The following is a 251,699-nucleotide window of genomic DNA, read 5'->3' as shown; positions in this document are numbered from 1 at the left end:
AAGAAGGTTCCATAGTAGTGTCCTATTATATTAGCACTGGTGGGTTAGGCTATGTTATTTTAATGTTGCTGCTGGTCAGCTGTCCCTCATCACTTAGCCTAATTGTAACGCATTTGGAGGGGATCTTCTAATGGTCATTATGAATGGGAGGAATGATTACAGCAGGCAAAAACCTTTTCTATGTTCATTTGGCCTCTGGCCACCTCATAGTTGTTTTATGACACACTAATGAATAAAGGATGGTTTCAGATTTTTTTCAGTGTGAAAAAAGAAACAAGTAATTACTGCAGACAAAAACTAACACATTTACCTAAAATGTGTACTTAAGTGTTGCGGTTAAATTCAAACTGCACAAAAATCGAATATACTATGGAGTTACGTACCGTTTTCTTAACAGCACAATAATACGAGAAGTCACTGAAAGCACCATAATTATAATCGATGAACAGGCACTACAGCCAACTGCTGAAGTAAGCCCGCCCTCAGTTAACTTCAGGGACCAATCAAAGGGCTCAACAGGCCTATGCAGCCCCGCCCATCCACACACCCACCGCCATCAGTCTCGATCCAAAACCTGCAACACACCGATTGCCAGCGGCGACATCTGAGGTCCGTTAACTGCCATAAGCAGGGAGAGACTGTTCCCATGACGGAGAGGAGGGGCCACAGCTTTTAAACACCCTGAGGTCAAAGGTTTACACTCATGCAGAGGTTATTATGTTCAAGCTGAAGATGGAGTCAATTTGCTCTGGTTTAGATAGGAAGTTACACTCTCCTCACTTCCCCCTCATGCTGAGTCACAATTCTTCAAAAGAGGAAATTAAAGTAATTTCTCATCTTGAGTGACGTCAAAATGATGCACTTTTACAATGCCTTCTCTACAATTTCTCTCCATCCATGCTTTGTTCTTTTCAATAGGCCTATTTATTGTGGGCCTATAGGCCTACTACTACATTTTAACCTATCTGTTCCCCTCCTCGATTCAATTTCCCCAACATGGTAATACAATAAGGTTACTGTACTTTATATGATCTGTGCAAAATGACTTAACCACATGGCCAGTGCGACTACAGCTGTCCTGATGCTGGCAGTGTTTTTCGTGCTGGCAGGATTCATAACCTACATTTGCAGCATGGGAGAAAACTTCAACTTTCCAAATCCTCCCCCTTATCAGTGACTCATCCTCCGACGTGAGGAGATCACAACAGTTTGCCAATGACAGTCATGTCTGAATTTCAGCAACTTGTTTCCCAATACACGTACACATTTCAGTTAACTGTTTCACAACTGCAGAAACATACACCTTTACATACTGTGCGAGGTTTTCTAGTTGAATTAGTTAATAGATAAAGCCTCTCTGTCATACTGCTGAATAATACTTTTCTATCTGAATGTAAAACAGTCCCTGCACAGTCACAAACAACAATCACTTGTATGTTATGAAACACACTCTATAAGTCCATACACTGAGGAGCTTACGACTGTGTGTGTGCGTGTGTTGGTGTCGCGGGGACCAGGTGGCGATGTTAGTGCTGCACAGGCAATGTTCCCCATCAGACACAGTGCTGGATTCCGCACAAGATTAACATCCAGTTCTGTGGATAAAGCTACAATCCTCCTAGATCTGCTGGGAGCCGGCCACCAGCCACCTCCTCAGCCCGTTACAATGTGAAAAGCCCATTTCATAACCGTACTGTGTGGGTTATAAAACCCTGAAGATATTTTAATTTTGTAATTGCCAAACTGCAGCATAATCCCTATATTTAGGGCTACACATAGTCAAAATAACAGCACCCTAATTACATAAGAGGCATTCAAATGCAATCACTCCAGATTCCCCCAGGTTCTGTCAGTCACGGTGAAGTCAGCAATTCATTCTCCAGCTTGGATTTGACTCTCTGCCTGCTCCAGCAACAAATACACACACACACACACACACACACACACACACACACATATATATGAATTACTTGATGGTCCTTTTTCACATTTCTTCAGCATGTGATTATATCCTGACCTAAAAACATGAAGATGACTCACAGCTTCAATGCACCACAATCATTTCCTAGTTTTCAAACGTTGAATTCATCAATTTAAATTATCACGTTTGTTGCCACACTGATAGACAGTAATGTAAACATTAAAAACTAAAATAAAAATCCTCCCTTCTCAAATCTCCAATACGTCATGCTACCGTGTGTTCTGTATGTTGTGTAAACCTCATATATTAGCCTCGTGTAGTGAATAAAGAAAAAGCTAAGATGCATTCAGTGCAAGAGAAATGTTCTTTCACTGCTTCAACCAAAGCATTATGTTGCTTTTTTCAGTGAAAGCAAGATAGAGAGAAGAAGATGGAAAATTAAACTGCACCCTAATGTATTCTCCATCCTTATTCTTTGATGTGTCTATAATCCCTCACATGCGTTTTCTATATTTGACTTTGAAGCGCCATATACTAATCTCCTATTCTCTACCGTAACAAAACAGCTTGAATTGGCCAGGATTGCATAAATACACATTTTGACTGCTCACTGACTGGCGGAGAAAGAGTCAGGCAGTTGAATTATGTACAGTTGTTTCACGTGTATTTTTTTGCCTCCGTCCATTGGAGATGTGTGACTGAGTTTAATATGTGTGTGGGGATGTTTGATGGTGTGTTACAGAGTAGCTGCTCTACGTGTTGTAGATTTATGTGTGTCAGCTGCAGCAGCACACAGCAGAGCAGGTCCTTTCCAGTTCTTGGCAGTGCAGGACCCCCTGTAGTGCTTTGTCCCATCACCCCATACAGCTCAGCTTTCACCATTTACAGCGGGAGTAGTGAAATTATTATTGAATGATATTGAGATTTACAAATATCAAAGTGTTTGATTCCATGTCTTGATATTGATGACATGATGATAGTTTGGGTATTCATGTATGTAATATTTAAAGGTATAATTTTGACATTTTCGGAATAACAGTTAGCCTACTTCTTTTTTTTTTCTTGATGAGAGACTAATAACACTCATTTCTGCATAGTAAATATATGGTAATTAAAGCTACAGCTACTTTAGCATAAAAAAATGAAGGTGTGGGAAAAACCAGCCTGGCTCTGTCCAGAGTTGGGCTGGGCAATATATCCATTTTATTGTTAGATATCATCTTAGATTTTGGATGTCGTAATATTGTGATATGGTTTAAGTGTTGTCTTTTCCTGCATTACATCTACTTAGTCATTATACCCACATTACTGATGATTTTTGATCAAAAATGTCATTGAGTTAATATTCTGTGAAAGCACAAATAGTCATCCCTACAATATAATCAGTGAACTTTGAATTAGTGAACGAGAGGTCCTGGTGCCATATTTTACCTTCATACAGAGCCATGCTAACAGTTTCCTACTGTTATTGTGCTTAGTTAACCAGCTGCTGGCTGTAGATATGTATTTACAGGTATGAAAGTTCTATCAGTTTTTATGTAACTCTTGGTAAGAAAGCAAATGTGTGTATTTCCTTCTGCAAAATGTTCCTGTTCCTTTTATTTAGTTACAATAAATCAGCTATGAAAATTGTAAAACTTACAGAAAACAAGCAACATTTAAACTGTATCTTGATATGAAAATATGTAATCTGATATTGATATTTTATTGGTGTAGCTTCCAGATTTTTTGCTACTTTGTCTCACGTTTGTGCTTACCAATGTACTGTAATTTAAAGATGAAGCCCCAAACAGCCTGGTGTTGTACATGTGTAGATCATATATATGTTCACTCACAATCACCAGTCACCAAAGGATATAACAGGGGTAAGCGATCAGCAATGAGTCATGACCATGATCCATTGTACCGTAGACCTATATTTCGCCTTCAATCCTCAGGGCACATGCTGACCCCATACTTTGCTCCATCTCTGCCCAGGCTCTGATGCTTCCTGCTGGACCGTGACTGGGTGGAGACTGGAGGGTGGCTCATAGTGGCTGTTGTAGCCTTGGGGTGTTTCAGAGAGGTAGTGACACTCATTGACTGAGTTACTGCTGCATCACAGGGCATCAGACTGAGGTGTGTGTGTGTGTGTGTGTGTGTGTGTGTGTGTGTGTGTGTGTGTGTGTGTGTGTGTGTGTGTGTGTGTGTGTGCTTTTTTTCTTCATTAAACATTAATAAATTAAATAAATGATATTAAAAATGTTAGCATCAGTTCTGTTCACATGCAAAGTATCTTCAATGATCAATACAAATTATCCATTACAATTATGTATACTAAAGTTAAAAACAATGCACATAGGTAAAAATATCTAATTATTGAGATCAGATTAAACAGGATTTAGAATTAATTCAGCTCTGCTTGTTCATAAAATATCACAAGGTCATTTAACTAACTATGTAGTCAATGCATAAATTGATCAAATCTTTTTGTTTGCCCAACATCTCTCACCCCATCACCTACCCTGGTCTCTCTAAGGGCATCCTGCACCTTGTTTCTATGGAAACAGCCTCTGAAGAAGGCAGACAGAAAGGGACAGGAAGAGATGCTGAAATGGCAGAAAAGCCTCTTTGTGCTCTCAGGGACTCTCAGAGCACAGAGCGCCTATAGAGGACATAAAGGGTTAATCACATGCACACATGCACACACACACACATACACAGATACACACAGCTTCCACCTCAGGCCAAAAGAGAGATAAGGAGCATCACCCGACACCCTAAATCCCCTTGGAGCCACACAACCAGAGCTCTATGGAAAAGTTTTACTAGGACCCAAAGTTTGTTTGTATTATGTTAAAAGATGTGTGTGTGTGTGTGTGTGTGTGTGTGTGTGTGTGTGTGTGTGTTTGTTTGTTTGGTTGGTTGGTTGGTTGGTTGGTTGGTTTTCAAGATCAGGATTGTGATTTTGTGTCATTTCACTGTTCTGGACCATTATAGCTGATATATCCATAAGAACTAACATGTTTGATCACATTATGCATTCTCAGAGAAAACACATAAAAAATATAAAACACACACAAAAGCATGAAATCTTAAGCGCACCTCTGTCTGCAAACATCCCCCTAAGACACACACACATACACACACATGAAATCTCACTCCATTCTGTATCGGAAAATTGGATTGCTGCTCCCGAATAATTTGATTATGAACAACCTCCCTCTCACTCTGGGGCAGTATCACTTAATAAAGCTAAGTGCATTGACACAACAGAGCCCACACATGCATACACATGAACATACATGCTACAGATCTATATATCAACCTATTATTATGTGCCTGTTTCAATGATAGATTCACTTTCTTTTTTTAAATTGACTAAAACTAAGCTGAGAAGGAATACATTTATATAACAAAACCATTTTCTTAAAAACCAAAACCAGGCTTAACTAACCCATCATTCAATCAACCAACTGCTTATTGCATTGAAGTGTTGCTTGATTACGATCTGAAAGCTACCCAAAGGTCAATATGTCAGCATTAGGTATGCAAAAGGGCTTCTTTAAATCAATACATTAATGCAAAATATGTGGGCCAGTAATTTGAAGAAAAGCCCAGAAGAGGCATGGAGAAACATGTTGTGATGATCGAATGTGTAACATTACAGCATTTTTCACACTGCTTTGTCAAAAACATAATCTAAAGTTTTTGGGTTTTTTTTATTATCAGCACTGGTGCCGTAATTTCAGTCGGTGCCAATGTTTTACCGACTATTGATACAAAATGGGATTCTGGGTCAGTAGTGCACAGGCTGTTGGCATGCACTTGTTTTCTGTACCAATTGTAGTTTATAGTTTGTTAGTACAGAATTGGTTTCCAGAATTTAGTGCTTGACCTCCTCTAGACCACTAACTGGACATTTTTTACTGTCACGTCAGGCATTTTAGTATTGTAACCTAAACAATGATCTTTCCCTAAACTTAATCCTGTGGCTTTTGTGCCTAAATCTAACCATTTTAACCCAAATGATGAGAAAGATTGCTGTATTACCTCCAAGCAAAAACAGTCCTCCATTTTTAAACAATTTGAAATTGGTCCCATGATCTTGCGTAATCATTAGTAATGTGCAGGGATAGTGATTCTGTCCCAACAATAAGCAGACTATTGACACAGAGCAATCTGTACCAATAGCTACTTCCATTTTTTAAGTGTAATGGCCTATTAGACACGTAATCTGGGTGTGCAGTACTTTGGACAAAAAAATACCAGTACCACTTTACTTCCTCAGTTACGTGTTGAGAAAAAACAAACAATATACAGTACAAGTCAAAAGTTTTCCATGCCAGGGTTTTTCTTTGTTTTTTCTATTTTCTACATTGCAGTACAATACTGAAGACAGTACAACTATGAAATAACACATCATGTTTAAAAGAAAAGGTTATACAACCCAAAATATTGTTCATGTTTTAGATTCCTTAAAAGTTTCTGTTGGTGATAGCTTTGGACAATATTGACAATATCTCAACCAGCTTCATGGGGCCATCACCTGTTAAGTTTTTTAGTTAAAAGGGTGCATATTATCAAAAGGTGATTTGTGGAAATTCTTCCCTTCTTAATGCCATTAAGACCATCAGTAATGTTGTACTGAGGTAGTGTTGGGATACAACAAATAGGCCTATTTGACTACTGTAGTAATCCCTATTATGGCAAGAAATGATCAGCTAAGTGAATAAGTAAAGAGAAAAGACAGTCCATCATTACTTAAGATAAGAAGCTCAGTCAATCCAGAACATTCAAGAACTTTGAAAAGTTCTTCAAGAGTAGTTGCAGAAACATCAAATACTGTGATTAAATTGGCTCCTATCAGGACCACTGCACAAAAGGAAGACCAAGAGTCACCTCTGTTGCAGAGGATAAATTACCAGCCTCAGAACCTGCCAATTAACAGCTCCTCAGATTAGAGCCCACATCAATGCTTCCCAGAATTGAAGTACTGCAAAGAAACCACTGCTGAGAAGGTCTATTAAGAAGAAAATAATTGATTGAGCCAGGAAACACAAGGAAACAGTAAACATAAAGAAAAACCCTTGAATGAGTTTGTGTCCATTGCTATTCTTTCTTGAAAAGTTCTAAAAACTTGACACACATGTAATCAATTTCTATCTGATTGTGTCAGTGTGTTGGTTAAATAAACTGATGTGTGATCAGCATGTTAGTATGTGAAGGAAATGTAATGTTCCCCTGTAACATTACATTTAAACATGTTAATACATTTCTACATTTCATTAAGTTACTGAGCAAATTTAAACTTTATATACAAATCATCTGCTTATAAATACAACACATTATATGGCAGATTATTACACTGTATGTAGCTAACAATATTGAAGTAATTTAAATGAGCTTCACCTGAACCAGCTATGACATTAAAATGTTGCTTTGACATGAATGCATCAGTATGCATAAAAAGTACATTATATAATACTGTCTGCATATAAAAACTTTTCCTTTTAGTACTTTTACTGTACTTTTCTTTACCTAAGTCTGGCTTAAAGGGTATTTATGTGTATTTTCCCACTCACTTGTAACATTATTTTATGCATATAAAATTTGTTTTGTATTTTTACAGATATGCCAAGGTGGGTTTGCGCTACATTCCTCAGTTGACAGTTACACCCAGAGTAAAGCTACTGAAGACCAGAAAAAACACTGTTTTCATTTATTCTTTCAGAATAAAACCATCAATCTTCTTTAAAAATAAAATATGTTCATCCTGAGTCTGATGTGATTCGTGGATGCAACATAAATTATAATTTTTCATGCCAAACGCTGACTGGAAATTGTATATCTTTACAGGAATTGCAATCTGAAGGTACCAAGTTTAAATCCTATCAGTTTCCTTTGGATTTACTACATCTCTTGGTCAAGTAGTTAGTTTATGTTTCTCACTTTATCTCTGAACATGTCATACAATATGAGAACACACCTACACAACTTGGGATTTCTCTGTGGTTCATGGGTAACTGGTTTAAACACCTGCAACATGGTGATGCAGTTAGACTGCAGTTCTGTTGCTCCATCTAGTGTCAGATGGTTGTACATACACAAGTTATTCAGACCCTCACAGTTTTTCTACGGACTCTGACTGGTCAGAGAAAGGCTGCAATGCATCCTTCCGAAAAAAGGTGTTTAATCATCTCCAGGAATCTATGAGTCTGTTGGTTGTAATCTGCAACCTGACCACTAGATGCCACAAAACCCTAAACACTGATCCTTTACAGTCATATGCCCACTTCTTGCAACATGCAAAACTGACTGAGTCATGTTAATGTTATATTTAATTCCCATCACCTACTGGAACAACAGTAACAAGTCAACTTGCTCTGATGTTCACATGCAGTTAAAATCCTTTAAGAAATACTCATTCAATTAAACCATACAAATCACTGCTACAGAATTTAAAGACATACAATCATTGTATGTGTTTAAAATATTTTTTATGAATTTAATCTACACTTAAATACTTAAAGAATTGGTATGTAACATTTTGTAATGAAACCCCTCTTCAAAAAAGTTGACCACTGTTTTTTTTTTTGTTTTTTTTTCTTTGTATTTTAGCTTTTTGCACACAGGGGATCTGTACATGACCAGATTAGTTGGGTGGAGGCTGAAATGTGCACTGTGCTTCAGAGACATATTGGTATTGATATCTTGGAGGTTGAGTCCAACTGATGCAGTGACAAATGTTCTCTTGGGTACAATAAAGTTGAAGTTTTATTTATTTATTTATTTAGAGAATTAATTTCAATGTCTTGTTTCCTGCTGTAGAGAAACTGAGGACTAAAATGAAAACTCCACTAACCATGTGGATGTGACTCTCTATTCCAAATGTTAATACACCACTAGTTGTTTACATAGCAAAAATAAGATTCCTGAAAGCTAATAAAGCTGTATTTTGGATGTAGCCCCTTTAAGTGTTTTTGCTTTTCTCTGTCCCCACCAGTTACCTACCAAGTGCTTAAAAATTCATTGCCACTTTCCCTTCCTTGAGTGTTCGCATGGAAGGAAAGGGGATGGATTTGTAAGTAACATCTAATGATTTCTTTAAAAACAACCTTACTCTGAAAGAACATATTAATTACTCTTAATATGATGAATTATTATTAATCCTATTATTATTACTATGATGAATTATTATTACTCTCTCTCTCTCTCTCTCTCTCTCTCTCTCTCTGTCTGCCGCTCTCTCTCCATCTCTCTGTCTGTGTCCACAGCTGATCTGCACTGGCAGTCCAAGGAGCACAACACGTCAGTATGCATTGTGAGGAATGACAGAGTGACCATTCTTGTAGACGATGGTCTGACATGTGCCATGGACACATTATTCAAGAGTGATTGAAATTGACAGCAATTTCAAGATGTGTAAATTTGTTGGTGTCTGATCTAAACTATCTGATTTATTCTATTGCTGTGACATTACTGTTACTTCTTGTTAAGGTAAGATTAGATAAGATAAGATTAGATAAGATAAGATAAGATAAGATAAGATAAGATAAGATAAGATAAGATAAGATAAGATAAGATAAGATAAGATTAGATAAGATAAGATAAGATAAGACTTTGTCAGACAGATCTGAAATTTTTCTTGCGTCCATCAGCAGTTCCATTGCAAACACAGACATGCAACACCAATACACAAAAACAGTGACACCATACAAAGCAGTGACATATCAGCAGACAAAACAGTGTCACATCAAATTCTACAAACGACATGCACAGCACATTAATGTCCCTTCACCTGATTGATTGGTGTACAAAGGAATGCTTAAGCCTGATCTTATTGAATGAGGGTCCTCTGAATCTACAGTTTAATGTTTAAAACATGGTTATGATTAGAAATGATGTTGTTAGCCAGCCGTAGCATGTTGTTGTGATAGGCTGTTTCATCGAGTTTTTGGAAGGACTGGCCCACAATCTTTGAGCAGATGTTTAATTGCTGTAACAATTTGGCTCTTAAGGTTGTAGACAGACTCTTAAACCATACATACAATGTTGCAGTATTGTAAGATGCTCATTATGACTGAGGTGAAGAAAATAATTTGGCTGCTCGCCCCAAAGGATCTGATGCAGAAGAAAGTATATCCTCTGCTTTGATCTTCCCAACAGGTTATCTATTCATACTCCCAAGTACTTGCAGGAAGATACCTGCCTAATTTTGTCAGTGTGAATTAAAATATGAGTTCTGTGGGCGGGTGGTGATGACCCAGACACATCTCAAGAGCATTAATGTCACTCCACTCTACCAATTTATTCACCCCCTGCTGGTGTATCTCGGTAGTGCTTGAGTGATTTAAAAGAGACAGAAGGACTGTATCACTTTAGAATGTACTGATTAATGTTTCTATGCGACAGTCAAGTAAAAAACACTGCTGAACTCACACAGCCTTCCGGGGCTCCTACATTAGTTTTAATGGCAGATGACAGGGTTTTATTAACCTTAAGAAACTGGTTCCTGTTAGTGAGAAAAGAAGTATACCAGTGAATTAGAAAGGGATTCAGTCTCTGCAAGATCATCATGGACTCTAAAAGATTTGTTTTCATTGTGTTGAACGCTGATGAGAAGTCTAAAAATAGGGCTCGAGCATATGTCTTGGGTTTGTCTCTAATGATATTAGATGGATCAGTGTACTGACAGCATCCTCTGTTCCACAGCCCTATTTATAGGCAAATTGGTATGGGTCAAAATGGTCTTTCATAGTGCTGACCAGATACCTGAGCAAAATTCTTTCAAGTGATTTCATGATCACTGAGGTCAAAGCTATTGGCCTAAAGTCCTTGTTTTCTTTTGGACATTGGGTCTTTGGTATTGGACTAATATAGGAGGTTTTCCATAGTGAAGGAACAGTATGTGTGTCAATGGATGCCTGAAAGATTGGTTGCCACATCGGTGCCAGTTCAGAGGCAAAGTTCTTAAGAAGAAAAGAGCTGGCTTTCTTTGGGTTTGTATGTTGAAAAGTTTTCCTTACATCCTCGGTTGTGATGATAATTCTGTCTGTCTGTTCTGTTAGTTTAACAGTTCTGAGTATGTCTATGCACTTGAATGATTTGTTTGATTCAAATCTAGCAAAGAATTTATTTAAGCACAGGATTCAGGATCATTAGCACAGGAAGCTTCATTTTCAGTAACAATAGGTTTTGCTGGGCTAGACATGTCAGTCATTGATTTCATGATATCCCATACTCTCTTAGGGTTGTTTACTTTAAAAGTGTCCTTTAAATGCTGTCTGTGTATTATTTTAGCATTTTTCAGTTTGTTTCTTAGCTCCCTTTCTGTTTCTTTAAGTGCTATGGAGTCCTTGTTTTTGAATGCAACTGTCCTTGTGTTTATTGTGTTCTCAATGTCACATATGATTTCTCATTGGGGTAGATTTTAACCTCCTTATTGGGGACAACTAGTTGGACACAGAAGTTAATGTAGTCATTTATTACTACGGTTGTCTCATCAAGTGAATCTTGATGAAAGATTGCCAAATCCAAGCAGGCCTTCAGCTGTTCCCTACTTTCATTTGTCCATGTCCTGATCATCTTTCTTACTGGTTTGTTACTCTTGAGTTTGGTTAGGTACACTGGAATCATATACACAACATTATGATCAGAGTTTAGTATGAGTGGTTTACACTTTGACTTCCTTTACATTTATCCAAAATATTATTTTTCCTAGTCTCATCTTTCACATACTGCTCAAACCCAGGTAAACACACAATATCCACAAGTCCTAACTGTGTATGATCGTCATGTTTCAGTAAACTGCCTATGTAAGTATAATTGTTGGTAACACTTGGTAATACACTTACTCATGTTTAGCACATTAAGTTGAAATAACACATGAATTAGTCATTTCTGATCATTTCCAGTTATAATCAACACCTAATGTGTTAAAATAACACATTTGAGTGTAAATTTACATGATGCAACATGCATGTTAAAATGACTCACATTGATTGTGTTAAATTTAAAACACCATGTGTAGTCCCTGATCACACTCGCCACATTTGTTCAAATTGTACACAATGTATCATTTGAAACACATCTCTTTTTGCAGTGTAACCTATGCTCTTATGAGTGAAAGGAGACTTGTTTGCCATCTGTACAGGCTCACACTGTGTCACTCTACCCTGCGGATATTTTAACCATTAATCATTCATCATATGAGGACTGCAGCCTCCCAAGAGGAAAGACCCTGCCTGCTGATACAACGATTACAAATAACTGTCCACCCCTCTGAGTACTGGAGAAAAACCTAACTGCTGGTGTGGGGTTAAATTGGTCAATTGGACACTGGATCAGTTGTTCAAAAAATTCTTCTGTCTTGAAAAATCACCAGGAGGCTTCTCAGTTGAGTGCAGTAGAGTTTTATTGCCGGCAGCAAAACCCGAGACCAACACACAGACAAAGTCTATAAGAAATGATCTAAAAAAAACAATGTAGGTGTCCCCTTTTTATACCCCAAAAAACTGCTGAGGTCTGCAAAAAAGCTGCTGAGGTCTGTGGTTCTTGTGGAAAAGAAAAGTTCCTGGATCCCTCCTTATAAATTTGACACGGATTGTTTCTGTCTCATGTCCAACACTGGCTCTTGTTCGTCTTGTGCCCTGTCTCACTCTTGTAACAGCTCTGCATCTGGCGCTAATCTCAAAACCTGGCCTTGACGCTAGTCCTTCAATCTCTCTGCTACACAATACATCATCCCCTCCTTGGCCTATACTGGCCCTCTCTTTTCTCCTCCACAGCGATGCTAGCTCATACTGGCCTCCTTTTTTCTTTTACACACAAACTTTCTGCGAACACCCCTATTGTCAAACCTTTGTCTTGTTTTTTTCCATTTAAAACAAAGTCCCTTCTTCAAAATACACAATCATGTTTCAATCATTCTGATTGTTCATTCTGACTACTGTTTTTTTTAAACAATGTTTCAACCTTAAAATATACCATTATGTTTTGTTTTTGCTCTTACTGTTTTTTTTAAAGAATAATGTAAACATGAGTATATTTGGTTACATATTTCACACTTTTTTTGTCTGGTTACATTTCACATCTATGAGTTACAGTGTAGTGACTTGAATCTGTAAGAGCATATTATATCACAATAACTCCACAATAACCAAACACATTCATTCTTAACCATACATCTCAATCTTCAGTATAGCCTTTACTAAATATAATTATCATGATTAAATAGTAATGTAACATTCTAATGAAACATTTACACTACACTGGTATCCAACAGTTTATAGCACTGGAGGACTTGAGGGGCCCTCTAAGGACCCCCAAAAAAGAGAAAACATGATGTCCCCCTCAAATGAACAGGATGTAATGCAGTGTCACTACTAGTCATTACAAATGTCACAGCTGACCAACCCTTCCCCTTCCAGGATGTTTGCCAATTCCTCATGCACCTGAAGGTTTGGACCTCTTCATTATGAAATAAAATGTGACCTGTACCTCTTGTACCTCTTGACATCTCATCACAGGCTTGGGCTGTCTGTGATGTGATCATCCCTCTTCTTCAGAGCGCACAGGGGCAGGGATCATGAAAAGTTGTGAGAAACAGAAGTGCAAAATATATTTATTTACTTCTTCTTCTTTCTTTTTTTACCTCAAGGAAGAAAATGAAGAAGGGCACCAATCATCTATATTTTCTATTTTAATCGTATTTTTTCCTCTAGGGGCAACCAGCGTTCATCAGATATGGTGGTGCCCTGGGCAACTGCCTATAGCCTATGGCCTGTGCCTTTAGCTGGCCATGCTGATGGACTGAATGTGTCAGGTGCTTTCATCGTTCTTCACCCAGTCTGCCCCTCAGACAGCCTGAGCCTCAGAAAGGGGAGCTTCTCTCACACAGGTGTTTCCAGCACTACAAGGAAGCTGTCCCTGGTTCTGAATACAACGAGACTTTGGAGAAACTTATTCAACGTCTTCAGTCGCATTTGATCCAGCACTTCATCACAGGAAAGATGGACTTTAAAATTAAAATGTCAACCTTGTAAACAGGAAACAAAAGACTGTGAGGTCACTTTTTCACTCTTTAACAGAAAAAAAGGAGAGCAGTTTCGATCCAAGGAGTTTTTTCACTCACTAATTGTTTCAACTTTTTAGACTATCCAGGAGGTGCCAGTTGAAGGTCCCCCTCTCCTCATCATGCTCCCGGCTCAGGAGGCAGCCAAAATCTACCACACCAACTACGTGCGCAACGCCCGGGCTGTAGGTGTGCTGTGGACGGTTTTCACCATCACCTTCGCCGTCATCACCGTGGTGATTTTCATCCAACCTTACTGGATCGGAGACAGCGTTAACACGCCGCAGGCAGGATACTTTGGTCTCTTCCACTATTGCATCGGGAACGCTCTCACCTCGGAGCTCACCTGTAAAGGGAGCCCACTGGACTTTGGCTCCATCCCGTCCGGCGCCTTTAAAACGGCCATGTTCTTCGTGGGGATCTCCATGCTGCTAGTGGTGGCCAGCATCGTCTGCTTCAGTCTCTTCTTCTTCTGCAACGCCGGCAGCGTTTATAAGATCTGCGCCTGGATGCAGCTGGCCTCTAGTGAGCACAGTTTGAGTTTGGCCCATAGCGCTTCTAAGAGCATACTCTGTTTGTGCATGTTGTCAGGCATTATGGCAGTTTCCATAACATTTGAACTGGATGTTATGCATTATAATCCTAAAGTATACTGTATTTTTGCACATGAACAGGACATGTCAAATGCAAAATTTATTAGGCTATGCAGTGCACTAATTATTAAAAAATACACAAAAAAGTATTAAGATAAAGGATAGGTTATGGGCTCTGCACACGCAAAGAAACTGAAGGGCCCAGCATACATGTAATAGCACACTGACCTCTACTACATTAGTTCACTTAATTTAGATGCACGAGTGACTGGACCCTACACTCTTCTATTAGTGGGTCAAAAATGACCCGTGTTACAATCAATGGGTTTTTATGCCACTTTTGTCATTTTGGTTAAGAATAATCATTTGTATTATATTTGGGTCCACACAAGTGAATTCATGTTTTAAATATTTTTTTAAATTTTCTTATTTTTTTAACATAATCTGTGTGGTCCACAAAATATATATTCCTGACAGTCACAGTTGATAAGAACCGAAAGTTCCCATGAAATTCCATAGGAAATTAATCCCTATGGAAGCTTGGGGTAGTAATATAAAAACTAGAGTTTCGTAAAATGTATAAAATGTAAGTAAAAAATGTAAATGGCACAATATCAATAACATATTTTTAGAGGAGCTAGCTGGAATAGCTGGAATATGAAGTGATAACAATTTTTAGCAAGATATTGCAAGAAAACAACCTCACCAGGTCGTTTTTGACCCACTTATGTATTATAGTTTTATCTAAAAAGGACTGACCAAAACAGGTTTTAGTGTCCAGTTAAATTCAAATGAATTGATTGACCAAAAGCAAGTTTCAAAAGATTTCACAGAGATTAAAAAAGGGTCCCTTTTATCATAGGGTGTTATGCAGGAAACTTATAACACCAAACAATATCTAATCTAACCAGGGTGGGGATATCAACATTAACCTTAGACCCCAGCTTTTTGGTCTCCCTTTTATCTTCTCAAGGACACTTGAGCCCCATATTTTATTAATACAAAACAAACCACCCACAGAGATGCAACTGCATAATCAAGGTTGTTTGACGGTGCACTGACAAAATCCAGGAAACATCAAGTCTAAATGAACTAGACAAAAAATAAACATTTCAGTGCTTTCCCTTTGCAGACTGAAATGAAATTGTAGGAACCCAGAGCACAATCCTCAAAAGGCTCCAGTTATTATACCTGAAACATGACTGTTTTTGAAACATGAGGCAGTTAGTAAACAGATGAAGCTGGAAGTGAAAGGTCTAGCCTGTATGGAAGAGATAATCAGATGAACGTGGAGGTGTGCTGTCACAGTGTGTGTCTATATATGCAGAATTATTGTAATAATAATGACTGTCATTTAGATTACATAGAGTACATGATCCCAGGTTGGATCATGTACAGTTTGAAAATGACTTGATATCATATAATACTTGACCTGCTGTATATTTGTTTTGGATGGCATCAAAATTTTACTTTCTGGTGTGTTAGTAACCCCATGAGAAGTAGTTTGTAGTTTAATAATTATCTATTTTCAAATGAGGATGACACTGAAAAAATGAGCGTGAGAACTTTGGGAGTGAGTGAAGGTGAAAGTGTGTGTGAGGCTCAGAAAGGGAAAGTGAGACGTGTTTGTGTGCTAATGTTTCATCTTGTCACCTGATAGTTCACAAGGCTCCACACACGGTGGTGGGATGGGATGTTGCCCTGCGGAGTCAATAATGAATGAACAAGTTAATCTCATGGAGTTGAGATGCTCAGGGGTTGCTAAGCAACACACTTGAATGAGTGGAGTGTGTATACTTACTTTCTCTGCTGGCTTGTTTGTCTGTTTGGTTGGTGGTTTGTGACCAGAGCAGCTAGATGCTCTGTTACAATGTCACTTATAGAAATCAAACACAAATATCAACAGGTTTTCCACATCAAAATTATAGTAAGTTTCTTGGATTTGGAAATGTCAAAGCCTAAAAATGTTTTTAAAATGGCTGATGACAAAAGTACTTGATTTGAATTAAAATACAGCATCAGAATGTCTCAGTGTGTCTGGCTGAATATCTCTCCACCCTACAATCATCATGTGATATTATAAAGAAAGCATTTGTAATAGAAATTTTAAAGATACATTTCACTACATCATCAGTGAGATCAGAGGCATATAAGACAACTCATTTTGGCACATTTCGTTCATTAAATATGATCCCATTCCTCCCTCTCAGGTACGTGCATGGTGATTGGCTGTATGATCTATCCTGATGGCTGGGACTCAGAGGAGGTGAAGCGCATGTGTGGCCAGAGGACTGACAAGTACACACTGGGCAACTGCACGGTGCGCTGGGCCTACATACTGGCCATCATCAGCATCATGGACTCACTCATCCTCTCCTTCCTTGCCTTCAGCCTGGGCAGCCGGCAGGACAACCTGCTGCCCGACGACTTCCAGGTGGAGGGAAAAGGTACCAGATTGGAGGCAGGGTGGCAAAAATGTGGGACGGGAGGGGAGGGGCCAGATGAAGATTTACATGTAGAGAAGTAAAAGAGAAATGGATTCAGATGAGGGGCTGGACAGCAGGGAGATAGCAGGGGGAGAGTTATAGGTTGCAGTGTGGGGGGGGCGGGGGTGACAGTTAACTGCATTGTCTGGGGTTAAAATGAAATGGAGCAGGGACTGGGCAACCTTGAACCAACCATCAAGGACCTTTATTTTTGAAGCTCTGAGGTTTGACTAAGCCAAGAGCAAAACTATCAAAAACATTGTCTGAGCTGACATTGACATTACCTCGTCTTTTCTAGTAATGCTGTTTTTCTCTCAGCCACAGATAATGCCTAGGACCCATGTGGACAGCAGAGGGAAGAGATAGATGAAACTTCATCAAGACTGACATGAGGAATTCAGACGTGTTTCAAAGATTAAGGACAAATCATTTAAAAGAAGTTCATCCTGTCCTAGAGACACCTACATTTCCACCTCCAACCTTAGTCTGATTTGGGTTTTTTTTACCCATACCTTGTAACTCTAGAGAATTAATTCTCATAAATGCTAAGCACAGTCTTATGGGACACAATTACATTTTTTAAATAAACATGTCAATTGCAGTGTCTGACAGCATTCATCTTACCAGTGTTCCATGTTTTTTATATTAGGGGCATGTTCAACTTTTCAAAAAGGTGTATCTGTAGTGTCGAGGACTATTTGTGTAGCATTTTAATACTGACTTTAAAAAAAAAGTAACTACAGAGATTTTTTTTATCCCATCAATGATGGTTCATGAAGCAAAACATTTCCAAGTAGATTTTGAAAAATGTTTATTTTTGTAACCTACAGAAAAATGAAGAGGGGAAGACATGGACAGAGCAGGAGACTTTATAGAAAAAACAGCGGGCAACATTACTTTAAGGGGACTAAAAGCATTATTACAGCATCTGTATTAATACAATCTATTATTTTCAAATCCAACACCTCAGTGTGCAGTAGAAACACCTGAAACAGCTTCAGCTTCCAAACATCTGGAAATCACCTGAATATTTTTCAAGGCACCCCCCCCCCCCAAAAAAAAGAAAACTCCAACCTTTTAGTTCTTGCCTTTAATCTACATTACTGTCCGTCTCTTCTGGACACTGTACAAAGCTTATGCTGCAGAGAGGGAGAGATTAAAGGCCAACTCTTTGGTGCAGTCTACTGTACACACTGGACCTGGATCCACAGAGTTTGACTGTTAATGCAGGAAATGATACATCAAGCCTTTCTTACAAGCAAAAAGTGAACCAGATATGAAACTGCAACTTTTCTGTTGCCCGCTTGCGCATGAAGCAGAGAAGGAATCTACAGGTTGTTCACATTTTATTGTTCCAAGTGCTTTTTTCCCAAAGACAATGTAAAACAAAGCTGAAAACTAAGAATAGTATGTATAATATGACAAATCTGCGATTTCAGATCAGTCTCCTTTCTTCCTGTTCAGCCTTTATACAAATGTAAAAAACGTGTTTCTTTTCCCAAGGATAAAGCTTACTTAACAGTGCTAAGAATGTTACTAGTGTCACTTCATGCCTGTTAGCATTGCACAGTTATTAATTCAAAGAATTAACATGACTAACATGATGACTGGCAAACAAGAGCACACACACATTTGGCTTTATCCATAATCTAAATGATATGGTATGTGGTTTTCAGAGCAATGTTTGAGTTTTTATTGACATCTTGTCACCTTGCTGCAACTGCAGACAGGCGCTAATTCCTTTTAAATCCAACCATTAACTATCTAAAAGTACCGCAAGATCAGACAAAGTAACGTGCTGCAGAGAAAGAGCTCAAAAATGGAGAGAAGTAACTAGAGAAAAAAAAGCTATAGAAGAATGAAGCCAGTAGAAAAAGAGCCATAAATACAGGAAGACAACGACCTTGGGTTCCCTCTATAACCAGTGTAATCCATTGGTTTCTGGACAAAGACTCAGCAGCAGTCTCTCTCTTTTATGTGTATTTAAGTGTGTGTTGGTAGCATCTAAGAGCCATGAAAGGTGGATGCAGGCACAATGCAGTCACAGGCTCTTGCAGAAATGAATGTGTTTTGTTATGTGTATGTTTTTGAGCCCAGAATCTTCAAACCAAATGGATCCTGTCACAATATAAGGGGCGAGGGTGCATGTGGGTGGCCTCTATGATGCGAGCCACGGATGGGAGAGGCACTGGGCTGCTGTGGCTCTCCTTTCAGGTACCAGGTCCAGCATGGGCAGCAGGAAGCTGCTGAAGGTGTAGGCCTCGTCTTTGGACCACTCATACTTTTCTACCAACACGTCGAACAGACCCCACGGCTTCAGCTTAGTGATATGACGCAGGTCACCTGGGACGAAAGGCATTTAAAATACATTTAAATACTTACAGCAATGAATGTTAGGGAATTATATACAGTGTTTGAGCTTTGGGCTTAAAAATAGCTGAACTGGATTTCATTTGCATGTTCTGTCCTCAAACAGAGCAGATGGTTGTTCCCTTGAGCTGTCAGGTGTTCGCTCTGAAATAGTAACTTTTGCACTGAATACGTGAGTTTATTTTAAGGACACTCTGGATGTAGCGACAGCAGATGGCTGGTGGCGGGGCTGGTGTGTTTACCTTTCTTGGTGAAAAACTCCTTGGAGTATTTGCCTGCCAAGATCAGCTTCCGAGGAACCTTTCCCAGCAGCTCGATGATCAGCGCTATGTGATCTACAGGGAGATAAGACCAACGCAGAGAGGATAATGAGAGAATTCAGTCTTTTTTGACTAATGTAAATCGGCCGCACATGTCAAAAATATTTAGTCTTCTGTCTGTAGATTTTTGAGCCTATAATGCCTCAAATGAATCTGTCATTAACAATCCTTTGAGCATTTGTAGTCAGTAGGAATAATCCTGTATTAGAGCTTGATATCTTATATTTTGTAAACACTAACCTTCATCTCTGGAGTAGTCTTCTCCGGAGTGGGGTTCAAATAAATAGTCTCCAGTAGCAAGTTCAAATGCCTGAGGAAAAAAAACACACATGAACTCAACAACAGGTACACCCGGAGTAGTATTTGAATAAACCTAAGTATGGTTTTAAAGTATGTGTGTTGGTGTGTCTTGTCATGATTCTTCAAAATCCTTTAAGAGGGTTTTAGATTCAGTCAGATTCATACTCAAGGGCTTGTTCAAAGTTTGCTGTGGTGTTGGATGTTTATTGATATCCTGGGATATTGGTGAGCACATTGACACAGAGTGGGTCTGAGACAGTGGACTGACAAATGAAATGGAGGCATTTTATACAGTAAAACCAAGGCAGTGATCAGCAAAGAAACAAAAAGGCAGGAGGGGAGAGCATTTGCATTCAGACCTTACGGTATGACGATTCTCAGGTGGTCAGTTGACAATGTTAAGAAAGCCATAGATGAAATATTAGGGGGCAGTCATGACCAAGGGCTGTGACGTCACTAGATCAAGGTGCTGTTCTCATTTCTTCTTTGTGTGTGTGTGTGTGTGTGTGTGTGTGTGTGTGTGTGTGTGTGTGTGTGTGTGTGTTCAGGCTGTTGTTAAGCTAAAGTATTCCAGCTCCTGAACTACAATCAGGTTCTAATAAATTCAAAGATTCCTGTCTCGGTCAAACTTCAAGTAAAACTCAGTCGGTGGCAGTCAAAGCTCTGCAGGATATACGCATTATATTTGGTGTGAGGTGAACATAGTGTAACAGTCTGATTAGTCCACAGGGTCCCTTTAATAGTTCAAATCACTCCAGTCTGTCTTTCCAGCAGGTTCCTTACAGTTGTGCAGGTGTTTGTTTGTTTGTGTTTGTTTACCATACAGGCTGTGCTCCAGATGTCTGCTGGTGTGCTGTAACCGGATCCTATAAGAACCTCGAGTGAACGATACTGCCGTGTCTGGATGTCATCCGTGAAATGTTTATTCTGTTGGAGGAAGGAGGAGCAGTGCCAATTTATGAGTTGTTTTTGACATTCAAATGGGTCATATTTAAAGCACAGGGAAACTTTACAGTAGATAAAGCTTTCAAGTTACTGATAAGCGTCCAGATTAAAAAAAAGAAAAAAAAAGTGCAATGGTATATTTGTACTCACCACCCAGCAAGCGTTGCCTAAGTCAGCAATCTTAACCTGCAGCTTGTCAGCATTAATAGGTTCCAGGGGGTTTACCAACAAATTGCCTGATGCTCCTGTTAAAGAGACAGAAGAGGATGTGGTAGAAAAGAAGAGAGAATGTTAGAAACAAATTGTTTTTATTTTTTTCCATTCCTGTTAGGGGAGCTACTTTTGTTTGTTTGTCTGAGTTAGGCTGTATTTAGACCAAATCAGGCAGTGCGTCAGACTGCTGCAGGGTTGAGTGGAGGTGTGTGGAGGTGTGGGCGTGTTTATTTGTGCTCTAGAATGTAACCGCTGTGAAACAATCAGAAAATAACATTTTATTGATCTGATTCACTGGCTTTCTCGCTGCCAGCACCTCCCTCTCTAATTCGCTTGACCACAGCTGCTCTCTCTTTTCTTTTTTAAAAATGAGTCAGAGAGTTGACAGTGAAGTCTAACTAAAGTTGTCAAAGAAAGAGAAATGTCCTCCCCTCCCCTAATGCCTTTGTACTCTCTCATTAGTCTGATCTCCAGCTGTGATTGGCCACCACAGCCTTCAAAAAACTCAACTTTACAGCTACAGGCTGGTGCAGCACTGCTGTGGCCAAAACACCTGCAGTCAAAACGCTCTACTCCTATTCAGATGTATGGGGGAGGGTGTTTTCACTGCATTGCCTGATTTGGCTTGAATAAGGCCTCACTGACATTGTTTTGTGTTGTTCTGCTTAGTTAACAAAAAAACAGGCAAAAATAAGAAATCCCATCTTGGGGGCAGGCATTTTGTGGATCATAAATATAAACAAAGAGCACCAAGTAATTGATTAGTGAAAACAATACATGTATTAGCTTTTACTAACAATCTTTGTTTTCTAATGCAGCCTGCTCACCTCCATCTCCTTCTATAAACTGTTTGGTGGGACACTACAGCTGAGGATATACTGTTTATTTTTTCCTCATTGTAAGGCATATTGAATTAATGCATACTGTGATTTACACTGCATTATATGTATGTGCTATTGTATGCTTTTAATATACTCATGTTGTTGAATATAATATCGAATCCTTCCAGAGGTGTGATGACAACCAATTGCACAATTCAGTGCAAAGTGTGAAAAAGTCATTTGGATGTATTAAATGTTACAATGTGTCGTTATCTGTTATACTGCATTCCTGGGATGGCTACATGTTAAAACAAGACAACATATAATGTGTGAATAAGCATTATTCAAAACCAGAGAATTATTTCTGATGAAATTGTAGAGAAGTTCTGACAAAACAAATACATCATGTTGAACAATGAGGAAATATGTAGAAAATCATGCATAGGAAATCCAAAATCCCCCAAAATCCCCCCAAAAAATTTAACCAACCATTTTGGCCATCTTCTTCCTCATCATCCTTTCTTTTGTTTTCCCCTTGAGTGTCCATCTCCTCCTCCTTCTTCTCAGCCTTGTCTCCCTCCTTTATCTCTACAGTGACAGAGTCTGGGCTGAGAGTATCTGGGAGCTGCTGTGTTTTGAGATCGGGGTCCTCGGACGAACCGTTACAGGCCTGGTGGTCTTCTTTACTGGGTAATGTGTCGTCTGCCTCGGTCTTGGTTTCCGGTTGGTTCGCGTTCTGTTGGTCCTCAAGCTCCTCTGTGGACTTCTTGGTCCTGTGCACCTTGTCCTCCGGGCTGGCCTCGCTCTCCGGCATGGAGGCGTGGCCGTTGCAGTTCACTTCCATTCTGTTCTCTTCCTCGGCTGCAATCTCTCTCTGTTCACTTCTTTCAGACGTCTGCTGGGACTGCTCGTCTGCAGTCGAGTCTACAGCACAGAGGAGCATAGTGAATTATTCAACTCAATTTCATTCTTAGATCAAGATAGACTTAATGATTATTGATTAGTGCTTATACCAGATATGATCTATTATTCCTTAATATTCTTAATCCTCAAATTCAATCAAAGCCTAAATTCAATCTAATCCAATCAATGACCTGTGATAGTATGGTTAACGATGTCCTGCAGTGTGGCAGACATGGAGAGGGTAGTTGAAGAGGTTGTGTCTTCTGTGGTCTCTGTTGTCTCCTCATCCTCTTCTTCCTCTCCTCCTTCGGGTGTTGCTCCTCCCTCCATCTCCTGGATCCTCTTCTCCAGCATCTCTGCTTGCTTTTTCTGTTTTTTCTTCATCTTCTTCTTTTTGTTCTTTGACATTTTGGCCATCTTGGGAAAGGGAACAAGAGGAGAGAAGTTTTTTTTTTTTTTTTTTTTTTTTTTTTAAATACTGACTTGATTCGAAATGTATTTTACACAAAGTCCTCATATTGATAAAAAACATAACTTACTGGTTTGGGTGCTGGGGCTGTGCTCACTGCAGGAAACAGGAAAAACAGAGGATTACATTGATGAAAGACATATGTGGCATATCCATCGCCTCGCTATAATTAGTATTCTGCTTGGGTGGCTGAGTTGATTCACACCAAGCTGTACTAATAGACTGTTTCTGCAGCGGCACCAGCCTCAGCGGGAGTCACACACTCCTCTGAGCAAGCTGGTAATTTCCATAACCAATCCAGTGGTGACTCATACCAACACACAGTGACCCACTCCCCTTTTATTAAAAACTTAAGTAAAAATCCTCAAGTTTCTCAACACCTACTACACATCAAACACACAGGATTAGACCATAGAGCTGGAAAATCATCTTATTTTCAATTTATAGCCCATTGGTGCCTCTTGACAACAGTCGGTAGCATCAGTTGATAAATCCCTGAGTCAACTGGCATTTTTTCCAGTTGAATCGTTGTGTTTTTACATGTCATAATACAGAGTAATGACAGCCTGTAAACTTACTGATTCTTGTCTTTAAATGACCTAAATACATAACTGTGATGGAAACAGAGAGAGATGATGAAGACGGAGGACAGGACAGGCCGAGTGTTTCCTGCTCGGAGCTCTCAGCTACAGTGTTAAATGAAGCAAAGGCAGCTTAACTCCTGTTTAACCAGACGTCTCTACTCTCTCCTCCTCCACGGTCCAGTGTGATCAACTCATCGGCTGACAGCACTCTTAGCAGCCAGAAGGAAATATGCACAGTGCTGCGCTTAGATTTTATACCTGCACTAATGCCAGGACACACACTTTTTACTTCTCTGATGTTTTCACATCACAAATGATGAACAAGAGCATTAAAACATAAGTCTTACAGCTAAAACATGAGACTCATGTTAGCTATGTGCTTGATTCTACTGTAACTGCAGTAACTGGGCAGATATATAAGAAAGAAACAAATAATGTAATGTTGTGTATAATGTAATGTTGTTTAGTAGGCCTTTAAGAAAAAAAAAGGTACCAAGATGGATACAGAGAATCGCCCCACCCCCCAACCCCCTGCCTCCTGAGTCAAAGCATTGGTCTGAAGTGGCTGACACGACTTCAAATCCTGAGTTGGGGACAGCCCTAAAATATTTAAATACATTGCTGTATTAATAATTATTGATGATGATGGTTGTTGAGCAGTGAACCACCGAATAAGCAACTTGTCAATCAAACAATGGAAAGCACTGGACCAGCTGAGTAATCCAAGCAGCTAACCTCACAGTTGTCAGCAAAATGCAGACAAAAGCACAAAACTTGCTTAGAGGAGCACTGAGAAAGGAAAGGTTGTGACCTGCAGAACCAGAGGGAGGTGCAGCGCCCGTCTTCTGCCACTGTGTCGCTTCTGCGGCCATTTTCTTGATGTAGGGCTCATTGACAGTCAGAAGAATATTCTCTGGTTTGATGTCTGTGTGGATGATCTTACACTTGGTGTGGAGGTAGTCTAAACCCTGAAGAACCTGTAGAGATGGACCATAAGAATGAAACATGTCAATCAAATCCACTTTATTTATATAGTACAAACACAAGGTTTCCAAAGTGCTGCACAACAAGATAAAACACAATGAATAGATAACACAATAGAAGCACAATAAAAAGATGAATGTTTTAGATAAGCGCAGCTGTACAGTACCTGCCGTATGATGCTTTTCACACAGGGCAGCGGCAGGCCTTGATAATTTGACTTGATGATCCACTTCAGTAGGTGGTAGCCCAGCACCTCAAACACCATGCACACATCTGAAGAGATCCAAAGTCAAGAACTAATAGAACAGGGCTGACTTTAAATCTGATCAACTTAGAGTTTTCTTGAGCTACAGCCACTAAAACTAATAACGCACAAGCACAACATACACATAACACCATTTTATGCTGGACATCTGATTTAAAGTACATTTCCCTGTGTTTGATACACTGATAACTAGATTTTGCAGCAGCAGAGTTTGACATGGATTATTAAACTCTAACTTCATACTCTATCTGAACACTAATCATTTCCCATACCTTCTCAGGGTTCAATAACCTTTTATGGATTATCCATTACTATTGTTATAACCTTTTTGTACATGTCACAAAAGTTAACTTTGACTTCCAGCGTATGTCTGGGCATACTGCCTGAACACACAGCTGTAAACTGGATCACATGGGAGAGAAAAGAATGGCACGAGCGTCGGTGCATCAGGGACTGTGACGCTCAAAGATGTGCCAAAGCGCACAGCTAGATTAACATCTGTGAACCACGAACAACAGAGCAGGGTGTGAATCTAGGGGGTGATCTGAAACTGAAGTAGACTTCGGACAGCCAGATAGATGATTTAATAATTTTGGCAGATCACCGTCTCAGATGTAATCCGGACGAATGTGGCCTTTGAGCACAATGATAAGGATGAGTTAAATTAATATCCAGGCCGAGGTGATGCAGTCTTACCCTTGGATGTTCAACACTAGAGTAGCTATTTGGCCTGGAATGAGTGTATTTAGTATGTTTAAGCTGTCACATTGAGACAGCAACAGCATGGAAGACATAAATGGAAAGATGCCAAGCAATTAAGTTGCTGTTAATGCACCGTTCCTTTCCTTCACAGAACGACAGGTCACGACAGCTCCTGCAATCCCTCCACCATGTTAACAAACAGTTAGCCAACTGGTCAGTATGCGCTATTTAAAAAGGCACTCAGTTTGGTACAATTGTGTCACTTGTGTCAAATGTTATTTTTGACCTGATTATAAACAAGGTAACTCTTTGTAATACCTGCAACTTCAAACTATGATCAATAATAATATTGTGTATATTGATGTATCCAGCTCAGCCAGTATGATTAGATGTGAGAAACATGCATATTAGGAAAACTCCATAGTGGAAATTCCCTGCCAGAGGATACGAGTTCCATTCATGCCAGAAATTTTGAAGTCGTCTAGAAGCTGTACCACTTTCTCTCTGCTGGGATCACTGGGATCTGTGTTTCTCACCTAGAAAACAAGAACACACATACACACAACTGTAAGAGGTTTGGGAATTGAGTCTAACCCAGTGTGACAATAGTCTTTTTGATGAGCGTGTGCCTTACAGATTTGAGCAGCTTGATCTCATCCAGAGCCGTCTCTGTGTAATGTTCAGCACTTTTCACAACCTTCATGGCCACAAAACGCTTGTCCCTGAAAAACACACACACACTTTAAATGTTTGCAATCATCACGACCACTTGTACTTCTTTCAAATTTGCATCAATGACTGTAACAACACAACTCATATACATAAACATAATTTCCTCTTCAAAAAAATGTATATAAATCTTATGTTTATAATCAATAAATATTACATATTTACGTGACAACATGACTCAAATTCCTGGCTCTTACTGTAACCATAATTTTCTTATGAATACACAGCAACCTTAAATCTACATGCTAGCTGGTCACTTTAAAAGTACCAAGAGAACACATTTCTCTGCTACCAGCAACTATGGCTTTGTGAGGTCCACTAATTCTGTGCATTTCTGGCCACAGTTCCATGGAGTCAAGAGTAGCCGACTTACTGGATGTCCCAGGCCAGCCACACAGTGGAGAAGTGCCCCCAGCCCAGCTTACGGATCACATGATATCTCCCATTGAACAGATCTCCAATCTTCACATGATGATATCCACCTGCCCAAAGAAACACATACGCAAATACACTCAAAAATGTTCTTTAATTATAGAATATCCAGTGTGTGTGTTTACATGAAGCTGAACAGCAGAGACAAAAAGCATTATTCTACACATAAATAAGCACACAGCTGTTTTGGAAGAACATTTCGGTCTTCCTCATAATTTAACATTGAACCGGGTATTGTTACATTTCATCTGTTTATCTGATGGGCTCAGACATACACAAACACATTTAATATCTGAAGGCAAAGTTATACTGAGATTCGTACCTCTGCAGTAGTCGTTGGGGTCTTCTTGCTCATCGTCATCAGAGCCCAGGATCTCCTCATCCTGCTCTGGGAGGGGAGAGTCTGCCTGACCCGGCTGAGAGCCACCTCCACGACCATGAGGCTCTGGTCTGAGAGAGAAAGCGGTATGGTGAGAGCAAGAAGAAGAAATTGGAAAGGCAGACATGAAGGAAGGAAAGAAAGGAAGCGCAAAAGGAAGAGAGTGACAGTGGGACAAAGGGTTAGACATTGCTGGAAAGGCCCAGTGAGACAAAAAGAGAAACAGAGTGATGTAGAGACGAAGATGTAGAGATATGTGGTTTCCATATCTCATTTTCAGAAGGCATTTTATCAAAAAACCCAAGCTTTAATCCAAAGAAACTCATACGCCATATAGTAGATAAAGATCGATTCTCATTTCACCAAAATCACAAGCAAGCAAAGATTCCAGTTGATATTTCTGTAAGAACAAAGTGTGTAAGCACAAAAGGACCAAAATTAAACAGACAGAGAGCAAAATTGATGTTTTTTTTTTCTCAGAACAGTGTAAAGAAGAGTGGTGAGCATTGTATTGAAAAAAAAAGGACTTTAATGATACAAGCCACCACTAAGACTGAGAGCAAGCATTGGAGCAATTACACCAGAACATCAATACTAAAGATCAATCAGCGTCTAGCATTGATTTGGGATTGTTTCTATTACAAAACTATGTCCAGAACTCACAGCAACCTGTCTGAACAAGACTAAGAGTCTACAGCCGCACTAACAGCTCTGTAAACTCTTCTAGCAGCTCAAAAAGTATAACTGCAGATCATTTTAAATCAATGTAAAGCACCAGAGAATGTCAGCCTGGCATCAAAGAAAAGGACATACACAGGAGTATGTGCATATAAGAAATGTATATGTGTAGCTATATTTTCATTGCATTTTGTCGAAAATGAACAATGCACCTGTAAAGTAAACAGAGACACCTTGTCACCTATGAAGGGTACAGTAACGGTGCAGCACTAAAGTGGATCAGAGCAGCTAAGCAACCTGGTTATGAGAGCTGCTGCGGTGCCAGACATTTTTAAATCATAAATCGTTTCTCACCTCTCCTGCTCTCTTCAGTCGAGAATCCAAAGTCATTTTAGCTCTGGCAAAAATAGCAGACGCCGGACTCGAGGACAGCTCATTTCTCCCTTGAGCAACTCCGTAATTGTAACAACAGTGAGCAATAAAAGCTTCATAATATTTTAGTGCTGCCAAATACCAGAAAATCTGAGGGGCTGTTTTGAAACTGTGCCTATGTTACTTATTTCTAAATACGACAGCTCTAATATCACACAATTTCAATTGATACATTGCTGTTATAAAAACAATGATTATGTCTGTTTTAAATCCAGTTTGTAGTCCTCACGCATTCATGTATTAGTAAGAATAAATTAATATTTGCTTTAGCACTCTCATCTGACACACACATCATCAGTATTGAATTGAATTTTGAATTAAATTAAAACAATCAGCATGATAAGTGATATTTCTTCCCCTCAAACCAACCGAGGCTGGAGCATCACCACAAAAATAAAACAGTGAGAAAGTACGAGAGTCCTTCGACCAAGACCTAATACCATTAAACATTAATTGAACTGAATAACTGATGGTGATTCAACAATGCTTAAATGAAAAGGTTGTGTTGTGTGAATCTGAACATGGTGGAATAAATTATTGAAGCTAATTCTCCAGTTGTTTCTACACTACAGCTCACTGGAAGGTAACAGAGACTGTGTGTGTTTCCCTAAAAACTGCAGAGCTAGATATCAAACAAGTAAAACAAGCAGCCCCTGCAGATGATGAAGGTGTAGCACATCACTGGTATCAGCACTCTAGAGGACAGCATCCAGCTGCTCCAGCTGCACCTACCTGCTTCAGTTAGTAAAGCAGGCCATCAAAGTTAAGACTTGCACCAAGTTCAATCACAGCTACATATAATCAGAGATCAAACAATTCATCAATGAATCAATCAGCAGAAAATAAAGTCACAGCTGTTTTTATTAATGATTATGATTATGTCTATTTTCAATCAAAAGCCAAACATTCCCTGTTCCCAGCTCTGATCATTGGACACTGAGTGTATGTGTGTTTAGTTTTTATTTTGTTGAAGCAGCTGCACACTTGGTGCTGTCCGTGGTGCTGAAAGAGGGGACTGCACTGTCACCCCATGCACACCATCAAGTCACAATATGACCAATGAATAAACACAGACACAGATCAACCAACCATGGCTAGAGCCATGCCCCTTAGGCCAACCAGTATAAAACAATTACATGTATCATGTAAACCAAACATCATTTTGTGCAAATTCATCCCTAAGCAGAATGAGCTAAACTTCTGCTTGGCTCGTTGCTTGCTGCTAAATGTTGTCTGAAGACCAACAGCTGTACTATAATTAAATTTAGCTTGGATAAAAACAAGACTAGTAATCTGGGCCAGCATTCCTGCACAGAGAGCATTATTATCCATGTATTTACATTTGAGACCTAATTTACTGTGTTCCTGCAAAGGAGGGCTGGTCATAATGTGCTGCTGTGCAGGTAAAAATGGCCAACAGCTTCCAGCAAGAAATCGTGTTATACTTACTCAGTGTGAACAGATGTTTTCCTCACAAGAAAAACTCTATTTCTTAACTCAATCCTCAAATAACCTCTCAGTGGTTTTCTGTACAAACTCTCTGCTGCACATTTGGACGTGACTTACTGAGTCAAACTGAAAACACTGGCAATGTTGCTGAGGAGGATTTACAGCTAATTAAAGCAAGTTAGATATGATCTCTTAAGCTATGAGACGGTCTAAGCAGCTGACTTTGCCGTACAGCCATAGAAAAAAAAAATAGTTTACAAGGAACAGTCACTGCCTCTAAAATAGTAATTTAACAGTTGAGGCACCAAATTCAGTTTGATTACTTTGGATGAAACTACTTTGTTGTGATCTGCTTGAAAACAGTGTTAAAGTCATTAGGATTAGCCTGTCTAGCTAATCAGTTCATTGGCTTAAGTCTAAGAAGAACCACCACTCTGGATACACCTCAGCAAAAACATGCGTACAAAGCTGCGTCATGTTCAGCTGCCTGCTTGCTGAACTCTGCTGTTTGTGTTATGATGCCTGAGGGGAAAGAAAGCAATTATGATGCTGAGCTGAAGACAGAGGTGCACAGGTTAATTAATAAATGAGGTCCTTTGCTAGGAGTGAAGTCCATCAGTGAAATAATCAGTGTTTATTTCCTCAGAGCAAGCTTTGTGTTTAGATACACAGTGACATATATCTGTATTTAACAATGAAAAACTCAATCTAAAAATGCAGCTAATGAAGTTATTTACTGCCACATGTAAGCCACTAATGATGTATCAGTGATAACCACAATAACATCCAATAAAATCAGCCTGTTGATATTAATGGTCTGGTTAACGTGTGTAGGAGGCAGCCTGCTAAGAAAAAAAAAAACTGAGCCAAAAAGATTCAGATTTGTATTCATGCTTCTACATTTTCACCCATCTGCTGTTAGATTTTTCTCTCAATTCATCAAAAGAAAAAAAAGGTGTCACTGATGGGAGAAAACTTCCATTATTTGATTTGGCCTGGATGTTTTGTTTTTCATTCAGTGTGTTAAGTGCGTTTACATTTACAGACACACAGCATACAGATGTACCTGGGTCCACATCCTCCCTCTTCTTTTCACTTGCACTTAAAATTACAATGTTACATTTTCTCTGCTGCTTGCTGTACCTCACACACACACACACACACACACACACACAAGCATTAGAGTAACAATAACTTCCTGATGAATAGAAATAAAAGGTGGTCTAAAAAATTCAGTGTAGTGGTACATTTCTGTAATTAAAGCTGTGACCAGATTTATTTGTCGACTGTCTTCCTTCTTTCCCCTCAAGAGAAAATGATTGATGAATGAGACTTTTTAAAAATCATTGTGATCACTGCCATGTATTTATTCAGCTTTCTGTCTGAGTTCCTCTCTGCATATACGCTATATTTTCATTTTGGTCAAAGTGAGAGGACGACGAATATATATGAGAGAAGAGAGAATTTCTCACTTGGTCTTGAATAAAGTGAGACCAAAGCTCACCAAGTTTCATTGAGAGTATTTTCACCAACTAAAAGTAGATTGAAATGTTTATGATTCTTCATGGCTGTAATTAAATGTCCTTTTGTCAGCTGAGTGTGTTAGTAAATATTTAAGATGACGGGGGGAAAAAAACTGACACGTGGACCTTCAACGACTGGATCTAAAAATAGCTTCCGAAATTAACACTATGTTCATTGAGTAGAGAGCAGAATGAGGGATGGAGAGAAGAAGAAATGCAGAGATACAGATGACTTAAAAAAATAACATGTTGAATCCATAATGCTTTTCAAATTTGTACAGGTAAGTTTCTTTCTCTCTCTGCGGTACACTGACAGCTTGACAGACAGTCCAATGCCCTCTGATGGACCACACAACAAGAACACTAAGAATCAGGATACTTCAAGGACAGCTGCAACAATCAAAACATCTGGACTTAGGGCTGGGCAATATGATATTTGATTTAGTCCACATCGCCCCAGCTCTACCTGGACAACGTGGTCTCAGGATAACCTGAAATTGTCTACGGTTGTCACGACTGCCCACACACACCCACAGCACTCTTACCTACAAGATGCACGGATGCCCATGGGATGTGATGGAAGAAGGAGGAGAGAAGAGGAGAAAAGTACAGGTGTTTAAAAAATCCTCTCACTCCATCTGCACAGGAGGGGGGAAAAAAAGAGCTCAAAAGAGGACCCAAAAAAGGGAGAGGGATTGAGATTGAAAAGTAGACTGGAGGAGGAGAGAGCATTCAGTGCTGATAACTGAAAACCAGAGATTACAGAGGAAGGGGGTGGCGAACAGAATGAGAAGAGGAGGAAAGATAGATGAAAGAGAAAAAGGATGAAAAGGAGTAGGAGGGGAGGGGGGGGTATAAGTGCAGAGAGAGGAGAGAGGGAGAAAGAAGAGGCGGAAGAGCAGGAACGTAGAGGCTCCGCTGCAGGCTCAGAGTCCTGGACCTCAGGACACCACACTCACCGACTCTCTCGCTCACTTTTTCCTCTCACACACTGCCTGCCTCTCTTTCTCTCGCTCACTTTTCTCTCTCTCTCTCTCTCCCTCTCTCTCTCTCTCTGACCGAGAACTCTCCTTGGCTGTCGTCAGCCTCTGGTCCGGCCCCCTTTCACTGACAGCTGAGAGATAATTGGCTGATGCAGCCCAGCACTGCATTGCAGGTGAGAGACGACATCAGCTACCCCCTCCTCCTCCTTCTCTGACCAAAACAACCCCATTCCCTCTATCCCCTCTTCATCTGTCCATCATCATCACCCTCCCCAGCTCACATGTCAGCCAGTCATTTGTTTTGCACTGAAACAGCGACGCTACTGAGACGGTTTGTTGCGCACTCATTATGGCCCAACCTCTGCAGGGTTTGCTCTTCATGCTGAAGTGCATTGAGGTCTTTGTGCGGGTGTTTCAGCATTTCTCTGCATCCACTCAAAGTACTTTTAACAAATATGGGTCACATTTTTTTGTGTTTTTTAAAAAAAATCTCTTTATGCAGCCCCTATCTGACAAATCAAGTTGCACACTGGATAAGATGCAGAGGACAACCCCCCCCTACCACCACCAGAGGCATGTACCCAAATGTTTGACTGCCATCTCTACTGACTCACTGTCATATCACTCATGGCTTTATCTGTACACTGTTTTAGAAGTTTTTTTTTTACTCTGAAATGTATTATTTTGTCTTTTAACTTTCAGAAAGAGTTTCTGGTTGTAGCATGTGACTTTCATCCTTGGCAATGTCTTCAGACTCACCTTTATTTTACTTTTGCCCATCTGTGACTTAATATCATTTTCTCTTTCACTGATTATATCCCTTTATTTTTGCCGATTGTACAGTGATCAAGTTTGGTTTTGATAAAAGATGAGACACACTATCTGTTTTCATGTCTGAGCTGTTGGAGTAGAGAACATGTCCTCATTCAGGGCCAATGTCGCATAATGAAGTACTTTCTTTTGTGGATCAAGTGCAGAGGTCAGTACTTATCTGTGCTTTTGTCAGAAATGTCAAATCAATTTTACAGCAACAGATTTTTAACATCAAATTGCCAAACAGTATTATATTTACATTTACAAGTGTAAAATAAATAAATTCTTAGGCGTAAACAGGTTTGTCATACATTTTATTCAGTGAGTCTAACAACTCCACAGTCATCTTATATAAGCGTTGTGTGTTCATTTAACATATTATTAAGAAAGCTAAAAGCAATTATGCATGTGAGGTATTTACTGACCACACTGCTGGACTCTGAGGTTACAAGCAGCACCTCAGACACTCACAGCACAGATGCAACATGTATCATATATGTCACATGTCAGACAATAGACCTTTTTCCACAGCAGACATTTTTGCATTTCATAGTGAGAGGAGCACAGCTGTAATTAATAACTTGAGTAACGAGTTGCATCACATTTCAGAAAGCTGCTATTGTGCATGTCATGTGACTGAATTGACTTCCTGAAAGCTTTCATAGAACACCTGTGATTTTCCCGCTACAACAAAAAAGGGCGTCTGATGGAGGGTGAGTGGGTGAGTGGATAGAAGCTCTTATTATTTTCACAATTAGTCAACGGAGATAAAATTAATATACAATTATTTTGATTATGAAATAATTTTTTAATTTACTTTTCAAGCAGAGTTTCCACAAGTGTTCTTTTCCCAGCTCATTACAAGTGCTGATTTTCTAATAAAACTGAATATACTTGGATTTTGAACTGATGATCAAGACATTTGAAGTTGTCACACAGAGCTCTGATGGACTTTTCTTTTTTTTATACCAACTTTAAACATTTTATAGGCAAAACTAATTCTTCATTAAATCGAGAAAATAATAATAATCAGATTAAAATCAGATCATTAAAATAATTGTGAGCTGGAGTCTAAGTAAAATCAAAAGGAAATTAAATAATTGCCTTTTTCACAGGATCACAAGCTAAGTCCTCATTTGAAGTGCCTTCATTAGACATTTGATTAGATTCATTAGATTAGAGTTGAGGTCTGAATTTTCATTTCTCGATGAAGGAGACTCATGAACTTCACTACTTCAAAATAGATGAAAAACAATTGAAATGAAATCTTCTGTCTCTCTCAGAGATGAACACTAAATGAGAAAGTAACACAAAGTGTACAATGACATTACAGAGAAAACTCTGTATGTAACAAACCTTCACACCTCTTTAGTGTGACACACTAATGGTCAGTTTAAGTGCAGCCTGGACCCAATTTTTTTATGGGCCAGAGTTATTGTGCCAGTGAGGGCTGAGATCTAATACAGACCCGCCACCACTTGACATCTCTATCACTCCTGTGCACACATCTGACATGACAGAGTGTGTCAGCATCTCCTGCTCTCATGGTTTTCGCCCATCCAGCCCTATCAGATCTCTAGAGCAAAATAAACAGGGGCATGGATGAAGAAAGAGCTTTTGGGGGATGGAATGTGGCCAAAACGTTATACCCGTTCCTCCTCCCCTCCTCACCAACCCTTCAGATATAATCAATGCCAAGTGCCTGGGCAGCAGAATGAAACAGCAGCACTAGGTGACTGTACTTTGGAGCTGAGGGTGCATTGCACAGAAATTGTATAAGTGTGTGCTGCAGCACTTTCACTTCAGCACTCCACCTGCATTTTTTAAAAGTGTATTTGTGTATATAGAGACAATGCTTTTTTCATTTATTAGTCCCTGGAATGTTCTCCAGTGGGTAATATTGTCATGTTTGATGCTACATCATTAACACATTTCAAATCTTTGTAGGTTAATTCTGATTCACTATTAAAATGTTTGAAAATCTTATCATACTGAGAGAAAGACACACAGCTATGTATACTACAAGTCAGCCAGTTAGACTAATGCAGGTCTTCTTGTACTTCAAAAACCTGAAAACCCATCATCCTCATGGCCTGAAGCCACCTGCTTCCTCTTTACATATTTTTGCCACTGATTTGATGGTTCGTTAACCTGCAGGGTGAGGACAGAGAGCAAGAGTAAGAAAGAGAGGGACACAGAGCTGTAGTGGGCTGCAGATGATAAAAGATTTGAAGGGTTATGTAATGAACTGCAGCTATGGCTGAGAGAAAACAGAGAGAGAGAGAGAGAGATGAAAGCAAAATACAACAGAGAGTAGCAGTGCTGCAATAGAGGCTCTTCCTATTCAGTCTCCTGAATGCACACGTAGTCCTAAAATTACATCTGAGGCACTGCAAGTTAGAGAAACAAGTGGTTCCATGTCTGAGGTGATATAGAAATTCTGATATTGTAAATCAAACAAGTGAAAAAGATGAGTTGAACAAGGAGCTCTTTAAAAAGATGCCTGCAAAATCCCACCAGGGACATCAGCAATCCCATCCTCGCTCGCTCGCTCACACACACGAACAGGTAGTCAGGTACCACACAGAGCAACAACAGCAAGCATCTGCTCCTTAATGAAAAATGGATCAGCTCATCAATAAGTCAGCCAAGCTCCATGTAAACTGGCAACACACACACACACACACACACACACACACACACACACACACACACACACACACACACACAAACCAAAACACTACTGCCATGACCTCGACCATCACAGGTTCAACCAGCGGTACAGACATGAACAAAGTCTCAAACTTGCTTTCTCTTTCAAGCCTGCACGCACACACATACACACATACACACACACACACACACACACACACACACACACATAGTGCTACTCACTTGCATGTGAGACCACTGGCTAGCTTCACCACAGCTGTATTGATGGAGAAGATCCAGTCCAGGAGCCACATGACCTGGGTGAAACTATGCTTAAGCTATGCTACAACCAGTCTATATCAGGCTAAACTGGGTCTAGTGACACATCAAAACGAAGCCAAAGACTGCTGTGACCTGGGGACCAGGTCTGTACTCAGCTCTCCTCTCCCCTGGCTGCTCAGCTCAACGGTAGCTGCTGCGTCCTCTCAGCACAGCAGCCACAACAGAGCGACTGACACGAAAGAGTGGGAGGGAAGGAGCGTGATGGGTGTGAGGGCAGGAGAGCGAGACAGAGGAGCGAAGGAGTCGATTTATGTTTGGATGCTTGTCACTTGCTTGATGGTCATCGACTGAAATTATACATTTTAAACTGAAAACTGCATGTAACATTTGACATGTCACATTTTTGTAGTAGTTGCGAAAAATGTCAACAAATGTCACAGAGCGGTGTTTGTTGAGTTGGAGCCACACTGTCAACAAAAATGAAGTTAATTCAAAATGTTGAGCCCGTATGTTGTGATGACTGTGTTGACACCATTTTTGTCATCCTGGAAATAACCTTAAAATTACTGTACCATGACAATGAGAAGAAACCGTGGCTTAGTAACAGCCAAAAAGATTAGCCTTCTAGCAATGAGCACCAATTTAGGATGTGATGAGGCTGCTGCTGTGTTCAAGCTAGGCTAAAAAAAGAACCTTTGGTCAACAGAGCATTTTCTGAGGCTGTGGTATAACGTTTTCTTAGTCATCAATTACTCTAATAAAAAAAAACATGTAAAAAGGTGGGAGAAAATGTTATCTATATGACTCATCAACACACAAATACCATTTAATATACAGGCTTTGAGCTACAGCAAACCATTGCAACCATGTCCACCTTCTACATCTACACTGTAAATTCTCAATGTAGTCGAAATTGAAAATGTCTAATATTAATTTTCATAGCATTTGGTAACACTCACACAGAGAATGGATGGAACAGTGACTCCTTACAAAAAGTACAAATGGGCCCATTTGACCCCCTCCCCTACTTGTTCAGTATTCAGAGTATCATTTTGCATGTCTATCCCCATGTGAATGACAGGGTCAAAGTTGTGATGAAAAGGTTAATTATGTGATATCTATACTTGGCTGGAGATAACTGTCAAGATTGCAGAGTGACTAAGCATGAATACATCTTTATAGAGGAAGGAGGTGGACAGGCGTGGTGGCAGAGAGGAGGGAAATGAGTAAAACTGAGGGGGGGGGGGTGAGCTGCAAATTTACAAGATTGTCAGTAGTTATTGTAAGTGGTTGGTGATACTGTGGTGGGAAATGTGGAGAGCTGACGGAGAAAGGAGTGAAATAGAAGACGAGGACTAATGAGGTGAGTGGAATTAAAATAGATGAGATATATATCTCAAATATCTGCACTTTAGTACAGCAAGTGAATGACTTCAGGGCCAAAAACACAGTGGATTTATGTTAAGCTGTTCATTTCATTTATGCAGTTCTTTATCATTTTGTTTGTAGTTTGTTTTGTGGTCACGCATATGGATATGATGGTGTTTTCTTATTTCAGCACAATGTTTTGAATAAACATCTTAATTACATTTCTAAATGACTAGGTACCATTGCCACCAATTCATGGACATTTTATTACTAATTCAATTGTATTTGTTACTTTTCTACTGTAATTTAATCCTCCATACTTCTTTGTTTAATCATTTAGTTTTGAACAATAGTGAATTGTTTTGTAACAGACGTAAAAAGCTTGAAAAACAGAGTGGACTACTTCTCTTCCCTGGGCATTGCCTGTGATGTGTAACCAATAAACGTTATTCTAATTAGTTCATTAGAGTTGGGAAAATGGTGAAATGCTGACCTAAACAATACAACAACTATTAGAGAAGAAAACATTAAAAATTCCACGCAGCTTTTCCAAATGAGGCCATTTTCAACAGTCTTTACAGTTCTTAAATAACAATCTGGGCTTTACAAATCTGATTAAGTGCAGGACATGTAACATTAAACATTCATGCATGTGTTGGAGTGTTGAACTGATTTGGATCATGTAACAATTACATCTCCCTCATTTCTCAAGCGTATTGATACCCTGTCAGCACTAAGCATAAACGAACAACCTTTTTATTTTACATGCTGGGTTGAACATAGCAAGGGTGGTCTGCTGTTTTTCCTGGTCATGTTATTAAAAGCTCAGTTGGCATAAAAACAAAGTTGGCTCTGTCTACAGTCTACATCAAGGATCCTGTAACTTTTATGTTTTATATGTCAAGTCAAATCCACTTAAAGGGAAATATGAGAAGTATCGACTGGGATTAAATGACTGCCATACCCTAAATAATAAACTACATCAGCACTTGAATATCAAAGTCATTTGTGGGTATTGAGGTAGTTAATTTACTAATCCTTTAAAAGGACCAGTGTGTAGGATTTAGTGGCATCTAGCAGTGTAGATATAAAGGACTCATTCTAAGCTAACAGGTGATTATACACTCATTAAAGCATGCTTATGCTTATCATATTGCATGTCTTCCAAGTTCGCTAAATGCTCCTACATTCTTTACACTGCACCTTTAAATCATACTACAGAAAGTGTTGCACCCCACAAACTGGCTCTGGCTTTTTGGAACACTGTGATGCTGCATCCACCAAAACCTCAGCAGCAAGTGGGAGAAGTGCACATCACATCATTTCATGTTAACAAATCATCACTATGAGCAAAGGTGTTCAGCCAAGAGAGAAAATGCAGTTTAACAGCGCTCATGAGTGACTCCTCCTGTGTGTTTTCTGACCATTAAGTAAATCGTGAGATGCAAACAAATAGGAAGAGCTTTTCAACTTACTTTTTGCCAGGTTTTCTGGGCCTTGTCCTCTTCTTCCTTGCTTGCATTGCGAGAACTGTAAAGCAGAGAAGGGGAATAATATGGCTTAACACGACAACTCAACGCCATATTTTTGTGTTTCTCCACCTGATTTAGCTGTTTAATGCTTTTAGAGAAGGGCTCGACCTAAAGGTGTGAACAAAAACTGGTTGTTATGGGTTATATTAACCACCATATGTCTGGCATGTTACTTAGCTGAAGTAAAAGCCTCTCTAACAGCTCAGTAAGCCGGCCTCGGCGGTGTGTTGCTCTTAGAAGAAGGCATTTTAAGTTAGCAGCTAGCAGTTACTTGGTGCTTTTTACAGTAAATATCACACATAGTTTGTCCATTGTCATGTGGAGCACTGCTAAATTTGTTCATGACGTTGGGGACCCTATTGCTTATTTTTTTCACTCAAACCTGTGTGAAAGTTTTGGCGGAGACTTCTTCCAGGATCACATGCTAGCCTGATGCTACAGCTAGCATGCCGTTAACACAGACTCACACACTCAGCAGAGCGCATGGTCCACTTTTACTTTTCATCAACTGTTACGTGACTTGTTGAGACAATTGTAACAATCTTCATGAGGATCAATCTACAGGAGAAATGTATAGAAAAGCAGCGAGTGTGTTACAAGTACCGGGTGTAAAAAAACGCGTTTCAGAGTTATTAGCAACGTTACCTTTTCTTTCCATGCTGATAACAGTCAGGAGGGGTGCTGCGTTCACGGACTGTTGGAAACTCTGAAGTGCGCGAAAATGAACTACCCAGCACAGTGGAGTGAGCAGTACGGGGCGGAGTGAATAGAAATGTACTGTATCCACGATACAAAAACGGACGTCAGCTGATAGTATTTGTGTAGTATCTTTTTGTATTATTATTAATTACGATTTTGTCATATTGGTTATTTTGTAGCTGAGACATTCAATTACTAAAAAGATGTCCGTTACCAAGGTATGTGCTGTCATGGATATTAGAGGGTCCCTTTTTGTATTATTTGCACTGCAAGTTAAAGTATAGGTTCACAGCTTTTCAGATATGTCCTAAAACAATAGCCAGAAGCCCAAATGCACAATACAATAGTTTTTTCTTGTAATCTTGTAATATAATTGTTCATACTAGCTATTAACAATGTAATTGATGGGGAACAAAATCCACAAGCCGCCTCCTGTGCATAAATGTGTTTAAGTCAATATTGTGTTGTGTTAGGCCAAACTTGATCAATTCTACTTGTCCTTTAAAGTATGTCTAAAATTCTATTTAGTATATCTTAATCTAAATTCTATTTGGTATATCTTAATTTGGAGTATTTCTTGCATTTTTATTCTTCCATGGGCCTTCATAAATAACACTTGCTTCAAATTACAGTGAGAGCCCATGAGTGCATCTGAGGACAGCATCATATCAGCCATCTGCCTACATGCAACATTCAGACAGCAATCTGTTTTTACACTGTGAAGGTTTAAAGCAGGTGAAACATAATGAGGACATACACTGACTCTTTTTTCTTACTTCATGCATATTTATTCTAACCCTTTACAGACTCAACTGACTTCTACCTGACAGGTAACCTTGATTCTGTTATTTTTGTGTATCTATTCTATGAGGATTATTCTACCTGTGTGTTTATGTGAGTACCCATATTTGTGTCCGTTTTATTTGATCTGTGAAACGTGGAGAGACTCTTTAATAAACTCAATACAACCTTAGTTTTATTTACATTTTAAATATCTCTGTCTTTCTTCACTTTCCCTTTCTTACAGGTTTTGTTGTATTGATGTTATGCTGCTGCCTACTGGTACCAGCATGCTAAACTGTGGCACAACACAACTGTACACTGTTACAGGTTTGAAAAATAGTAGCTTTTATTTTCTAATGGTGGTATTTACAGGTGGTGTGGCCTGCTGTCTTGGTACATGTGGTATAGAACATAGTAAAAAGATAGGAACACATTTCAGGCAAAGAAAGCATAACCAATGACCAAATTAACTATTGACATTGGGATATGGACGAGATAAATATCCTATCAAACTGATGCGGTTGTTTTAATTACAAACAATGAGGCTTCAGCTTTGCCCTTCAGCATCCAGTGAGTAAACGTACACTCTTTCCCACAAACATGTGCCCTACTAAATTATTCAACTGAATGACAAATATGTTTCTAGCATTACCCAAAAAACAATTAATATTTCAGAATCACAGAATAACATCAAATCTTGATTTGAACACTCAAATAATAAAATAACACATTAGAAAAAGCACTACATGGGAACAAGCAGATCCTGATGAAACTGAAGACACTGATATTGTGTAATTGATTAGCCAGAGCAACTGTGGATAAAGCTTGTATGGCACATGTGAAAATAATTCACATGAAAAACATTACTTGAAACAAAAAACACTTTACACTAAAAAAATGGGAGTGTAGAGAGTAGTGGTTTGTCTGCCAATGCAAGATGTACTTGAAGCACATAGAGAATGTGAATCTGATTGGAAAAGTTATAGTTGTCCTCAACAACTTAACAACATTGTTGGCTCCGATACAAGCTGTAACTGCAGTCTCAACGGCTTAACTGACGTATGAGATTATTGATGATACATTTGGTTTCCGATACAGTGAGCTCTCCATAAATAATAAAAAGAACCTTAAATTCTGACAAATAATATTCTCTTTTACATCGATATACAAACATGACAAGAGATCATAAATACAGGGCAGACTGGCGCCCCCAACATTCAATAAACATTAATAGTACTATGTTTTATAAATGCAATATGATTAAAGTACATTGTCAGATGATGTGATGTAAAACACCAAATATCAAAACTAACAAGCCACTTCTGGCTTTATCATGCTTGAGTGGTACTGCAGGTTGTGATAAGGGTGACTGTATGCTGAAACATTCCTCTGAAACAACAGAAGTGCTAAAAGAAGAATTTATACAGAGCAAAAGGAGTAGAGACTATAATCTAAAATTTGTGTGAGTGAAATGAGCTAATGGATACACATTTTTTCCAAACTCAGACTTCTGTTAAAAAAAGGGAAGCTGTAATTCCTTGAATTCTACAAGAAAAATGAAGCCTTGAATCTGTGCCATAGAGAAGTAAATATTTTACATATTTCTAGCCAATGCTATAATACATACTTGTATTAAATTACATATTTCTTTATATGGCATATCTGACTAAACTCTGGTTATAAAATTCATACTGTGCAAGGATCAGCTATGACTATTACACCAAGGTGGTAACTCGTTTGACTGAAGTACTTCTGTACAAATACTGTTTGCTGTCATATTTACATATATTTATCAGGCCTCTGCACTGATAGAAATAACATGTAATTCTAATGTTTGGAGGAAAGATACATTTAGACACATCATTGTTTCAAACTTCTCAATCCAACTTGTTTTTCATTCAGTGTTAATTCCTGCTAACTATAAAATACAGAATCCAATTCGCTTTAAGATACTGAAATGTAAATACTCGTTTTCTGTATCAAAGAGGGGACACTATATAAATAATAAATGTCTGATGTAAAAACTCACTAAAAATATAAAGGAGGATTTAAGTCTGCCTCAGCGCATTTGGCTGCAAAGAGAAAGTAACAAAACCAGCAAAAAGTGAAGGACGGGATGAATGGGAAGTTTTATCCCTGAAATCGCAACGTCCCCCGGAGATGAATGATGGCAGGCACTTGAATGTCGTGGTTGTGCGTGTGTGAGGAGAGTGGTGGATAGTCACATTAGACTGATAGTCCTTAAAGAGTGTTTCTTGGAAAACAATGGTTGCCACCCTCCTCACGATTCCATCTCGTCTCCATCGAACGAAGGTGGCTCAAAGCTGACTACCTCCTCATAAGTTAACCCTGAGAGAATAAAAAGGGGGGATTTATATTTGTAGTTATTTACATATTTTTGAATACATAACCTGTTTTTTTCTCTCCAAGCAGTTCTCTTAATAAATGCATGACTCAACTATCAACAATCTGCCAACTTACTCTTCCATTCCTCGATTTCCAGCTCACGGCTTTCAAAGCTCTGGTCGTACGGCTCTGCTTCAGGCTCGTCTTCTGGATCGTGGTACTGGGCAAAGTAAGAGTGGGCCAAAGCCTCGGACGCTGTGATCCGCTTGTCTGTGTCCAGCACCAGCATTTTCTCCAGCAAGTCTACCGCTAGAGCACGGCAACAATGACGAGTGAGAAAGAAGAAAGACATGCAAAAACTCTATTAAGAATCATCCAAACCCTCTTTTCTAATCTAGCATTAAAACTGTTAATACAAAGCTATGAAAAGTATATTTTTCTACTGGACAGACATATGCAGTAATTGAAGAAAACCCTCAAAATCAAAAACAGGGACTTCATGATACCACTAGAGGACCTCAGTGAGCCAGAAGTGGTGTCAGTGTGAAAAGCAACTCACCGAGAGGGTTGGCACCAATAAATACATCAGCAAAGTTCCTCTTGGGCATATGGGGAAGTGAGTTGATATAGTTCCTTGCCTGTGAGGAAAAATGAACAAAACAGCTAAACTGTAGAAGATCATAAAGACATAAAATGGTGCCACGACTGAAAATTCAAAATCATTTGAAAAACTTTACAAAATTCGCCTGATATGAAAATGACTTAAACTGCACATCCTTTTTTTGTAAGGCATGCTGCGAGCACAGTCAATTTATTTAAAACCCAAATCTCACACATAAATCAACATGCCCCAATTTTTAAGATTCTGGATGTGTTTCTAAGGATTGAGACAGATTGCCGATCAGAATACACTGGCTGCTCTGGCAAAGCACTCTTGGAAGCCTCGCGGTGACAAGCATGGTGAGTCAGAGAAGAAACGGGGAACAAGTGGAGTGAGAGCAAGGGCTAATACGCAGACAATGCAAAAAGAATGAGAGGAAATACAATAAAACAATATATCAAGTCTATCGGTACAGTATCTGTCTTGAATGTAAACTTGATTATTGGCTATTAGACGTCTGAGGCTCGACCCCCACCCCACAGATTCCAGGTGGGGAAGAGCCAGTGGGAAGGCAGGAGGCGCACAATTCTCACCTCATGGCTGGGCATCCTGCTTATGAGGGAAGCTGGGGGCGTCCCCGTCAGGCGCATTATCTGCTGCAGCTGGTTTATATCTACAGCTTCAGGGTCAAGGGGCATCATGACAAGTCATAGAGCATGGGGTAGTTAGGAGTTTATGTATGAGGAGGTGGAAGAGGGGACACACACACACACACACACAAAGACAGTTTCTTAGTTTTGACATACAGCAACCCTTGACAGACTATAACCTGTAATAGAGTATCGAGGTATTTACAGAGATTTATGGACACTGTAGCCCAGAGCTGCACTAGTGGCCTCTTACTCGGTCATTTAAAGAGATTAGTATGAGCTCATAGTACATGCTAAAGAGAAGTGGGAATCAAAGCCTTGTGCTCAAGTGCAATAAAGCCATTTTTAGAGCATAAAAAGGTGCAGTGTGAAAAAAGTAGGAGATTCACTAATTCTTGCCAGGGCAACGCAGAGGCAACACAAACACAGGCAAGAGGAGCAGCGCAACAAAACTGGATGGGTCGGTGCTCAAAACTCACAGACTCTGAAGAGATTTTCATCAAGAGCTCAGGCCCTGGGGTTCCAACCAGCATCATTATAAGCTTCAACTGATCAATGTCTACCACACTCACATGAAGGAAAACAGGAAGGGACGGAGAGTGTTTGATAAGGAGAGAGGGTTGAGAGGTTTAACAGTCAAAGCTGTCATCTGTGCCTGAAAAATCTTTCTTTCTTTCATTCTGAGGTAAAAAGGAAAAGGAAAAAAAGTTAACCCAGATATAGTAGCAACTGGCATGTGTTCAACAATACTGAATAAATACTGAAAGAATAAGAAATTTCCATGAACACCACAGATCCTCAGTTATTCCAAAGAGTTATGGTGCTGATTAAGGATGCAAAACATGAGGAAAGGCGTTTTCCTTTTGTCATTTCATGCAATGTTAGGTCATTATGAAATCAATGCAACATTTTTTTTTTTTTTTAAATGGCAAAATGCAAGCCAACAAAATGCTGAAGTGAATTTCAGAGTCACTGATGGTTGGAAGTTAGCACAACTTTGAATAATCATTAATAAATGAATGTGCTTGCCATCCTTAATAGACTGTAACTCCACATTAAAAGTCACAAGTATAAGGCAGAAAGCCAAAAATAAGCCTCTCCACACAGTTATAATGTGCCGTTTTGAGGATGATTTCATTTTGCCTACCACACACATGTAGCCTGTGTACACGTGTGCAGAGATCACCTTCATTGAGAAGGATGAGGAGAGAGACTAGCCTGCTCTGTGTATTCAGATGAGCTTCGTAGGTGGGTAGCTCTACCACCCCTGCAGGTGATTTAGATTTGGTGAGATGGCACGTATTCGACCACACAAACACATACACACCCACGGAACATGCAGTGAGGGGGTGGATGGCTTGATTGATCATCTAGAGCACAGATTTTAAACCTGTTATACAACAGCCAGCCCATGCTTTTGACCTCAGAACTGTGTGCCAAGTTCTGTATTTGAAGATGTGCGTGTCAGTGTGTCCTAATAACAATGACTGTGTGTTCTTTGTAAAACAACTTTGAGCTCTGCTGCTGTGTATGGATAGTTCTGTTGAAGGGAAACAGGAAGGTGTACCGTATTGTGGAGAAGCAACAGAGACAACAGTGGGCAGTGCTGAGTCATAGACCACAGGGGACTGACTCCTAACACACACACGCACGCGCACGCGCACACGCACACGCACACTCACACGCACACACTTTTGAGTGTGCTTGAAAACAGGTAATGAGTGTGCTCGAAACACTGAGGGGTTTGTGTGGGGCTGGGTAAAGGCATTGAATGCAGGGTATAATAAAACTCATGCAGCTAATCTATAAATCTAATCAAGTACAGGATATACATACAAGAGCTTTATGCATCCATCTGCCACCTTGGACATTTACCAGAGACCTAGAGGTTGACTACAAGGAGCCACTTAATTTTTGCACAGCAGTGACATTGATGGAAGGATACGGTCTGTGCCAGGGAAGAGCGTCCGACCAGTAAGTAGTTCAGCCATGATGCAGCCCACCGACCAGATATCCACTATTACAATGAAAAGGAAACATACATACATACACACATAGTGAATGCTTAAGAGCATGATACAACCTGTCTATTTCATATTTATCGGTCACATTACATTCATTTTCACTTTTTGTACAAAGTTTATTTAGTTATCTTTTTTTCACCAAGCTCAAGCTTTTCAGCTGCACGACAGACCAAAATGATGCAAGTAAGCTGCACCTTTATATGATCAGTACAAGGCTCTTTAAATCTGTGTTTTATTTCAGAGTCTTACATAGTTCATCTTTTTTATAAGGTTTAATATTACAATAAATTGGGAATGCATATAATGAAAAAATGTTTTGTGTGATCATGCATTTAAATTTAGTGCACAAGATACTTGAATGAATGATTGTTAAAAAAAGAAAATAATATTGCTTTTTGGAAATAGTTTGGTTTAAAAAAAAAAAAAAAAAAAGGCAAAACAGGCACTCTGTCAACAGTGTCTTACAGTGTCACATTTACAACACCAACACAAAGTCACATATGACAAGTGCAAAGCGGAATGAAATACCATTCACCGAGGAAAATGTCTGTTGAATCATGTTGAATCAACCAGGAAATTGAACGTTGTCCTAGTTCCTCGAAAATCACTCTAATCATTTCTTGTGTAATACTGTATATTTTTAACAATGTGCACTACAGAAGAAAAAGCTACATATATCTGGTGAAATGGCGTGTTTCTTTTTTCAATCAGCAATTTATATTGCAAACAACAAAATAACTTAGTTATTTTCTTCTCAATAGGTTTCTGCCCTTATGTCATGTTGAATTGTGAACTCCGTGACCAATTGCACCCAAAAACACGCTGATGTCTGTGACTTATTTACACAAAATTTCATTTATGTGAAATTGCACATGTTGTAATGTCTCTCAGTGCAAAACATTATGACTAAGTGTGTGTGTGTGTATACCTGTCATGTTGTAGTGCATCCAGTTGAGCATGATTTCTGGGGCTCGGTACCACCGGGTCGCTACATAGCCTGTCATTTCATCATCTGTGTGCCGTGCCAAACCAAAATCCAGGATCTGAGAGTGAGATGAGGAAACTTCATTCAGCACCTTCCAAATTCTATATATTGTTTGTTGTTGTTTTTTTTCAAGTTGACACTCACCTTGAGCTCACAGTCTTCATTCACAGCCAGATTACTGGGCTTTAAATCCTGAGGAGAAAAAAGAAAGAAGGAAATGATGACGAGCAACAGAGCAGTATCACCATACCCACACCATATAGGACAGATAGTATTTATTGTTTCAGCCTTTTGATAATGACTGATAATGGGACCTTGTAACTGATCCCACTTCAAGAAGTGAAGTATCACCAGACATGTATTCAGACTTCAGAGCTTTTTTATAAACACATGCAACAGTGTCACAACTTACTCTGTGGATGATGTCTGCAGAATGGATGTACTGTGGGAGAAAAAAAGAAAATAATGATGATTGCATTGAAGTGTATTTTATTTGCAATTGTTTGGTAATAATGGGAGCTCACTGTGCTTCTGTGTGTGATTCCACGTTTCACAGATACAAAAGTTAACAAAACTACTCCAGTTTCTGCTATTTCACTTCTACTCACTTCCTATATGCTGAAATCGAGCTCAGCATGTGAAGCAATCATGGGGACAAATGGTACTTTTATGACTTATTCAATAACTTCTTCCTCAGATACCTTGACCTTAGTCCTTCTTACTTTAGTTAAATTCAATACAGAATTCATTACCAGGCACCATAACTTCAACCTAAGACCAAAACTTAAACCTTCACACATGCCGAATCATAACAGTTTCTTAAATTTCTAATATCGTTCCATTTCTACTCAATAAAATCTGAAAAAAGAATTGTATTTTCAATATAACCTCACTTTAAGTGGTTTAATAAAGTTTACTGATAAGCTGGGTATAAGAGGTCAGTGTCAAGCTGAGAAATCGTGTTACACTGGAAGCTTAACTGACCTTTAAGCCTCTGAGAATCTGGTAGATGAGGAATTGGACGTGGTCATCAGTCAGCTTCTGACACTTAACGATGTTGTTCAGGTCTGCCCCCATTAGATGGGTCACCAAGTACCTGCAAATTATACAGTCAGTCAGTCCAACTTCTTCTGGCACGTCTGTCTTCATCTTCTACAGCTTACATTATTTCATTTATTTCTGCTTACTATTATTACATATATTATAAAGCATTTTTTTAAACTTTATTATGAACAAAGTTATTACTACCTGTACAAACTATTTAATAAAACATTACATTGTTTTCAACTTGTCTGTACTTGTCTCTATTGTGTACAACAACGCCTATATGAAAAAAAAACAGTGTTCAAATATAATTCACGCACTTTAAGAAAGAGTAAACGGGTAAGAAACAGATATGAAAAGGTTGGAAAGAACAATGGCAGGAAGATACTGGATGCCTTTCTTGATAATGCAGTGTAAATGGCATATAGCCAAGAGATCAGCTCAATCTGATTTCATTCTACAACAAGACAGCACTTATAAGCTGACGTGTGGGCATTGTGTGCGCACATCTGCTTCTCTGGGATAGATTTCACCATGGTACTTGTCACCAGAGAGAAGGGTCACATCTTTCTGTGTCATTTACAGTGTTGTATGTCTGTGATTGTGATTGTGATTGTGTATGTGTACAGATTCATCTCACATTTCAACAAATGTGCAACATGCTGATGACATCACACCATGCAGAGAATTCAAGGACGCTGATTGAGTATTCTGCACACACGCAGGCACGCAGACGCACACACACACAAACAGTACCCCCAGAGCCTGCCAGATGGCTGTTACCATGGAGACTAGCCATGATGTGCATGGTGCACATGTTCACTCTACATTCACCTTGGTAAAACTTGCCACATGCTGGACTTTAATGAAGTTATGCAGAATTATTATATTGCCTTTATAGCACCAGCCTCACTCTTAATCTTGCAATCATCTGCTTATATGAATTGTTTCATTGGAAACTAAAGCTATAGGAGAAGCTGAGGCTGAAGAGAGGAGGAGAAAGAGATCAAAAGAAAAACATATCAAGGAGTCGGAGACGGAGGAAAGAACTAAAAGGCAGGAGTAAACAGACAGAGAAAGTGTGACTTACACATCATTGAACTCCTCTAAGCTCGTCGCCGGTGTGAAAACATCTAATAGACCAATCACCTGAAGACAAAAGGAGAGGTCAAAGGTCAGAACACATCAGCAAAAGTGTGTTACGTTACACATATTCATATTTAACAAAAGTATGTCAGTGTTATTCATTATATGTCATTTCCCCTTTGATCCCACAGACATTGGTAGAGTCAATGAGGACAACAAAACAACAAACAGCAGTTCTAGTGTCACTTCTAAACTGTGTGACATTTCAAATCAGGTGTTTACTGAATTACAGGCTTGATATTATCCTGTTGACTGCAATATATTAACTTTGATTTTATTTAGTCAAACAGGCGGTCCAGTTTTGCTTTGTTACACTCCTCCAGTTTCAAGGACTTGCTTTTATACTTAATGACGTCTACTAGATTATCCCTGCAGTTTATTTTGGTTATGAAGTGCTTTAATTGCATAAATGGGGCAGATAACCACAATAGATATGATTTCACAGGAAGCTAGGAACATTATCTAATTATGCTTGTGTATCAAGCTGAAAGGACAGGCACCAGCAATGCGCTAATGGTGTGTCTAAGTGTTAACAAAGGAAAGTATTTTTTTACACTAGCAGAGAAGTCATGTATCATATTAGATTGGGTTACATCTAACTGGTTTCATATGCTTGGTGCAACAATGGCCACTTGTTCCAACTTCTGAATGTGTTACACTTCACTAACATTTCAAAGGGTTTACATGTGTTAAAGTGTCATTTGCAAGATATTTTACTCTTTTTCTCTTTTTTTAAAACTTGTTTTCCAGCACTACAATAGATAGGCAAGTAATAATTGATTAATCATTGAAGTCATGTTTAATGTAGAAAATGCCAAATACATTCCAGCTCCAGCTTATCATCTGTGATGGTTATTCTTGGTCTTGGTGTGACAGTAAATTCAATATGTTTGGATTGTGAGATGGTTGGTTGAACAAAAACAGTTTTTTGATGAGCTGCAAGAGGCTGTGAAAAATGTTTTTTACTATTTTCAAGCATTTTATAGACAAAACATTTCATCAATAATGAAAATAAGCATTAGTTGCACCTCTACTGCATTTAAGACTTACCGGTAGACAATGAACACATATGCATAACAAACTTGTTCTTATGAGCTTCAGGTTTGAACATAGTGAAAGAAGGAAGAACAAAGACGGAGGATGATCATATGTGTGTGTGTGTATTACATTTACACTTGTACTCATACATGCAGGCACGGTGGCAGAGTGAAGCCAGGGGTGCCATCCCTGCCCCCGCCCCCCTGGAGAGAGACTGAGGTGGATAGGTATTAAAAAAAACACAGCAGCAGCTCGCCCACACAGGGCACAAAACTACAGCTCATTGGTGGACCAGAGCCACGACAAACAGCTGATTGGTCTGCTCAGGCTTTCCAAAATCAAAACCCGGGGAGTCTCCTGGCAACAGTGTGAGAGCGAAACACAGAATCCCTCTCCATGTAAAGCATAGGTAGGTATTAAAATCACTTTGATGATTTAGGAGCAAAAAACACAGCTTTATGCAATTTCCCCTGTTAAGCTGCAACAGAATCTGACAACAACATGCTCATCAATGATCACTAACAACATTAGAACTCATTAAATAAGGTGTCTGCATCACCAGACTAGAAAAAAAAACCTAACTGCATTTCTATTATGTAAAATATCAAACATTATTAGACATATTTATCTATAATTTTATACAACAACAACATTCTACAATAAGCACAGAGATATACTGTAGGCATTGATTCTGCATAATCCCAAATAATCCTCGTCCTCTGTACAACTTGTTTTTCAAATGAATGCACGGAGGTATTTTATAAGCAGTGCCAGTGCACCATGCAGCACTAACACCACAACAGGAACGCTCAAGCTCTTCCTGCATGAAAATAAGAGCTTGTATAGAAAACAGTGTTCAGTACAAGTTATGTTGTGTGAGCTGAGTGTGCACAGACTGAACCACAGCTAGTTTAAATTATGTTTTGGCAGGGGATATGATTTTTCATGGGAAACTTTTCTCAAGATAAAGAGGCCTGAATTTTATTAGAATTTCATCTTAACACATGTGCATGCAAGCAAAAACTGCATGTGTCCCCCTGTATGTTATCTATTTAAACATTTAACTCCTGCACCACAGCTTCTGATTCTGACTATTTTAAAGCTGTTTCTGCATGCTTCAAGTATCAACAATGCCAAGTCATGTTGCTTATAATCTCCTCTCACTCATTTATTAGGCTGATGAGACACAAACGTGACCGCATTGTAAGAGTCTGAAGAGGAAATGCATAAATTCCAGGGTGTGAAATGGGCTCTTCAAGACAATTAGGAGAATGTAAAGTAATATTCATATGAAATTAAATAAATTGTCAAGAGATGGGTTTTCATCTCACCGTGAGATCTGCTGTACTGTCGGCCCTAAACTGCTGTTGGGTTTTCCCCTTTGAAATTTTCCAAACTTCTTCAAGCCACAAGCTCTTTTTTCCTCTGTGTGTGTGTGTGTGTGTGTGTGTACGTCATTTAAAATTGCTTCACTTCACTGCGCCTGCAGGTTTATGATAGCACCATTTCACCCTGTCACTCATCAGTAAGCACTGATAACAAGCCTTTTCCAGCTATTACAATGGCTTACATTGTACTACAACACAAAACTACTGAGCAAACTCTTCACAATGTAAACTTCCACCTTTTTTCCCCCTCAAAAGAAGCCAGTGCTAACAGAAACCTCTAGTCTTACTCACACCAATTGACTTGCTGAAAACCACACTATTGGTCAAAGTATGTGCTGGATGCACTGGATGGCACACAGTGTTAGTACCTTTCTATAACAGCATCTAGGAACTGTGACTGTGTTTTGTTTGTGGGCAGGTGTCTGCATGCACACGTACGGACACAGAATACCAAAACCAGAGCAGTGATTGCCACTGCCCTGAAGTAAAATGATATAAATCTAAAAAAATATGTGCTGTAACAACATGAAGATGAAAGAAGAATACACCACAGAGGATGATGGGAGGGGAGATGCAGTTGTAAACCTGTTTGGTGACTCACTACTCAGCGGTACAGCGCAACATGCTTTGATCGCTTGCAGGGAAAACCTTTTCTAACAGGACATCACACCGACCACAGCCCCTCTTTGCTTGAGGCCAGCAATGTGTGTTTACACTGTCAGGTGAAACTGATACTAGAAACCACTTTAGGCTACATTGTGTTGCTATTCTGTAAACCCAATGATAGTGTTTAACTCCTGTTGTGGCCTGTCAGGTCAGCTGGACAGAGAGTGATGTGTTAAGTCACGCTCCAAGCTCTGCTCTACAGTTCACCTGTCTGCTCCACTCCTCAGAGGTTCACAGAGTGAATGTCTGTCTATCAATGCACGCATGTACATACTGACAGTTACCTAGTGAACTGGGTGACTGTGGGTTGTTGTGACTATGTCAAAACCATAGTTTGTCAACAAATGCCTATCCTTTGTGTGTAGTGTACACAGTACATTACAGTGCCCTTAAGTGGGGATGCTACCTCATAAAAGAAGCCCATGTGAGCCAAAATTTTAACTTTTGAGGCAACTCAAAGGTTAACTTTACACTTACAATTTGAATTCTCTTGCAACAATTTTACAGCTTGAACTGTCAAACATGGCTGTTTCTTTCCTGTTTTGTAGTTTCAGTTTCTAATTTCTGTCTCATAGCTAGGTTCCTGAAGGCAGATTTCAATGAGCTCAGTTACTATCTGCCACAAGTCAACAGAGATACAGTCAGTGGAATGAGCTAAGCAGTGGTGAGTGATGACTGCTTTTTCATGTTGGTACTCAGTGTGCAAACCAGTAGCAACTTCATTGACATACATTTTCTCTCTTAAAAATCCCTCCTGATTTGTAAAGATATATAAAATACTCTGCGTTGAATTATTATTTGTGTCTAATATGTTTTTTCACAACAAAGATCAATAACCTCAAATTATATCACCTCCTTTCCTCACTGAATAATTCAGAATCTATGTATATACAAATATTGTTCATTTCAAAAGGTTAACAGTAGGACACAAAATGCCTCCTACTTCACTTAAAAGTCCCTTCTCAGTGAAGTCCTCACCATATTTGTGTAAGATACATACTGGACCTTGATTGGCACCCAATAAATTATGCTTGCAAGTATACACATTGAACTCAGAACTTATTGAACTCTTTAAGGTGAACTCAGAGAAACTTTCCCCTTAAGCAGATGAATGTGAAAACTGACTTCCAGTGTCAAACGCTGAAAAATCCATCATTCTGCACAGGGAAGCTCAAACATCGAACTGAAGTAACAATAAGGAAAAAAACATTTTTGTGGAGGGGGACTTTAACTGGCTAAAGTTCAGAGCAGCACATGGAGGAGTCAGGAGATTTGAGGTTGGGGGTTGGGGGTTGGGGATAGGTCAGTTGCAGGTGACTTACATTCTCGTGCTTCATGTGTTTGAGCAGCCGCAGCTCTCTGTATGTTCTCTTTGCGTGGATGATGGACTGGAAGGGTCTGGACAACTTCTTCACTGCTACCTTCAGGCCTGCCTTCACGTCATACGCTGAACTGAAAGACAAACAAAAGAGTTTGAAAACTGGTGTTAAATGTAAAAAGCAAGCACGTAGCATCAGCCAATAAAGGTTGTTGTATCAAAAACTAAAACATTTCCCTTGATTTAACAGAAGATGAGATATTCCACTAGACTGCGTAGGTGGCCAGAGCCCAGTAAACAAAGCAAATATTGCATAACACTGAGCTCTTGGTTTCGCTTCTTATTATACTCTGCAGCTTGAGGCTGTATGGGGAACATGACTGAACTGGTTGTCAGATATCAGCTGCATTGCATACAACAATACAAGAGCATGAAAATCCATTTATTATTCACAGGAAGGAGAATGTATGGGATATTTTACATTCTGAGCAGACAGCGTTACAATCTTTTTTTCTTTTTTTTTTTATATAAAATGCTTGTGACATGTTTCAGGGAGCAGGCATTATAAACATAGCCTAACCCCAACTGCCTGGCTTAACCCATGATGACTAAGACCATTTGCCATTTGCTATTGAACGTGGGTTATTACAGCTATTTGAGAATTGATTATTCTTAATTGATTCAACAAATGCAGGTCTGTTTGTAGATCCAATCTTTCAAAACATTACAAGTACTATTTTAACTACATAATGAAGAAATGATAACACACACAAACAAAAATTATATCTAATAATCAGGTATGTGACTCTATTTCCCAATTTTGAACTCAGCACCTGCCCTTTAATTCTGCTGAAGCTGTCCAATGTGAGTGTCCAATGTGCGCTTTGGTCCTCATTCATCCTTTCATTCTTTGTATATTTCACTCAGTGTGATGGTGTAACTGAATACCTCATTGTTATTGAAACAGGTGTGGCGAAAAAGTGACATAAAAGCCGAAAGTGACATGTGGTCTTGTTCTATAGCTGTAAAATGAACAATGAGGGAATGCTGTTACTAAAAGTTGTACAATTCCCCGTAAGGATAGACAGTAAACATTCTTCTGCTACAATCAAGGACGAAATCTTATACAAACTCTAAAATCAAGACAATTGTCCCCAGACAGACAGACAGACAGACAGACAGACAGACAGAGATAGAGACAACATGAGGCTGGTAGAGATAAAAGAGAGAGACAGATGAGCCCTGCATGACATCGCTGCATTTCCTGTATCTATGAGGGAACACAACCCACTTACAATAAACCACATGTCTTCCAGGTCAAACGCTAAAAGCTGCGTCAGAAATGGATGATTGCAAAATCAGTGTAAAAGAAAAATCGGAGCTCAGTTTTTTGCAGACATACTGTTTCCACTCACTGTGACCAAATTACTTTAGTAAACTAGATCACTGACTGAAACTGATTTGGGGAGCTGCTGCAGGGAGTGGTTATAAGACATTCATGCAGTCGTGGGAGCAAAGTCACTAAAACAGCCTGAACTATTGACCCAATCTTAATCTGTGGCCTTTCAGTTAAATTAAGTTGTCAACACTACTTATTAAAGGACGAAAAGAGATTCATTTCACACAGTGATTGGATTGGAACTCACATCTCATCATATAACCATAACTTAACAGGAGTCCAACATGTTTTATTCTATCATAATCACTGAATATAAATCTGTGTTGATGACAGAGTTGTGATGCTGAGTGCCACACATATCCATAATAACAACATTAAGATAAGAGGTGTGTTTTTCCACAGTAAGAGATAATCTCCCACACTCAATGTACTCTATGTTCCAGCCTTGCAGAACAACTTGTATGTGTGTCAATTGTAAGGGAAAACCCATTCTTGGTAAACACAAGACTAAACGAAAGCTGCCTGACAAAAAAAAGGGCCTTTCAAAGCCTTTAAAACTGTTGCTAATCTGCAGGACAAACAAAACAGGTCTAAGTTTACCCTGTCCAATTAGTCTGTAATAAATGCAGGTGCAATAATAAATGGCCATAAAAACGTGGGCTGTAAAAGTAGCAATGTTATGAGTCCGGCATCACAGGGAAGCAGTGATTTTCGGACAGGCTGCCTGAGCATACATACAAACTCTGCACAACACTGTCCTGTCCATCTTCTCGCTATTTTCACTTTTTTCTGTTATAAGAAGCACAAGAGCTTAAATAGAAAAATGATGAAGGTTATTGCATTAAACTGTCATCCTTAAAGTGCAGAAATAAACACCAGACTCACCAAAACTGTGATGAACCCAGTGCATAAACTGGTATTTTCCACATGTCAAATCTTTACATGCATATATGTATAAATAACGCTCCTTATCAGAGTCTGACTTTTGCATTAGGGCTGAAAACACCAATTTTGTCATTATTGATTAACGTCCCAGTTTTTTCTTTTTAACTAATCAATTAATTGTTGAGTTTATAAAATGTCAAAAAGTAATGAAAAACATTCCATTAATTTTACAGAGCTCACGCTAATGTCTTCAAATATCTTGTTTTGTACAGCCCAAAAATCAAAGATATTCACTTTGTCAGATTTAAAAAGCTGGAACAAAAACATTTATCATGTTTTGGCGTGAATTTTCTTTTAATTAATCAATTATTTAAGTCATTGCCAATTATTTTTCTTTCAACCACCTAATTGATTCATCAACTTATCGTTTCATCTTTAGTGTGGATACATTTCTGCCGACAAACACTCACAATACCAGCCTCACCACTGTAATTTTAAGTGTTGTCATAAGTATACAAATGAGAACACTAACACGATATTGTACTGTCATCTATAATGTCATCTGTAAAAGGATGAAAAGGTAACTTTAAGTAATTAAGTGCATCTCCACTTAACAGAACATAAGAACTACCATTTATCCAGCCTCTAATTACATCCCATTATCACCACTTTGCTCTTTTCAGCATCAAATCTGACATCAAAGTCAACACTGTAGCATATACTTACAATGATTGATAGTTACCTTACTAATAACACAACCTGTGTTACAAGCATATAACTGCTGTAACACAACATATACAAGTCAAACAAGACTGGAGATAATAACCAAACTTGCATAACTCTATTCACTGACGATGATAAAAGACAAATGCAGAAATACCCCATCTAACCAGTATGATGTGAGCATGTCAACATACTGAACACTAGTGTACAAATCCTTTCAGTATTTAGTTCCTGTAAGTTTTTTCGTGCCTGGAATGCAAATAGTCACATTGTAACTTTAATGTCTGACGTTTTACATCAAGTATGAACATAGCAGTGCCATGTTTGCTTTCACAGCCACCTTGATAATAAGTTGCAAACGTAAAAAATTGACAAGACAATAGCAGTTATAAATACCAGTATTTAAATATGTTTATAGTTATGACTAACAGAGTCAGGCAGAACACCATGGCCAGTAAAAACAAGCAGCAAGAAGCAGAACAAGTTGTTTTGAGTATGTTTTGGATGTTCAACAGTAATATTATCAGTTCCACATTCCCTGTCCATCAGCTTTCCTGTAGTTAGTGACACATCACCAGAACTATATCTTTGTCAGCAAACACTTGACTACTCTCACAATGATCAATTTTATCTGAAGTTCTTGTTTTTGTTTTACTGACATTGTTACTCATATGATTTACTCCAAATAACATACTAGTGTAGCCTTGTTAAAAGAGCCTTGTTTACTCTGATTATGATCTCAGTGCCAGTAACATAACCTGGTTATGATGTTTACATGGCAGCTGCAATAATCTCAGTATTTCCATCCTCCAGCTGTAATCAAATTATTACCAGGCATATTATAAACACACAGACACACTCATCTTCTGATCAGCTCTGCTCACAGAGCTGCTGCTGATGGTAAACCATAGTGTCCACCTGATCTCACAGATGAAACTGATTAGCTCCCCTACTGACAACAAGTTATGTAGCCCTCGACTTGTCTAACATGACTAAACCATAAAGTTCCTCTTTATATGTGACTACTTCAGATGAAACATTTACACAATAATGAATTTAAAAAAAGTCTCTTAGTTTATTCATCTTTCATGCGTGGTTGAAATGTTTTATAGTCTGGTACACTTGTAGCCTTTTGAGGCAAACTATTGGGCTATTTTTGCTGAGATGTTCATCTAAAACATTTTAACTGCACGGTTATTTATGGAGAACATTTGAGAGTATATGTGCATAAAAACTTAAATATTAAAATTGGTAAGACAGAGTTGGTACATTTCATTTCTTTTATACTGTCTGAAATATAGGGATTTACATAAACTGCACTTTATATGTTAAAAAGCAGGAAGCCAGTGATGTCTTGGATGCTGCTGGCAACTGAAAAGTTCTCTCTTTCTAGTTTATAAACACTTATGATGTCAGCAAGCTAAATTGTGTTCAAGCTCTAAAGCCTGATCCATTATTTTATACTAAAATGAAAGGCTTTACTCTTCTGACATCACAGAGGCATTCAGTCATGTACCTCACATGACTGAAAGCTGCTGATAAGTCGTGTAAAATTGCTGGGTTTTAAACTTAAATCCCTTGTTTGTTTGGAGACAAGTCAGCACACATTTCTCTGAGGTTAAAACCAATAGTGTCAACCATAAGTTGCCACAATATTGCACCTTGTCACCTGATTCTTGCAATACAGTCTTATCAGTGAAATATCTAAAGCTATACATTATTAGTCAACAAATAAAATACCACAGGACACGTGGGCATGAGAACAAGAAAAATAAATGCTTCAAAACTGAAACAAAGTGGTGAATAAATGCACATCCTGCTAGATGCTGAAAAGAGTGAAGGAGACCTCAGAGAAAACAGAGGTTACCCTAAACACAAGTGTGAAAGCTGGCGACTTCCTGGGCCTCGATTTTTTTTTTAAAAAGTGAGAAACTGAAAAGAAGACCAAGCCTTGCTCAGACTTTTTTGTTCCAAATTTGCAGAAAACTGTCAGCAGCAGTTGTAAATGTCAATAGGTTTTGAGGATGAGTGAATATGCAAAGATCAATTATAAAAATGTTTGCAAGGAAGTGCTCCATGTTTTGATACTTAATGATTGCTTTTGATAATTTCTCTCTGCATCACAAGCGTACTGTTACAGTGCCATATTGAGCAGAGAATGAGCCTTTGCTTTAATATGCATGCATGCCTAGTGGGCATGTATGGTTTTCATACTTGTTTCTGCTCAGCTGATAAATCTGCAGTGAAAAACACGAGGCACTTTGCACACAGTCCATACTGTAATCCCAGCCTGCAGCATTCACTGCAAACTCTCTTTCCACACAATAACGCTGCATCTCCTCCGTGTCTGATATTTAAAAAGCAAACAAAATAAGGCTCAGAAGTATGGGAAAAGTGTTGGGTTGGTTTTCTTAGAAGCCCTGCATCTGAGTGGCAGGTTGACAAGGAAAAACGATTAAAAAACCCCACATAGTCTGTGCACTTTCCATATTTATAAGTTGGGAGAAATTCCAGCTGAGAGCCTGAGGAAAGTCATGGCAGCAACAACAAAGACTTTGCCGACTGACCGACTGTGCATGTATGTCCAGCTGACCAACAGCCGGGACATGCTGGAGTAAGTGTTGTGAGGTTATTTATACTTTTCAGATACCTTCTGAAGGGGTTTTACAAGGTACTGCAGTCCATGCCTCTTTTATTGTAAGCTATAGTATTCCAAAGGCTTGGTGACCATTGGTCTTTAAGAGATGAGTTTAAACACGATAGGTCTTTGCTGAGGTGGTGAAATATATGCAACTATATTAAGGCAACGGCAGAGTAGAAGCAAGTAAGACAGAGAATGATGCAGGGCGGCTACCATTAGTAGATTGATGGAAAAATAAGTCTGCTGATATTTAAAAAAATATATATTATTAACACATTTATACAGCGCTTTTCAAGGTACTCAAAGACACTTTACACAAGTTAAAAAGATCTGAATTATAAAAAACACACACACTTAAACAACAAGATGGCACAGGACATTAATCACACTAAGACATTATTGACCAAATGATTGATCAATTAATAAAAGAATAATTGCCAGAATAATCGAGAATGAAAAAAATCATTAGTTGCAGCTTTGGAGTGATACGGTCTGCCCTTTCTGTGCAAACTGTGGAGCACCAAGGGCAGACATAAAGATATTGATCAGAGATAATTAATTTAAGGGAAGATAAACTTCTGCTTTTTCATTTGTAAGCACTTCTTAATCCTAATCTAAATGCATATATTTAGGAATGCGTGCTATACAGATTTTAATTAGTTAATATGTTGTGAACACAAGTGTCTCTCGTTTGCACTGGTAGTTTCTTGCCCAGTGACAGCGTTAAGTACGAAATGAGGTCATGCTTTATCCTTTTGTTCACCACTAATAACTGGACACATGCTCAACGGCTCAACTAAAATTAACAGTGAAGTTATAATTACAGGACGATGCCATCTATGTCCTGATGATGACTAAAAAGGCGTCATAGCTGAGGGCACTACCTCACCTCGGGACTGTGAGTCATGGGTGCACCACAACGGGAGAAAGGGTGACATCATTCTAGAGTCATCATCATCGTCGTCGGACGGGATCCTATTCAAAGCTCTCACTATGCACGAGGGGGCCTACTTTCTGAAAACCACGTGACCTTCTGGCACTCTGCAGGCTGCACCCAACTGGAAAAATGCATAATGCATGCAATGTGCGGATGTACAAAGTACCAGGTTGTACATGCAGGACGACAATGCCGTTCTAGTGGAAGACGATTGTTTGTCTGGGTGTTGGTAAACTCAGACTGTATAACGAGCCCAGATCAGACCTCATGAGGAGAGGCACCACTTTAGTAGATGATGCAAGCATGGACATGCCACTGATGAGCCCTTCTTCGAGAGAGAGAGACAGATAGAGAGACCGATTAAAAACAGTTTGCCTGCACATTTAAACGCTTAAGTATCCAAATAAACTTGCTTGTGTAGGACCCAATTGGAAATGTACAAGTAGCGTCACAAAACAGGTGTTCACAGGACAAGAGAAGTAAGACAGCAAAGCGAAATAATGTGCACAAAAACAAGAGTAATCCCCACCCGCCGAGAAAACACGAGCCGCCCCGAAGCGTGCACAATGCGCTATCACTTCATATAGTACGAAAATGTAAACAAAAGGCACAAGTTGTACCCCCCTCTGTCTTCCACTGCCACCCTACACAGATTGATAAGCAGCCCCACAGGGAGGCAGCTCTGACGGGCCTCTGTGGGTGCTGGGGATCCGTTGTGCAACCGTGCTCTCGATAGTTACTCTGCAACAACTGCTTACCATACGGATCCGTAAGCACCGGAGCCGACGGGAGATAAGTTGTGGTAGCGCTCCGGGACCTCCCACACGGTTTTGTTGAGCTCCTGTCGGTAGAAAGTGGGTCTCTCGTTCTGCGACATTCCTGCGGATTTCACCAGCAGCCCCGCAGCGACAAAACAAGCCAGCGGAAACTTCTGCCCTGTCTCCTCTTCTCTCCTCTCCTCCTCCCCGTGTGGCACGACGTGGTGCGGTGCTGCTCTCCAGTGAAAACTCACCACCAAGACGCTCCTCAACTACTTTAGCCGCCCAGTCGTGCAAACAAGGTGCAGTTGTGCAAAGAAAAAAAGCCTCTGCGTGCACGTCGGGGCTCCTGGAGCCAACTTCCTCCACAGACCGCGCTCGGGTCAGGCTGGACTAGCTTTCGCTGGATTTTTCGCCCTGCTCTCGCGCTCTCTGCTGGGCGCGCGGAAACGTGAACGTGCACGTCTCTCCGTCACCGCGCGCTCCCCAGCAACAACTATTGTATCGCGAGAATTTAGTCACTATTGGGAAACCAGGGGATAACCCGTCCCTGCTGTTGTGGATATGAGTGGGAATCTCCCTCGCTGTCAATCGCTAATGATGGTTTACCTGTTCAAGGAATCTCAGATAATGACGTAATGCAAATTAACAAACACACTGGTGTTAAGTGACAGATATGTGATAGAAATTAACCAACTCTTGAATAAACAGCCTCAAAAAAACACAAAAAAAATCGATGATCTTGAACTTCATGTTTTTTGCTCAAGGTGACACCCATCAACATATAATACTTTGTCAAAGTCAGCAATATCTCCAAATTAACAACTAAATATGATGTGACTATGGCACAGCTAAAGGATGCCAAGGGGTTAAAGCTGTTCATTTACAAATGCTGCATAAATGGAAATCAGCTAATAGTAACAATAATAATGCATTTAATTTGTGCTAACCCATTCACAGTGAACCTGAAAGTGCTGCAGTATTATAAAAAACGTAAAAGATAAAGAAAATGAGTTAAGATGCAAAAGGTTTTTGCATTAATTACACCGCACAGCAGCTGATTAGTCAATTTATAAAATGAGTACAGAAAAACATTACAAATTAATTCTAAACAAGGCTGAATTAGTGATACAAAACCATTTCCAAAGCAACTAAGAGTGCAGTGAGGTCGACCATAAAAAATAGATATATGGCACAGCTGTAAATCTGTAAGGGAGTTACAGAGTTCTCTGGCTGAGACGGCAGACACTGTGTATATAAAACTGCTGCCAGGGTGCTTGGCAGCTTTAAGGCATCGTGGCAACGAGAGAGTCACTACTGGAAAAGAATTTGAATGATATCTTGGATGGTGTTTGACAGAAATCATGTGAGAGACTGCAACAAAATCTACAGACTGATGATATAAAAATGTATCTTTTAGGCCATCACACTACAAGCTATGATTAGTGAAAGTCAAACACTGCACCAAGCCCACTGTGAAGAACAGCAGTGGCAGCAACATGCTGTGGGGACTTGTCTCTACAGCTTGTGAAGTCAAAATGAATGCAGCAAAACCCAGTCTTGTAGAGGAACCTGCTGCAGTATGCAAGAAAACTGGAACTTTGGAGGGAGTTTATTTTCCAACAAGACAACCCCAAACATAAAACCAAACAACAACAGCAACTGTTGCTTTATGAAACACCCCAGTCTAATGCATTTTGTGGCGAAAACTGCTCTTCATTCACAGTCCTGGAGGGCCTTGACAGAAGTGGACTAGTTTTGCAAGAAGAGTTTGGGGGGGAAATGCAGTGTCAGATGTGCACGGCTGATACTGATGTATGCCTCTACTGCCTCTATTACACATGGACTCAAAGAGTGTGAATACTATCAATTCAGTTATTTCAAATTGATTTGGGGAGTTTTTTCCTCATGTTCATGTTATATAAATGCATCCACTGTGATTAAATGTTATAAAACCAAACATTGTTTCAAAAATCCCAAAGGGACCAAGGTGAACACTTTTTATAGGCATTGTGTGTCACTTGAAATCGGACATTTGGTTCATAAAGACAACATACACACAAATTGTCTGATTAACATTTTACTGAAAATTGCATTGCAACCCCTCCTAAAACATTTTCTTCTTTCAATAATAAAAAATAAGGTGGCATTATTAAACTTGGAAATAACAGGATATAATGAAGAGGGCCTGAGAAGCACCATCACTATTTGGCATTGTATTTAAATCTCTTTAAATCTCAAGTCTGGTACAGTTATCCAATGTTCACAATGTTGAAATGCCTCTTTTTAAGTTATAACTCTTCTGTGACTACAATTGTGATAAAACATTTTATCTAATTGACCTACAGGCCCATTTGTAACAATTTGCGACATCAAAAATGTTATAATCCAGATTAGATACATTGAGTCAGAGTAAACATCTGTGCAAAAATGTGTTTCAAACATGGAAAAAAAAAATCAGATACCCAACAGAACTGTTTACAGATCAGTGTCTATGATTTAGTGGCATCTAGGGGTGACATTGCAGATTGCAAGAGTATTGACTTTCAGCACGTAATGTCAGTAATTCTAATGCAATGATGTAGTTAATTTACTCATCCTTTTAAGGGTGATTGTGTAGGATTTAGTAAAATCTAGCAGTGATGTTGCAGACTGCAACCAACTGAATAGCCCTCTTCTCACACTCCCCTTCCAAGCCTCCAAACTCATGAAAAACACAAAAGGTCCTCTCTGGAGACAGTGTTTGGTACATCTGTTCTGGCCTAATGTAGAAAAACGGCAGTTTAACATGACAATCTCTGTGGAAAGGACCCCGCTATATATGTAGATATAAAAGGATTATTCCAAGGTAACTAGAACACAATTCTCATTTTCATTACACTACTGAAAACATACTTAATATAATATTCCATTTCTGCTAAGTTCACCCACCAGATGCCACTAAATCTTACAGACTGCTCCCTGTGAGAAAAGCTTTTTTTAAAGAGTAAAATATAGCGTACACATAAACACCTTTATATATTAGCTTTGTTTATCTACCCATCCACCCCTTGAAAGAAGACAGCATAGCTGGGAGCAAGCAGAAGTGATTATTTTCACTTTGATCACACACAACCTCTGGAAAATCTTTATTGGTCATATTTTCTTCCAAATATATACAGCTAGGCTAATTTTAGGTTGTATACAGGTATTATGTAAAACATTACACCTTTCACACACTGCCCTTCCATATTGTGCATCCTTCAGTATAAATAATTACAGGGTGTGGATTAAGACAATAAACAGTATTACCCAACAACAGAATGATACCATGTGACCCATCAGGCTCTCTCCTCTGTAATAACTGTGGAGTAGATTCAGGATGCTCTTCATGTCTTCATGTCTGTAGTGTAGTGCACACACATTAAGGGAGGAGTTATACCCATTCACCAGAAGGGGGCAGCACTGACTTGTCTTTTACATAGGTCCACGGGCAATGGGGCTTCATGGGTCACATAATCCAAGAGGTGTCCCTAAACAAGGTTTATGATATGACCACTGAGATGAGTCCATCCCCAGCCCGCACCCATCCAGTCCTTTCTATTCCAGTTTAATTCTATCATTTCAGGAAGATCACGTAGAAAGCCATGACCAGGCAGGAAGCCGCAACAGCGATGTGGAGCCGCGTCCCAATCACAGCAGCTGAGAACAGAGATGGAGGATCAAGAAGATGAGTGATGAAATACACAGGTGAGTGTTGATATGCAAATCAATAAAATCTAAAAAGCCTAAATATGTACAATGTAAATATTTGGACATTGACACATTTTCTGACGTTTTGACTCTGTACTGCAGTTCTTCTTCTTCATAAAACCTTGGCTAAGATTAAAGGTATGCCTTTGACAGTTGAGTGTGCAAAAACTGTTGCCCATTTGAAACATACTCCTCCAAATTTTAAGACAGTGCAGGATAGCAATGAAGACACCTGAATAACACAACTTAAAAATAATTTTCATAAACATTATCAAATGATCTTGACTGGCAAAGTCAGCCAGCTGACATAAATCCAACTAAGCACTTGCTGAAGAGTGAAGTCAAAAAGTCTCAAACAAGCAAAAATGGAAGACTAATGCAGCATGGGCTGGGCGGAGTATCACCTGGGAATATGCTGACGTACTGTATGTGGATCATTGACTGCAAAGGAGATCCAACCAAAAACTGAATATGATGCATTTTATTAAAGTTTATGTCAAATCACTTTTGGTCACCAAAAAAAACAAAAAACAAAAAAAAGATAATCCAATTGTGAAACTTTCCATTTTTGGTTAATCCACTGAGTCAAATACCTCAAAACTCACAAATGCAATATTTCTATATTATCAGAAAGCAACATTGCCTGAAAAGTTCTGATTCAATCATATATTAAAGAGATAGCTAGTTTAGTATAAATGGTATAGTAATTGTCACTGTATATATTGTCATATCACCCACTTTACTCATAGTTTACTCAAAATTTCAATTAAAATTCATTGTGCTGGATTATAAATTAGCTGCTGATGGTACATTGCAGCTAATGTTAGAGAAATACTATCTATATATTTCATTTTAAGCTGATGCATGGCTATTTGAGTGACTGATTTGGATTCTTTCAGACACGTCATTTCCCCCCGCTTCAGTATTTCCTATTCTAATGGCACCATCTATTCAAGATTGAGTTTCACATTCATTTTGTGTATTCATCACAGATGTGTCTTGAAGCGTTGAAGCGGCATACTGTTAATGTGTGATGTCCTGTACCTACCTTTATAGAAGACTCCCCACACTCCTTTCTTCTCCGACAGCAGCCAGCTGTTGAGGCGAGGCACCTTTTTGAGGTACGCACACGTGCATATGAACAACAGCCCAAACACCAGGATGCCATCGAAGGAGTACACTATGGAGGAAGGGGAGGATATCACACAGTCTGAATAACTGGGCTTACTGACATAGTCCACTTCAATACAAAACAAACCTGTTAGCTGCATTAAATTCGAGGGAACGTTGACAAAAAGGTAAAAGATTAAAATCACTGGCCTATGCCAATGCTATAATTAACATAAACAAATCTAACTCAGACACAGACTAACTCACACATTTCTTCTGTAGAACAAAACAGTATTTATCTGTGAATATTAAAATGATTTATTAATCTGCAAAAGTAAGGAGACAGACTGATGATACCTCAAACATCTATTGTTATGTTTTTTTTTGTTTGTTTGTTTTTTACAGGTATACATCTTAATTTTAATTTTAATCTAATATCCAAAAAGAAAAAAGAAAACAACTACATGCCAAGGGAGTACGTTTTGTTTCAATAAACCTGTCCCCTAAATGGCGTCTTCAGTTACTGCTCTGATATTGATGTCCAGCTTTCAATGACAGGTGTTTATTTCTGCTACTACTTCTTTGTGTCTGATAAATCGAATACAATGTAAAGTAATTAAAACACCACAATTATCAATCTGGGCTCAAGTGGATTTTCCTTTAAACTTACCTGTACAAAGTGTATTGTTAATAATGAAATTGTAGTATTATGAGACGACAGTAATCATTTGAACCTGGGTGTACCTCCACCCGCAGCTAAAGCCAGTTTCACGCTGATAAAATACAAGTTTTCTTTAAGAGACAGACAGTCCCTGTATTATTATGGTGTAATCATGTAATCAACTGTCTGGCATGTTTAGCATTAGCCACCGATGTCCTAGTTGAAGCTAGTTAGCCAGTTTCCTTGTTGACTGACAAAAATGCAATGTCATCAGTATTAACAAATTTGAATCCACAACTTTGACCAAGGACTGTCAGATGTGCAGCGAATTTGTAACTTTTAGACAATTATAAAATGAGAAGGGAATAATAAGTTCAGGTGCTCACCGACAGACAGTGTTTACAGGGCCACGTCTACAGCTAACCTAACATTAGCTTCCACGTTAGCCTCCGGTCCCATAAGTAACTTACATGTCACTTCTTAGCTAGTATCACCATGCAATAAACCTACCATTTGTCATGTTGGCAGTTTGCTCTTTGACGATGTTATATCACTGTGTCTTCCTTTAGTTTAGCAGTCCATCATGTGTTGCAAAGTGAAGATGTAATGCAGTCTGCTTCGCAGTCATTCGGTTGACAGTTCCGGTTTCTTCTTCTTCTTCTTCTTTGGTTTTTTACGGCACTCGGCATCCTTTGAATTGCAGCGCTGCCTTTTCATGTTTTGTGTTTGTTTTTGTCCATCCACAATTACTACCACCTACTGGAATTCATGGTTTACAGCTCCTTGCACCACTCCATAAAATGACCTTATTGATACACAATAACATTGAACAGTTTAAAGCTGAAGCATCTCTCTCATGCGTTTATGTTGTGTAGTCTTCCCATAAAATTAGGCTACTTTATGGTGGAAACTCAGGACAACCATATCCGTGTGCATTAATAAAGCATTTAATTTTTGTTGGGAATATTTTGCATGGAACATTAGATAGCAAAGCTGAGACGTATTTTAAAAATGTGGAACTGAATTATTCCTTACAGACTTAGCATAGCATGCTTTTATAGGATTTATAGCATGTCCTATTATATTTCTCAGAGTAATCCATGACAAAGCGTATCATATTTAGTGAGGAAATTTAAAAAGTGCAGTTGCACAGTAAGGAAAATGTATCACTAGCAAATGGATGAACCTGGTAAACACATACACATAGCCTACATGTTTGAGGACTCAGGTCTTTTATTGCATACAACATATTTTACAGGATGTGGACAGCACGCTGCTTTCTGCAGTAAAGTAACATGGAGGCACCTACAGCAGGTGGAATACAAATGCAGGATTAGCAAACTGGCGAAAAAGGCTGGCTCTGCTGCAGCTCTGAACCTGGACACACTTTAGGCTGTAGCAGAGGGAAGGGTGGGGATTAAATTGGGCTTCTAGAATGAGCTGACACCATTACATAGCCACCTCCACCTCACATCCTGAGGTGCACCATGGAGAGAGACAATAATTAGCCTCTCTGCAGTGTTTTCTGTTGAAACAGCTCCAGTTTCAGCATATCAGGAGGGTGCCTTAAACTCAGTGTGACTATTTACATGTTTCTTTTATGAGTTGAAAAATACTGTAGCAATATTTGGAATTGCTTCTGACTGATTAGTAACAACATAAAATACTCAACATTACAACATTGAATCAAAGCACATTTCACACACAAGTACTTGGATGTCATATGGATTTTTTTACATTGATCAACTGAAAAAAAGTCTAATGTCAAAAAGAAATCTAGATCTAGATTACCAGCAAATCACCATGTTGATAAAAGGACACTTTGTGAAAAGGTGATTGAAAAGCATGGGACAGGCGATAGAAGATAATATTCAAGTCTGAACATACCATGGAGTCCTGTTAAATCAATCACTGAAAAATTAAAAGCACATGGCACAAATGTAAATCTGTCTCGAGGTGGCTGACTTTAACATATTTGCATTTGATTAAATGTTGTACCAAAAATAAAACATGAACACTTCAATGGAACACTTCTCTAATACAACCACTACATTCTACAAATATCATTTACATCTTAATCCTACATTTATTTAAGTGTACTTTTTTCATATGTCCATATATCACATATATACTGAGTGTTAACAATAGCATTTTCACATGCAGTCAAAGCTCTTTCTATTGCTGTGGTTTGCAGTACCTTTCAGTGACAACTGACAATTGCCACTGCTGCACTGATTCCTCCACTGGATCAAGAAAATTAAATTGTGTCCTCTGTTTTGGTTTCAGGGAGTTTTCTATATCTTTTTAATTCAAGGCAATTGGATAATTATCTATAGCAAAAAGATCCCAAACTTTTCACCTTTTTGTACAGTGGCTATAATAACCAACAAGATTAATACAAAGTTGCTCAATAAAACAATATTCTCATACATTCTACATGCAAGAAGAGTGTCTTTGGATCCATGAAGTAGCAATGCAAAAGCCATATTTGTTTTGAGTATTTCTTGTTGCATTACTCTAATCTTTATATTACATTATTCTAATCCATCCATATGCTGCTCCTGCCTCAGAGACAACAGAAGTTTCTCTCCTGAAGGGAATGGATGGAACAAAGGTTCGTAAGACTGTTAATAAGATTTGATGACAGGAGGCACACCTGCTCAGATCAGCCTCATACTGACTGCAGCTTGCTGCACAACAGAGAGCTTCTGTTTCTGAGAGAGAAGACTTCCGCACATCTTTCTTTTCAACAATGCACCTCTATCACAGCACACAGGTAAGATTGGTTTAATTACTTTTATGGTGGGGGAAATGCTGACATTCATATTTGATGTATTTTCTTTAATAGTGAGTAAATTGAATTTGTATTTGTTTAATCATGAACAGAGAATAAAGAGATAAATAAGCAGGTTTGAGTTGCCTATGCCTCTGTTTGGACAAGTGATGTTTGTTCTGGGCTCAGGTAGTCAAAGAACGGAAGACCATTAGGGCTTTAAACCATGATCGTTTTGGAAAAAGTATTTTCCAAGCATGCTACAGATTTTATTGTGTGAAATGATCAGAAACCATGCTGATGGTATTTTGCATGATTTACTGCTTCTGACTTGGATATAGCTGAGAAACAGTAATTAACTGATAGACCTATGACCCTCTTTCAACAGTATCTATGAAACATATTAACTATACAGCAGAGTTCTATTGATGTAATTTGGAAAAAAAGCACCTCACCAGTCATGATTACTTGTTTGCGTTGCTGTGTTGAGAAATGTTCATTCCTGGATGTTGCACCTTATTGGATATGCTGATCAGTGATGGAGGTTCAGTGGGGTTAAGCCATGTAAACACTTAAAATGCATGTTGTAAACTTTAAAACATAACTGATCTTTACATCATTTGAGCTTTCATTTTGGAAATGGAATTGAATTTCTGTGTTGTTTTCAGATTTGGTATAAAATGGACCTTCGAAATAGAAGAGGTAAGCAAAAAACTATTAATAGTCAATCTAAAGTGATAAGTGATCTTCACATTAAGTCAGTAGTCATAATCTATCACTTTTAAAACACTCTTATCATAACAATGCAGCTAGTTTGAACATAATATACATAGGTTTTGCAGCTGACTGAAGCTTTTATCCATGCTACAGTGTACAGGAGCTTGCTAGATATAAAACTAAAACTAATATTAAGTGACTGTGCTGCGTCTGTGTTTATGTGTGTCAGAGAGACATCACTGCTGGACAGTCCCTCCTCGCCAGGTGATTGAGAGTCGACAACAGGAGGGTAGTGACCTCATCAAGCCCAGAAGGCTCCCAAATCCCGTCCTGGCTTCTCCCCAACACAAAACTCTTCACCAAGAGCTGCTCTTCTGCCACAGACGGTGAGAAAAAGAGAGCTCTGTACCTGCTGCTTATAATCAGGTCACATACTGTCACAGGTCTGCTGCAGTGGTTGGGAGATAAACAACATGCTTAGGTGATGTTTAACACAGATCAAGCAAAAGGTACAACATCTCATTAGACATCACTGCTAATCTCTCAACACAGGGCTGATGATTTCACTGTCTTATCTCTGAGAAGGCAAAAATAATGTATGCTGTATATCAGTCAAATTCATGGAGAGGCACTCCAGCAAAGTTTTATATATATATATCTATTCTTTTGGTTCAAACTTTTCCTTTAACAACACTGTAATTACACGGTTTTCAAACTCTTAATCTCTTAATCTAGCAATCCACTTTCTTATCAGTGGTTTTGTTTGTGCGTCCTCAGAGGTCTGCTGCCCAGAAAAGGGCCGGAGCTGCAGTGCGTGCTGGAAAATAAAAGGAGAGAGCAGCACAAGCGCAGGGAGCTCGCCCTCTTTCCTCCCTCCGACTTGGAAGTGAAGCTACGCAGAAGACAGCAAAGATTACAAGTTGTAAGTGAGCTCTGGGTTATGAGGAAAACCACACAACCTGGGCAATGCTCCTTTGACCTTTTCAGTATATATATCAGCTAGTCTGTAGATAGTTTCCTCTTGTTAAGGAATAATTCTGTCTTGCAGTATGAGCTGGAGCAGAAGAAGAGGAGTGAGAGTCTGCTGAATGTACCAGAGTTTATCCGTGTGAGAGGGACCCTGAAGCATATCCAGAGTTGTTTCTCGTGATGACCAAAACTATGGCAACACAGGCTTTTATGAAACTGTACCTTTTCATCTTTGATTGACAATAGCAGCCTTCACACACACACACACACACACACACAATGACATTTTATATACTAAAAATTGTGATTTATTAGCTTTATATTTCAGACTGGAATATTCAACATTAATCTATTGCTTTGAGCGTTATAGGGTTAAACAGGATGTACCATGTGAATTCAGATGTAGCATTCCATAGTGTAAAATGTATTTCCTCTAGAATCAAAGTTGTGTTAAGACATCAACCTTTTTTTTTTTTTACTTTACTTTAGAAAGTTAAGTTACTGTATTTTGTCATATTATAGAAAGATCATTTTGTACTCTTGTCATTTTGATGCAATTCTGCCTTTTATAAAGCATGTAATTGAATGTGGAAGTAGTGCATATAAAGTGAATATATGAGAATATAGTCGACAATAATACATTTCAAATTTTTAATAAAACATCCAGGGAGGTTGAACATTAAAAACAAACATTGAAACATATTGAATCTGCTAATGACAACAGTGAGAAAAATAGTCATGTCATCATTCACAAAAATCTAAACAGCACTTTTTTTTTTTTTTTTAAATCAGCATTCCTTAATTAGCTAACCAGTACACCAACATATTGTACTGGATAATCAAAGCTGCTGCACATATGTCAAAGCTTTGGGACACAGCTACTGTCATCACAGGGCAAGTTTGGGTTGGAGAGCCTAACATCAGAAAAACAAAAAACAAATAAAACAAAAAAAACCCTCATGATTTATTGACTTTAAAATAATATTTCTCGTTTAAAAAAAGTGACCAAGTGCCAGCTGCTGGTCTATATTGAGTTTCTCAGTCTGAATCTGTGGTACGCAGCAAACAAACATTCACAAATAACTTGATATCTCTGCACAGTAAGTGTACTGGCTGTTGCCTTGGAAATGTAAATATCATCACTAACTCCCCACATAAGGGAATAAGAAGGCCTGCTGCTGAATAAAACACATTCAACCATTTTCTCTGACACATTCTGTGCAAGTCATGAAACACCTTGTGTACCGTTGACCGTAAACAAAAGCTTTACATTTCTTTTCTATTAAATTCTGTACATTTTATGTCCCGACATGTTTATAAATACAAATTCTACTCACAAGCAGCAACCACATTCACCGTGGCTCTATCCAAAGCTAATAACAGTGTGTTGGGTTTGCTGCATAATAAATTAACAATAAATAAAATACAAAAAAAAAAAAAAAACTGCTTTCACAACCAAATGTAGACATCATGGCAAGGTAAGACTCTCCCGTCTGTGTTCCCCTGTACCATCTACTACACTGAAACAACCTTCGAAACATATCTCATAGTGTTTGAACATATTAAGCAAGAGGTACAGCAGAAGAAGCACAGACAGAGGAGAGAAGTAAGCCACCAATGTGGTCAGCTGGCGGGAAAGAAAGCACTGACATGACCGTGGGTCAACATGACAAGGCCGAAGGAGCTCACAAGGATATGGAATTGGCTTCTGACTCTTAGCTTGTGTTTTGGGAGTGAAGGAATAATATTTCTCAGCCAAGTCTCTGCTGTAACACTACTTAAGAGTTGTGAAATTTAGTAGTAAAAACTCCAGCACTCCGTGAGAACTGAAAATAAGGTGATTTGATTTTTTCTCCTTTCAGACCACATTACCTGGGTTTGGATTTAAAAAAGAAAAATACTGTATTTGTCAAACATGGACTGGATTAACATGAAGAGTGACTGAAGCCCATTTTCATATTTGTGAAACCTGTATTCTGTTTGTGAAAATATAAGAAGGGCAATTTTATTGAGCTTTTTGTCCACTCAAACCACATTAGACCAGATCTAACTCAACAACCATTAAACATGTCAAACCCTGTCTAAACTGACATGATGAATTTTAAGATTGTTTAAACCCGGTTTTAGGTTTGTGAAAACAGAGAAAAAATATTGTGTATAGTAGTTTTTGAGCTAAACTTGCTCTTACATGTTTTGAATGTTTTTTCAGGATTTTACTGAAACAGGATTTATAACATCAAGAAGTCTTTTATGATTGTGTCTCCCTTTTCACAACTTAATATGGTCTAACAACAGAGAACTGGCAGAGGAACATTATCAGTTAACTTTTCCAAAGTGGAAGCCAACTTCAGCTTTGTGAAAAGGAGAAACATTAAGGAATGCCATCCTTTCTTTGACAGCACTGTGAGGGTGGCACACCCCAGTCATACACATAGGACAATCGCAGCTTGACTTCTTCCTTGCACAGCCTGCCATCACTGTGCAGAGTCTGGTGCTTTTCCAACATGTCCTCTAAGCTCTGCTTGTGTGTCACCAAGTACTTGTTGTTGCAACCACGTGATTTGTACTCTGTGTCAAAGCGTGGGTCATGAGTCCGTCGAACATCCACTGGTGCCAGCCATGCGCCCAGGGACACATCCTCACTCTGCCACGTTTTGAAGTAGCCTGCGTTAAGATGAACGTAACGCACGAGATCAGCCGAGAGGATGTAGCCACCACCCAGCGCATAGGGCAGGTAGTAGTCACAGAGCTCCCAAGAGCTTTCCCGCCACTTCCCAGCTGTTTTCACTCGCCCTCTCCCTGAGAAGAAGCCCCAGTACAACCGGCTGGGCTCTTTCCCTTTCAGTTCTTCTTTAAGGAGGTCCAAGCGAGCAAATGTGTCATCATCTGCTTTGAGGACAAACTTGAACTCCACATTCTGGTCCAGCCAGGAGTACATGTGAAGCAGCTTGAGTGTTAAGTTCTCGTAGGAATCTCGCAAGTCAGGCATTAAGAGCAGGTCTTTGTGCCGCCCTTGCTCTGTGTTAAGGTTCTGAAGGTCCTCGCTGGAAAGCCCCTGAGTTCCTACCACAAACATGGCCAGAACATCCGAGTCCCGCTTGGCCAGCCAGGTGCTGCGGATGATGCTCCTGCGTTCAGTGTACTTAGGACCGGTTGTGATTAGGACCACAAGAAATGCTGACAAGTCTTTGGATGTGGAGGAGGGATTATGCTGCTCTGGACGGGGTTGCAATGCAATGGCATGGGGGGCTAGGCCTGGAGGATCTGCATGGCCCTGTTTCAAAGTTTCTGAGGTACACTTGGCCAAGAAGACAAGAACTACAGCAAAGCTGCACACAGTGCCAATGACCAAGGCTGTCTTGTGGCGGCACACTAAACGTAACAAATACATGGTGCTGCCAAAAAACAAACACATACACAAAATATTATTAGTATTAATGTACTTCAAAGTACCAGAGCAGTAATATACCAGAGCAGTAATATCAGCTATGCATCTCTGCAGGCATTAACAAGAAACTGTATCAGGTTACTAAAAGGAAATATGCAATGTACAATAATATTTATAAGTCCATTCAGTATTTTTAGTAGCTTATATGATGTACAGCTATAATCAGACTTATAAATGTCAAATCTGGAATGAAAGTACAGGCTGTAATAGCAGTACTGTACAGTTATTGTGGTGTTTGTGTACATTACAGATGTAAATAAGGATTATTTGGATTTGAGATGCTGCCTAGTTGCTGTTTGTGCATGTCATGTGCTGCATGAGACACAATCAGGTTATTAAACCTGCCAATCAGGTGGGTGATAAAAACTCTATAGTTGTATTTTTAGTTTAAGTGGAGGTCTGAATTTAAAATCATTGAACCAGTCTGCTGCACTTCCATGTTTTAGTAGTATTAGCATTTGAGCAGTACGGTGTATATAAGTGTCACAACAGTACGGTAAGCTACAGTGAAATCAAGATGATTGTTGGTTACCTTAGCCAACAGAGAGGCGTCTGTTCCACGACTGAAGGAGCCAGATTTAGAGACAGCCGCTACGCACAGCTAGCGTTCACGTTAGCTACCGAGATAAAACCCTCTGCGCACTTTGTGAGCTCGCTGCACTCAAACTAAACACACACAGGCTACACATATTGGTCTCATTGGGAAAGGGAAACCATTCCGTTTAGCGGCGCTGCTCATTCAAGTTACAATATGAAGGTTTTATCGTGTGCTGCTGGCTGAGTCGGGAGGTCAGACATCGATGTGTTCATTTTTTTCCATTCGTAGAGTGAAACCAGTCAGATTTATGCGGCTGTGACGAAGAGGAAGCGGAAATGAAGACCCCCGAATTAAGAGAATAAGACAAAAATGACCCAAAATAAATACAGACACGGACACAGATTGTTTTCTTCCAATAATGGTGATTATTAGGAACATTCCTCATATCATCATATAAAAACAAGAAATACTTTAAAAGATGTTGTTAATGGTATCATTTTTGAAAAGAAATGTCAAAAATTAGAAGGAAGAAGGAAGGGACACATTCATGTAAGTATATCCAGCTGCAGCCAAGGGTTCATCTGAGCATGCGCGTTACTGAATCTACTGTAGCAGCGTCAAGTTAAGTGGAGACAGCAGTAGCACGACCGGACATCATACATTTTAGCTTCAATGTATGTGTGTATATGTTATAAAATTAACAGAGCAGAGAGTTCCACATTAGTTTTGTGACACGCATAAGCATAAGTAGATGAATTAAGTATTTTCATTTATAGCATCAGATGTGTACCTATTATTGAGCAGATCAAATTAATTATTCAATAAATGTAACCAGTGTAGGATGATTATTAACCACCAACATTAGTTATTTTCCACAATGTTGTGATTTTCAGCTTGTACTTTGTAGATATGCATTTATAACCTTTCACTTGCCATTATTCACATTTTGTTGGCACAAATATCGGGCACTTCACATAAGCAAACCTATCTCAGTATATTATTATAGTGTAACTTTGTATTGCCAGTGTGCCACCTTGCATAGGCCCATATTTATGGGTATGTGCTGACCTCTGCCTGAGCCCTAGTACTCCGTTTCTCATTGTTTGTGCATTATTTTTGTTTGTTGAATTTTTGATTCTTTTCCCCATTTTTCAGTTGATTTTTAAATAAATTCCTCAATGTTCTTTTTTTGTTTCTGTCTTTTTTTCCTTTCTGTCACACATGGACACCCACAAGGTTGGACAGCTATCCAGCATTAACTTCCATTCATTATAGATAGCCTAACCCTAGTAACCTTTACCAGGACCTCAGAAATGATGTTTTGCCTCATTAGCACAGAGATCCCTATGAGGACTACTGGTCCAGACAAGGTCAATGTTTCTATGTGCACACACACACACACACACACACACGCTAAATCATCACATTAATCAAATATTGTTACCACTGTTGTTCTCACTATCAGGTGACTTTTGTATCATCATTATTTGCTTGTCTGTATCTTTTGTTTTATGGGTTTGTTGGGTTTCGTTTATTGTTGTGGGGTCTTCTCACAGGGTGTCTGTACCGCTTTTTGCACTAATAAAAAAAAAATTGACAAAGTTATGGATATATATCGTGTGAAACTTTTTTTATTTGTATTAGACACGAATCTTTTTTTTTCACTTACTTCATCATTTATTTTGAAATTTGAAACCGGAAGCTCTGTGGTTCCTTGCAGACGCCACACTGACGGTTTGTTAATGTCCAGCAGTTGCTAGAAAAATAATGGCTTCATCATCGTAGTAAAACACCGGTATATCGTTTTTATCTAAACGTAGCATTCAAAGAGTCAACAGATCTGATAATGTATGCTCTTAGTTTGACACACATATCCGCTACATAGCTTTATAACATTAGCCCGGCAGCTAACTAGCGTAAATTGACGTTAACGTTGGACGATGACGGTAAAGAGACATAATCGGACATGTCTCATACTGCTCGCCATCTTTTTGCTCGTTTTGAGTGAGCAGCTGGTGCAAACAGCCTCTGAGTATGATCCCTACAAAATCCTCGGGGTCAGCAGGAGTGCCAGTCAAGCAGAAATCAAAAGGGCATACAAGAACCTCGCTAAAGAATGGTGAGTGACTGACATGTGAAGTCCCCCAGCTAGGCCATCACACACCATGGCTATGATTTAGTTTACAGTGCACATTTGACACATGAACTACTGCTTTTCTTTTTATCAAGTAACCCATCTAAACCTGGTCTAATTCAGGTTATCTGGTCTCAGATAACCCAGCTTTTTGAAGCCCTGTAGAACTTAACAGTGATGAGTGGTGTCCTATATGGGTTTTTTCAGGCATCCAGATAAGATGCCAGTTTTCAGTTGATTCAGTTTTCAGTTGATTTTTAAATAAATTCCTCAATGTTCTTTTTTTGTTTCTGTCTTTTTTTCCTTTCTGTCACACATGGACACCCACAAGGTTGGACAGCTATCCAGCATTAACTTCCATTCATTATAGATAGCCTAACCCTAGTAACCTTTACCAGGACCTCAGAAATGATGTTTTGCCTCATTAGCACAGAGATCCCTATGAGGACTACTGGTCCAGACAAGGTCAATGTTTCTATGTGCACACACACACACACACACACACACGCTAAATCATCACATTAATCAAATATTGTTACCACTGTTGTTCTCACTATCAGGTGACTTTTGTATCATCATTATTTGCTTGTCTGTATCTTTTGTTTTATGGGTTTGTTGGGTTTCGTTTATTGTTGTGGGGTCTTCTCACAGGGTGTCTGTACCGCTTTTTGCACTAATAAAAAAAAAATTGACAAAGTTATGGATATATATCGTGTGAAACTTTTTTTATTTGTATTAGACACGAATCTTTTTTTTTCACTTACTTCATCATTTATTTTGAAATTTGAAACCGGAAGCTCTGTGGTTCCTTGCAGACGCCACACTGACGGTTTGTTAATGTCCAGCAGTTGCTAGAAAAATAATGGCTTCATCATCGTAGTAAAACACCGGTATATCGTTTTTATCTAAACGTAGCATTCAAAGAGTCAACAGATCTGATAATGTATGCTCTTAGTTTGACACACATATCCGCTACATAGCTTTATAACATTAGCCCGGCAGCTAACTAGCGTAAATTGACGTTAACGTTGGACGATGACGGTAAAGAGACATAATCGGACATGTCTCATACTGCTCGCCATCTTTTTGCTCGTTTTGAGTGAGCAGCTGGTGCAAACAGCCTCTGAGTATGATCCCTACAAAATCCTCGGGGTCAGCAGGAGTGCCAGTCAAGCAGAAATCAAAAGGGCATACAAGAACCTCGCTAAAGAATGGTGAGTGACTGACATGTGAAGTCCCCCAGCTAGGCCATCACACACCATGGCTATGATTTAGTTTACAGTGCACATTTGACACATGAACTACTGCTTTTCTTTTTATCAAGTAACCCATCTAAACCTGGTCTAATTCAGGTTATCTGGTCTCAGATAACCCAGCTTTTTGAAGCCCTGTAGAACTTAACAGTGATGAGTGGTGTCCTATATGGGTTTTTTCAGGCATCCAGATAAGAACAAAGACCCTAAGGCAGAGGACATGTTCATCAAAGTCTCAAAGTCATATGAGGTGAGTGATATCACACAGCGCTCTGCATCACAACATTTTATGTAGTACTGTAGCTCCAGCTGGTGCCACTTACTTTCTATGTGACAGTCTTTTTCCCAATTGTTTGAAATCATAGTTTAACATTTGATCAAGAGCACAATCGTCTCACTTATATTTTCTGTGACATGCAGATTTTGTCCAATGAGGAGCGAAGATCCAACTTTGATCGCTATGGACAGATGGATGAAAACCAGCCCTTCGGCCAGTCACAGCATCAAGGTTTCCGCAGCTTCCACAACAGCTTCTACTTTGATGAGTCTTTTTTCCATTTCCCCAGGTACGCCATGTTCAGATGTGTAGTCTGTCACTCATATACTTATCAGTTTCATTTTGTTCCACAATATTCAGAATCAGAAAACACTGATGAGAGTCTCCTGTGGGTTGAAGGGAATTGTCTCATTGTCACATGTTTGTGAAGACACTGATGTTAGAGGTGTAAATTATTCGCATGATTATGACTTTTCGTGTTTTCTGCATGTAAGACAGATAAAAAAAAGACATTTAATGACACCAGTTTGAGCTCTGCTAACCTGAGAGTGGAATGTGTCTTTTTGAAACATTTTACTTACTGCTTAAATAAAAAAAGAGTGATTGGTAACGATAAGTGGCAGCCAACTATATCGATTTTTAGAACTCATAATAGTTAATATAAGGATAGAAATATTACCATTTTTTCTAAAACTATCTTCCTATCTGTTAACAGAATTGTCCTTTTTGATGTTTTTATGTGAAAAGGAGCAAGATTGAGAACCAGAAAATAAATTGGGGTTCTACGTTTAAAGTCTTAAGAAAAAACGCTCACTATCTGTTTCTGACCCTCCTCCAGGTCCAGGGACTTTGCAGACAGCAAGTACCTGCTTCACCATGCACAGTTTAACAGCGATGTCCTTCCAGACAGCCACAAGAGGCCATACCTCATCAAAGTGACCTCTGAGTGGTGCTTTGCATGCATCCACATTGAGCCTGTGTGGAAGGAGACAGTGCAGGAGCTGGAGCCGCTGGGTGAGGCTGCTGTCATTACACTCCCATCACTCTTCCCCCGTCCACACTCCCACAGGACCAGGGCTGTTTTTCCTAAAAGCATCATAATATAATGTTGATGTTTGCCCAGTTGCTAGCCATTAGAACAAATGTGATTCTGAGTATTAAGATGGTTTACACAGAGCGGGCCATTTCTTTAATTATTCATTAAGGTTTATTTGTTCTTCCTTGTTCCCTTGAACAGAGTGTGAAGCTAAGGGAGGCATTCGGCCCTGTGTAACATTGTTTGGCACTGGAGATGAATTTAAAGTTAATTTAGCTAATTAGCAGTACAGCGTTCCCAGTGCCCTTCAGACTAAGACTGATGTTTAGTCTGAAATAGCTAAGTGGCTGGCAACTGGAAATATGTCCTGCATACTAATGTAACACAGTGCACTTCACTATGCTACTTAAATCAGTCATAAGCTGTATGCTAATAATCTAGTATTATTAACAATAATAATAATTTGTAGGTTTGTAACTATGAGCATCATCTCCCAGATTACACATTTGACCCGCTGTTCATATACAAATTTTGACAAATTTTGACAAATGCAGCTTTTGCCCATTTTAGCTGCAAAGTGTTGTGTAACAGAGCTTTGTTTCAAAGCTTTCCTTTTGGTATATCTCAACACCAACTTTGGCTTGTTTTCTCTGTCGCTGTGGTATTCAGTAGGGTGGATACCCAGGATTCTGTGAGCCACTAAGACACTATGCATTTTTTATGAACCTGATCCATGAGACAATGCCTCACTAATTTCAAAGACTGTTAAATATCCCACAGCATGGAGTGCTTATTTCCAGAGACTATGGGCCCCATCTTGCGGTCGGTGCACAGCAGATTGGTGCAGTTGTTATTTTCTCGCCCTTCGCACACGTTATCTAAATAGCAAATGCACTTGCACCAGTCTGTGCGCCTATGGGCGGGTTGGTCTCAAAATGAGGTGTGGTCAGGCGCATTGGTGGCGCATTGCTATTATGAGGCAGAGGAAAGCAATTGCGCTACTGACCAAAAAAAACAGGTCTAAAGTCACTGGTGCATATTTCACTGTTATTTAAGGGGCGCATCATCAATAGTCCAATATGCTACTAGATAGGTGGGTGCGCAGCGCGCAGACACTGTGCCTGTTACGCACACACACAGGCGCGCAGCTGCACACAAACAATGCAAACATCACTAATAAAACACACCTATGATTAATGAGGGAACTTAAGTCCAACCCTTTTAGACCATGAGCCTGGAGCAGTGACCATTTTTCTGCCGTTAAAATAGCAAAAGTGGATTTGGACACGCCCCAAAGGCACTTGCGCTTCACGCCATGCGCTATAGATCGTTAAAATGGAGTCCTTTGTCTTGCCCCATAGCTGCATGGTGGTTATTTGGTGAAATAGAGAAATGACCATACAATAGAATATTCACAGACCAATTTTAATATGTGAATTGGAAATTCTCTTCTGTTGATAAACGGCACTCGTTGTGATTTTTATGGCATGTAGGCACATTTTCTGCAACATTCAGAAAAGATGAATTTGAATGTAAAATCTCTAATATCCATCTATGAGTTCACAGTTGTGTCACCCATTCAGTGTCAGTATGCTGACCAGGTTTATAGGTAGACAGAACACATTACCATTACTGTTTTAGATTGTATTGTTCCTTCATTGCAAGAGTGCTTGTGTTTTGCTCTACTGTATGAGATACATATCAGTCTTTTTCAACTTCTACACCAGGTGTGGGCATTGGCATTGTGGACTTGGGTTATGAGCGTCGTCTGGCCAACCAGTTGGGAGCTCACCGCGCCCCTTCCATCATCGGGCTGGTGAACGGCAGGGTGACCTTCTTCCATCAAGCTGTGGTACGAGAGCACCTGCGACAGTTCATTGAAGACCTGCTGCCCCAGAGGCTGGTGGAAAAGGTACATTTAGTACAATCTGTGCATGTGAATAATACTGCTCTTCAGTTAAAGTACACTTTAATTTAATTTAGCAGGAATGCATATTATATATTACAAAAAAATACCATTAATACATTTCTATTGCTTTTCCAGATCACAGATAACAACTACCTGCCTTTTCTGGATAACTGGCCTGCAGAGAATAAACCCAGCGTTTTCTTGTTTGACCAAGTCCCCATTGTTCCCCTACTCTACAAGGTAATCTCTCATTCACTTATACACACACTGCAACTAGCAAGCTTATTGTAATCTATTTGCTTTGAAATATTCATTGTTATATCTTCTCATCTTTATTTTAATATTTATTTGGGCTCTCACCTTCCCTCTCAACTCTCCAGTTAACAGCATTTGCCTACAGAGACTATGTTCGTTTCGGCTATGTGGACCAGGGCGACACACACAACACTCGGCTCCTGCGCCAGTTCAACATTAACACATACGCCCCCACCATGCTGCTGTTTAAGGAGGACACAGAAAAGCCAGTTGACATTATCCAGGTACATTATACATTGTACAAAATGATGAATTAATGTTGCTGTTTTTCAAGCGTGTCCCTTCTGCTACTGCAACCTTTGCTTTACCACCCTTATATCCCCTGCGCTTCCTCTCACACAGGCCAGAGGGATGAAGCGGCAGATCATGGATGAATTTGTCTCCAACAACAAGTTCCTGCAGGTGCCACGGCTGGTCAACCAGCAGCTGTTTGATGAGCTGTGTCCTGTCAAGCAGTTCCACAGACGAAGGAAGTAAGACATTAAGGGCCCTATTTTAACGATCTATAGCGCATGGCGTGAAGCACGTGGTGCAAGTGCCTTTGGGGCGGTTCCAAATCCACTTTTGCTATTTTAACGGCGGAAAAATGGTCACTGCACCAGGCGCATGGTCTAAAAGGGATGGACTTAAGTCCCCTCATTAATCATAGGCGTGTTTTGGGCGTAACACGCAGTAAACCAATCAGAGTGTCATCTCCCATTCCCTTTAATATCCAGGAGCGCTGTCACTGATTTAATAAACAGTGAGTGGCTGCGCGTAATGGCACTGTGCTCTGTGCAGCGTGTCAGAGGCTACAGACTTTCATAGGTTGTTAGGACTTTCCACAGCGGCACTCTCCATTTTTTACAATTAATTAAATCTGATAAATATTATATAATATGTTGATGTACATCATAATACGAATTTACATTGTGGTCCTCTTATTTGTGATGTTTTGCATGTTTGTGTGCTGCAACGCGCCTGTGTATGCATAACAGGCACAGTGTTTGCGTGTAGCGCACCTGCCTATCTAGGAGCATATTGGACTCTTGATGATGCGCCCCTTAAATAACAGTGACATATGGGAATGTTGGGTCTCTTTAAAGTTAAAACCTGAAGAGTTTGGTTTAGAACCTGCTCTATGTGTAAAGTGCCTTGAGATAACTTTGTTGTGATTTGGCGCTATACAAATAAAGATTGATTGATTGATTGATTCATTGACATATGCACCAGTGACTTTAGACCTGGTTCTTTTTAGTCAGTAGTGCAATCGCTTTCCTCTGCCTTAAGATAGCAACGCACCACTAATACGCCTGACCACTTCTCTTTTTGAGACCAACACACCCATAGGCGCACAGACTGGTGCAAGTGTATTTGCTATTTAGACAACATGGGCACAGGGTGAGAAAATGACAACTGTGCCGGGGCAAACTAACAAAGACACATGCACCACGCCACACCCGCCATCCGCTGTGCGCCAACCCCAAGATTGGGCCCTAAATGACAACGGTTGTCATCACTCACTTAAATTGAACTCAAAGGATTCTTCTGTCTTGCCTGTTCTCTGATTGTGTATTCCTGCAAAATTGATGTAAAACTGAAAGTAAAAAAAGGAAGCTTGACTTTGAAATCTAGCATCATATGACAAATGTAAGGAGTTAACTGAGCTGAATGGTTTGCAGGTACTGTGTGCTGCTGATCACAGGTGAGGATCAGGCCTTTCTTCCGGGCAATAAGGCCTTCCTGGACTTCGCCTCAACTAACAGAAAAGAGGTGCTGCGCTTTGCATACGTTTATCAGCGTCAACAGCAGCCTCTGTGTCAGGCACTGCTTCAAAACCAGGCTGCGCTCTCACCTCAGGTCAGTTGCAGAGTACTGTGTAAAAACCTTTTATATATGTTCTGAACATGCAGGAAAACAAACTTTTGTTATAATGGTCAGAAATAAATATTGCTATGACAAAAAATATCACTTCAAACCTCTTTAAAAAGGGTTGTGGGAAATAAACATTAAATAAAAGTATAGTTTTTAGGAGTCTGCATTAATCAGATTTTAGTCTTGTGCACAAACTCACCAACTCCCTAAAATCATAAGTATGGTACAAATTAAGCTATCTGAAAAAACTAGACATTTCTATTCTCCACTCTTAACAAACATTGAGGACACAGTTGCTTTGCTGATAAACCTTTTTTTTATCCAGGACACTCAAAAATGGAAGTTTCAGTATCAGTATCAAGTATCAAATGAACACAAAATGTTCAGAAATGGATATGTGTCAGATTACTGATGTTTGCATTTTGAAAATCTGAGTCGCCTCAATTTACAGGTGGTGATTCTGGAGAGGCGGAGTCAGGCTGGAAAGGTCCTGTACCGCTCTATGAGTGGTGGCTGGAATGGCAGTGAAGAAGACAAGTACCGCCTCCATGAACAGCTGGAGCTCCTTCAGAAAGACCCCACCTACCTGAGCTCAGATGCCACCCTGCCAGAACTCAACAACGAGATGGCCCCCGTAAGAGAGAACACAGACATATACACATCATTCTGACCATTTAACCAGAGGGGATTGTGGATTAATGTCACTGTTTTCTGCTTAATTTCCTCCCACCAGATATTTCTCATTCAGTGGATGAATGCGGCGTATGATTATGTCCTTCAAATATACGATGACCTTCTCTACTCAAACTGGTAAGACAACCCTCATCCAGGAAGTCTGCAGCATTCCGTGCAAAAAAGAGAAAGACAGACATTGTGGAGCACTTTTGCTGATGTATTTGAAATGTATCAGAAGCTGAATCATGCCTCTGCATTAAAGTGTTGCCATACCCACCTGGTGGGGGCTCTGTAGGTACATATTCAGTGTGTCCCATCAAAGCTGAGATGCACATGTAGGATAAATAGGCTACATGGAGAAGTTTAACTGTACATTTCAGTACTGATGGACAAATTAGTATTTTTTGATCTAGTAAAGCTATTTCCAGAGATTTCTTTGGGTGCACATCACTCCCTTACCCCTTTTCCACCGAGCTGGAGCCAGTGCTGGTTCGGAGCTAGTGCTAGAGCCAGTGCTAATCCAAGCACCTCTTAGGAACCTGTTGCTTTTCCACCGGCAAGGAGCCACACGATTACGTCACTGTGAAGCACTTCCATGATTGACCAGTGAGAGGCAGCAACATGGCGCAAGGCATCTAGCCTGCCGGAAATGAAGAAGAAGAAGAAGAAGACTACAGCTCTGGCAAAAAAATGATAAAAATGGTACTTTTAATCAACAAATCTTTAACCCTCTGTAAATGCCACGCTAGTCAGCTAATGAACGTTAACCCTGCTAGTCGGCTAATAAACGTTAACCCTGCTAGTCGGCTAATAAACGTTAACCCCACTAGTCGGCTAATAAACTTTAGCCCTGCTAGCCGGCTAATAAACGTTAGCCCCGCTAGCCGGCTAATAAACGTTAGCCCCGCCCCCAGTCTGCTGACGTAATCGGTTCTTGCTTTAGACCAGCAAAGAGTTGGTGCTTGCTCTGGCTCCCGTTCTGAGGCTCGGGGGTGGAGCTTTGGTGGTGGAAAAGCAAAGAAGCGGTGCTTAGTCAGGCTCTGGCTCCGAACCAGCACCAGCTAGGCGGAAAACAGGTACATGTTTGTGATAATGCAAAACACATCTTCATGGCACATAACTTTATATTGAACTTTTTCATTGTGTAATGCGTTCCCAGTTGTCTAGAAGTCATGGACATAATATTATGATTTGAATGTGTCTTCCCTCAAGGCGAGAGATGATGCCCATCCTGTCACTGATTTTCTCAGCTCTCTTCATCCTTTTCGGCACCGTCATCATTCAGGCCTTCAGGTGAGAGAGGCATGGTCCCTTTTCAGTCTGAGACATTGAAATTATTTTAATTAAAATGTCTACAGTAGAAACTTATTTGTCTTATTTGTCTTAGTTTACATACATGATTGTTTCTAAGTTTGACTCCAGCTGAGTCACTTATTGGCTGGATAGTGTTGCCCATAAAAGGTGTCAGAGCTCCTGGCATCCACACTTATAATTATCTTTGCTGTGGTGTATTTTCAGTGAGCCAGGTGAGAGCAAACCCCGGCCGTCAAAGCCAAAAGAGCAACCACAAACTCAAGACGATGCATCTAGTAGATCTACTACCTCCAGGTAATGTAGCAACATGAACACGGCTGCTGCTGCTGATCATTTGGGTGCCCTAAGCTTAATTTGGCATATAATGAAACTATACAACAACAGTATATATTACATTATAAAACTAACTATAGCACAGGCAAAAAAAACAACAACATAAATATGTGGAAGTGTATTCTTCTACAATAAAATAAACCAAAGAATTCAAATCAATGTATCAATGTTACCATTATTGTAAAAAGAAATAAAGTATATAAATAAATACAAATAAGAATAAGTGAACTGTACTATTAGTCACATGGAACAGAAGAAAAGTCACAAAACTTTGCAAAGACAGTCACCTGGTCACCTGTAATTACAATCATTAAAAAAGAAAAAATACTCATCACACATCTATAGAATGGGCAAAAACAAACATACATGCATACGTATTTTGAAGTGCAATTATCAATATAATGAACCAAAGAAATTTGGGAACACTACACTGTACAAGAGTGAAGTTAATGAATATTTAAATTCTCCAAAATTATGCAAAAGTACATTTTTCCAAACCAAGCGTTGTAATATAACCATGATGTTGGAAACACTACACTATATATACACTGAACAATTTAAGTTATTGAATATTTTTGTATAATTTCTGTTTTCGGTGTTGCTCTTTGTAGGAACTGCAAATCTGTGAATATATTTCAAGCTTTACTGAGGTGATGTTTGATACGCCCACACAACATGTGATGCGTGTGTACGTAGTGACAGAGCCTGACATGAAGCAAACACAAAATACTTCTGAGGGGAACAAAGGAGCAAGGGCACAAAAGTGCATTGTCCCTACACCTGCTGCCTGAATGACTATGCAGTTTTCAAGTGGTTGGACCATGGGATGTTTGTTCTAACTTCAGCACCCCCTTGAGTTGTTAAAGCAGCCCCTTCACCAGCTGATAGGTAGTTTTGGTTTGCTGAGGATTCAAATTGTGTTCCATATCTGCCAGCCTTACTTTAATAATAATTAAGGTAATATATGTAATGTCATAATCAATAATTAAGAATATTTCATACTTGTGATGTTTCAGTTGCTCTCCTGTGCCTTTTTGAGACAACTTCTTAAATAAAATTACTGTAGCTTTTAGACATAACTGTTTGTGTACATTTGCAGAGGTTATCCAGAATCAATAGAGTGATTCAACTCTATCTGTTGTAAATAGAAACATTTCCATTTGCTGTTTGTTGTTAAGAGGACATTTAAGAACATTGGGCAGCTGTGTGCAATCACCTCACGTGGGTTGTGTGAGCTATGTTAAAAAAAAACCAAACCCCACAACAATAATTAACTTGTTGACTGTGTTCTTCACAAGAGGACATGGCTCTAGCCAGTAGAAGCAGGAGAGATTTAAAAATACTTAACTGCTGTAAAATGTGGTCAGCTTCTTCTGTGGTGCTTAAATAATAGCTTTATTCTTTCTAATCAGTCTTAATTCAGCACTCATATGCTACATGTACATTTAGAGTGTCATCAGTCACTTTAAACATATTTTCCCCATACTTGCCATGAAGCAATCCCATCTGAATGTAGCTACACTGTAAAAAGAAAAAAAAAATAGGGGACAAAATCTCTTAATCCACAGAAATAATAGTAATAATCCCACTTGTCATTGGTCCATACAGCCGTCCTCCCAAGAAGGACTTTGTGGAGGTGACAGAGCTGACAGACATCACGTACACCAGTAACCTGGTTAAGCTGAGGCCTGGACACATCAATGTTGTACTGGTGCTCACCAATGCCTCCAAGAATGCCTTGCTCAGGAAATTTGCCAAGGAGGTTTTCTCTTTCTCTGGGTAAGTCTTAGCACTGCACATGTCAGGAAATGTTAATGCTATACATCCATATTGTTGAGGTTTGTTGTTTAGAGCTTCTTAATCTTTGTCCTTTGTGTCTATTTGCTTTAGTGATATTGTAATAATTAACATTTAAATAACAGAATCAAGGCTAAATAATGGAGTTATATAAACATTAGGGACTTATGTGTGTATCTCGTCCACTAAGATGCTCTTATTTCACACTTTTCATTGAGCATTGCTTGTTCTACCTATTAACCTCAAATCCCACTGCCACTACAGGACTCAGACCCTCCACTTCTCCTTCCTCAACGCTGACAAGCACCGCCACTGGATGCCGGCTCTCCTTCGCTCAGCCTCTGATGTTGCGCAGAACGAGGGCCATTCAGATGAGGATGAGGAGTCTTCAGACTACTCCGGCTTTGTCCTGGCCCTCAACGGCTACAAGAAATACTTTTGCCTCTTTAGGCCCGTCTTCACAGGGGACGATCCCGGTGATGCCTCGTCCACGTCCGAGACCTCATTCTCCTCTGACAGCAGGAGAAAATCCCGCTCCAGGTCCAGGTCCAGCTCCCACTCTCGATCCCGCTCCCATTCCAGGGAGGACGGGGCGCCCCCCAAGAGAGGCTCCAGCAGGGCCACTAGCATAGAAGTCCACCACAAGCTTGACAGGCTTGGACTGTGGATGGAGAGGCTAATGGAGGGTACCCTACCTAGATTGCAGGTCCCTGTGTGGCCGTCACTGGTTGAAGCTGCTAATAGCTCCTCCACAGAAAGCTGAGGTCAAAGTAAGAACGGTGTATGAATAGAAGCTTTTACACTTTATGTTCTTGCCTCCTGATTAAGTTCTTTAGCAAGAAAACTGCAGACATGTTGCTGTTTTCTAAGGATTACTCTAGTTCTCTTTGGCGCTGCTAGGTTTCTGCACTGAACTTTTTGCAGCCTGTTTACAGATTATTTTGTCTGTTAGATAGTGTGGTCACATGACGACTGATGGCTCAACGTAGTGTGCTGCCAGTAACCTTTAAAATGCATCTCTGTGCATGTTAAAGATCTGAGATGAATGCTTATTAAGGCAAAAAATCTGAGCTGAATAACGCTGCTTCATGAATGTGCAGAGGCAGAAAGAGGAAAACAATAAAAACAGATTCTTGTAATGCATTCTTTAAAATGTCAGAGCTGAGCTTTAGCACATACATCTCCACTCTCTTCTGATTGCAGGTCAAGCAAATCTCTTTCGTTTTACTTTTCATTGCACATGTGACCGTTGGAGTGTTTTCACAGCCAACAGACTTGACATAATGGTACCAACATTAGCTGTAGCCTGTGTATGTGTGTAGTGATTCCTTTGTATGTGTGCGCTACAGCTCAACCACCAGTACTTTGTGTTATTTCCCTCTCTTGTCTCTTAACATTCATGAAGTGAACTCATGCAACTCGAGATAAGCGCAGGTTTTCTCGCTCAACTTTAGCAGACACGTCATCAAAGTCATTCGAACCACCTGGAGCCTCTGAAATAGTTCAGAGCCCGAACACATCTTTTACACTTGGCAGTCCTCTAATCAGGTTTGGCATTGTTTCCTTCTGTTGGAGTATTTTTGCTTTATGTCATCAGATCTCCACCTGGACTTTCTTTGGAAGCTGCTTAATGAGAGTAAAGACTAGAAAACTCAGCTTTTTGCACTGAATCTATAGATATATTATGTTTTTTTAAGGACCCTTCAGTGGAACTCACTTATCAGCCATTCATTATTGTTAGATCTGCCTATACCCCTTTTTAAAATACAAAGTTTAAACTCATACATAATTAGCAGTTATAATACTTATTTCATAGATAGTACCACCACTCACATTTCAGTATGTTATACATAAGGTTCTCCCTAATTGTTTCTAGTGCTACTCAGAACAAGTTGCCATGTCTTTTGATGCTGTTTTGTTTTAAGGAGTAAATATTAAGTATGCTGACTGCAAAGTTTGAGCTGTGATGACATGAAATATAATTTTGTGTAAATGGTACCCAGAATGTTTAAATCTGCCTTTTTGTTTTTTTCATGTCCTTCTTGTGTGTGGCTGACTTCATAATTTTTTTTAAAAGTTCTTGTCATTATTGTCTGAATCAGGGAGAAACGAGACATCCTACCATGTCGTACTTACCCTTTTTAAGCCTGGACCCTTAAACCACTGTAAATATTAACGCATGGAATAAGTAGACCTGAAAACTCTAATAAATATATAGTGAATTTGCACTGGTAACTTAAATGTTTCACTTGCTCTGTCTTGTCCTTTTTACTCTGTAATTGAATCACTTGCTGCTTAAAAAAAATAATATTTGGTGACACTGTAACTCGTAATAATTATTTTCTTTATGGCATTTGAACTTCATTTATATCCAGCTGTTAGACAGGAAACATTTGAAAAGAAACACCTTTTTAAAACAGTTTATTTATTAAAAAGTGTGACCTTTGATATCTATGTAATTTCCCCTCTGCTTCTTTAAACTAATAAATATTTTTATCTTCAGTAATACAGCATTCAATATGTAAATACAGGTGAACAGATCATTAAGGCACATTGCTTTTTCCAGCTAACCATATGGCAATTATCTTGATGTATTATTAATATTACAGTAATAAATATATGCCATTATTAAACATGTACCATAAATAGAACTACTGCTTAACACCAATACATGTTCCCTACATTAAACACAATATTTCACAACTTCATGTTATGGGACCAACACTTTTGTGCTTCTTCTTGTTTTTGGTTTTTTGTTTTCATTAGAATCCAGGCCCGACACTAATTACGGGAAGGAATTCACTTTGTCCTTGGACAGGTCTTCAGGACCGAATGAGATTGGCAGCAGCTCACTCACGGTCATCTTCTGGTAGGAACCGTCAGGCTTTGACAGGTATACTTCCCAGTGTGATCCAAACTGAGAAAAAACAAAAGAAAATTCAACAAATAGCTAAATCCTCTCCCAAAATATTCCCTCTCATGGCATCTATGTGGTCCTGACAACCTGTGAAGATTGGACGTTTTGTTAATAAGAAACTAGCATCTAGTATTTGTTACCCAAGCTAGTGTTGAGAAGTGTAATGAAACATTTACAGTCAGTCTCTCAGAAACCAAAACGTCTGAACTGTTGTAAAGACCAATCTTTGTATCTACGTACAGACTAAACTAAAAGGGTCTGTGCAGAATATACCTCTCTCATGAACTGCCTGCAGCCACCACACGGGGAGATGAACTGGTCATTCAAGTCACTGCAAAGAAAATATGAGGTAGCTGAAAAACAAAACCTGCAGTCTGGTCTCCAAACAAACTGAATGTGCCATAGTAACAAGAGTCTGCATTTTAAAACAGGAAAACAAACAACAGGAGACCTCTTAACATTGAACACAGAGACCCTGTAGCCTCTTTTGGGTGTTTTAGACTTGTGTGTCACTTTCTTACGGGAATTTTTTTTTTTTTACACATCTTCTGATGATGTATTTTGCCAACTGTTGAGCAACAGATGGAGGTTAGGAGGAAAGATTGACTCACTATGGGAAATTTTGGTGAAACAGAGAGTCATGTTTTGGTAATACAGGATATATGATTGTGCAAGGGCAGAGCAGACAGGCCCAACATCTTGACAGGAAATATAGAAGTTGCTCACCTGGCGATTGCAATCGCCTTGAAACTTGTGTGTCCCTCTGACACTGCCTTTGAAATAGCATTCCTTTCAGCACAGATGCCCAGATTGTAACATGCGTTCTCCACATTGCAACCTGCCAAGGACACACACACACATATATATATATATATATTTATATATAGTCAACTATTTATATAGGGTATTTGCCACAATAAGTAATTAAACCATCACATTAGAAAACATGTGTATGTTTGATTTTTTATGAAATGGATATAGATTTTTTTTAAAGATTATATTTGAAAAAAAGAGACCAAGATTTACAAAATGAGGCCTTTTCACCATCAAAGGGGTTGTCTATTTACTTCCTTCCCTGTCAAACAGTTACTCAGCGGGTCTTTGTACTCAGCTATTTGCCAGCCATTTGGCCCCCAAACATTTCTGCTTAGGGACACGTGACTTGCTAAGCTCTGCAGCAATATGGACAGGACAGTTGTTTCTTTGCCTAACAATTGACATTGATGTGACTAGATTTGTCAGTGATGCAATCAGACAAGGCCATATTAGTACACTTGAAAGCATGGGCACAGATTTGGATATGAACAGTAGGGACATGTCTGTACCAATATCAAGGTTTTGGTCACTTTTTAACAAAGAACCAAAGTATCAGTAACAGTTGAGGTTAGTTAATCAATCCAAACATTAATCTTTGAAATTATTGGGAGAAATATTTATTATTTAATGCCATATCTCTCCTTCACGAGTTATTATTATTGCATATGTGTAATTAAGATATAAATAAGTTAAATTAGCTACAACTTGTCTAATGTGTCTGTTCATGACAAGCTTAATTTCATTATAAAAATCCTGCATAGAGACACACACACATGTGAGCCGCAGCCTCTGTTGAGCTGTGATGTTACAGTGAAAGCCTGAACTCATGTTCACTGAACAAATAGTACTTGTGTTGTGTTGTGTTGTGTTGTGTTGTGTTGTGTTGTGTTGCCCAAATCCACAAACTGAAAGGACAGAATCTCAGATGAGGTTTGAAAACTTTACAGCAGAGTTACAGAGCAGCATTTATTTTATTGTAATATTTATTGTGACAGTATGTGATATATTATTTTTAAATATTAATTTTGGTCTCTAGATTTATAGTTGAGTTGTTTATCAATAAAATAGAATGTGAAAATCAGAGAAATTATCATGTCCAGTTTCAGGCAGTGCAGCAAATGCATATGCAGTAAACATGTTGCAAAGTGAGGCTTTTTATGTGTGTGTGTGTGTGTGTGTGTGTGTGTGTGTGTGTGTGTGTGCGCAAGTACACATACATAATTATTTGGGCTGTCCAACAAAAGATGTCTCCACTGCAACTAAAACGAAACCTATACCCTCTTACTGCAAAGTGAAAATACAGGCCTATCAGTGACCCTCTGACATGTCACATTGACACAGGTTCATGCTGAGCTTTACTCATTAAGTCCAGTAATGTATTGTCAGCCAATTATTAACAAAGTTAAGCAAACTCGCATCTTAGATGATCTCAAACAACAACAAAGCAAAAAGAGCAGGAATGCTGTTCCATGTTATGTCACTGGTTATTTGTTACTGCTGTTAGTTAACTTTTACATCTTTACATGTCTTTCAAATCTAATTTCTGATAGTGACAAACAACTTATTAGCTTTAAAGAATACACAAACAATTACTGTAAAGAATTAAGAAAAAGCAGATATTAAGTAAAGCATGATTTCCTTTCCACTCTCATACCAAAATTTCAAATGAACCTCACCTGCAAACACGTGATTGTCAAGGGTCAGGAGAGCAGCTCCCACTCTGAATTTGCTGTAGGGACAGTAAGCACGCTCCTTTGCCTGCTGGGACTGTTCGATCAGCTTTTTGACTGTTTCCAGTGATATTTGTCTTGAGCCATGGTCATTCATATGCTTCACTTCTCCACTGGACCTGTCTTTGTCCATACTTGCTCTCTGAGTTTGAAGGCTTCTTTTCAGTAAGTGAATGAGTCATGGTGGCCTAGCTTTAAATGTGAAAGAAACAGAGGGGAGGGAGGGGAGAGTGTGCAGTCACAGCCAATCACTATCTGGGATAAAACCACCACTGTCATGAGGCAATATGAGATGGTTCTGGTATTTATTACCCATGTATAACTTTATTACCCATGTATAATGTACATTAAACTGTAACTGTCTAACTGAAATACAGACTGGAAAATTATTGTTACTGTTACTGTTACTGTTATTCAAAGCAACCAAATACACAGTAGATAAGATCCTATCAACAGATAAATTCCTAGGTAGATATATAGATAGATAGATAGATAGATAGATAGATAGATAGATAGATAGATAGATAGATAGATAGATAGATAGATAGATAGATAGATAGATAGATAGATAGATAGATAGATAGATAGATAAGTAACACAATAATAAATAAATAATACAATACAATACATAATACAAATAAAAGCAATAATAATAATAATAATGTTCAGGTAACAGTGTGAGAAAATAAATATCTTTATTGTTAAGTTCAAGCTCTCTTTGCACTCTGACATTGAAGCTACAACAACAAATATGTTCCCTGAAATGGGTATGGTCCAAAATCTGTGACGTGGTTTTACATAGCTTTTGGAAAACACAAAAAGTATTTTAGATTAAACAGGGTCTTCACTAAATGGGTAAAAAGTCACTTCACTATGTATTTTTACATATGCGTGTTTAATGAGTTCACACTCATGGGATGTATGTATGTTACAGATACAGTACTTTATTTTTTCCTACCTAAAGTATTGCAGGTTTATATAAAAGACAACATCAACAACAACAAAAATATACATTTAGACCTTTGATTTTAATTAGGATTCACTTAAAGCTTCATATTGATGGGGCTCACTAAAGAGTCTCATCAGCTGTTCTGGATGACCCAGTTGATCCATCCGAGGTAATTTCTAACCTTAGTGTAGACACCAGGGTAGTAAGCATAGGCACAGCCGATGCCCCAGGACACAATACCCTCAAATTTACCATCACAGACAAGAGGTCCTCCTGAGTCACCCTGAAAATGGAAAAGTCGTGCATTAAGAACCTTTTCATTCAGGGAGTGTAACACATTAATATAAATGATGAAAAATCTGCCTTTTATATGATGTATAACTTATGATTCATAAATGAAAATATGTGTTTGTCTTCCTGCTGCAGTTACAAATATTATCAGTGCAATTAACCTTTATAGCTGCACTTCAATCAAATCAAATAAAGACACTCTCTCATCAGCTCTGTTTCCAGTGATAGAAGGCAGCAGTCTTAAGGGAAAAAGCTCTGATAAACCCATCATGTGCTGCTTGGTTAGCACCAAACAGTAGATGGACAAAAATTGCAGGAGCCTTTGAGTACAAGTTATGCAACTCTCCGTTCCATGTTCCACCTGACACAACTTGGTCTAATGTAGTACACACAAGTGCCTATCAAATGACAATTTTTATTTTTGGAGACAGACAAAAGAAGATGTAGGTCTTTTAGCAGTTTTTGAAGAAAGACAGACATTCTTGTGACCAAATTATGCTTGGTAACTTATTCCACCACCAAACATACGCGAGAATACACTGACATTTCCTGCCCCACAGAGTAGGACTAGTCATTTTTCATTTTCAAGTTATAGTGAATGAGAAGGCGCCTAAACCTGAAGGACAGCATTGAGGAGAGTACGTGCCATTAGTATCTTGACCTGAATGACAGTGGAGAGAAATGACATGTTGAGTGACATGAGCTTTTTGATGCTGCTGAATTTTGGGCCATTTACAGAGGTTGACTGAGCTAGATATTAAGGTTGTGATGAACAGAAGGCCTGGCTGGGATTACAAGGAATTCAGTCTCAGAGAAATTGAGGAGGATGTGTTTGGTCATCCATTTTGAGATACCATTGATTGATATAGGTAGGATTGTCAGGCAGGTAGAGCTGGGTACCATCAGCATAGTGGAAAGAAGGAAAGAGAAACCATGCGAGTGAATAATCGTTCTGCCAAGTTGCAGAATAAAAATCAATGAAAGCATCTCTTAAAAATCCAGAAAAATGCATATCTGTCTTGGTTAGTGCAAGACTTATATCGCATTTTGACATGTTATTACATTATCTGGCAGTATTTGATTATCTGTTGCTGTGACAGGCAAAAGTAATCACATACTTTCTCTGTTTAATAGCTTTGATCCTCACCTGACAGGAGTCTTTTCCCCCCAGGTAGGAGCCAGCACAGATCATATTTTCTGTGATCCTGAAGTAGTAGTAGTACCAGCAGTTGGGGATGATGTCTATATCCACAGACCTCAGCACAGATGACAGGCTGTAGCTGTTGAGCCAGGTCACTCCCCAGCCGCTGACTGTGCACTGGGTACGGCCAGTTAAGGGGGGCGAATCCGGGGTTGGCAAAGGAGCTGGCTCGACCATGGCATTGATGGTGGCTGGCCGGTCCAGCTGACCCACAGAGAACATGTCCTTCAGTCAGTCAGTCAGTCAGCATAAAAAACTAGTAATTTATTTACATTAAAAAGCGAGTGAAGATGGTTATGGCTGTGAATTATCCAATAAAATGTTCAATGTGGTTGTGTTTCAGACATGTTTATAGTTCAATAGGTAGTAAACTGCTAAGTACATTTCCTGGTGTGGGGAAATAGTTGGAGTGCTCCTGAATGGCAGATATAATAAAAACAAAATCCTTCAGTGCACACTAAAAAGCAGTGAGTCATTTTTCTCACTGACTGGTAATGGAGTCACTTTTATCAGACGTTATTCATAGTGTCACGTAAACTGTTAAAACAACAAACATTCCATTGGTTGCAAGAAGATGACCCATATTAGAGAGTACAAGTCAAGTTATCTCAGCATTGCATTGATTTTGACCATGTTTTCCCTTATTAGTCCCCAACTTTATGGAATGTCAATATTATCATAAAATATAATATCATTTACAGGTGTAATTATTGATACAGCTATAATGTTAAACTGTTTGTATAGATGAACATTTATTTAACAGGACCTTTTTCAGTAGTCTCTCACTGACCCATCAATGCCGAGAACAGGTCATGTGATCAGTGTCTGAAATTGATTTAATCTCACAGCCACACTTACAAGATCTGTATCTAACCAACATTTGCACAGCACCATGTCATATTTCACAGTCTTCACTTACCTTAAGCAGCATGATATCGTTATCAAATGTCCAGTGTTGGTACTGGTAGTGCCTGATGACCAAGGAGACATTGAACAACTGTTCAAAGCCATCTACTTTGTTGATTCTGTGCTCATTCAGGACCACTTGGATCAGGTGTCTCCTACAAGTACAAAGTACAGTATAAGATTTTTAAAGTGCTTGTCTGTGGACAATAAAAACAATACAACACCATGTAAAACTTTTAATTAGAACAGATGGTTTGAATGTTTGTCCTCTAAACTAACAGGCTATGAGCCCAAATCAAATGTAAGGTGCAGCCTGTGCTTTAACAAGTACATCTCACCTCTCAATGCCATAAGTGTAGAACTGCAGTAACTTACGGTCTCCAGCAGTGGGCAGCAGACACCACCCACTGTGGGTGGATGAGGGTGCCTCCACAGAAGTGGTAATTCATGAACAGGAGGGAGGCTTGATACTTAATGGAGTAGGGATACACCTGTACACCCCCAATGATTCTGTTCCCAGTCACACCTGAGAGTTAGACATGGAGGACATGAAGATACTTCTGCTAAAGTATCATGTTGTATTCATAAATGAAAGAACGCTTTATTATAATATGATAACGTCTATGATAATATGTAATATAAAATAATGTCATAGCTTTTAGGTTTTACTTGGGTAGAGTTACATGAAGCCAGTCATGTGCCTATAATATATTCTTAGTAGTAGATGCCATCGTTCATCACCTGTTAAGCTTACAACAGTCAGCAGGAGCAGTGAGAGCTGACAGGATGGAGCCAACTTCATCTTAGTTGCTACCAAACAAAAAATGAAAAAAAAAAGCACAGACATATGTAGTTAGTATCATAGGCTGTAAACATGAAGGGAAGACTTGAATAACACTGGGTTGTCTCCCATTTTTCATTTGACTGATTGCACGCTTAAAGAACAGGGCTTACAATGTCCACATTTTGTTGGTTTGAAATGTGAAAATTAAAAAGCATATTGCATCTAAGATCGTTAGTATAGCATAAAGAGTTTCTTTGCTCTTGCACAACTCAGGCTTTTTTCTTTCCCTGCAGCCATCCTGAAGAATCTAGAAATATGTTTGAGAAAACTCTCTGATCTCATGCAGTAATAGAAAAGTAAAAAGGTGTGTGCTGAGGCTTGAACTTCTACAACAAGTAAGGATCATCTTAGATACATTCAGGGTGGTGTTTTCACTAATGGCATTCCTTCTTTGCAGTCAAAATAATAAAAGTAAAAAATGATATTTTTCCAGGTCTCTAGTCATTCATTTTCCCTTTAAAAAAAATCCCTTTTCCAACTGGTGCTTTGCAGCCCTTAATCTACAGTCCCCTCAGCTAATTCATAATAACACATGATCAAAGTGAAATCCATTCAATGCAAATTTGCCTCACCTTATTAAGAGTCAAGTGAGAAAACAATCCAAGTCCAGCATCTACACACTGGTGCAAACACTCTCACACACTCCTCTCATACCGGGACATGAAGTACAGCATGAGAGCTCTCAGGCCTCTTTTATACTGTAACCATATCTGTCACTCTCATTGTTCCCTGCCATTATCCGCCATATATCTAAGTGTCACGCAGTGAGTCTCTCACAGATAGACAGCAGCGAGTCTGACCTAGTACATGGGAAAAAGAAGGGAGCAAAAACAGTAGCCTTCTCTTTCATTGTGCCTCTATTTCTGAGGCCTTTGTTGTCACAGATTCAGCCCATTGTCTTGTAGTGGAGACAAAGTGAAGCTCTATAGATATGATACCCAACAAGCCAGACAAATTATAGAATATACTTGCTCGACATGTTGTTTGTGTATCCAATGATGTTGCAGGGGGCAGGACAAAAGTTACTATGATATTTGAATTTGATATATATTAACCTGAGATGCAGCTGGACATAACAGTATTCATTCTTCATAATGAAAAAACGTTTCTCAGAAATCCAGTTTCAATGGAACAGGGATTAAGTGTGCCTCAGGATGATATTCAGGTGAATGCATGTCTTTTGTACCTCTGTTTTCCACTCCAGTTGACTCAATGTCAACATAAAACAATCATGTTAAAAGCAAAAAGTGCTAAATCAGTGCCTCAGCCTAGCCTGTTTTCATGTTGATAAGTCTGATCCAGCAAGCACACACTGTGTTGTAACTCCTGTCTCTTGTGTCCTTTCTTTCCTCTCCCATGCTCATCCATCTCCCCAGGTGTCACTCTCATTTAGGTTCCCAGCAGTTTTTTTTGTTTTCCACTCTTAGCTCCCACACATGGGAGTGTTTGGTTTGTAACTCATAGCCTCTATACAGTCTACACTCCCCAAGGTGTCATTCCAACTGCGAGGGTGAAAGGCGATATCGCATGCTTCTCTCTCCCTCAGGTGCAAAGCTGAGGTGACAAACAGGATGCCTTTGTGTGTGTATGTGTGTGTATGTGTGTGTGTGTGTGTGTGTGTGTGTGTGTGTGTGTGTGTGTGTGTGTGTGTGTGTGTGTGTGTGTGTGTAACAGAGAGAAAGTGAGGAACATGCCATGCACATCAGTCTGAGAGGAGCACGTGTCACTGAAATGTAGTCACTCAGTACAGACACTTGTTTTCTTCATCCAGACTTTTGTATTGATATAAAAAGATATATCTATATATTTAAAGGGTCAGCACACCCAAATAAAATTAAAAAAACCCACACACAAATACCTGCGCTTCTTCTATGTGACATGTCAAAATGCCTGTTTTGAAAGACCTCTGCAGTTTGCTAAATGAGATATCTGACAAATACGTTTGTAGTCTAACCAAATACTTATTGATCGAATAATCGCTGTCACTTTCATTCACTTTGGGGTTTTTTTCGTTTGTACACCTGACTGATATCAGTGACTGATTTTCTGCTAAACAACCACTTTACTTTTGATACTTTCTGATAGTACTTTTACTACTTAAGCAGGAATTTTAAATGCAGGAATTTCTTGACAGGGCCATATATGTGAGAGCGTTATCAATGCTCACACCACTCTGGACTTGAAAAAAAAAGTGTGTTATCTTCCAAAATGTCAAACTAGTTATTCTAAGCAATTCAACAACAGTAAAGTTAGTAAGTGAATAAAGTTTCAGATAAAATGTCAGAAGGTGCCTGACAATAAAGATAAAAGCAAGATATAAAATAGAAATACAGTATAAAGGTAATGAATAGGGAGAGAAAAAATACATAGAAGGAAAGTCTTAATACGTTGGTCCTCAGCTGCTTTTTAAAGGTGTTCATAGAAATCCAGTTAGAGGGTTCCCAAGCAATGACTTCAACTATTGACTTTCCTGAAACAATGTCAGCAATGTAAACCGATTTCCTTGGAACAACTTTCTAAAACCATTAGAAAAACTAGAAAACCTGTTGATATCCTGTTCTGTGAATTATCCAGAATGACAAGAACACTGTTCTTGCAAGAGAGGCTGCTGTTGATTTTTCTTTACAAGTAATGTTTCACAGCTATAAAATTAGATTCTAGTCATCTTCACTGTATTAGGGTGGTAGCAAAAATACACCAAAACCATAATGCAAACTACAGTATATGATTGACTAGATACCACAAGGCATAAACTGACTCTTATAAACATTCAGCTTGAAAATGTCAATGTTTTCAATACATTTGCTTTGTGTGAAGTCAGTTAACTGTTGGTCCAGGAAATACCTGACAGTGGGAGGTCACACAAAGCCGTCTCTCCCATTCCACCGGGTGAAGCATCAATTATTTAGCTTGCTCTAAATGTGGGACAAGAGGAGGTCAGGGAGATTCTGCTCCCATGCTGTGGATGATGCTGATTTACCATAGGGCTGCTGCTGCGGATGATGATGATGATGATGATAATGATGATGATGATGATGATGATGATGATCAGGCTGATGATAATGAGTTATTGTCACTGCCGACATCAAATCAATGATGATTGGTGATTCATACTCATACAACTTCGTAGAATACCTGTTCTGTCTTGACCCAGACGTGTTTCCCCACAGACACAAAACAAAGTCGTGAACAAACAACACACACACACACACACACAGACACACACACACACACATACACACACACACACACACACACACACGGCACACAGTAGGCCATTGAAATATTTCAGCACGGATAAGCTTGGATGATGACACAGACAGAGCATGCTGATACAGTATAGATGAACCCGCCCGGCACAGTACCCCGTGTTGCCATGGCAACAATAAGGCCTTTCGACAAGTCAGGAGGGTCAGGAGGAAGAGTTGTGATAGTGCTGTGGTGGCAGAGTGGAGGGGGTGAGGGGTGGGGGGTGGGGGGGTGGGGGGCGTGCAGATTTTGAAGGTGAACTTTGTTGCTCTCTTCCTCTTTTTCCTTCCCAATCAATGCTACAGTGTTGAACCGTGGTGCTCTCATGTCATGATAAACGATGAAATGAAAAACAAGGTTGTCCGTGACTGAAACCCAGTGTTTCCAGGAAAGGAGTGGGTGCCCTGCACATGAGCAAAGGACACAAGTCGTCTGGCTGCAGTATGCAGTGGTCGAGCTGTAGGTATGGTGTAGAACGAACCCAAACCTCCAAAACTACAATGAATCCTCTTGTGTGTTTATGTGGTATCCTTCTGGACCTGCTAACAGTCCACAGTGAGTACACGTTTTTCAGTTTTGTGAACAAACTATGCAGTGCTTTATTCAGTTTAAAATGTTGGATTGTGTTGCATTTTAATGTTTAGTAGGGTGCTACTTTCAGAGTTTATTTAAACTTCCCTGTTTTGTAATTTAAAAGGACAAGAAATTTTATTTAAAGGAATACTTTGACGTTTTGTGAGATAGACTTATTCACCTTATGGTGGAGTCTCTCATATCTGTAGGCCCACACTAAATATGAAGCCAACAGCAATAGATTACCTTGACACAAAGACTGCAAGGTGCTGGTAAGTGGATTTTGTTGCCTGCATACATTGTCAGCCTACCGGCTTCCAGTCTTTATCAAGCAAGCTACTTGAACAGCTTTAGGCTGCTGAAGTCAATGCAGAAGTACATTAAAGTCAAACGACATCAACGGCTGCTAGATGCTAGCTCCAAAAAATCACTGACTCCAACTGACTACCATTGAAAAGTGTCATCTTCTCTAGAAATACATTTTTTCAACGAGAGAATATGATCAATGAAATTCAGACCCTCTAACAATTGTGTACAGTTCTGATGCAAAACCAATGGGTGACGTCACATCTTCCTCCCTTCATCGTTATATACAGTCTATGGTCTTTATGCTTTATCTATAGCAATTGTCAGACACCAAATAAGGGTAGTTTCCAAAATCTTGAACTATTCCTTTATATTGCTTTCTGAAACTCTACAGATTCAAGTCTAGTTTGTGGTTACCCACGTTTACAGGAAGAAATTGAAGATATTTCTGAGAGACAGTCTTTACTGCTCCCTTCATTTCTTCCTCTGTAGATCCTGAAGCCAATGTATGGTAGTTGAGTGGTTGGTAGAGCCCCCACTCTAATGTTTCAGAGCCCAGAGTGAGGCTGTGACACTAGAAGGTCAGGTTATATTGGATTACCTTCATTACGCAATGGCCTCCCAGGTGACAGAAAACCACTAATTGTTAGGTTTAGTCAACTGGCTTGAGGGGGGAATTGGGAGGGCCTCGCGCATTGTGTTCCCTTTTGTTCATTGAAATCTTTTTGTGTTTATAAGATACACTTCCAAAGCATTAGTGAAATTTATACCACGGGAGGTAAGTCAGGTAGTCAATGTATACAAAGTAGACATTCAGATTATTTAGCAGTTCAATCATCAGAATAAAGCATGAAGGATCCATTTCCATTTTTGATATAAATATGACGTATTTGTGCCATGTTTCTACATACAGTACATATGGGAATGTTCAATCGACAGTACACTACTTCTAGATATCCAATGAGATGAAATACTTAGAATGTTTAGAAAGACAATTAAAAATTAATCTGCCACAGTTCCCTTGTCTTGTAAATGTGTGTGTGTCTGCACAGGTCATGCCCTCATGCAGGGCCGTATAGTGGGAGGCTACACTGCTGCACCAAACTCCATCAAATACATTGTGTCACTGCAGAGCACCAGGGGCCAACACTTCTGTGGTGGATCGTTGGTTCACAGGCACTGGGTGCTTACCGCTGCACACTGTAACATAGGGTAAGAACATCAAATACTACTTATTGAGAAGCTGTTTATCAATTTTTGCTGTTATTGTTGGGTGAAAATAGCCTATCCAGCTTGTTATGATTTCCATATTGGGAAGATTACACACTTCTTCATTTGTAGGAATATCCGTCCATCCATTCAAGTCTGCTGGTTGGTCCCAACAATGATGAGATAGATTGCTGTGAGGTCCAGATATTTATGTTCTCCAGATCATGACTCCTAATGACTTAGGAGATCAATTCTCCTTTAGCACCATCAGGTCAAAATTACTTTTCAATACTTTGTTTTTTTATCACCAAATACCTGCAAAAGTCATATTTACATCAACATCAACTGTATTAATATGTAGGAAATATTAGCATGCTAAACTAAGATGGTGAATATTATACCTACTAAACATCAGCATGTTCACATTGTCTCTGTGAGCATGTCAGCATGCTGACCATGATGCTGCCATTAGCATTTAGCTCAAAGCACATCTGTGCCTATCAGCCACTAGCTGGTTAAGTATCATCAAGCAAGAAATCAAGGCTGTTTTTGCCTCCTGTGTAGATCATTTTTTAAATACTACTTCCCTCATGAATCTAAAATGTCTCTTGACAGTTCTGTTTGAACTTTGCTTGAGGTAAAGATCAAACCGTTTCTGAAACACTTGCACAGGGAATGACATTCTTACTGGCATTCTTTTAGTGGACGCTGTAGACGTTCGTGTGTAGAAGCAAACTTGGCATGATTTTATATTGTGAGCAGATGGTCCCAACAGATGCCTAAAAGCAAACATCCATTCTGCCACGGGTAGGTAACGTCAAAACGATGCTGCTTGATCATTATGCAAAGTAAATCTATATACAGGCCATTGGGAAGTCAAACAGCACACAGATGCGGTCTAGTCAGCTGACCTTGGCACATCATCAGGATGTGTGTGTGTGTGTGTGTGTGTGTGTGTGTGGTGTGTGTGTGTGTGTGTGTGTGTGTATGTGTGTGTGTGTGTGTGTGTGATCTTGTCTGGATCCAGGGAACTGGCCATATTTCTGTTATACTGTCCCAGCCCTGTCTGCACACAGTAAGCCTTTGTTCCTTGACAGACAAACACCTCATGGCGGCCACGGTCAACTGGTGTGCTCACAACGTGCTGTGACTTTGAAGCCTGGTCATAATTGCAATGCATATAATTCCAGATCATACCCGCCTCTCTGATGATAAACCATCTGATTCAACAAAAACACTATCATCATCTTTCTCACTTCAGAAGTGGTCAGTAATGCTCAAATCTCAAGGGCATGATGTGCTATATCTATTAATAAATGTGATGTAAAATGGTAATGCCTTGTTTTAGGGCAGAGCACATGATGATAGTGGCGGGGGACTACATCGTAAATACCTTTGAGGGTACTGAGCAGTACGCTAAACCCTACAGGCTGGTCACACACCCCCTGTACAACAGGAGCACCAACAACGCCGACATCATGCTCATTAAGGTACCACAGTAAGCATTGCACAGATGTTATCAAATCCTTACATAAGAGGGATTTATCTAATATATAAATAATTGCAAAGAGAAAAGCAAAGCTAAAAAATATGAAATATTATATGCAGTATATACACCTTCATATAAACATAGATATCAGTCAAGAGAACATTAAAACAGTTATATTTTATTCTTAGTTGAATAAATCTAATATCATCATTATCATCATCATCATCATCATCATCATCATAACCCTCCATGGCCAATAGACTCAGCATCTTAAAAGGCAAAGCAACATTCAGCACAATAATTAAAACTCTTCTGTTCTATAAAGACATTGTACATTATATTATAGAAATGTGTTTTTTATAAATCAATGTAGGTCTGTGTGTTTACTTTGATACCAACAGCAGAACAAGCTATACACACAACAATTACATATTATCACATTATAATGTTGATGTGGTAAACAGGTGAGCAAACAGCTGCCCATTTGCATGCCCAGCAGACCAACATTTATTTGAGATTGTGTCTCAGACGACCTGACAAATGTAAACTCAATGTTCAGTCTCCTTTTATGTGTTGGACGATAATTCATCACTATGAGCGACTCATTTAAATTCATTTATCAAGATAATAGAGTATATTTAGATCATGTTTAACTTTTTAATCATACAAAAAATCTCAGTATCACTCAGAAACTCTCCTCTGATTTTCTGTCCAGTTACGAGCCCCCATGGTGCTGAACAAATACGTGTCCCTGGCACCTCTTCCCCGGCAGGGGACAGGTGTGGTCGAAGGTAGGGTGTGTCGGGTGTCTGGGTGGGGCTACAACAGTCTGTCTGGAGGACATGCACCCTTCACTCTGAGGACTGTCACAGTGCCAATTGTCTCGACTGCAAGGTGCAACAGCAGTGATTCCTTTAATGGAAACATCACAGCAAACATGATCTGTGCTGGCTACAGGACTGGAGGAAAAGATGCATGCAAGGTACAGGGGACAACTTAGGTTACACCTTCTTTAATCCATATCAAGCAGCTACTTTAAACTGTTTCAGCTGCAGGGTAAGTGGGTGTTGCATGTTTCCAATCTGCCCCCCTGTGAAATACAAGATAATTTGATCTTTGAATAGCCATTAAATCCATTTCAAAACATACATTTTCCAAGGTACGGGCCTCAGTTCCTAGTATATATCAAATATCACAAGGTCATCCTCTTATCATCAGCTCACATTAGAGTGAAACAATAACACAGTTTGTGGAAGCTTATCATCATGACAGTATAAAGATGCAGTTGATTGTGTCAGTGTTGGTTCAGATACAAACATTTATTAAGCAGACGTGATGGTCCACCCTCAAGAATTGTATTGGTTATGATAGTTGCATAGGAGAAAGAAAAGCAGCATGAAATAGCATCAGTACTGAATCCATGGTTGTAATTCAACCAATATGTAATATCAAGAAATTCAATGTGTGATATACCAGTAGGTGATATTTTTGCCCCAGGTAAAGAGATGTATGACTAATTAAAATGTACTATATTTAAATTCCACTAAGCAACTTTGTGTGTTGGCATTTCCAAGTGGCATCAAGATATTACTATTCAAATTTATGAAGGTTTATAAGCCAAAAATCTTGCAATAATCAGTAAACCAGGTCTTTCCTTGATGACATTGTGACATGTGACCTTGCCACATATGATTATTTATGAGATTTTGTCTCACGTCTCCATTGGGCCCTTCTAATGTGCTGTAAAAATTCCCCATGGCCCCTAAAAAGAAGAACATATGAATGCATCACATGTAGTAGCAGCAGTAGAGCACATGTGATAAATTAACATTAAGACGCATGCAGTTTTTAAATAATTTACATTTGCATTGACATGTAAGGCATCAATATGTAAAATTGTTTTATATTTCTTGTTTGTACTGGTCTACAGTCAGTTGCTATTTCACTGTGATATGTCCAAATGAGTGCATGTACGTCAATCCATGTGAAACTGCATTACACATAAGCTAAATTCAAATAATGGAGGCATATATGGTTCTCTGAAATATGGTGTAGTAGACTTATTTTACATAGGAAAATATGAATTTCATATACTTTCATGTGCTTTTTTTGTAGGCTTTGTTTGCACCAAGGTATTTATTTTGGGCTAAATTATATTACAACATCAACATCTAATTTGGGAATGAATGGATTGACCATCTTGATTTTCCAGCCTGTTTTATAACATAGAAGTGACCTAACCTTGTTGGGACATCATAAGATAATGGAGAAGTAAATGCTTCTTAAACCCATTGCGACTGAGGCCCCTCTCTGTTCAAACTGTAGCCTATAATTGAATCTTTCCTGTAACACCAATCAAGGACACTAAAGCAGCATCACATCAACACTAACGGCTGTGGCATGGAAACTGATGGAAGGTGTGGTCTTGTCCTTGCAGGGAGACTCTGGCGGGCCGCTGGTGTGTGGGGGGCGTGTTTTTGGCGTGGTCTCCTGGGGCAATGGCTGTGGTAATGCTAAATTTCCAGGAGTCTACACAGCTGTGTCCAAATTCCGCCGCTGGATAGACCAAGTCATCTACAGTTCCTACTCACGCTGCACCAAATACTGAAAAAAGAATAAAACTGTGTTAACTAAAATGGCCACTGAAAAGGATCAGTCCGCTGAAATGATTGAAGTTGCCACAGGCCAGAGGTAGTTCTGTGGAAATGGTGCTTCCTTCAAATGACTGTTCTGATTATGTTCACAATGTTTTTAATAGCAATAAAATGGTGATTATGTTATGTTATTGTTGAAGTTTCCACCTGGCATGAAGTTGTATTGCTTTCATATACACAGTAAGTTATCTAGTTGTGAACATTGCCAGCTACAGTATGTTAAGTGTGTGCATGGGTCTACTGTCACAGCAGAGGTAGCACTACAGAAATGATTTGTTGTGACCATCACACTATTAGACTACATAAAGTGATTTCTATGATATGGAGTTCATAACTTGTGAAAAATGAACCTTTTATGGCAATAAATATTGATATATCTAGAGATGGCATGGAGCTGTGTTTTTTATTGGTCTTTCCTCACTGGTTTGAAGTGGTGGAAATATGTCATGTCACAAACTTCCATGCATCAATAGAGATTCAGCAACATTTGAATCTCAATCTGATAACAGTTGTGGGGTCATTTGTCTTATTTGTAAACCCACAGTCACTCAAAATTGGAATAATGCACGCCCACATAGACCCAGTATTAAACGTTTGATAAAATAATAATGAAATATTTTTCTTAACTTCAACTTTGATCTTTACTTAGTTATTCATAAATATCTTTATGTTACAAAGACATTTTTACAATTTGAAGCCAGTTATAAGAACAGTTTTCAAACCAATCACTGCATAACTCCCATTATGAAGTAATACAGCAGCTGGACTGGTATTGGTTTGCTTGAGTAGTATATATAGTAGTATATTTACATTGTTGTGGGAGTTCTGTGGTTTTGATATTTTCAGGTTTTCTCCTATATCCTTTTTTCACATTTTATACTCTATTCTTTCTTATCTGACTTCTCAACTGACTAAGTGATTCTCAGACGTGCTACCTTCTTGTAATGCTCTCTCGTGTGTGATCTTATACCTAGCTAAAATTATTTGGTAAGTTATATTTTGTGTAAAAAAAAAAGATTAAGATTTTTTTTTTTTTTTTTAAAGCTGTTCTCTTTTGCCTTACATTGAATTGGGACAGGTGATCTGATATGAAAGTTGAGCCTCTGATAAAATCATGGCGTCTGTAAGTCCACAGAGAGTGGGTGTGCCACAGCTGCATAGTAAGGGTCTAATATCTTGTTTCATCACCTATTACTTCATTGTCTAGGTAATACTTGGTTAGAAGCTCTAAGAAAGGATGGTCTCAGTCAGGATTTAATAGACATCCATCCTTTACTGTATATGTGTTTTGTAGGACTGCCCTTTTGTGTTTATGTTCCTATACAAAAGACATATTTGAGGAACACTACAGGTAGCACGTTTGGTGAATCCAATGAGAATTGGTCAATTCCAACCTGTAGGGAAATCCAGAGGCATTGTTGAAGCAAACCAGTTGTCATGTCACCCTCTGATCTTGAAACTTCAAACCTCATGCAGTAAAAACAACAGCTTTATGTCTAGTATAACTGAAAATGTACAGAGTAAAGTCACCTCATGCTGTGGACCCCTTCTACGTTCATACTACATAGTTGTCTAGAATGTATTGTTAAAACAAGTGAAAACGGTGCAGGCCCTCAAGATGGAACTGGAAGTGCGCTATGGGGCCAAAAGTCACATCCCTGCCTATGAAACTACTGCCATCCTCTGGCGATGACCGACTCGACTGATATATATTTCAAACATAATTATGGCCAAATAAACTACAAAATATTTAAAATTGTATAGCAGGTTTTAAGATTGAACACCTCTGTCTCGCTGCGTGGTGGTGGCGCGTAAACGGCATTTACCAAAGATCTGTATTGGTCCACATTTACGTGCCATCTTTGAATATAAAATCGCCATTTGTTTGATTGCATCTAGATCCCGGAGAGTGGAGCACTACACCACGACTCCAGCTGGAAGCTTCTCTGGGCTGCACCAGAAAACCCCCGTACAGCTCCCTCGCCAGGTCTCCCCGGGATCCGTGTTTTGCATCGCTCCTCAATTTGCATTTCTTCCTCAGATTTTCCGTGCGACGGGTTCAGCCGCTCGAAACCAGCGGGCGCTCCACGGCTCTATTGTACGTGCGCCTCCATTTCCAAAGCAATACGCACAGAGAAAAAAACACCTCTGGAAATTTTGAATAATGTTGCCGAAACCCCAGGAGCGGGGAAATTGAGGACATTTTGATAATACTGTTATTTCTGTTGCGTACCTACGGAGACAAACACGTGTCTTCGGGGTAAACAGAAAGGACTAGATCGTGTCAGCAGATTGCATTGTTTTTTTTTCTCCTTTTGTTTGTTATAGACGACCGGGTTCAAGCTTGGCGACGAGCTATACATTTCAGTTTGTGCGCTTTGCTGATAAAGACGCATTTGGAGATGTCGGAAGTGCTGCCTTTCAACGAAGAAAAAATGAGTCATTATGGAAATGAGGGCGACGAGGGACACCTTTCCTTCACCTGTCGTCTTCAAGACACCAACAACTTCTTCAATGGCTCACAGAATAAACGTCCGCCGAAACTCGGACAAATAGGCAGGAGCAAACGGGGTAATTATATAATTAAGGCGTTTTCGTTTGTATGGTTGTGTGTTGAATGCGCACATAGGTTACTAGTGAACCATAATTAAGGACGTTGCCTTTGACATGGTCTTCAGCAGAGTGTAAGATCAGAGAAATGGTCTTTTCTTTGAATGCCTGTGGGATGAATGCTTTTTAAAAATATTCTATTCGCATTGCAACACAAGTTGGATGCGCAATGCGTGCTGTTAAATGCTTTCTGAATGCTGCTTAACAGAGTTGTGCTGAATGCCCTCTCCCTCAATGAGTGCTTGATGTGATTATGATTTATTTGCAGTGTAATTATGATTTGTGTTGGCATGATAAATATCTGACTTTTAGTGTTTTTTGCTTTTGTGTGTTCTGCATCCCTAAACCCTGGTGGTCCTTGAAAAATTGAGGCTCACTTATGGTGCCACATACATGCACAGGCAGGCACACAGTTGCATGTACAGTATAGTGCACAGACACACACTGGGCAAACAGGCACACATGAAGGAACTGAATCTGCAGGTGCACAGTGAGAGGACACAGAAATCCAGACATTTCCAAATGTGCATGACGCACACATCACACAATCACACTCATGGTTATCTTTCTCTTTTGCATGTTCTTACTCTCTGATGCATGTGCACACCACTCATACAACGCAGTGCTAATAGTTGTGGGCTATAATGCCCTCATGCCAGTCAGTGGTGAATTTTCAAGACGCCACACCAAGATGAGCCCCCCCCCCCCCCCCCCCCCCCCCCTCATTAACTCTCTCCCCTGTCATCCACAGTTGTGATCGAGGATGAGAATGGCGACGAGGAAGCACTGAAAAATGGAACAGAGAAGACCCCGGCAGAGGCTTAGAGCGCTCGGCTCACCACCCCCCAAAAGACACTCTTGAAATTTTTTATGGCGATATTTACCAGTTTTAATCCAAAGACACTGTATATAAGCACTTTCTCTCATGTGGCAGCAAGCAGCACTTCCACACCCTCCTCTCCCAGTCAGTCATGACCATCTGGGTGACACACTGGCAGGGGCGGGAGATGGCAGCGAAGGAGACCCCCAGGTGGACCCCCCCCCCCCAACACATACACAAACACATACACACAAACAAACACACCCTCGATTGCAGGGTTTCGCCATAAATCCAAAAGTGGGAGAAGACAACGGGCGGAGGGGGAGGGGGGCTAGGTGGATGGAGTAGGCGACGCTGTCGAAATGCAGAAATCAGGGACAGGATAGAGAAATAAATCTAATATAAAACTAAAGCACACACTTCTCCTATATATTATCAATCAAACCTACGATAGCGTTCTTTCTGCTCTTCATTTTGATTGAGGGCAAATGAATAACAGTTTGTAAATATGGAAAGGGTAGCCCATATTTTCTTGCACAAAGTGGGAATTGTTAAACTGTTTGTTCTCTGTGTTGAAGACTTTATTTATTGATCCTTTGGAATATGTCTTTTGCAGTGACTTGAGGTCAGATGGAGTGTTTTTTGTATGTTGAGAAAACTTTGAGCGAATGAGAGTGATATTTTTTTCACTTAAACAATTCTCGATGTTGCCTGAGTGTTTTTTGTTACCATACTTTGCAGCTAACAAGTCATTTATATACAGTGTACCTCCCACCTGTTTGTAAGCTTCCCAGGCTTTCACCTGGATTGGTTGATACTGTAACTTGACTGTACACACCCTATTGATAAACTATTTATATTGCATTGTGCATTATCGTGTGTGCCAAATCTCATGAAGGGATATACTGTACCGGACAACTTGTTCTTTTTTGTGCTTTATACATCTATCTCATACAGTTCAGCTGTTTTGTTGGTTTGCCATTTTTAGGGCTCTTTCTTAAAACACTGAAATACCAACTCATGCATGGCAAATATGAAATCATGCATGCACGGCAGAAGTTCTGAAACTCTTGTGTATTCTTGAAGCACCTCGTATACAGCTTTGAATGACAAACCTCGAGAAACAGTCTTAATTCTGCGTTGTACTGTACGATTCACACTGATTTGTACAGTGGCCTAATATCTTGTAATAAAGATTATGACAAACTACTATTTACTGTTTAGTGTTGATTGTGGTTTAAATTCTACAATAAGGAATGATGTACTTGATGTTGCTTTTTTCTTTTTTTAACTGTTTTAAAACTGTAGCAAAAACACAAAAAATATAGTTTTGTATCAGAAAGATAAAGACAATAGCGAATAGCTTAGCTGACTTTTGGATGTGTTCCTTGTACAGTTTCCCTTGTTGTTATTGGATTGTCTATCTGGCTGCCAAGGAAGGTCAAGTCAGCATTTTCCACTGTGAGAAAGTAGCATCCCATTCCTTGGAAAGATCAGATAGGGAAGGTAGCAGAAATGGGAAGAAAGATTGAGCAAATAATCACACTGAGAATTTTAAATCCACACTTTGTCCTGATTTGTTTGAAGGGGAGTCGGTTTGGACAAATGCACAACAGACTGTAAAAAGTGCTTAAGTATTGCAAATGATTCTGTGGGGAAAATGTACACCGCTGCTTCCCAATGCAATAAATGTCTGTTTGCATCTAAAATCTCAGCTCCTCTCTTTAATCAAGCCCTCCCTTTAATTCAACGGCCAAAGATGTAAATGGTGCAGGGGCACCGAGGCATGAGGAACACTGATGAGACGTGACATTTCCAACTCTGCTGTGGTGACTAAATGATTCATGTTGTGTGACGAGCCTCTGTCAGTGTACAGCATCTTTAAACCCTGGACTGAGACGTGTGCTGGGAACACATACATGCAGCGAACACACACACACACACGTAAGCACTCGCATGTCCATTTCAGCTCCAACTGCAGGCTAGACTAACATTGCTAGTCTCTCTCCCTCCCCAATCTTGACAGACATGAAAGGGGCTGCCTGGGCCGGGTACCATGGTAACAGATGCACCTTGCTCTCGATGGGTGCTGCGGTGGGTTTGGTGCAGAATAGTCTTCCCTGAGCCTCAGCTTGATACCATCGCTATCTTTAATGGAATGTTCTCCATTCTCTTATCTCTGCCCTCTTCTCTCAAGACCCCCTATTCACTCCGTGGCGTGACTGCATTATCCTGCCAAAATAGTCCCTTCTTCCAAGATGGCAGTCAACCATGACGACGGCGCCTACTGCAGCAACAGCCTATCCCCTCACACAGGATGAGAGGATGTTACATTGTATGATTTTCCATGTGATGGATCCTTTCATCCAAAATGTTGCTGCAAAAGCTTGACAGAGCTTAGTTCTCAGTCTTAACACAGGGTCAGGTATCATTCCCATACATTCAGTTAACCTGTAGGACTTGACCAGAAGCATACTGCTGAACATCACATGGGCTAAACAATCACACAATCTATTTCAAAAACGTATTAAGATAGTAATAATGTTAACTTAATTCCTTTCAGTCAAGTTCAAGGTGCACAATTCGTTGCTTACTCAGTTTTCCTGTATTTGTGATTACAGTAAGTATTTCTGAAACTTTTCTCCTTGTCGCATTACATCATTTTGCAGTGTTTGCAACAGATACACCAGCAATCCAGGCAGTGAACGCACACATGAAATAAAAATGACAAAGGTAACTACACATGTAAATTTAGGTCGAATATTCATTTCCAGCATGAGTCTGTTTGAGTTGAGAAGTTTACAACAGAAAAGGTGACCAGCGAAGGTACTAAGAGGCTGAAAAGCTGCCATATGTGCTGCAGGTGTGTCAGTCACAAACCCTGCAAAATGACACTTTATCTCAATAATCATGACACCAAAATGCAAAACACGGGAATACTGCATTAGCAAAAAGGAGCAGGTGTAACATGTGTACCCACATTGGCACTGACAGGCACCAAATGAGAGATTTCAATAAAAATGACAGTGTCACCAAGTACTAATGATTGTATGCTTCAGCAAAGGGCACGACTGTACAAAATCAAGGTTCTGGATGAACAGTTGGGAAGATTTAATGATTGATATCAGGTTGCTGAAACAGTGTCAAGGTGACATTTTGGTTTGATCAATAAAAGAATATTTCACCAACTGGACCATCAAATATATTGATTCTCATGCATCATTTTAACTTGAATCCACATCCATGATGATGATGATGATGTGATGATGACAGTGGTAATCCTTGGTTTCAGTAAAGAGTTTGAATCTTCTATGCTCCAAATGCTGTTTCCAATACTGCTTAATGTCCATGTTTATGTAGATGTTATATTGTATAGCAGCACAAATCTTTACACTGGCACTTCTAAACTGAAATGGATCATGCTTCACATGCTTTTTACTGTTACAAACTGTTGTTCACAGTGTATTTGTTGTCCCCCAAAAAATCATTATCAAAAGAGGTAAGTCAGATACATCAGATGCACCTCGAAGCTGAAATAATGAAATAGGCAGACACAAGGTAACTTGCTTCTTCAGAGTCTCACTGTAACCCCCAGTATTTGATGGAAGAAATAGAAATAATTGGCATGTCTTAATAACTACTAAAGTTACTCATTTATTGTTTCATGTCTTTGAAAATAGAAAAGGAAAACAGAAAAGAGTTCATAATGGCTGTCATTCTATACAGCTATATTCTGGAGTTTTAAGTAGTTTCCTGGTCAACTATCTATTAGGAGATTTCTGTTATTATTAACCACAATGGTCTGACTTAAAGTTACACTTACACATTGTGTGCATGGTTACTGCCAGCTTCAAACGATTTCAACTGGATACAAACTCAAATCTTGTAAGTGATAAATGCTGCAGATCAGAGCAGTAGAGGTCTTGTGCAACCACAACATGAATGTGATACAATATCAATATGAAATACACTACAAAGGTCCAGCTCTTCACTTTTGTCTGAGCCACATTCTGTCCCAGATTTAAAATTTGTCTTGAACATTTGTCCTTCACAATTATTTGAATATACAAGTATACTCCAGGTAAACTAAAATCTACTTTCTCACTGTCCATCTGCATTGCCATTGTGCATGTTATCACAATGGAAATCCAGGAGGGTGCACACATATAATACATATTCCCAGGTAAGCATACAGACATGTCTCTAATGCAGCTTATTTGTTCATCATAGCCATACATATTTAGATAATAAATCCTAATGCTGTTATCACAGAGATAAAGCAGATGCTGCTCACCTCAGGCTGGCCAGATAAGTTCACATTCAAGCACGAACTTTGGCCACTGCTGCTGGAAGAGGCTCAAAATTACACTTAGCAGTGAATAGATCCTCCATTATTGTCATTAATGTAATGGGAAGCTTTTGATTGTCTAAGTCAGTCACTATTTAGATAATATTGTGTCAGATGAGTTATGCGGTGAGGACTTGTAAGAGGCTAATCACTGGTGCCGTGAAAGTGGGCAGACAGAAGTCAAGATGTGGATAGCTGTTAGGTTACATAAGCTCTCACAGGTGTAGAGGAAGAAGAAAGAAAGAGGATAAAAAAGGGAAAAGCCATTCGTGGTAGAAAGGGAGGGAATTCATAGGTCACTGACACAAGGAGGAAAACCGCACCCTGTAAGCTCCCTACGTGCAGTAGGGTTTGCCTCTTCTCCACTGGACTCCTGAATTTGACCTTTGTGTCATGAGCATGGCGCAGGGAAAATACCTGCAGTGACCTCACATACTGAGCCACTCACTGGGAAAATCGTCTCTTCTCTTTCTTTGCTGAATCAATGGGCTTTATGTGATGCAGAAATAGAAAGTGTACAGCATGCAAATGGCTGAGGCAACATTTGCATTTCATTCCACTGCATGTGTGCATTTGTGTGTATGCATATGTGCAGATCTTGGTCTATTTATTCAGATTTTATGCTATTTGCCTGTGTGTATACCCATATCAGTTGTGTGTGTGTGTGTGTGTGTGTGTGTGTGTGTGTGTGTGGTGGGGAGCTCGATTGGTATTGGGATCAGGTATTCTCCCGCTGATTGAGACTCTTTTGGGAATTCACAAGGGCGACTGCTGATAGGAGAAAAAATGGAAATGCAGTCCTGTTTGGAAAAATAAATAGATATTACTTTAGATACCACACCAGTATATTGTGTCTTCTCCTTACTGGGATTTACAAGTTTTTTTTTGGCAGAGCTGAATCAGAGCATTTGACCCAAAAAAAGAAAAAAAAACATGCCTATGATGTGATAGTGGGTAAAGCACACTTTGGTTGCAGCTAAATCGTGATTGCAGATGACGTCAATCTTTCAAGCAAGTTCCCTATCAGATATCAGTCCAGCTTTTAATCATATCCAAAGCCTGAATCCATACCAGAAACAGTCTGTGACTGTGGACATTGTCCTCATGTATTGTTCTTGTTTAAAAAGGGTACAGGTCTAACAGATGGGTCTGTCAGGACAGATTGATAAAAATGGACAAACAGCCAAAAATGATAGAGACCACTCCACATTAACATTAAACACTCTTTCTCTCTGTTTTCCAAGGAAAGTGAGGAGAACTAAAGAAAGGGCGGAGGATTTGTGGCAGGCAGGCAGGCAGATCGGAAGAGAGTGGGAGAGCAGCACGAGAGGGAGATGAGGAGATAAGAGTGAGATGGAGAGCCAGGAGAGAAGGAGGAAAAGAGAGGGATAAACAAAGTGAGAGTGGAGGAAGAGAGAGGAAGAGAGACAGAGGCTCAATATGATGAAATGAATGCCAGGGAGAAACAGTTCAGACCCACCAGATGGTTACTATAGCAACGACATCCCCGGTCTCTCTCTTTCTCTACCTCTCACTCTCTGTCTCTCTCTCCCTGCCTAGTTGCTTTGTTGCTGCTTTAAGTCTGTGGAAGGAAACCAACAGCAGAGAGAGACAGCTTTTTTCCATTCTGGTGCAGTGGCATCGTAACGCTTCATATAACCAACTTACATACTTGCACATTAAGTATAACGATATTTATGATGCATGCTGGTTCTGTTTTTGACAGCTGGTTTCTGTCATGATCACCAATTGGTTTGGTCCTGTGGTTTAAGTCTTCTGCCAAAGCTTATGTATGTGTAAGGGTTAGGAATGATTAGCCGTGCATTACAGAGCAGTACACTAGTGCAGGATCATGAGCATTTCGAAGAAATGGCACTAGTAAGAGTCTCTTGTGACCTTAATAAATGCTGTTTTACCTTGACCCTGCCTTGCTCACAGACACACAGGCATCTACTGTGTGGGGTTTGTATTGCAATGTGTGCATTGCTTTAAACACTGCAGACAGATTGAGATGCTGTAAGCGTTCTCCTCAAACTCAGCAGCAGTGCACTACAATTTCATACCAGGAATGGGCATCAGATGTCTCCATCGAGATTGTATTCATCCCTGCAACGAGCAAAGCGCCCAATTAAACACACACACAAGCATATGCATGCTCTCAACTGCAGCCTGGCACCATGCATGCACATTCACGCACGCACACACAGGCAGGCACCAGCCGGGGAAATATCCAAAGTGGGATACACAACAAAGGGAAGAGCTTGTGGGCCCCCCAGCTAATCTCATGCATGGAGATCATTTTCAAAACAGAACAAAATGGTGGGCCATCTCTCGGTGGCAGAGTGGGTCTCTGCAGGGCCCCTGGGGCGGGATGGCATGTAACTGTGTACGCGTGCCTCCTGAATAAAAGATGCTGACCTAGATGGAAATCCGCCATTGGTCACTTAATTTGTCCTACATGCGTGATTGGCTCGTGCCCAAACTCACAAGTGGCTGAGAGCGGGGGTCATGGTCATGTATGGTGGCATGACGCTAAAATGCCGCAAACATCGCACTACAGGTTTGAACAGAAATGTCTGTAAGATGGAAAATGAAAAATATGATGCATTTGAAATAAATATTTGGGAGATTAGATTTGAAAAATGTATGTTACTAACGTATCGCACTATCATTTCAGTTCACCAGTAGGTGGACACTTATTTGTCCTTATTTGTCATCTGTTAATTTGTAGTGTATATGTTGAAGCGTCACCCTGCATACATTTTCAAAATCAGACTCATAAAAGAAAACATGGGAAACATTTTTAATTTCTCCATCATCGACTAGCATTACACAGCTCACTGATGCTGATTGGATTTATGCAATGTGCCTGAGCTGGACCACGTGGGACTAAACATAGTACATATGTCTGCAGGTCTGTGAGCATGAATGAGCCTGACTGAAAGGGTGTTTTGTATCAACATTGTACTGAGCCCTTCTACATTATTGATATGCAATTTGACTGCCCGCCATCAATAAATTATTAAGGAATTGAAAATTGTTGAGCCGGGGCTTGACAGCCTTGAAGCTCTTTGGCCCTGATAGATGAATCAACATGGCATGATTGTCAATGGATGTAAACTCAAAAATACGTGAGCATGAAAAGTCTACTTAATCTTTTCTCTTCTTCTTTTTATTTTTTTTAGATTTTTCAAAAGACTCAGGGCTATTTAGCCCCCACCACGTGTTATGTAATAATCCAGCTGTTTATTGAGTGAATTGGTTGGGGTTTAGTGAGAGCTGGATCTCCCCTGGAGAAAGGAGGGAGGCTGGATCCAGATGCTCACGGTCAACCTTGGGACTGAAACTGCAGTATGTTGAATCCTGGAGGCTAAACCTCTGAGAGTCCCACAAACTAATTCTTCCATCTTACCTTTTCCCAGTGCTGTGGTTAATCCAACTACCCTTGATCTGCCTTTGATCTTTGTATCTATCACTTGAAACAGAATGAGGAACTCAAATATTGAAATGGACCACTGACAAATTTCTTTTTGGTAAAAATGTATTCACATCACATCATACATAATCCTTGAATGTGTCCCTCAAAGCCAGAGCAAAGACCAACAAGTGCGCCCAAAGCAGAGCAGGTATTAAAGATCACATAAAGTGATACACTACTTCCCAAATGAAAAGTAAAAAAAAAAAAAAAACTCCTTCACTAATTGTATCTGAATAAATTATTCAAAAAAATGATTTGCCTTATCAAAACCCATTTTTCATAGACACAGGTAATTTTGTCAAACATAGTTTCCCCAAATACAGATTAATCTTAAGCCTCCCATAAAAATGAATTTTGTATTGGAATGACCCATGATGAGGCTTGAGCTGCACTAAGAACAACAGCCTATTGTGTTATATAATAAAAAGTAAAAACTCACTCTGTTACTGAAGGATAACATCTTTTTTATATAAGATACAATCAAGTCATGCTAGTGATCCACAGAAACAGTCATCAAGAGCATTTTGTATTGTATTAGGTTAATGTTATCAGGTTGTTTCATAGTATACGTGTTAAAATCACACATAAACGTTCAAGTTTAAAACAAATGTAGCTTTTATTTTATTTAACAGACAGTAGTTGGAGAAACAGTCAGACCTGTAATAAAAAAGCTTGAGCTCTGACTCCAAAGCCGTTCCATCCACATTGAAATTCCTTGGTGATGTCCACTCTGCACCATCAGCCTCTCTGGCTAAGCCTCAGGAATACCAACCAGCTGTCAGCCCCTGACTCTCTTTCTCTCTCTGTCCTTCTTGCCCTCTCTCATGCTATCTCACTTTCTCACTCTTTTTCTGTATGCTCTCTCTTGTTGACAGAAAACAAGTGCTGCATCACCATTTTAATTCCGGTGTGGGCATGCAGGTTCTCTCTTTTTATTTTCATGGAGCAAGCAGTGAGGAGCCGGCACAGAGTGAAGGATCAGGGGCATGCATCTTAATGACTTTCATGAAGAAGAAAGTATGAGGGGAAGAGGTCTGGGGAAAATCCTCCTTTAATCTCCCTCTCGCCTCCTCTGCTTGTCTCTCTCACCTCTGGACCCGCGCATGCAGCTTGTCTGTGTTTACAGGATTTGTCTCCCTTTGATTCTGATTAATTAGCTGACGACTGAGGACCTGAATGTTGTCATGTATGAGACAGAGGAAGAACAAGTAGACTAACTCCTGCTGCTGAATAGTTTTACATTCAGTGTTGCCATCACTTCACAGTCATACCACAGCAAGCACTTAAAATGAAACCATGTTGGTAGCCATTTTAGGAAGGTTGCACGTACAGATGAGATCTACAACCTCGAGTATCATTATTCAGCCAATCGCTACGGGCATAATAATGAGTAGGGGCATCCAAATGAACGATTTTTTATCTACATCATGTTTAAAAGTATGTAGACGCCAACGTTGAAATACTTTTGTGTATTTTTTGGTGTGTGGCCCATTTTCCATCGTTTGGACCCTTTAATTCCAATTAAGAAAAATCATAATATATAAATATATTTTAGACAGTGCGTGTATTTTTTGTGGTATCAGTTTGTGAAAGGCCCTTTCACGACATAACAATAGCCTACTCCCATGCACAAACGTCTATAAAGAAACGCTTTCCGAGTTTAGTGTGGAAGAACTTGACTGGCCTGCACAGGGTCCTGACCTCAAACCCATCCAACACCTTTTAGATGCAATGAAATGCCAGCTGCAAGCTAAACCTTATCACCCACCATCAGTGGGCAAGTCATAATGCTCTTGTGGCTGGATGGGAACAAATCCCAGCAGCCAGGTTCCCAAAATCTTGTAGAAAACCATCTCTAAAGAGCGTAGGCTGATAAAACTCACTATGCCCATGGATTTGAGTGTGGTGTTTTTTGAGTGTGGTGTTTGGATGTCCACATGCTTTGTTTGGATACCCATAGTCTTTTGGCTTGTTTGTGAATCCTCTTATTACAGTAATGTGCAGAAATGTGTCCCCTAACCGTGACTACAACAAATCTGCTCCTCAATTATTCATCATATGACATCTAAACCAACAAATTTCTAATGTCATGGCAACTACTACATCCTCATGTCCTCCCTCACCTGTAGTTCATCTGATTAACCACTGCACCATACACATTAACTTCTGTCTTTCTAAACATGCCATTCCACACCTGCCCACCAGTCGTCACAACAGAATCTCCTCGCCTGGCCCAGTCACCAACACCCTCAGCCAGTCACCCCTCAGCCCCAATATGTATAGAGGTTAATTAGCACTCACTCTCTGCGAGATCATCTGTGGCTGAAGGAGCTAACCCTGCGAACATTTGTTCATTTCTGTCTGTCTGCGCTTGCTATGCTTTCATACCAACCTGTTGTCTGCCTTTAAGCCTGTATTGAAAGGACTGCCCTTTAAGGCTGGTATGTCTACAAATAAAGACTGTTTTTACCATATCTTTCCTGCTTCCCGAGTCTGCATTTTTGTCCATTCACTAGACTGTTAGTCCAAACAAGACTTCAAATGTGAACCACCTGTTCTGAGCCAGTTTCAAGGAGAAATAATTAAATTATTCACTTATTTTCTTAAACCACTTATTACTTCATTGTTATTAGGGTCTTTCAAACGACAAAAAAATTTCACATTTGCCTCCAAACTGAGGGCACAGCTGACGATGAACCGCTTGTTCACCCTCTCGCTGTTCAAATCAGCCTTGAGGCAAAGTATGAATGATTGAATGAATGGATGAATTAATTTTTTATTATTTAGTCATACCAGTGAAATGGACCATCCCACATAGGATTATATGACACATGGTAATACCACATAGAAATAAGATCCTAGGTCAGTTTACAGTCATGTAGTAAAGAATGCTAAATCACACACTACATTGTGCGTATCTCAAATAAACAAAAAAACAGAAACTTACATCATAACTACATCTTCACAAACTCCTGTATCACAACTCCTTTTTAATTCTACTGTCACAGATTTTGCTTATGTTGTGACACAAAAGAAAAAACTAAACTTGTTCATCAGTGCCAACATAATTTCCAGTCATTACAAAATACCAACAAGTTACCCATTTTCATACAGTTTCAAGTACCCTGTTGATGTTACTATATAAATATGTGGAGAATATATATATACTTCCTACGTGAACAGTGACATAGCTCACTGTATATTTATAAGCATGGTAGTGTTTGAGCACTCTTACATTATACGTTCGGGGGTCGAGTGTTTATATTTCTTCAGATTGTTCACACGGAAAACCGATTTCTGCTGCGACCACTCTACTTTGATATCCTTTCTGTCATATTCAGCGCTTGAAATGAGTCCTTATGTGGCAATACAAAGTCCTTCTCTCTGTCTCTTCCAAATTCTCTGGAGACCTCAAACCTTACTTTTACTCTTTCAGTTGCCATGGATACCTCCGGCAAGGCAGCTGATTGGAGGGAACAATAAACTCAGCTCTTTTAAGCCTTTGACAAATTTGTCTCCAAACTGACGATCTAAGAGACTCCCTGAATCTTCCCTCACATGCTGACAAACGCCCACACGCACACATACATGCAGATAAACTTGGACTGATGCACACTCTGAGCGGTGTTGACCGTTGGATGGCAGCGGAACAGAGATCAATGTAATCTTCTTCAGCACAATCCAAGGCCACTGTCATCATCTATCTGTCTATCCCAGTGGAACAGGGGAAATGTGTGAAATCAATTCTGCATTCAATTAAGTAGCAGCCAGTCACAGCAGTCTGGCTCCAGAGGTGACCCTGCATGCTCCTCCATGGTCCTTAGTAGAGGCCAGCTCCGGTTAATAGTCTGGTTTCCACTAAAGCACCAAACAGGGAAAGAAGGCTTGCTTGTTAACTGTACTGCAGACTACATCTAACTGTGCCAGCACAGTAAGGTTCATGCGTCATGGTTGATAAGACAAGACTGTGGCTTCAGATAATGAGGAGTGTTTGACTAAAGACTAAGTGGATTATTTAGTAGTATGGCTCTATGCATGGCAATTTCAGTCTCTTGGTTGCTCCATCACTTATTTGGTCCAGACTGAAAGATCTCGACAACAATGGATGGATTGCCATGAAATTTTATACATTAATGGTCCCTTAGCTCCCTGACTTTGGTGAGGGTGGAGAGAGGGTAGCCATTTATAAGGCTGGCCAAAAATGCACACTTGTTGGCAATTTTGTCTCTTTTGAGTCATTTGCTAGGTACCTCCCATTCCCACTCCCTAAATGTGACTTTTTGACAGAATTGGTCACTTACTTTCCTTCTCTATCATTACCTATGAGCGGGTTTTTCTATTAGAATACTTAAATATCTACATCAACAACCAAAATGACAAACTTGCATCTGAGTTCCTCGATCTTATCCATACTTTTGATGTACAGTAGACCACTCAGCATGTCTCTGGCCCTACCCAACATGGTCATACTCTCAATCTAGTTATGACTAAAGGCTTGTATCTAGTAAAACTCTAGACTACCAACATATATGTTTCTGATCATGCTGTTGGCCTGTTCAATGGTCCTCTTGTGTCTCCAGTCTCTAACAGGCCCTTGACACTTTCGACCCATCCCTTCACACGACCTTGAGAACTGCTGTCTTCTCAGCAGCTTCACTCACTAGACTTCTCATGTTCTGTGGAGGAGCTGCCTACTAGATTCATGCGACAACGTGCTGCTACTATGGACACCGTAGCTCCCTTTAAAATGTCTAAAGCCTGTCATGCTTTAAAGAAACCACCAGTGTGTTAATGACCGTGTCTGGAGTATTAGAAGTGTGCATAGAAATGAAAATGGGAATGGAGCTTCCAAATACAGGTACAATTTTGATGCCATGGAATGATGGCATGAAATCTTTCTCCTCTCCTTTAGATGTTTTAACTTAAGATTTTAAGAGGTTTCTGTCTCATTTCATTTCACAAGTCTCTGTATTTAAATTGGTTGAGGCCAGAAATCTGGGCATAATCTTTGATTTGACTTGAACTTCTCTAAACATTTAAGCACCAAATCAGGAGGGTTGCCAGGATTATATAATTTATTTCATTCAGTGATGCACAAACTCCGACTTCTACAAAATACCGCAGCTTGGGTTCTTAGAAGAACTTGAAAATATGAACCCATTTCCCCGATTCTCGCCTCATCACACTAGTTACCTGTGGTGTTCAGCATTGATTTTAAAATGTTATTGCTTGCTTTCAAATCACTGAGCAGTCTTGCCCCATCTTACATTATTGACCCTCTCACCCCTTACATCCTTGCTCGTACTCTCAGATCTGCAGACCAGCTGTTGCGCTCGATCCCCAGGGCAATGCTTGAGACACAGGATATTAGGCCATTTGCTGTAAGGGCTCCACAGCTGTAGAACAACCTTCCATTGGGAATCAGAAAAGAGCAGTGTCGACTGTTGAAAACAAAAATTGCCTTTTTGCCATAAAATGGCATTTTTTGTTTTATGCTTTTATGAATGTATTTATTCTTAAGATTTTTTGTCATTAATTGTCTTTTATCTACATTTCTATTTCTTGATTGCATTTAACTTATTCATTCATAATTGCTTTTGTATTTTATGTTTTTATGTATGTGAAGCACTTTATAAGCTTGTTTTTGAAAAGTGCTTTATATGTCTTTAAACTCTATTTTTACAATATGTTTTTTTTCAAATTTGCCTTTATATATAAACATGTAAAAATGTATTTTTTCTTTATGTTTGAACCATATTTAACATTGACACACAGTTCCCCTTCTCTGTTAATAGCTACATGTTTGTGAGTTTTCTTTACTTTGCGTTAATAGAGGCCAGAACATATTCTTTTCAATATTGCTATTAAATGCAATACTGTACCATGTTAATAGAAGCCACAGCAGACGATTACTGATAATAATGTGGGTTGGTGTTAACATTCATATATTCATTGTGAAACTGTGCACCCTCAAGAAAACTGACTACATGACACCTCTGATCTTAGCTGTAGTTTGTGTTCAGTGCTGATTAGAAATGTTAACTAAGAGGGTGAAAATAGTAAACACTGCACCCACTATCAGCATGTCAGTGATGTTATTGTGAGCATGTTGGAGCCTCACAGAGCTGCATGTCTGTAGATTCACAAACAAATTCTCTTGACTTATACAGTGTTTATAGAACTTGGACATGTGGTTTCATGATCATGCGGTGACTTGTTTGGAGTTGGAGTGGTTAAAAAATATCCATGTAGTTCAAAAACTGCAATGATTTATGCTTTCCAAGGGAGTTTTCATCAGGATTCTGCTTTTCTGAGTCAGTGCTAGTTGTTTCTTTTTAATGATGATGATACACTGGTTGCATCATACTTCATTGATGCTTCTTAGTTTCTTAATTTGGGACTCTTGAAATTTGGGACTTTCCCATCATTATTTCAAAACTCATTACCTTGTACTTATTTTAAGTAATCCCATATGTCAACATGGCTCTTTAGTGAAAAATAGTTTTAACCTTAAAATGTTTTCAGTGACCTCATGAAAATCCCAGAAAAGGTTTTCTCTCAAAGTAGTACAAGTAGTTATCTCACTGAGGAAAATGTCTTGACTTAATGGTATTTTATAGATCAAAGAAAAGAACTTGAGGAGGACTTTGAAAGGAAAATCAATTTTATTAAAACATTCACTATACTAGAAGATGTCACTCTACTGTAATAAATCCCCAAACTGTATACATGACTTTAGACTCAGTATGATGATTAGATGTAGCTTCTGATACACCAGAATACATTTACTGTACAGTCATGAGTGCTGCTATATTCTAGGCTCTCATATAAGAGCTGCACCTCATTGATGCATCTATTTCAGTACAATATCACTTCACCCTCCAGCTCTTGTTTGCAACCATTCCTACCTCTGACTGTAGAGCCTGCTTACATGTGCTGGTCATTTGCTTATTCTTTTATACAGCACACAATGCAGGAAACAGTGACAGACTGAGAAAATGAGACAGACTTTAAGAGATCCATCGTATTATTTTCAACACAGATGAAAGCTGAGGCTGTCTCCTATCCAGCTTGTCCTTTCCTTTATGGTTGGATCAACCACTTGGGGCCCCAAGGGCAAAGATGAGCTGTGTGTGGTCCTAATTCAGGTCCCCTCCCCTTATCACCTGCTGGTCCCAAGTAAATTTTTGATAATTTAATTGCATTCAAATGTATTTAGTAAAAGGTACATGATTTTGCAGGTAGAAATATTTATTATACTAATCTCTCATTTTATTATACTCTTATTGGAACTAGAGTTTCAAGAAGCCTAATTTCACAGCATTCAGTGTTGGCATCTGCTGTGTTGTTGTGCATGTATCAATAACACCACTTGATTCTTGAATCTAAAACAGATAAGGTTCAAGTTGGTAAATATATATTTTAAAAAAAGGTACTGTAACTAGATTTTGACACAGGCCTCCATTGCAAGACTGCACCTCAGCAAGATCAGGTAAAAATGCAGGCAGGGACAACCTTCTGGCCCTTACCAGTTCAGGTTAAAGGGGATTCCCAGGTTGTAGGTATTTCTCCAGCTAAGAACTAATAACTTATTTTCACTATAATTCCCTCAATAAAAACACAATGAGATGACTATTGTGGCGATGGGTTTCATACTTTCTGTAATAAAACATCTAAAAGCAAAATCTCTCTTTTTTTTTTTTATCAAATGTTGTTATGTCAAATTGGGCTTCGTGGTGTAATTTGCGTCAGTTTAGGGGTCCTGGAAGTGGAAAAGTTTGAGAACCACTGATGTGAAGTATTCAGGAAGGATGAGCCTATTCACAGCGTTTTAACGCCACCTACAGTGTAAGCATAGTGGTGTTTCTTCATAACCAGCCTCTGATCTGCTGAATTGTAATAATATAGATCGAATTAAGTTTTATAACTCATAGCATTAAAGTTATTTGCTCAACATATGAGTTTAGGTCCCATTTTTATCAGCTGCTTCGTGCAAACTGGGTGGGAACTAATGTCGTTTGGTAGTGGCACAACCCGGACATGTGAGCAGTGGCACCGGTGTACTAACTCGGTTTCGGCACGCCATTGTGGCAAATAGTTACATTCAAATTGCCCGACTCCACGATCTGAACAAGTTGTCCTAGTTGAGTTATCCTGAGTATAATAACTACCGAAAAACAATGGCTACGGACTCCTGGGCGCAGGCGGTGGACGAACAAGAAGCAGCGGCGGAATCGGTAAATGTGAACTTAACGCGAGCTAACGTGTTGTTAGCGTGTTTGGAGGATGCTTTGGCCTGTTCTACCACTATGTTGACGACAACTAGCGGCACAGACTTATTTGTGATAGTTAAAATGTTGTTTAAAGACACTGAAGGCGTTGAATAAAGCGGGTCGTGTGACTGTCTTGGTGGCATTCGCATTTCCTTAAAAACGAAACTAACGTTACCAGCCAGCCCTGGTTTGACGTCAGAGCTAACCTAAAGTTAAGTTAGCTTGAGACGAGATGCTGCGTGCTCGGCGAGCTTTGTTAGCCTCAGCTATGACTCGGTGAGCCAGCTTTAACAGGCAAGAGGCTCTAAAATAGCTCCAGTGAAGAGGCAGTGGTCCTGACTCAGCCCTCGTTTGTGCCCCTCGTGTATACAGCATAAGCCGGGGCTAATCCCGACTGTCATATAATTACAAGCATCCATTTGTTAGTGTAACAACTATAAACTTTCTTATGTTTCCTTGTACAGATCGGGAGCCTCCAAATAAAAGAGAAACCAGAGGAGAATGGTAAGTGTGAAATGTTGCATTAAAAGTGCAAGAATATTTATAATATGAATGTAAGAATCATTGTTAATATTGCAGGTACCGCTGCAAATGCAAATGCAAATGCAACAGACTCCAGCAGTGCGGCTCCAAAGACAGAAGCGGAAGGAGAGAACAAGACTGCAGAGGACGAGGACAATGGTGGGCAAATATGATTGTTAAATATTTAATTTTACATATGCAGTTTGGCATCTGACTCCTGTCTTAAGATTCCTTGCATCCTTTGAGGTACTTGGTTGATTCCTGAGTTTAAATATGTACTGTATTTACTTTTTCCCAGAGGACAAAGCAGCGCAGTCATTGCTGAACAAGTTGATACGGAATAATCTTGTCAATACCACTAATCAAGTGGAAGTTCTTCAAAAGGATCCCAACTCTCCACTCTACTCTGTCAAGTCCTTTGAGGAGTTGAGACTGTAAGTGAATCTTTGATTTGTCCATTTCATCTCACATGTTGCCCTGCAGTCATTTGGGGCATTGATTATTATGACTCTGTCATTACTAAGCATGAAGTTAAACAGTGTGTTACAGAACCAGAAAACTCCACCATCAAACAGTGTATGCATGAGTGACGAGGGTCTTTGAGTTTTCACAAAGATGTGACCATTTTCTTCTGTGTGCAGGAAACCACAGCTGCTTCAGGGCGTGTATGGCATGGGTTTCAACCGGCCATCCAAAATCCAGGAGACTGCCTTACCTATGATGTTAGCTGAACCGTGAGTATACCTTACACTGTGTATAAATGTTTTGTTTCTCTTTTTTTTTTAACTCACTGAAATTTCTCATGCATATTAATTACTGTGGAACTGAAAAATTTATTATATTCTATCTTTGTCAATCCCTTCAGGATTTCAGAGTTTTGTTGTGATTATTGTAGCCAAAAATGCTTGATTTTTGCAGCGGCTCGTCTCAAAAATTAAGATACAATTTGCAATGTTTATATGATCTTTTTACTTTGAAATTTTTTAAGTAAAGGAAAATAATTTATTTTAAACTACTACCAATAAAGAGTGTAATCACCTCATTTGATTAAAAAGCACACTACCTATCACAGGAACAACTATAGTTCACTGCTATTTTTTGAGAACCATGGGCTAAAAAGTTATATAAAAAAGAAAGTACTGTGCGTGAGTTCCATTTGTAGGCCTTAATTAAACATTCACCTCAACATCAGCACCAAATACAATTAACCTTTATCTCAAAAATATGGTTTCATTTTCAAAGTGCATATTTTTTACATCTTTGTATGCTTCCGATTCACTGTATGCAAACCTCATTTGGGAATAGTTTGCTTGGTCTATGGCAGTAATTTTTGCAGTTGAGATTTGTCCAACTTGCACATGAATGTGTCTGAATCCCAGCTGAATGTGCACAACCACAACATGCAACAGTTGGTCCAAATCATAAGCAGTCGGTTTGATTTGTCCATTTTATGCAGAAAAGTTGCAGTTAGTCAGTTAATTATTGCGACTGCAGGATTTCCACGAGGGATTGCTCTTTAAATTAACATCAAGTTTTTAATTACAGCTAACAACAATTTGAATTATGCTTTTCCTCTAGTCCACAGAATCTGATTGCCCAGTCACAGTCAGGAACAGGGAAAACCGCCGCCTTTGTCCTGGCCATGCTCAGTCATGTAGATCCTAACAACAGATACCCGCAGGTTGGTGTTCTCTTCTCTCGTTGTTCTCTTTCTTGAAAATAACTCCTCCTTCCTGCTCTTTGTGTGTCCTCTTTTCTAATTATATTAAGGTTAATTCTGTCACTGACTATTTTATACATTTATTATATAAATATTTAACGTTGGTATAACTTGAGCTAAGTGATCAAAGCATTTACCTGAACTTACATCCTGTTTCCCCCTCACTTCTTTTCTCTCGACCAGTGCCTGTGTGTGTCACCCACCTACGAACTGGCACTTCAGACTGGCAAGGTAATCGAGCAGATGGGCAAACACTATCCTGAGGTCCAGTTAGTCTACGCCATCAGAGGAAATAAGCGTAAGGATTTTCTGCTTTCCACACTCTCATAAATAATGAGAACATTTTCAAATTCAATATTGCTGGTCCCCATCTGGCGTTTAAGCCGTGGCTTTGTGTGTAATGAGCACTTGTTTCTTGCAAATGTTCCAGTGCAGAGGGGCATGAAGCTGCAGGAACAGATAGTTATTGGTACACCTGGTACGATGCTGGACTGGTGCGGGAAGTTCAAGTTCATAGACCCCAAGAAGATCAGGGTGTTTGTGCTGGACGAGGCTGACGTCATGATCGCAACGCAGGGTCACCAGGACCAGAGTATCCGCATCCAGAGGTGAGAATAATTCCCAGTCTTGAAACACTGAAACATCTTGTCACGTGCTACTTCGACAGTGGGTCCATTAGGATTTTTTCAAGCTGTATATCTGCAATGTACAGTTTTTATATTGTGACCACTTTTATCTTTTCCAAATTTGCAACTACTGACATTTTACTGCTCTCCTTTCCACGCAGGATGCTGCCTAAAAACTGTCAGATGTTGCTGTTCTCCGCCACATTTGAAGAGTCGGTGTGGAACTTCGCCAAGCGCATCGTGCCTGATCCCAACATCATCAAACTGAAAAGAGAGGAGGAGACGCTGGATACTATCAAACAGTACTATGTGTTGTGCAACAGCAGGGAGGAGAAGTTCCAGGCCTTATGTAACATCTACGGAGCCATCACCATTGCCCAGGCCATGATCTTCTGCCATGTGAGTTCACATTGAAGGCTTGAGTTTACCTTGTATTTCACAAACAGTTGTAAATGAAATTCTAACTTCCTCTAGTTTTTGGAGCGAGTTGAGTTACTTCTGTTCTGATTTCTTTCTAAAGAGACTATTCAGCTGTCCACACAATATACTCTGTATTAAAATGAATGCCTAATTGAACCCAATGTGTGGTCCAGGTGTGAAAAAATAATTTAGCAACACTAGCTGACTTACTAGAAGAGTTTGCTCTATAGTTAACCAGGGTGTGTTTTTATGAACTGACTCTTCCTGTAAGTCAGGTACTATTCCTATGAAGCACCTGACTGGTGAAGTAGCAACACTTTTCTCTTTGTATAATCTAGACAAGGAAGACTGCAGGCTGGTTGGCAGGGGAGCTTTCCAGGGAGGGCCACCAGGTGGCGCTGCTCAGTGGCGAGATGCAGGTCGAGCAGAGGGCTGCAGTCATTGAACGCTTCAGAGATGGCAAGGAGAAGGTCCTGGTCACCACAAATGTTTGTGCACGAGGTAAGAAACAAGTAGAGACTTAACGGGAAGAATATGTGTAGTCATATGATTTCTATTAAGCTGTTACATGTACATTGAAAAAGGTATTCTCTCCTTATCTTTAACAGCTTTGGACTTTAGACAAGTCTTGTTACTAACTGAGGGAAGGATGTGTGGTCAAGAGTAAAGTTGGATTTAGAATTCTAATGTGAAAGCTGTGTTTTGAATGTAAATGCACAACAATCCCTGCAGCCTGCCTGGGATGAAACCAACATTTAAATCTTCCACAGATAGTCATATAACTACAAATATGGCTCACTGCTCTCTTCACTGCCTCAATGCTTCTTCCACTGCTTCTGTCTGCTGGAACAGTGCTCTTAGTGTACCGTTGTAGTTCTGTTTTAAATTTACTCTATATATTTGAATTTATAAAATGCAAAACTGAACAGTGTAACTACAATAAATATACACAATATAATTTAGTACCACTTATATTATTTTTCTTGTGACATTTCCCCTCTTTCTCTGCTTGTCTTGCTCTCAGGCATTGATGTGGAGCAGGTGTCCGTGGTGATCAACTTTGACTTGCCAGTAGACAAGGATGGTAACCCAGACAACGAGACATACCTGCACAGGATTGGCCGCACAGGTCGATTTGGCAAGAGGGGACTGGCCATCAACATGGTGGACAGCAGAATGAGCATGAACATCCTCAACAGGATCCAGGAGCATTTCAGTAAGTCTGACAGCAGTGTAACATATGAAATGTGAAACGTTCAGTTAAACGGTTAAAGTAAAGCAAACCCCACTGTACTTTCTCTCTCTACAGATAAAAAAATTGAAAAATTAGACACAGATGATCTGGATGAAATCGAGAAAATCGCCAGCTAAGGAGAACTGCGTGATGGCACGGAGGACTCCGACCTGACTTCCCTTCCCCCTTCCACGCTCTCCAAGGACTGTACGCTCCTACAGTGTTTTATTGCTTTTATTTTTTTTAGCCATCGGAGAAAAGAGCAAAACCACAAACAGCATATGTTTACACGTAGATACGTCTTCTCTCAGACAAGTGTTTTGTAAGTCTCTGGAACATACCCTAATTCACTCTTTGTACTTCTTTGAATAAAGTCTATGAGTTTATTGCTGTGTATCATGATGCTGCAAAAGCAGGAGGCATAGTCGACTCTCTTTTACCAAACACATGGATTTAAAAAAACACTCTTTGGTGTTAGCTGTAATGGGTGCATGATACAAGCTATTTTGTCTAGAGATTCACAAAAATCTGATGAAAACAAAAAAACAAACATTTTATGTGCCACAAGGTTTATAATGTTAATGAAGAAAATGAACAAACTAAAACTGAATGTAATCGTATCATGTTGACTATTACAGTATTTATTGTGCCACAAAAACACAGTACAAAGGGTGAAGTTGGGTATGCTGCTCCGAGTGGTACTTTAATCATTAAGATTATGTTTTTAAGATGGTGATGGTGGGGTTTCAAGGGTCTATGCAAACTTATCAACCTGCGATAGCTATTATCAAATACTATCAACATGTATTTACATGACAGACATTAATTCTGAATTAACCTCAGCTTTTAGCATCAGGGTGTGTAGTAAAATGTCAAAAAGGCTCAGTGATACTAACTCCAAATCATGAACATTTTAGATATTTCTGTGTTTAGCCAGTAGTCAATCATCAGCCAATCACACATCTCACATGCATGTTATTCATGTAATTTTAAACACTATTACGGTCATTATCAGGACAGGCATAATCATTAGTCTTCTTTTTCCTTCATCTGTCTCATAACCCAATTTTATTCCAAATGTGGTCATTAAGGTCTGATGTGATCATTATCCCTTTGTGTCTCACTGTCCCACACAATCTTATCAATCAGGGTCTCCAGTTTGACTTTAACTCAGCTACATTCTTCACCCAGACTGTGCTGTTATCAAAGATTGTGAGTTTAAAAAAAACACACAAAAAAAACGCAATGCCTTCCTCAAGTGCATTATATATACATATGATTTTGTTATTGATATTCTAAGACATCGGGCTTAATATTCTGACTAACACTTGAAATTTTGATTATATATTGAAATACAGGCGTCTTTAGGATGTGTGAATTATCTTGAAACCAAATGCTGAATTGACTTGAGGACAAGAGGACCTATGCCAATCAGATTAACTGTGTTACTACAACATGGTCGCATGGATAGGAGACATGTACTTGTGTACATATTTGAAAATTTTAGGAAAAAGAAATAGTGTTACTGAATTATTGTCAGTGTGTCACTTCTAAGAAGTGCAAAAACATTCCTCATGAGGTTCAATTTTGACAGGAGCAGCACATCAAATATGGTGGGCCTAAATCAGTTAAGCTTTCACCAGTGGGTGACCGGACAAAATTAAAAGGAAGTGGCGTGATGTCTGGTGTATTTGATCAATGCGCTGGAACATTAAGGGCAGTGATTGGTCAGTCTGAACCTTCTACAAACCTCATCTGGCTCCCACCGGCACAGAGAAGACTGTCGGTGGTTGTCCGGTTTTAATGGACTGTTCATGGACAACTTGCTGAAAATCATTCAACTCAAAGAGCAGATGCAGCCAAATTAGGAGCAAGTGAGTGTGTGTTGAGAATCCACTAGCATGGTCTGTGAAGACTTTTGGGTAAAAAAAAAGAGAAAAAAAAGCAGTGTATGCAGTTTCTTTTGGACATTTGGATGTATACATTATCAGTGAGGGTGTGTGCACTTTGTCGATCCATAATGTAATACCACTGTACAAGAGCCATGGACACACAAAGCAGTTTTGGCTATAGGACTTAACACTCTTCTCCACGTGTTGTATACCTTGTTTGATATTTGTCGGAAACCTACAAAAACCCAGTTCATACTTGTATACATAGGAATAATACTGCCTGACTAGGCTTAAAGCAGATTGTCTGTTGTAACATGGAGGTCATGTGTAGACAATGATGGGCTCGAGGTGTGTGGTATTCTGTAGCTGAGCTGCGTTCATGGACACAGTTATGTATTCTTAATATGTTGAATTAAAAGAACATGTAGATGTTCATCTGTATGTATACTAATGATTATTTGTGCAAGTGTGGAATGAATTTGGTTTAAAAAAAAACAATTGGACCACCAGCTGCCTTTTGTAGGTCCCAGTAAAGAAACACACATATAAATACAAAAACTTTATTACATTAATTACATACAGTTGCATAAAAGTATACAAACATGAACAGGCTTGTTCAAGTCAGATTAATCTTTGGAATTTCCACTGGAGGGAAGCTGCAGGTCTGACGAGACAGAAATAAAGAAGAACATGTCATAACACAAGAAGAGTGACACACAAAGGTTTCACAGAAATAATGCAATCATTATCAGGTATGAGAGTAGTTTATGTACACAAGTCACATTATACTAATCAGAGACTAAGTGTGCCATCAAAAACACATTTTAAATGAGCCAATAAAAGGTTGATACGAGGTCATACATACATATGTAAATGATAAACTGATGAAACATATTAGCAAATACCAACTGTGACGGAGGCAAGCTATGCTATCACTTAGTTACTTATTAATGACATTTAATCCACAGTCAATTTTTAAAAAACTTTTTAAAGACTTAATTTTAGTCACAGTCCTTCCTGTTTGTGTTCATTCAGCCCTCACTCACCTGTCTCTTTGTAGTCCACCTTGGTGAGGAAGAGGCCTCGGGCTGGAGCAGCTAGGCCCTGTGGGTAGACCAGAGTGTCCCGAGCCTCCAGGATCTCTTTCAGCTGGGGAACCGAAAGCTTCCCCAGGCCCACTGCCACCATGGCCCCTGTCATCCTCCGCACCTGGAGCACAGAGCCAGAGCAACCATTTTTATAATTATATCACTGAAAGTATCACGAAAGTTTGCATTTTGGACATTTTAATGGTCACTGTTTTGTTGGCAAAAGGAACTTTATTTCTAAGCCACATTTTTTGAGTGATCAGCAGATGGTGCTATTTACTCATTCTACAAAATCACAAATACACACTTGAGGGGGAACATATCGGAAGACACTGAGGACATAAAAAGGAAACGTACCTGTTTGTAGAGGAAAGATTTAGCTCTAAAAGTCAGTTCCCAGAGTGGCATCTCCCTGAAAAATGACAAACTAGTGTTAAAAAACAAAACAGTATACGAATTGTACATCACTAACTACAAGTCTAACAGGCATGACAGTCTATCTGGCATCACTGACTGGATGTGCCATGCTAAAGAAAGGTTACATTTTGCCACAGGGGTAGAAGTGTCATTTCAGGTGCAAAACAATATATTGAATGGCTGTTAGATGTTATACAGGATTAGTCATAATTCATAAAGAGAATTATATCGAAAGAGTGTAGATGCAAATAACAACTATTGACTTATTTCTCTTCTACACATAACACTTGAGGAAAAAACAGTATTATATGAATAAAATAAACCAAAAGACTTATCTTAAAAATGTGTTTCACTGGATTTAACCAGGCTCTGAAAGTGAATTATTACTAAAATAGCTTCTGTCTCACATCTGTGATAAGACACATCTGTCCTTTATCTCTCTTTTGTTAGACATTTCAATACTTCCCCCCACTGTGTGGACAGAGGTGGAGGCTGATGTGTGACATTCATGCTTATGCCAGACATCAGATGGAGCCTGGGACTCTCCTCGTGCACAGATTTGTGTAAATGTCACACACTGAATATGCCACTGCAGCTTGGGCCCAACTGGATTATGTATAATGCCATAGAAAATATGAATGTTTCTTTTGCAATTTGACATTCAGCATGTTGTTTCAGTCACACCAGCCCCTTCTTCCCCCAAATCTGACTGACTTTATATATTGGGGAGAAAAACTGAGCAAATAGGCACATGGTAAGAATTGGGTCAAATGCAAATTTGACTCAGCGCTTGCTGTCTGATTACATTTGACAGAATTATAGAGCGGGGCTGTTAGCTCCTGGACTCTGGATGATGGACAGTATCTTTGGATATGGATGAGGCTGTGGCTCACATGTGCATCTGTCCATGTGTGTTGTCTGCCTACTTTTTGGAGAGACACACAGTGGCTGTGGCACAGCAGGTAGAGTGGGTCATTCACTAATCAAAAGATTGGCAGCTCGAACCCTGGCTCCACCAGTTGTAGTGTCCTTGGGAAGATACTGAATGAGTTTGTTTGTTTGAAGAAGCATTAGATACTGATCCTCTTGCATGGCAGCCTCTGCCATCAATGGGTTAATGTAGCATGTAGTGTAAAAGTGCTTTGAATGGTTGGAAGACTAGAAAGGAGCTACATAAATGCAGTCCATGTATACACAGTAACAACAGATAGAAAAAATCTACATACATACAGACATACATCAGCATTTCTTCTTTTCCTGTCTATACAGAACTGTTTTGAGTAGCTAAAATAATCAATCTAAGAATTAACTGGCAACAAGTTTAATCCTTCCATCCATCCATCCATTTTTTATACTGCTTATGCTACAGAAGGTCGCGGGGCGGCTGGAGCCAATCTCAGCTGACATTGGGCAACCAGCCAGCTACACCCTGGAAAGGTTGCCAGTCCATCATAGTATACAGACAAACAACCATTCACACTCATATTCACACCTATGGGCAAAACTTGCATGTTGTTGGTTTGTGTGAGGAAACCAGAGCACCTGGAGACAAGCCACATATGCTTGGGGAGAACATGCAAACTTCACACATTTGCTGGTTCTAACTTCTTTCCTCTATTTTGTATCAATGTAAATTTAATATATGTGGATTTTGTACGGTTGGTTGGATGAAACAAAACTAACAGTCAGCAGTAACATAAGCAGCCCTGAGGCTGTAATTAGACACAACGCTCACGATGACAACAATGTTAACATGCTGATGTTAAGTAGGTATGATGTTTACCATGTTCATGTCATGTCAGTTGTGCATGTGTTCACTAAAACCAAATTACTAGACAAATACTGTTGACTTCATGGTGGTTCTATAGGAAAAGTCACCAAGTCAGAGGGATTCATCCTACAAAGACCATAAATGAGCCACACTGATAGCATGACTAACCATCAATATGAAGCCATCACCATGGGCTTTAGGAGATTGTGATGGACATTTTTCTACATTTTAATTGAAAAATTACATTTTAATAATTCTGTTGTAGCTTCACGTAGAAGAATACAAATAGAGTAGAGTTTTTGATGTTTGGTAAATAAAGAATGTTGCAGTCAAATATTCAAAATGGAGAAGCCAGAATAGTGTGGTAATGTAGGAATGTAATGCCTGCAACACTGTACATCCTGCTTGTATTGTCACTAGCAGGCAGAATGTTTTTTTTTCCAGTCGGCTGCAGATTTACAATAAATCCTGACCAGAAGTGAACACTGCTTTGAAATAAGAGTACTGTTCACTTATGTATGACAATGAGATCAACCATTTCTGGGAAGAGGGAGGGGGGGGGGCAATATTCAATTTTTGTCATGTCAAGTAGAGACCAGAAAACTCAGCCTCGTATACAGCAGCTCCCTGTTTTAGGATCAAAAATTTAGTTCAACGTTTGGCTTTTTAATAATTCACCGCTCAGTTTCTTCTCGTTTTATCACCGTTACTTAGAATAGTGACCCTCATGAAAAAATAAAGACGGCTCAACTGCAGGCTTTCTATAGGACTAAAACCTGACTGAGACTAAAGTTAGCCCATAGTGGGCCATTCATGACCTCATAAAATCTGCAGGGAATAAAAGAGGGAAAAGGTTTAGGTTGGTGAAAACCAGCATGGGACACAAATGTTATGAAATTTGTTACAGATCTGTAACCCTGATGCTCACAGCTTGTTAATGCATCACACGTGTTAGGGGTTAAGGGACTATGTGACATTTACTGAAAACTGCCAACAGTCTGCCCACGTCCATATTGTGCACCATATTTTCACGGCAAATAATTAATGCCCATGAAAGTGGTATTTGGCATGCAGAGCGATCCCCATGGACCTGTAATCTCTCAAAGCCCACATCATGACCTTTTCTCTCTCTCCCAGCCCCCCCGCCCCCCTTCCATCTCTGCAATGGATTATGTTGGATCCTCATTGTGTAAAATATATAAACCCTTATGACATACAACCCCACACACACACAGCACCTTAATTAATGCAAACAAAAGCACTTCTACCTGTATGATCCAACATGTGTCACAGTTGTTATCTTGATTGATAGCACGAACAGGATCTGAATCTACTTGAGTAAATAAACAACAGGCTATTCTGAACTTTGAACGATGGCGTTCACACAGGAACTTCAGTTTGTCAACATTTGGAAAAGATTAGTTAGTTTGGAGTCCAGATCACAGTCTGTCTGACCTGATTTCCTCAAATAACACATCAAACATTCCAGTAAGTCTGACAGAAGTTTGGGAAGATAGATTTTCTAGGCTGTACATGCAGCTTTGGCTGAGTGGAGTGATTGTAAATGATTCAAAACCTTGGCCACCTTCTTAAGCTTAAGTTGATGCAAGATTGAGAAACACAAGATCTATCCGGGAGTGCAAAAACACATGCATAATTTCTTTACTTTCTGAGCCTTCAATCAGTTCCCCTGTCACTGTGTTGCTGCGGACAGGCGTGTGCTACCTCTGTGAATGCCTGTCACTTCACCTGTCAGCAATAAGCTTCACCCAGAGGGCACAATGGGCTCAGAGGTTCATGCTCACCACCCTTGACGTCACCTCTCGCTGCAGGTAACCCTAACTGACCGGCAGCAGTTCACTGAAGCAGAGTTAAGAAAGTAAACCCTGAAAGGTTGCACACCTGCAGACTCAGCCAACGGTGTTGTCTGTATAAAGATGGACTTCAAAACATCTCAATCTCCCCCTGGTGGCTGGCTGTAGTGCAGATCATAAATCCCAGCCCCTCCATCTTAGTGGATGGGACATGAGCCAAACTAAAGAACACGCCAAATTTTTTTTTCCAATCAATGGTTTCTGTCATTTTCAGTAGTTCTTATCATGCTGATAAGTAGTTCTTATCATTTTTCTGATAAGTTTGTTTTTTGATTCATTATTTGACTATATAAAAAGGAGGTGAGTCTGGCTCCAAATTATGTCACAAAAGCGAAATGGCAGCTCCCAGAAAACTGATATTTTGGCTTCACTTTTGCATAGCAGTAGTTGCCTCCTTTTTTTTTTAAACTTGGCGCATATACAGAGTGTGGTTAGTCCTAAAGAATGTAATCTAACCTGTAGAAGTGTGCCTTTGCGAAGGAGCTTCCTGGCTTTACGCTGACCACATCCATCGTCTTGACAGGACTTTTAAAAGCCATGTCGGAGTTGATTGCCCTGAAGCTGCTGAAGTCATGAGTCCCGACAAACATGGCAGCAGCCTTGTGCATGGCTTCCACATCTAGCTCCCTGGTGTGGGACAAAAAGAAGTCACATCCGTCTTTTATCAGTGAGCATGACAAACAATAAATTAAGAACAGGAAAAAAGTAAGCAGCTGAGATCAATAAACTTCCCAAATCACCTTATGCAGCCTCAATGAGAGACTGCAACTTGGCTCGAACAGTGAGGTCAGATAAAAAGGGATGCAGTGTATACATTAAGTACGGCATGTTTTAAGGTCTCCATGTTCCAGCTTTCAAAGTAGAATAATTTATCGGCTAACTTATATAATATAAAAATTTCTGAAGCACAATGCCACGTGAGAGAGCAGAGCATGTTAAAGACAGGCTCATTTGAGAGGGAGAGAGAGAGAGAAGCCTGGTGCTCTACAGTCTCATGCTCCTGTCTCCTTAAACATGATCTGACGGAAAAAAAGACATTTACAGTGAGCAGGGAAAGGGAGGAGTGTGCTGAGTGACTCACTAATTAAAATCTTAACGCACTAATTTAAAATCTTGAGCATGAGAGTAAACTAGTCATGAATGAAGATGTGACAGAGCGCTGCAAAAAATGACAATCTTAAAAGCTATTTAAGTTTCAGGTCAAGTCTTAACTAGATGGATCCATCACTGACTCAGTATAATAGAGAGATCTTTAAAGTCCATCGGATTTTCCGAGAGCCCAAGATGACATTTTCACATTTTTTGTTTTGCCCAAAAAACAGTCCACACCTCAAAGATGTTCAGTTTACAATGATATAATTCAATTCTGCAAATGTCAAGTTTTGCAGGTGTGTTCACAGATAATTGTGAACTAATCATTACCTAATAATTCGTTATAATATAATAACTCCCAGTCTACTCTCTAGTAGTAGTATCATTATCTCATTATCTGATCTATCATTATCTGATGTACTCCTCAGAGCAGAGTTATTTTGAAAGTATATTAACAATTAATCAATTGTTAGGTAATTATTGATTCATTCCCACTACTGACAGTTTTGTTGTTTTAGTGTTATGGGTGAATTAAATTTGGTACACACAATTACACTACATCCCGTCCAGGAGCTGTGAATCCTGACATCTCATCTTCCTACAAGTGTTTAATGCTATTTAGCAAATATTATGATGTTACCAGGCTAAATTAAGACAGAGAACATGGCAAACAACAGCTTGCTAGCAGAGTTATTGTGAGCATGTTAGCATTTAGCACAAAGCTTGGAGTCGCTGGCATAATTAATTTATATCTAACTGTATCTTCAAATGATCATTTATCCTCATTTTACATGTGTACATTTATTTGTGGAGATTAGAGTAAAAATGATTAGTTAATTAACTGAAGAGTAGTTACCATTAAAACTAAAATAAAGATTACGTTTATTATGTAGTAAAAATGCCAACTATTGTCTAGTTTGAGCTTCACAGTGGTCTTACAAAATAAGCAATTTGAAGTTGTCAGTTTGGGCTTTTTGTGAGAGGTATTTTTTTTTTAACAAAAGTAAGCTTGTCATGTTTATATTTCTCTTATGTTTGAAAAACTGATTGTTCTGATTGCAGTGATTGTTCACATCATAAAATTAACCTTTCAAATAAAAATTAAAAAAAACATCTGTAGCAGTCTGACGATCACTGGATTTCCAAACATTTGGCCTGTGTCACAGCTAGAAAATACTTCTCTTGCTCTAAGAAATGCTGACTTAATTAAACTTAAAGTGAGCAGTGAAAATAGAGATTCATATTTTTTGCAGTGGGAGAGATGAAGGAGTTGTGATGACGAGCGAGTAGCAGATCAAAGAGAGAACGCAGAGAGGCTGCTGAGGCAGACGCTCAGGGCTGGAAGGATGAGATAGATGCTGAAAATGAGAGAAGAAGGGATAATGAAGCAAAGATGCCAGAGAGAGAGAGAGAGAGAGAGAGAGAGAGAGAGAGAGAGAGAGAGAGAGTGAAACGAGGGAGGGAAAAATGGAAAGGGGAAGAATAAAAAAAATGTAAGTTTGAGTGAAAGAGAGAGTGTGGGAAAGCGAAAGAGGGAGTGAAAAAAAGGAAAAGAAAAGAAAAACACACATAGCCAGGGTAATGTGCGTGGGTGTTGTTCTGCATGTGTATAAGCCCGCAGCTTATCTTGCCCTACTTTTCCCTAAAAAAGTGAAGAGAAGAGAGCAGACAAATGCTCATACAGTATGTGTGCTGTCTGAAATGTGTTTCTCCACGCTCCCTCCTCCTAATCACAGCTAAAAGAACATCATCTCTGTGAAGCCCTCGTCTGTCTCTTTCTCTCTTTATGTGCTCTATCCATCCTTATCCCTGTCTCCTTTCTCTCCCTCCTCCTCTTCCTCCTCCTCCTCCTCCTGTCCTTTGTTTGGTTTTGGGATGTCGACTCAGATAAAACACTTTATTTGACTGGCCCTAATTTGCAGTTTCCGGCATGGCACGTGTGGATTATTCATGTGTTTAACATGCCATTGTTTCTGCAAGGCTTGGCATGAGATTATTGAGTGTGTGTGTGTGTGTGTGTGTGTGTGTGTGTGTGTGTGTGTGTGTCGGTCTGACCCTACTTGTTACATTGAGCTCGATTCTCAATTTTTGGTTTTTGAAAGAAAATCAACATGCACACACAAGGATGAGAAAAAGACAGATGAGTGAGTGAAAGGTTGGGTGGAGTATAAACTGAGGTGACTCACGTGTTGTGGAGGCTCCAGCACAGATCGTGGTCTGTGAGGGGAAGCTGAGAGAAGTGGGAGACTCCCAGCGCTATCCGGTAGACGTAGGTCCGAGACTGGGCACGAAAACGGGCATGGAAATTGTCAGGCACACGGTAGGCGTGGGTGACCCTGGCAGAGTGAAAATGATTATGAAGTTACTAGGATTCATTGTCTGGGAAACATGAACATCTGTGCATAATTTGATGCCAATTCATGTAGATGTTGAGATATTCCACAGGATAAATGAGAACTTTGACAAGTAGGTGGCGCAATAGGAAAAGCCAGGTGATCACCAAAGTCATTAAGGTTAATCCTCTGGGAACCATGAATGTCTGCACCAAAATTCATGGCTGTCCATCTAATAGTTGCTGAGATATTTCAGTCTGGATCAAAATGGTGAACAGACCAACAAACCAACATTCCCATCCCTTGAGTCATAGTCTAGCGGATGTTTGGACAAAAACTAACCAACAAGGTGTCCTTTTTCTAAACGGATTCATTTCTTGCTCAGATTGAAGTGGTCCCCAAAGACAGATGGGATTAATACTCTTTTTTCTTTCTTTTTTTTAACTGCCAGCAATAAACACTATGCACAAGTCATCTAAAATGCCAACGTTGCAGCTTTTCACACAAAAGCACACCCATTGTCAGAGTGCTAAAAAGGGCTGCCAAGAGCTCTGAAAAGCCAAGTGCTTATGCTCACACAGCTAGCATCACAACAGACTGAGAAGCCAGGAGCTCCTTGATGTGAGTCCCGCAGTTGGGCACGGCTAACACCGGACAACTGCTGTGTATCTGAGCACACAGAAACACAGACGCAGAGGTGATTCATGTAATAGTTGTCTATGTATTAAGACAATATGTCTTTTTATGATTAGATCCATGAGAGGGAAACAATTCATCATTGTATGTGATGTACTGAAGTACAAAGAGTCTTGACTTTGTCACATTTCTGAGTCATACACATGTCATTAAATCACTCTTTATATGACCTACTTTGAGTTGAAACAATGAACCAGACTGCACTGGGCAATAAAACATATGAAATTTACAAAGCACGTCAACAAATGTAGTATAATATTTTGGTGGCTGATATGAGATTTTTGTGGTTCAAAGCTGGTGTGATAATATGGCTAAATGAGAACTCCATCCATCCTCCCACTAACTCACTGAGTTATCATCATACCTGCTGCTACAGAGATCAAGACAACTCTGAACATTTCTACAACTTTTCGAACATGTTCAGTAACTTATTTCCTGTTGCTTTCTATGGAAATCTACTATTCCTATTAAGATAATTGGTACGCAGGTCTTTTTCTTTTTAGTTTCACTAAAATATACATTATAATCATTCACTTCCCGACATCTGTATTTAACTGATTTATATTATAAATATTACATGTCCTGCCTGTTGTTTACACTGTATATAATATCATCACACTTTCAACTGCATGTGTGATTTATGGGTTCTGCCCAAACATATTTTAGTTACAGCACTGACATAGTATTCAGCTGTAATGTACATTTCGTAAATTGGTTTAGCTGATTTTGTATGTATCATAGTAACAATCGTGTTTATCGTCTCTACCCCACTGGTCAGTTCTTCATTCCTTTATCTTTATTTATCTCTATCTGATAGAGATGTTCAGCATGATTGGATGCTGAACAGCCTTGCTTGTTGCTCTGGTACTTACTGTGTGCAATAGCAGTATAATTGACCCAATATAACAATGTTTTGATGAATTTTTCTTTTATCATCAAATTAAACTTAAAAATATTGAGTGAGTTTATGGATCAATGATAATGAATTCTTAAAGTGTTTGTATATACAGTGCAGTATGCCTACATGTAAACCTAAATCTATAAAAATAAATAAATGCATTTTACATAAAGTAAACTTTTACATAAATTCCACACTTTCTTCAACAGGTCAAAAATGTAATGTGCAGTAATAATAAAGTGACATGTGGGCGGCTCTTCATCCATACATCTGTAAACTGAAAGAACAAAAAGCTGCAGCCAGCTGTGCATGTGCACGTGCACACCAGCAGCCTAGAGTGTTCGTCCACACAGTATGTGTTGTGTGTTTTACAAAAGTATGAGATGACGAGGAGTAGGGGCATTGTTAGCATGCATGAGTATATGGAGGTGTGGGAACAATGCTGCCCAAATACTCAGATGTATGTGCGCATGTATCTCATTTTTCCTCTATAGGAGTGCACGTATATCAATCTTTGTGTGAGTGTACAATCTGAGAAACTAGGTTACGTTTCCAGGGGGAGGAGATTGGGTGAGACACGTGGCAGAGGAAACCCTTGCGTCTGCCTTCAGCGCCTGCTCCAATGTGAAGTGACAGCCTTTGCCTGGCCCCCAAACCACACACACACATAAAATTTTCATAAGCAGTGTACAAAGCATGGCCTCACACATTTGGGAACTGGGGCATTGTTTGGCGTGGCACCACTTTGCTACTCAGCAGTTTTCCCTTTTGGGAAAGGAGCCGCTCATTTTAAGCTAATTGAAGCAGCAAAGAACACAAGTGAGCCTCGGCTGAAGAGATATTTTTACAGTGTGCAGTCAATGTTAAAATCATGCTTTGGCTCTCTATCTCAAGAGGCAGCAGACCACAAAGCTGCAAGCCAGGCCATATTCTGATGGCTGCTGTAACAAAAACGCTTTATTGATTACCTCTTCTCTCCAAGTGAGATGGGAAAAGATGACACATCAATAATCAAATCAATTAAGAAAACTTGTGTCCAGTCTGAACGTCGGGAGTGTATTTGTACATGTGTGAACATTTACAGTGATTGATTATTTTGTCTTTATGACATAACGTCACAAAGGGCAAAAAGTTTGTTTATCAGGACGTTCCACATATTAATCGAAAAGGTCATTTCCATTCAGTTAGATGGGTGTATCTGTGTGTGTATTAATGGATGCTATAGACCAAAAAGCAGAGCAGAGATAATCCTTTCTAACCGTCTCTCTGCAGGTTTAGGGATTAGTGGGATGCTGGAAGCTTCCCTTTTCCTCCCTCCTCTCTTCTCAGTCTGTCTCCCAAATGGCTCGATCTGCTTCACACTCTCACTCCTCTTGTCTGTGTCAATACACGTTTGATCCCTTTAACTTTGTCTTTCTTCATCCTCTCTTACTGACTCATCCTTCTCTGTTTGTGTCCATTCTGGCTTCTGGCTATTGGTACCATGTACCGTGTTAAATATAAATAGTACCATTTAAAGTACTTACTGTACATACTATCTGGAGTGAAGATAAACGTTTTCCTTCAAATATTCAACAGGTGAACTGGTGACAAAGCTATATGCTAACAGTTAGAGCTGACATCACGCTTAGTCATATGCACACAGATCTACTGTTGTTTTTTTGATTCATCAGGAGAGATGTGTCCTCAGGCCATACTGCACATGCACTGTTGTATAAAATGTCAGAATAAATGAATGTATGGCCTGTTTTACATTTTGTGTGCTGTAAGGTCTTAGTCATAAGAGACTATTTCACTGCTTATTCTTGCAATTTCACTGCAGGATAAGTAGTAGTAGTACTTCATTTGTCCTCGTGGGGAAATTGGTTTGCAGCATTGTCACAGGCATTTAAACAAAAAAGAAGAAAAAACAACATACGATTAAGACAGTTTAGGACATACAACATGAAACATTTCCACTTCACGCCTTGCAGCATTATTAAAAACATAGATGGCTAAGATGGTCGCACCTGCTGCCCAGACCAGCTGACTAAACAGAAAAGTGCATTATTTGTTTAAGAGCTTATTGGCACACAGCACTTTTCCACATTATTTTATCAAAGGCAGTGTGCACATGATGTCAACCTATGTCAGTCTCCGTTCAGCTGCAAACATGCAAAACGCACACACATGGAAAACACTGTGGAAATAGTAAAGAGCTGTCGTGCAGCAAGTAGACTGCATTGATACTGCTGCAGAAGGAAATGAGTTTCTCTGATCTTATATGAAACAGAGATGTACCATTGTTTTTATGAGTGATTTAACTGTTACTCTGAGACACGAAATGACAGATGACCAAAATGACTGATGAAATTTTATGACTAATGAAGTCATAAAAATGTCACTGTCTTGCAGAGGAAAAGGTTTTGAGACCAATTTGATCAATTCAATCTACAACTGAGCCAATGATTTTGAGGGGAATGTGTTTAGCTGTAAACTCTCTGCGTGTAACAGAACAAAAATATCTATGTTACAGCCAAACCTTAAACCGGACTCACTTGATTTCCTCTGTCCTGAGGTGGAAATTGAGGGCCTGGACAAGAATGTCTTCAGTAAATGGTGGCTTATCATTTCTGCGTTGGAGGTCGAAGTGGGCAGAGTTGGAGAGGGCGTGGACACCTGTATCTGTCCTGCTGGAGACTGACAGAGATACAGGGTTGAGTGGCCTCAGTCTCCTTATGGCTTCCTGCACACAGACAGAGAAAATCAGAGAGATTAAAAAATGATGGGTTAGTTTGTATATTGTAAAATCTGTACTCCAACTCACAGAATTTAGTTTCATTTAAAATGCACTCATAGCTTAAAATGACAAGTGACAATTATAACTTACATCAAAACAGACATAAATAGAAAAGAGCTGTCTGTGATCGTCTTTGTTGTTTGTTAAAGATGAAACCAGTGGTTTTCAAACTTTTTGGCTTTGGATGACTTATGAAAAGCAGTGTGTAGTTGGGTTCACATTTCAGATGTCTATGAGTTGTTAACAGCTCCACCAAATAGTGATTTTTTCCTTCTAAACTTCTCACATGGTTTTATATCAATACATTTTCACATGATTGAATATTTCCAAATATCAAAGATTAAAGAAAAGGTCTAAAAGTTGAAAACATATTTGTGTACCAGAGCTTTGTTTTATATTCTTTCCTCTCCTATTAATCATCCCATGAACCCCCAGATATGGAGATCATTTGGAGGGGCCTGAACATGCTGCTCTTTAACACTGATGCTTCAGTATTAGTAATCTAATGATGTCATGTCATATATAATGATATAGCAGTCGGAGGGACCAAACCACTACTATTATTGCAATACTTTAACTACATCAAATTTACAAAACATTTGTACTTTTACTTTTCATGCAGGACATTTGCTTGTAATTAAGTATGTTTACATTACTGTATTAGTACTTCCAGTAAAGGATGTGAGTACTTCTTCCATCACTGTATATGATGAATGACATTCAGGAATTTATCATAAAACTAGACTAATAAAATGCTCCAGTGTACTTCAGGAGTCTGGAGCAACTTTAGAAATAGTACTACTGACTAATTCAGGTTGTTTTACGATTTGCAGGACAAGAACTGCTGTTGGAAGAGGTGAGGGAAGAGAAATAAGATATTTATATTGACAGTAGGTCAATATAATGAGTTTAGTTAAAGTTACCTCCAAGTGATCCTGGACCCCTTTTATCTGCAGCTGTTGTGGAGGCACTTTCACTACACCCCTGCAGGAAGTAAGAACAATGGTAGTAGTAGTAATAATAATGATACAAGTTTTTATCCTGCAGTGTAACTCACCTGTATTTTGTTCCAATGTATTGAAAGAAGATGAGGTACCGTGCCAGATTATGCATGGTCCCAAATGTCTGGATGTGACACTTCTGGATCACATCACCCCCGTTTATAAGCGCAGACAGTTACACAGAGAAAACTCATTCATTAAGAGTCATTGACAAAGGTCGAGCGTCAGTGTTTCTGTGACATGCGACCATGCGACAGGCCCCCACAGCAGCTGGATCGCAACACGAACAGCATTACCCAGCAGGCTCGTAGTTTCATTTGTAGTCCGGAAGTACGCCGGCTGTAGGTTTTTGTTTGTTTTGTTTGTTGTATGTTTGCTGAGGGTCTAAATAAACAGCTGCAGGCTGTGTGTCGACACTAGCAGCTCATGGACCACACACCAATACTCATAGTATGATAGATAAGTGCTTATCTTGCCGCTGGCCATCTTTACCAACATGTCCGCCTCATATTTTCGCATTTACCACCGTATCACCCATATGTGTGGTAAGCGGACGCACTACAGAGGAAGAACTCGTCTAAACATTGATTATTCGTTTTTCAGGTTAAATGTTTTCCTCTAAATATTTGAGCAAAACGTCCTCCAAGGCTCTCCATCTGTCTGTCGCCCTTTGAATGCGTCACGATCAGCGGAGCGGATGTGTGTCGTCATCGCTGAGTCTGGCCGGCCACAAAACCATCAGTGAAGCCAGAGACCATGTGAGACCATGTGGATCTGTGGAGATAGGTCAGTGGTGAGCGGTCTAAAGACAGTCCACAAGGAAGACAGATAGAGACACTATGGAACAAATATGAAAACTGAGATTCATACTGTGATTGAGATAGACTGAGAACATGTTGAGATTCCTATCATTTCTGGGCCTCTAGACCCATGATTCAAGTGACAGATGCAATGAAAAAAAATGACAAAAAATCAAATGAAACATATGTGGAATAATGTGGATCATATATTTGACTAAGTAGCCCACGCATTACAAAGATAATTGCTGGTATCTCCTAAGCATCCATCGTCCATCTATTTTATTTAAGTTTGACTACAAAAAAAAGTTTAAAACCCACATTTTCTTATTTCAAATTTTAAATTTATTTCAAACAGACATAGGAACTTCACCAGTGGGCCATAAAGTATCCTAAATAGCATATTTATACATGTTAATTAAGAGACTTTTGCAGCTGTTATCTATAACAGCTGTAATGGCTGTTATTAGACTACATTTACCATATGGGCTAATGTATTATATGATAGGCCATTATGCGTTTCAAAATGTTGCATTGTTATAAAATCAACTTCATAAACAATCATATTTCATCCTCCTATGATTCATATTGTCTTCCAGAGCAGTTACCGTAGCTTGTGACTAGTCGGCGCTCTCCTCACCTCCTCTCCTCTTCCAGTCTCCACAGCTCAGCTACGCCTCTCCTGTCTCGGCAGCAGCAGCAGCAGCAGTAGTGTGTAGTAGTAATCTGCCCGCCGTGCACTGAGCTCGCATTTTGTGTCACGCTGCCACCGGGAGAGGGGCGACAGACTGCTGCGCGTCAGGGAACACCAGTCACCATCCGCACGGTTCAAACGACATCTCGCCGCGGGCAATGACATTGGCAGACTGAGAGGGAATACACGACAAAACGCAAAAATGACGGTGGACTTTGAAGAATGTATAAAAGATTCACCCCGATTCAGGTAAGAATGCTCCTCGTAGGCACATCACTGGGGTGCGCAAAAATGGCACACCTTCTTTTACGCAGGATTTTTTTTTTTTACACTGGGGTTGAACGCTTCTGCTCATGCAGAATTTGTCGCGGCATCAACAGGGTAAATGATACAAGATGTTGCGTTTAATGTCTGGATTCGCTCATGTGTTCAACAACAGGATGTCTCTTTTCTTTCCTTTTTCCTCTTTTCTGGGGCATTTTGCTCAGATTTTCAATCATTTCTTGGATTTTTTATTTTATTTGTCATCCTTTGATTGGTTGTTAAAACATGAATATGCCTTGTGATGCATTTGCTGGGACAGATGCATGTATTAGTGGGTCCTGTGTGATTGTGTGATTTCTGGATGTGGGGATTTGTAACGTTATTTCAGTGCATATAAAAGGAGGGACACTTACTGCCAAGCACAGTGAGGAATCAGATCCATTTTGCTTGACTTCCAGACCTAATGCTTTAACCAACCCCCTGACATGCAGTGTTAAAGAAATTAGTACCTCTTTATGTGGAGTAAGTGGCATCCTCCTGTATGTGTGAGAGTGTTGCGGTATGGCATGCAGGTTGGGTGCAGTCTATTCATTTGCTGTCAAAGGAGGCCTTGCAGCCACCCACTGAGTCTCTGTTGTGGCGGACTGGAGAGGAGATGCCCTTGCAGCAGTAGCATTGTCCTGGCTGGCAAAGAGGCAGCAGGAAGAGGAGTACACTCTCTCTGCAGGGATGGCGTTCCTTTCCTGGGCACATATCCAGTTGTTCGGGCCCCTTGCCTGCCCGCTGGAGGGTTGTAGCCACACTCAGTCCACGTGCCAGTCTGGCTGCACTCCTGTGCAGGCCGATGGGAAACAAGCAGAGGGGATTCTAACAGCATCTAGGTTAGGGATCCCCTGTAAATGATGTCAGAGTGTTGAGCTGCATATGTAGTAGTGTGTTTTACTGAGAAGGAGCAGAATGTGTGTCAAATGTTGTGATTATATACAAAGACACTGATTGCTCTTTGTAGTCACATTTTATTTTATTTTTTTAGATCTTGCTGTATTTCTGTCTTTTCGTGTTTCTCTGTGTCAGCGTCTGTCTGTTGCCTGTTTGCTTTCTGTTCTCAGTGTTTGTCATTTGTTGCTTCCCTCTCCCTCTTTCCATCTCTCTCTCTCTCTCTCTCTCTCACACACACACACACACACACACACACACACACATACACACACACACGCACACACACACACAGTATCCTGTTTGTTGAATGCTCTGTGTATGTCTACAGACTAACAAACAGTCAGTGATTTGAGTGAGCAAGCAGACAACTGAATAAAAGAAAGACACTGAGAGAGACAGACATCCAATTTGCTGTTTGAATCCCACCTCAGTGATGGATGGCTCGAGATGGAAGGTCACACAGGAAGAGACACACAAGCAGTTCACATTCAGACACTTCCCGTTTTCCCTCCTAGTTCACTTTCCCATGGTCTTATGAAGCCTGTTAGTTGGGAAGTTCCAGTACTGACAAAGGAAGCTGATGTTGGATCAGGTTTACAAGCAGTAGGGAAAATGCAGTGTTGCTTAACACCATGATCATGATGATGAAACATGGTGATTATGATGATGGCCAATTTGTGCTTGCTGTGAGTGTTATTGCAGTGATGCATTCAAGTGAAACCCAAAACAATTAGAATTCATAACATTTCCCAAAACATGCACACTTAACACAACATTCTTATCCTGGTTTTGATCAAACCAGGGTTTAACATTTACATGCACAAACGCAAAACCTTGATTATCCCCCAAAACCTGGTCTTCGTACGTGTTTGACCCTAAAGATAGGTGTTGAACATCAACAAATGAACTTTTTTTTTTAATGGTAGCAGCTCAGTTGTCAATGTTATTATTAAAATGGCTTCAGTGGCCTCATCTTTCTTTCTCCTCCTTGTTGAGAAATTTTGGAGAAACTGGAGGCGAGATCCATTCCTGTCTGTCTTCCCACACATGTTGCTAAAACAGCTCTCACACACCCTCTCACTGCATGTCTTAACTTGTGCCAGCCCCTTTATGAGTGTTCAGATGATTGTGTGCACATAAAAGAGTACTATAGGTATGCTGGAGTATCTTTAACACACATCTTTTTGTTAATTCTCTTCTGCCTGACTGTGTTTGAAGCTCTTTTTTAAATCTGCGCTGCCTTTTATTCAACAGTCACCTGCTGCTTTCATTCAATCAATAACAATTTGCTGGGATGAAGCATGTGCACCTGCCTATAGTTGTTGGTGTTTAAAGGTTGTAATCTGACCCCCTTGGCACATCACTATCCAGTGTTTGCCATGACTGGGTCAGCTTTTGGCTTGTTCCACATTGAGGGTTAGCAGAGTCTCTCTTGCTTGTGGTTTAATTTTGATGGCAGTAGGATGCGTTTCAGATGAGATCATTTAACTAAAAATGATTGGAATTGAACATGATATTCTGATATCAGTGTTAGGAATGACACATTTCAAAGTATCACCTTTCCATACTTTCCCCATTAACAACAACATTTATCACATTACATTTATTTTTTGTAAATCACAGAGCAGTTACTGAATTACTGGGAATGTTAACCTAAATAAAAGTGTTTCATGTTGTTTTAAATTAACATTCAGTCCTTTCATTAACTACATTATTTGGATGTAATTATCAATATATGTATGTGGGTGTGAGCTGTTGCCTAGCAACAGCTGCTCTACTGTAAGTGAGACAAGACAAAAGGAAGACAGAAAATATAAGAATGGAAGCAGAGAGTGCAAGAGACTGTTATTATTATTATTTAGCTCTCAAAAAGGGAAAATTATGACTGTGAAATGCAAAAACACCTGTTTAATGCTTAAAGCTTGACAAGCAGCATATTCTCTGAAAATTTTATGCATTAGTCAATATGCATACTTTCTGTTTTGAATGAGAGAACAGTTTCATCAGATGGTAAAATAGGTAATGGATGTTCATGCCAGAGTGCCATATCAACACCATTACACAGTGATAATTCCAAGATTACAGGAGGCATGTCTCCACCGCATTAGATCTATGTCCTATGTAAACTAATGACAACATTAAAATACTGTAAATGGAATAGCAGATGTTGCAATAGGTATCTCAAGTCAATGTGTGTACAGCCAGAGAGTTTACAGATCTGGAGAACCAGTCACACAAGTCTGGTCCTTTCTCTGTCTGTTTTCTCTCTGTCCTACCTGCATATGCTGCATCAAGCCATCCAGACAGGTTGGGTCAACCAGATTCAGAAAGTGACAGAAGGAGCAAGATAGGCAGGCAGAGACGGCACACTATTTTGCAAATGTAAGACACAATTTAAAGTATTATGGTCTATTTTACCAACCAGAGAATTTCAGACAGAGAAAAACTGTAGAAAATAAATACATTTCCTCCATAAAATATCCATCTAATAACAGTGAACAGTGAATCATTTTTCATGGGAATGGAAAGGGCCTAGATCCATTTGTCATCTTCATATCCATAGCTGAAAGTTGCCAAACCTGCTTTCTAGATTTCCTGATGTTCAGATAATCTCTCCAGGTTTCAGGTAGCTGCTTGTCACACCGCACAGCCAGATGACATCATTTTCGACTTTCAAAATCAACCACATGTTTGGTAGCTGTTTAACATTTCTCTTTCCAGATGTTATTACTGTCAGATGATTTTCACAATTTTCTTTGCCATGTCTGATAACTTTTTCAGTTTAGCTCCAGTCAGGTGTGTGCCTTCTCTGTGGTTGCTATGGTTACTTGCAGGACAAAATACAATGGAGGTCACAACCTGTCTGTGTGTTTTTTTAATACAGGCAGGCATTATGTGGGAAATGTAAATGGATAAAAGCTTTTTGACTTATTTTTAATGCCATTTCTATGTCTAGACTTTTGACTGGTACTGTAAATATGTGATGTAATTGTTTTTGTCTACTCCTTAATTTTCAGTTAGTGATTTCATCTTCATAAGATAACTGCTATCTACATACTACTATACTACTATGAAATAATGCTTATTGAAAATCCAGAGAAAGACAGTCTGCACTATAATAAATCAATAAAGTAGGTTCATGAATGTCTTACTACCCAAGCTTATCAGAGCTTTACTGAGCAGGATTTGGTCAAATATTTGAAAGTACTGTTTATTTTTAAAGAGAGGCTTTCAGCACCTTTTATTTTTGGTTTCCTACATTATTTTAAAAGCATGCTTCCATTTATTAGTATATTAAACAGCCTCTGGATTCTCTAGATATCTGTCTGGCGCCCTGATTTCTCTTAACTGTCTGGATTTTTATTCCTTACCTGCGTCATCACTCCTAATCCTCCTTTTACACACACCATCACTTTGCTTGTCTGAGATAATGAATTCCTATTGGTCAGCAGCCTGTGAAATATGTAAACACGCACCGTGCTGCCATCTCTCGTCAGAGGAGGGGAGACTAACACTGCTGCTGTTGCCAAGGGTGACCAGTCGCTTCGGTGGGCATGGCAAGGATGTATAGATAGGCTCGTATCGGCCCCTTTCAACACACACACACAGCTGTTAACAGTGTGTGCCAGGAGCCAGGTGTGTGTGCCAGCAGAGAGAGTGCAGTTGTGTTTTTCGTAGAGTAAATGGAGCAGAATGTGGTGACTTTGAAACAGTGCAGCTGATTTTACAGGAGAGAAGGAAATGTGTTAAAGTGCTGAATAAGTTCACCTGTTGCCAAAGTAGACTGACATTGATGCACTCTGTGTTTGCTAATGTGATGATGGTTGGAACGTGTCCCACTGATGTATGAAGTGCCAGCTTTCAGCTACACATCCAACATCCTTCCCTGTTTGTCTTTCAACTTCTTTCTGAGAAAACCTCTCTCACAGAGCCACTGTGACCCTCTGAACTTCACCAGAAATAGATCCTCTCTACAACATCAAGTCTTTGGCAGCTGCCCGGCGAAACGTTTAGAAAGATTCCAGACCACTTACATTAAGTTGCTAATGTCAAGACACTCATTCCCGACCACTCTCCCTAATGCATCCATGTACACAGGAGAGATCTCTGACAGGAAGAAAACGACTCTGCTGGCCTGCAGTACAATCCCTATCCTCTTACCCCCCATATATGGCAATCCTTCATCCACATTAGAGCTTTAACAAAACAACTTTAACAAAATTGCACTTGCTTGAGAATTCTACTTTGTCTTTAAACCACTTATTCGAAGAACTTCCATCAGTGTTTACTGACAAAACACCAAGAAAATCTCTCACATTTGGCTCTAATTTTGAGGGATTTGCTCCCTGGAACAATGGGTTTTCCCTTTGAAGGTATGACAGGGTCAAACAATTTATAAGCTCGATTTACTGCCACACAGGGGAAGATGAATATATGTAGTTTATCATCAATATAAGCAGAGGTTTAAGTATTTAAAATCTGCACAATGGACATAATGCAAACTGCAAAATACCCCTCAACTGACATTATGTGCTTGTAATGAGATGCGCACAGATTTAAATGGATTTAATTGACAGTGTGATCTAGAGCAAAAATCTTCAACTTTAACTTTAAATATTCAAATTTTCCTCTTGTGGATTTCTAAATATTTTGATTTCTTCAGTCTTAAAGAACTTATTCAGGTACTTTAAAAAAAACCCAACTCATTTGGTTGAACTGGTCACAATCAATAGACAGATACAACCAGTTACAAGTAGATACTGCTTCCTGGTAAATGATCAAAGCCAAAAAGAATATTGATAGATATATTTAAAAAAAGACTATTGATCTAAAGTGAAGTAAAGTAGTGAAGTTTTTCCTGAAAACTAAATGGACATCACTTGATATTCATATAAAATAGGAACTGCAGTGAACAACTCTCCTCATGTTTAATTTGTTTTCGCACACACATGGTTTGGTTGAGCCGTCACTAATAGCTTCACACTCTCATACTGGGTGATAAAAGCTCTGAAAGGTTGGACCTGCAGAAGATCCAGGATCAGGTAGCAAGTGACGCAGGGGATCATTCTTAGTCAACTCTTAATGATGTTAAAGGTGTGATCAGTACTCTGTATCTTTCTCCTCCCCAAGGAAGAAACCATTTAACCACCTATTGACTTTTTGAACTCTCATAACCTTAAAGTGTGAGGAAAAGACAAAGACGTAAAAATATCCGATATCCCCCATCGGTTCACATAAATGTTTTAGATTCCACTGTGTTTGGAAAGACAGGCGGTGAAGCACTCCAACTGTGACCTGAAGGAAATATGTCTTTCATGTCACAGGCATGAAAATTTGTTGTTAGTTCAAAGACTTGTGGCAGTGGAGGTGTGGTGTTACTGTGTTTGAGGAGAGGAGGTTTGATCCTGCTGGAACTCCACCATCTATGTGTTATCCATCCCTCTCATTTACAGGTTTGTGGTATACTTATTGTCCTCATCAAAGAAACTATTCAAAGACAGTGAAGCAAGTGAACAACAAGGGCCGCCCAAACCTTGTTATTTTACCATTAAGTGTGCATTGAATTGATGACTGTATGCTGTCAAGCTAAATGAGAACTCACATCTGACGCCCTAAAGAGGTTAATTCAAGAGGCTGAACTCAGTAGCTATCTGTCAACATTTATTTGATCCAAAATCTAGAGGCTAGTAATTGATGTATGTTATGTAGGTAATTGAGTTTTTGATAGGTGCAGAGCTTGCAAGCTTCATATTTGCTAATACAGACAGCAGCTTCTCCACTCACAAACCTGGAATTCCTGCCTGCCTGTCTGCCTCTTGCATGAGATTGTTTGGGTGTTTTACCAATAAACAGGATGTGATAGATCATTCATACTGAAGCCTGATTCAAATGACCAAACAATAACAGACTAGAGAGGAAATCTTCAAGCTCTGTCTGAACCTGTCTTATGTGTCACATACAGTAAGAGCAGAAGTGTCACTGCAGTTTCGATTGAATTAGGCCTACAGCACACCAGGAAGTCTTAACAGAGATTTCTGAATTATCAAAACCCCTGTGCCCACTAACAACTGTGCTTTTAATAAATGAAGACTATTTTTGCTGTTATTGATTCTTGTTTTTGGAGGTACATTAGAAAAGAAATTGTGACAAAATGATGAAACTGAGGATACAATAGATATTTGTTTTTATTATGTTACATTTGTTGGATGTGACCTTTCTGTATAGACATTTCATGATTAGATTTTCTGCTTGCTAGCACTACATTTGCTAAAGTCTTGCAATCAGAATTATTGTATTACTTTACCAGCTAGTCTGAATCATAAAACAGCACAGCCAGTATTTGTTTCAGGCTTTAGAAAGTTTCCCTCAGTTTTGTAGCACCTCTGATAAACATGATAAAAACAAGCTGTGCTCTCATGAACCTAACTGCTTTTACAGCTATATGCTGTAGCAATGCTGCCAGTTATTTTAAGCATTTAGGTTTTCTAACCAAATTTGTAACAATGGGTGATGATTATCATGGGTATAGTAATCAGGCCTGTACATGTTTTTTTTTACTGTTCAATTGTCCTGATCTGATTTTCATCTGCATCTGTATGTTCATCTGCACACATGCATATATCTGTGTGCCTGCTGGCTTGTGTGTAGGTTAATCATATTCTTACTCCTGTTCCTATGTGCTTGTCAGATATGCAGTAGGTTGACATGTTCATGAGAGAGCATCAGTCCAGCACGTGGACACTTCCACTGAATCCACTGTGCAGCAGATTTTCTGCCGCTCAGCTGCACGTGTTGCAAGGGGACTTAGTGTGGACCCATATATGAAATAGGATTATCAGTAACCACACTCACTGATTAAATCAACTGGATAGCCTACACACCCTATTAAAGCACACACACCATCACACTCCTACTCAGAGAACCTCAATACAATTTACCTTCCCGTAATGTGCAGAACATTGTAGAATTGCTGAAATTGGTTTGACACATTTTATGTCTGACTTGTGAGCCTTCAATCTGTTGCACAGGAGATTTCTTTGCTTGTTGGGAATATTGATATTTTTTCAGATCATGTGCCAATCTCAAGGGTTTTATCCATCGTATCATTGTGACTTAACCTATCTAGCCTGGGTTATTTTAAGACCTGCCATCATGGTACATGGTACATCACAAAGTGCTTGAACCACAATGCAGTTTAGACATTACTCAGAACCATAGTCTAGTCATAGTCTATGAAATCTATGAATCCTATGAAAGTGTCCTCATATGTCAGAAAGCTTTGTCTGACTCATTTTAATTCATGAGCGATGAGAAAGTGTCTTAAATAAGCACACAATACCCGCATACATGTTACAATGCTAAAAGACTGTCCCGGGCAAAGTTAACATCTTAAAGAACTAGTAAGAAGTATTATAAATAAAAATGTAGTCATTATAAACTTACACAAATCAAATAATTAGCAGATTTGTTAACCTCTGATATAATGGCCTCCCAGCTCCCATACAGTGGATCCTGAATGCTGCTTTTTCTAACATAACTTGTAATGTGAGAATATAGTTAGTAGTAGTTGTTACAGGATTAGCAAACTCATTATGTATGTAGTTAGTAAACTTGTTAGCTAGGCATGCTTACATTTGCACCTTTCTAGTGTAAAATATTGCCAAATTGCTGACATTTTGCTCACGGCTAACATTACACTATTAACAAGAGATCAGTTCTTCTTTGCAGTATTGCCAGTGACTGCAGATTGTAGCTTGCTCTGTAGGCTGCTGTTTTGGAGTGGCAAAGAAGAATTGATTTCCAGGAAAACAGCCGTTTTACCCTCGTGTGAAATATTGAAGTTTCTTAATAAATTATATCGTATTGAATTGGTACACAGACTATCGTATTCACTGATACCTGAGCCAGCATATTAGGCAGTATCGGAGGCATTTCTGATACTGGTGCCTGTATCAGAACAACTCTCCTGTTTTGATAGTGGAAAGGCTTAAAGACAGATACTGCCTCATACTTTCAGTTTTCCAATTATAGAGCAATGATTGATGAGTGGTAATAAGCAATTAATTAAAAACTCTCATTAAAGTAATGACTCCAATCAAGACATGACCATCAGGTGCAGCACTATAAAAAAGAAGCTCCAATATGCATAATGCATCAGTCAGTCCAGATCACATCAGGGATATCAGACACTGCGAAAAGGGTACTATTATTTTCAAATGACCTCATACGAAACATTGGAAAACAACTTAACTACAAGGTCGGTTGAGGTTTGTGGCAGATGTCGAGGTCCTTTCTCATCGAGGCTCAGAACACATTTTATTCCTGTCTTGAGTTGTGAGAGTACAAAATGTGGCACAAACTGAACATTCTCACAGCTCTCCTGCTGTCCCACGGTTCATTGTAAATAACCTCTTACTGCAATCCTTCATCCCCACAGAGTTAAGGATTTGGTGGAGAGTTTGTTAAAACTGTGCCAAGGCCTGTTGAAACTCGAATCAAAACTATTAAGTAAATTGCCTGCATTTTGTTCCCTGGGCTGCTTTCTTCATCTTGGCAGTGTACAGTATTTTGTCAGTGAGAAAAGTTTGTCTATCCTTGGGTGTCCTCTGCAGTTTAAACATGAGTTTTGTATTCATGGAGTTGCAGATTTTAAGGCTTATCTGGTTTCAAAACCCTATTGTCTGGTTTTGTGTGTTGTGGCTGTTGTATCTTTTGTCATACTGACTGACTGACTGACTGACTGACAAACAAGCAGGCTGCTTTTTGGTTTGAGCGCTACTATTTGAAACTTAAAGTGGAAGCAATATCTGAAATAGGAGCCCTAAAACTTGACATGGAGATTTGATTTCTCAGGAAGTCGTGAAATGACAGGGGTAAACGAGCAGGACCAGCCGGAGTGTAATATGTGGAATGCATCTGTGGTGGGCAGACTTAAGTGCTAACTGCCACACATTTAGACATCTATGATTAAACCCTCTTTAAACATAAGTACACGTATACACACATGCATAATGCTGTTAAAACATGTAGTAGCATATGTGTGTTTGCTTGTACAATACACACATTAAAGCATATGGTACCATAGTGTGACAACCAGTGTTGGGCACATTACTTTGAAAAAGTAATTAATTATAGTTACTCATTACTTCTCCCAAAAGAAGGGGAGGGGAGGGGGGGCGGTATTGGTCTAATAGGCAGCAACACAGAGCTATCAGGACGCTTCAGAAGCGCCGGTGAAAACAGCTTCAGTGAGGTCTGAAGAAGTAATGCCGCATTTTTTTGGCACTAACAGTAACAGCGTTGTAACGGGGGAAACAGTAATTAATTTGATTTCTCATACTGAAAAAAGTAACACGGTTAGTAACGCCGTTTATTTATAACGCTGTTATTGCCATCACTGGTGACAATCAATTGTAGAGTAATTTTCTGCAGGGTCAAAGGGTCAATCAGCCGATGGTTTCTCACACTGCTGACCACAGTGTCTCCAAATTGCTTGATGCATTAAGAAAACATCCTCAAAACAGTGAGGTTTCTCTCCATGGTATTTGTTTTGGATTTTTCATACACAATATAACCGTTCTTTATACAGCAAGGGGAGTTGAAGGACCACTGAATCATTTCTCATCCTGTAAGCATTGTTTTGATGAGAATAATCCTTTAAACTAAGCCATATCATATAATATCAAACTGAATTTAGACAAGCAGTGGGTTTGCAGCCCTCATCGTTTACATTGTGCTCAAGTGACTTACGTTAAAACTCAGAAATGTGTCAGGACAAGTCGGTTCCACAAGGCTGTCTGTCCATCACATACACAATAATATCCTTTGGTTGTTTGTCTGTGTATGAATCTAAATAAGAGTCAGGTAAAGAAATCCATGTCTCAGACGTTGGTATGTATGACTAACCAACGTGTGTTCCTGTAAAACGAGACATCTAGCCACAAGTGGAGTCCGAACACAATGTGGGAATTATCTTGTGTTGCCGAACCCTGCCCGCCTTCAAAAAACAACCCAACTGGTTTGACTAAGTGTCAAAAAGAAACACAGAATGAGTTAAAGAGTGAGAAGTCATTTGTCTTACTTCTCTTCCGCTGTGGCAGTTGCACACATTTATCTTCCTTTCTTTCTCTTTTGACATCTATCTTACAGGTTTTCTGTCCTTTTCTCAATACTTTTACCTCCTCTTCTTCACTTCTCTCCTTCCAGCCATTATTGGTAATGCGGATGTGGGATGGATATGAATCAATGTCAGGGTTGCAGCAGCTAAGTCGATTGAGTTTTATTAGATTACCTGAGTGTCTGTCTGTCGGTTTTCAAACTGGATGTGGTAAGAAGATGCAGGAAGAGAATGCTGTGTGGCTGGAGGCATGATAAATGGATGACAGGATGGGGGAGATAATGTAGAGGAGTGGGAGCATAGGGACAGATGGAGGAATGGACTCAGAGGAGGTGTTTTGAAGGAAACAGGAAGAATTAATGGTCTCCATCGTTACTGTAGTGAGTCATCGTCCTGGTAACCTGCATGATATTTCTTACATTGATACATTTGTTTTCTCCATGAGTTTCATTGCAAGCTGTAAGCACATTCAAGCACATAAACATGATTAAAAACAAAAACTGCCAACAACCTCTCCACAAGACAGCAAGAGGACAGAGCAGGGTCCAGCATGGGACATTGAAAGGTGGGGTGCTGCTCAGATATAGAGTGCCTGTGGTGACAAATGAAGTAGTTATGCGGTTCACTCTAGCTTGTAGGGGTCTCATGCAAACTAGGATGAGAGACGGCGTGTGTTGACTCTCAATAACACACATCTGGGATCCAGTTAAGCAGCTGGTTCAGATTTGGCTCAACTTGCTCTGGCTTTGTTTTAGTTCTGCTCTTTTAGTCTCAAGTGCTATAGTTTTCCTTTACATCTTTATTATTATTTTCAGCTTCATCTGTTGTTTTTCTCTTGTGCCCTCTTTAACACTCCTTCTCTGTCTTTCTCCACCCACTTTCCTGTCGCCCAGGGCTGTATGTGACACTGTGTGGAGGAAGCGAAGGAGGATTGCATCAGAGTTTTGGACCACAGACTTTAACTTCCAGGGTCTTTAGTAAAGACAATCATTTTTCTGATTTGTTTGAGTTTCTTGGTTGTTTCTCTGTAATCTCAGAATGTTGAGACAGAAATAAATTGATCATTCCTTCGTTGACACAGGCTCACTGTGTGTTTGGCAGCCTATCAGCCCTGATCCTATAACTGTATCCAAACACCCCTGCAGTGCGATTGACATGGTAGTCTTCTATAGAAACACAAGAGGAGACAGGAACACTGATTGCTCTCTTAGAAACTGATGGACTCTGTGTCCACATTCCCCATCCTTACATTATTCAGCCTGCATCTTTGCCTCAGATCTCTGTGGAATTCCTCGTAACCAAATGAAAACATTCCCATCTGCCGTGTCAGCAGTCCCGCGCTTTCTTGGACCCATCATTCCCACCCCCACAAAGTCACACACACACACACACACACATGCACTCTCTCTCATGGAGAATGCTTCCTTCCATTTGTTCGACGGATTGCCCATCACATACAAGCTGAAAAATCAGAACAGCTGAGGAACAGTCACCAGTCGATAATGGACAATAAGTCTTGGAGCAGGAAGGAAGGATGACCATGCTCAATATACTATTGCTTTAGTGTGTGGGTGTAGAGTCATGTTGGGAATTACTGTGTGGTGTGTGTGTGTGTGTGTGTGTGTGTGTGTGTGTGTGTGTGTGTGTGTGTGTGTGTGTGTGTGTGTGTGTGTGTGTGTGTGTGTGTGTGTGTGTGTGTGTGTGTGTGTGTGTGTGTGTGTGTGTGTGTGCATGCATTTGTCATTGTAGAGTAGACAGATGTAGCTGGCTGAACAGGGAAGTTCTGTAAGGGAGATTTTGGCCTGGAGTAAAAAGAGATTAAGGCTCCACGCTATATGAAACGACCAGAACTAAATGTTTCATGGTCACTGCCACTTGCAGTTTACATTGGACAAAGGAGCAAGAAACCATCTCTGAGCGTGGGCAGTTAAGGCTGCATTTTGACTGCTGCTAAGCAGTTTTTTAAATTCTTTTTTATTTGCATCAAATAGAAGAATTCATTTAAACTCCTCAAAAATGGTGCAAGACTGTAATATGACCCCTTATTAGTTTTAGTTAGTTAGTTTATTTGTCAAGGACAGTGCATATTAATAAACATATCTGTAAATAAGCCAGAATTAGCCCAAAGGCTAGTTTTCATCTGTTGTCCCTGGCCAGGTGTGAGTTGGCAGCCTAAAATCAAGATCAAGAAACAGATTTAAAACATTATAACATATTTAGAAATGCATAATGGATCTCACCTTAAGGCCAGCGTTACACCCTTTTCTCTTAATATTCAATGTGTGTTATAATGGTTACACACAGTTAAAAGATGAACAGTTTGAATGTTGATATCATGTCATATGTCAGGGCAGCTGATACAATGATCACCTGAGAGAAGAACAACAAGAACAGAGAGCAAACAAGGATGTCAGGTGCCTAACTATTTTCTAGAAAGAAACTGATAAGAGGACGGTTCCTGTGATTTGGTGATTTGCTCATTTGGTGCAGATTATCAGGAAAATGGAGAGACTTTTCAGGGCACAGCACGTGCTGAGTATTAGAAATTGAAAGATTTGTGGACAGGAAAAAATATGAAGAATTAAATTTCCACTGATAAATTTACTGAGGTTTATACCTTTAAGGACTAAAGACTCAACTCATCTCATCAGCTGTCTATCAATATTGGCTGTATTTACTCCACAATCAGTTACATACAGTAGGTGTGTTCAGGAAATTATTACTATTAACTATCATTATAATTACTTACTATGTATTATTATTATCATTGGGAAATTGGGAAGCATAATGTACTGGAAGATAACCTTGAAACAATCACAACAGAGCAGTTGGTGTTTTGCTCAGATTCCACCTTTTTGAGAAATGCCAACACTGTTTTAGTAACTCAACTATGAGACACTATAGGATTCATAGGTGCACATACACATGTGCTCCTTGACTGCAACTTCATAATGTTCCAAACCCGAGATCTGTGTCCTGCATGCTTTGTTTCTCTAGCTGTCTCGGTGTGCGGGGGTCTTGCGCAAGACCACCCGTTGTGTAAATGTAAACCTGTCTCTTCATTCTCCCTCAACCCCCAGACCTTCCCTCCACTTTCCATGCCCTCAGTCTGTCTTTTCTCCCACCACATCATTATTGCATTTCCATGCATTTAATACTTTATACATACATCATATAAGTGCATGTGAAAATCTGCTAATTGTCCTCAACTGTAAAAGAACCCTCGAGAACGACTCTACTGTGTCCTTACTCCGCCATTCCGTGTTACAAGCTGTACTTTGCAGTGAATGAATTGCCAAATCAGGCCAACAGAAACGGAACAATCTCAATTTAAAGCGGGAATGGAAATCGCTGTGCGGTCCTGTCCTGGTGTTCATTAGATATATAAATGTTTATCCCAAATTGAATCTGTCTGGTCTGTGAGCTCTGTGTCCTGTGATTCCCAGATTGTCTTTGTGGCCTATTCAGCAGATTCCATTTCCTTCCTTACATCACACACACACACACACACTCAAGATAGTGTGTGTGTGTGTGTGTGTGTGTGTGTGTGTGTGTGTGTGTGTTGGGTGGGGATTATGTGAGTAAGTGATTTATTGAATAGCCATTCAGTGAAAACATTTGGCTCTGTGTGACTTTTAAAATTGCGCTGAACAGTCATTTTGTGGCAAACAAGTATCAATACATCAAATAAAACTTATGACAGTTTTTCTGAACTAGTTTGACAGTTCAGATTTGCTTAAGTTACCATGGTGATTTATGACGGAAAACCCTGAAGTTACCTCGATAAGAGAAAATCCAGCTTCGTAGTACAGGCCTCTGCAGTTCTTTGCTCTGTGTGAAGAAACTGCAAATGCTGAGCCACTATACTGCCATGAATAAACCAGCAAACAGTACAACAGTTACTTTTAATAAAGACACAAAAAAGTACAGTTTATTTTAGCTTGAATAGTGGTGAAGTAGTTTTTCTTGTTGTTGTTGTTGTTGAAATCAGCATCTACCTATCATGCAGTGGTAGTGTGTAAAGAAAAAAAGTCAGATGTTAACAATGAAGGAGACAGAGGTTTACTTGCCACAGTGAGATCATTTTAAAAGGTTTTTCTTATTACTGGCATTATGACACTCACATACATAAACCTAAAATGATGTTAAGTGACCAGGTTCCTCAAGGAATAAACAAAAAATTGTCCTGTATATTGAATACAGTATATCAGCAGCATACTGCAGCTAAACCCCAAAACCAAAACCAGACCTCATGTTGCTTTCTGTCCAAGATCTGATCAAATTGCGTAAGTTAGATGATCAATTGATTGCTTAATGCCATCCTTTTTTTTTGGCTTTTGGACCAGATGAACTGTTGTTAGATGGATAAAAGTGTCAATGTGAGGCTGTTTCCTCTTTCGGCGGATCTGACTGTGGTGTCAGCAGGAGGTTTATTCCGCTGATGTTCAGTCGGTCAGTGCTGCCAAAGATAACAGGAGGAAAGTAGGCTGTTGTGCAAACCTCACTTTCTTCTGGCTCACAGCTGGTTGAAAGCTGCATCTCCTCTTTCACTTGTAAATATAAAAATGCACATGCATACACCTACACACACACACACACACACCTAAAAATAGACATTAGAGCATAGATCTTTACATCAGCTGTAGGAAGAGGAGTTTGATCTAATATTAACACACTGCCACACACTGCTTCAACATGTCTGCTTACTTAGGCCATGACCTATCTAGTGTGAGAATTTACTTACTAATTCGCCCCCAAAACAGAAAAAATGTTAGCTACAGCTCCATCGATCAGACACCAGGGCATTAAAACATTGGAGAATTAGATTTTTACTGCCTCAGATCAAGTACAAAATCCAGTTAAATCAAAAAATCCTCTCATTATTCATATCTGACTTGGTGCACTAATCCCAATAACTGAACAGCATGAAGTCAGAAAGGGTGGGCAATGTTGATTATAAAAAAACATTATCTCAACACTTGGAAGGATTGGAAATCACAGTGAAAGTTAGACTCATTTCCATGTAATTGAATCAAATGCATCTTTGTGTTTTTATTAGAAATCTCAAATAATTTGATTTTATTAACCAATTTAAACTTTCAGGCTGTGAAGGACACAAAAAAAATGTAACTGGTGGATGGTTGAATGTGACTGTGCTGTTTGAATCAAGCAGGAGTCCCATATGTCACATGTTGTTTCCCAGTATTTCCAGTTTCTTTCTTCTTTCAACTGTCAAATCAAGTCAAAATGACACAAATGTAAATCTAAAGCAATAACATGTCTTTCATTTAGGTGTTAGAAACATGAACCATAGTTGATGAATGTTGTCATGAAACAGTAGTATGGAGAGATGAAAAACAATAACAGTAATTTAATGTCCAGTACCACAAAACAGCATTTGGTATTAAACAACATTACAGCTAAACATATCAGCTGTCCTGCAGTCACCACAGAGCATCCAATGTTTGTCCATGCACATGACGTGATTAGGTCATACCTGTGTAATTGAAATATACTCTGCATGTATGTTCATGTTGGCTTATACAGTACATACATGCATATACGTGTATGTGTGTGTGAGAGTGAGAGTGTGTAAGTTTCAGGGCAGAAACAAAAGGTAATCCTTATCTGTGCCAGACATTCTTGAGTATAGAAGTCATACTCTGTGCTGTGTTAATGGGAACAGTGGCTCCTTGTGCTAAGCAAAGCCGTAGGAATGCAGATTTTGCTTACCTGTAAACCTTGAGTCCTTCTGTATTAGTCTGCTAATATCTGTCTATTTTAAAGTGTCTTCAATCATGTGTGGACAAGTTACAAACTGGATAGGAACAAGTGGCAAAGACTCTTTTTTTTCTTTTGACAGCAGGTGTATAAAACATCCTCTGTTTTTAGTAACACAAGATTTAACAAATGCTTTGTAGAGGTGGCATGAATCCAAATTTTTGTACATTTTGATCATCACGAGTCAAGTTTGCAACGGTTTGGGTTTTTTTCAGTGAAAATTACCTCAAGCTGCTGTCTTAATGCACTGTGTCCTGAAAGAGACTGTTTTGGAGGAAGAAAAGGGCTGAAATATCCTTAAGGATAACATGCACTTTCATACAGATTTTACTTTCTCTTTCTGGCTCTCAGCTCTAGGCATGTGGGGGTTGTGAAATATAGCCGGCTTAGTCATCACAGCATCATAATATCGGCTGACTTCCAGTGTAGAGTCATCACTGTATAGTGAGAATATTAAGTATGGTTTTTTTTTAGAGAAGAAACTGATAATGGCAGTGATGATTTCTCCTGTGCCAATGAGTATGGACATGTTCTTTTGTAAAATAACTTACAAACCAAGAACCAATTCCCCCAATGTAAAGATGTGATTCAAAATACACAGTAACATAAATTCATGCCTCAACAACAATCTCTCAGTTGAGCCAAAGCCATACTGAACTGTATACTGATACTGTTCTTCTCTAGATCATCGGCCTGACTGAGCAGTTTGTTCTATGTGTACAATTGCCAATGGGTATCTTCTACATACAGTTTTTTGTGTCTTATATAGTACAGTATATCACATTTTGCCTGCATTCATTCCCTCCCAGACGAATACACAGATGATAGATATAAAACAAGTCACTGTTGGCTGTTCAACTCTTTGTGCATTCTTCTGGTGTATTATGAGTTGTTTCCCCTCACCCTTTTGCAGCCAGTGTCTGTCTGGATGTTGGTTTTGTATTCAATGTGTTTCTATCCCAGTTCAACACTCTACCACTCCTTCTGGCATCCCTCGCTATCAGATGGCTGTGGGTGGGATGGATGCAAAGAGGACACAGAAGCAAAGTAGTCCTGGGAACAAGTGCTTAAACACCACAGGGGGTCTTCTTCCTCCCCTGCGTTTCTCATGCAGGCTGCGTCGGAGTGCGTGACGGCTGCTGCTCATTATCCACTGGGCCCTCAGCAAAGGTTAAGGAGGTCAGAGTTTAGGATGAGCAGGCGGTCCCTTTTTTTTTTTGCTGTCCTTTTTGGTTTCCTGCTCCTTTCCGTCCTTTGGGCCCAAACTAATCACAATCTTTCATAATTTTGATCAGAGTCGTAGATGCAACACCACTTCAATGTCTGTGTTGCTGTTTGACTATCCATCCATCTGTTTTCCAACTATTCCTTAAACCTCTAATTGAGTGCATTGAGAACAGTCATTTACAGTATGTGGGGAGTGCGCACATTCCTCTGAGTGTGAGTGGAGCATGATAAAATGTGCCCTCGAGCCCTAAATGGTTCAACACCAGAACTCCCAGCTCCTCCCAGGCCATAGCTTCTCTCCACTGGGACAGAGGGGACAAGGCTGGGTTGGCCTAACTTGTGCTGTCTTATGTTAAATTTAAAACTTGTATATCAGGTAGCTTATCTGGATGGTATGTCAGAGGTTTGAGGATTGGTCAAATTGCAATAAGCGCCTGTAATCACCTTGTGGTTGCATCTTTTCTTCAGTTCCTCTCTTGCAATATTTATAACAAATGACCTGCTAACAATGAATTCATTGAAACTGGAAAAAAACAAACCACTTTTTTGCTGTAGCTATTACCTCCTTCTGTGAGGATGCAGAAGAAATGAGCACAAAACACCACAACACGAACAACAGAATGGTGATCAGAATTGTTAAAGCTGAAAATGCACAGGAATTTTTTCCTGCCTATTTAATGCACTGTTGGGATAAACATTAGGATCAGCAGGAGGTAAGCAGCCAGCTGTGTGTGTGTGCATGCGTATACTTTCTGTTTATCCTGGACATTTTTGAGTTTTGCGGATCACGAGCAGACCACGGGTGCATTATTTTACGACCCTCCCTTTCTTTCTCTCATGCAGGTTGAAGACATTCTGGCGGCAGAACAATAACTGTCATTTGATGATGATGTAACTCACTTTGCATTTCTTAAAGTCAGAAGAGTGGCCTCCTGTGGAAAGCAGTCACTGAGTTTCTTTCCCTGTTTCAATTTCTGCCCTCCTTCTCTTGGCAAGAAAGGAGAGAAAATGATGTATTTTCCAAGAAAGAGCAGTTCCACCTGGCTTGAGTTGCGGTTACAATACATTGGAGGGAAATTATTTCTGCCTGCTTCGCACTCTGAAGCGTCCAACACACTTCCTGTTGGCCTGTTGCTGGAATGTACTCTGGAATGATATAATGACGTTTCCACATCCCTGACTACTCTAGCAGAAATATTTATAAGTGTGTCGTGTTTATAGAAAGAGCTGTACAGAACGGCTGCTTGACTCATCACATTTATAAACTAATGTTCAGCTTAGTGAGGCCAGCAGGCAGGTGGTCTGACAGCTGGTGGGAACCAGAGAAACTGTATCTTCTCTCTTAAAGTGTGTTTGTGGCGATGCTATGTTGATTTATATATCTACTGCACAGACAAATGTGCATTGTGTTAACTGTGTTCTCAGTACCGCTGTTGTCAATTATCCGTCACTGCTCATAAGATCCTGTAAACGTTTGATATCTCTAACAGATGCCTTGCCATTATAAAATGTATACTCACGTCTTAATGACTTCCAGAGCATTAATATTCACTATTTACTAGTTCAGTATTTACACATGACATTTACTATCGTTGAACATCTTCGCTCTGTGCTGAAACAATTAGTCGTGAGTAACCTCAATTAATTCTGATTTAATTTAAATTGATTCACTTGAATTGTTTACTTGTGTACTTATAAAGTAAAAAAAATACTGTTCCAACTTCTGAAATGGGAAGATTTGCTAATTTTCTCTCTATCTGTTGTCATTTTAACGTAAATAATTCAGACTGTTGATCAGAAGAAGAAAAAAAAAACAGTAATATGAGGACAACCTATGGGCTCCGGGAAATCGTCATCAGTATTTCTCACCATTATTATTAAATGATTTCTATGTCCTGAAAGTGGATCTTTGCTCAGGACCAGAAATTTAATAAAAGGAAAAGTAGTAGTGTAAACTGAAGTGTAAAAATGACATGTTCTGGTCTCTGGAGATATAATGTATTTATTTATGATCTTAAGAGGTGCTGGTAGGTGGATTATCTCAGCTAAATCTCAAATAAGCATATTTCCCAAAATGTTGAATTATTCCTTTAAGTGTAATTTTATCTGTTAAACATGTGCGCTGCAGTTTTGATGAGTTTTGCTGTCGAGCACAGGATCAGCACATTACTCTGTCTCACTCAACTCATTTGTGCGTAATACTCTTAAACTGAAGCTTGGATACGACACACAGGATACAAGTGAGGGTTGTTCTTTTTGTCCGCATCATGTTTGGTCTCTTTGTCTCGTCAGCCATCAGCACAGTCAAATGTTTTTTCATGGAATGAGTGTGATGTTTGTTGTGTGCCGGAAGGGGGGTTCAAGGGGAAGCAGTGAAGGCATCTTTGTTAGGCACACATAAGATACTAGTGTTCGGCTTAGCTTGTTATTGGTGTGAAAAGGCAGTCTGTTAGGGCAAGTGTGTGTTTTATGTGTGAGGAATCATTTACTGGAGGCTCTTTTAATTGAGTCTGAATGGGTGTGCATGCATTTAGTGTTATTGAGACGTTGCATTTTTGAAGTGTGAATGCACAGATTTAAATTTTTGCACATTTTCGGTCATGAAAACCAAGCCCTGTAGATTTAAACTGCCTTGTTTTTTTGTGATAAATACATGCATACATAATCACAAATTAATTTCTTGTCCTCTTTGTATGAAGCCTCTTTCACACACATAACAACACACTCTGTCCTCAGCTCCGTGCCAGCATCTAATAAAGGAGGGTTATAAACAGACAGCAGGCAGACAGACAGATTGTCAGATGGACAGAAGGAGGCGTGGGCAAATTTAAACAAAGAAGATTTTTTGGGGGAGAAGGCTGTCATGGAAAAAAATGGAAATTACAGAAAAAGTAGATTATTTCAATATATGATAGCCATGTGATGATGCAGAAGAACAATGTAAAAGCTGTACATGTTTGATAAAAATATGTTTCACTATAGGGACTGGTATGAATATGGCTCAGGATGGAAGAACAAAGAAATGAGGGATGGGCCAGAGTTACTTTCCCCACCCCGAAAACCACCTGCGTTTGCTCACTGTCCACAGACAAAGCAAAATGATCAACTGTTTGATGTTAAAATCTGCAATCAACAACAAAAGAAAGATATTATATTTTCATTGTAGTTTCATATTTATAAATTAATTACTTACAAGTGATGGTATGTAGAGGCATGGGGAATTATGCATCGCATCATAAAATAAATATTTGAAACCAGTTTTATTAATATAAGTAAACTAATGTAAACACTTGCAGATGTTTTACTAATTTTAAGACAAAATAAAGAGGAAATTACTTACTGTAATTATAATTTTGCAGTGAGCAGCAGGACTAACCACAGAGTCTTTGTAGCTTTTAGTATCAGCAAGCTACTCAAGAGCACTTTGTCTATAGCAGCATGCACTGCAGATCTACACCACAAAGCCACACTGCAACCTCTTACTCACCACTGTAATGCACTGGCCTGGTCTGTGATGAAGATTGTATCAGCAGGTTGCTCTATTTTGACAGATTTTATTTCAAGAGGAGGAGAAGTCTGGTAAGAACGTAGTATCAGGGGGAGATGGGCATTTTTGGAAAATGGGGTGAACTGAGAAGAAAAGGAGATGTGCAAGGACAGACACATCAGACAAAGAGGAAATTGGTCAGTAAAAAAAAGCATGTGTAATGATGATGCCTGTTGCCATAGTGATTGGGGTCAATGAACGGTTGCCATGGAGCTCTCCCTACTTGGAATTCTGGGAAGAGTATATTTTGATGAGTGTGTTTGTCTGTGTATGTGCCATCTGTGTGCAACTTGTGGATGGATGATGGTGAAAGTGTAGATATATTATGAATAAATGAGAACGTACAGAGTCTGCGTGTGTGTGTGTGTGTGTGTGTGTGTGTGAGAGAGAGAGAGAGTGTGCGCACATGTACAAGCAACAATAATGAGACTGTTGTCAAATGTTCCAGGTTTACATTACTCTTCAAAAGCTTGAAGTTAATTTATTTTAGTTGGTTACGTTTAATGTATTTTATGATGCTGTGTGCAAGAACTGAGTGATATGGATAAAATCCTCTATCATTGAATATGTATATATTTTAACTGCAGTCAGTTAAATATAGTACGTGGTACTTAATCACATTGATACTAAGATGATATATACTATAAATGCATGTTATTTTAAAGTATTCCTGCTTATCGCTTACTGCAATATATCCCACAATGGCCAATAGAGCTACCATAGTATAACAAATACAGCAGTTGACAAATTTTCATACATCTTCATATCCCCCATTGCTGCTGTCTGTCATATCTGACATGTTTTCAGTGATGTCATGTATAATGGTGTCTAATGAACCCACGAGGGCTGTGTTCTATTAAACATGGATGTATGTCTATAAGACAACCTTAAGCTGTTATTACAACAGTAAAACATGCATGGCCATCCTTTTAAGTAACTGTATTTATTGTTTTCCGCTCATTGCATCTTTGAGGCATGAAAACATTAGTGTAGATAATTGCTCCAGCTGTCAGCAAACAATTGTTCACACAGAGAGAAATGAACCCAATGACTTGTTTACTGTATGTTCTTTGTGTAGCAGAGAATCTGGTACCCGTTTGTGTGAATGGAATTAATTTAGCAGATTGAATGTTTTACACCAGGTTTTGGCTTGTGTCCTAGCAGGACAGGAGTTTTCTCATCAAATCGTGTCTTTAGTAGGTTTCTGGGTCAGTGTGTGTGTGTGTGTGTGTGTGTCATATTCTGTCTGTTTCATTTGATTATTTACAGTTGTCTGTATGTGTGTGTAGACTACACATGTATTTGCTAGATGGTAGATTTGCTTTCCGTCCACCTGATGTCAGTAGAAAATTGAGGTCATTGGCCATCACAGCTTGGCATGCTGAGTTATCTTACAAATAATACAAGATTAAAGATGCAGGGATTGTATGATTTCTTTAATATGTATGTATGTGTGTATATATATATATATATATATATATATATATATATATATATATATATATATATATATATATATATGTTCCCTCTGCTGCCGTCCTTCTGGTCCTTGAAGTGATGCTGATGTCGATGTGATGCCATGTGACACATCGACATGGGAGGCTTAGATATGTCTGTAGGCTTGAAGCCATGTCACATGTGTGTGTGGTCTGTCATAGGCTACTTTTGGGGACACATTTTAGACTTAGGACTAGTTTTTGGGTCAGTGGTTAAGGTCAGGGTTAGAGTTAAGGTAAGTCTCCAGGACATTAATGCAAGTCTGTATAGTGTGTGTGTGTGTGAGTGTGTGTGTGTGTGTGTGCGTGTGCATGTGCGTATAGCTCTCGTGTGAAGAGATGAGAGAGGATAGCCACGCAAGCCTCACGCTAGAGTACACACACAGCATGGTGGACAAGAATAGACTGTGTGCACTGTGGATGTATGTTGGGGCTGATGTGAGTGCATGTGGAGCTAGTGCACGTGAGATTCCCTTCCCCCATCAGTAGTGATGTCAGATCCAGTACAGTATGTTTCCACTGGCAACAAGGATGAGCCCATCCCCCTTCCTGACTGGGTTTGTAGGCTGCACCATCATCATCATCATCATCATTGTCATCTGAGCAGCTTTAGGATGTTCCTCCCATGTGTAAATACACACACATAGGAAACAGGTGTCATCAAGATCAGATTTTAAAACACAAACTTGTATGTCATCTTCGTCCTCTCTTCACTGACATTTTCATTCAGCTGTTGTGTCTTGCAGCATTACCCATAATCCTCCTTGGGAGTCAATCTTACTCCATTTCACTTTAATCCCATAACTCTCTGGTGTACTCACTTATAGGAAACACATTAATAGCTGAGATAGTGTACACTGCAGGGGTACTGATGAGGCAAGTGAGGACAAAAAGACATTCACAATGTCATGCATCCTCTCAAACACACACATTTGCCTCTGCAGAGCTGCTTTTGGTACTTCACTTGACAGAACTGACAATCACAAATAGACATACATACTGGAAAACAACTATATTAAACATTTACATCTAACCTGCAACACAAAGCACACAATCCACAATGATCCTCATCGTCATCATCATTATCTGAATTACTGTGGTTGAAAACCTTGGTTTGATCATCAGAGAATCTGCTGCTGGTGGTGCTGTATCAAATGTCATTTGTTCTTCCTTGTCATCAGATGTCACTCAGTATTTATTGGCAGTGTGGCCTGGCCAAGACATGACATGCTTGTAATGAGTTTATCCTCTAAATTGAACAGCTGTTTGACATTGAATGTGTCGGGTGCAGACTGAGTGACTTAATAGAGAACATGATGCTGTTGGGTTTGACTAAATACTTGGGAGCGGAGTGTGTGTGTAGTGTTGTTTTTCTAATTGACATGTGGTAAAAGAGCAGAATGACAGTATGATGGATTTTGCCAGATGCCAGAAAATTTTGCAGCAACAATAATCAAGTGCAACAAATTACGCAGACAGCTTAATGAAAAGCCTGTGCTCTCATCGCCTCTGTTTTTCAGCTTTCTCACTCTCTGTGAAACAATAAAAATCAAACCTCTGCGTAGACCACACACACATGCCTGCTTGCTGTGTCACTCTCATGTTGTGGTGGAGCAAAGTGTAATCTGTATAAACAGTGTGTTTTCTGGATGAAGGCAAGTGCAAGAAAGGCTCAAATCAAGAATTAGCTGAACATTTCCAAGCATTGTAAAAGAAAAGCTTACAAGCAGAAAGGAATTCTAGGAATGTTGTTCTCTGGAGCAGGTGCTAACGTTGCTGATTGACATCCCAGCCAGTTACTGTGCACTTCCCCTCTAAAGTAGAAACAGACCAAATAGGACAGGCATGTTGCTTACATTTTACAGTTGTTTACATGTTCTTCCTCCAGTGGCCTGTACTCTGAGCTGAGATTAGTAGGTTAGCCAGTTTGTTTTAGCTTTATGCTTTGGGTTTAACTCCGGTTTTCCAGTATAAGAAGCCAGAGAGATTGTTTGACTCTAATCACATAATGATGATGATTTTAGCTTCATTTTGCTTGTGCAAAGTGTATTTTATACCCACCATGAAGATGATTTCACACTCTGATTCCATCACTGCAGCTCAGACCAACATGAGACAATTGTGTGATGATATTTGGATATAAAAACGAAAGATTGTTTTTTTTATTAGAAAAACAAAACTGTTAATTGGCTTCCATGATTGGAAATGCAATATTTGGGTCGCATAGATCTCATCAATGATTTTACACTCTTTGCTTCAGTAGCAGAAAAGTCTGCCATTACTTTAAAATGTTTTATGTGCATTATAAATTCGTCCAACTTAATAGCAAACAATACTAACACTATCCGTGACACAGTTTATCCAGGACAGTTTATCCGAGCCAACTCGCCCAAATAGAGCCAAAAGTTGAACTTGCTCTACAGGTCCCAGCTCTGTAAAGTATTTCTCCTGTGATATATAATATCAGCTGTCAGGAAGTTTTAGGGTGTAAAAAAAGTTGAAGATCAGGGCGGGGTTGTGATTTTATGGTGAGATCATTGTCTTCCAGGGTTCCAGTGTTACGGTCGACATGTTACAACACATGCTGGGTGTGACGTTGAGACGCCTTCCAAACAAGCTCCAGCTGATGTTGTTTCTTGGAAATAGACACAAGTTTTGACACATGTGCTTGCGGCAGCATTCTGTGTACTGTCACACTTTTACGTACTTACTTTTTAGTCTAGTGAGCTATTTTGTTGTGTGTCAGATGAATAAGAAATTCATTTTGACATAACCAGAGTAAGGACCCAGTGCAACCTTTGCAGCCTATATACAGTAAAGGAGTTGCCATAACAACTGACCCTATAAATGTGCGCTTGCACTCTAATGGTAGAAGTCCCTCTAGGGGTTGGATGGTAAAGGCTTTTCACCCACCCAAACCACCTGACATATACATGCCCCACTGTGGGCTGTTATGTCCCATTATCTTCATATTTAATCTACTGTAGATTAAAACATTTTTAAAAACCAGGATTACTTTATTGTATTTTGGTAATTGCTGAGTCGCTGCCAACAAATCTGAAACCCTCTGTGTTGCTGCTGCTCTTTTTTATTATCTTATGGATAGTTAAGTGATGGTCTGTGTCTCTGCATGATGTCATTCATTGATTTTGCCGCTCGACTGTGGTCGCTAATCTTCCAGAGTGATGCCTTTGTCGATCTGGTCATCAGGATTAATGATCAAGTCTGTGCAACTGTGATGTATGGTGACTGATTGCTGCTTAATTTGCAGCAGGGATAAAATACTGTTAATGCTTAGATGTTGTGGCTCCTGTTTGAATACACAAAATGGCAAAAAGTAATATATTCATATGATTTTACATCATATTTTTTTCATGTTTTTTTTTTACTTTCTTCTTTAAGTCATGGCTTCATCTACCACTCCCATTTTATTCCCTTTGTGTCATTTTTCTTTTAAAGTTTGCTAACATTCATTAAAACTTCAATAATAAAATATCTGGTTATTTTTTTATTAGTCATTGTGACATTGTGGCTTACCGCTAATGCAATAATTCCTCCCTTTGAATCTTGTTCTGACTGTGACTTTAATGGTTTTCAGCTCAATGTGTGGTTCCTCTTCTCAGAAATTGCAGTCTTGCTGTTTTTTTGCAGTCTGGCATTACTCTGACTGAACTGTGTTTGTTCTCTCTTCAGGGCTGGCATTGACGATGTGGAGACAGACGTGGTGGAAATCGAGGCAAAGCTCGACAAGGTATGGTCCAAGACTATGAAAATAAAAGAGAGATGTTCAGGGTTTGATTCATGTTGTTTGAATCAAAAATGCCACCACATGTCAGATGTTGATCACTTTCTAGACTGTGAAACTGAGCAGAGACCCCTCTGTATCTATTTCCATCTTTGTATCAGTCTGTCTTTCTCTCATTCTCTGTTGGTTAAATGTCAAGGCTATTCAAAGCAGGAAAACAGTGCAGGCATGACTTATTATATCCAATAGGTTTATGCATTGCTAAATAACACACACACATTCTCACACACTGATGCTGGTGCACGTTGAGGCTAAGCAAACACTGATTAATGTCACAGAGGCAGCTTTATATTCTGCAGTATTGAAGCATCAGTCACAGCAGTCCTCTGTTATCTGGATATGAGATGTCTTGGTTTGACATGCTATACCAAAGAAAATTCTCCATGTAATGCAACCACCATTCACTACACTATTAATCCTTAGTGTTTATATGATATGGAAAAAACAGGCTCATTTACCTCTTTAACAACAACCCACTGTACTGTGGGAAAATTTTTCATGTTTTGGTTACCCTGCAATGTATTATACCTCTATTATTATTACAGTAGGGCATTTTACCAATTTAAGTAGACACTTAAATTGATATTCACTTGTCACAGTACTAGCAGTCTGTCAGAGTTTTATATCATACTTGCAGAGCAGCAGGTGGTAAAAAGTATATGGATTAGCTGCACTTACCTTTTAAAATCATCATTACAAATCTTAGTTAAAATGGTGAAAGGCACACTGGATAATGGGTATAAATTAGTGCATCATTGTCACACGTTATTGCTCATAAACATGGCTCCAAGTGTGGTTGACTAGCAGGACTGAATTGAACTGTCTCCGAGGACTCTATGAGCTCAGACAATGCCTTTGTAGATAAACTAATAGAGTTTTAGTTAGAGAGCATTTGCTGGATGAGATCATGTTAAGTGATGTAGTTAAGTGATGACCACACTTGCTTTCTACTTCGATCTCCAACCCACTCTGTTTTTTTTTTGTTTTTTGTTTTTACAGAATTACCCTTTTTTATGTGTTGCATTCCTGCTTTAAACACTTTGTTTCTTCACATAAACAATAGATATCAAGACAGGTCACTTACAAGTACACAGTCCATCATGTGCAGCCTGTGGGTAATAAAAATAGTCTTCAGTCTTCACAACTCTGTCTGTTAAAGTGATGGAGTGCTTATTTGGTTGACTGAGACATTTATTTAAAGCTGCAGTTAATCTGTGGTTCATCAATGAGTTCATATAGTCTACTGTAGTACTGCCTGCCCTCCAGTCTTAAATTAGTGAGCTAACCGGCATCTCAAACTAATGTGTATGCCCCCACCCTGTCTCACACACACACACACACACACACACACACACACACACACACACACTCCCTCTTAGAAGAGAAAATGTCTGAGACTGAGGACAGCCGAACCTGCCTGCAGTAATGCTGACTGCTCTGGCCAGTGTGATTTTTCAGCTCACTCTTGTATTGGGGTGAACAACATGTAGGGTTACTCTGTGTTATCTGATTTTATTGCTGAGTGTAGTTTTATAAATGTTAATGTTTTAATTTTTTTTTTAAATGCCCATCACACACCTCATTGACTAGCAGAGGCTCTATAAGACACTGTAATTGTTTCGGTAAATAAACTTGGTGAGGTCTGTCATATGGGACCAGATGTGGCATTTGGACTCCAAGTGGATTCTGGCCAATTTATCAACAAATCCTGACACATGTACTGTGCTGGTAATGGCTGTGCTCATACCCACGGGGGCTCAACCCAGCACACCATCAGATCAGATTCCCCATATCAGCCAATTTGTTGACAGATGTTGTCAGATCAGCCTGTGAGCAGCAGCAGCAGGGCAGGAATCATACTGCTTGTCTTTTGTGTGAATTCATAACAGTGTCAATCATGTACACTTGAATGTGTAAAGCATGGTACACATCAGGCAACTACACATTGTATACACATTTCTAAATTTTGCAAATCTGTGCATTTTGAAGCTCATTTCATCAATTTACTTCTCAACTGTTAGTTTTTAGCCAGGCTGTCATAGATTGTGCAGCTATCTGTCCTCACCCACTAGTTTCTCATCTCTGGCCTGTACAGAGTAAAGGACTTTGTCAACCACCCAGTAAACCACACTCATACAGCGTCAGCCTTGGGAACTCCTGCACCAAATGAGATAATTAAAGGTTACTGCACCCTCTCTTTTGCACACCCCCCAAACCCCGCACCAACACGCACACACATACTGTTCGCTCTGACTTTGCAGCACACACAGCTGCGTCAGTACAGTGGTAATGACAGTGTACCACTCTGTAGCTTATCATATTACTCGTAAAGTGGGAAAGTGTAATGGTTGCCAGTTCATGTGGTTTTTAATAGAGTGCATACCATCGCTGTGAACTGTCTGCACCTGGTAATATACATGTTAACAATTAGATTTTTGCTCCTGTAGGCTGTGTCCAATATCACTCACTGCTCACTAGTGCACCCAGTACCTCTCTGCCATTTAATTTGACTGCCTCAATTCTCATTGTGAAATTTACGCACTACATAGCAGTGGTTCCCAAATCGTTTTTTTTAAATCATGGCACCCCCATTCCCATCCCCATCCCCACCACAACACAAATACACATGCAACTTTTTCAGCTGTAAGTGACACTTTTAATATCTTTTAAAACTATTTATTAGAATGAAGTTACAAAACTAATAACATTCATGTGAAGTGACATACAGGATCTTTCATCAGTTGAGAGTGAATGATTATCAGCCTATTCTCAGTTTTAGGCTCATTTTAACTGTATAGCCACGCGACTGTACTGCACTGCACTGTACTGAAGTTCTTTGACAAATTTACAGTGACACACAAAGTCAAGAGATTGTTATATTCAACACAACAAGCTAGAGAAGTTCTGCAAATTAAGCTGCATTCCCACACATGCACACTGATGTCTATCGTTCAAGGAACTTCTCTCCCAAGACTTAAAACGTGATTGCTGTTAATAGGCTTTGAAGCCATTTCTTATAAAAAACTACCATAGCCATGTCACCCAGTGCAACGGTGTGGCTCACTGACATGTTTTTAATGGATTTTGGTCAACAACAGAGCACAAAGGAATGAGGTATATCAGGCTTTAGATACACACACAATATTTGTAAGCAGGATGAGCTCATTGTTGGTTTGGATTTCTTGACAATAAGAAAAATACAGAAAATCACCAGCCTCATCCTTTAACACAGTGATTTCAATGTTTAATGCTAGTTTCTTCTTACATGCAACATTTGTTAATTCAAAATTTCACAATAAATCTCACAATAATAAAAAAAAAAGTTCATCCAGAGCATTTACACCACTTTTACTATCAAGTAAAATTATTAACCTTGGGATTCCATTATTAGATGATGCCAAGTCTATTATATGGGGACTTGTAAGTGAATGAAGGGACTGATTTCAGATAGTTTTGAGTTGTATTTGCATGCCAAAAGTCTGTATAGTGTACAGAGATTATAAAGCCACCTTCCCCTGATCATCTTATTCAATTATCAGCTTTAATAAAATGCCTGAAAAATACTCACTTCCACCTGCTTCAATAATGCCTGCACTGGCCTCGATACAGACATGAGGATTATTCTAAATTTGAGTGTCCTCTTAGATTCTGCATAAGCTTTGTTTGATTTACATAATCACTGTGACTATTAATATCTCTGTGTCGCATTGTCTTTAAATAGACATGGTTCTTGTTGGGTATTTAAAGTGATGATTTTTATTTTTGCTCCCTCTAGCTGGTGAAGCTGTGCAGTGGGATGATCGAGGCAGGCAGGGCCTACGTCAGCGCCAACAAGCTCTTTGTGAACGGCATTAAGGACCTGTCCCAGCAGTGCAAAAAAGAGGAGGCGATATCGGTGAGTAGGAGCAACACTGTCTTGCATTTGAGTCAGAAACATACAAATGCCACAGAACTCAGGGTCACCTCCTCAACAAAATGACTGCTATCTATCTCAACCCTCTACGAGGACATTCTACTGATTCCCCACATGAATCATTATAGTAGAGCAGTATAAACAGTACTGTCCAGACACAGAGTCGTCCGCCTGTTGAAAGCATGAGAGATGTGACCACATGCAGACAGGAGATGTTTACGCTGAGAGTTTACATGGCTGGAAGCACAGGGAGATCGGAAACTTGCTTTATGGTTTTCTTTTAGAAAAACATTTGGACTACATTTCCTGTTAGTACTGGTGTCGCCTTGGTAGCTTCAGGGTAAAGTAATAGAGACATAACTATAAATCTGAAATATATTTCATACCAAGTGTAGATTCAGAAGATCTGTCGTGAACAGTGCAGTATACACTGAGACATTTAGGGATTTAGTGTTATTTATGTGAAAATGAAGTTTATGTTAGGGTCGTGTACTTACGTTGTGTGTGTGTGCGTGTGTGTGTGTGTGTGTGTGTGTGTGTCCATGTTGTCACACTAAACTGCAGGAATGCCTTGAAAAGTGTGGAGAAAGCCTCCAGGAGATCGTCAACTACCACATGGTAAGACAGTTTTACACATATGCACACACACACACACACGTTTGTTTTAGCCACAGGCAAGAGGTCAAGGTAGAGTGGTGTTTGGACACGCCCCGGTCCTTTTGGCATGTTAACGTCTTTCAGACATCCAGTGCCTCTTGGGCCCAGTATTACACAACATGCATGCACCCGCACACACACACACACACACACACACACACACACACACACACACACGCATACACAATTTAACTGTGACCTCACTCTGTGACGGTGAATCTGTCCACACAGGCCAGAGCACATGCGTGTGTCTGATTCAAACCACATGCTTCACCATATGTGTACAAATGCACAAACTTTCATACACCTACAACACGCACGTGTGCACACACACACACACACACACACACACACACACACACACACACACACGCACACACGCATACATACATACATACGTACACATTTTTATTAATATGACTCTGGAGTGAGTTCTCCTCATGAGTAAGTGTGAGTAAGACATTTCTTTCACTTGGAATTTGCTGAGATTGCCACTACAGGTTTGAGAAGCCCAAAGGCAATTCTGTATCTAAAGGGATATTACGACATTTTAAATGCATAGAAGTAAATAACTTTTATAGTTACAAGCACAAGGTTCTTTCATCACACTTTATTCTGATGATAACTACCCTATGTGAGAGCGTGTGGTGTTTTGAGGTGTTTGCATGCCTATGTGTGCTGAAAAGGAGCAAGAACAAAGGAAATGATGAATAGGTACAGTAGCAGCAGAACACAACAATCATAAAGCTTGGTATTGTCTCATTTATTTATTTGACATGAGGATTAAAAAACGGTCATCTCTAAAATATGTATCCGATTATTTGTCAGAAAATTGTGATATTTAAAATTATATTTCTAGCTTAGAAACTCTTTTTCCTAAACTGTGACTTGTGTGTGCTGCAGACTGGTTTGCTGTAGCTACATCAGAGGCACATATCAGCAACTCTTATCTTTCGCTGCTCACCTATATATTGTGCTTTGACCTTATCAGAGAATCTTATTTTCCGCTTTTTGTGTTTACAATTCCACTACCACATCTCTTCTTTTATCAAACTACTCACTGCCTTGGAAGGGGGACTATATGTCATATGATTCCTTCCAGACTTTATTCAGTTTTTTCTTTAATCTTTGAGGGGGAGGTACATACATTTAAACAACTATACTTTATTATACAGCACAAATGAACTTCAGCAGTTGAAGGGCATTCACACATTGTTTATTGTTTGACCAGCAAGACACAAGCACACTGACCACAATATAAAAAATAATATAAATCCTGTCTTAATCTGTCTTATTCTTTTTCTTATTTTCTTCATTCGTGCTCTCCTCCTCCCCTGAATCTGTTTCACTCCACAAGGGTCAAGCCAGTTTAACCCCAAGCTTTTCAAATCAAATCAAAGTGCTGAACACTAGATAGGATCCATCAGCTGCAATGTCCAGTCTTCTTCAAACTCATTTTCTGTTTTCTGTTGTTATTTTTCAGCCTCTTCACATGCAGTAGGCCATTACCATAATAATCCAGACAGTTTAGCCTTTTCTGTGTTATGGTTTTTTTGTTTTGTTTCTTTTCCTCTGCCCTTCCTCCGCCTTCCCATCTATCCTCCCCTATCCCCTCCCTCACTTACCCTTCACCACAGGCGTCCCGCTCCTCCACTCTAACACCCAGGAATTACACTAATAGCTTGTCTGGCAAACCGTATGAATGGAGGGATGGCGGGAGGGGAGGAAAAAGACTTGGTGAAAGGAAATCTGTCTTTGTTCGACCACCCACTAGTGCCCAATTCTGTATGTTCTCAGCCTCCCCTCAGTCACAAAAGAAGCCATTCAAACAGGAGAAAGTATCAGCTGCTACATACCATGATAAGCAGATGTGTTTACTTTCAATCATACAAATCCCACCCCAAATTATAAGAGATTATAATCATATCATAGGGGATTTGAACAGATTTTTGTAGTGGCAACATAATGCAACTTTTACTGGTGTAGGTGAACCTGCAGAAAGCTAATTTACTGGTTTGCTAATTTGCTTTGCAGCCGTTATTGCGCATGCAAGAAAGATGACTGATACGTTTGTAATAAAAAAATACTGTCAGATATTTGATGATGAGTGTGTTGGGGCATGTGTTGGGACATACTGTAGGTTGGTTGGGTCATCAACTGGGTAATCCAGAAAAGGTTTGGTTGGAGCATTTGGATTAGTCTTTCTGATGCAACTGATTTAGGTCTTTTTCTGCGAATGAATTCCATGTCATGGAAGTGGCGGATGAGTCACACCACCATGGAAAGAACCAAACCTTTAAAGCTCAACTTGTCTACTTTCCCATGACACATTGAGCATAATTCCAGTAGATATAAGAAACAAAAATGAAAATGAAAGAGGAGTTAATCCGGTATGCATTGCTGTTTGCCATTTTTCTGAACTGTGGAAACAGAAGCAACCCTTCTCCGTATTGAGAAGTGTAGTATTAAATCATCAAATAATATTTTTGTTACATGTTGACATGATTGGTCTAAAACAGAAAATAATATTTGTTTCTTCAGGCCGAGGACTGCATAAGTTGTGAAAGGTTGAATTTGGATAATATTTTAACTTCATCCTCTGCATATTAAAAGGACATTTCAGATTTTAAACAGGAAACTTAGGTTACTCATCACCTCATGAGGGGTACTGCTACTACTACCACTAAAACCCCTAATCGAATTCATTTTTGAGGTGGAGTTGCATTTATGGAAGTTCAGTAATTAATCACTGGAGTATTCTTTAAAACATATTACATTACAGTGTCTTTAAAATAAAGTCTCATGTCGTGTATACAAACCCTTAAAATAAGTGCAGGTGCACTCACATGTAAAAAAGGAGTAGAAGGTCAGGTCCCCAACATGATGCCCAACACACTGTAGCAGTCCTCTGAAAAGATGTTTTAAAGCTCTGCAGTTACAGGGGAGTAACACATGGTTTATATTCCCACAATCAGAGTACATATTTGTGAACTGCTGAAGAAAGAAATGCAGAACCAGCCTGTGATATCACCAGGCTCTGCAGGAACATGGACAAGGCTTACACATTTGCAAACACACAGACACACAAATAGCCTTACCCTGTAATGCTCAATGTGTATGTTTAAAAACTAAGGATATAGAAATTTTAATCCACAGGCTGCGAACAGTGATTGCTGTATACAATGAGGTTATCTTTGAATAAAACAATGAGGTTATCAGAATCTAATCCGATGGCATTGCTGTGTGAGTCCATGTGTGTATGTGTATGTGTATGTGTGTGCATCTTTACATATATGTTTTGGTTGTGTATTGAGGTATACGTCGAGGCATTCATGTTGTCCATGCACATGAAGAATCAACAAGAGACGCACACAAATGAGGAGCACAAATATGTAAATGAAAGAAAAATCCTTGCGAAGGTGGAGAGAGAGAGAGAAAGAAGAAGCGAAGGAAGAGGAATGGGAGTCTCATGGTTAACAAGAAGAGAAATCTGCAAACCTGTAGGGCTAAAAATCTGTTGAAGCAGCAGCTGAATGCCTGCCTGCGTGTGTGTGTGTGTGTGTATGTCTGTGTGCGTTCGTGTGTCACTGGGACCTTTTCTGGTATAAACACCAACCTTGTCATGGCCAGTAGTCCTCTGGGGACCAAAGCTAGTCCTAATGAGGGAAAACGTCATTTACTGAAGTCCTGGTTAAGGTTAGAGTTAGACGTTAATTGGTTATGGTTAAGGTTTTGTGTGTGTGTGTGTGTGTGTGTGTGTGTGTGTGCGCGTGCGTGCGTGCGTGTGCTTACTGCATCATCTGTTACACTAATAAAATGGAAGGTTTTATATTTCCATCTTGTGGTCAGAAGTTGCAACTACATATTTGAACTATTCATACAGATATTTTGAGTGCCATTCAAAAATACCATACTGTATATATTTATCTTGATTTAATAGTTGGTGCAAATTCTTTAACTGTGACTTTTATTTTATTAAATAACTCATGTTTCCACTCCTCTTTCCCTCTTTGTCCACAGATTTTGTTTGACCAGGCTCAGAGGTCGATCAAGCAACAGCTTCACACATTCATTAAAGAGTAAGTATAGTTATGACCCTTCTTTAAGGAACTTCATCCAGCTGCCAAAATAAATAGTTTGTACATCTGGGAAACTAATGGTGCATTAATGAAGATGGAAATTCTAGACACAACAAGTACTTTTGGGACTAGTGACTGTTTTTCCCTCTTAAGAGAGGTGACCTGTAAAACTTGAGCAGTCTATCAAACCCAAGATATAAATGTCTTAAATGTGAATTGCAGTTGCAATAATGAAGTGCTGATAGCAAAGAAAGAGCCATACTTGGTTTGTCAATTTTGTGCAATCCAAATTCAGCATATGCCTTGAAACCATTATATATATATGCGAAAGATAAAGAAATTGTAAAAAAAAAAAAAAATCAAGGCAGATATATTCTGACTTTCTGATTCAAAGATTCAATGATTGTTATTCATCTCATGCACACCACAGAGTGGACAGTATTTGATCATTTCCAGTTCTCCACCAGGGATGTGCGCAAGTTCAAGGACACCAAGAAGCAGTTTGACCGGGTGCGTGAGGACATGGAGCTGGCTCAGGTGAAGAATGCCCAGGCACCCAGGAACAAGGTCCATGAGGCTGAGGAAGCCACACAGGCCCTCATCCTCAGCCGAAAGGCCTTTAGGCACCTGGCCTTGGACTATGTACTACAGGTGAAACACAGAGGCACAACCTCCACATTATATTACCAGTGTTGTCCAGTAGGTGGCGCTGACACTCAACAACTGCTGAGCCCAAATAAAACTTTTTTTTTTAAACACTCCAAAATGCAGGGAGGCTGCACTTATTATTATATTGACTGAGTCAATAAAAAAATACCATTAATCAAAAAGAGAATCTGCATTTATCTTTTCCTTTTTGTTTTTGGTAGATTAATGTTCTTCAGGCCAAGAAGAAGTTTGAAATCCTGGATGCAGTGAGTAACCTTGAGTTATCTCCATTAATGAATTTCACATTGATGTCTGACTATAGTTGTATGTATTCAGTATGTGTTTGAAAAATATGTAGAGCCCCTGTGGGAAAAGGATTAAAAATAATTTCTTCCGGTGTGTCTCCTGCAGATGCTGTCCTTCATGCGTGCCCAGCACACTCTTTTCCAACAGGGCTTCAACATCTTGGATGAGATTGACCCATATATGAAAAAACTGGCTGCACAAGTAAGACAAAACAAGAAAACCTGAAATACACATACACAAAAGAACAAATGTGCACACAAATAATACACACTGGACTAATCAAACTATTGTGCATTCATCTTGTCAGTGTCACTCTATTAACCAGATGTTGGAGCAGTAGTATGGTTGACACTCTTAAAGCTGGAGTGTCAAACCAAGTTTAGCCTCTTGAAATATGAGTTGTGACAACATTTTCTAATCCTAAAGAATTATTGCCATTCCTTTATCATTTAGTGAACAAACACTGATGCACATTTTACAAGATAATTAAAATATATTTACGACTAAAATAAAATGGGTAGGGCTCATAAAACTGCTTAATCACATACATTAGGGATAAGAGAGCATTTGAGACTACACAGGCCAGACTTTGACTCTGTCTACTCTAGAAAATAGGCTGTGTGTAGTAATAACCATACCTCACTCCTTACATGTTCATATTTATGTTTTTTTTTAATTTATGTTCTTTTATTCCTAAAAAAAGGACATTCATGCTGATGCTCTGTGCCTAATGATTGAAATGGATGTACATGTTACATGTGTTGCTGAATGCCAATAAAAAAGTAAATTATTTTTAAAAAAATTAAGCGGATTTGTTTGCAAAAAATGTTTTTTCTGTGTTTCCAAGTGTCTTTAATCCTGCTGATCTCCCTGGTTTTCTTCTGCTCTATGTAGCTGGATCAGCTGGTCATTGACTCTGCCATGGAGAAGAGGGAGCTGGAGCACAAACACGCCCTCATCCAGCAGAGAGTGAGACAACAACACAAATTCTCCTCCTCCCTCTATCTTAACCCATTGTCTATTTCCTCTACTCTCACCTATACAGCAGTTATAAAATGACATTACCTTCCTGTTTTCCCCCTAAATACTGATGTATTTCATATCATGTTCATCTTGGAATTTGAAATGCCATGACTAGGTGTGACAGTGGTGTATTTTCTGATATCTCAATGGGAAAATCGGATAAGCTTCCAGAAAGGTTGCTGAACTAGTTTTGGTTTCAGACGCTAAAGCCTTATCAACATTTTTCCCTCTAACTTGGCACAAAGGCTTCCTCTGAAGTCAGTAGAAGAGACTCAGCGAAAGACTGAGGTTAAAAAAAAGTATTCATCTGACTGTCTGGAGTCTAAAACGGTCTTATCATAAGAGACACATATTTTATGTAAGCATCAAATGCATTGCTGGAACAAAAGGCTTTCCATGGAAGTTTTGAATTATTTTTATATCGTCTGCTATGTGACTCGAGCTGTGATCTGACAGCGACATGATATTACATGTCTATTGCTGTTATTTATGAATGTCCTTAGCTTAAATATCAAGGCAAACACACTTCAGCTTTTTCTTGGAGGTCTTGAATGTTTCCAGAGCTCTCAGAACAAGCAAGCGAATTACTACTCATGTTAAAAATAAAAGATTCAGACATGATGTGCTCAGAATATTTTATATTTGGCTTCATGCAGTTAATTTGAAGTGGCTGTTTTACATATGTTAAATATTGTTGTTTTTCTTTCTCTTCTTTTCTTGGCCCTGGCCTGATCGTGTTCTTCTTCCAGACTCTGATGCAGGTTGGTTCTTTTTCTTTTTTTTAGACTTTATGTGTGAAACATAAAATTCATTCATGATCTGCACATTACATGTCCTGTGCTGCAGTTCTAAACATCCAAATATTACTGCAATATTACCATCATATATTTTTAGAGGTTACAGAAGAAGCTTGAACCTGTGGGAGTATTGTTGCATTATGTGACATTTCAGGACAAGAACAGCAGTGGGGACCTCTAGCCTCTAGTGGTTTCTGTTGTTGTTGTTGTGACCAAAAGTACCTGTACATTTTCTTTCTCACTACATATTTAGATACTACCCTAAATGCCTGCTATGTGTTCACATAAACACCTCCTGCTCATATAATGGTGCCTTATGAAATATAGACCCAGCAGATGCCTGATACCAGTCTGTATGTATTTGTATAGCTGTTTAGTAATGCAGAACAGTAGTTTTATGGTCATCACATGCTGGCTCCTATTGCAGGAATCAATAGGCTATTTGGAGTTGTAGTGCATATTATGTGTGTGTTTGTCGTCATTTAAAGTGTGAATGTGTGTGCAGGACGTCAATGTGTGTGCTGGAGGCTTCACCGTGAGAAGCAGCTAAAACATTCTCAGTCAAATGCTGCTCAGTGCCATCGTGTGCTTACATGAACTGCCTTGTGTGCCTGCAGGTCGTCTGTACATGCTCATGTGGGTACAAGAGCATTAGCGTGTTTGTCTGTGGATGTAATATTGGGGGTGGGGTGGGGGTCATGAAGGCACACTGAGTTGTCATAATTTTCTCCAGCCTTCCAGTTAAACTCAGCTCCCTCTCAAGAAAGAAATGCTTGCCTCCATGCATGTGAGGGAACTCACATGCATGGAGGCAAGCATTTCTTTCTTATAAAACCACACACACGCTCTCACACATTTTTCACCTCACTCTGCCCGACTCTTTTTGATGAATGTTGCTCTCCCAAAAATCATCTTTTTTGTCCTGTCCCACTTCTTCTATAAATGTAACCCTATAGGATTTGTCAGCATGCCTGTTAGGAAGATATAATTGTTAAAGTAGAAGCTTAAAAATAGATTCCCAGCTATGGTGTCTTTTGTTTGTTCAAGCAACATTATCCTGTTTTGTTCTTTGTGAAAATGAACCTACCAGTTCAAAAATGAAGAAGTTTTTGTATTATAATGACATTTAAAGATGAATTCACAGAGCAAATTGAGTTCACCTTCCCCAGTTTGCTAGGCTGAAGAGATACTGTATGAAGTTCAGTGTCAGTACTTGTACATATAACCATATGTGTCACAATCACTCCATATTCATCACTGTGAGAGGTGTTTTAATTAATTCACTGTATCTCTAGGGAATTTCTTTCAGTCTCTACTGAGAATTCAGAGTTGAAAGCTGAATCTTTATCCACCTACATTTTAACACAGGAAGCAGAGAGACCAAATCTTAATATGTGCTTTTGGCTACAAAGGCAGTAACTTAATCTTAAATCAATAACATAAAGGTGTGAAGGATGTTGTTTGAGAGTGCATTTAAAAAAATCACTCTTATCCACTTACTGTTGACAAAGATGGTATAAATCCAGTATAATAATCTAGTGTAAACCCTCAGGTATTGGGATTAGTTCAGAGTTGAAGTTCACTACTTATAAATCTATAAATTAGGATGAAAATGTAATCCTTGTTAAGATTTGTCACATTTTTTCCTGAAATAAAAGGTCACACATTTGCTTTAATATTAACTAAATATTCACTTGATGTTTGGATTTGTGAAACTGTCACCCGCATACTTTAATCTCTATGTGACGCCTTCAATTCACACTGTAGATGTTTGTATGATGTAAAGCCATATTAAATCTTTGTTTGAGTTGTCAAATCCTGACAGCTCTTGTTGTCGGTATGAGATCTTGCAGCTTCAGCTTTAGTAAACACATAGCCAAACAGGTCAGAGTGTCAGTAGAGATTGGTGAGATCTTGATTGTTCTAGATGCCAGTGCCAAACCCACTTCGTCCTCCATCCGCTGCCAGCTTTAGCCAAAATCAACAGATGACATTACAACGCACTAAGACAACGGACAGATATAGACAGAGGGTGGGGTCTAGATATAGGTTCATTAGTAGGTGCTGTACATTTTTGTGTGTCTGAATACATGTGTGGGTGAGATGAAAGCTGATATGAGCAGGATGAAGCCACTGAATGGTAACTTTGTCTAAAAATCTGTTTCCACGTAAATCCCTTTATTTTAGCTTCTTTCACAAATCACGACATCCTGCTATGCATCTTGTTTGTTTAAATTGGTTTGTTGCTGCATAAAGTTTAAGTTCAAATATAATCTTGTCTTTTAATAATACAGACAACACTTGATAAAAAATAATTTAAAAAATCATTAGCTGGTGAACACACAGATCTTATAAGGTCAGATGATTATTAAAGCCACTCAGTGATGACACAGTAGAAAATATGAATGTTGCTTCAGATAGAATATTTTTCTGCCTCCTATTTTTATATTTTTTTCTGGAAACATTGAACAAAAAAAGTCAAGTTCAACATTAAGAGTTTCAGGAAGCAATACATTATAGATGATCTACATCCTTTATTAATAGCCCATTAAGGCTTAACTGTAGCATTCATTTTCAGGAGAGAATGAGTATAAAAGTAGTTTAGAACATTGATTCAGACTGGTCATTATTTAACAGGAGGAAGATGGATATAAGGGGAGAGAAATGAAGAGGTGTAAGATAAACACTTTTCGGCAATCAAAAATCTATTAGGAAACTTCAACTTCAACAGAGGACTGTAACAGAGGTGCAGGTGTGTGACAGGGAGGAAGTGTGAGGAAGAAGTGCTTTAACTTTACATTCACAACTCCCCATAGGTGATTCTTCTAGATTGCTACTTTCCATATGGTCCATTCATTTAATTATTACATTCAATCTGGAAACAAAAACATTTCCATCTTAAAAAGTGAAATCTTATAAACATTTCTTTATTTCTTTTTACATGTCATACACAGACCTTTCACAATCTTTTGTTCCTCTACTCCTTTTGTCTAACTCTTTATAGGCCCTTTCACTTTTTCTCTCTTTCTCATTCTCTCTCTCTCTCTCTCTCTCCCTCCACAGATCACATGCCCCCTCTTTCCCCCTCTCCCTATTCTGTCACAGTTTGCAGTGTTTTACGTGTGCAGGACTTCATTGTGGCTCCCAGGGGGATTGTTCCCTCAGTCCTCCCCTCCTCTATTGTTACTTAGCTGTACAACATTTTTACATGTGAGAGAGAAGTAAACAGAGGAAGCTGTGTGTTGTGTAGTAGATGTTTCTGACCACAACCAGGGATTTAAGAATACACGTTTCTTTCTTTGTTTCTAATGGGGCTTTTTTTTTTTAAGTCAATAGCCTACTTTCCACAGTGACACAACTTACCTCCTGTAAGATATACCATTACATTTACATTCAGGACAAGAGTTAAACCGTTTCCATGGTATCTTCATAAACATGTTGCTGTCTCAGAAGTATTTTGCGTTATTAAACAATACTATATGTCATTTTTGTAGAAGGCTATACAGACTTTTTTGGGCCCCTGGTTTTCATATCGGCCTAAAGGGTGGTAGCTATCCGCCTGTGCCACTGGACACTTGTTCGCTGCATTCTTCCACGGTCCTGGTTGATTTAAGGTGGGAAGAGGGGGCTCCAGGCTGGTGTTTGGGGAGCAATAATGTCAGCTTGATTAAGCAGGAATGGCGTTTCTGAGACGCGGACAGATGGATAGCTGCCTCTTCCAAAATTGTGGATGAAACCTCGGGCGTCAGAATAGCTGCGGAGGTTAGAGGGGAGTCTTAAATCGCGGTGTGGGGCGGGGAGGAGGCACGGCGCGGACGCACATGTGCAGCCCCCTGGCCCGCTGTAAAATGAAATCTTTGATCTCCGGCAGCCGTAACGGGGTCAGAGGGGCACGAGCACGCCGTGACAGCTGTATGATAATGAGCGCTCGCGGCCTCACGCCACATCCACGCGGCCAGAGCTGGCTGCAGGTGGCGTGGAGATTGAAGGAGCGGCACGAGCGCTCTGTTGTTGGCTGACAGTCATCGGGATGCGCGTGCATTTCTCCGCTGCTCTAAAATAACCTGAGGGATGTTTTACAGATGCTCTTTCTCACATGTATTTATTATCATTCATTATTATTTATCATTAAGTTATTTATTATCCTATTGGTGCGATGCTGTTGGATGTCAGTGTAGTGAAGATGAAGATATTTGGCAGGCTGGACTATACACTGGTGAGGAAAGTTATTTCTTTGGCTCTCACTTTTCTTTAGCCTGCAGAAGGTTTTTTTTGTTGATGTTTGTTTTTTAACAGTAGACTTTCTCCTTACTTTATCATGTATACTTCTGAGCTTGTGCATTTAAATTTGGACAACATTTTAACAAAGCAATGCATAATGTGCTGGGGTAATTGGAGCTGTTACTGTAGATAACAAAGAAGTTGTGTGTGTGACAGTGCCACGTGTTGTCATTGCTGTTTAGTCTCAAAGTCAAATTTAGCAAGAATAAATTCTTCTCTTTTGGTCTTTCTATCTTCAAAGTTCAAAAAAGCTATTTAGGGGTCTGTTTTAATATACCGGCTGTAGCCCTCTGTGGTGCTTGTGTGCATGTCTCTGTGTGTTTGCATCTGTTTCTTTGGAGGAAACAGCCAGCCGGGGAAAACACTGTTGTGTTAGAAAGAAATATGGCAATTTTATTTTGTCACATGTCACTTCTCTTTCAAGGATTTTGCTCTACACAAAGAAACCAGGAAGACAATTAAAGTAGGAATTTTCCGAAGAACACACATAACACTAATGTATCTGTGTGTATCATATGCTCACAAACTTGGAACAACAATGGAACCGAATCTCATACTTAGCTACCAGTTAAATCAGTCTCTTTGTAGTTCACCACTGAGCAGATGGCATCCGGATATGAATGCCTCAGCTGTTGTTTGGATTGCTGATTACGTTCAGGTGTACAGATACACATCACTCCACAATCCCTCCTACCCACAGAAAGAGAAGTTTAGATGTTGTCCGTCATCACTTATACTGGAAACAAAGGATCTTTTTGTATTCAGCTTGGACACGGTGAATGATTACATCCACCAATAACCATTTCACTGTACATATGAGCATGCTATTATTGTTTTAGATAGATGGAATTTGAAAAAATGTGAAACTCCTTTAAAATCTGAGCACTCTGAGAACTGGCTGGAGTTCAGAGGATGATGGCAGTTGTTTTTCATGACACTTGTAGGTTTTTTTAGGCCGAGCAGTAGTGTGTACTGTATTCACACAAACAACAAAGACGAAAGTGAGCCAGACCATGACACTGATCTTGTTTATCTACATATGCATTCTTTCCACAGGACTTTTCCTACGATGACCCCAAGTTGGAGTTCAATGTGGATGCGCCCAATGGTGTCGTCATGGAGGGCTACCTCTTCAAGAGGGCCAGCAACGCTTTCAAGACCTGGAACAGGTAAAAGAGTAGAGAGACTGTGAAAACAGAGTGGGAACCCACTTACAATTCAAAAGACAGTCGAACAAAAGCTAATGAAATAACCGGTGCACATCCAAAACATGCAATAGTTGGGTAACTAGAGCTGCAATGATTAGTTGATTAATGGATTAATGTATTGATTAATTGAAAAGTCATCACCTTTGGGTCTCTCTTTTCTTTTCTTTTTTTCAAAGAAACTTCTATGGTTTAAGCTTGTTAAAGGTGCATATTTTCTGATTTCTTTAGTCTTTTATGATATTAAACTTAATATCTTTGGATGGGGACTGTTGAGCTTTGGTAAATGATATACATATTTGACAATTTTCTGACACTTTATGGATTGTTATTGAGAAAATAATCAACAGATTAATTGATAATGAAGCTCTAAATGTAACAGTAATGCATGTATAGTCAGAGGAAAGGTTGTTTTATTGCTTTTTTTGTTACAAAATATCAAATTCTTAGGGCTCAAATGTCAAGAGTGATTTTTGTGAAGAATCTCTGAAAAAGTGAAAGCAGTTTGTATAAGGAGAAAGAATCCTGACTTAGTCAATAATGTTTTTACCTCAGCAGATCTTTATTTTTAAGTGTGGAGTTATTTGATTGATTACACTTCACTGTAACTGTCTAACTTCATATCATCTGTCTCCTCTAGGCGGTGGTTTTCTATACAGAATAGCCAGCTGGTCTACCAAAAGAAACTCAAGGTACAATTTTAATTTCTGGATTTCACAATACTGAAACCCATCTATTGCCCTTTTTCTGTGTTTGACTGTTAAGAGATATCAGACACTATTGTTGAAGTCAATCTGATTAAATCCAGTTTGCATATCGGTGGAAGAGACGAGATTCATGCCGTAACCTGTCCTTCCACACCAGTAATAAGGAAGCTGATTTGCTTATTGTAATTCACATGTAAAACTCCTCTTTGGCATTGACAGGACTCTCTGACAGTTGTGGTGGAGGACCTGAGGCTGTGCTCAGTCAAACCATGTGAAGATAATGAGAGGAGGTTTTGCTTTGAGGTGGTTTCACCCACTAAGTAAGTTTGAATATGTTTTTGTATCAAGTTTCATCCAAATTAATCCATTATGAAAATAACTTTTTGATATTTTACCAGTATGATTTTCACTTTGCAAATTAGTTGTTACATATTAACATTTGTAATTAACTAACAAGCTAGTTAATTGTAGATATAGGATATTAGAGAGTCATGGGTCAGTATTTTAAAGTAGGCTTCTATACACCTGTAGGAGCTGTATGCTGCAGGCTGAGTCAGAGAAGCTGCGACAGGCATGGATCCAGGCAGTCCAGGCAAGCATCGCTTCTGCTTACAAAGACATAGCAGACAACTATTACATTGAGGTATGAACACACTCTCTAGTCTGGTCAAAGAATAAGCTTAAGCCCTGCAGAAACTTGGTCACATGTTGGTCCAGGGTTGCTACAGAGTCACCTGTTCCCTTTGTCTTTGCAGCGTTTGGACCGGACAGCCTCACCCTCCACCAGCAGCATTGACTCTGCCAGCGAGCCCAGAGAGAGGGGGGAGAGGGCAGATAAGGGAGTTCGGGGAGGAGGAGAAAGCTTGCTCCAGAGGATACAGTCCCTGCCAGGAAATGAGCTGTGCTGTGACTGCGGCCAAACTGCTCCCTGCTGGGCCTCCATCAACCTTGGAGTGCTGCTCTGCATTGAGTGCTCAGGGATCCACAGGTAAGTGCACTTCACCAGCCCCCCAGGATTTCCTCTGGTGCTCCCAATAACCAGTCCAGTTTAGTTGAATAGAGCTAATTCACATTATGAAAGCCTTTTTTAAATGTTAGACTGGGTGACTATTAGTCATTTGAAGTCCCTTTTCTGTCATCAAACACAACACTGAGAGCAAAGCAGGCAGATAAGGAGTACAGGTGGGATGTGCTACTGATGCCTGCCACCCCTGCAGCAGGAATGGAAGTGTTCAAATCTTGTGGTTAAATATAAACTCTTCTTATCTTTCAATTGCTTGATATAATCTTACTTCTTGTTTTTTGTCTCTTTCAGGAGTTTAGGCGTACACTGTTCTAAAGTGCGTTCACTAACGCTAGACTCATGGGAGCCAGAATTACTCAAGGTGCATCTCCATTTCCCTACAGCTTCTTCTGTCTGTGGTGTGCTTTTTCCCACTAGAGGTGCATTTTTAATTACTCTTGCCTACATGCTGTTTTTTTAATAGTCTTTTTCTATTTGTTTCTTCTAGCTAATGTGTGAATTGGGAAATACTGTGATCAACCACATTTATGAGGGAGCCTGCGAAGAGCTTGGTGTGAAAAAACCTGGACCGTCCAGTTCAAGGTAAGTGTTTTAATCCAGCTGGAGCATTTAGCAAATAATCAAGGATAGCAACATTCCCATTCCCATCGCAGCCCAAATTGTTCTTCCATCACTCTAGTCAGATAGTGATCTCTATATGTCATGTCAACATGTAAAATTGTCAGTTTATGATCTTTTCCCTACAGACAGGAGAAAGAGGCCTGGATCAAGTCTAAATATGTGGAGAAACGCTTCCTAAAGAAGATGAGTGGGAGCGAGGCGTTGGTGGAGGGTGAAAGAAAGTCCCGACCCTGGACAGTGAAAAAGTGCCACAGACACAACAGCTCCATTCGGGCCCCTAACAAGGCCCGCAGGAAATACCACCGCTATGAGCCCGGTAGCGCCTCACCTGCAAATCTCTCTGCAGGTCAGTGTTATGAGTATGGATGCCATGCTTTCTGTGTAGTCTATAATCTTAGCTCAATACTCATAACACTTTTCATTAGATTGTACTAATAGACTCCGAAGTCCAGACTGAAGTAATCCTGTTCTGATCTTTGTCCTTTGGCAGCAGCCGCAGCAAAGTTTCGCCGAGACTCCCTGTTCTGTCCAGATGAGCTGGACTCACTTTTTTCCTACTTTGACACTGGCTCTGGTCCTCGCAGTAAGTCCACTACACATCACATCAGTACAATTGGAGGATGATAAGTTTGCATGCTGATCAAAACATAATTTAGGACATTTCGAGATCATTCCATGATTATTATTTTTTTGACAGGTTTGCTGTTAATTGTGCAGTTTTACCAGTGATGGTGGTGTGTGTTTATGAGCAGTTCATTTATATCCTGTGTAATGATTAACGTGTCCATGGCTTGGCACTGCTTGGCCCCGCAGGTCTCAGCAGTGATAGTGGCCTAGGAGGAAGTACTGATGGCAGCACTGACATCCTGGTTTTTGGCTCAGTGGTGGACAGTGTCACAGAAGAAGGTCAGTTAAGGACATGTGCTGTGTAAAAAGCCCACTTACTACCATGTATGTTTCGTCATCACTCTGCAGTATATCAGTGATCTGATACATCACTTTAACATGTACTTGTATTATGTGGTGTGTTTTCACTGTTTACTTTTTAAAACTGGTATTAAAAATTCCTGGCCCACTAAATTAAGCTGATAAATAAAATAAGATACAAATACACAGCTATAATGTTCTCTGGTCCAGTAAGAAATCTCTCTAACTGTGAACTGATTTGAACACATACACTAAACACATAAATCATTTTGAACTTTGCATGTTTAAGTTGGTTTTTGTGCAAGAATCATATATAAATAGGCCAAGACAAATTCCATAAAGATCATAAAAATCACCATAAAAATCACTCCTCGTCCTACACTTATCCTTTTGCCCAACCGTCCCTCAGACGAGGAGTCAGAGGAATCCTCCAGTGGTGAGGTGGAAATCGAACAGGAAGTGTCTTCAGACCCCGAGGACCCAAGAGAGCTCCACCCTGGTGCCCTCCTCCAACGATCCTCCCGCTTACACAACCTGCCACTCATGGCGGAGGCATTGGCGCACGGGGCTGACATACACGCTGCAAGTGAGGAGGAGGAGGGGAAAACGCCACTCATTCAAGCTGTGATTGGGGTGAGGCACTGCATTTGTTCTACCAATCAGATTGTTTGAATTGATGTCTACTAAAAAGATATGAACCCTTTATTGGACAAATAACTATATATGGTAACTTCCGTGAACATCCAAATAACCTCCCCGTGCCTCTCTGTGAGGTTGCAGAACCATGTGGATTTTTTATGGACTTTTTGTTTTTTGTTTTACCCTAGACCGGCAAGGAACCTTATATGGTAACTTCATTGACCTTAATGTATTACATAAAAATGAAACATTTTGAAAAGCACGTCACAAAAGCAAAAGTCATGTAATATCTCCCAGGGTTGAAATTTTGAATTTCCAAGTATTTCAATGAGTGCCCTATAAAGGGTTAAAGTGTTATGGGGCTTCCTAGGTACTGAAGGTGCCCCATCATAAAGTTAAATCAGCATAACCATGAGTCTGAATAATAGCCATAAAAATCTATAGCCATAAACAATGATAAACAAGAAGGAAGTCTACCGCATCCACTTATTGTTACAGTTTAACAACAAATAACCAATAATTAACTGTCTCTCTGACAGGGCTCTCTGATAGCTTGTGAGTTCCTGCTTCAGAATGGAGCCGATGTGAACCAGAGAGACATGAGAGGGAGGGGCCCTCTGCATCACGCCACCTACCTGGGTCACACTGGGTAAGAAAGGCCTTCAGGGTATTAGGAGCATATTATGTGCCTCTGTTTTCTCTGTGCCTCGTGTTTCACCCTGAATGTCATGAAAATAAAATGTAGAAACTGTGGTGTTAACAAATCGTATTTAACTACTTCTCGTATCTCTATGGGGCTGTTTGAGGAAATCATTTTCCTCTGAAACACTAACTGAAACGGCTCGCAGCCAAATTTACCAGTGGCTCTAACCCTTGATCTTTCTTTGCTCATAAGTCTACAGTTGCTCCAGCAATAGCAATGAGAAAATGCAGGACACAGCGTTATCAAAGAACTGAAAGATCTTTGCCACTCTCACTGAACGACCTATGTAGAGACTTGTCTCGCTGACAATGTGGTTTTACACCACATGCTGTTCCACAATGTTATTTTTAATTATTTGTGGGGCAGTTAAACAGGCCATGAAACCAGATCTTTAACCACAGACTGAAGCACAGAGAAAATGGTACTATCTATCCACATCCATCAGTTTATTTTTAAAACTTTCCTTTCCATTTTATTCCACATGCATTTACCCATTTATTGCCTCACAGTTTATCCAGTGGTGTCAATAATCCTCCTGTTCAGCGTTCTTTTCTGTGTATGTGTCTTCTGCACAGCCAGGTGTGTCTGTTCTTGAAGAGAGGAGCATCACAGACAGAGGTGGACGAGCAGGGTCATGACCCACTAAGCATCGCTGTCCAAGCTGCCAACGCAGACATCGTCACCCTGTAAGCCATCCTAGGTCTTCTCAGACCTGAACACTTCTTTTTGCAGTATAAGCAAGTTCATACATTGCTAATCATTCATTGCTTCAACTGTTGAAATGTATTGAGTGATTGATCAAGAAAGTGCCTCAAACAACACAGAATATTCTGCAATTAATTTAATGTATTCCTTCAATTTAAGATGGGACTAAGATGGCTTAGTGTCATTTGTGTCAATTTCCATATTTTTAAATGACTGATTAACAGTTTTTTTTTAATTATTTGACCGCACTGTTATATTATCAAAATGTCACTTGAAATGTGTTGTGTAGGAACAAAACAAATCTAAATATAAGTAAATAGAATTTTATTATTTTAAAAGCAGAAGGTAAATTATCTGCATTATATCACTCATTGTTTGTGACACAATTTTGTCTTTATTCTCTCTTTCTCTCATTCAAAACTCCTTTCCTCTTTCCTCTGCCCCACTCTGTTCTTCAGATTGCGTCTTGCGCGGATGAACGAGGAGATGCGAGAGGCGGAGGCCCCTTTGGGACAACCAGGTCAATACCACAGCAGCAGCCCCACTGAGCAGCAGTATAGGAAGTGCATCCAAGAATTCATTTGCCTCACTATAGAAGAATGCTAGTGGTCACTTATGTATCCAGGAGCATAACTTGTGCTCTCTCTCTCTCTCTCTCTCTCTACATATATATATATATCTCTATATGAATATACACTGATCGTCCACAACATTGAAACCAACTGCCTAATATTATGTAGGTTCCCCTTGTCCTGCCAAAACAGCTCTGACCCGTTGAGGCATAGACTTCACAATGCCTCTGAAGGTGTCCTCTCATATCTGGGACCAAGACGTCAGCAAAAGTCACCTGATAGTTTCAATGTTGTGGCTGATCTGTGATATATTCCTCCTGACTTGGAACCTAAAATAATCATATAGGGGAAGTTGCCCCTAGACACTGATCTCAAGTCTTTTACTTACATAGATCAAGACTTGTGGGTAACTTCTTGGGAACAGGGTGTCTGAAGAGAGAGAGAGAGAGAGAGAGTCACTGGCTTACTGTGGGGGTGCCTCGTGCCATAGGGAGACCCCTGATGGACCTAACTCCACTGACAATACAGTCATCACCTCCATTTTTACTGCATCGCCACTACATTTCTTGCTTGGCATTTTACTCGGCACCACCCATGCAATGCTCGCTACATCACACACAAAGTAAAATGACATCTGCTTTTTGGTGTTTTGTTAACAGAGTTATCCTCTAACTTATGTGGCGTGACCTCTCATATGAGGGTGTGGGTTTACTGTTGCCTAACAGCTCGTACCTCTGAAGAATCGCTGCATTAACCCTCTACACTTTATATCTATCCAGACCATCTATGTACCCATCTCTTCTTAATTGGAGATGTAAATATGCATATTTAGAAGTTATATGGGTAATCTTTAAACTATGTGCTGTGGCATGAGGTGAAAAAAATGGTATTTGTTCCATTATTATAAAAAGTAGAGTAACTGACAAGCTACAGTGTAGGTGGGCAAAGTAGTTAACTGTGTATAGAGCGGAGTCAGGAAGGAAAATAAAATATAAAACTGTGACAAAAATGCTGAAGGGCTTTCAGGGGAAAATACCCTTGCCTGCTTTGTAAGATACTGTGTGACATGAACGATTGAGTGAGTGAGCGAACAGGAGAGTAAATGAGTGCATGTGTAAAGAATACTGAGAGACAGAGTTAAATAATATGCTATTATGATACATTATGTAAAGGAAAAAAAAGAAACTGTGCACTTTTCCCATCTACAGTATTATAATTTTGTTTATTTTCATTCAGTTAGTGTGGCTCTTTATTTTTTTTTACATTGTTTTTGTCCACTCGAGTTACTGTCTATCTAGTCTATTTTATTATTTTATTTCTGTCTTTTTATTTATGTTTATATCCCCAGAGGACTAGTGCAATGCATTCTTGAGTGCAGTTCACATCTGCATTTCTGTTAATGATTGTCATTTTAGTATGAAAGCATGAATCAGAATTTATGACAGGAAGTCTTTATATATGACATCATGGAATAACACTCATAAAAAGCATTTTGCTTTCATTTTCTCTTTGGACCAGCCTTACAATATATACATTAATCAGCATTCAAAAACAATGATGGCTTATTAAAGGAAGTTCAAGTTATATATTCTGTTTTTATTTTGCTAATTGCAGTCGCTCATTGTTTACTAGTGAGGATGAGAATTGGCTCAATGGTGAAGGTGATGTGCAGACAAACCAGGGCAGGAAGAACTAAGTCTTTGGGCAGTGCAGTTAGTATGAAAGCATGAATCAGAATTTATGACAGGAAGTCTTTATATATGACATCATGGAATAACACTCATAGAAAGCATTTTGCTTTCATTTTCTCTTTGGACCAGCCTTACAATAAATACATTAATCAGCATTCAAACACAGTGATGACTTATTAAAGGAAGTTCAAGTTATATATTCTGTTTTTATTTTGCTAATTGCAGTCGCTCATTGTTTACTAGTGAGGATGAGAATTGGCTCAATGGTGAAGGTGATGTGCAGACAAACCAGGGCAGGAAGAACTAAGTCTTTGGGCAGTGCAGTTTAGGGAGTGTATAGAATTGGATTTGCATTTCACCCATAAACAATTTTTCTGGTTACCACTCTTTACAGAACAAAGGTGACTTCATGGTTAAAAGACCACAAGTCCATTTATACTGTAAATACTCATCCATGTTACAGTAGCTGTGGTGAGATTATGGAGCACATGTTAGTGCAGTTTACACACGTATGGGGGTGAAAGGACTCATGTCTTCCCTTGCTGGTCAATGCTTACAGTAACCTCTGCATGCTTTGCCAGGATTGGTTTTGGGAAGGTCAAAATAATTTGCATTCTTAGCATGATAAGATATTTTTCTATGGTTTGATCACTTTGTGCAGTGCAGTCCTGTGAAATAAGCATGTACCACCTTGACCCCTCTGGTGTCAGATGTTCCTTCCTTTTTGCACCTCTCTGCCATTCACAAACCAAATCTTTAGTTTATCATCATCATTTCTTGGTCTTTGGTTTGGGTTTTTTTTGTTTGTCAGTTGTTGTTTTTTTTTTTACAAATGCTTACAAACAATAATTTGAATTATTATTTTTGTAATGTTGTGGTTTTATTTTCCTCTGCCAAAGACTTTTTAAAGGGAAAGTGTCTGACATTGTTGTATGATATCACCGTTTTAAAAAAAAGCTTAAACTGTTCAGAGTAGATACAGCATAGTCTTACCATGCTTTGTGAAGTGACAGAGTGGTAGAAACACTGTTGGTGTACTCATGTTCAAAAGAGGTTACAGAAATTTGACTGACCTGAGTTCAATGTACTGCAAGTAGAACCAGTCTAGGGGGTTATGTGAAGCTACTGTGACCAAACTGTTAAGGGCCTTCGTCCTAGCGGAAGTATTAAATGTTTTGTCTATTGTGTTTATTGACATTGGAGTGGTTAAAGGTGCTGTCTCAAAGCAAACATGCTGTAAATAGAACACTTGTGTATTTTAACTTGATGCCAACTGCCTGCCTCTCATTCAATCACAGATCCTGACTGTCTGATCTGTTTTATGTTTGTCTTTTTATTCTCTTCCAAAACAACCTGTCAGGCAGAACAGTAACACTGTTTCTGCACTACATGGAGGTGTTCTTCTGTTCACTGACATTTGGATATCTTTGGAATACTTTCTTCCTTGTCTTTAGAAGCACTGAGGGGGGGAAAAAAAAGGAAAACAAAGTGCATACAATAAAACTGAGAAACTCTTGATGAACTAACCCTGCTTCCTGCTTTTGGCTCTCATTTCTGTTTCCTGTCACCTCACTTGTGTAACATTCTCTCAACATCACAGCAATACTTTGAAGATGTTTAAGATAATTGCTCTAAATTATGAATTAAGAATGAATGCACTTCTAATTGTTTGCAGAAATATAGCTGTGTTGAAACCATTGCTAGGTGTTGGGAGAATGCTATTTTTTTTATACATACTGAACCGGGTGTGTTTTTTGGTCTAAAACAAGCTTTCGGGTTGCACTTGGCTTATTCAAAGTGGTAAAATACAGTGAAACATAATGATAACAACTATAAGGGAGGTGCAGACTGTAAACATGATTTTTTCATATGCTATTTAATGATCACTTTAGTCTTTAGCGTATCAAATAGTGTCTGAGTTTCTAGCCTGTAGCAGCAACACTGTGCCTTGAATAATTCAGTGTCTCCAGTGTGTAAAACATTTATATGATCTCACAAGCATCATTACACCATCACTGAAAATGTTCTCCCATGCCAGTAATGTCTAATTCCTCGCCTTACATTGAAGAAGGACAGCAAATATCCAGCTGGGAAAATGAACACTGACTGACATATCATTGCTTTTGTTACCACAGGGGTTGCCACAGGCAGCAGAAGTGTAAAGTCCAAGGATGTTCGGGATAGAGTGAGTGAAGCATCCTAGTCCATCTTACTAAGGGACTAGTGTGATACTGTGACTCTTTTTGCTCTGGTGGTGTGGGTGAACTTTTTAAGGTGTCTTGGTCTGTCACCCTTCTGTCTTTCACACTGTGGGAAAATATTTGGAGCTATCTCTGTGAATATTTTTTGCCCTCTTGGGTAGACCCAGGATAGAAGTGAAATGGACAGGATGCTCACCACTCCCTCCTTTTAAATTCCTAATTTTCCATTTTGCAAACTAACCCTGATTCTCATCAAAGCAGGTAAGCTTTCAGAGGAATGTGCATAAAATAAACATGTCTGTTGGAGCTTTTCCTTCTGCAAAGATACACTGCCTGGCCAAAAAAAAAAGTCCCTACACAGCTGTTCAGTCCCAATCCCTTGATTCAAAGCTAAAGGTGGTCCAACTAAATATTAGAATGTGTGACCTTTTTTTAGGTGGCAACTTCTTTTTTGGCCAGGCAGTGTATAAACAAAAGCTATGAAAGAAACAAAACTTTTCTTTTTCGTCAGTGGGGCTTTTCTCTTTCATGGGTCCATGAAGTGGTGTATCTGCTTTGTCCTTCAACAGTCTCCATAGTGCTCTGCAGCAGAAAAGACCCCCTTGACTTTAATATCCCCTGTTACAGGTGACATCCCCTGTGTTGATGTCTTTCGCGAGTTTTCTCTCCTCGCGTCTCTCCAGCCCGAGAAATTGAGGAGGAGAAGCATACAGTTCAGCCGCTGCAAGACGCCATAGTGACCATTGGCCGCTACATCATGTGACTATTCTTCAGCCACTTTGGAGTAAAGAGGGAGGCAGCTATATGCTATTTTGTTGTTGAGAGCTGCAAGTATACGTAGAGATCAGAACCTGCAGGCAGTGGTTATAACAGCCTTGTCATTATCCCCAATTGACAGTGTAAATATATTGGATGAAGGCAAGGCAAGCAGCTTTACTTATATAGTGCATTTCATACCCAGGTGCAACTCAATGTGCTTTACATAAAAACAAACATTTAACAGAATTGGAAGCTTAAAAACATACAATTAAAAAAAACTAAAAACAATTATAGTAAAAAATTGGAAACATTAAATGTGTCATCTCAAAAGTATATATTTCAGATCGTTTATTTTCACATGTTATTTCAGGTGACCTGACGGCAGTTTTAATAATAAATAATAAATAATAATTTAGTAATGAAATGAATGAAATATATGCTAATAATTTCAGTTTGCTATTTTTGTAGCATGTCAGAAGATCTGCGAGCACACCATGTTGTTTTTAAAGCGGTACTCCTCAGTATTTTAGTATTGCACTTTAACAAAGTTGGGTCACTATCAAGAGAACACAAAAACTTTCTGGTAAATGCCCACCACACCTCTTCTGTTCAACTATACATACAAAACAAGTCCTGACTTGAACTGTTGGCACTGTGCGACAAACAAAATGTCACACAAAATGTCACACATACCATACCATTACCAATGACATCACAAACAATACAGACTAATAAAAACACATGTAAGGCTGTCTTCACAGGCTGAAAAATAACTCTGCAGAGTAATCTGAACTTCATGTGCAAAACTAAACTGGTGATTAGTGTTCTGTGTAATTTAATTTTGTCAATTGCAAATCTCAAACTGTTTTTCAACTTGTGGAAGAAATAAAATGTAAAAAGTAAGAGAAAAGTAAACAGCCATAAGGAATGTTTTGTGTGTGTGTGTGTGTGTGTGTGTGTGTGTGTGTGTGTGTGTGTGTGTGTGTGAGCAAGAGACTTTATGCAGCAGGAAATGTCATTCCAAGTCACCACCAAAAAGGCCTCTGAGATGGCTGAAGAGAACATGCAGAAAACATCCACAGCAGGGTTATTATAGTTAATGATAACTAAAACTAAAACATCCACAGCAGGGTTATTATAGTTAATGGTAACTAAAACTAAAACATCCACAGCAGGGTTATTATAGTTAATGATAACTACAACTAAAACATCCACAGCAGGGTTATTATAGTTAATGATAACTAAAACTAAAACATCCACAGCAGGGTTATTATACTTAATGATAACTAAAACTAAAACATCCACAGCAGGGTTATTATAGTTAATGATAACTAAGACTAAAACTAAAACTAGCAGTGAAAAAATAATTTCATTAACTGAAATAAATAAAAACTACAATGAACAATGCAAAACAAAGTAAAAAAAAAAAAAGAATTGCAGATAAAATCAGATTTATTTCCCTTGTCACAGACTATTTAAAGTTCTATTTTTGATTTAGCTCCAGGTGATAATTACTGAGATCTGCTGTGGGATGAGCATTTTTAATGGTTAAAGAATAAATTAATAAAATGGCTTTGTACAATATGGTACCTTCAATAAACAATGACTTGATAAACCATATTTGGTGTCATGCATTATTTCATCCTTTTCCGTTTCTACAAATCAAGGCTTTTTTCCTAATACCCTGAAAAACTAAAACTAAATATTACACTTCTTGTCAATTTTTTTTTATTGTTGCCGTTGTTCAATATTTATGAGGCTATTATTCTGTCAGGGTAATTTAGATTCACTAAGCATATGCCTCAGTGTCTCAATGTGAGACATCACGAACACATATGTGGGTTATGTGTGTGTATATACAGTGGGATAAATAAGTATTGAACATGTCAACATTAAATGTAAATGCATTTCCAATGAGGATATGCACATGAAACTTTCACCAGACTTTGGTATTAACTCAAGAAATCCACTCATATAAAGAAATCAAAACATTAAGTCCATAGTAAAGTTATGTGTAACAAAGTGAAATGAAACAGGAAACAAAGTATTAAACACGCTAACTGAAATTGATTTAATCCTTTGTAATGACAGCTTCAAGAGGCTGTGATGTGATGCTCCCAGTATTTCATAGGCTTGTCCAAATGTTGCTTTAACCCTTATATACTGTTCAGGGTGAAATTTGACACAGTTTTACATTTGAGAGCTGTAAAAACACCCTAAATACTTTTTAATTTTATCTTGGCATTTGATGAGTCCTCCTAATGACCCAGGATAAACCCATATTTATAAGAAAATGTAAAAAAAAAAAAAAAAAAAAACTTACATTCTTCACATTTACTACAATTAATGTTTTTTTTCTCATAAACACAAACTTTAAAAACTGGATAATAAACTCTCTCAGCTCTCTGAAAGCTTCATTAAGGATTCATTTTTCTGTTGATCTGTAACTGATGATGACTAACATTCTGACTCCCTGGAAGGTAATCTTGCGAGGAGTTCCTGTGTGTGGCTGGTTGAGGGTGGAGTGATGTTTGAACTCCTGTTTGATCTGGAGTTTGTCCCACATCCAGATCATGGCCCCTATGGTCCTTACTGGAAGATTCAGACATTTTGAAATACATCTATAACCAGTCCCATTGAAATGTTTTGCAACAATCAGGTTGCAAAGGTCTTGGGGAAACGTTTTGCTTTTACCCATCATGAGATACTTCACCTTGGTAACAAAAAACCTTTTTATAGCTCATCAATATGTACTAACCCAGCTGATATTAACTTGAACTGATAGAGGTAGAATTACTGTCTAACTACTTACAGTTTTCAGCTGGTTCCTTGCCTTTCCTTGCCTTGGTGTAGTGCCTTCTTAGTGTGTTAAATACTCTTTTCCTGTTTCATTCCACTTTATTAGGCCTACACATAACTTTATTTATGGCCTTTGATGTTGTGATTTCTCTATATGTGTGGATTTTTTTGAGTTAATACCAAAATCTGGTGAAAATTTCATTTCACCAGATTACACAATACATTTACTGAAAAAAATGTTGACAGGTTCAATACTTACTTTTCCCACTGTCAGATACCCTGGCCTATGAGTACATAATCATTTCTTTCAGGTCAGTGTCATGGCTAAGCAGCAATTCAGCCTAAGCCTGACAATTAGCCTGGTCCAGGTTAGTTTGCCAGCATACATTGCCATGGTAACTGAGCTTGAACTATGCTGATTTTGCTTTATGTAACCAGATCTGCTGGAAAATTAGCCAGAAAAACGAAATAAGCCTGTTTTATTTGGTAATCCTTCTGTATGGAACAGGGCCCCGACAGAGAAGACTCAATGTCTTGGTGATCACTATTTACCATAAATGTAAGTATGTATGAGTATTACGATCCTAAATTATTTCCATGTTAGTTTAACAATGTTTTATATTTGGACTGTTTTCATAAGATTAGATCGGTTGGTGTCAGTAACGCACTTTCTAGCACATTTTTCCATCCGCTGTTAACACTAATGAAGAAGAAAACCGGAAGCGTCAGTTTCACTCCTGCTGCTGCTGGCTAGCGCTACGTTGGTGTCATCGTCTTATCGGTTTGGGGTTTGACAACAGAAACAACAGCCTTATTTCGTGTCCAGCCACGAATCCCTACTTCCATTGGGGTCTCTGGAGAGGTATGTCCGTACTGTACACGCCCTGCAGTTCGTAAATGTGAGAGAAGTGCGGCTCAGTTCTCGTTTGTAACACAACTGTGTGTGCTAGCCGCTGCTAACGCTAGGTAGCTAAACATAGCTGTGGCCTACGCGAGCCGCTGCTGGCTAATAACTACGTCTACACAGGCAGAATAGTATGGATGCCATGTTATTAGCAAAGCGTATACTGTCATTTTTGAGCTGAAAGTTTTCCCCCAACTGTCTGGTGTCTATCTAATAGCTAATGTGTCGATCTATTTAGTTAGCCGGTGATTTAACGTGAGCGGAGCGGATTAGCCTGAGCTAACGTAAGTTGCATTAACACTAAGCAGCCTGTGTTATTTATTTAGGAAGTGACACTTACATCATTTCAACTCTGTTACAGCTCACGTAGTTAAAGATAATCAGCTGTTTCCCACGTGACAGCTGGCTATGAAAAGTTATGTCTAGCGCAGAAAGGGGAGAGGGGAAAAGACATAAAAAAGTGCGTTTTTAACACACTGATGTTATCTCCATTTGTGAGACTTGGCCATGTTTTCTACTGGAATGTTTTTTTTCCAAATTACTTAAGATTTTATAGAATAATATTGTCAAGTTACACGAAAAACAGAGGATGCTCTCCTAAAATGTCAGTAATGCATCGTTGTTTCAAATTATAGTCAGATTGGCCTAATTAGACCTTCTGCAGGCTGATCATACAACTAGCTGTAAATATTATTCCAACAATATGTTAAAGGGAAACTTCACTGCTTTGAATACAATGTTTTCGTAAGAGAAGGTTACTTATGTAGTATAAAAGTGCAATTAAACCTGAAATTAGTGCCTTATGACAAGAAAGAACTGAGAGAGAGAGAGAGGGTGTAGATTCCCCATGTCGCTTTTAAAAGCTAAGCCTGCAACAACCAGCATGCATTGTGCACAGTCCCATTCAATCAGCTGCTGATGGTGTGTTTAAAGGATACAGGTGGGTTTCCCCAGCAGAGGCACATTTAGTTAGTAGCATTATATCTCTAATTTTGTGGCTTTTTTCCTTTATATTGTAATGGTCTGCAAAGATCATTAAACAAACACTGCGTAGGAGTTAAATATGTGAATCATTGCAAACTTTTTGAGAGCTAAACATAAGCCAAAATGCTGTCAGAGCTGCTGGTGGGCAGTCAGAAAACCTAAGAGTCTGCTTTCTTGGTTTGGGAAACAAATTTAGATGAAAGTTTGGAAAACTGCAAGCAAACACTGTTGCTTTTATTATATATATAAAGTCAGGTTTACCAAAGCACTGGGAAATTTGTTGCAGCACCGAATTTTCAGTTCTGCCTTTGTTCTCTCTGAAGATCCTCACAGAGCACTGGATGATGCAGCGTATACCCCAGCTGTGACGGCTTGCTTTTGGCCACCACTGTACCGTAGCTCTGATGGTCGCTTCCTCCTCCACACTCTGTTGAGTGTCTGATTCCATAGGGGTATATTCAGCCTCATATTTGTAATAGTGGCGCAACACCTTTGCTCAAGCATTATATTGTGTGTAAAGGTTGTTTTTGGTGTTGGATTCAGCTTTTCTGTCCACCTGAGGATCATTTGGTTGTTGTCGCTGGAATCACAGAGAAACTTTGAAGTTTGTGTGTCAGGCTGCAGCTGTAACGTTGCTCCGTGGTTGTTTCCTCCTCCATTAACATGCATCCCGGGTGATCCAATCACAAGTGGGCAGCCGAGACACATTGCTGTTGACACCTGTCTCTATTATGTGTCTGACCACTTGTGTCCGGATTTCATTGCTGCCTACGTCACTTCCACAAGAAGGTCAGATGGCCCCATGTATAGTTATTACATCAGTCAGACTCCATATTTGTTTTAGTGAAGGCTAAAAAATGTCAAGAACTAAGCGACATGAACAGGCTATTCCAACCGTTCAGGTTACTCCAGCAAGTAGGGCTGCAACTAACGTTTTTTTTAAAAAGCGATTAATTGTTTGATTATTTTTTCGATTAATTGATGAATCTGATTTTTTTTTAAAATAACTTTCACCCCTTCATTCAAAAACAGAACATTATTCAAATTGAAAATGCAAAAAAGTGCACAAACAGGTTACTGCTTGAACGTCCCTGAGCTGTTAAAGTAATATTAAATTATACATTTTAATTAAAAAAAACAACTAAATGATGACATCAGATAGCTTTAACAAAGAATCCAAGTGTATGCTATACAAAAAGATATATTTTCTGTTGTTTAAAGTGGCCTGAGCTGTCAGAACAATAAGTAATTGATCAATAATAAAGAAAAAGGATTTGTTTCAACATTCGGTGGCGGTTCTAGTCTATAAATATATAATATACAAGTTATTTTATTTATCAGGAATGATTACATATTGCTAATAAAAAAAAATGTTTAAACTGTATCACACACATAAAACACACTTATAAATCAATATTATCCATCCCCATAGTGTCAACCAAGAATCAAGACTAAACCAGTTCACCGTGGTGGTGTACAGACTGATTTGATATAGTTTTTTTAATGATTTCACAAACAACCCAGAGAAAACACAACAATGCGTCTGTGAAACTACAGATTCACTGTATGAAGTGGGATGAAGAATTTATTTACTTTTAGTGTGACTGATTTTCATTTTTGCATCATTAATTTACTGTACAAATTAGGTGCACTAGATTCCCTCCTCCCTCAGGCTTTCAATGAGAGGACCTGCCCCCCCCCCCCCCCCCCCCCCCCCACCTCTGACTGTGAGATCTCAGCAGGCAGGTATTTCAGAAAATAGAATAACACGGTTAATGATCCACATGATAACATTATTAAAAGACGTGGCGTGCATGTGTGCACCTGCCCTGTGCCGCCCCCGACTACATGACACACAGTGCTCTCACACCTTAGAGCATTTTGGCCACACCATTTTCTCTGCCTCTCCCAGCTTCTCATGTGAATTAAACCACTACGTGACACAGTGAACGTCAGTAATAACCATCCTTAAGAATAATTAATAGCAATATTTTCATTCCAGGCGAGTTGCACTGATGTACCAATATGGTTACAGCATAACCTTTTCCTGGAAATGAATACCGCAGTTAATCATGAAAAAGAGTAATCGTGACATCCCTAGTCGCGGTTAGGGCCTTAGTGTCTGCTTTTCCTTAATGCTCGCAATAGTATGGTAGGTGTGAGTTTTTGTAAGGCACACTTTTGACGGTCCTTGAAGGCAACACTACAGAACATGAGGAAACGTTGTATTTTAAGGCAGGTCAAAGTCTGACAAATGGTATTTAGCAGACTTTATTCCTTTATTACAGGAGGGCAGATTAAAGTTTAATGTCATTAATATAATTCCACTAACATTAAAATGACAGGAATCAGCATGAAAACTGCTGAAATGAATCCTGTGTTAACCCTAACACCTTAATCATTTTGGTTTTAATTGGATCAGACAACTATTTATTGACAATTTACAGATTTATATAATTCATTGATTAATTACACAATACTCAATCAGTTAATTATTGATAGCAATCTTATCTCTAAAATACAAATGAGTCTGTTTACTTCCAAGTATCAGGTCATGAAAACATAGATATGCTAACTGGAGCATATTATATTTTTTACCAGTACCTACTAATTTACATCAGCAATCAGGTGACAGCAGTAATGGCAACTAATCTGCTCTGCTCCACTAAAAGCAAACATGAAACTTGACAGTTATAGCTTTCCACAGGCCAATATGATACTATCACTATACGTACTGTTTGTATTTATTGTGTATTCATCAAGTTTCATCGACAACCGTGGTGAAGCAGTGGATGAAGTATCTGACCCTCATACACTCACAACATCATAAACAGCTAAACACCTCACACTATCCAAATACAAAACATTCATAAACTAAGCTGAACTGGCAGAAAGACAAACAAATCCAGAGTTCAAATGCCTTCTGCACAAGAAGAATAAACTTTGATTGCCTAGTATTGTGAGCAAGTAAATCTTGATTGTGGTGCCACTGGGTATCGGTTTGCTTGGGTACCTGCCATTTTTTTAACTATTATGTCTTTCTTTTGCATGTCCTCTAAATCCCCAGATGAACAACAACGGGAATAAGAGAGCTCCAACCACAGCCACTCAGCGACTTAAGCAGGATTACCTCAGGATAAAGAAAGACCCCGTGCCTTACATCTGTGCAGAACCTCTCCCCTCCAACATCCTAGAATGGTAACGTCTCCATCCTCGCAAGGCCTGCAGCTAGAAATCCCCACCGGACAATAAGTGGCATTTCAGTGATCTAACTTTGAATTTTCATGTAATTGGTAGAGTTAAAACAACCACCACCAGCTATCACAAAGGTGCCTTAGTATATTTTCCCCAGATATCCACAGTTTTAATAGTTAAAACTGTCTGAATTCTGATTAAAAAGTGAAAAATCTTAGTTTAATTTATATTTAGTAATATGTTGTACTGTTCCTTTAAGTATCGTGCTATATCAAACTATCTACTGTTTTTCCCAGGACTTCTTCTCTGGAAAAACAACCTTCCAGTGAAAGTCTATGTGTTCTGTAGAATATCCGGGGTAACTGGGCCATTGTTTCTAAAAAAAACCCACAAAAGTATGTTTTCATTTGTTGTGAGTGCTGCAAATGAAATTCCACTCAGTGTATTGAGATTGAGTCAGAAGTCTCAGAGACATGTGTAGAAATTCAGACCAAAAAACCCAACTAGCTCCCGAAGATACTATGCCAGGCAATAAAATACAAGGATACAAGGAAACAAGGAAATACAAGGAAAATTACATATAATAAATGAGCTCATCTTTGTGAATCATGCCACCTTAGATATAAATAGGGATTCCTGGGAATATCCTGGATTTAAAAGGAAAATTAGTAATATTCGCTCCTCCATGGAAAATCTTCATCTCCCAGCTTGATGGCATATTACATCACTGCCATCAGATCTATAAAAACCTGTTACCTGTAAAAGAATGTCCTCCTTGGTTTTCCACCTAAGGGCTTTAAACTGAATTGCATTCACTGTGAGTAATCTCATATTTTAAGTTATGATTCATAGTAATTTGTTTATGGTTCAACTCCTTCAAGATATATTTACAAGAAATGAGTGACTGCATTTGTTTTTCTGAGCGGAAATCATTGTGTATTTTAATGAACGTGACCCTCAGCTATTTTATTTTACCACAATGTTGTGTATACACTCCTTATCGGTCCCATTTCATTCTTTTCCCTGGAACTGTTGTTGAGTTATGTTTAATTGTCACTCTCTTGAACTTAAGCGCACTCTTATCTCAGACTCATCAGTGTTGTTAAACAAGGAACAAAATAGCTTGGTCAAATTATCGCCAGCCCACACAGTCAACAAATATTCTACTTATGACTATACACATTACTAATCAGTTTTTATTTAATGTGTTAAACCAGATAAATCCTGTTGAGATGGAAAACCTCTTTTGTGTGAGAAAACTGCCCATGACATCAGTCAGATAAATAAAAATATTAAAAATGGCTGAAATGAGCTGAGAAGAACTGAGGAGTCAATTACTATAAAATGTTATTGAATGTTGAAAGAGATCAGATTTCTCTTAATTGATTTTTCTTTTGCAGGTTAGTCAAAGGTTCAATCCCAGATCAGAGCTTCATCAGATCAAAATGTGCCCTTTTTAGATGTAGCTCTTTTGATTTTAATTTTGTATAAAGGTCTTGATGATGTTGCAGTTGTATGATATGTATCTTTACCGCCAGACCACCCGGATAACCCTGAAAACGTAGATTTCAATCAGTGGAAAAGTACAAAAGAAACATTTAGATAACACTGAACTGACTGCCGGCATAGGAAAGCACCAAAACTCTTGATCTTTGTGAAAACATAGCAGTCACACAACTCTTTTATGTCTTTTCCAGGCACTATGTGGTCAGAGGTCCTGAGAAAACTCCATATGAAGGTGAAACTGGCAAACACTGATGTAACACATACATCTATTCTTAAGACAAGTTGTTTCCCTGCTGATCTCTCTTGTGAACATTATCTTATCTGATAATTGAACATACTTTTTCTCCGTGTCATGTCATATAATATATGTGTATTTGTAGGAGGATATTATCACGGGAAGCTCATATTTCCTCGGGAATTCCCTTTTAAACCACCAAGTATCTATATGATAACACCAAACGGGAGATTTAAGTGTAATACAAGGTAAGAATGTTAATTTTATTGCATTTTAAAGTATATTATGTCACATTGCTCCTCAGTTGTAACTTTCCCTTTTGCCCCACAGGTTATGTTTGTCCATCACAGACTTCCATCCAGACACGTGGAACCCTGCGTGGTCCGTCTCCACCATCCTAACAGGTCTGCTCAGCTTCATGGTGGAGAAAGGCCCCACCCTCGGCAGCATCGAGACCTCTGACTACACGGTGGGTAAAAAACAAGTGACGGAAAAGCTTAGCACGCCATGGTGAACGTACCGCGATGTCTCAAATATCTGACACGCTTCTCATTCTTCTTCCAGAAAAGACAGCTGTCAGCCCAAAGCCTGGCCTTCAACCTCAAGGACAAAGTGTTCTGCGAGCTGTTTCCTGATGTAGTCGACGTGAGTGCATGAGCTCTAAATTGCAGACTTTTTCTCCTTTTTTTTCACAGTGCTCTAATATTCTTCCATCTCTTTCCATCCCTCCGCCAGGAGATGAAGCAGAAACAGAAGGCCCAGGAGGAGTTAAGCGCCCGCACTCAGCCCCTCCCCTTACCTGACGTGGTGCCTGACGGTGACCCTCAGCACGCCCACTACGGCCTCCCCGCCCTCAACGGAGGTCCCGTCCCGCTCGGGGCCGCCAACCCCGCCCCTGGCCTGCAGCAGGCCAATCGCAACCATGGACTTCTAGGTGGCGCTCTAGCCAACCTGTTTGTGATTGTGGGCTTTGCAGCGTTCGCCTACACAGTCAAGTACGTGCTGAGGAGCATAGCCCAGGAGTGAGAGAGGCTGGTGTTGTAGGGCATCGCTCCCCCTCAACAGGGGAGCCAGCTAGTGGACTCCACATTCTACAAACACACTACGTGGGGAGGGATGTTCAGTCCTGGGTTATACCTCTCCACCACCACCACCACCACCATGGACTTTGGAAGACAGAAACTCAAAGCCGACCCACCCAGGAAGGATTGAGAGCAGGGGGGAGGTGGGAGTGGAAAGGAGTGGCAGTGGGGCCGGGGGATTGGAGGGGCTTATTAAAACGGTTGTGATCCACTCTGTGCTTCAGTGGTTTATGTCAGTAATAGGAACAAACTTGGCTCATGGGTTGTGGAAGAGTGTAGAACAGCAGCTGTGTTGTCCCGGTTTTCACAACAGATAAAAAAATCTTTGCTGGCGTGAAATAAAACACACCATTCTGCTCCTGTACAATAATGAATATTACTTGTAAAAGCTTGTTTCTCAATTACAGTTCATGATCATTTATTAGATCATTAAGACTCCTCAGGTTGTGACTCTGATTTATTGTTAGCCTGTGGCCATTGTTGCAAAGCCAAGTGTTTTCAGAGAGAAGGGGAGTACCACAAATAGCTGCTCTGTGGTGATCCCAATCCATTATGTGCATTAGAAGTGACCCCAACTTTAAAGGTAGAATGAGTAGGATTTTCCTAAAATAAAAGAATGAAACAACATATAGACTCATACAAATGTAATCCCTCTCAGTCATCACTTATGACCCACTAGAAGTGTGTAGTGTTGTCTGTATCAGACCCTGCCATCTGCCTGTATTTTTTTTTTTGTTTTGCTGTGTTCAGGACATTTCTGGGTGTCAACATTTGAGTAGTGGGTGTGTAGACTCCAGCCAACAGCATGCAGGGTGTGAGATCGGGACTGTATAAAAATGTAGCTGCACTGCAGCGTAGCACTTCTGGTTGTTGAGCTGGGAAGGAGGGACCAACTTTGAATGTTGTTTACAAGCCGCAAAACAAACAAATCTGCTCATTCTGCCTTTAAAAGTGCAGTGTGCTGAATTTAGTGGCATCTAGTGGAAGGGACTTGATAGAAATTGAATATAATCATGAGTAAGAGTTTAATTAGTGTATAATCCCATAAAAGTTCAAATCAATGTTTTTTGTTACCTTGGAATGAGCCCCTTCTATCTACAGAGAGCAGCTTCCCTCACTGCTAGATGCCACTAAATCTTACACCCTGCCTCTTTAATTTGACATATGTTTTTTGGCAGTACTTCAGTTTTGTCTTTATACATTTCCATGGAATAGCTTGAAGGCCTCACCTTTCAAGAACCGGTTTTACTACCTTCAATTTTGCTTTATCACTGGTGGCTTTGAGTATTTCTGCACTGGGTATATCTATCTGGGCAAGAGAAATGTGTTGCTAGGGATGTGTTGGGCTCCAGATCAAATGAAGCACTTAATTAACAGACAAGAGGTGGTTGGCGGTCAAAAGACCACAGTGTCAGTGGCAGGCCTATATTCCCTGAGATCTATTATGTGTTTACATATTTTAAGCACAACAGGACCTAATTGAAACTGCAGACTGTCGACAAACAGGACAGGAGAACAGGCTTTATGACTGTGTAGGATGAAATGAAAAACAATGGATGAGCCAACTGCAAAAACAATATGTACAAGTAGTATTATATGCAAATATGTTCCAGAAATAGTATGCAGTAACACACGTCAGTACTTGTAGGTTATGTAATCCACCAGAGCTTACTGCTGAGGACCCCGGGCCAAGAGACATAGTCTTCCTAGATCAGACAAGTGTATTTATGTCTATGTATCTCTACATATATGAAGCATATAATCAACCTGGCGTGTCAGTCTATGAGACAGCTGCTGGTATGAGTCCATAAGTTCCTCCAGTCAACCCATGAGCCAAGTACTGAACCCAGTGTCTGCACAGAAGTAGAGACCAGTACATTTTTTTTAATTGGCTTAGCTGACCAGTATAGCACTGCTCTATATAGGTCCAAATAAGAAGACATGAAAAGAACCAACCTTTTGTTCTGTATATTTTTCTTTCTTTCTTTTTTTGTGTTTTCTTTATTTATAGATAAAGCCCCGGCTTGTCTGTCATGGTTCTGAGGAAATGTCTAATGTTTGCTGAGCAGGGCAGAGAGGGCAAACAGACACCTACACACACACACAAACACAGGCCATGGCCCAGGCTCACGTGATTGCTGATAATTTACTGTTGTGCATTGCATTTAGTAAAGATGGTTCTACTGTGTATCTGATGTTTCAACAAAATAATGGTCTGGAAGCAGGAGATTTGCCTTTCTATTGCTCTTCTTTTCTTGACACCATCTTTAAAACAAAAAAACAAAAAAAAGACACTGATGATGGGAGTGCGTTTGTGTGATTATACAGCAAATGCCTACATTTCCATGCTTCAGTTAATCTTGTGTGACATTGTATGTTTTCATAGTAAATGCAAATAAATCACCCTGCTCGGCAGGGCATTTTAGAAAACAATGTTTAATCTTGCTTTTACCGAGGTCAAAGTTTTATTTTCTTGAGAATCAAGATAACTTACAAAGACTTTAATCTTTGGTGAGATACGACATCAATTAACAGGCATGTGTTGGCGCTTACTATGCTGGCACCGAACCGTGTTTACCTGAAGCGATGCTTCCTTGGAAGTGGTGAATCAGCACGTGACATGACCGATCACGCCTTAATGGGGATCGCTTTAAAAAGCGAGACAGCCACTAGTGTACTATTTCAGTCAATCGATGAGAAGAGCAGAAGTTAGTGTCTTGAGTAAGTATTGGTTTCATAGGCTTATCTCATTCTGATTATTGGAACATCCATCATCAAGACATTTTTATTTTCTTATGTTGAATATTTGACGTAAGGCTTTTTACTGATATTGTTTTCGTTTTTCTTATGCTGCAGACTTTTTCCTCAGTCATCTCTATATCGTGTCTCTATATCACCATGCTGGTCAATGAAGAACTCGAGTGCGTGGTGTGCTGTTATCAGTATTCCCGCAGCGAGCGCATCCCCCGGCTCCTCCACTGCAATCACACTTTCTGCGCCCCCTGCCTCGAGAAGCTGTCCCAGCTGCAGGGCGCCATCCGCACCGTCTCTTGCCCTATGTGCCGCTGGATCACCTGCACTCGCGCCAGCCTCACCTTGCCTGGATCTCTGTGGGTCAACACGGAGATCTGGGACCAGATAGAGGAGGAGGAGCGGCAGCAGCGCGAGGAGGACGAGTCGCATTACGCTAACAGCGCTCAGTTCAGGGAACCAGCGCTGTAAGTGAAATGTCTTTGGTATTTTAAGAGGAGCTGCAGATGTGTCATATATGTAAGCATCGATCCTGAACAACCTGTCTCTGTTTCTCTACAGTCCCGACTCAAGGAAGTCCGGCTTTATGGGTGCACTGGTGAAAATGTTCAGCTGCGTGCTACTTCAGGGACGAGAGGTGGAGGGCTGCTGATACTGAAACATTCCTGTTCATCATGTTGAACTTGTTGCACTTGATGGATGTGGCAGCGCGTCCACTGTGAAGGACTCAGTGTGGACAACAGGCCTGCGTATGTCACTGCAGCGGCTGTTTTGACTCTATAAAGACATGTTTGTGTGGGACTGGAGAAAGGACTGTACTCACTGTAAGTCAACGCGTCTAAACTGTGAACGCGCGCGCGTGTAAATAAAACTGTTGTATAGTTTATTTTCTTCAAACTTATGACCATTTTTAACAGCAAAATATCCATGAATCAATATTGAATCAATCCTTTCCTGAAGCTAACTTTAATGTGAGGAGCTGATTCAAATGGTATATGGTTGATGCATCTTGGGTATATACTAATTATTTATATGGTGTATTAAACCCGTTTGTCCTAGATCTGGTATGGATCTCTCGAAGTAAGCCAATTTATGTCGGCAAGTTTATTTATATTGTACATATCATTGATTTATTTTTACTGTATATATCAATGAATTGAAGTATACATTTCCTCAAAGTTTTTTCAAAATCCTGAATTCAAAATTCAGATGTATTTATGTAGTTTTATTAAATCATAATTTAGTTTGATTGTTGACTTGACTCCTGTGTTTATGGTACATTTGTACACATTTCCATAATCTGTTCCATCGTCTGTTTGGGATATCATGTTTTGGTATCCACAGATGGGCACCATTTTAATAAAAGTTGTTTAATAGTATCTCTTCATTAATGTCTAGTCTTTATTTGTCCATATAGTTCAATTCACTCTGCCAGGTGGAAAATCATAAATGCACACCTGTATTATTATTATTATTATTTAGTTCAGTTCAACATATAAAACAATACACAGACCAAAAGCAAATGTCATTGTGTGTATTTTTTTTTCTTTTAAAACTAAACAACATTGACGGCCTTTACAGATTTATTTAGACTTCAGTTACTTTTAGCAATTCACCAGACACGGTAAGCGTATTACAATATGTTACTGAATACGTTACTACTATGTTTTACTATTTCACCTTGAGTACTGCTTATCTGAAGAATTTCCACAACCACACACTAACTCAAACACAAATATAAAACACACTCTACCAATTTATCATATTTAGATTTAGACTATGTACGATAACAACCCCGGGCGTGAACTTTATGGTGTCCCAAAAGTGGCACAGGAAAATAAATAAATGGCCAAGATTACTTAAATAAATTAATTAATAAAGAAGTGCTGATTCAGTGTGTTGATCAGAAGTATTTCAGACACTAGTTGCTGTGATGTTTCAGTATTTACAGACCAAACTGACCCGACTGACAGCAGTAGGCCTATAGCCTATTGAACAGTTGAACATGCATTAGCGTCATAATAACTACGAAAAATAACAAAAAACATGTTTGGAGAAATTTTATTTGACACAGGATTTATGACTTGTAGCTACCCTACTATACAGGCAGCACTTTGGCCAGCACGATCCTGCCCCTGCACCCAGTGATACCCTCCACTCTCCGTCTTGCTGTTAGAACCATAGGTTAGATCGGTCCTTCCAATGTTTTCGACTTAATCACTGGACATGCTGACATGATGCTGAGCAAGCAATGAGCATTGAGAAGGTGACCAATCAGTGGCCGGCAGTCTGTTGACGTCACATTTAGTATCGGCTCGGCTCGCTTGGAACCTCAGCAGAGCAGGTATACTAAAAAAGTACCAGCCGGGTACCAGGCAGAGGATAGATAGAACATCATGTTCTGTCTATCGCTCTGGTACCAGGTACTATCCCTATGGAAACGCAAAAGAAATTCAAGTCGAGCCGAGTCAAGTGGCGTAGTGCTAGAACTGTCAAGTGGAAAAGCGGCATTAGATTTAGATTTAGCATTTAGATTTAACATTTACATTTATATTTATATTTAGCATTTATATTTATATTTATATTTATATTTATATTTATATTTAGCGTTTAGATTTAATATTTAGATTTAAGATAAGATAAGATACATTTATTGTGTGAGTGTCATCACTTTAGCATGCTTCTGATTGGAGAAACAAGATTGGAGCAACCGTCCCCTGTTGCAACTGTCCCCAGTCTCCCCTACAATAAAATTATAAACTATGAAAAAGGACCTTAAAGTGCAGTTATAACATATATATATATATATATATATAGCCTACAACAATAAAATTAAAAAACTGAAAAAAGTGCAATTATAGTGCAGCATTGTACAGTGTGACTGCAGTTGGAATGAAGGCCCTCACAGTCAGATGCAGAGGGTGAGAGGTGTTGTCCATGATGGAGGACAGTTTGGCCAAAACCCTCCTCTCTCCCACCACCTCTATGGGATGCAGGGGGCAGCCACAGACTGAGCTGGTCTGTTGAGTCTGTTCTTGGCTCACTCAGAACATCCCCCTACCCAACACACCACTGCATATGAGACCATGATGCCACCACAGAGTCGAAGAAGGTTCTTAGCAGTGGCAAAATGTTGATGTTATTTTCAGTGAGCAACTTTACAAACGGCGCCTCATACAGTATGAGCACAGATCTGAAGAATAACATATGATGATGCTTTGTTTGACTGTGACTGACACAGAGGGGAAAGTGCAATCGTAAAATTAAAAAAGCTCCTGCACGCTGTCTCGCGCACTGCTATATGTTTATTGAATTACAACCAACGTATCCGTCTTCTCAGTGTTTTCATGTTTCTGGATTTACTTAAATATGACCCTTACATAGAGAGTTTAATGGTAATTTGTTGAAAGTGAAGAGAATATTTTCATATTTAGGAAATTTTTAACATATTTAAAAAATGTGAAAAATATGTATTCATCAAATGAAAATGTCGCATAGCAACTAAAACAGAAGCATAAAACACATTTTTAACCCTCATCCTACCAATGTATTTAACACATATGGCCCTGGGGACCCCAAGAATAAACTATGGAAACAAACAACCATCATAGCATCATAACAATATTATTTTTGGGTAGTTACATCTAATTCACATATAATATGATAATAAAGACTTTTCTTTAATACAAACTGCAGCTTCTATCTTAAGTACAGTCTTTCCACAAATCTTTCATGATGACTGACAGAAAGTATACCTATGTATATATATATATATATATATATATATATATATATATATATATATATATATATATATATATATCCCCTCCTACCAAGGAATCCCAAGGCTATCATAAGCCAACAGTATACTGACACAATGGCATTAGATCATTTTGTTGATTTCATCATCCATGATAATATCCACAGAGATATCTAAGCAAATACATAACATGTATGTATATATATGAAGTGACCAAAGACTGTACATATTGTATACTATGTACATGTATGATATGCATATGAATATATAATATTCAGAGGGGAAAAAAACAAAGACAAAACAAAAAAACCCCATAAAAATCAGATCAGAAAAAATAATTACTAAAAAACGGCTGGTCAAAGATTTATTTGATTTATAACAGGGATGTCAAACATACGGCCTGTGGGCCAGAACCAGCCCGCTAAGGGTTCTAATTTGGCCCACTGGATAACTTTGTGAAGAATGATGCCAGGTTTCAGGAGAAAATTAAACTGTGATGAGCCTACTTCATGAAAAATGCTTCAGAGGTTTATTCTACCCTGACCAGAGTACAGTTCTCTAAAATAACAATCAAAACTGTGGTCATATTTAAAACATTTATATATTGAAAATTGTGCTAAATGTCGTCAATCAGCAGCTTTATAATATTTTTCAAATCGGACTCATTTCCCTAAATAGATGGTTTATTATAGCCAAGTTATAATATGATGTATTATTTACAGGTTATTATGCAATGGTTTTACTGGTTTGGGCCACTTGAGATCAAATTGGGCCATATGTGGCCCTTGAACTAAAATCAGTTTGACACCCCTGATTTATAACAACACTGATTTTCTCCAGTTGTTTGGACCAACAAGTAATATTAGATGATTTGGCACAGTGTAATCATGCTGTAGACAGTTCCAGCTGTGCGATATCTTGATAAGAGGAGAGCCATTCTCTCACTAACAGTGCATGTGGTGGTTTCCAGCAACAGGCTACCATTCTTTTAGCAGCTGTGAGACCAGCTAACAAGAAGCTCTTATCATTTATAGTTAGCTCCAAAGAGGAAGTGTGAATTTTCTGTTTTATTACTTGCCTTGTTAACTACAGTAGGAAAATAAATATTTGTTCATGACTTGCCCTCTTGTCAACTTTAACATTTAATTGTCTTCTTGCTGATCCTTCTGTATTCATAGCTCCTTTGTTTTCATGTCATGCGTCACATACCTCTCATTGAGCTGCACAAACTGGTACAGAACTACAAACTGGTTTTAATACTTTAATACTTTAATAGTATTGTTTACCTGTACAGTTATAATGCAATATCCATATGATGTAGGCAATAACATGCCATTTGAAAAAGCAGATACATTTTAGTTTTGTCCCTTTTCTTTGATACGGTTGTTTGTTTTTTTTAATATTTAGATACCACTGACCTTATGGTGCCGTTGGTTATGGAACTTGCTTGATTTTGGAGGTCAAGGTTTCTATTCTTAAAAAGATATGAACCGTTGTAGCCAAACAGGAATAACCCTCCCACGCTGTGCACGTGTTTGGTATGTGTGCCAAAAGAAAATATGCTACTCATTCACTTTATATGCCATGGAAAAATACTTGTCTTCTTCCTCTGGCTTGTTGTCCTTAATCAACTACCCAACAGCAGCCGATACTAACCTTAAAGGAATGAGGTTGATTCATTGTGGTGTTGTGGTTGTGAAATAATGAAATAAGAAACTTGGAATTTGTGGTTATTTTATTGAAAACAGTGACAGTGGATTATGTGAGCTGAAACCTTTTCCCTGAATTAGTTCTACCAAGTAGCATCTTTAACTATATACTATGTTAAGATGATACATGAAATACAGTTAAATATTCAGACATTACAACACAAAACGGATGCAAACACAACAGGGAAGGATTTACTAAAAAGCTTTCAAACCCACAGTAACCATCCCGAGAGTTACCTCCTTTATCTAAAAGATGCTGGGAGGAAACTGCTGGTACACAGTGCCTCTTCATACCCCACATGAATCCAGACCAACAATGGGACTGCTGTATCCACACTGTAGTTATCAGAATGTGAAAAACAAAAGAATTTCAACATATTTTCCAACATTTCTTTTGTGTGTGTGTGTGTGTGTGTGTGGGGGGGGGGGGGGGGGTACACTGTATGTTTAGTGGACGGCACCACCTTTAACTCAATGTAAGAGACATAACCACTAAATAGACTTTGCACCAAACGCATTTGCATTCTCTTATTTCCATTTGTCACATGATACTGGAACGTGGGTAAATTGTTACTACTTCCAGACAAGCAGTAAAAACTGGCCATAAATCAGATTCACAAGTATCAGGTCCTACACAATATCGGTCTAATGCAGAATTCACAGATAGAATATTTTTTTCTGCCCATGTGAAGCTGAATTATCTTATTTAAAAAATAGGGAAACCTTGTTTCCCTATTTCCGCCCCCCCTTACATTTAAAACAAAAGCTTTTCTTTTACTCGTCGTCAGGATGGTGATCACACTCGTCTGTACTTCATAAATACATTCAGCACTCAGTTGATGCAGTTTTAAAAAGGTTCTATTGCATAAGGACATGATTTATCTTGCCTAAACACTCACTACATAAACAGACTATCACATGTGCACTTAAATTAACATTGATCCATCACAGTTTCATCACCTCTCAGCTTTAACAAAACCCTTATTCAACATCTTCATGGTCCTTCCTCGTCCTACCTCACACTGACAAAACATAATTTAAACATAGTGAAAGACATATTTGTGAGTAAACAAACATGGGTAATGTACAGTCATTATTATGTTAGCTAAAACACAGGGATTCACTTTAGTGTGAAAACTTTGTAACAAGGTTCATGGAAAAAAACAAAACAAAAAAACAAAATGACTTTGTGAGCGAGCCTTTAATTAGCTCTGTGAGTCAGGCGCCTGAAAGCTTGCCTAAAGTGTCGTCGCAGCTTGTGACAGGAGAATAATCTCTCTTCACACAAAACCTCAAGATAAAACAGTAAAATATCATCATTACCACAATGCCTTAATTGTACATCTGATTTAGATGGGGATAAAATATGGGTTATAAACAATATTTTTCAAGGGAAAATAAATTGATACAATATCAAATAATACCAATGAACATTTCAAAAAACACTAAAAACAGTCTGAAAGAGCATATAAATGATAAATGAGGAAATGAAATGCTGCCTTGTAGGCAAAAGCAGCGATCAAATAAGTGACCAACAGTTGTTCTACAGTTTAAATGTCCCTTTGTGATAGTATATGGGGAAGTAGATTTTTTCTTTTCATTGTTTAAAGTGTGTGTGACTGCTTATAGGTAGGGGTACTGTGTGAGGCGCCTCGGGCTTAGCTGGTAGGCACTGTAAGCCTCAGCCCGGGGCGTCACACTAACGTAGGGTGAACCAGCTGCGAACTGATGCTGGTAGGCTGCGGGGAGGCCGTGCAGCAGACTACTGACGGAGTCCTTGCGACTGGCCGAGTCCCTCCTGGAGGAGGATGAGGTGTATGTTGCTGCATAGGCGGAGGGGGAGTGTCCGTGGTTGCTGTGACCACGGCCCAGAAGCTGCTCCATGGCCTGAGAAGCAGTGGAGAGGGCGGTGGAGGCTGGGTAGGTGTACAGGCTGGGGCCGGGTGCTGAGGCTGAAGCCAGGGCAGAAACCTCAGGGAAGTTGTAGTGGGTGGCGGAGACGGCTGGAGGGAACGTCTGCAGGCGACGCAAAGATGAGTCACTGTGGGATGCTCCTGAACGCTCCTGAGACGAGGAAACCACTGGCTGAACCTGAAACACAAAAAAGGAGAAAATCACTTGTACAATCTTTTACACATAGAGAACTGGCTGCAAACTGTTGGCTTTATGATCCTTTATAAGTGAAATGACCCTGACTTGTGATGACATCACAGTCAAATTGTTTTAAAATAAAGTGTTCCAAGAATGAAAAGTTATTATTTTTAAAAAAACTGCTAGATTGAGAGGGACAGTATTTGGCAGGTTTTATAGTTACTTTTACAAACTCACATCTGTCATGACATTATTTGTCCAGCAGAGAGCTTTTTTGACTTTAAGTAGCATTAGCATTTTTGTGTCAGTCTGATACTTAGTAACCAAAGATGAAGAATGCAACAACAAATGCAACAAGTAAGATAATGTGGCTGGAAATCAGACAGCGTCACAGAGACTGTTCCTCTCTAAATAAAAAAGGGAGAGTATTTTGACCAACACAACTGCAGTTCGGACACAAATGTTTAACCTCACTCAATTTCTTGTCTAATGTTGCTCACTTCAACTCCTTGACTGCCCACCCTGTTACAGCCAATATGTGCTACTAACTGAGGCATCTGTGTAATGTCAGCAGAAAATGAAACTTCAACAAGCCAACACACGAATCAATTTACAAGAGAATTAAACATTAATGAATCAGGCCATTGTGGTGAAGGAATTTTACCCTGTAGTGATTCAGGGTGGTTTAACAGTGTGATATTTGTCTGTGGTCTGTGATTTAGATGTGTACGTATGTCTCAGTGAGTGTGTTTGTGAAAATTAAGCTCTAATAGTCTTTGTTTTGGCAATTTGTAGCAGGAAACAGCAACATGACTTACAGCTGAGTCATCTTAAACCATGAATTTATGAATGGAGTCTGGCTAAACGTACCCTTAAATTGTACTCCCGGAGAGTTTAAACATAACCAAGATGAGTGTTCATACAGGCGTGAACATTACGACACTGACCTCCACGTGCATTAAAATGTAAAACTAGAAGAGACTATCCTTATGGAAAAAATAAAAAACATGAACACAGCGAGTGGTCCCTGCTTGCCATCCACTGTGGTTGTCTTGTCTTTAATGTGGTATTGCATTATTGTATTATTACAAACAGCCTGAAACTGACTGACACATCTAACCTTATAAAAACACACATCAGAAGAGAAGACTCACCTGGCTGAGGTTTAAGGGGTGTGACTGGCTCGGCATCAGTCCGTGACGCTCCATGCTCTCCCCCGAACTGCAGGGCTGTCGGTTAGATGACCTCTTAGGCTTTATGTAGTTCACTAGGGATCAAAAGTAGTAGGCATTACTTGGTGTTGATATTCAAACCCAAAATAAAATTCATTATTAATAACACAAAACATTAAGCAAATAAAAGAGCTCTCACCAGTCTCCAGGCGGCTGCGAGAAACTGCTGCTCTCTCTGTGCCCTGGGTTTTGACTGAAGGTGCCACAACTGCCAGAGACTTGGCCTGGCGTGATGACATGGTGCTAGATGGGTTAAGTGTGCGGGGCAGAGGAGTCAGAGGGCTGGCTGTAGAGGAATCTGAATCGTGCACCGTCACACAGCTGATGACATTAGTGCGCTGGCTCAATCCAACACTATGAACAGAGAAATGGTTGTTATGTTACAGGTCTAGTCAAGAAAATCACTTCGTTAGGGAGGCAAGAAAAAAAAAAAAAAATCAACACGTGTTTAATGCAGAGTAGCGTCTATTTCTCACCTGGCGGGATGGAACTTGTGCTCATCCTCTGTGTCAGTGTCACTGTGAATAGTGATGATGCTGACTGCTGGGCTAGGTGTGTCTGAGATGACAATTGGCTGGGACAATGTGGCGCTGGAGCTAGGTGGCGTCACCCCACTACTGCTGAGCAATGTTGAAGTGGATATACCCCTAAACAGATAACAGAGCAAATTTTGAGTTGTACCTCCAAAGACAATACGATTTCAGCTGTGATAACAGACAAAACTCATGCCACTTGGAAAACTTAGTTTAAATCAGCTAGACAGGGAATACTCATAATGAGGAAAAAAAACACAAAGGGAAAAACCTTTTACCACTTAAAATGACAATTTAGCACTGTCAGCACAAAACACCAAGTCATTCCTGTATTTTTATTACTTTTGAATATAAATCAATTATTCTCTACATGTATTTCAAAGAATCAGACTATCATATCAAAACAACTACTGGATGGATTTAAATCTGCTACAGACATTACATGAGCTCAGAGGATGAATCCTACTGACATTGTTCACTTTTGACTTTTGCTCTGGTGCCACCATCAGGTTGAAATTTGTATTTTCAAGTGAAATGTCTGAACAATTATTGGTTGGATCACCTTGAACTTTGCTTCATGCATCAGATAAATATTTCCACTGGTTTATGACCTAATGCCTGCAGTGATAAGTCACAAACAACATCTGGTCATTGTTTTTACCATCATATACCAACCTGTTTCTGTTCTCTCCACGCCTGGCTTTGACCTTCTTCCTCTCCTGCTGAGTCCTGGCTTGAGTTGTGCTCCTATTAGGGTCAAATGTCAAAGTTAGTGTTGGTCACCAAAGTTAAAATCAGAACATGAAACAAACAAAGGAAAACTGAGTATCCTGATGGGGTTCATAACAATTAGAAGCCATATGAGCCAAATATATGTTTCTTTCAATTTAATACGTCTGCATAAACATATTTTTCGGGAACAATGTTAGAAACTGTAAAACATACATAAAATAGTGAGACTCTACACGGAGTGCGTTTGTGTTCATTAGGACAGTTAATATATTTTAGTTGCACCTCCAGCTGTGTCCCTGCTGCGTAGCAGCATCCGAGTGATGGGCATCCAGGGGTGACTCTGCAACAGTCGACTGGTGGGCAGAGCTGTGGATAGCCACACCTGGGACCTGCTGCCATGATGATGGTATGAGGATCTGTTGGGCTCCAGTGGGCCAGGCCTGCTGAGAAAAATAACAGACACTCACACCTCAGTACACTTAATATCAGGGATCATAATATTTATGAATTGATACAAATTTCTGGATTGCTGGAATGGGCCAGACAAACTGAGCCATGCTGAGAAATAATTTAAAGACCGAAGACAGAGACACACCAATGGCCAATCTCTGCTACAGGCAAAAGCACAAAACTAGAAAAGCGAGCAACCTTTCCCAAGCCATTCCCTTATTATAGCATTGCCCTGCAACAAATCCACAAAATGATATCATGCAAAGCACAAACAATGAAGCACTGTAAAACAGTCAGATCAGGTATAAAAGACAAGTATACACAAAACCATGGTGCCTGTTAAAGAAGAAACACTGAAGAAGAGTTAGTTAAGTTCACTGATGCCAAACTGTCTGCTGTGAAGCTGTCTTGGGAAAAGGCATGCCACATGATGTGGGGCTGGAATAGAATTGTGTCAGAGAGTCAGGCTGTTGAATAGGAATTTTAGTGTGCTTTGTAGCTGCAACATCCTTTGCTGAAACCAAGGAAATACAGGACAAGAGAAGCTGCAAGCAAAGCGCAGACCAATTCAGCAACACATGCGCTCCATGCCCTCAGCACACCTATGGGGAAAGACTGTGGGGGAGAGAATGGAGGAGTGAGTGAATGGTGTGGGGAGGGGGTGTCCTTTGGAGTGGAGAGAGCTTGTATGTTTTCTTAAATGAATACCAGGAGGGATAAATGGTGATGCCAGACCAAAGAAACTGTTAATCAAGAAGTTTTCAATGATTCAATGATTCCCACAAATAAGCATCGACCAACTATGATCCTGACATCCATGACAGGTCTGCATGTGAAGAGGGAAAATATAGAAATATGATGCATAAAATAAAGAATAGCCCAATACGCCATGTTGGTGCAGACAGAGAGGAAAAATTGCAAACAAATGAAAAGAAAAGGGAGAGTGGGGCAGGAGAGAGAGATGGCATTGTTAGTGGTAGAGGGTGTGCGCATTTCTTTCTTTGGTCAGCGTTGCTTTACCAGCACTGTGGCTGTGTGCTCCAGGAGGGTGGGCCGACCCACCCCGGTGCCCAGCCCGAGGGGCAGAGAATACTGGGGGGCAATGCCTGCTGAGGGAGGGTGCAGGGTGGCCACCATCAGGGGTGTGCAGGAACCCTGGAGGAGGGAGGGAGGGAGGATAGGGGAGGGCATTATTAGGGCACGATGAAAAGTGATGTCCTTCAAGGCTGTTATCGGATTTTGATGAAGGAACAGAGTGGATAAAACCAGCTGGCCATCTGGACACCTGACCTCTGCAATGTGCAGCAATTATTCCTGATTTTAGCATACTGAAATGAACTACATTTTGAGCCAGATTTTTGAGTGTCCAGTACTGCACATCTGGCTTCAATCTCAGATAAGAGACTGGGAATAAGATAGGCCTCACCCCAGAGTGGTGGTCTGATCAGTTCTGGAAGCAAATCCAATGCAATCAACAGAAACAAACACAAAACCGCATAAACTATTTAAACAAAGCCAAATCTGTGTTTTCTGAACTGGTTTAAATGCATTTAAATAACTTTTATTAAAGAACAAATGTCACTGTATCCTGACAAATCTTTTGCCATCTCTGCTGGCAGCAAGAGAAGTCACATCAATACTCACAGAAGGGTTAGTATGTCTCTGAGCCAAATACACACAAGTCTACAATGCTGTAAATCAGTTAACCCAATGTTACACATCCCCATCACAACTCAACTTCTCTTAACCCTTTCATTGGATATGGACAATGCATGTTTGCTCCATGTTGGACCCATTCAGATGACACAGCAGTGACTCTGATTGTCACGGCTTCCTGTCAGTCATTAAAAACGGAGAATTGCACTGAATTTATATTTACTGAAATAAATAAATGAATAAATAATGGTTGAGTTTCTGTAGCACACACTTTTTTACACTCACAGGTGTGTACATGTACTTTGTCTGTCTCTCTTTCCCGATCCATCGCTCATTATTTCTGTACTCTCTTTTCAGGGAGTTAGTTAAATGATATTTAAATGCCTGCATCATTCCATGCATTTCCATCCCAGATAGAAACAGCGGTTCAAAGTCTGGCAGCATTCAACCCCTGTTAAACGCTGGTTGAGAGGAGAGTTGGATGACAAGCATTGACCCATTCAGATTGATCACCGATATGCGTTTCACATATGTCACTGTTTCAGTCTGAATCTGGTAGAAATGTTCTGGAATTTTTTGTGTCAGCATGAGCTAAACAGGACTTTAAGGCTGCGTTCACACTGCAAGCCAAAATCCGATTTTTAGCCAATCTAGATTGGAACCGCGCTTATTCGAGTTGTTGTTGCTAGCTGATATCACTGGAGGCAACGGAGGACGTCGAAAACATCAGTCCATGGACAGAGGACCAAACCATATTCTTAATCTTTGGGGAGATGGCTCGGTTCAAGCGAAGCTGGAGGGTTTGTTTTCGCGGTCGCAATTATATGACATCATTTGAATCAGATTTGCCTGCAGTGTGAACGCAGCCTATGTGATATTCACTTTGGACAACATAAGATTCCCGCAACTTTTAGCTTCAGCTGTTGTTGAAACAAAAAAAAGGAGAAATGTCCTCATGTAAACTCTGCAACTGGTTAAAACCATCTTACATATGATGACGCATTATTTTGCTGCCAAGGTAAACATGCCACAGCTGTAATGCCAGAGACAGGGTAACCAAAAACATGAATGGCAATAAAAAGGCATGTATTTCAAAAGGAACATTTGTAAATACTAAGGATGTAAAGGTACACAAAATTCATAGTTTGTTATGTGCCTCAGTTTTGGGGTCACAGTTCAGTACGATTATGGTACATTAGAAAAAAAAGAAAGGTAGAAAATAACATTTTGGTCTGTTATTTTGAAACATGTGAACGTCAAACAATAGCTAATTGGCCAAAACTATTACTGAAACAGCCGAGTTGTGCTGCAGTGAAAAAAACCCAACCTATTTGTTTGTTGCAAGGCATCAGGACACCTGCTGACAGCTGTTTAATGCTGATTTACGGTCCGACTGTATATAAAGCAGCTGAAACTGGCTTCACCTCCAGCAGCTACAACAGTAACATGCTGCTTATACAAGGATGCTTCACTACATTTTCCTCTGGTTCTTACAATGTGCTGTCTGACCACGTCAGGAATCAAATGTGTTAATAGTTGTTCTGAACGGCTTCGCTCAATGGCGGAAAAGCCAACCATCATAGAGAGGGGAGAAGGAGATGCCCTATTGTTACAGAGATAGTTTAATAATAGTGTTGAACTCTGTCACTCAGTCAGTGTTATGAATCTCTCGTTTGTCATTCTGACAGTAGCGACACTACAAGGTTACCAGGCCACCTAGGCTAAGCCAGCTTGCATACATCCATGAGTATGCTGCAGCTGAGTAGCATGCTGCCAAAGTGTTTCTGATGGAATTCGTGTTCTAGAATTATTGTTCCACACGAGTGAAGTGAATTATTGAACCATTTTAACAGTAATTGTTTGGGTCATACTGAACTGAGGAAAGTAACATACCAAACTGAAAATCCTGTATCACATGGTTCATGATGAATACATGTGCCATTACATCCATAGTAAACACCAGTACCAATTTAATTTTAAAATGTATATGACAATACATTCACACACTTTGCAAGGTCTTACCTGTGTGAGCATACTTGGCTGGATCTGCAACGACTGTGCAGACTGGTTCTGAGGTACTATGGGTACAGAGTTCTCCATCCTTACAGGGAAACTGGAACTCTTACTGGATGGCTGTAGCCCTGGAAAACATTTTCGCACAACACATCTCAGAGAAGGTTGAATGCACAACAAGTATCCTTTAATAATCAGGTCTTTAAGTATACCTGGTTACAGAAAAAAAGTGGAATACTGTGGCATATAAACACTGCATCCAGTTCTGACATCTGAAAGCAACTTTATCCTTTACCTTGAATAGTGGAGGGTGGGCAGACGATCAGAGTCTGCTGGAAGGGTTCTGTCTGGCTACATAGCCCAGCAGGACGTGTTGGAATCGGGACACTCTGTTGAGCCAACCCGGGAATGTTGATTGTCGCCTGTTGGTACAGAGCTGGCTGGTAGTTTAGCAAAGGCACCGCTCCCCCTGCTGAAGGCACCTGTTAGAAGGGAAACAAACCAAATCCACCTTTGATTAAACACCAGCAGGAGTACAGATCTCTAAACATACATAAAGCCGTGAAGATGCAGGACATACCTGGTTATGCTGGTTGAGTTGGCTACTGAAGGTAACGGTAAGGTTGCCTGCTGCAGCGCTTGGGACTGCATTGGTGGAGTACAGGGTTTTGCCACTGTCATAGGCGCTCCGGCGTTTGCAGATCTCCATGTTCTGGAAGCACGACTTCACACTGGAGAGAAACGGCATTTCAGCGATTACATTTCAACCAAGGCTCACCTAAACTAAACATGTGCACCATTTCCAAGAAGGAGGTGTTATCAGACACACTTACTGGGAGCTGTGGGGATAATCCATGAGGTGGCTCATTGTGACAAAGGGATGACCCAGAGTTTTAGTGGGTGTGATCCTTTTGTCAGCATCCAGACGGAGCATCCTCTTCAAGAGATCTATAAACTCTCGTCTGTCAGCTTTCTCAGCCAACATGTCTGTCCCCTCCAAGTGAGAAGAAAGGTTAACCTGGAATAAACCAAGGAAAAAGCAAAATGGGTCAAACAACCACAGGTAATGAGATTTCCTGGTCTATGTGTGTAGTGCTGTATGAAAAAAAGGAAACTGCCCTTATAAAGATGATATTTTTTAAAAATTGCCATTTACCTGCATCATGTCATCCAAACAGTTGAAGATGTATTTCCTGGCCTCTTTGGATTTGATGCCCATCTCCATTTCATGCTCTGATGGGGTCTGAAAAATGCACATTCCTATTTATATTTTGCCAAAAAACATCCTTATTTATCCCCAATAATAATTCTTCACAGCCCACATAAGATGATAGTCTGCATGACTGATAGGTGTTATTATTAACCTTGAGCCTCCAGAGTGGATAGCTAGAGTCAGGGCCTCGGTTGAAGAAGCGGTTAGTCTTGGTGCCAGCACTCAGTAGGTACTCCGCTGGCAAGCCTTGAGTCTGAGAAATGTAACGGATCTGAACACAGAAAAAAAGAAAGAGAAATAAAGTTTAATTATTACAGTGAGACAAAACACCACAAGTGTCATGGATATGACTAAATATACAGATTGTCAGCACCCTTAAAATTTGTCATTTGTCATTTGTCATTAGTTATTAAAGTTTCCACAGAGCATATACAGTATCTTCATGACATGCTACCAACTAAAGTTCAGCACCTTGCAGTCTGTGTTCTGTCTCAGAGGTTGGACCTTTGAGCGAAAATTACTTCACATTTTTCTCACTCCTAGATAAGGCCTGGGAAACACTGGTGGTACTGACCTGGTCGTACTCAGAGGCTCCAGGGTAGAGAGGCCAACCCAGAAACAGCTCAGCAATCACACAGCCTAAAGACCACATGTCAATGGCCTCACAGAACGGGAGACCCAAAATGATCTCAGGAGCCCTGGACAGTAAAAGAGAAGGTTAAAGGATTAGTACCAAGGAGACAGAACTGTGCTACAGAGTTTTGTTAATATACACTGATTTATCGGCAGAGGTGGAAAGAGTACTGAAACATTCTATTCAAGTAAAAGTACCACTACTTTGGTCATAAATCTCTAACTAGTTGTTTTAATTAAAAAGGTAAAAAAAAGGTATACATTTGATCTCAGCACCCCCAAAAATAAATGATAAACCCTCCATAGTCTCTAAAAATTGTGTGGGAAACATTGCATTATTATTGTTTTGTTTTTTTTAAACAATTGCAAGGCATTGAATGTCAAATTCTCATTAGGAGCTGAGCCCCTCTAAAGGTCTGATCCTGTCATACTGCAAATCTATCAATCAATACGGGTCAAGGTCACAAGAGCAATAACTTTTCTAACGCGAGTAAAGGTAATTCGTTACTTTCCACCTCTGTTTATCGGTTACCTGTAGTAACGGGACTGCAAGTAGGTAGAGCAAACAGCCTTAGAAACGTGACTTGCTGAACCGAAGTCAATGACCTTCACTCTATAGGGCTGTCGGAGAGGGTCCACCAGCATGATGTTTTCAGGCTTCAGGTCTGCATGAATCAGTCCCAGGCTCTTCAGCTTCATCAGTGCTGTGGCCACCTAAAGATAAGGAGAGACAAATAATCATCTAGCTGCAATAATAAAAACAGAAACAGCAAAGTTCTCGCATTAAGTGTTATATGAGCAATAACAAAATACAAGTAATGATAAAATAGCTTTTTACATGGTAACCGCTGTCAAGAGTAGTCAACTAAAATACTGCCTTGTGGTTGCATGCCTTCACCAACCAGTCAGGTTGTAGTTTACATCTATGTCTGTCCAGACTCATAATATTTGTAGTTAAGACTTTGAAAGAATTTTGAGTAGTTTTAAGTGTATTTTCCTTGTATGTGTTCATATGCTTGGCCAACAAAGCTGATTCTGATATAACAAAGTTGTAGCCAAGACTGTAGACGATGCATCAAATGTGGATGTTGCCACAAAGAAGCTAGAAATTCTATAATGTGGATCTTTGACTCAGCAGCACAGAAGATCTGTAAAATCACCACAGTTTTAAAAAAAGGTGGACACCCAAGATTAGTCCCATCAATATCATCAAGATGTCCTCTTCTGTTCCTGAGTTATGGCGTTGAATAATGGCCAGATACATGTTGTGAGGTCACAGTGACCTTGACCTTTAACCACCAAAATCACATCAGTTCATTATTAAGTCCAAGTGGATGTTTGAGCCAAATTTGAAGAAATTCCTGTAAGTAATAAATCTAAGATATTGCATACATGAAAATGGGATAGATGGACAACCTGAAAACATAATGCCTCTGGCTGTTGTTATCACCAATGCAGAGGCATACAAATCAAACACACAATGTTTTATGAATAAATGAAAACATTTGCTAACCTGCTGCAGGATGGGTCTGATGTGCCGTAGAGGGAGCGGGCTAAACTTGCTGTGCTTGAGAAAGTCATACAGGTTCTGCTCAAGCATCTCAAAGACCAAGCAGGTGTGACCCTTATGTTGGAAGCATTCATAGGAACGCACAAAATTGTACTCATCCGCATTCTCTGCACTCAGCCGGTTGAGGATGCCCACCTACAAAAAGAGGAACAAACAATTTCACATTACTTGTCGATAAATGCTGCTACAGGAAAACATTTTACACCTTCACATTTCAATCCAAACTGTAGTAGGCCACACATGTTTAAAAAGTTACAGAGGATATCACATTCATATCTGAATAAGGTTTATAATGTCTGGGGCCGAGTGCTTTCAGTCATGGCATCTGCAAATCTAAACTGCACAGTTGAGAAAAATGGGTTTACATGTGTAATTAATCAGTTACAACACAAAACGAGCCTGTGGCACAGAGGGATAGTGTTAATAAACTTGCTTTAGGTACAATACACTTCACATTAGAGACTGTGGATACTTTATGGGGTGTTCCTCTGAGTGTGCCAGTGCTTTTCCATTATACAGTTCTAGCACTACTCGGCTCGACACCAGGTACGTCGTTTTCCATTACTTCATAGTACCTCCTCAACGTGGGCGGGGTCGAAATATGCATGGCTGCGCAAAACTGCCGTGAAACAGGAACGTCTGCACCTCGAAGGACCACGGTGTAGTTTTGCGAGTAGGAGTCATGTTAACTCACGTGAAACTCGCTGTAACTTTATGTTGCCAGTATTTAAAAATGGTGGGTTTGATTCTTGTGTTGGACGGCTCATGACTCTTCCAGTGACGACTCACTGACCAATCAGTGGCCGGCAGTCTGTTGACATCGCATTTAGTATTTGCTTGGCTCACTTGGAACCTCGCCAGAGCAGGTACTAAAAATGTACCAGGTACCAGGTACTATCCCAATGGAAAGGCAAAAAAAAAAAAAAAAAAAAAAACGAGTAGGGTCGAGTCGAGCCAAGTAGTGCTAGAACGGTATAATGGAAAAGCCCGATAATGGAGAAGCAAGAAAAACCGAGTTGAGTTGAGCCGAGTAGTGCTAGAACTGTGGTGCTCAACAAAAATCCATGTAAGACATTTAACTCAGTAAAAAATAAATCTCAAGTCAGCAAAGATAAATCTGGCATATATACTAACCATTTGATGTTTGAGCAATTTCATGTAACACTACTTTTTCAATTAATAGACGAAATAAAATCTAACTGAATGATATCTGAATTAAGCTTTGGCTAGTTTGAGGGTCCCTTTTTAACCCTGCCTAAAGAGAAAGCCAACAACTGAATGCTAGTATTCAATAACATGGAACTTGTGTTAGATGCACATTTTCACAATGAATGACAACAACTATATTTTTAATATTCAATCAAGTTGCCTTTGTTCCACTGAGGGGCCACTTTTGTGCAATTGCAGGTCGTCACACAAGCAAGGAGTAGCTTTAACAACTTACAACTGCCCAATACATTAGACCAGTCAAATTAGACCACATTCTTCCTGCCATTGTACTCAATTTAACTACAGCAACATATCCAATGTCAAATTATTTGAACAGCTGTACACACACACACAGACTCTCACACTCTTGTGAAAGATCCCCAGTTATTCACTTCACAGCTCTTACAATTTTAAAAAGCACTCAAAAGCTTCCATGTGAGACAACTTTTTGAAGCATAACTGTGCAGTTTTGCCTAGATATTTTATTATGTGATAAAATGTTAACTACACACAACAAAATATGTAAATTAACACATTTTGCAGAATCCTATACTCCATCTTAATCATAGACTGTTAAAACACTGCTTTTCTCTTGTACTGATGCCTCTGACACACACACACACACACACACACACACACACACACACACGGTATCAGTGCTGCCTGACAACACTGTCTAGTTACCTCAATTTGACCCTGACGAGCATATGAAGGATGGTTTTTCAGAATCTTGATGGCCACAATCTCATTGGTGCCCCTCTTCCAGCACTTGGCCACTTGTCCGAAGGTGCCCCTTCCTAAGAACTCCAGCACTTCGTAGCTGCAGGACACGGAGCAGAGGATTTCGTGCTGCACTAGCTGATAGTCCCCTTCACCATTGGAGCTGCTACTCTTGGTGGTTGGAGCTGAGTGAGGTATGGACTGCCCCGTACCACCTCCTCCACCACCTCCTGTGCGGGTGGAGTAAGTTGCTGCTGGAGCTGAGAGCTCCTCCAAAATTTGTACACTGCCACAGCCACTCCCACTGCCTTCATTAGCCTCCTCCATCTTCCTTTTCTGCCCATGTCTGTGCCCCCTTGTTTCAGAGGACGTCTCGGCATGAGTATAAGAGGAGGACGTCGCCTGCTCAGAGACACGCCGACTGGAACCACGGGGGAGACTGCCAGTGCTATCAGCTGCCCGTACCACTACTTGACCCCTAGAGCCAGGCGCTGCAGGGGGGAATACCAGGGATGGCGCAAAGGGTGGCACGGCCATGGCTGGGGTGAAGGTGTATGCAGGCTGGCCAGCTATGGAGCTGTAAGCTTCAGTGGTAGATACGTCCCAAACATTGCTCTCCACCTTCAGCTTCTTAACACGGCAAAAGGCACTGGAGGAGATGGAGGGAGGAGAGAAGACCTGCAGCTGAGAGGTCATAGCTGAAAAGAGATTGTTCAAAATTAGATATATGAAATGAAAACTAAACCACATTAAAAAAAACAACCTTAAAAGCTATAGGTAAACCCAACTATCAATGCTAATGTAGCACCATATACACTCAGTGTCCAGGTTATTATTATTCTTAGGTTAATCTGGACTGTTTTAGCTTCAGCTAATATAACAATCCTGCCCACCAATAACAGTGGAGAAAAACTAAATATTGGCAACAGCTGTCAGTGCAACAACATACAATGGTAACATAAACTACAGCATCCCAAATGAAAGCAAAATCAAACACCTCTGTAAAAACTGTTTCAACAAACTTGAACTGAAATGTCAATTCATTTCAGTATTTTTCCAAGCAAAAATACCAACTTTTCCCTGCTCCAGTTTATTGTCAAATCTAAGGGAATAAATTTGAGTTTTGATTCAATGTGTTGCCAAAACAAGCAACATGAGGATGGACATTTTTTCACCATTTCTTGAAATGTAATTGGCTAAACTATTAATGGAAAAAATAACCAGCCCAAAACTCAATAATGAAAATATTAGTTGTAACCTTTTAGCCATGTGTACATAATAAGCAGAGTGCACAATCCAATAAACAACAAAAAAACATATAGACACTGGAAATGTTAAGGAGAGGAGCAAGGCTATGCTAGGAAGCGCTGTGTGAACACTCCCAAAACGCGAGAATATCTGGATTAATATTCAATGCAATAGTGTCAAGCAAACTTAAAAATTGTACTGACTGTAAAAGGTATTTTCTCTTTTTTCACAATCACTGAAGGACTAGCTCCAGACAGCAATATTGATTTAATGACAAATGATTCTCATGAGCTTAAGCATTTGTACTTCTTATCAGAATGTCAGGGTTTCATTCTCCTTATTTCTAAAAAGTCACTGTATATTTTGATTGACTCATGTATCTTGTTACTTCCTCTTGGTCTTGGAAGTGTGGGAATGGGAGAGTGGTGAAGTGTTACAGGCAGTTTTAATGCTGTATTTTCTTTCTAAAATTGAAACATTACTGTTACAATGCAAAATAAATATTGAAAACCAAAACAAACCCTATAAACAAATTTCCCATCTGTGTCATACCTAGGGCTGGGTATCGCTACTGAATATCTTTAAGGGATCACTGTAATACATCTGGGATCACTGTAATACATCAATATCAAGTAGTATCAAAACGTCTCCCGTCAAACGATACCAAATATAACTATTTGTCCGGACTTGCTCACAGCTAATCAACACAAGCTCAAAAGTTTGGAGCATTTCGGACATTTTGCCTCCTAAGTAGCATGTAAGCTCACATTCATTGCACTTTCATGACTTATTTTCCAGAGTGTAAGTCTATGCGCATACACAAATAACTGGATTTATACGCATGTGTGATGTATGCTGTGACTTACATGCTAATTTTGAGCATTTTGTATTTCATAAATATGTATTATTTTAAGACTTCAACATACATTTGTGTAAAAAAAAACAACCCCCCCCCCAAATCATTTAGATGTGGAGGAGTGGTGGCATTTTATGCAATTAATGCTACTATTAACATAATGGTTATCAAATTAAATACTGAATTGGTATGGTTTTCGCTTTAAGAGTACTTGGACTGGTACTGCTACCGTAATTCGTAAAACGATTTAAACGATACCCAGCCCTAGCTATACCTGAACTATGAATTTAAGTCACTGCTAGGACAGCAAAGCAGTGTTCTTGGACAGTGATGATTTGACATATATTTAGGCCTTTTCCTGAAGAATCTATCTGAGCTCTAGTTAACTACGATATGGAAATACAGTACATGTACGTTTAGACTGGAATAAAATAAATTGGCTGAGCTGTGCACCTCAGAGATGGGACCTGACAGGCTTACCGTGATGGACCACAGCTGTAACCCCAACTAGCATGAAATATAAGCAAACCATTGCCAGGAAATAACATGGATTGTTTGGTTGACACTCAACTGACTGTAGAAACGTAGCTAGACGGCAATGACACACTGATGTTTAATGATCAAATCAACAAGGTAAGGTTACTCAACTCGCTAGATGCTATCAAGCTAACGCGTTAACTTTCTGAAAAAATGGCGTTAAAAGCGTCGCAGTTAACACACAAAGTTCAGTTACATGTCGCTGGTTACATGAAAAGCAACGTAAAAATGGAAATGGTTGTAACATACCGGATTGGATGTTATTACACCGTCGAAAAAACAGCTTCGTCCGAGGTTTAAATCCCACTGCAGCGTTATCCGATTAGCCTCCGCTAGTTAGCGTTAGATGCTAAGCTAGGCCTGCATTGTGTCGAGCCAAGCAGCAGCTGCAGGCGTCACAGTGCGGAGCTTTCAGGAGGAAAACACACACACATACTTACATGGACCACCCTACTTCTAAAATATGTACATATGTTGGTTAAAACATAGAATATATTCTACTCTAAAAACCGTCTATCTTGAGGCTGCAAATTCCACTTTTCACCGGAACGGACCACGTCCTTATATCAGCTGCGAATCATACGGCATTTCCGGAAATTACCGTAAACACCCTGACTTCAGCAGGCGAACACACAATTATTAACAAAACAGAGCTTTTCAGAGAATTTTTCGACATAAGAACTTGCACACTATAGCTACAGAGACACTACATGTTGGAGTTGGTGTTAGATTTGGTGCATTAACATTTTTAATTGTTAGTCAGACATCAAGGCAAAGTCAAATAACATCATTTACGGTAAAATAAAAAGTCGTGACGTAATATTTGTGCCGGTAATTTTCCTCCAGGCCTGATGTGTTCCACTTATGGACTGACTCAAACTTGCCTTTTAAGTTTTGTTTTCAGCTTCAGTTTCACCATATATCAGACAGATAAAAGCAGTTCTGTAGTTATGTTCTCTTCGTCAAATAAAACGTACTAAAACAATGAAACATGGCTGTCATTTAATTTATATAACAATACTGTCTACCTCCAATAACTTGTCCAATTTAAATTAAGACGCGCATTCATACACATTGTACTACCAACAGCCATAATGCTGACATGGACAGTATTGTTTTATATTTTTTTAAACAGAAATTACAAGAAACACTTTATTAAAACTTTAATAAAAAATGATGCGTGTGTATGCAAATGGTCATTTACATCGAAGAATACAGAACAATTAGGTGCTTTAGACAGCATGTGCAAACCACTGTGCACAACACAGATACATTTTACATATAATATGTAAAATGTTTCTGCAGGGAACTGTCATATTGTGTTAAGGACTACAGACTCAGTACTAAGGCCCAAGGCCTTTTCAAGTGCCATGAATTGAATAAATATCAGGCAAAAAATAAGTTAAAGTGCAAATTTTCTTTTTATTCTGATTTCATGTTACAGCAGAAATTATGTAAAGCATTCAGAAGACATTTTCCACATATAAGGGCAATATTCAAAACACTTTGCATGGCCTCAGCAACAAAATTTTCTTTTAAAAACATCAACAATTTAGTGATGCTTGTGCATGCACAATTGTAAAATAAAAAGTTAAAACTAGGCTACAAAAGAAGAGGAATGAAAGACTGAGATAGGCATGGAGAACACAACAGCAGGCAAGGTGGGAATACAGCAGGAAATGAGAGAGAGGGAAGACGGGGTGAAGAAGAGGAAGGCAAGGAGAGGTCTAGCCATAGATTATCTATAGGGGACTATCATTCTAGCATGCAATGTGGTGTTTGGCCTCACCCTCTCAAAACATGGCCTGAAAGGGTATACCATTAATTTTTAGGCTGACTTATGAGAACAGAGGCCATCTCTGTGCATGTCTACCAGTTGTCTACTATGGCAATATCTCTTTTTTTTCTACTCTACATACTCTTTTTACAGTCACCATCCTCTCTAAAAACATGATCATTTTGATGGATTCTCTGCATCTGTGTGTTTAGTTTCATGTATGTGTATTCTGTGTGTTGATAAGCACAAGCATTTGGATGTTGCAGTGTGTGTGTACATGTGTGTGTAGACAATATGTACGTATGTATCTATGTGTGTGTATATATATGTATAGATGTGTGTGTATAGATGTGTGTGTATGTATATATATATATACATATATACTCATATACAGATATATCTATATATACACACACACACAGACATATATATTTATATATATATCTATATATTTAAAGGCGGTCGAAGCAGTGTTCTTTGTGACTTTAGTTGTGCTGATGTGAGAGGAGGGGCAGTTTAAGAGAAGGTTCAAGTGATTACTATAGCATGAATGCTCCTGACAGCGCTGTCCTAACCTGTCTCTCAGTATGATGACAATTCAGAAAACATGTGAAACACACATAATAGAGATCTTCCAATTGTAAATCGGTCAACTTACTATATCAATACAAGTTAACTTAAATGAAGAAAATCAAGGTGATATGTGGCTATTACTTATTTTTGCATTATTTAATAATTATTTGTATTAACAATTTTGTGCGTTTATGACAAGAGCAAGTGTATAAATAGAAATTTCACTTATTACTTGCTTTGAGTAGAATTTATATTTCAGCAAAATCCTATAAAATAAGGGACTTGGGGATTTTTTTTCTTGTAGAAAAAGTGATGCAAGATACAGCTAGGTTGAAGCAAACAGATCACATTCACTGCTTCACAAAAATGAGACTGGATTATCAGTAGGAGTGTTGATCAAGAACGTCATTTGAAAATTTGCGGACACTAATTAGTGAATGAACAACTGGAGTATCCCTAACACACACAAATATGCACATACACATACATATGCATACACAGATGTACACGGTCAACAGTAGTGGTACAACTCTGTGTGTCAACAATCGTTTACACTCCACATACCATCTCCCTGTTCTTCAACCCTGAGTAAAATCTAAGGGAGAGATTTAATTATTCCCAAAGACATAAGCACAGAGAGAAAGAGTGTGGTTTTTTGTGTGTGTCTGAATGTGTACTTTTGTGTATAACTGTATGTATGTGTTTACGAGTGTGTGTGTGTGTGTGTGTGTGTGTGTGTGTATGTGTGTGTGTGCATGTCTGTGTGAGAGAGAGAATGAAAGAGAAAGACAATGAAAGAAAGAGTGTAGGACAGTTATTGTGTTCTCTGGAAAACCGCTGGGCTATGCTTTCATATAAATGCCGTGAGAACATTTTTGAAGAAAGACGGACGAAGTGAATCCACGGAGGAAAACACATCGTCCTCCCAACAGCGACACCGGGGTACTGTATAGACTTGTGACAGTGCCTTTCACACACAGAAGCTGGATTGTATGGTTTTCTTATCCTAATACTGCAAAATGCACATACAAGTGGGGCAAAAGTGATACTGTAATTACCAGTTTGTTTGATAAAGCAACACATAGCATCAATCAGGCCATGAGCATTCATTCATACCACTGACAAATCAGAGCGTCTAGCCTAGACTCGGATCAAGTTTAACACTGTCAAGTTCATTTTTAAACACACAATTTAGGAAAATAAACAGGTAACTGGCAACCTTTTTTTTTTTTTTTTGGAGAACACACAATAGATATTTCCTGATATTAGCTTGCACTTTTCTGTTATTGAGCAGGCACTTTCTAAACAGAGCTTTCCAGAATTCTAAAATACACATCGTATAATGGCAGTGACAATGAGGAGGAAAGAAAAAATCAATATATTGATATGTAAAAAGTGGGAGGAGACATTCTGTTTGAGGATGGAAAGCTTTGACGGGAGGCCAGGCTGGATCCGCTGTAGGTGTGAAAATGGTCTTAATAAAAGCTAGTATGTTGCTGAAGCACAACCACATTGTAAAGAATGTAGCGCCCTCTTTCCCTTTTTTTGGGTCATCAGTCATTGCATTCACATTTAAACGCTCATAGTCGTCATCATCTTCATCACCATATGTATCATTTTCATACTTGCATCATCACCATCTATACGTAAGTCTGCTTTAGACAAACTTTCAGAACTTTTAGGAGGTTTATGGTTGAGCTATTACAAGATCTCTTCTACTGTTTATTGTCTGTGTGTGTTGCCTCTGTGGATCTTACTGATATATCTTTTGGGCGTTGGTTTCCCCAACATAACATATTGTTAGGCAAAATAGCATTCATAATAATTGGCACTACTGGCAAAAAGGGTTTAATTTTTGCTAGCCAAGAAACAAAAGCACAAAGTGTAAATGTTTTGTCTGAAAGATCATTGTTTCAGCTAACTTTGTTTTCCCACTTATAATTCTAACATTAGATTTTTCAGTTGCATGCTTTAACAAAATGTTCTTTTCAGTAACACTTATACTGGATACTCTTAAAGTGAAGCAGTTAAAATCCTCTCACAGTCCATAGCCACTAACATGTTCTTTTTGCTGTTTCTTTGTCTTAAATCTCATGCACATTACTCCGTTTGTAATATCTACATTATTTACAAGCAATACAGCCATCCTGTGTACCCAGGTCTCTGTCTTAAGTTCTCATTATGGGAGTAAAATAATTTATAATCTTAAATACAGTCCTCTTATGAAAAAGTTTCAGGGTCCTCGTATCCCCTTACCTCGTCAGTTTATATACAGGAATATGCAATAGTCCAAAATATGGATTTGATTGCCCGTTTGGGCCAATATGGGGACCAATGCCCTGTATAGGGGCAGGTATAGGACCCATGTCCTGTACAGAGCAAGCATAGAGACCTCTCAGAGTCAAGAAGAAGTCAAGGCAATGGTATGTGACTCTCTCCTCAAAACCACAGTTAGGATTTAGAGGTTCACGCAAAGAACAAACTAACAGAGACATTTAACCATTGGAACATGTCATATTTTACCACACAAGGGGGAAAAATCAGTCTCAAGCTTAACCACTCTTGAGCCAATTAAATAAATAATTAGACCCTTAAATAAATAAAGTTTTAAAAAAGCACCCAAAATGAAGTCATTTGTCCTTACACAGTTCACATTACACAGGGCAAGGATAAGTTGATGAGGACGTAAGTGAGACACAACTACACATAGAAATACAAAAGAAACAACACTAAAGCAGTTTGGCAAGCATGCAGGAGCTCGTGGCTCAAACACATGCATTGAATTGAACAAACACGGACACACCACGTCAGGCTAGCAAAGTGCTGCCTCTGAGAACGACTCCATACAAAGTCCATGTAACAAATTAAGACATCGTTATTCAGACCCCAACCCTTATCTAACAATGCCCCTCTTACATTCAAGTGCAGTTCCTCCCCTTTTGATCGGGTGACTGATTAATAGGTTTGTAAGCCTGTGAGTCAGAGTGGTTGGTGGTATTGTGATATACTGAGTCAGAAGAATGATTTGCCACTATAGCTCTTCAGGATGATGGAGAGGAGGAATAAGCGAAAAAACCTTGCATGCAAATGCAACATAGAAGTGAGTTTTTTGGTTTATGTTTTCTTATTCTTTCATGGATCACCGTTTGCATACAAAACACACAAAAAAGGTTTTCTACATGTTGAGCATGTCAAAGTAGCCTTTCTCTTGAATCAGCTGTTCATCACAGGAGCCTTTCGCCACATCCAGCTGCTGCCATGAACAGCAGGATGTCGTTTCCAGGCGCTTCCTCGCGTTTTCTTATTTGACTCGTCGAATTGCTCTTGCAAAGAAACATACCCATGAAGAGTGCAAAGAATGCCATGAGGTTAATGTGATGGCCTCCCAGTGAAACTGTGGAGGAGGATCAGTGCTGTGGGCAGAGCCAGGTCCCTGGGCTCTACCCAGCAGTCTGTCTGTCTGAGCTGCCATGATGGACACCTATCCTGTCCTCAGTCTGTCTGGGAAGAGTTTTTCCCTCTTGAGAGAAAAGGGGAGAAAGAGTGAGAGGGAAGAGGCAAGAGAAGGAAACACAGGGGTGGGAGAGGGGGTTGGGGGTAGAAAGGAAAGGAGTTTGGGAAGGATGGAAGAAAGGAGAAAGAAAAAGGAGAAGATGGAGGACGGGGAGGGTGTAGAGATTGCTCACAGGCTGAGGGGGCTGTGTGTGGGGCCTGGTGGTGGACTCTCAGGACCCCTGGCCTTTCTCTGCTCTCTGGCCCTGAGGAAAAAACAAACATACATTAGAGACATATTTGAGAGATTTTTGTATGCAGGTCTTCAACAAGTTATTCAACAAATACCTTATCCTCCCCACCCATCAAGGCACAAAAAAAGAGACTGGCAGGCCAAGCAAGACACTTAAAGTCCCCTAGTGATGTCAGTCAGAACATGCCCCCAGGAAAACCATATGCAAGAATTGCTCCTCTCTCTATCTGTCAGTCATGCAGAAGTACCAACATCATTCAGCAGTCCTCGCAGAAAGACAGAGAGAGAGAGAGAGAGGGAGAGAGAGAGAGAGAGAGACAGGGAGGGAAAAATAGAGAGAGAGAGACAGAGAGAGAGACAGGGAGGGAAAAATAGAAAGAGAGAGAGCGAGAGGGAAGGATAATAATCCAGGATCTCCCCTCCCCCTCCCTCTGCTGACATGCAAACAGGCATCAGTCACCAGGAGAGGGGGAGAGAGAGAGAGAGAAAAGAGAGAGAGAGGACTCACCCGTTTCAGAGGCCTATCGTCCATCAAGGGGCTTCACAGGAACAGTAAAACAACACCAACTATTAGCACCAATGTAGTGAGCGCAGCTGTGGCAGTGGGCTGTAGGTGTGTGTAGGTAATGTGTATCAGTGTGTGACCTTGGATGTGTGTGCAGTGGTGTGTGGAGTTTTATGCCTCACCTGTGGCGGCATCGGAGCAGGAACCTCAGGATCTTGCGAGCAGCCTGGTTTTGTTTTTTAGTTAGGAGGCTGCTGTAGATGAAAACATTGGTGTAAGAATTGTTTTTGAATAATGATGCCCTGTGTGTATATGTGTGTGTGTGTGTGTGTGTGTGTGTATTTGAAGTACCTGAGGGAGTGTCTGTAGGAGCGGTAGTATTGCTGGATGAGGACTGCTGCTCTACGACTTTGTTGGAACTTCCTCTGCTCATGGAAACTCCGGAAACGACTCTGGATCAGGATGGCTGCCAGGGTCATCCTCTTATAAAGTGCATACTGAGAGAAAAGACAGCAGTGTTGAAAAGCCCTCTGTCAGCAATAAATATGTAACTTTGTATTGCTAAATACTGAAACTGAACACAATTTTATTTCCAAATTAATGCTACAGATAAAAACAATATCACACAAAAAAAAATTAACTCAATATGTAACTATTTTTAGTTAATTCTACAGTGCATAATTAAAATGAATGTACATATATAAATATACAGCCCTAGCCTAAACCAGAAATGTGTGACTGAGCACATTACTCAACAATTGGCAGCAAAACTATAATCTCAGAATCTGCCAAATTAGCAGCTGAGACTTGTGAAAGCACATTCTGAAGTGACTGCTCACCAAATGTTGTAGTTATAAACGTGTCCCTCTGAAGTCATCATCCACAGACTGAATTTCACTAAACACTTCTATTAATAAATGTCTATAATAGGTTAAGCTGTCTGGGGCGAAATCAAAAATATGTATGATAAAAGTGACTGGACTATAAATAAAAGTTTCTACCATGAACACAATTCATGATGTGAACAACACTGACGGTTTGAACTACACAATAAAAGTATTACATCATATTAAGCCATATTGCTTTGGAGCTATTATAGCTATTAAAAGATAAGAAGTTTATTAATTAATTAATTAATTAATTTCCTTTACAGAAATCAACTGCCAATTCACAAATAAGATAAGATATTCCTTTATTATGAAATTATATTATAAATATAGAATATTGATTATAAAATGTAAATTAAAAAGTAATTATTAATGTCATTTTAAGTTAAGGTTATGGAGAGATCACTTCTATTAGTGCTATTATTCTTGGATATCTAATTCAGTACTTAAGGTCAGCCTCACATGATCGCAAGTTGTGGACTAATGCTTGCTGTATGTTAACTCTTACCTGCTTGTATCTCTTATAGCAGCGCTGAATCACTGCTGCAATCTCTTTGCGTTGTTCCTGAATGGGACCCTGCAGAGAGTTACAGCGACTGTTTGTATACATGTTCACAGTCATCTTAAGCTTTCACAAAGAAATGTGGATTACATAAGAGAGAAACAGGGGAAGAAATTAACTGATTCAAGGCCAGAATTGTAAAAGTGGTGATTAAATGTATGCAACCTGTTTGAGTGGAAGTCATATATTGGATACCTTGTGTTTTCTGAGGGAGTGCAGAGCATCCCTGATGGTCTCATACAGCTCTGCCTGCTCTTCCTCAGTCATCGCTAGACAGGAAGAGTCAGTTTTCAACCTCTCCTCTTTCATAGCTGCACAGAGGAAGGAGCTCCAGTCAAAGGAGGACGACAGGGCTTGCTTAGCCTGAGGACTCTGCTGATCCTCAGGCCCTGAGAGAGAGTTTGGTTTGGGGATAGGAGTCGTGGGTTTGAAGTTTAGAAATCTGGAAAAAAGAAGAGAGCAAAGAGAAAGTTGGATGTAAAAAAGATTTATGCAAACTTACATCAATATAGTTGAGTTTATGATTCATTGACTCACCTCTCCACTTCACCAAGGTAACCAGACAGTAACCGGACATCCCTGCTGATCCCCACTTTCCCAGAGTCTGTTTCAGTCTCCATAGTCTCCTGTTTGAGCCTACCAGGTGAAGCCTCCATGATGTGATCAGCAAGCATCGTAATGTCCATCTGCAACACACATGGCAGGTGTAACTCATACATGTAAAACACCTGCTGTCCTTTAGTGAAATCATCTTTAGTTTTGGCATTCATTTTCATAACTATGCTGATGAAGCTAAACTACATGGACTTATTCAAGGGAATGACTGCCTTAACTCTTAAGTTTAGCTCATACACAGTATGTCTGTGTCATGTCTGTGTCATGCTAGATGTGACATGAGGGTACATCTGACAGTTTGACGGGTTTATGTCAGAAATCCTTGCATCCTACAGCCAAGTCTTACAGTAGAGCTGATTATTTTTCCAGGTGGAAAAAAGAAACCTGCAGTTAACACTATTGGGGCCTTGTTAGTAATCCCATTCTTGGTCAGTGATGTTTGTGTGTATCTGTTTGTGAGTGAGTAACTTGGTTTGTCTGTGGTGTAGATGGTACTGATGTCATCTTCCCCAGGTGCCTTTCTTATCACTTTGATGATGTCATATCATGTAAATACCATGTTACATCTGGACCTTCACCCCCACACCACCACCTAGCAATTCACTGCATTTTGCTTAAGTTACAGTTTATTGTCAACATTTAATCTAATCCTTTTAGCACCCTTCCCAATGCTTCTTTAAATGTTTTACCTGATGAGGTTTTCATGGGAGTTTTTTTTATTATTCACATTGAGGGTCAAAGTTTGGGGAGAGTTGTTTTCAGAGTTTTTAATTTATTGTTTCATGAATTTTCATGTACTTTTTCCACAAACATGGCATGCATACAAGCAAGTTGCACACAATGTCCATCACATACAGTACATAGAGTTCAGTGTTCATTGTACAAGATCCAAAACAGCTCCTAACAGTCTGCTCCTCCTACCTGCAAGTCTTCTGCGTTATCCTGATAGGTCAGCAGCTCTGTTTCTTCTCCCCTGTCAGACAGCACTCTTTGGCGCAGGTGAATGGCCAGTCGTTCTTTTCCTAAAATCCTCCTGGCTAGGCTACGCTGCCCCAAAGTCTGTCTCAGACTCCACCTGGTGCCCCCTCCAGACCCCCTTATCCTGGCCGGCAGGTGGGAGAATGGGGTGCTGGGCAGCTGAGGAAGGTTAGGGCTCGAGCTGGCAGGAGGCGTGCTCTGACAGCTGAGGTTGGAGGGTTGACTTTGTAAGGTGTTGGGGAGGAGAGAGCGTTGAGGGTTTGGACTGGGGGAAGAGCTGAGGAGGGAGTTGAGGGTGTTAGTGCTGGGGGTTGAGTTAGCTAGCTGTTGGGGGGTGTCTGGGCTGGGTTTGAGTCTCTTGGCTGGGGGTGGACCTCGCTGTTCTCCCTGGGTTCCCTGTAAGGCTCTGAGTCCTGTTTGGCTCCAGTTCTGGTTCTGGTTATCTGGCTGGCTCTCTGTCCTGGCTTGCCTCAGCTCTGGAGAAGATAATTGAAAATAAAAGCAAGTGTAATAATATTAACATCGATTCCTACTGGATATATTGGATGGATACGCTAGCTTATTAAAGGGCCAGTTCACTCAAAACATAAAAAACATATATTCCCCACTTACAGCTAGAAATAACTAGCCGTGGTGATAACGTTCAGTTTTTATTTCAGACGGTCCACAGACAGATCAGAGGAGTATCCAGAGTTAATAGTCAAAATGGCCAAAGTGTAAAAATGTCAAGTTGTGGTTTTACAGGGGGTTATGTGACAAACTATTTCTTGGCCGGGAGCAGTTGTAGTTGCCAGGTAATGGAGAGTTACTGCCTCTGTTACTGGTTTCTTTCCAATACATAACACCCTCTAAAATGGCAAATTGTTGTTGGTACACTTTGGTATAAAGAAACAAGATATAAAGTGTTAATTCATACATATCCATTGTTATCAGGTGGTGTTAGGTTGTAAGGAGTAAATGGAAAACATTTCCTTGTGTTTTGGGTAAACTGACTCTTTAATGATTCTTCCCTCTTCCATGTCACATCACCACATATACTGGTGGACTTTCCCACCTGAGTTAGAGTTAGGGGTTGGACTGTTGCTTATTCCACTGAGCTGTGACTCTCCTCTCCACCTGTCCATCCAAGTGTCAGCAGGCTGGCCCTGAGCGTGAGGAGTCTGTTGCAGCTGCTCTAAGAGCTCAGCCAATCGAGTGTGGCCCCGGGATCGGGCAATGTTGAGCGGCAAGCGTCCCAGGGAATCAGGAATAGCCAGGGCTCTTGGGTCCCACTGGTAAAGCACCAGTGCTGCCTCAGTGTGGCCCAGAGCACATGCCCACATCTGGGGAGGCCATAGGAATATACAAGTCACACACAGCCATGAATAGGAAGAAACATACACTCAAACACACATTTGAGACTATTGATCACTCACCAGTGGAGTGCAGGAGAAGTGGTCTACGTTGAGAGGATCCACTTCCAGCTCGAGGTCAATACTGTCGGCATGCTTGGTGCTGCAGAGCAAGACAACAAATTAACTGTCAGATTCTAAACCTTCATGATAGTGGATCATATTTGTGTGTTACTCACCGCCAACATATGAGTGTCTGAATGAGCCCTGCATAGCCCTGAGCTGCAGCCAGATGCAGTAAGGTCATTCCTCTGGAGTTCTTACTGTGAACAAGCTGATTAGATGAAGCCCAGCATGGCTGCGACATCATCTTCTCACAAACTACCACCACACGACCCTCGAATGAACCCTGATCAGGAGAGATCTGGAAGATTAGACAGAAAAGGGCACAATGAGTTAAGCTTGTAAATCTTGGGAGATCTCTCAGAGTCTTATCTACTTCTTTTTTGTTGATTTTTCAAATGTATTTAGAAATGTCACTAAGTTTCATTTCACCAAGACAGAGTTGTTTCAAGTCGTTTCTTTCAGAGCTCCAAAATTACTGTTGGACTATTATCATGCAGTCATCATGTCTAATCTTCATATTTAATTTCATTGACCCAACACAGTTTTGCTTTAATTAAATATTTTAATATTTTTGAATAAATAAAACAATCCTTACTTTTTATTACATTTTTGTTTATCTGCACTTCCCATCTGGTGAATGTGTCTCTTCAGACTTTTTGCAGATCATATAGCTATAAAGGAAAATTTCACCCAAACAAAATCACATCTTACTTGAGACTGCTGATCTGTGGCTCCTCCTCCCTCCACTCCTCCCCCCTTGGTTGCTATGGTTTCTGAGCTGGGGTTCTGATTGGTCATCTCAGCCATCCTGTGTTCCATCTGCTCCAGACGCTCCAAGATGGACATCCTGAACTGGGTATCTACAAAAAATGAAGGTGGGATGAACAAAGCTGTGAGCATAGCTACATGCTTGTTGTATTTAAGAAAATCAATATTGTGTTTTAGTAAATCCAACTTAGAGAGGTTTAGAGAGGAGCTCTTCTCTAAAGGGCTCAATACTGAATAAATCAGGATTGAAATTCAATAAAACCCTAAACCAGGGAGCCCTTTAAAAATGTGTGTGTGTGTATTAATGAGTACATATTTAATGACAAATGTAGTTTTTGCATGGCTGTATGCGAATGTGACCCTTTGTTCCAGTGCTGCTGCAGTTTTGCTGCAGTGCACATTATGTCATTGCACCTGCTGCTCTCTCACACAGTCTCTCTATTTTCTCCTCTCATTACTTTCCTATTTTTCTTTCTGCTGTCTGCAGCACGCAAACTGAGCAGAAAGGGTGGAGCCATGTCAGTGACACAAAGGCTCAGGCTCCCCCCACTCCACTTCCAGCAACACAGCTCATCTAAATACGAAGCAAAACACTCAACTATCTTAACTGTCAAACACTTGAGAAGCACCTGTAAATGTAAATACGAAATGTAGATAAAAACACACATACATCCTCTAAGAGTCAAAGTATTGCACACTGGATTTCTGGTAACATAAAACACGGTGGAAATTAGCATTTGCTATAGGATTTTTGTTGTTGTTCAATTCTGATGAAATTATTAATTGACACATGAAAGTATTTTTTATAAAGTTGACAACAACATTTTATAGATATTATGCAGTTTATATTCAGTATGTGGATTAAATTAACATTTAATTACTCTCCAAGCAAGCAAAAACGATTTAATTATTGTTATTTTCATATATGTAATATTACCTCCATTAAAATGTTATTTATTGCATCGTCATGTCATATTCTATTTCACAATTCATTTATCCACCTG

The 251,699-nt window shown here is 39.5% G+C and overlaps 17 protein-coding genes across 22 annotated transcripts in view; 8 read left to right on the top strand and 9 right to left on the bottom strand.

Annotated features, from left to right (window-relative positions):
- Positions 1 to 14,095: 14,095 nt before the first annotated feature.
- lhfpl5a (LHFPL tetraspan subfamily member 5a) lies at positions 14,096 to 17,390 on the top strand. Its single transcript, XM_053315489.1, has 3 exons — positions 14,096 to 14,501; positions 16,780 to 17,016; positions 17,374 to 17,390. Exons 1-3 carry the CDS (start codon positions 14,099 to 14,101, stop codon positions 17,388 to 17,390), a joined length of 657 nt encoding a protein of 218 aa, XP_053171464.1. The 5' UTR covers positions 14,096 to 14,098.
- Positions 17,391 to 17,849: 459 nt separating this feature from the next.
- On the bottom strand, positions 17,850 to 39,872 carry srpk1b (SRSF protein kinase 1b). 2 transcript variants are annotated; one of them, XM_053316795.1, is made up of 17 exons: positions 39,829 to 39,872; positions 39,566 to 39,741; positions 39,127 to 39,181; positions 27,415 to 27,542; positions 27,034 to 27,142; positions 26,566 to 26,653; positions 26,380 to 26,467; positions 25,131 to 25,237; positions 24,792 to 24,957; positions 23,467 to 23,492; positions 23,119 to 23,344; positions 22,514 to 22,948; positions 21,141 to 21,235; positions 20,865 to 20,972; positions 19,986 to 20,055; positions 19,668 to 19,760; positions 17,850 to 19,398 (listed from the first exon to the last, which is right to left on the bottom strand). In XM_053316795.1, exons 3-17 carry the CDS (start codon positions 39,171 to 39,173, stop codon positions 19,214 to 19,216), a joined length of 1,971 nt encoding a protein of 656 aa, XP_053172770.1. In that variant the 5' UTR covers positions 39,174 to 39,181; positions 39,566 to 39,741; positions 39,829 to 39,872; the 3' UTR covers positions 17,850 to 19,213. The 2 variants fall into 2 exon arrangements, with proteins under 2 accessions (XP_053172770.1, XP_053172769.1); XM_053316794.1 differs by lacking the exon at positions 39,566 to 39,741 and having other exon boundaries at positions 39,829 to 39,868.
- A 1,029-nt stretch (positions 39,873 to 40,901) lies between these two features.
- mapk14b (mitogen-activated protein kinase 14b) lies at positions 40,902 to 61,601 on the bottom strand. 2 transcript variants are annotated; one of them, XM_053316797.1, is made up of 12 exons: positions 61,215 to 61,601; positions 53,876 to 54,005; positions 49,406 to 49,464; positions 48,256 to 48,367; positions 47,684 to 47,713; positions 47,416 to 47,463; positions 47,215 to 47,329; positions 46,208 to 46,279; positions 44,742 to 44,821; positions 43,571 to 43,649; positions 43,147 to 43,320; positions 40,902 to 43,014 (listed from the first exon to the last, which is right to left on the bottom strand). In XM_053316797.1, exons 1-12 carry the CDS (start codon positions 61,331 to 61,333, stop codon positions 42,947 to 42,949), a joined length of 1,086 nt encoding a protein of 361 aa, XP_053172772.1. In that variant the 5' UTR covers positions 61,334 to 61,601; the 3' UTR covers positions 40,902 to 42,946. The 2 variants fall into 2 exon arrangements, with proteins under 2 accessions (XP_053172772.1, XP_053172771.1); XM_053316796.1 differs by lacking the exon at positions 44,742 to 44,821 and adding an exon at positions 44,206 to 44,285.
- A 1,702-nt stretch (positions 61,602 to 63,303) lies between these two features.
- On the bottom strand, positions 63,304 to 67,354 carry tmem167b (transmembrane protein 167B). The gene is made up of 3 exons (XM_053315728.1): positions 67,228 to 67,354; positions 65,995 to 66,126; positions 63,304 to 64,895 (listed from the first exon to the last, which is right to left on the bottom strand). Exons 1-3 carry the CDS (start codon positions 67,235 to 67,237, stop codon positions 64,813 to 64,815), a joined length of 225 nt encoding a protein of 74 aa, XP_053171703.1. The 5' UTR covers positions 67,238 to 67,354; the 3' UTR covers positions 63,304 to 64,812.
- Positions 67,355 to 70,170: 2,816 nt separating this feature from the next.
- On the top strand, positions 70,171 to 71,357 carry si:ch211-160o17.6 (protein FAM107B). The gene is made up of 4 exons (XM_053315488.1): positions 70,171 to 70,192; positions 70,437 to 70,593; positions 70,985 to 71,129; positions 71,256 to 71,357. Exons 1-4 carry the CDS (start codon positions 70,171 to 70,173, stop codon positions 71,355 to 71,357), a joined length of 426 nt encoding a protein of 141 aa, XP_053171463.1.
- A 2,085-nt stretch (positions 71,358 to 73,442) lies between these two features.
- On the bottom strand, positions 73,443 to 75,432 carry b3galt6 (UDP-Gal:betaGal beta 1,3-galactosyltransferase polypeptide 6). Its single transcript, XM_053316216.1, has 2 exons — positions 75,157 to 75,432; positions 73,443 to 74,571 (listed from the first exon to the last, which is right to left on the bottom strand). The coding sequence occupies exon 2, from the start codon at positions 74,565 to 74,567 to the stop codon at positions 73,548 to 73,550; it is 1,020 nt and encodes a 339-aa protein (XP_053172191.1). The 5' UTR covers positions 74,568 to 74,571; positions 75,157 to 75,432; the 3' UTR covers positions 73,443 to 73,547.
- Positions 75,433 to 78,150: 2,718 nt separating this feature from the next.
- On the top strand, positions 78,151 to 89,884 carry dnajc16l (DnaJ (Hsp40) homolog, subfamily C, member 16 like). The gene is made up of 15 exons (XM_053315465.1): positions 78,151 to 78,510; positions 78,733 to 78,799; positions 78,970 to 79,115; positions 79,665 to 79,840; positions 81,590 to 81,774; positions 81,907 to 82,011; positions 82,152 to 82,310; positions 82,429 to 82,559; positions 83,748 to 83,925; positions 84,392 to 84,574; positions 84,674 to 84,750; positions 85,828 to 85,908; positions 86,134 to 86,223; positions 87,871 to 88,041; positions 88,324 to 89,884. Exons 1-15 carry the CDS (start codon positions 78,332 to 78,334, stop codon positions 88,820 to 88,822), a joined length of 2,427 nt encoding a protein of 808 aa, XP_053171440.1. The 5' UTR covers positions 78,151 to 78,331; the 3' UTR covers positions 88,823 to 89,884.
- A 27-nt stretch (positions 89,885 to 89,911) lies between these two features.
- Positions 89,912 to 93,699, bottom strand: LOC128355216 (cytidine deaminase-like). The gene is made up of 4 exons (XM_053315464.1): positions 93,469 to 93,699; positions 91,703 to 91,814; positions 91,250 to 91,307; positions 89,912 to 90,976 (listed from the first exon to the last, which is right to left on the bottom strand). Exons 1-4 carry the CDS (start codon positions 93,653 to 93,655, stop codon positions 90,845 to 90,847), a joined length of 489 nt encoding a protein of 162 aa, XP_053171439.1. The 5' UTR covers positions 93,656 to 93,699; the 3' UTR covers positions 89,912 to 90,844.
- Positions 93,700 to 94,604: 905 nt separating this feature from the next.
- LOC128355065 (anionic trypsin-2-like) lies at positions 94,605 to 97,671 on the bottom strand. Its single transcript, XM_053315227.1, has 5 exons — positions 97,611 to 97,671; positions 97,245 to 97,395; positions 96,883 to 97,024; positions 95,910 to 96,167; positions 94,605 to 94,754 (listed from the first exon to the last, which is right to left on the bottom strand). The coding sequence occupies exons 1-5, from the start codon at positions 97,669 to 97,671 to the stop codon at positions 94,605 to 94,607; spliced, it is 762 nt and encodes a 253-aa protein (XP_053171202.1).
- Positions 97,672 to 102,904: 5,233 nt separating this feature from the next.
- LOC128355932 (trypsin-like) lies at positions 102,905 to 107,147 on the top strand. The gene is made up of 4 exons (XM_053316321.1): positions 102,905 to 103,053; positions 104,399 to 104,540; positions 105,255 to 105,521; positions 106,977 to 107,147. Exons 1-4 carry the CDS (start codon positions 102,905 to 102,907, stop codon positions 107,145 to 107,147), a joined length of 729 nt encoding a protein of 242 aa, XP_053172296.1.
- Positions 107,148 to 109,595: 2,448 nt separating this feature from the next.
- Positions 109,596 to 110,770, top strand: camk2n1 (calcium/calmodulin dependent protein kinase II inhibitor 1). The gene is made up of 2 exons (XM_053316313.1): positions 109,596 to 109,764; positions 110,555 to 110,770. Exons 1-2 carry the CDS (start codon positions 109,596 to 109,598, stop codon positions 110,626 to 110,628), a joined length of 243 nt encoding a protein of 80 aa, XP_053172288.1. The 3' UTR covers positions 110,629 to 110,770.
- Positions 110,771 to 126,517: 15,747 nt separating this feature from the next.
- Positions 126,518 to 133,587, top strand: ddx19b (DEAD-box helicase 19b). Of its 2 annotated transcripts, none has more exons than XM_053316044.1 (12): positions 126,518 to 126,686; positions 127,187 to 127,226; positions 127,335 to 127,403; positions 127,543 to 127,678; positions 127,886 to 127,978; positions 128,823 to 128,925; positions 129,148 to 129,262; positions 129,395 to 129,572; positions 129,752 to 129,989; positions 130,349 to 130,511; positions 131,035 to 131,226; positions 131,320 to 133,587. In XM_053316044.1, exons 1-12 carry the CDS (start codon positions 126,630 to 126,632, stop codon positions 131,379 to 131,381), a joined length of 1,446 nt encoding a protein of 481 aa, XP_053172019.1. In that variant the 5' UTR covers positions 126,518 to 126,629; the 3' UTR covers positions 131,382 to 133,587. The 2 variants fall into 2 exon arrangements, with proteins under 2 accessions (XP_053172019.1, XP_053172018.1); XM_053316043.1 differs by having other exon boundaries at positions 127,302 to 127,403.
- Positions 133,588 to 133,632: 45 nt separating this feature from the next.
- pusl1 (pseudouridine synthase like 1) lies at positions 133,633 to 147,341 on the bottom strand. The gene is made up of 8 exons (XM_053316139.1): positions 147,142 to 147,341; positions 147,008 to 147,068; positions 145,843 to 146,030; positions 141,565 to 141,714; positions 138,743 to 138,913; positions 134,582 to 134,636; positions 134,183 to 134,345; positions 133,633 to 133,800 (listed from the first exon to the last, which is right to left on the bottom strand). The coding sequence occupies exons 1-8, from the start codon at positions 147,195 to 147,197 to the stop codon at positions 133,763 to 133,765; spliced, it is 882 nt and encodes a 293-aa protein (XP_053172114.1). The 5' UTR covers positions 147,198 to 147,341; the 3' UTR covers positions 133,633 to 133,762.
- A 1,331-nt stretch (positions 147,342 to 148,672) lies between these two features.
- Positions 148,673 to 203,384, top strand: LOC128355777 (arf-GAP with coiled-coil, ANK repeat and PH domain-containing protein 3-like). Its single transcript, XM_053316125.1, has 26 exons — positions 148,673 to 148,825; positions 175,641 to 175,698; positions 179,528 to 179,647; positions 180,230 to 180,283; positions 184,343 to 184,401; positions 184,869 to 185,052; positions 185,271 to 185,315; positions 185,461 to 185,556; positions 186,250 to 186,324; positions 187,128 to 187,139; positions 192,513 to 192,625; positions 193,302 to 193,353; positions 193,588 to 193,688; positions 193,900 to 194,011; positions 194,124 to 194,356; positions 194,684 to 194,753; positions 194,880 to 194,974; positions 195,139 to 195,359; positions 195,504 to 195,596; positions 195,827 to 195,919; positions 196,350 to 196,573; positions 197,119 to 197,228; positions 197,858 to 197,968; positions 198,446 to 198,507; positions 202,386 to 202,435; positions 203,079 to 203,384. The coding sequence occupies exons 1-26, from the start codon at positions 148,779 to 148,781 to the stop codon at positions 203,145 to 203,147; spliced, it is 2,559 nt and encodes an 852-aa protein (XP_053172100.1). The 5' UTR covers positions 148,673 to 148,778; the 3' UTR covers positions 203,148 to 203,384.
- Positions 203,385 to 206,743: 3,359 nt separating this feature from the next.
- On the top strand, positions 206,744 to 216,348 carry ube2j2 (ubiquitin-conjugating enzyme E2, J2 (UBC6 homolog, yeast)). Its single transcript, XM_053316372.1, has 7 exons — positions 206,744 to 206,871; positions 210,965 to 211,095; positions 212,790 to 212,830; positions 212,979 to 213,081; positions 213,164 to 213,302; positions 213,398 to 213,478; positions 213,569 to 216,348. Exons 2-7 carry the CDS (start codon positions 210,965 to 210,967, stop codon positions 213,857 to 213,859), a joined length of 786 nt encoding a protein of 261 aa, XP_053172347.1. The 5' UTR covers positions 206,744 to 206,871; the 3' UTR covers positions 213,860 to 216,348.
- A 5,806-nt stretch (positions 216,349 to 222,154) lies between these two features.
- On the bottom strand, positions 222,155 to 239,363 carry hipk1b (homeodomain interacting protein kinase 1b). 3 transcript variants are annotated; one of them, XM_053315861.1, is made up of 18 exons: positions 239,078 to 239,363; positions 236,152 to 236,885; positions 234,202 to 234,393; positions 233,221 to 233,402; positions 232,630 to 232,753; positions 232,207 to 232,326; positions 231,999 to 232,085; positions 231,676 to 231,860; positions 231,423 to 231,573; positions 231,138 to 231,324; positions 230,852 to 230,970; positions 228,194 to 228,328; positions 227,006 to 227,166; positions 226,667 to 226,738; positions 225,935 to 226,105; positions 225,598 to 225,812; positions 225,381 to 225,493; positions 222,155 to 224,226 (listed from the first exon to the last, which is right to left on the bottom strand). In XM_053315861.1, exons 2-18 carry the CDS (start codon positions 236,881 to 236,883, stop codon positions 223,759 to 223,761), a joined length of 3,414 nt encoding a protein of 1,137 aa, XP_053171836.1. In that variant the 5' UTR covers positions 236,884 to 236,885; positions 239,078 to 239,363; the 3' UTR covers positions 222,155 to 223,758. The 3 variants fall into 3 exon arrangements, with proteins under 3 accessions (XP_053171836.1, XP_053171837.1, XP_053171838.1); XM_053315862.1 differs by lacking the exon at positions 228,194 to 228,328; XM_053315863.1 differs by lacking the exon at positions 228,194 to 228,328 and having other exon boundaries at positions 227,006 to 227,163.
- A 2,604-nt stretch (positions 239,364 to 241,967) lies between these two features.
- LOC128355055 (calmodulin-binding transcription activator 1-like) overlaps positions 241,968 to 251,699 on the bottom strand; it is a 55,109-nt gene continuing 45,377 nt past the window's right edge. Inside the window, exons 11-21 of the mRNA XM_053315215.1 lie at positions 250,639 to 250,787; positions 250,041 to 250,225; positions 249,886 to 249,964; positions 249,517 to 249,792; positions 248,414 to 248,944; positions 247,415 to 247,563; positions 247,073 to 247,319; positions 246,824 to 246,892; positions 245,780 to 245,925; positions 245,611 to 245,682; positions 241,968 to 244,936 (exon numbers count right to left, since the gene is read on the bottom strand). Coding sequence (XP_053171190.1) covers positions 244,861 to 244,936; positions 245,611 to 245,682; positions 245,780 to 245,925; positions 246,824 to 246,892; positions 247,073 to 247,319; positions 247,415 to 247,563; positions 248,414 to 248,944; positions 249,517 to 249,792; positions 249,886 to 249,964; positions 250,041 to 250,225; positions 250,639 to 250,787 — 1,979 coding nt within the window. The 3' untranslated portion in view covers positions 241,968 to 244,860. The remainder of the gene's footprint in view (positions 244,937 to 245,610; positions 245,683 to 245,779; positions 245,926 to 246,823; positions 246,893 to 247,072; positions 247,320 to 247,414; positions 247,564 to 248,413; positions 248,945 to 249,516; positions 249,793 to 249,885; positions 249,965 to 250,040; positions 250,226 to 250,638; positions 250,788 to 251,699) is intronic.

The sequence above is a fragment of the Scomber japonicus genome, chromosome 3, assembly GCF_027409825.1.
Source record: "Scomber japonicus isolate fScoJap1 chromosome 3, fScoJap1.pri, whole genome shotgun sequence".
Lineage (NCBI taxonomy): Eukaryota > Metazoa > Chordata > Actinopteri > Scombriformes > Scombridae > Scomber > Scomber japonicus.
The sequence above is the reverse complement of the archived record's forward strand: the minus strand, read 5'-3'. Positions and strand labels throughout refer to the sequence as shown.

Excerpts from the sequence above, each read along its gene's own strand:
- LOC128355932 (XM_053316321.1), top strand. The coding sequence starts at position 102,905 with ATGCAGGGCCGTATAGTGGGAGGCTACACTGCTGCACCAAACTCCATC. Across the intron at positions 103,054-104,398 it reads GCTGCACACTGTAACATAGG|GGCAGAGCACATGATGATAG; the intron begins GTAAGAACATCA and ends GCCTTGTTTTAG. Across the intron at positions 104,541-105,254 it reads CCGACATCATGCTCATTAAG|TTACGAGCCCCCATGGTGCT; the intron begins GTACCACAGTAA and ends TTTTCTGTCCAG.
- mapk14b (XM_053316797.1), bottom strand. The coding sequence starts at position 61,333 with ATGTCGCAGAACGAGAGACCCACTTTCTACCGACAGGAGCTCAACAAA. Across the intron at positions 47,714-48,255 it reads AGATTCTCAGAGGCTTAAAG|TACATCCATTCTGCAGACAT; the intron begins GTCAGTTAAGCT and ends TTTCTCCCACAG. Across the intron at positions 44,822-46,207 it reads GCTCTTCCCTGGCACAGACC|ACATTGATCAGTTGAAGCTT; the intron begins GTATCCTTCCAT and ends TGAGTGTGGTAG.
- dnajc16l (XM_053315465.1), top strand. The coding sequence starts at position 78,332 with ATGACGGTAAAGAGACATAATCGGACATGTCTCATACTGCTCGCCATC. Across the intron at positions 84,575-84,673 it reads TCAACAACGAGATGGCCCCC|ATATTTCTCATTCAGTGGAT; the intron begins GTAAGAGAGAAC and ends TCCTCCCACCAG. Across the intron at positions 84,751-85,827 it reads GACCTTCTCTACTCAAACTG|GCGAGAGATGATGCCCATCC; the intron begins GTAAGACAACCC and ends TCTTCCCTCAAG.
- ddx19b (XM_053316043.1), top strand. The coding sequence starts at position 126,630 with ATGGCTACGGACTCCTGGGCGCAGGCGGTGGACGAACAAGAAGCAGCG. Across the intron at positions 127,227-127,301 it reads AGAGAAACCAGAGGAGAATG|GTACCGCTGCAAATGCAAAT; the intron begins GTAAGTGTGAAA and ends TTAATATTGCAG. Across the intron at positions 127,404-127,542 it reads TGCAGAGGACGAGGACAATG|AGGACAAAGCAGCGCAGTCA; the intron begins GTGGGCAAATAT and ends ACTTTTTCCCAG.
- LOC128355777 (XM_053316125.1), top strand. The coding sequence starts at position 148,779 with ATGACGGTGGACTTTGAAGAATGTATAAAAGATTCACCCCGATTCAG. Across the intron at positions 184,402-184,868 it reads CTTCACACATTCATTAAAGA|GGATGTGCGCAAGTTCAAGG; the intron begins GTAAGTATAGTT and ends GTTCTCCACCAG. Across the intron at positions 193,354-193,587 it reads TCTACCAAAAGAAACTCAAG|GACTCTCTGACAGTTGTGGT; the intron begins GTACAATTTTAA and ends TGGCATTGACAG.
- tmem167b (XM_053315728.1), bottom strand. Across the intron at positions 64,896-65,994 it reads GTGGGGAGTCTTCTATAAAG|CTGCTGTGATTGGGACGCGG; the intron begins GTAGGTACAGGA and ends CTCTGTTCTCAG.
- LOC128355065 (XM_053315227.1), bottom strand. The coding sequence starts at position 97,671 with ATGAAGTTGGCTCCATCCTGTCAGCTCTCACTGCTCCTGCTGACTGTT. Across the intron at positions 96,168-96,882 it reads ACGATATCATGCTGCTTAAG|CTGGACCGGCCAGCCACCAT; the intron begins GTAAGTGAAGAC and ends TCTGTGGGTCAG. Across the intron at positions 94,755-95,909 it reads GGGGAAAAGACTCCTGTCAG|GGTGACTCAGGAGGACCTCT; the intron begins GTGAGGATCAAA and ends TTCCATTTTCAG.
- ube2j2 (XM_053316372.1), top strand. The coding sequence starts at position 210,965 with ATGAACAACAACGGGAATAAGAGAGCTCCAACCACAGCCACTCAGCGA. Across the intron at positions 212,831-212,978 it reads TGAGAAAACTCCATATGAAG|GAGGATATTATCACGGGAAG; the intron begins GTGAAACTGGCA and ends GTGTATTTGTAG. Across the intron at positions 213,303-213,397 it reads TCGAGACCTCTGACTACACG|AAAAGACAGCTGTCAGCCCA; the intron begins GTGGGTAAAAAA and ends TTCTTCTTCCAG.
- b3galt6 (XM_053316216.1), bottom strand. The coding sequence starts at position 74,567 with ATGTATTTGTTACGTTTAGTGTGCCGCCACAAGACAGCCTTGGTCATT.
- lhfpl5a (XM_053315489.1), top strand. The coding sequence starts at position 14,099 with ATGCTCCCGGCTCAGGAGGCAGCCAAAATCTACCACACCAACTACGTG. Across the intron at positions 14,502-16,779 it reads CTGGATGCAGCTGGCCTCTA|GTACGTGCATGGTGATTGGC; the intron begins GTGAGCACAGTT and ends CCTCCCTCTCAG.
- hipk1b (XM_053315861.1), bottom strand. The coding sequence starts at position 236,883 with ATGACCTCTCAGCTGCAGGTCTTCTCTCCTCCCTCCATCTCCTCCAGT. Across the intron at positions 231,861-231,998 it reads GTTTGGATGACATGATGCAG|GTTAACCTTTCTTCTCACTT; the intron begins GTAAATGGCAAT and ends GGTTTATTCCAG. Across the intron at positions 224,227-225,380 it reads ACCCCTTAAACCTCAGCCAG|GTTCAGCCAGTGGTTTCCTC; the intron begins GTGAGTCTTCTC and ends TTTGTGTTTCAG.
- srpk1b (XM_053316794.1), bottom strand. Across the intron at positions 27,543-39,126 it reads CCCAGAAAACCTGGCAAAAA|ACCAGAGCCTCATGGTCGTG; the intron begins GTAAGTTGAAAA and ends TTTCTCTCTCAG. Across the intron at positions 22,949-23,118 it reads CGTTAACCATACTATCACAG|ACTCGACTGCAGACGAGCAG; the intron begins GTCATTGATTGG and ends TCTGTGCTGTAG.
- camk2n1 (XM_053316313.1), top strand. The coding sequence starts at position 109,596 with ATGTCGGAAGTGCTGCCTTTCAACGAAGAAAAAATGAGTCATTATGGA. Across the intron at positions 109,765-110,554 it reads AATAGGCAGGAGCAAACGGG|TTGTGATCGAGGATGAGAAT; the intron begins GTAATTATATAA and ends TGTCATCCACAG.
- LOC128355216 (XM_053315464.1), bottom strand. The coding sequence starts at position 93,655 with ATGGACAAAGACAGGTCCAGTGGAGAAGTGAAGCATATGAATGACCAT. Across the intron at positions 91,815-93,468 it reads TGACAATCACGTGTTTGCAG|GTTGCAATGTGGAGAACGCA; the intron begins GTGAGGTTCATT and ends TGTCCTTGGCAG. Across the intron at positions 90,977-91,249 it reads GCAGGCAGTTCATGAGAGAG|TTTGGATCACACTGGGAAGT; the intron begins GTATATTCTGCA and ends GTTTTTTCTCAG.
- si:ch211-160o17.6 (XM_053315488.1), top strand. The coding sequence starts at position 70,171 with ATGGACCTTCGAAATAGAAGAG. Across the intron at positions 70,193-70,436 it reads GGACCTTCGAAATAGAAGAG|AGAGACATCACTGCTGGACA; the intron begins GTAAGCAAAAAA and ends TATGTGTGTCAG. Across the intron at positions 71,130-71,255 it reads GACAGCAAAGATTACAAGTT|TATGAGCTGGAGCAGAAGAA; the intron begins GTAAGTGAGCTC and ends TCTGTCTTGCAG.
- pusl1 (XM_053316139.1), bottom strand. The coding sequence starts at position 147,197 with ATGCATAATCTGGCACGGTACCTCATCTTCTTTCAATACATTGGAACA. Across the intron at positions 141,715-145,842 it reads CTCAGGACAGAGGAAATCAA|GGTCACCCACGCCTACCGTG; the intron begins GTGAGTCCGGTT and ends TCACTCTGCCAG. Across the intron at positions 138,914-141,564 it reads TGCTGGAGCCTCCACAACAC|GGAGCTAGATGTGGAAGCCA; the intron begins GTGAGTCACCTC and ends GTCCCACACCAG.